Source organism: Colias eurytheme, chromosome 29 (assembly GCF_061535395.1).
Source record: "Colias eurytheme isolate Ceu_HAF_F1 chromosome 29, ilColEury1 Martin Lab GWU primary, whole genome shotgun sequence".
Classification (NCBI taxonomy): domain Eukaryota; kingdom Metazoa; phylum Arthropoda; class Insecta; order Lepidoptera; family Pieridae; genus Colias; species Colias eurytheme.
Genome location: NC_143008.1, coordinates 6,076,273 through 6,340,225, shown reverse-complemented (window position 1 = coordinate 6,340,225; position 263,953 = coordinate 6,076,273). Strand labels below are relative to the sequence as shown.

At 36.0% G+C, this 263,953-nt stretch overlaps 10 protein-coding genes and 1 long non-coding RNA gene across 13 annotated transcripts in view; 5 read left to right on the top strand and 6 right to left on the bottom strand.

The window, feature by feature from the left end:
* Positions 1 to 10,141: 10,141 nt before the first annotated feature.
* On the bottom strand, positions 10,142 to 12,700 carry LOC149896320 (uncharacterized). The gene is made up of 3 exons (XR_016458350.1): positions 12,608 to 12,700; positions 12,125 to 12,202; positions 10,142 to 11,544 (listed from the first exon to the last, which is right to left on the bottom strand). It is a non-coding gene; the product is annotated as an uncharacterized LOC149896320 (long non-coding RNA).
* A 13,223-nt stretch (positions 12,701 to 25,923) lies between these two features.
* Positions 25,924 to 49,475, bottom strand: MED28 (mediator complex subunit 28). The gene is made up of 5 exons (XM_090117909.1): positions 49,271 to 49,475; positions 29,929 to 30,053; positions 29,401 to 29,545; positions 28,073 to 28,177; positions 25,924 to 26,063 (listed from the first exon to the last, which is right to left on the bottom strand). Exons 1-5 carry the CDS (start codon positions 49,328 to 49,330, stop codon positions 25,938 to 25,940), a joined length of 561 nt encoding a protein of 186 aa, XP_089974035.1. The 5' UTR covers positions 49,331 to 49,475; the 3' UTR covers positions 25,924 to 25,937.
* LOC149896319 (uncharacterized) lies at positions 45,977 to 49,142 on the bottom strand. The gene has a single exon (XM_090117908.1). The coding sequence runs from the start codon at positions 48,765 to 48,767 to the stop codon at positions 46,242 to 46,244; it is 2,526 nt and encodes an 841-aa protein (XP_089974034.1). The 5' UTR covers positions 48,768 to 49,142; the 3' UTR covers positions 45,977 to 46,241.
* Positions 49,476 to 51,009: 1,534 nt separating the features above from the next.
* Brr2 (U5 small nuclear ribonucleoprotein l(3)72Ab) lies at positions 51,010 to 112,612 on the top strand. The gene is made up of 42 exons (XM_090117910.1): positions 51,010 to 51,186; positions 51,570 to 51,733; positions 52,327 to 52,528; positions 53,016 to 53,127; positions 53,781 to 53,908; positions 57,060 to 57,173; positions 57,579 to 57,695; positions 58,461 to 58,593; positions 59,491 to 59,621; positions 60,291 to 60,477; positions 61,746 to 61,879; positions 69,400 to 69,597; positions 70,374 to 70,518; positions 71,201 to 71,337; positions 72,993 to 73,099; positions 73,851 to 73,968; positions 74,321 to 74,418; positions 74,935 to 75,097; positions 75,552 to 75,729; positions 76,418 to 76,579; positions 77,242 to 77,377; positions 77,679 to 77,910; positions 78,495 to 78,672; positions 80,204 to 80,310; positions 80,963 to 81,187; positions 81,479 to 81,660; positions 82,345 to 82,525; positions 83,101 to 83,328; positions 84,243 to 84,343; positions 86,522 to 86,652; positions 91,664 to 91,803; positions 92,431 to 92,667; positions 99,645 to 99,826; positions 105,000 to 105,171; positions 105,631 to 105,791; positions 107,087 to 107,238; positions 107,742 to 107,874; positions 108,669 to 108,816; positions 109,218 to 109,556; positions 110,585 to 110,719; positions 111,524 to 111,631; positions 112,339 to 112,612. Exons 1-42 carry the CDS (start codon positions 51,142 to 51,144, stop codon positions 112,573 to 112,575), a joined length of 6,618 nt encoding a protein of 2,205 aa, XP_089974036.1. The 5' UTR covers positions 51,010 to 51,141; the 3' UTR covers positions 112,576 to 112,612.
* Positions 112,613 to 114,229: 1,617 nt separating this feature from the next.
* On the top strand, positions 114,230 to 115,919 carry Blos3 (Biogenesis of lysosome-related organelles complex 1, subunit 3). Its single transcript, XM_090118280.1, has 5 exons — positions 114,230 to 114,413; positions 114,667 to 114,727; positions 114,930 to 115,046; positions 115,293 to 115,402; positions 115,725 to 115,919. The coding sequence occupies exons 1-5, from the start codon at positions 114,339 to 114,341 to the stop codon at positions 115,842 to 115,844; spliced, it is 483 nt and encodes a 160-aa protein (XP_089974406.1). The 5' UTR covers positions 114,230 to 114,338; the 3' UTR covers positions 115,845 to 115,919.
* A 2,286-nt stretch (positions 115,920 to 118,205) lies between these two features.
* Positions 118,206 to 140,608, bottom strand: Tnks (tankyrase). Of its 2 annotated transcripts, none has more exons than XM_090117767.1 (24): positions 140,343 to 140,608; positions 135,827 to 136,051; positions 134,849 to 134,944; positions 133,818 to 134,025; positions 132,978 to 133,122; positions 132,432 to 132,540; positions 132,023 to 132,114; positions 130,661 to 130,807; positions 130,303 to 130,426; positions 129,683 to 129,820; positions 129,259 to 129,412; positions 128,074 to 128,142; positions 127,283 to 127,448; positions 126,862 to 127,007; positions 126,626 to 126,699; positions 125,054 to 125,286; positions 124,131 to 124,349; positions 123,544 to 123,656; positions 122,328 to 122,491; positions 121,646 to 121,803; positions 120,238 to 120,403; positions 119,553 to 119,679; positions 118,850 to 119,006; positions 118,206 to 118,348 (listed from the first exon to the last, which is right to left on the bottom strand). In XM_090117767.1, exons 1-24 carry the CDS (start codon positions 140,530 to 140,532, stop codon positions 118,283 to 118,285), a joined length of 3,486 nt encoding a protein of 1,161 aa, XP_089973893.1. In that variant the 5' UTR covers positions 140,533 to 140,608; the 3' UTR covers positions 118,206 to 118,282. The 2 variants fall into 2 exon arrangements, with proteins under 2 accessions (XP_089973893.1, XP_089973892.1); XM_090117766.1 differs by having other exon boundaries at positions 129,692 to 129,820.
* A 1,197-nt stretch (positions 140,609 to 141,805) lies between these two features.
* Positions 141,806 to 192,474, top strand: Slik (Sterile20-like kinase). Its single transcript, XM_090118259.1, has 26 exons — positions 141,806 to 142,009; positions 161,919 to 162,024; positions 164,985 to 165,110; positions 166,611 to 166,784; positions 168,691 to 168,889; positions 169,998 to 170,128; positions 170,925 to 171,104; positions 171,855 to 171,998; positions 176,530 to 176,611; positions 177,596 to 177,795; positions 178,193 to 178,510; positions 179,054 to 179,962; positions 180,411 to 180,536; positions 182,037 to 182,211; positions 182,473 to 182,573; positions 183,278 to 183,399; positions 183,503 to 183,601; positions 184,168 to 184,260; positions 184,634 to 184,736; positions 186,701 to 186,858; positions 187,068 to 187,479; positions 188,243 to 188,397; positions 189,138 to 189,306; positions 189,752 to 189,847; positions 190,219 to 190,362; positions 190,890 to 192,474. The coding sequence occupies exons 2-26, from the start codon at positions 161,998 to 162,000 to the stop codon at positions 191,703 to 191,705; spliced, it is 5,259 nt and encodes a 1,752-aa protein (XP_089974385.1). The 5' UTR covers positions 141,806 to 142,009; positions 161,919 to 161,997; the 3' UTR covers positions 191,706 to 192,474.
* Positions 192,475 to 202,509: 10,035 nt separating this feature from the next.
* On the bottom strand, positions 202,510 to 209,587 carry LOC149896313 (interleukin enhancer-binding factor 2 homolog). The gene is made up of 9 exons (XM_090118000.1): positions 209,231 to 209,587; positions 208,786 to 208,914; positions 208,109 to 208,240; positions 207,271 to 207,441; positions 206,688 to 206,780; positions 206,082 to 206,224; positions 205,149 to 205,289; positions 202,923 to 203,092; positions 202,510 to 202,596 (listed from the first exon to the last, which is right to left on the bottom strand). Exons 1-9 carry the CDS (start codon positions 209,399 to 209,401, stop codon positions 202,565 to 202,567), a joined length of 1,182 nt encoding a protein of 393 aa, XP_089974126.1. The 5' UTR covers positions 209,402 to 209,587; the 3' UTR covers positions 202,510 to 202,564.
* Positions 209,588 to 209,893: 306 nt separating this feature from the next.
* Positions 209,894 to 214,739, top strand: LOC149896312 (vesicle transport protein GOT1B). 2 transcript variants are annotated; one of them, XM_090118100.1, is made up of 6 exons: positions 209,894 to 210,055; positions 211,153 to 211,244; positions 212,667 to 212,845; positions 213,313 to 213,394; positions 214,239 to 214,277; positions 214,671 to 214,739. In XM_090118100.1, exons 1-6 carry the CDS (start codon positions 210,031 to 210,033, stop codon positions 214,683 to 214,685), a joined length of 432 nt encoding a protein of 143 aa, XP_089974226.1. In that variant the 5' UTR covers positions 209,894 to 210,030; the 3' UTR covers positions 214,686 to 214,739. The 2 variants fall into 2 exon arrangements, with proteins under 2 accessions (XP_089974226.1, XP_089974227.1); XM_090118101.1 differs by having other exon boundaries at positions 214,239 to 214,739.
* A 6,110-nt stretch (positions 214,740 to 220,849) lies between these two features.
* LOC149896311 (uncharacterized) lies at positions 220,850 to 226,250 on the bottom strand. The gene is made up of 2 exons (XM_090118417.1): positions 222,617 to 226,250; positions 220,850 to 220,866 (listed from the first exon to the last, which is right to left on the bottom strand). The coding sequence occupies exons 1-2, from the start codon at positions 226,248 to 226,250 to the stop codon at positions 220,850 to 220,852; spliced, it is 3,651 nt and encodes a 1,216-aa protein (XP_089974543.1).
* A 30,326-nt stretch (positions 226,251 to 256,576) lies between these two features.
* Positions 256,577 to 263,953, top strand: part of LOC149896310 (A-type potassium channel modulatory protein KCNIP1) — a 19,003-nt gene continuing 11,626 nt past the window's right edge. Inside the window, exon 1 of the mRNA XM_090118157.1 lies at positions 256,577 to 256,880. Coding sequence (XP_089974283.1) covers positions 256,725 to 256,880 — 156 coding nt within the window. The 5' untranslated portion in view covers positions 256,577 to 256,724. The remainder of the gene's footprint in view (positions 256,881 to 263,953) is intronic.

Sequence of the window (263,953 nt, the reverse complement as noted above, 5' to 3'; positions counted from 1 at the left end):
TTGATAGCGCTAGGGAGTGAAAGGGGAAACGCTAGAAAAATATAAAATGTCATACGAAACGAATATAAAGAAAAATGTAAGAAATATCTTCCATTTATTATCTACTTTATGTAGATATCAAAATGTCAGAAAAAATATTGATGAAAAGTCGATTTTGTATACTTAATAATTATTTTGTCTAGAATAATTTGAGTATTTAAACCAATCATGTACAATCGAACGAATCTCTGTACTTAATATTAACTTAACTCAGTCATAGATAACTTAAACATAATATGTTACTTTTAAACGTACTTAATTTATCCCACTTATTTGATAATTTTAAATACTTATGAATTATGATTATTTACTTTATAAAAATATATAACGAACTATTTTAAATGTGCGAAAGAGACAGAGCTATAGTGTTTTGTCTCTTTCTAAAGGTGTCAAAGAATATTTTCGTAAAGATTTGCGCGGAAAGAGAAAGAAAATGGCTCTGTGTCTTTACAAAAAGCAAAAAAATTGTCTCTGATTACAATTTAATAGTCTATGACTAAAACTCTATAGTACATAAAAATTTTAACCTACGATTTCGTCCGAATTTGAATGCGTAACTATTAAAGATATATCCGTCTCTGTCCAACACAGAGGTCGTTAAGTATTAGAAAGAGACGCACTTTTTTTTAGTTTTAGGTTGCACTCTGTAATTCTTATGGAACTACCCTCAAATAATTTAAGAAAAACACGTGTCAGAAGTGAAACTTTTTTGGCGAGATTCAAAGGTACGAAAATCGTCGCCTTGCTCCATGACGTAACGGTATTGCCATGACGCGACCTTGGAATTTTACTCTCAACGCGCCTAAAGAAAACTTCTTCACTTCAAAAAGTAATTTTGAGGGTATTTTCGTAAGAATTTAAAATTATTTATGATTAGTAATTAGAATTTATTAATTGTAATTGTAATAATTTATTAATATGGGAGTCAATTTTGGGCTTGCACTGACTTATACTTATATTAATAGACGAAACGGCTATGCCTAAAAGGATGAGATTTTGTATATCCTAAAAAGATAGGATTTTGTAACAGGAAGCATATGTCAAACCTCTAACCCCATTTTTTGGTTTTATTTTTTTATTAATTTAAACAATGCAAGCCCCAAAAAACTATCTACTCCAATGCTACATAATAATTTTCTCTTAGTTAATTTGTGATACTAATAGCGTTTATTGTACAGTCTTACCACTAAAAAGATATGAAAATAGTAAGGACGGCTTATAACTTATAGGCGATTTCTCCCAAGCAACCTATAAACAAAGAATTAAAAAAGAACAATCGTATTCCTTACAGTATGTTTAGGTCACCGTGAAATTGTAAACACCGTTAAATTACAATCTAACGGCATCATGTATAATTCGTGCATATAACTTAAAAACTGCTTGACCAAATTTGATGAAGTTCTGTGTGTAATTTGACAAACTTAGATTATAAGGTTATCTTTCCGAGGTAAGACTGTAAATAAAAGATTTCTTTCTCTTTTCTTCTCTCTTCTCTATTATAGTACAAAATAACTACCAACTAACTTTATACGACGACTTTACCTCTCTTTGGAATTAGAATATTAGCGAATATAGTAAAATTTCATAACGATCTATCACTGTGTAAAATTTCATCAAACGTCATATTTAAAAAATGTTTTTTTTTCCTAAATGTGAGTGGTATAATTTTATTTTTAAAAGTATTAATGCGATGATGGTTTTTTAACTTAACTTTAGTTTTACGCTAGGGCTGTCAACTAATATTTTATTCATAATTTTTAAGGAAACATACTGATAATATTAATTTGCTGTCATTTTATTACATTCATATTTACCGAAACTAAATATATAAAAAATATTATCGTCAAAATTATATTATACGAAAAAAAACTACTTTAATGTCCTATCCTACTAATATTATAAATGCGAAAGTTTGTGAGGATGGATGTGTATGTGAGTATGTAATAATCTTTCTTCTTATCAAACTCCTAATTATCAACCGTTCCATTTCAGGCAATTCTCCGATTGTGATGTTAAGAAGAGCATTTCATCGATTTCTTCTAAAGCCGTTGGTGGTGATTGTATTAGCCGCAGTATGATCCTTCCTATTATTGATATCCTTACACCTGTAATAACTTTCATATTTAACTCTTCCATCTCCTCTGGCATATTTCCGGATGCCTGGAAAAATGCAGACGTTCTACCCTTACCTAAAAAAATCCATCCTGCATCCTTTTCCGATTATCGTCCAATCTCCATCCTCCCTTTCTTATCCAAAGCACTGGAACGTTTAGTCCACGAACAGTTAACCCGTTTCCTCAACAAAAACTCCATCTTAAATCCTTGTCAATCTGGCTTCCGTCCTGGGCATAGTACGGCTACTGCACTCACTAAGATCACTGACGATATTCGAGCGGGAATCGATGAAAAGCAGCTCACTATTCTTACCTTACTGGATTTCAGTAACGCGTTCAACACTGTAGACTTTGATATCCTAGTGAGCTTGCTTCGCTCCATTAACATATCTCCAACGGTGATTGCGTGGTTTCAAAGTTACTTGCTGGGGCGTCAGCAACGAATCAAAGTTGATAGTACTTTCTCAACCTGGTCAAGCATCACTGCTGGCGTTCCACAAGGTGGCGTCCTTTCTCCTCTCCTCTTTTCCATATTTATTAATAATATCACTGTTTCCCTTACTTCGCTCTCACATATGTATGCAGATGATCTCCAAATCTATACTCGTTCAACTCTCGAAGATTTACCATCTGCTATTCGATTGATGAATAAGGATCTTGCCTCGATAGTAGCTTGGAGTAGATCATACGGTTTGGGAGTCAATCCATCAAAGACTCAATCTATTATCATCGGGAGTCCCAGTTTCATTTCGAGGATTGACTGGTCAATTCTTCCTCCTATTACTGTAGATAACACAATTATACCGGTAAGTGATTCGGTTAAAAATCTTGGTGTTATGTTTGATCGCACTTTATCTTGGCACAAACAAATTAACGAACTGAGTAAGAAGGTATTTGCTGCATCACATTCGTTAAGACGTATTCGGAATTTCTTACCCATTCCAACAAAAATTTCTCTTGCACAGTCCCTCCTCCTTCCCATCCTCGATTATTCCGACATTTGCTACTGACCTTACTGAATTGCAATTGGACAAACTTGAACGGCTGCAAAATGTTTGTATAAGATTCGTATTTGGCCTCCGCAAGTATGATCACGTCACAGAATACCGTATGAGGCTCAAATGGTTACCCATACGTCTACGTCGCAACATGCATGTACTTACATCTTTGTACAAAATCCTTTTCTATCCTCAAGCCCCTGTCTACCTTAAAGAAAAATTTGAATTTCGTTCGAATGTTGATTTAAATCTGCGCTGCACTGGCAATTTGCTATTGAAAATTCCTCCCCATAAATCAAAATTTTACCACAAATCCTTCCATATACAGTCGATACTTCTTTGGAACGCTCTGCCAATTGAAATCAGACGTGCGAAATCGCTGAACATATTTAAAAATTTAGTTTTCAACCATTTCTTCTCCCAAATAAATTGTTAGTATCCTTATATTTTATTTAATAATTGTATTGTATAGGTATATATATTATGTATTGTATGTATTGTATATTATGTGTACGTATATATTAATATGTATATAATGTATAAGTAGGTATTCTTAAATTATATTTATTACATATTATTATGTATTTATAATATAAGTAGTTGTATGGTTAAAATGTACTGTAATTCATTTTCATTGCTGCACCACCTATTGTTTTCACCTCTTTCTTATAATTAAAAATCCTACCCATAGGTTGCCTGGTAGAAATCGCTTAGTAGCGATAAGGCCGCCTTTTTAGCTTTATAATCATATTGTCTGTTTCTTTTTTTACGTGTATTTACATGGTGCTGAATAAAGTGTATTTATTTATTTATTTATTATTATGTTTGTTACTCTCACGCAAATACTACTTAACTGATTACATTGAAATTTAGCACACATATAAAGGGTAACTTGGATTAACACATAGGATAGGTCTTAACCCGGAACGGGAACGGGAACTATTCGGGATTTTTTTAATGCCAAATATAATCAAAGTACTTAATAATATGTCTCTCTCTCTAGCCAAAGAACTATACATAAGACGTAGAGACATTTTTTTATATATAATTTTTCTATAAGTTGACAGCCCTATATTTTTGGACTTAGATCTCACAAAATGGCCTATTTAGTATTAACATTATCAAAATAATAATTCCGATACAGTACAACGACAATAAAAATTATTATTTCTCATAATTACTAATTATATTCACCCTATATGTCGCAATTACCGTAATCAGTCAGTTAATTAAGAGCTTAGGCAGTTTATTAAACAGCTTATTTTTGGATACTTAATTACTTGCCTAAACAGTATACACACTGCGATTCTTACGTAATGACTAATGTTTAATAATTGGGCTAGGCTGTTCATTAAATGACTGATTAAGCTTCTTTGCTGCGACACACATGATCATTTAATATATACGTATGCGAATGCCTGACATTTTCGTATTACCTCAAAAATTATAGAATAGTATTGATAAAGGTGATTAAAATTAGTGTGTATGTTGTCTGTTTATTTTGCTACTGTTTCAATTTAAACACGTTAAAACCGGTTTCTTCTCTCTAAAACTAGAAAAAATCTATAAAAAAGAATTATTTTTTAACCGACTTAAAAAAAGGAGGAGGTTATCAATTCGGCTGTATTCATTTTGGGTATGTTACCTTTCAACTGGGTGAAGCGATTTTGATGATTCTTTTTTTATTTGAAAGCTAGCCTAGATGGTTCCAAAATGTTGTCCCGTTCTGACCATTTGAAATAAGTTTTTTGACAAAAGTAAAAAAATCTGGTTTAAATCCGTTTTAACGTGTTTTATTTCGAAAATTAGATGTTCTGTGATTGCTTCATAATTTATTTAATAATGTAGCTGCTTTTTTATATCCGCCTGTTTTTTTTTTTGTTAAATGAGGGTAGAAGGATTTCTTGCCAAAATTCCCAAATGCTATGTACTTAGGCATTTACAAACGATTATTATGTAAGTGTAATGTTGTTTTTATTGAATAAATGGTATATGTTAGACTTTTTGGTGTTTTATTTTTATAATCCAACCTTCTTGTTACAGTCTATGTGTAAAATACTTATCTATCTAAACTAATATTATAAAGAGGAAAGGTTTGTAATTATGTATGTATGTATGGTTTTCACGCATAAACTACTGGACCGATTTCAAAAATTATTTCACCATTAGAAAGCTGCATCTTCACTGAGCGACATAGGTTTTATCCAGGAAATCCCACGGGAACGGGAACTATGCGGGTTTTTCTTTGAAAACGCGGGCGAAGCCGCAGGCGGAAAGCTAGTACTAATAATAAAATTGGAGTGTCTGTTTTTAATATTGAAATAACCTATTTTTACTTTATGCATATGGATGTATACACTGGGCATATAGCAAAATAGTAATTTTAAAATTTTTGTCTGTCTGTTTGTTCCGGCTAATCTTTGGAACAGCTGGCCGGTTTTAACGGGACTTTCACTGACAGATAGCTGTTGTTATAAGCAGTAACTAAGGCTATTTTTACCGATATACCCACAGGAACATTAGGATTAAAAGGAAAAATAAAAAATTCATTCACGCGCGTGTGCAACCCCGGGGTGCAGTTAGTATACATAATTAGAACCGAAAAGCCAGTAATTAGATAGAGAGCCCACGACGACCAGACATTCCTTATTTTAAAAAAGTTGACAGTTTCTCTGTATATGTCTCCTATACATATAAGAACGACCAGCGACTATCAAGTTTGGGTTGTGGTTACTTTGGCAGGAAACAGGTAGTAAAGGTGTATAAATTAATAGTACCTAACTTTCATTATAGTATATATGTCACGGCTAAAGGTAGGTGAGAACATAAACTTAAGATTAGCCGGCTAAACTTAGGTTTATTTTCGACGAGGTGTTAATGTTAGTTTGTTCTATCTTTAGCCGGCTAAACTTAAGTGTAACCGCAGGCCCGTGGCTAAAAATGTCGGGGTGGGTAGATTTGGTTAGCGCCGGGCCGGTGGAGGGCTTGAGGGGCCCGCACAGTGCCAGAAAACACTCGCCCTGTTCCTTACATGTATTATAGTAACCAAATCTACCCACCCCGACTCAGGGCAGAAAGCTGGTGGCTAGGTTAGGTTAGGTTAGAACTCCTAAGACCCGCACGAGCCGAGCGAGCGCAGCGAGCGTGCTGCGGCAGCAGCCGGCGAAGTGCCAGAAAACACTCGCCCTGTTCCTTACATGTATTATAGTAACCAAATCTACCCACCCCGACATTTTTAGCCACGGGCCTGCGGTTACACTTAAGTTTAGCCGGCTAAAGATAGAACAAACTAACATTAACACCTCGTCGAAAATAAACCTAAGTTTAGCCGGCTAATCTTAAGTTTATGTTCTCACCTACCTTTAGCCGTAACATATATATAAAACTCAAAGATGACTGATATAGTGATCTATCAACGCACAGCCCAAACCACTGGACGTATCGGGCTGAAATTTGGCATGCAGGTAGATGTTAGGACGTAGGCATCCGCTAAGAACGGATTTCCCGAAATTCTTGCGGGAACGGGGAAAAACGGGGATGTACGTACAAAGTCGTGGGCGGAAGCTAGTTTAATATTTGTTACTTGGGGACGCATAAAAAGATGTTACCTCAAGAGCCGGACAGTTTTCATGGTTTTTTACATCTTGCCAGTTGCCAGACACATTTAAAAAATAACTAACATATCATCCACATATCATCAAATTCGTCAAATTCACATAACTACCTAAAAGTGTAATAAATATGACATAACCTACTAAAACATTTAGACCGGGAGATACTGACACAAAATTTCGAGTCATTTGTAACAGGATGGCGGTTCTACAGGGTTCTTAGTATGCAATGACAAAAAGAAAAATGATGGTGTGAACGCTGGTACCGGCGGCTTAGTCGCGTGGGCGTTAGTCGAACTCATCGGAAAATAGCGAAAGTCAAACGATTTGTAACAGTATGGCACTTATTTTTCCTGTAAGTTTGAGGATCAACGAATATAAATACAAAATTTCAAAGATCTAGGTGTTGGAAATCTTCACTTATATAAATTAATAATAAATTTATTTTTCAAGTATGACAGCACTTTTTCCCCCTACTAGAAGTATGGCAAATATAATAATGGTCACATTTTATCAAATACTCTCCAAAAAGCCAAATGCAATACTGGTACAAAAAGATAGGCGAAATAAAAAAATTTTGCAGATTTTCGGCGGTATGGCGACCATTTGGAATCGTCCGAAAAGTATGGCATGGCGATTTTCGTAAATGGCTGCACGACGATGGTTACGTGTGCAAAAGTTAGCTTGGTACAAATGGTTGAATAATTGTTTTTTTTAAATCAACACATTCGCGTCGGTATGGCGGGCTGTAAGTCATACCGGAAAAGTATGGCATGACACTACCGCCTACTTCTTTTTTATGGGCTATCGGTAAATTCTAAAATTTTTGTGTTACAAATCGTTTGACTTTCGCTATTTTTCCGACGAGTTCGACTAACGCCCACGCGACTAACCCACCGGTACCAGCGTTCACACCATCATTTTTCTTTTTGTCATTGCGTACTAAGACCCCTGTAGAACCGCCATCCTGTTACAAATGACTCGAAATTTTGTGTCAGTATCTCCCGGTCTAATTAGTTTACCATAATTATTAAAAAAATAATAGTACAATATAAGACTTATGTTGATGGAATTCCACGTACCTATCTCGATGACTATGAATATAGGTATATGATGAATAGGTACATACATTTAGAAGTGAAACTTCATTAGGTGCTTTGAGAGCACAGTTTGAGAGTAAAATTTCAAGATCGCGTCATGTCAATACCGAATCACGACTTCGAATCATGACCCGAAATTTTGTGGGTCATTTGTAACAGGATGGCGGTTCTACAGGGGTCTTAGTACCTACGCAATGACAAAAAGAGAAACCGAAAGAGATACCGGATGCCTTAAGATACTGTAATATAAAATATTACAGTATCTTAAGATAAAGTATCTTCACCGTGTGTGACGCGCTTAAGGCGATTATTGGTATTTTTGAAGTTTCGCACACGCTTTTTTTTTAATGGAGGTTTGAATGATGCATGCTGTGTACATAGGTAAGTATTAATTACAAACTATTATAATGCTATGTTATGTTGTTTTTATTGAAATAAATGAAATGTGTATGAAAATTTTGGTGTTTTATTTTTATAATACTTCCTATCATTTATGACCGAAATCCATGCGTCGATTACAGATTAAATATTATATTAAAAAGTAAGTAAACATGTATATTTGACAAAACCTAGGTACTGTTTGGAATGCAGATGGAGTGTAAATTATTTGAGGAAAAGCAGTTATATTAAGTCTGTATCAGAGATCGGTAATATAAAATGCAACAGTTTTTTTAATAGTTAAAATATAGGTAAAGGAATAACATGCAATAAATAACAATATCATTATAGTTCTTTAAATATTTATTATCCACCAAAAATTTCAATGATTTACAATTTTTATCACTATTATTACCTATAAGATAATATTTTTAAGCTAGCCAAAATTTAAATAAACTTATTTACCTGTGCCACAGATATTATACTATACATACCTATGCATAATCTATACTAATATTATAAAGCTGAAGAGTTTGTTTGTTTGAACGCGCTAATCTCGGGAACTACTGGTCCGATTTGAAAACTTCTTTCGGTGTTAGATAGCTCATTTATCGAGGAAGGCTATAGGCTATATACCATCACGCTACGACCAACAGGAGAGGAGCCACGGGGGTGAAACCGCGCGGAGCGGCTAGTAGGTATATAATTTAGGTGATGCTATCCACAAAATGTTAGAACTTGTACAATTCCAATAAATAATAAACGTCACCGTAAAATTGTAAACACCGTAGATTTCAATCTCTCGTATATTATTACGAATTACAATTTGTCGACACATTACAATCTCGTGGCTTACATTATTTTAACGGTTTTACAATCTTATGGTGACATACAAAAATTCTACAACATATTACTGAGATCGATTCTACAATATAACACAAAGAAAATTTGCACAAAAATTCAAAACTATGCATATTTTTTGCTCCTGTCGTACCTAGTGAGTCTAAAAATTATAAAACAAAAAACACATCCCTACTAATATTATAAATGCGAAAGTAACTCTGTGTCTGTCTGTTACGCTTTCCCGCTTAAACCTCTCAACCGATTTTGGCAGTTGGCACAGACCCTGAGGAAGAACTTAGACTACCTTTTATTGCGAAATATGTACCACGGGCGAAGCCGAAGGACCGCTGGTTATAAAATATAAGAATAAAAATAAATTATACTTTTTTTATATTTGTAACTAGCGACCCGCCCCGGCTTCGCACGGGTATAAAATATATAGCCGGGCGGCCGGCCGGAACCGCCGCAAACGCTACGTCCCGCAATTTTTAAATCTGTAATATCTTCGAAAATATTCACTTAAATCATACGGTGTAAAGGGCCATATAGATCTATATTAAATGAACAATGTATTCAAGGTATTTAATTGGTTAAGTATTAATGCTGTATTGGTGAAAAACGCTTCGAAAATTAGCCATTATTTGTCGTAAAAAGTAAATGACAAAAAAAGTTATTGTGGGTTATCCATAAGAGATAGACATATAGCATCGCGGACTTTTCTGTAGACCTTTTCAATGTGTATAATACGTACATTATTTTAATAAAACTCGTAGGGTTCAGCCTGCGTTTGCAATTTAAGCGGACAAAAATGTAATTTTTAACGACATCACATAAGAAACCTCAAAAATAACAGTACTTCCACTATTTAATGGATGTTATTATACATATTAACCTTCCTCTTGAATCACTCTATCTATTAAAAACCGCATCAAAATCCGTTGCGTAGTTTCAAAGATTAAGCGTACAAAGGGACATAGGGATATAGGGACATAGGGACTAAATCTTACTCTAATTACACACAATAAATGACTAGAATAAGAGGGAATGATTACATTGATTACAATAATTTTTACTAACTTTATACCTAATTCCATTACAATTATAATATTTTAACACACAAATTAGACATAAATATTAATAAATAACTATGACTTGATGCAAAACAGACTTTTGACCGTGATCACGGTCACTATAAATCATTGTTATTTGACCATCACAATTAAGGTAGGTATGTTGTGTGGTCGCTGTGAATTAAAATATTAACTTGATCATTATTATAATTGTGATTTGTGACCGTGATCATGGTCAATATAAATGGATAGTTACACATTATAAAATATCGTAAACATGTTACATTCATCATAATAATAATGATAGATAAATAATTATTCTTTCCATCTCTTACTGTACAATATGAATGTAAAAGTTAAAGTCAAATCATTGCCGGTTACAACCACTTTTGACTAAGTTCTGCAGTCGAAAGCAGTTTTGACGAAATGAGTTTTGACTTGGTCACTGAAAAACCAAGGATTGCGAAAGAAAATCTAGAGAATAAACCTTATACTAAATTCAATTTATTCACATACACTGATTTCTACACATTTTTAATTTATACTCCACATTGTCCATGAACATGCATTTGCAATATTCACTTATTAATACCAAACACTCACTGATTTACGATTGAAAGAAAAGTGATTAGTCTAACGGTGTATTTACATCAAACGAGCAAATGCTCATTCAAACCCCACTATGTCGAATTATTTTAGTGTAAACAGGCGTAGAACATTCTTTCGTTGTTCTTAGTGCGTTCGAAAAGATTCTATGCAATGTTCTATTGGTTCTAATACCGAACAACACTGAATACGAGTTTTCGTTTACACTAAAAGATCACGAAAGAATGCTCTTGCTCTAGCTCTATGTTCGTTTGATGTAAATTCACCGTAAGATCATGTAGGTATGTGTTTTTTCCTGCATGAGTGTGTTACTGCATAAGTGAGTTATAGTATGAGTGTGTATCAACATGAGCGTATTACCGCATAATGCGCGTCACACACGGTGAAGATACTATAATATTTTATCTTAAGATACTGTAATATTTTATATTATAGTATCTTAAGGTATCCGGTATCAGCGTTCTGACCATCATTTTTCTTTTTGTCATTGCGTACTAAGACCCCTGTAGAACCGCCATCCTGTTACAAATGACCCGAAACGCGCTTAAGTGTGATACTGTATGAACGAGTTACTGCATGAATGTATTTCAACATATGTTAATAATAATGAGTGTGTTTAAACATGGGAGTTTTAGTGTATGAGTGTATTACAACATGAATGTGTTACTGCATGAGTGAGTCAAGCAAGTCAGTGAGTGTATCGGATTGTCGGGCGGGCTCGTGGCCCGGGGGGGAGGGTTACGGGGGCGTCAGACTGCCGCCGTACTCAGGGGACGCGCCGCGACCTGTGGGGGTTAATAAATACTTTATTTATAATTTAAGTACAAATATAATACTTTTATATATTCAAAAACACTTAAAAAAAAATAAAATGTAGAGGTACAATTCAGATAAAAATAATCAAATTCTAATTAGAATTAGGAAAAACATAATTATTTATTAAATTATGTTGACTTTGCACAAGCTTTAAACAAAAAATAGATATATATTTACGGATATCTTTTTTTTGTGGCTACTTAGAGAGGTATTTTTTGTGTTTTTTAAGACCTTAAAAAATAGGGGTATTTTTCATATATATGTATATGGCATATTGGGACGCCATCGTTTCGTCATCTGGTACGATTTGGCCAACCTCCTTTAAAATAAAATACATATCTTATTTCTTATGAGTTGTATGCTGTGAGTGAGATTTCAATACCTGTCTCCGCATGCTGTCTTATACAGCAGTATTATTTCCAGAAAGGTGGAAACTAGCTATGTATTAATATTCATGGAACTAACTCATAGGAAACCAGGTATTCAGCCAACTCATAGGATTAACTCATAGAACTTTTTTTATCTACTAACTGACTCATGTTTACGTACCTCGGCCTCTGCCACGGCCCCGGCCCCTGCCCCTCCCGCGGCCGCGTCACCTGCGCCCATCGCCCAGACCCACCATGTCTGGAACATAAATATTTTTTAGTAAAAGACGATCAAGTTTTTTAAATGAAACTTTTTTCGAAAAAATTAATAATTTGCCCACGTTTTTGGACCACGTTAAAAATGAAAAAAAAATTTCTCATTTTTAAATTTTAATGCTTTATATCTAAAAAAATTAAAACTAAACGTTATTTTTTTATTTTTTTTTTAATATAACGAGACATCGACTACTTTTGTTAAATTGCTTTTATTTAAAATATTAACAGTGGTATGACCCACTTAAATTTATAGGTAGTCCCTCCCTACCTACGCTAAATTCTAAAATATTGTTTAGGATTCATTTTAACTCCAAATTCGTAAATCAATTTCAACCTCTTTGATAAATCATTAAAATAAAACACGATCATTACTTTTATTTTTACAAACCTATATTGGTAGCTGTCTTCTCCAAATAAGCTAGCGGGCCTTGCAGCGATGCACCCGCGTACCCGCCACGACCACCCAGGAACATGCTTTGAGCTAGGTTGTTCTGCATCTGTGTTAAAAATCATTGTTATTGTCTGTAATAAACCTATTAGGCCGGGAGATACTAACACAAAATTTTGGGTCATTTGTAACAGTATGGCGGAAATGCACCGTAAGACTCTTTCTTCTTCCTGGAGAAATGTTTATACATACTCGTTCTTTACCACGGATATATTCTTCTCTTCTCTATATATAGTATATAAATATAATATATAAAATCCTCATGTCACAATCTTAGTTACCATATTACATACTCTACCGAAACGGCTCGAAATTTTGTGTGCCTATTGAAGATAATCTGAAGATTTTGATCGTACATCGAATATCGATTGTTCCGCGCGACACAGTTAGTCTAAACGAATATTATGTAATGTAATTCTTTGTGTTTTTGTTAGTGTTTGTATTTTGTAATATTTTCACACGAAAATTACTGGACCTTGACTAAATATTCAATTACAGTTAATTTTAATATTTATTATATGTTAACTAATTCTAATCGTTTATAAACATCTTAATCCATTAGATAAAAGTGTTAAATAATTTATTAATTAAATCAGAGCAATAGCTATCAAATACAATAATGATTTTACAAATTACACAGCGATTAAATGCTGTTACTTACCGAACCTTAAAAAGAAACTTAGAATTCCTTCTGTACTTTTACCTGAATACCTAAGGGCTTTTTACGATGCATGATACACACCAAGATAGTAGCAGTCCAATTAATTCAAATTGCATTGGAGCATTTCGCGCCATCTAACGAGATATTGAGACTAATAATATACTATGATTAAAAATTGCCTCAACGATTGATGTATTTTAAGAGGGCGTATAAAGCCAGATAATTCTACGATTAAGCCTCGCCCATTACGCGCCATGCCGCGCGCCCTCACAATACCCTCATACACCCGGCTCATCCAACGTACGTAAAGTTCATCGCACGCTAAATTATACACAATATTCTTCGCTCGTTCAACGCGTATTTTCGGTAGTTAGTAGGTATGTTGTCTAAAATAATTGTATAAAACAGTGAAGTTGAAATCATCACAAATTATGTAATATGTCTTTTTATTATTATTTGTTTATAATTATTAATGATAATCTATACATATTATAAAACAATAAAAAAAGTAAAAACTGTCTGTATGTAATATATAAAAAAAAAACAATATTAGGGAAACAGTATAGAGCACGAATCCGTAAAAAAAGTCTGTCGAAATAGCGAGTATAGATACTATTTTTAAATAAACATACGCAGTCGACGACACACATTCCTCCAGAACTTTATTTTGATTAATTTGGTTATAGTCCATTGAATGAGTCCCTCCAAGGGGGGTCTAGAGTGCGTGAGTTAGTAACGTAAGATGTTTCTTCGGAAACATGTCAAGAGTCCCTAGGTAATAAACATACTAAAACCCCGGGCCACTAGGAGGAGCCCCGGAGTGGGGGGAGGGGGGAAATGGGTCCATTTTTTTCATTTTTCGCTTAAATCTCAAAAACGGTACATGTTAGAGAAAAACTTTCAAGGAAAAATTGAAAGGCCATAAAATTATCTACAAGTTGTACCTGAATCATTTTTTCCTATATCCTACCGTTTCTGAGTTATACGCAGTAAAACATGATTTTGGCTCAAACAATTTCAACATCAATCGATCAAAAAATATTTCTTTCTTCCAAAAAACTCAAATGTGCAACTTGTGACCAGTACTGATAGATTGCTCTTAATTAGGTCTATAATTGGTAAAATAAACACATTCCTCCATGGAAGCCTTTAGGAGGAATCGATTGTCAAAATATTATATTAGGGCAGTTTGAGTTACTGAACTTGATCTTTTTATTTTTTTCTTCCAAAAAACTCAAAAGTGCAACTTGTGACCGGTACAGATAGATTGCTCATAATTAGGTCTATCATTGCTAAAAATACCAGATTCCACCACGGAGGCGTTTACGGGGAATTGAATTTTATCAGGGTAGTTACGATACATGAACTTTTTATTTTTTTTCTTCCAAAAAGCTCAAAAGTGCAACTTGTGACCGGTACAGATAGATTGCTCATAATTAGGTCTATCATTGATAAAAATACCAGATTCCACCATGGAGGCGTTTACGGGGAATTGAATTTTATTAGGGTAGTTAGTTAAAAAGTTCATGTATCGTAACTACCCTAATAAAATTCAATACCTCCTAAAGGCCTCCATGGTGGAATCTGGTATTTTTATCAATGATAGACCCAATTATGAGCAATCTATCTGTACCGGTCACAAGTTGCACTTATGAGTTTTTTGGAAGAAAAAAATAAAAAGATCAAGTTCAGTAACTCAAACTACCATAATATAATATTTTGACAATCGATTCCTCCTAAAGGTTTCCATGGAGGAATGTGTTTATTTTACCAATTATAGACCTAATTAAGAGCAATCTATCAGTACCGGTCACAAGTAGCACTTTTGAGTTTTTTGGAAGAAAGAAATATTTTTTGATCGATTGATGTGGAAATTGTTTGAGCCAAAATCATGTTTTACTGCGTATAACTCAGAAACGGTAGGATATAGGAAAAAATGATTCTGGTACAACTTGTAGATAATTTTATGGCCTTTCAACTTTTCCTTGAAAGATTTTCTCTAACATGTACCGTTTTTGAGATTTAAGCGAAAAATGAAAAAATGGACCCATTTTCCCCCTCCCCCCACTCCGGGGCTCCTCCTAGTGGCCCGGGGTTTTAGTATGTTTATTACCTAGGGACTCTTGACATGTTTCCGAAGAAACATCTTACGTTACTAACTCACGCACTCTAGAACTTTTTATTCAATGGACTATTAGATTGTACGACATTTTTCGACTCAGCAATTATTCTAAAAATAAAAATAAAAATTATCCTTTATAAAATATTACAAAGTTCTTCGAAATTTACGTATTATTTTATCGAGAGCTGGTAACTTTAGCAGGTACCTTTCTGGAGTATTTTTTTCTGCGTGGCAATAGTCAGTAGACACAGGTTGAGAGTGAGGGTCCACATTTTCCAAATTTAAAATTGTTCTGTGAAATTAGTAAATTACTTTCAAACAGGGTCAATTTGATTGATTGCATTTGCAAGGCGACCGTAGGAATTAGGTACCTACATAACTAAGTATAAAAAGTGTCTTTGTAAATTGTAGGTACCCACTATGAATGTAGGTATCTATAAATATCGTCGCATGAATACTCAACTCGCGGAAACGAATTTACAGAATTTACACAAATAATAATATCCAAACTCGCCTGGATAAACTTTCTCAAATGAATCTATAGTTTAGGTGGTCTGTTGCGGTTCTGCATCAGGTGTTTCAGTTTTCAAAATAAATTATTATTTTATATTTCCCGGATAATATAATAGTACCTACACAACAAAATAACTTTCATTCAAATCCGTCCAGTAGTTCCGGAGATTAGCGTGTACAAACAAACAGACAAACACAGACAGTTTTTTTTATTTACGGGATAAAACTCATCCTATGACCTTTCTCAGGTCTCAAGCTATATCTGCACCAAAATTAGAGCCCAGACATACCTACATACAGACACACATACAAAAATTCTAAAAACTATATTTATGTATAGATATGTACTACATATTACTATGTAATACAGATTATGTATATATTATATATATACATATACATATGTATATTATAAAAAAATACCTATTCAATGTAAGTACAATTTTGACTTTCGTACGAATTTGTTATACCTATGTATAGATGTTATGTATGATTATCTAATACAGATTGTAAATATAATATATATGTACTATTCACAACCGGTTTACATATTATTGATATTATTATTTACTGGAGCGAACATAGGATCTGCCTATAGTAATAATAATAATATAAATCTTTCTTGACTTGATTGATTGCACCGCGACTGTAAGAATTAGGTACCACTATGAATTTTATTTACCTATCTATAGTTGCTGCTGCTATCGCGTCAATACTCAGCCCGTGGAAATTATTTTACAGAAACTAAACTTTCTCAAATAGGTAAATCAAGACTTATCTTTTTATATTATAATTATTATTTATTAATATTATAACAATACTATTATATTATACATTATATACATTATTACCTTCGACATTTAGTTATCTTTTCAATTTGAATCTTCTTTAGTTCTCGTTTCTTAAGTCTTTTCATTTTGTTGTTTACCATTTTCAACAAATCAATATTCGGCGTAATTATAAAACACGGCGCAGCAATTTTAGCGTGGTCTACTCGTCTCAACGGAGCGATAGCGTCTGATGTATGAAATAGAATTATGTTTTTAGCTCCCGGAACGTGCGATGGAAGATGATTTCTTGCGTAATTAAAAATATAGTAAGCGCCAAAAGTGTTTTATCGTGATTAAACCAAAACTAAAAGTAATTACACAAAATGCTCTGACAAATATATTGCAAATGTTTTAATATAATTGTTTATGAAAAAAAAATCATAATAAGTATTACCATGTCCAGTAAAAAACGTAAAAGTGAGAAATTTAGAGGTAACTTCGTGAATTTTTTCTATCGAGTCAATTTTAATATTTTATGTTTTTGATCTGACAATATAATCGAAAATATCATCAAGTTTTACATATATTTTATTTTTTATATTTGGTCTTGAATATTACACGTATCAACTAAAAGTTGATTGGTGATTTGACTTTATACGCGCCCTTAAGAGGGCGTATAAAGCCAGATAATTCTACGATTAAGCCTCGCCCATTACGCGCCATGCCGCGCGCCCTCACAATACCCTCATACACCCGGCTCATCCAACGTACGTAAAGTTCATCGCACGCTAAATTATACACAATATTCTTCGCTCGTTCAACGCGTATTTTCGGTAGTTAGTAGGTATGTTGTCTAAAATAATTGTATAAAACAGTGAAGTTGAAATCATCACAAATTATGTAATATGTCTTTTTATTATTATTTGTTTATAATTATTAATGATAATCTATACATATTATAAAACAATAAAAAAAGTAAAAACTGTCTGTATGTAATATATAAAAAAAAAACAATATTAGGGAAACAGTATAGAGCACGAATCCGTAAAAAAAGTCTGTCGAAATAGCGAGTATAGATACTATTTTTAAATAAACATACGCAGTCGACGACACACATTCCTCCAGAACTTTATTTTGATTAATTTGGTTATAGTCCATTGAATGAGTCCCTCCAAGGGGGGTCTAGAGTGCGTGAGTTAGTAACGTAAGATGTTTCTTCGGAAACATGTCAAGAGTCCCTAGGTAATAAACATACTAAAACCCCGGGCCACTAGGAGGAGCCCCGGAGTGGGGGGAGGGGGGAAATGGGTCCATTTTTTTCATTTTTCGCTTAAATCTCAAAAACGGTACATGTTAGAGAAAAACTTTCAAGGAAAAATTGAAAGGCCATAAAATTATCTACAAGTTGTACCTGAATCATTTTTTCCTATATCCTACCGTTTCTGAGTTATACGCAGTAAAACATGATTTTGGCTCAAACAATTTCAACATCAATCGATCAAAAAATATTTCTTTCTTCCAAAAAACTCAAATGTGCAACTTGTGACCAGTACTGATAGATTGCTCTTAATTAGGTCTATAATTGGTAAAATAAACACATTCCTCCATGGAAGCCTTTAGGAGGAATCGATTGTCAAAATATTATATTAGGGCAGTTTGAGTTACTGAACTTGATCTTTTTATTTTTTTCTTCCAAAAAACTCAAAAGTGCAACTTGTGACCGGTACAGATAGATTGCTCATAATTAGGTCTATCATTGCTAAAAATACCAGATTCCACCACGGAGGCGTTTACGGGGAATTGAATTTTATCAGGGTAGTTACGATACATGAACTTTTTATTTTTTTTCTTCCAAAAAGCTCAAAAGTGCAACTTGTGACCGGTACAGATAGATTGCTCATAATTAGGTCTATCATTGATAAAAATACCAGATTCCACCATGGAGGCGTTTACGGGGAATTGAATTTTATTAGGGTAGTTAGTTAAAAAGTTCATGTATCGTAACTACCCTAATAAAATTCAATACCTCCTAAAGGCCTCCATGGTGGAATCTGGTATTTTTATCAATGATAGACCCAATTATGAGCAATCTATCTGTACCGGTCACAAGTTGCACTTATGAGTTTTTTGGAAGAAAAAAATAAAAAGATCAAGTTCAGTAACTCAAACTACCATAATATAATATTTTGACAATCGATTCCTCCTAAAGGTTTCCATGGAGGAATGTGTTTATTTTACCAATTATAGACCTAATTAAGAGCAATCTATCAGTACCGGTCACAAGTAGCACTTTTGAGTTTTTTGGAAGAAAGAAATATTTTTTGATCGATTGATGTGGAAATTGTTTGAGCCAAAATCATGTTTTACTGCGTATAACTCAGAAACGGTAGGATATAGGAAAAAATGATTCTGGTACAACTTGTAGATAATTTTATGGCCTTTCAACTTTTCCTTGAAAGATTTTCTCTAACATGTACCGTTTTTGAGATTTAAGCGAAAAATGAAAAAATGGACCCATTTTCCCCCTCCCCCCACTCCGGGGCTCCTCCTAGTGGCCCGGGGTTTTAGTATGTTTATTACCTAGGGACTCTTGACATGTTTCCGAAGAAACATCTTACGTTACTAACTCACGCACTCTAGAACTTTTTATTCAATGGACTATTAGATTGTACGACATTTTTCGACTCAGCAATTATTCTAAAAATAAAAATAAAAATTATCCTTTATAAAATATTACAAAGTTCTTCGAAATTTACGTATTATTTTATCGAGAGCTGGTAACTTTAGCAGGTACCTTTCTGGAGTATTTTTTTCTGCGTGGCAATAGTCAGTAGACACAGGTTGAGAGTGAGGGTCCACATTTTCCAAATTTAAAATTGTTCTGTGAAATTAGTAAATTACTTTCAAACAGGGTCAATTTGATTGATTGCATTTGCAAGGCGACCGTAGGAATTAGGTACCTACATAACTAAGTATAAAAAGTGTCTTTGTAAATTGTAGGTACCCACTATGAATGTAGGTATCTATAAATATCGTCGCATGAATACTCAACTCGCGGAAACGAATTTACAGAATTTACACAAATAATAATATCCAAACTCGCCTGGATAAACTTTCTCAAATGAATCTATAGTTTAGGTGGTCTGTTGCGGTTCTGCATCAGGTGTTTCAGTTTTCAAAATAAATTATTATTTTATATTTCCCGGATAATATAATAGTACCTACACAACAAAATAACTTTCATTCAAATCCGTCCAGTAGTTCCGGAGATTAGCGTGTACAAACAAACAGACAAACACAGACAGTTTTTTTTATTTACGGGATAAAACTCATCCTATGACCTTTCTCAGGTCTCAAGCTATATCTGCACCAAAATTAGAGCCCAGACATACCTACATACAGACACACATACAAAAATTCTAAAAACTATATTTATGTATAGATATGTACTACATATTACTATGTAATACAGATTATGAATATATTATATATATACATATACATATGTATATTATAAAAAAATACCTATTCAATGTAAGTACAATTTTGACTTTCGTACGAATTTGTTATACCTATGTATAGATGTTATGTATGATTATCTAATACAGATTGTAAATATAATATATATGTACTATTCACAACCGGTTTACATATTATTGATATTATTATTTACTGGAGCGAACATAGGATCTGCCTATAGTAATAATAATAATATAAATCTTTCTTGACTTGATTGATTGCACCGCGACTGTAAGAATTAGGTACCACTATGAATTTTATTTACCTATCTATAGTTGCTGCTGCTATCGCGTCAATACTCAGCCCGTGGAAATTATTTTACAGAAACTAAACTTTCTCAAATAGGTAAATCAAGACTTATCTTTTTATATTATAATTATTATTTATTAATATTATAACAATACTATTATATTATACATTATATACATTATTACCTTCGACATTTAGTTATCTTTTCAATTTGAATCTTCTTTAGTTCTCGTTTCTTAAGTCTTTTCATTTTGTTGTTTACCATTTTCAACAAATCAATATTCGGCGTAATTATAAAACACGGCGCAGCAATTTTAGCGTGGTCTACTCGTCTCAACGGAGCGATAGCGTCTGATGTATGAAATAGAATTATGTTTTTAGCTCCCGGAACGTGCGATGGAAGATGATTTCTTGCGTAATTAAAAATATAGTAAGCGCCAAAAGTGTTTTATCGTGATTAAACCAAAACTAAAAGTAATTACACAAAATGCTCTGACAAATATATTGCAAATGTTTTAATATAATTGTTTATGAAAAAAAAATCATAATAAGTATTACCATGTCCAGTAAAAAACGTAAAAGTGAGAAATTTAGAGGTAACTTCGTGAATTTTTTCTATCGAGTCAATTTTAATATTTTATGTTTTTGATCTGACAATATAATCGAAAATATCATCAAGTTTTACATATATTTTATTTTTTATATTTGGTCTTGAATATTACACGTATCAACTAAAAGTTGATTGGTGATTTGACTTTATACGCGCCCTTAACCAAGATTTCAACAATATTTATCTTTACTAATACATATTATAAAGGCAAAGAATTTGTTTGTTTGGTTGGTTGAATGCGCTTATCTGAGGAACTACAGATTCGATTTGAAATTTGTTTTTAAGCTATCGAGAAAGTCTTTTCGCTAAATATTATCATGCTAAGACCGAGAGGAGCGAAGCAATGCGGGTAAAACCGCGGGGCACAGCTCTATAAATAAAAAAGCATTTGATTCTTTCTTTATACGAACAGCTGGTAATTCTTAAGTTTCACAGAAATTCTTATGAATCAGGGGCTAGCACGAGCCTTACAATAACAAATGTATGTTGGACGATAAGACATATCTATACTAATATTATAAAACTGAAGAGTTTGTTTGTTTGAAAGCGCTAATCTAGGAAACTACTGGTCCGATTTGAAAAATTATTTCGGTGTTAGATAGCCCATTCATCGAGGAAGGCTGTAGGCTATATATTATCATCACGCTAAGACCAACAGGACAGTGGAGGCACGCGGGTGAAATCGCGGAGCGCAACTAGTCTTAAAAAAATAATAAGCATATTCTCAAAGACTAGACATTTAAATATATACTACACTAGCTATTGCCCTCAGCTTCGCCCCGTTGTCCAAAATAAAATTGCAGTGTACCAACTTTCATCCCCTACTTTATCATCTTGGGGGTAGAAATTATCAAAATCCTTGGTTACAGGATGGCTATATCATAATGGCTATCTGCATGCCAAATTTCAGCCGTATCGGTCCAGTAGTTTGGGCTGTGGGTTTATAGATCAGCCAACCTCTGCGTTTTATAGTTGAAGATTTTTATTTATTTATCAAAATTTAAATTTTATAGAAACTAGGGATGTAACGATACCGATACCGATACCGATATATCGGCCGATATATCGGTATCGCCGATTATAAAACAACCGATACCGATATCAAACAATTCAAAAAACCTCGCCCAATGAACGATGCGGGAGGCCGCCCGCGCGTGCGCACTTTGTTTTTTGAAAAAACTCTACCAATAGTAAACTTTTATTAGGAACTGATTGTATGTGTATAACTTAAAGTTTAACTGACTTTGCAAAATAATAAAACTAAAATAAAGGGTTTTCTTGTTTTTTGATTTGGCATTGTTATTTAAAAGAATACGATTTACAGTTGAGTCTCTGTTAAATGTTGGTAACTTTTATGCATAATTCACTATTTATTTTTCTACCATCGATATCGGTATCGGTATCACCGATATTTGATTACAAATATCGGTATCGGTATCGTATCGGCAAAATGATGTATCGTTACATCCCTAATAGAAACCATAAAATATATAATCATTCAGAAATGTGCAAAAAACATAAAAAAGGTGACAAAATAAAATAAAAGGCAAACAAAATTAAAACAAAACTTTATTGACAAAAAAATAAAGAAAATAAGCCAGGCACATTGGATAAAACAGGCGCAGGTTCATTTTTAAACATTTAACAGTTGAGTTCAATATTTTTTTTATTTGAAAAAAATATTTGATATAAATTTATGAAGAATAGAAAAAATTCGATCACGAGGCGGGACTCGAACCCGCATCCTTTCACGCCAGTCCGGGGCGGATGCCTGACCAACTCAGCCACTCGTGCGGTTCGAATCCCGCATCGTGATCGAATTTTTTCTATTCTTTATAAATTTATATTTATAAAGCATATGAATGCCATAAAACCAAAAATATCAATTTCAAAAATATTTGAGTTTAAAAATGAACACGCGCCCGTTTCCAAAAAATTAAAATAATAATATAACTACAAAAAATGATATCTTTAAACTAAATACAAAAAAGCTTTAAAACTAAATACATAACTTCAACTTAAAAATGTACGAAAATATCCAATTTACTATTTTATATATTACAATAATGGATAAAAATATATGAAATAAATCGTATACAGTGTGTTGATTTTTATTTGCTTAGTACTTGAATTATACCTTACATTTTAAAGAATTTTCTTCAGAACATGAATAATGTTTATTTTCCTTTTAAAATTCTATTCGATAAAGGGCTGATTTTTCAATCCTTGATTAAAACTTATTCGTCGAATCTATACTAATATTATAAAGCTGAAGAGTTTGTTTGTTTGTTTGTTTGAACGCGCTAATCTCGGGAACTACTGGTCCGATTTGAAAAATTATTTCGGTGTTAGATAGCTCATTTATCGAGGAAGGCTATAGGCTATATATTATCATCACGCTACGACCAACAGGAGAGGAGCCACGGGGGTGAAACCACGCGGAGCAGCTAGTAATGTATAAAAGTACCATTTTAAAAACGTATTCTAATTGCCCGTATTTGACAGTTTACGTGCATTTTAATATTATCGTGTAATACTTTATTGGACGGATAAGTTTTATCCAAGCATTGAAAAATCGGCCCTAAATAAAATACACGATTATTAATAGTATTATTATTCCATGCACGAAAATATTATTGATGTTCTTGTTATTTGAATAATCTATGATGTAATTTAGTTATATTTCATCAACTTATTTTATTAAGCTATTGCATAGTTTCCGTAACGAAAAAACCTCACGCTCCCCACTCCGACGGGCTCGGAGGTGTGGCTTGAAGGCATAGCATGCAATAGCTTTACCGCGGCAGTCCCCGAGTGCCACACGTCTTTTTTGATGTTCTTGTTATTTGAGTAATCTATGGTGTAATTTTGAAATATTTTGTCAACTTATTTTTATTTTTTCGGTACATATCATACCGTGAAATAAGATACAATAACTCTACAATTAGGAATCGAAACCGGAACCTCTCACTTAAAAAATAAGTACAGTACTTATTTGTTAAAAGTAGTACACAAATATAAATCAACACCCTGTATAAGGTCATCCTATTTTATTAATAACAATATTATACAGTTGAACCTCGATAACTTAAACCTCGATAACATAAAAACCTCTGTAACTTCACAAAATAATATGTTCCCTTCCCATCAGAGCCCAAAACCTCTTTAACTTAAAATACGCAACCTCTATAACTTAAATAAATAATCTCTGTATTGGCCCTCAATAACTTAAAGAAAAGTTTCCACAACCTCTATTACATAAAATTTTTTGTCAATGAGTCATTTTGAAAGAGTGTCAAAACAAAAGGTTTCGGTATTTATTGCTTGCACGTGTTTACTATGTATTGTTTACGTAAACAATACATTACCTATTGTTTGCTTTATCGAAATTCTTCAAAGCTTTGCGGCGGTTAGCTTTATGACAACGACTTACTTGCATCATAAGTTTTTGATCGTTGTCCTGGAAACATCACTTTACTTACTGTGTGATAAAACTGGCTTAAAATTAGTCCAAAAAGAAAACTAACAACCCTCACCTATGCTGATAAATTAAAAGCTATAGAAGCAGTGACAAATGGATAGACCCTTGATAACTTAAAACCTCTATAACTTAAAATATTTTGTGTTTCCCTTGGACTTTAACTTATCGAGGTTCTACTGTATTATACTCCTTAATAGAAATATATACAAAAACATTGGAAGGATTTATAAAAAAAGTACCTTAAAATGACACAATATGTAAGGGAATCGGCTAATACGAATATATGACACAGAGCATGATTTTTTTCTAGATACGTTAATTATTTTTTATTATCTTATATATAAAAATGAATCGCAAAATGTGTTGGTAAGCGCATAACTCGAGAACGGCTGAACCGATTTCGATAATTCTGTTTTTATTATATTCCTTGAAGTACGAGAATGGTTTTTATGTAGAGAAAACGTAAATATGTACCACGGGCGAAGCCGGGGCGGACCGCTTGTTATTTATAATTTCCACAGTAATTGAGAATAATATAATATGATAGAAATTAGTTTGATAATTCCGGTGTCATTGACACTGAACATCATAGAATTTTAGGGGTAGTTAGTTTTTTTTTACGGCTATTTTTTTTTAATTATTTCCTCATGCTACGGCACATTACTTCTAGATTTACACGGAACAGTCAGATTTTTTGGAGATATTTTTCGGGTATATTTATACATATAATTTTTTTGTTTCTCGTGCTACCGTCGTGTTATATTACTGTTTCTGTTGCATCGCTTGTTGCGAGTAGATATTATTAGTACCTTTATTTTTTATTAAATTATCTATCTACATACTTTCAAAAAAGATTTTTGCGAGACATAGTAACAGAAAATGTCAGATATTTTTGGGGTTTTTTCTTCGAGTACCGTTTTTTCGGGTGAGTACCCTTTTTTGAGGGGTAATTTTTAAGTGGTATTTTAATTTTAAGGTATTTATGATATTCTCTCTTTTGTGTATGTGTTTTTCTTGCGATCTCGAACTTTTTTTCGGGAACTTCATTCTTTTTACTATTTTCTGAAGTTTTTTTTTTTGCTGTTTACTAGTATATTTATAATCGCGGTCGCGGTACCTGTTGCTGTTGCATTTTTTTGTGAGTACCTTTTTGATGTGCGGAGAGTACCCTATATATTTTGATGTGAGGGTAGGTACTCGAACTTTTTTTTAAAAAAAAAGGTACTCGAACTTTTTGTTGGGTTTTTCATACTACATTTTATACTATTTTCTGAAGGCTTTTTGCGGGTACTTGGATATTTTTTTGCATAATTAATTTATTATATATTAATTTTTGTTTCACGTGCTACCGCCGTGGCACATTACTGGGGTAAGCGGGCGGTAAGGGCGGTCGCGGTACCTGTTGCTGTTGCATCGCTTGTTGCTGCAGCGCCGCTTGTTGCGCGGCCGCTGCTGCTGCCATCTGTTGCGCCTGTCGCCAAACAAGTCAGTTACAGATTATGTAATATTGACAAGATTTTAAAAGAGCAACTATGGAGTTTCCTGCCGGTTCTTCTCCATAGATACTGCTTTCCGAATCGGTGGTAAATGTTAAAAATACTTATGTAATGACGATTCGAAAGTGCTACTAAAAGTAGTCTAATTGAATAAATAAATGTTTGAGTTTGAGTTTGAAACATTATAGACATAGACATAGACACACATTTCGCGCAGCCGGCATATACCGCTTCGCTAATGTGAGCATTTTGTCTATGAAAATATAATCTTAAAGGATAGCTCACGTGCTGATAGCAAAGTTGGGCGGGTTGCTTGTTAGGAGTATACACATAGAGTTTTAAGAAATCATCTACTTGAAAAAAAATGCTTCTGGAATTTTATGAGTATTTTTTACGTACTCAGCGTATGCAAAACTATAACATCCTTTGAGCTTAGTATACCTATGGTGGGACACCCTGTATAAATTAAGAATTAATGATTTTTTGTTTATTGAATGTCAATTTTAAATAGTTGCCATCTACCTGTTGTACCTATTGGTGTTACCATTAGTTAGAAAAACACGAGATAATTTACGAATGAACAAAATATTATACGTAGTTGCTGTTGTAACACTTATTTTGGATTCTGCTATCTGTTGCACATGTAGCGGAACATTGCTATTAAAATAATAAAATATAAAAAAAAACAAATTGGTGTTTTATTTCCCCCCAATAAATTCTCCTACTTGTAAGTTTTAACTAGATTGAATTAAAATTTTGAAATTGTCATAGGAACATAATTTTTTTATATTCTTATAAAATTTATATTTATAAAGCATTTAAGAGTCCTTATCGATTTAAGAGTGATTTTTACTTTTTTCTGTAATTCTTTAGAAGCTCGTTTAACAAAACTAAATTAGTAACAATGTGTGATGATATCTTAAATTAAAGATTCATTCAATATCTAAAATACGTTCGAGACAATTTATTGATATTCATTGTCCAGTTTGTTTAATAGCCAATAACCTAAGGCGTGTTTCAATTTTTTCCATGCGGGACGTTGGTGTCTTTGTATTTTACACGGAATTTAATAGAAGAAGTTTTAAAGACACTGAGACATCCTAAAATATGTTCGAGGCAATTTATGTACTTTTATTGAAAAATTCAAAGAACATCTAAGTTAAAATAGCCTTACTTTGATGAAATTTTATGCGTATATGGCGTCGAATTTCTAGTTCTTACAACAGAGTTAAAAAAAAAAATAAAAAATACACACTAAATGATAGGTTAACGCTTAAAAATTTGCAATAAAAAAATACATATTATATGTTTTATGAAAGAAATGGAATAATTTAAAGTTCTCTAGAATTTTCGATTATATACGGGAGCGCAAACGTTGTTACGGCAGATCTATATAATCGAATATTCTAGAGAATTTTAAATTATACCATTACCTTCATATAACATAGTAGTTAGTTTTTTTAAACGAGCTCCTAAAGAATTAAAGAAACAAGTCAAAATCACTCTTAAAATCGATACGGCCCCTTAAATGCCATAAAACTAAAATATTATCTAATTGGCACAGAAATTAAAATTAAAGAACATGAAATTTAAAAAATTCGAAATTTGCTATTTGTAAGGCGGTAGTTTTAAAGAGACCATTCATGAATACTCTTAAAATATTATATGAATAAAAAAAGCGTATGATATATTTGTCTCTGTCCAACACAGAGGTCGTTAAGTATTAGAAAGAGACGCACTGTTTTTTAGTTTTAGGTTGCACTCTGTAATTCTTATGAAACTACCCTCAAATAATTAAAGAAAAACACGTGTCAGAAGTGAAACTTCTTTGGCAAGATTCAAAGATACTAAAATCGTTGCCTAACTCCCTAACCTGATATTGTCATGACGCGACCTTGAAATTTTACTCTCAACACGCCTTAAGTTTCACTTCAAAAATATGAGTTTGAATTTGAAATTTGATATCAAATTCAAATATCCGTACCTGAACACTCTGTTGCACGCTGCACGGTTGTTGCATCGGCGACGCGGCTTGTTGCATCGGCTGCGGCTGTGCTTGTTGCTGGCACTTGTTGTATAGCGTGTGGCCCTGGGTTATTACGTCATAATTATATAAAAAACTAAAAAGAACCTAAGGGTGCTTTTCCACCAATAATGTGCGAGTATGTTTGTAAATAAATAAATAAATAAATATTATAGGACATTATTACACAAATCGACCTAGTCCCACAGTAAGCTCAATTAAGGCTTGTGTTGTGGGTACTAGGCGACGATAAATATAATCTATACTTATAATAAATCTGTAGAGAGGCCAATTCTGTACATGAAATATATTTAAAAAAAAACTATGAAGGGGTGATAAGGGATCGCTACTGATTCCAAAAATGCAATCAGTAAAATTTTTGTCTGTCTGTCTGTCTGTCTGTCTGTCTGTCTGTATATTCGTTATAGAAACAAAAACTACACGACGGATTTTAACGAAATTTGGCACAATTATTCTTCATACTCCTGGGCAGGTTATAGTAAAAGAATCATGTAAATCGGTGTAGAAACACCAAAGTTATACATGAAATACGCTATAAGTCATCGCGCGTGAATTACATGCCATAAGGATTATTTTTGTGTATCAGTTGCCGCGTTCGACGCGCTTCGCGGCCGGCGGGAGCTATAAAAAGGCGGCGGGTCCGCACCCGTTTCGCGTAGTCACGGCATCACGTGTGAACGGCTGAACCGATTTCGATAATTCTTTTCTATTATATTCCTTGAAGTACGAGGATGGTTCTTATGTAGAGAAAACGTAAATATATATTTAATAAATACATATATAGATAATAACACCCAGACCCAAGAACAAATAATTGAGTTCATCACACAAATATTTGCCCTGACCGGGGATCGAACCCGGGACCGTCGGCTCAGTAGGCAGTTACTTTACCACTGCGCCAACCGCGTCGTCGTAAATAATCAATAGTATCGCTTCAAACTTAGAACTAAATGAAGCGATGTGATTGGTGATTTACAAACACATTCCTCGCTACACATCCTCGCACATTATTGGTGGAAATACACCCTAACGACACGCTTGTCACTGAAGTTCAGAAAAATACATAAAAATAAAGTTAAATGTGGGTAGTATCAAAAAACACAAATACTCGCTTTTCACTGAGAAATGAATACAAAACTTCAAAGCTAATGTAACGAGCTCAAACTAATTTACGACAAAATAGGCTATATATCATCACGCTAAGACCAACAGGAATGGAGCCACGCGGGTGAAACCGCGGGGAACAGCTAGTAAGAAATAACACTTACTTGTAAATCAGCCAATAGATTCAGCCACTGACTGATTTTATCGTAATGCCGCCTCAGCAGCTCGTCCTTGCGTTGTAGTTCACATTTCAATTCGTTGTTGTCTTCTTTTACGAGTAACTCTGGTTTCATCGCTGATAGCAGAAATCTGTAGGAAATTTTATATTCATATAATTTAATATGACATCTAAAACGATAAAAATAATAAATTACTAGTGGTCCGCCCCGGATTCGCCCGTGGTACCTACATGTTTAAACTATCCTATCTCTCAAGTTGGATCGAACTGCACATGGTGTGCGAATTTTATTATAATCGGTTAAGTGGTTTAGGAGTACATTGAGGACAAACATTGTGACACGAGATTTATAATATATATTAAGATTGATAAAATCTTAAAAACTGAATTGGTATTGAAACATTTTAATATTTTTTTTAATATTGTGTTAACACGAGCGAAGCCAGGGCAAGCAGCAAGTATACACTTGATAGAATTCTGTAAACGTTATTATTTCTAAAATAAGAAGCTTTACCTCTTCTGCAAAAAGAACGCCTCCATCTGCCTGGCGAGGTCGATGAACCTCTCGACTTCCACCTTGACTTCCTCCTTCTCCACGCATGGTGACGCTTCTTGCTTCGTCAGCACGTTGAGACACGCCTGGATATACATAATAAAATATATACTATTGCACGCCTCATAAGCGAAGCGTTGAGGTGGGTACTACTGTCACTTCGCGCAAAACATCTGATTTTTCAAACTTAAAATGTCTTTATGTATCATACATTGCACTTGTAAGATAATACATACACACACATATTAAGAAAAAACACTATTTTTAACGTTCATGATATTTTTGATGTCATTTTTGTTATTTAAACTAGTTAAAAAACAGTTTAAAAAAGTTCTGTCTTGGACGTCCGTGTGTCTGTATGTGCGGATCCTTTTTCTTGTTAACACGATAGCGACCGAAATACTTTACTAATCGAGTCTTTTTTTTTCTCTTACGCTTGAGTATGCTCAGGAATAGAACCCTTTCATTTTTCAGGGTCTGATTCATAGAAATCTAAATAACAAGACACATAGAAGTGCTATAATGTCATAATTCGTATGAAAACCGCTGTCGCCAAAATCAACACATTCAAACCGATAGCTAAACAGTACACACAAGTAAACTATGCCTTTTATTGGACAGCTTGATTTTAGTGAAAACTAACTTATCTATTAAATATAAGCTTTTGAATATGTATCCTAACGCACGAATTTATGGTTTATTTTAGAATAACATCCCTAAGTATATGAGACTTTTTGCTCCAATACGAACAAACGTGATAATAAGAATGGTCGACTGTGTCATTCATTGTTATTTCGATTACTATGGTGACACTCGTAATACTTGTAAATATTCTATAATTTTAAGGAAAACCGGCATTATTTCTAAAAAAAAAATATTTTCCGATGAAATATTATTCCTTTATAAGTATAATTACAACTTGTGGAAGAATTTCCGCAATGGGAATTGCTGAAACACACCATGTATACACTCATACGTCTCCAGAGCAACTGAACAGTGACGAATGCACTGGTGATGTGCAAATCACCTGAGTGGCGACAAGGTCACGCACGCTTACGACTTCTAGTGTCTTGTTATTTAGATTTCTATGGTCTGATTCGATGTGGTTTAATTGTTATTAAATAAACAAAAATAATAATTAATAAATATTTATTAAAAAAAAATTATGAGGCGTGCACTTTTGGATTTTCCAAATTATTTAGTTTTATTTAACCTTCCTTATTATTCCGTTTCGTCACTGATCGATTTTCTTAAGGGACAAGTAGGTGATCAGCCTTATGTGTCCTACCAGACCGAGACATTTTTTTTTCTTCGTCTCCACCGGCAATCGAACCCAGGACCCCTCGGTGCTACGCTTACGCGTCAACCACTGTACCATGGAAGCGGTCAAAATGAAGGAAACAGATGTATCAGCCCCTTACCCCACTAGGGGACCTGTCACATGAGACTTCACTTTTCATTTATTATTCCGTAAACAATTGATTATTAATGGCACAAAATTTAAATTGTAATCAACTCTACTCAGATGCTTTAAGTAGAAACACAAAAAATATACGGATATTAGTTGGGTAGAATTTGCGTTAAAAAATGACAATAAATAATTTTAAAATTCTAATCGTCAATATTAAGGTAATCCAGTTATTACCGGATACCCGATATACAGGTGGATTTTTAAGACGTGATCCGTCTGACCTTCTGTCTTCTGAACCGTAGGTATGGGAAACATTTTTGGCAATTTCTGTCATTTCTAGTGTTCAAACCTTGATTCAAACCTAAAATCGACATAAAATAGGATCGACAGCGACAAAAAATTATTCGCTGTTTTTTTTTTTTGTGGATTGTAATTTTTTTTCAAATCTGTGAATGCAGTTCAGAATATCTTAATGGATCTCCTAGGAACATTTCTTGTAGCTGTAACGGTTAAAGTACCTGCCATTACCGCCTTTAAAATCCACATCGTGTACATACCTAAAGAAAATACACCAATAGAATGAATATTTATTGCTTTTATTGATGAATTTTTGTATTGTTCATCTAGACATGATTATTATTATAAAGAGGAAAGATGAGTATTTTTGTCTGAAAGGAATAAACTCAAAAAGTACTGGACCTTTACAGATTCATTTGCCCAAAGAAAGCTACATATTCACCCAGTAGGTATTACTAACATCACTACATAAGTACATAGTATAAAAAAATCGCTTTCTCTGCCCCTGTATCTCTATGTATTAAAACTACACAACGGATTTTGATGCGGTTTTTTTAATAGATAAGAGTGAATCAAGAGGAAGGTTTAAGTACATAATTTATTAGGTTTATTGAGACAATATTGAGACAAAGCGGGCGAGCCGCGGGCGGAAAGCTAGTGGGTAGGCTATATTTTTTAGATGATGTCTTCAAAGCGAAGCCGGGAGAAGCAACTAGTGTTTAATTAGTCGAGGTAAAAGGTTTAAGCCACAGACATAGATAGACTACGCAAGTACCGCGATCTGTATGAAAACCAAGCGTGTCATATTTTTTGTACTGACCTTGACGCGTTATCACGTCACGAGCGCTTTTTAGTGATGGTAATTTCATTTTACGCTAAATCGATTAGGACGCCACTCGCGCGGCGATTCTAGTATCGTCCTATCCCATCGAAGTAAATCGAATGAAATCAGATCAAACTAGATCTATGTCTAAGAGGTAATTAAATAAATGAATCGTAATCGATTACTAAATCGATTCAAGACAGAAAAATGATAATTACCATAGACAGAGGAATGATAAAATAAATTTATAAACCTTTTAATATTCTAACAAGTAAACTAATGTGTTTTAGCTTTTTCTTACATATGCCCATTGAGTTACCGTGTACTACGTACTAGAGAGGCCATCGAAAGAAAGTAATGAAACTGTCAATCAATCAATCTTTATGTCCCGTTGCATCAATCCATTTTTCTTTTATGTTCGGGTTACTTGGAAAACTGAAAAAACAAACATAGTCTAAGCAATAAGGAGTTTTCTTAAAAAACTCCCAAGATGACACTTTAACTAATGGCGTCCATGTCATAATATTTATTTTTAGTACCTTTGTATTAAAATACTTAAAAGTTCTAGGTCAAGTCGTATTAAATGACAAAAAAAATCTATGCCTTTTTTTCTGAAAAATTGCTCCTTCAAATTATCATTTTTCTGTTCGATTATAAAATCGATTAGAATCGAGAACTGTTGCATCAAATGAACATCACTAACCACAAAATTGGACAGAAAAATGAGAACAGAAAAATGAGAAGACGCTATTCATTGCTTGTTATCATACGACTCGATCTTTACCGTGCCAAGTAAAAGCCGCAATGTATTCCGAATCATTTCGTATGATTTGGTATCCGTGTTTGTCACGATCGTTTTCCACAGATATTCTTTATTTGATTTTAAAATAAATAGTGCATATTCTGATTAGAAAATTACTTACCGGTGGAAGGAAACATCTCTGCTAACTCGGCCACTCACAGCTGTGGAGTTTCTACAGTTTATAACGGTGTTGTAGGGGCTAGTTATGTGCGGGTGTAATAAAAGATGTGATAACTACGCAAAGGTTATATTTCGTTAACTACATATATATATTCGTATGTAATTAATATTCGACCTAATGCGACCAACCCGCGTCCCGACAAGCCCTTAACTGTCTGTGCATAGCGCACGAACTGTTTATATACGAGTTACCGTGTGAACCTATGGTGGGAACTTTCTTAGTAGGTACTACACTTGAAATATTTCGGTAACTCGTAAATTGGCTTGTCGTCGCTACATCATTCCCCCCTTAAAAATAAAAAAGGTATACAAGTAAAAAAATCTTACAATAAAATTAAACAATAAACAAATGTATATAAAATGTCGCTATATAAGGTTACAAAATGTTTATAATATAAAGTATAAAAAATGTTCACACAATATAAATCAATCATAACGTATACAAGTGGTTAACAGTTAACACCTAATTTCGTTAAACTATTTATGTTATTACAAAAACTCGGTTGGGTCTTCTAAGTGGCGTGCGATAATTGTTACACGTCAATTAACACTTAGTAACATTAACATTTCAAATCCCAATACGTTCTTTACACTTGTATCGTTTAATATTACAAAGGCTATTACTATACACTCAAAAGCCATAAATCAAAAGTACTTAAATTTCTAAGTAGTAAACATTTCAATAAAAACTCAACACAAACATAAATTTGAAATACCATACTTAAAACGTTAAACAATGAACTCGTTTCAAAATTACTTAAGTTCTATTATTTATTAAATACGATGTGTTGATTACTAAGTATATAATCATCGTAATTCTAATAAATATAAAATAGTTGAAACAATTACAAATGCAATACTATATAATATTACCTAAATCGTACTGGTAATCGTATAGCTCTTCCACTACGCGTGGTATGTGTATTAGGCAATTCGCTACTTGGAATTTGTAACGGAACCTCAGTATCTGCCCCAGATGTCGTATCACTATCATCATTCAAATAATATGCAGGTTTTAGACGGTCTACAGATATTCTAACTTTCCTGCCAGTCATTTGAATATAAAATACCTTTTCCTCTCGACTCAACACACGATAAGGACCGTCGTATGTTGGTTGTAAAGGCTTACGTACTGCGTCGTTTCTTACAAAAACATAATCGCACTTTTGCAAATCGGGGTGAATAAATATGTTCCGTCTTTCATTCTGCCTAATAGCTATTGACTGATATTTTCTAATAGAGTCTCGTAATTTACTTACATACTCAAGACTGCTATCTATTTCTAAACTCGATTTTTTATCGTAATAATCACCTGGTAATCGTAAAGTTGTTCCGTACGTTATTTCTGCTGCGCTTATGCCGGTATCACTTCTTACTGCTGTTCTAAGTCCTAGCAACACAGTTGGTAATTCCGTAACCCAAGATGATGATATATTGCATAAACGAGCCGTTAATGCCGCTTTAAGCGACCTATGCCAACGCTCTACCGCCCCGTTTACTCTGTGGGTGGTAAGGTGTCGTACGCACTTATTAATACCTAATAACTTCATTAGTGTAGCAAATAATTGACTTTCGAATTGGCGTCCTTGATAGCTTGTTAGCTTTTTCGGACAACCAAAACGAGAGATCCATCCTTCATATATTACACGCGAAATCGTTTCAGCAGTTATATATCTCGTAGGAAAACATTCTGGCCATCGCGTCCCCCTATCACTATGGTTAGGCAATACGTCCTAAAACCTTCGGGTGAAGTGGGTAAAGGTCCAATTAAATCAACATGAATATGTTCAAACCTATCGCACTGCAGAAACGATCCTAAACCTGACATTGTATGTCGATTAACCTTCGATCGTTGACATTCAATGCATGTTTTAACTTTTAACCCATTGGCCAACGTGACGAATCATATTTGGCTAATAAAAACGATTTTGAATCAATTTGCGTGTAGTCCTTATTCCGGGATGACATAAATTATGTACACTATCAAATGCAAAACGTCGAAATTTATCAGTCAAGTAGGGTCTAATTTTATCATTATCTAAATTACAATTAATAAATGTACCGCTTTCAGGTAACATAATTTTCTTTGACCTATTATTAGCGTCTTTCGAATTAGATAATTATAACGTATAAGAATCTTGTTGTTGATCTTTAGAAAGTTCCGCGTAATCTATTACAGTGGGACAACTTATTGTTGCGACTCGTGATAACGAATCCGCAACGACATTATCTTGCCCACTAACGTGTTTCAAATCCGTTGTGAATTCACTAATGAATATCAAGTGTCGTGTACGTCTGGGTAACTCTTTCTCGCTATTTACTTTAGAAAATGCATAAATTAACGGTTTGTGATCCGTATACACCGCTAACTGTCGTCCTTCGACTATATTCCGAAAATGACGAATAGCCAAGTAAATTGCTAATAACTCCCTATATACGTACTATACTTGCGTTCAATCTTAGATAGATTCTTAGAAAAATAACCTACATGAGTATCCGATGCGTCCGTCATAAGTGCGAGCGATGCATCGGCCCTAGGGTGCTAAAAAAATCTGCACTTTATAAACAAAAACATAAGTTGAGTTACCTCGGCGATAAAAAATAATGATCATTTATACGGTCGCCGTAAACTAATATATAAAGTCATTAACTTACTACCAAATGTCTTAATTACACTACCGTTTGCCGCGTATGGCTTATAATCACTACACAGTACACTCACTCGCGGATCGGTTATTTTTCGACACTGGTAAAATTATTAAAAGACGGCTCTCCTCTGCTTCTGCCACGCACAAGGTTGACGATAGTACAATCTGGCGATATGCTTAAAGCGGTAATGGAAAAAACGTAGCCAATTGGGATTTTTCTGTTTTGATATCCCTGCACGATCGCGACTTCGGGATGCGGAGCGATGCGTGCGATTTCCGTACCTTCGACCGCTAAACGATTTGCCTCTCGAGCCTGCACATTCCAGCTGGTTTATCCGCTGCTTTAGTTGTGCTAACTGCTCGAGGTTTAACGGTACCGACGAAACTGCTCTAACCGGAACTGCCGGATTCATTTTTAATTGTAAACAAACGATATCTATGCAATTCACTAATATAATATTCACTTTTCGTCGGGAGTCACCAATGTAGGGGCTTGTTATGTGCGGGTGTAATAAAAGATGTGATAACTACGCAAAGGTTATATTTCGTTAACTACATATATATATTCGTATGTAATTAATATTCGACCTAATGCGACCAACCCGCGTCCCGACAAGCCCTTAACTGTCTGTGCATAGCGCACGAACTGTTTATATACGAGTTACCGTGTGAACCTATGGTGGGAACTTTCTTAGTAGGTACTACACTTGAAATATTTCGGTCACTCGTAAATTGGCTTGTCGTCGCTACAGTGTAATTCGGCATTTTACTTTATTCAGCTTCACGTCTTTCCTTGGCGAACTGCAAGCGCGGACTGAGTGTAGGCCAGCGTCAAGTAAGTTTCATAATCTTAGTTTGGACACGGGAAGTACATACACTCGCTTAGTCTATCTTGATACATGTCTGTGGTTTAAGCCCTATCTAGTTTATAACAGCTAAACCTAGTCTACAAAGAACGATTTATAGTCCAAGAGTCGCCATCTTATATTGGAGGTATGCTACACATAGCCTAGCTTATAGTCCAAGAGTCGCTATGACACATGGACTATGATATGGGAGTATTTAAATAAAAGAAAATTTACTTTGACTTATAATTTATTTTCAAACATTATCATACTAACTTAAAAATTTATTGGTAAAGCTTCATCGCTATTAAATAAATTAAATTTCTCTTATTCATAATTGATAATACTATTTAATTGGACGACAATAATTTTATACATAGATTTTTTTTTCATCGAAAAACATTTATAATAAACATTTTTTGAATAACCTAGTTTTTTATTGCAATAGAAAAAGAATATTACTATTATATTAAATACATACCTACATATTATTAACATTTACAAACATGCGACAATTTTTTTTTTAGAGAAAAATTAGGTATCTAATGAACTTCATAGGTATATTCATCGACTCAAGATCGCATTGCCATAATTAAAATTAAAAGCAAAATAAGTTGATATAGATTTTTCACGAGCTACGGGGGGTTAAAATTCCCTTTTATTTCCTACTTATTATAGCCGCATTTTATCAAAACCCCCACCCCATGCATATTTAACCCTCTACTACCTGACCCTAATTTCTTATACGTAACTACCTACTTGGAGTCTCTCAGACTCCCATACTTTGAACTCTTAATAAACAAAAACTATTATAATTGAAAATAAATTAAAAGAAACATGTTATAGCTTGAACACTTCTTTATTTCTTAAAAGTAAAAAAAATACATATAACCTTATGGCTTATACTTAAAAACTACACTTTTTTTTAAAGTAAGCAAAATTTTTTCAAAAGTTTTACACTTTTATTAAATGAGATCTTTAAAAAAACTAACAAAAATGAGGAACTCTCTTCATAAATTGTTTAAAGTTTAGTAACTAATCAACATAATGTGACACAAATTTTTGGCAAAAAAGATTGTTTTTTATAAAATTGCAAGGCTCAAACTTTACAATTTTTCCCGGCATATTGAGCACGCCGTGTAGGAGCACTGCAGGCATGTAGGCTTCTTATATTATATGAAACACAAGTACTGCGTTTTAAGTTTCGGGTCACATGTGAAGCAGTACTTGCGTATAGCCAACTTTTCAGGTGCTTCATAACTACATCCTGCATCTGCATCTCTGTATTCGATGCAGAATCACAGGGAAAAACACAATTTTCTTCAATATCTTCCTCGTGTTCACTGCACAGTTCATCAAAACATTCCTCTTCGTTCGAGGAAAGGTCCTCCTTCAACCAACGATCAATATTTTTATCATTCGAGGTCATTTTGAACTAAAACAGAAAAAAAAAGTTTCATGAAAAAGTCACGTAACTACCTACCTGGAGTCTCTCAGACTCCACGACATAGTTTTTTACTCACCAAAACACAACGCGCGCTCGTATGATGTCGACGAGTTCAGGCGCGGTACTGCAGGCAGAGGGGTGAAGGTACACGGACGCACACCGTTCAAATACATTGGCTTGTAAAGATATAGACAAAAATAAGACTGCTGGAGTCTGAGAGACTCCGGTCAGGTAGTTGAGGGTTAAAACACGCCCTATGTGCTTATTCAAACTTTAAACCGGCTGCTCACGTACCTACCTGCAGCAGGGGCAATATTCGAATTGGACCCTTAATTGGCTCCTTAATTGTGATGTGTATAGACAGAGGCAATCTAGAGAACAACTGAAATTGCTCCGACCGCCGCGCCGACCAACAGAGATTGTTCCAATATTGACCCTGCGGCAGATACGTGAGTAGCCGGCCTTATTTGTGATGTGTATAAGCAAGCAGGGGCAATTTAGAGAACAACTGAAATTGCTCCGACCGCCGACCAACAGAGATTATTCTAATATTGCTTCTGCGGCAGGTACGTGAGAAGCCGGCCTTATTTGTGGTGTGTATAAGCAAGCATGGGCAATTTAGAAAACAGCTGAAATTGCTCCAACCGCCGTGCAACCGAGATTATTCCAATATTGCTCCTGCGGCAGGTACGTGTGCAGGGCTTTACAACTAAAATCTCCAATATAAGGCAAAGGCACATTGGATAAATATTATGCAAACCCAACATACACACAGACAAACATACAAATAATTTTAAAACTTAAAAAATATTTTCAAATTAAACCTAAAAAATCAGTCGATAAAATGGCTAAGATGAATTTATAAAATAAAAGGTAACAGTATTTTTCTTTACTAATCTTTAGTCTATACTCTAAACAAGGCAAGATGCGAAAAATCTAAAAGAAAATCTATTTTATCTATGACTATGATAGATATTATACTGAATTCACGCAAGGAAAATGCACACTTAGAGCTAGCGCGCACGAGCAACTTTGTCTCCGCAACTATTTTTTTGTCTCTCCCATCAATTGTATGGGGAGTTGCGTCGCTACGTGCGCGCACTTTCATACTAGCCCATGGGTGGAGAGACAAAATAGTTGCGGAGACAAAGTTGCTCGTGCGCGCTAGCTTTTACCAAAGGGGTTTGCGTAATTTTTGTATGGGCTAGTGACGTCGTAATGACATTTCTCGGCCAGTTATGGAACTTGAATACATATTTTAAAAGAGCAGGAGGAAAACTCGGTAAAATGGTAAAATCCATACTAATATTATAAATGCGAAAGTAACTCTGTCTGTCTGTCTGTTACTCAATCACGCCTAAACTACTGAACCAATTTGCATGAAATTTGGAATGGAGATATTTTGATACCCGAGAAAGGACATAGGCTACCTTTTATTGCGAAATATGTACCACGGGCGAAGCCGGGGCGGACCGCTAGTCTTATAATAAATCATCTAAATTTTAGGTAAATGAATAATACAAAACGAGATTTGTGTCTAATACCTTCTGCTTGCAATATATTGTTCTTTATAATATCAAAGTTTCATTAGTGGCCGCGAAAGTTTTTCACGACGGACGCCAACTTTACCCAAACCCCTTTAGATAAATAATAGGTACAACTCGTGCATGCTTTTTCATAGTCAGTTTTATAATCCTCGAAAATCTACCTAAAAGAAACGTTGGAAGTTTTCTAAAGTAACTAAATTACTCTAACAAATTACATTATTTAAATTGATATTGCTATATGGGATAAGGCATTATTCCAAAACATTTAAAAAGCCTAAATTTCAAGCATAGCGCAGCATTCTCAAGTTAGAAAAAGACAGAAGATCACAGTACTCTATCCGTCTCTATTCTCGCAAAACGCAATCTGAAATATCTACGCACACAAATAATGTGAAATCAATACCTAATTATGTGATGTTACTAAATACTCCCCTAAATAATTAATCTTTGTGGTTTTCTTTCTTTCTTTGATGAAAAACAAATTGATCTACCTATATTATAATTTTTAAGTACACAACATTACAGATTTATAATGCATTTTTACATACTATGTATATAGTTCTATTTGAGATTTCAATAAATAATTTAAATCGTAACATTATAATATAATAACACATAAAAACTGTAAATATTACAATTTTTATAATCGTATTTAATTATTTTTAACTACATACTTTTCCATACAGTGTTTCTTACTGCTACATAAATTTATTAAATTTATAAAATATAATTAAATTTCAAGCATAATTGGAAATTTATAAGAATATATCACTACATAGTATAAAACAAAGTTGCTGTCGCTGTCTGTCCGTCGTATCTTTAAAACTACGCAACAGATTTTGATGCGGTTTTTTTTAATGGAAATTGTCGAGGAAGATTTTAGTATATGATTTGAAACTCAGTAAGTTGTGTTATATTTTAGTTTTATCCAAAAAAATCATAGCAAAGGAGAGTAAATTGGTAGGTACATAATATAATATTGCAAGGAACTATAGTAGCTATCAATTTACATTATTATTGAAACCACAAAATTAGAATTTTGATGAATACAACACTAGTCCTAAAACTTGTATGGTATTATCACAAAATAATTTAAAAACAGTCTAACTTTAAACCAGTGATCTGACACTTAAATAGTTGTCTATGTGAAATACGACAAAACCAGATTAAAGAGAACCCGCGCTTAAAGATAAACCCTGTCAAAAGTTTTTTTGTGGTAAGACAGGTAATTTTTAGCAATGGAACCCACATATTCCGCATGGCAAGTTTTTTGTGAACTACCTATACTTTATTATTTAAAAATGTAAATTAAGTTATGCCACTATCATAAATTATTAATGCTAAGAACAAGTAATATTGTGTAAATGTTAGAAGACAAAAATGGATATAAGATACAAAATTTTAATATTTTTTCCTTCATGTAAACCTCATTTAAGCCAGAGTTAAATTTGTTTAAGTTGGAAGAATCCATCTGTCAACTGTCAACACGCGCAATTGTGCTGTTGGAGATTTATTTAATTATATGTGTTTAAACTTTGATATTTTATGTGTGAACATTATTAAAAGTGACTCTTACCAGTGATAATCCTGTGACATTATTAGTAGTGCATAGTGTTCAGTGTTTATCCAGAAAAACTGTGATTAAAATCAAAATCGTGACATTCTGTTTTTTCAAAGTTTTTTCCACTACCCTCATATTTTTTGATAATTATTTTATCCATAATGTCATAATGTCATTTGACGTTTGGAAAATTAATCATTAGTGTTGCCATATAATAAATTTAAATTTGCCATGAATGGAAAAAATAGTAGTAATTTTACTGGAGCTAAAAATCAAGCTCCTGGCCAACAAGATAAGAATTCAACTCAAAGTACAATATCACCTAAGAAACCAGTGCGTGGTAATATTACCAATAATAAGAAAACCCTAGCTCAACAAGTATTTCACCCATCTCTTTTTAATAGACAGAGATCTATTTCACTTACGGATTCGGTATCAAAAGAATGCGCAGGAACATCGTCTACCTTACTAAGTTCAGAGCTACATTCAAACACCGCAGAAATGCCTGGTCCAGATTCTGAATCGCTTACCTCTGAAAAGCAGCCACCGGCTTGGCAACGCGTCCCTTGGAGCAAAAAACGAAAAGTTTCTGAGCTATCACCACCCGGACCTTCAACTCAAGTTGGAAATAGGTTTGCTAACCTACCCATCGATCTCACTGAAGATGAGAATAATGCGCCAATACCAGTGAGCAAGCCTCCCCCCATAATTCTCTATGGCATTGAAGATCTTAATGAGCTCACAAAACTTATAAGTACAACTGTAAGTCGATCTGAGTTTAACTACAGAATAGTAAACAAAAACATCATTAGAGTAATGATGAATACTATAGAAAGCTACAAGAAAGTTATTTCGGTTATACGAGAAAATGGTTTAATCGGCCATACATTCACACCTAAAGATTCCAAATGTTACCGTTTTATCATCAAAAATCTTCACCACAGCACACCGCACGAAGCTATTCGAGAAGCAGTTGAAGGTTCCAACAACAAAATTGTAGGTGAAATTATTAATGCTCGCTATGGCCCAGAGAAATTACCAACGTCTACTTTCTTTGTGTGTGTTGAACAAAGTATAAATAATCGCGAAATCAAGAATATTCAATATATCTACAACCAAAAAGTTAAGATAGAAGATCCACGTAAATCTAATTCCATTGTGCAATGCCAGAGATGCCAACAATATGGACACTCCAAAAACAATTGTATGCGTCCGTACAGATGCGTCAAATGTGGTGAAGGACACAAAACCTCAGAATGTATGAAGAAAGATAGATCAACACCGGCTAAGTGCGCTTTATGTTCTTGTAATCACCCGGCCAACTACAAAGGATGTGAAGTATATAAAGAGATTTTAGCACGCCGTAATAAACCTCGGACTACAAGGACCAACCATAACAATATTACAGCTCCGCCCACTGCTAGCCCCAATTATGTGCCAACCCCAAACGAAATGCATCAGAGAACTTATGCCTCAGTTGTTTCTGGAGAAAGATATAATAGGAATCAAGAGCTAAGGCAGGACACCCAGGAACAAAACAACAAGTTAGAACATATCCTAATAAAACAAAGTGAAAAGCTAGATATTCTCATTCAACAAATAGGCTCCCTGGTGAGTCTTATCTCTACCCTCATTTCAAAAATTACAAAATGACTTCTCTTACTATAGCTGCCTGGAACATCAACGGCATTACTCCCAACACAAATGAACTAGAAATATTTCTTAAAGAAAATAGGATTGACGTCTGTCTTATCTCTGAGTCACATACAACAGAAAGAAGTCAAATATGCATACCTGGTTTTTGTGTTTATTTTACTTCTCACCCCGATGGCGTTGCACATGGTGGTTCTGCAGTTGTCGTAAAAAATAGTGTAAAACATTGTCTATTGGAACCTTTTCCTGCAAAACACCTGCAGGCTACAACTGTAAGAGTTGAAGACCGTCTCGGTGCTATTAATATCTCTGCTGTCTACTGTCCGCCTAAACATAGGATTAGTGATGATATGTTCACCTCGTATTTTCGCACTCTTGGTAAAAGGTTTATATCAGGAGGAGACTGGAACGCGAAACACACACATTGGGGCTCTCGGCTTACGTTAACCAGGGGACGCGAACTTAAAAAATCTGTGGACATTAATCATCTAACAACATTGTCAACAGGAGAACCCACGTACTGGCCTACGGACAATAACAAAATTCCGGATCTTCTCGACTTCTTCATCATAAAAAATATCTGTCCAAAATACACTCAAATCGAATCCAGTCTTGACGGATCTTCAGACCACACCCCAATTATATTAAGACTTAGTATAGGTATTATAAATCGCATTCCAAATAACGACACGCTTTTCAATCATAAAACAAATTGGGTGAACTTCAGACAATACCTTGAAGAAAATATCACACTAAAACTTCAAATCAAGTCGGCAGATGAAGTAGATAATGCTTGTCTTTATATTACAAACCTCATTCAAGTGGCTGCATGGATAAGTACTCCTGAACTAAAACGCAAAGCATATAATACTCCTACTCCTATTGAAATTCGTGAAAAAATTGCTGAGAAGAGACGACTTCGGAGAGTCTGGCAGACATCCAGAAATAGAACAGATAAAAGTCGCTTAAATCATGCTATTAAGGACCTTAAAAATCTCCTAAAAGAAGCCAGAGATAATTCTCTAAAAAGCAATCTCGAAAGGATGTCTCCTGAAGCTTATGGAGTCCACTCGCTCTGGAAAGCAACTAAAAATATTCCACAACCACAGAATTGTTCTCCACCCATTAGATCAAACGACTCATGGGCGCGCACTGATCAAGAGAAAGCTGATGTCTTCGCAAGCCACCTAGCTAACATCTTTAAACCAAATGAACCTAATACACCCGAGGATTCCGAAATAGACACCATCCTTAAGCAAGATGTTCAACTTTGTCCACCCCTGCGCCTAACAACGCCACGTGAGCTATCCAGACTTATCTCTATAATGGACTCCAAAAAAGCTCCAGGCTTCGATTTGATTAACGCTAAGATCCTAAAAGAACTCCCACGAAAAGCTATCGTCTTCCTCACTATTCTCATAAATAGCTCTCTTAAAATATCGTACGTTCCTGCTCTTTGGAAAATATCGCAAATTGTAATGGTTCCCAAACCTGGCAAACCAGCTAATGAAACACAATCTTATCGTCCTATCAGCCTTACTCCGATCTTATCCAAGCTATGGGAAAGAGTAGTCCTGCATAGATTGAAAACAGAACTACAGCAAGTTCAGTTGATTCCAGATCATCAATATGGATTCCGAGACCAGCACTCCACGGTAGAACAGGTTCATCGCGTTTACCAAATTATTAGGGAATGTCTTGAAAATAAGGAATACTGCTCGGCCGCCTTCCTCGATGTCCAGCAAGCTTTTGATCGAGTGTGGCACAGGGGTCTACTTTGCAAGATCAAACTGTTTTTACCTCACTCCTATTACTTACTTATTGAATCTTACCTCAGCGAAAGGATGTTCCAGGTAAAGGTTCATGATGCCAGATCATCTCTCTTCGCTTGCTTAGCTGGTGTCCCTCAAGGATCTGTACTAGGCCCGGTCTTATATAATATTTTCACTAGCGACCTTCCCCAACACCCAGGGGTATCTATAGCAACATTTGCTGATGACGCCGCATTTCTAGTATGCAATCCAGATCGAGAGAAAGCTAGCTATATTCTTCAAAATCAGCTAAATAAAACCCAAGATTGGCTAGATAAGTGGCGCATAAGAGCAAGTGCGCCTAAATCACATCACATCACATTTGCACTTAGACATGGTCTCTGCCCGCCTGTCCATTTGGGCCAAGAAACTCTACCACAGTCTAATTGCGTGAAGTACCTCGGCTTCTATTTGGATCGTAGGCTCACCTGGAAAGATCATATAAAGAAGAAGAAGACAGAAGTTAACTTCCGCTTCAAAAACTTACTTTGGCTCTTGGGTAGACAATCCACACTTTCTCTAAGCAATAAACTTAGAGTGTACTGCGCAGTAATAAAACCTATTTGGACATATGGTATTCAACTCTGGGCCTCCGCTAGCGAATCCAACCTAATGTGCATGCAAAGGGTGCAAAACAAAATCCTAAGAGTGCTCACAGCAGCTCCATGGTTCACTCGCAACTCTGAAATTCATGAGTACTTAGAAATGCCTACAATTAAGGAGGAAGCTACAAAATACCTCAAGAAGCATAAGCAAAGACTTGTTATGCATCCTAATCCGCTCTCCCAGCAACTGCTGAAACTAAAGCCCAGGAAACGTCTGAAAAGAGCTAATGTTGATGTTGAGCTACGTTAGAAAGGGGAATTAGGGCACTGGTTCTGGTTCTCAAATCGCCAAATCATTCTGTCAAAATATCTGCTCATAGTCCGTTGACTGATCGCAGATGTCAATAATAAAAAAAAAAAAAAAAAAAAAAGTTGGAAGAATAACAACATTGAAAATTTTCTTTGTAATTCTAGTTATGTATTGAAATATTAATTTAAAAATTAAGTTTTTGTAAATAAAAAAATACTGTATGCTCCACTAAATGTGCTATAAAAGGTGAAAATAAAATAATACATTAAAATCACTGCATTTATTTAACTTTTCATACATTAATCTTATGCATATTTAGAGAAACATACCATCTTATATAGAATTAATATTAAAATTTACATAACTGACTTCACAACTTACATCTAGGGGTAATCTATTTCTGATAAGTATACCACGGTGACTGGTATGGACTTCTGTAATAGGGGTGGGAGTTCATATGTTCGAAACCTTCTGCTTGGTTGGGCGGGGCGTAGTACTGGTGCCTCCATGGCCTCCCTGGTTGGTAGGTCTGCTGCAGTCTTTGTGGGTCTTGGTAGGTCCTATAATCTATCGGCGCGTCTAGGAATATGTTATCATTGTACTGTCCGATGGGTTTCGGCCACTCCTTTTCAGGAGTCGCGGACTGCGGAGGAGGTCGCGGTTCCACTTTCTTCTGCTGTTTCGATTTCCGCGCTGGGAATATCGCGCCATGTGTGTGGGCTTCTTTCTTCGTCATGAATTTGTGGAATTCGCTTTCAAACGCACTCGGATTTTTGTTGATAGGTGGCAGAACTGATGGTACCCTCAGGTTTGGGTCTAGCAGTAATCCTGAATACGCTTTCGGTGGGGGTTTTGTCGTGCTTGAAACTGTAGAAGATGTTGGTAAAGGTTGGTTGTATACCTTGTGCTGTCTAGCCATTACTGGTGTTAAGGGCGAGTGATACTCGAACGCTGGGTTAAGTTTAGGTGCTTGCGGTTTCCTCGGTTTCCGTACTTTGATTTCGCCTTCAGCTTTCTCCTTCTTCGGTTTCGGCTGTCGTTTAACCGGCTCCTTTTTGAGTCTCTCCTTTTTAGGTTTCTCTTTTTGATCTCCTTCCTTTTTAACTGCCGGTTTCCGCTTCTTTGGTTCCTTTTTTATATCTGTGGTTGTCGTGACTCCTTCTAAAACTTCTGTGACTTCTATAGAGATGTTAATTAACGGGTCTGGTAGGGATTTGTCTGTCTTATCCGTATTTACTGATTCAGTGGTTGTGTCGTGTGGTGGCGAGTCAAATGAGGAAACAACAGCTGCCATTGATTCTAACTGTTCGTTGGTCAGCTTTTTCGTCTTAACCTTCCTGACTGGTGTTTTTGGTTTGCTTTTTGTTTTTTCATCGTCATCATTTGGTTCATCTTTTACTTTCTCCTTTTTAATACTGTCTTTCCTTTTTCTTCGCACTTTTGTTGTTTTCTTTGTTTTTGGCGCTCCGTAGTCTGAATCTTTGTCTGAGTCGATATAGCCAACGTCAGGTAACTGGGCTTCTGAGGGATCCATTTCATCGCCTTTCAACCAGATATCTTCGAGTGCATCCATCTGAGGATCATCTGGTTCCATTGGCATAATGGGTCGCTTCATTGATGTCATCATGTCTAGATCCCCTTCAGCCATTGTCATCTCATCATCGTCCATAACGTCATGTCCCAATATTGATACAGCGATTGCCCCTTCGGAAATACTTTTGCTTGCCATAGCTCGTTTTAAATGCAATGGATGTCGTTTTTTCTTCTTGAAACCTTCTTCCTCTGCTGCTATAAACGATTCCGGAAGCTCTGTGTTATTTTTATTGCATAGTATATCTTGGCCGGATGGGTGGGGAGCTGGTACCATTTTCTCTGGCTGCTCAGGATGGCAGCCAATATCCTGCCCTTTGAGCCACAACTCATAACGATCTGGTTGGAATCGTTTTACAAATGTGTCCATTGAGATTTTTACCATATCATTACTGCAGGTGCATTGAGTAGCGCGCTTTCCGTATTCGACCCATCTTGGTGCGGCAAAATTAGTTGATTCGGCACAGTTAAAACCATGATTGAAACCAGCATGGTAACCATATGGGAAGGTAATCATTATTTCCCCTGACTGTTGAGTGATTTTATTACATGGTACCGAGTATTGCTTCAATATTTGTGGTGATATTAATGTCATCTTGTGTCTGAGAAATGCTTGGCATGTTTTGGCCGAAGTAGGAAAAAATCCAGCTGCAATCCTTTCAAATCTTTTACCATGCTCTGGTGGGATAGCGTACCAGGTTTTTGGTTCTCCAAAATGTAAGTAGTTTATTGAGTACAGATCCATATCTTCAGTGTGCCACGCAAATGTTGTTTTCCACATACCAAAGTAGAGGTATGCTGTATTTACACCGTCTATCTCTATGCCATAATCTGAGTTTACAAAATCCAGGATTGTACCCAAGTGGTTGATATTCCATTCTTTAACATCAGGGTCTGTGATACTGCCGTTAACATCAGCCCCATATATCGGCGCTACATACGTAACATTCTTCCAATATTTTCTCTCGAGATCTTCAAAACTCGTGTGCCGTGGTGTACAGTACTTCGCTGAGTTCGCAAGCACAGCAAACTGTTTCACTGTCATCGATTTTTTCTGTATGTTTATTTGTTGAAATAGACCCTGTTTGCCGGTCACCACTTGACATATAGGCGATGGTATTGTGATGTTTAACTGATCCAAATCATAGCCTCCCTTTCGGGGAACCCATTCGGGTGGTGGAATAACTTTTGCTAGTCCAGCCTTGTGTGCCCCTTTCGACTCCATATACTGTATGTATTTGTTAAAATCCTTAAATTCATCCCATGTAGGACGAAACACTTGTATTTGTACTCCACTTCCCGATGTACACACTTCATCTCCATTAGACATTTTACTAATTATTCACGATCACACTAGCCAAAAATTAAACAATATTTCGTCACTGTTTTGTCGCACTTTACACCATTTTACTCGCTGCCATATTTACGAGACTGTTTCTCGTTCACAGTATTCTCCATTTACTGCTTCATAATTTCCATTTATTTTAATAACAGGCGATTATACTTTCGTAATATCGTAAAAACATTATCAGTAAGATGGCCGACTTGAATGAGATGCGCTTGCAACAAAAATCACTATTACCAGATGAAGATACATATGTGAAACCGGGTCACGTAGACAAAAATGTGTATAGAATTTTGTATAGGGATGAATAGATTTTCCATACGAAGCTTCGACTTCACTCGTCGCACGCCACGGTATGGTTAGATTTCTTATGTTGGTACTTGCGTACTAGTTTGACAGATACACACAATAACGAAAAAGGTTAGGAATTAATGTTTCGTTTATTTACGCCGGTTTGTAATTAAATTATTATTAATTTTAAAACATACCTGAAAAGACTCTTCGAATTCCTCTACTAGATTCCCACTTCCATTCGATGGTGCCGCCATTTTGGTTCAGCAATTTCGATTAATTGCCGCTGTTGTTTACACTCATCGCAAACCTTCGACTTCTAAAGTGACGTCTGAACTCTGATTTGACAGCTAATATATAAATATATAGTTTCCACACGCGAACGATTCACGGGTCACAAGCATTACATCACTATATTATCATTATGGTTAGGGAGCCAGGTGCAAATTTGGTTAACTATTTCCTCTCAAGAGATAATTCGTCAGACGCATGAGAGTATAGTATTATAAAGCCTCGTGAACGTCAGCTGGCGCTCGGTTGGGGGGGTGAGCCTCCCACGCACATAGGAAAAAAATACATTCATTCATTCATTTCCTCTCAGCTAAAAATTTGTCAAATTGTAGCTAACCCAATATCTCAACGAAAAAAAATAGTCAGCTGGTTACAACATGGTGTATTATACGTCAGCTGGTGTCTCGAACATGAAAGTTAAATTTAAAGAAAAATTTATTTTCCGTTATTTCCTCTCAAACAAAAATTTACCTGATGATAGCTTATATGTAACTGTGGATAAATATATATGTCAGCTGGCTGTATCTTGGTGGAAAAACCGTCAGCTGATACGGGAGGCTACAACCGCTCTTCCCCCCAACCGAGCTCCAGCTGACGTTCACGAGGCTTCATAATACTATACTTTGATGCATTTTACTAATTACCGCTTGAGAGGAACTTGGTCATAAAATCTGCTGCTGGCTCCCGGACCATTAGTATGCACGTCGATTTAATAACTGAACGAAAAATACTTGAATATTGTTCATTATAATATGTATTAAAACGTATTTCCCAACAAAGTTGCTTAGTACATTAAATAAAGTCTCGCTATACACTTACTTAAAAATGATAATATAAAATAATAAATAAAGAAATATTACATGATTCTATGTACAATATATTTTATGTTAGACGCGACTTACAATATTATAACAAATGAGTAAAACTAAATTAATAATACCAAAGGTTTTCCCTCATAATTCAATACCTACAACCTACAACACAAAAGGCGCGAAAAAGCAACATGACATAGAAAAATTTACAATTTGTGTTTTGATTCTAATTATGCATGAATTTCTTATATTAATAATAAATATTTCTTACGTCGTACTTATATACAATTGAATAATGTATATTTATTAACTTAGTTTATTTATCATGCTAAGATCAGCTGATTTAAGGTCAACAACCTTGTTTATTGTATGTTCTTGTTAGTTATCACTTGAGTAAGCTATAAATTCTTTTTCTAAAGTATTTATGTATCGATATGTAGTAATTTAATTTATTTCGTAAAGCTATACAATATAAAATACATAATTTATTACTACCTAACTCACAACACTTCACCTCACTACTACATCCACGAAGGATGTGTGAAAAAGTTACTTCCTTGTTCAATACAGGCTTACCAACATAAGCATTATTAAAAAAGCTATGAGTATATTGGTCCATGGTCTTACTTATCTGTTGAATGTTCTGTATTTGATTTTTGCAAATTGCATTGATAAATATGTAGGTACAAAAGAAGAAATATTTATATTTATTAAATTATGTAAAAATCTATATTACTATAGCATTTTATTAATAATCTTCTCTCTTTAAAAAAAAAAGGGTTTGACAATTGACACATTATTATTATTTTTAAAAACAGACATTGACAGTTTAAATGCTGATGGCGTCTGTGGAGCAAATAAAATAACCTCATTGATGCTATTTTACGCGTTATTTACTAGATTATAGGTGAAGTGTGTACTGTTTATTTTATTAATAGTGATTTCAAAGAAATAAGAAGTTTACCATGGCGGATGCTGCTGCGAGACAGCTCCAGTACGAGTATAAAGCGGTAAGTTACATTTTTATAATTTCTTATCATTATGAAATTACTCTGTTATTTGATCATTAAATTTAAAAGTAGCATTACCAAACAATTTAAAACATTACTGTAAGCTTCTTAATACTTGCATTAAAACAAAAGTATTGTGAATCTCGACAATGCGAAACATTGTTTAGTTTTCCGGTTAGGCGAAATTTTTGCAATGTGTATTATTTTCATCATATACATCTCTATCTATTCGTTGTTAATTAATCATCTTGCGTCCTAAAGCCTTCAGTGATATCGAAATGTTTATGCAAAATGATATGAATGAATGAAGATTTCCCAAAGGGCAATCAAACATAGTGTTTTAGGCGAAATAAAAATTGAATTGACCAAACTTCATATTCCAGAACTCGAATCTCGTACTCCAAGCCGATGTGAGGCTTATAGAGAGACGTGGTCGCGATGAGGCGACCGGCGAGGTGTTGTCTCTCGCCGGCAAGCTCACAGGCACTCGCATGGGCGATAGAGCGCAGAGAACTAAACCTGATAAGGCTGAAGAACGGAAGGCTAAGTGAGTATTTTATATGTTAAGGAAGGTTAGAGTTATGATACAGTGGAATCTGTTTATAATGACAGGAAGGGATACAACAAACATGTTATACTAAATGGAAGTCATACAAACAATCTCGTTCATCTTCATGGCATATCACATAATGCTTTGAAACACTCTAAATCAAATGTATTTTGGTTACTATAACTGGACAATTTATTAAAAATAGCTCACAATAGAAAACATGCCACTGGAAACAAAGTCCTTTCAACCAACACTTTAAAGAATTTTACATGAATACATAATAGTTAATAGGATTCTGTTGTATGTGGTAGTGGCTGTTTCTACGATACTATGCTCACAGACCAGTAAGAATATATTTTGTTCACTTATATGGCAAAAAATAATAATTTTTACAAAAAATAGAACTTTTTGCAATTTAGAAAGAAAGAAAATACCTTATAACAACATTTATTAAAAATAACATTTATTTGTACCATTCATATAAATACAGATTTTTAAAGCAATAAAATACTTAAAATAAATTTAGATACATTATTTTTGAACCCTGCCAAACTTCCTCTTGTAAATCGAACTATATATAACTATAACAGACGACAAAAACGCGACGAAGCGACCTACGAGTTATCCAAATCTAAATCAGCCCGCACTGCATGGGCAGACGACACTCCAGCCGGTGTATTGTACCGCCCTCGGGCACAACATACGAGACACGCGTACGAGTTATTACTAGCGTTCATACAGAGTGCGCTGGCTGATCAGCCGAGGGATATATTATGTGGGGCGGCTGATGAGGTGAGTGTTTGTTGCTACAACAGTGATTTAGCCACGTTTAAGAGTGTTCGGACTCATATAGAGTGCGCTGGCTGGTCTAATAAGGCACATGAAGCTGATTAGGTATGTATTTCTTGCTTTAACAGTGATATAAGTTAAGTATCATATTGAGTACGCTGGCTGGACAAATGACACTCTAGCCGGTGTACTGTACTGCCCTCGGGCACAACATACGAGACACGCGTACGAGTTACTGCTAGCGTTCATACAGAGTGCGCTAGCTGACCAGCCGAGGGATATATTATGTGGGGCCGCTGATGAGGTAAGTGTTTGTTGCTATAAAACAGTGATTTGCGTGTGTTAGGTATCATATAGAGTGCACTGACTGATCAGCTGAGATAGGTAAATGATTATACAAAAGTTATCTATCAATTCAAACAAGATTAAAACCAGTCCAGCAATTTCTTAGCTACTCACAATATAACTGACCATTCTATTTTATTTATAGGTACTTGTAGTGCTAAAGAATGACAAATTAAAAGATCCAGAGAGAAAGAAGGAAATTGAACTCCTCTTGGGACCTATACCAGATGAGAGGTTCGCCCTGTTGGTTAATTTAGGTAAGTTCTTAATTTTTTTTTCTGCAAACTATAATCTAGTTTTGTTCAAAGTGAATAGACATTTGTGACGTCAGCATGCTTCATCCTAGACCACGCTTGTCGCTTTCCATCAGGCGAAGGCGGTCAAATGCTTGCCTAATCATGAAAAAAAAAATGCTCCTTTTTTAATTAAAAAAAGTGTAAAAACGTTTAAAACAGTTATTTGCACATTACTTATTTGAAGAGTTATCTTATTAAAGTAGTCTATGTTTAGAAGCTCTTTCGATACAGTAATTTTAATATTTTACCTAAAATAAATTGAATTTAAGCTTTGACAAATTCGATAATTTGGATACGTGTTTAAAGTAATACGTTCAAAAAATATAAATTGATAAAGAATAGGAAAAATTCGATCACGAGGCGGGACTCGAAACCGCATCCTTTCACGACAATACGGGGGCGCATCGAGTCCCGTCTCGCGTTCGAATTTTTTCTATTCTTTATATATTTATATTTATTTTTGAATGTCATAAAACCAAAATATCAGATTTTAGTAAAAAAAAAAGTAATGTCTTACTAACAAATCTTAAAAAACGCATTTTCCATTCACAGAAGTCGATTAATAATTTTGACAAAAAAAACACATTTATATGTATAATTATTTTTTGTTACAGGCAAGAAAATAACGGACTTCAATATAAACACGTCAGCGGAGGGCAACACAGAGATTGACGAAACGTACGGTATCAATGTGCAGTTTGAGGAGTCTTCGGAGGAGGACGATGAGGATGCGTATGGAGAGGTAATCTATTGTTAGACGTAACTTTTGATTTAATATTTTTGTAGATGAATAGTTGTCATTATTTCATGTCTGAACCTATGATACACTCACCGGCACGGAATCTTGGCCACTTACAAATTTGCCGATAAAAAAAGTTTGAAGTGTTTTTCACGATTTTTTTGTATGCAGATATGTTAACATATCATTTGTTTAATTTTATGGTAAGAAATCATTAAGTTTGAGAATAATCTTTTACCATTTTTTAAGAGTTACTCGAAATTTGTAATTTGTGCGGTTAAGCCGAAGTTACGAATTGTTCGTTTTAAACTTTTTTCGATATCGTTTATGCCGTTTTAAGATATTGTTATTGTTGTACTGTAGTCAATGATCATAACAAACAATATAAAATGCCGTTCACATCTGAACAACCTACTCAGGCCATCACAATGTTAGACCAATGACTGCCGCAACATAAAGTACCTAATGTACAGTACGTACCACGTCCAGCGATGCACTATGCATAGAGAAGATACCAGGAGACTGATGGCAGCTACACGTGCAGACCAGGAAATGAAGGCGTGAGGTGCACATCAGCTCGATAAGACCCGTTTATTGTTCAAGAGATACTCAGAAATGGCTTTCTGACAGTTTTTGAGATACGCCACCGGATCTAAAACACCAGGATAATCAATGTGAGTGAGCAATCGGTGAGAAGACTAATGAAGGAAGTTAATTTGGAGGTTTGCAGACCAGCACGCCGTCCAGAACTCTTCAGACATCACAGAGAAGCACGTCTTCGTTTTGCACGAGAACATGAGAACTGGACCCACAGCCAGTGCGCTCGTGAGGTGTTCACAGATGACTGCTAAGTCACTTTAGGAGCTTCTGATAGCCAAGAGTCAGTATAAAGGAGACGAGAAGAGAGGTTTTCACCCATCACCACGCTCAAACTGCGATTTTTCATGGAGGGTCAATAATGGTATGGGGAGGTATAAGTTCCGATGCTCGCACGAAGTTAGTTATCGTAGATAATGGCTTAAATTTGATCAGGTACATTGAGGAAATTCTCCAGAAACATGTTCAGCCCTATTACAGGTTTATCAGTGAAGAAAATTTGCTACTAATACACTATAACGCATGTCCGCGTGTCGTACGATGCGTATAAGAGTACCTTCAAGAGGTTATTATTGAAAAATTGGAGTGGCCAGCTCGTAGCCCGGATCTTAATTCAATAGAACACATCTGGGACATGCTTAAAAGAAACATAAAGTTCGATTCCAACCCAGCACCAATGTTAGATGAGCTTAGAAATACAGCTGGGGCCGTTTGGTACACTATAGCTCAAGTGGACATCAAAAATGTCTTCTAGAGTATGCCAGACTGGATGCAAACAGTGTTTAAGGCAAGAGAAGGAAACACCCTATATTAAAAGGTTCAATTTTTTTTATGGAAACGTTCTTTCTAATTTTTGTGCATTTTTTAAGAAATCATTTAAATTTCACAGGAAAAGCGTAAATTCTTGTTTAATTCATATCAACGCGGTAGTACTTCCTATAAACTTCCGATTATTACTAAAAGTTAGTAAAAACATTAAAGTAACTAGTTTTGATTAAATTTTAATTGAATTTTGTAGTAGAAAAGAAATAGTGTTATTTTACGCAAAATTTTGCAGTGGCCAAGATTCCGTGCCGGTGAGTGTATATAAAAAAGCTAGATACGTTACCCGCTCTCTATTTTGGCAAGAAAAAACTCAGCTAAGTGCCCGAGTTTCACTTAGCCACGCACCATTCAGCGTCGTGGCTGGACGTTCTTTTTATATTTTAATCGGCAGTTGTTATTACGAAGTACATGAGTGAGACATGTATTATGTCTCGTGCGTGAGAGTGAAAGAGAGAACAACTGTATTGGTGATAATGCGTTAGTAAGTAGGTATGTATTAATTACGCTGTTTTTTAGTGCAATGATGTTGGCGTATGCCGCGTCTACTAGTATAATAGAGTCATTGGTCTGAACATGCTTAGCTGTCGAATACTATAAATTGCCGCTTTCCTTTGACTCGTGGCGAATTCGTACGAATCGTGCCTAGGGATTCGGATATCGTTCGGACGTTGTTTATACGACGTTCGACCCAACTACCCTCACTTTGCTAATAGTCGTTGACTTGCTGCGTTTTGTTATCAACTACCTACATCAATTAAGTAGCTGTGTAGAATCTCAATACATCCTTATTACAATTCAAATTAATATTTAACCCGGCCTCGCGTGTAATTTCTTATACTATACTAATATTATAAAGCTGAACAGTTTGTTTGTTTGAATGCGCTTATCGCAGGAACTACTGGTCCGATTTGAAAAGTTCGGTGTTATATAGCCTATTTATCAAGGAAGGCTATATATCATCACGCTAAGACCAACGGGAGTGGAGTGCCTGAAACCGCAGGTCAAAGGTCAACGCGGGTGAAACCGCGTGGCACAGCTTGTATAGAATATTGTATATTCATACAAGCTTTTGCTCGTGTTTTTGTCCCTTTGTGGATTAATTGCGAAGTCGAGTGAATCAACTAGTATGTCATAAGGTAGTGTACGCCTTGTATACTACTATTTCAATCTCATGTGTTTTATTCTAGGTAGAGATTGTCTAATCTTAAAATGAACGCCCCTCCACTGTGTTTACGCTCACGACGACGAATCGCCGCGCGCACACATATAAAGTGGTTCAATAATTATTTGTCCTCACATATTGAAACAATTAAGTTTAGTGGAGGGGCGTTCATTTTTAGATTAGACAATCTCTACACTATTATCTTGAATTTGATATTTTTTGGTTTTATGGCATTCAAATCTATATAAGTAATATACTAGCGGTCCGCCCCGGTTTCGCCCGTGGTACCTACATGTTTAAACTATCCTATCTCTCAAGTTGGATCGAACTGCACATGGTGTGCGAATTTTATTATAATCGGTTAAGTGGTTTAGGAGTCCATTGAGGACAAACATTGTGACACGAGATTTATATATACATATATTAAGATAAAGAATAGAAAAAAATGGGATCACTCGTGAAAGGATGCTGGTTCGAGTCCCGCCACGTGATCGAATTTTTTCTTTTCTTTATAAATTTATACACTATAATTATTATTATTTTTTTCTAATAAAGAATATTTGCTTCTAGGTTCGTGACGAGGAAAAAGAAGACGGCGATGGTTCGGACAATGAGAAAGAGAAGGAAAGCAGCGCTAGTGACGAGAGCGACGGAGAGGGGAAGAAGAATGCTATACACGCTAATGTTAGTATATTTTATTTGTTTATATACTAATATTATAAAGCTGAAGAGTTTGTTTGTTTGTTTGAACGCGCTAATCTCAGGAACTACTGGTCCGATTTGAAAAATTCTTTCGGTGTTAGATAACCCATTTATCGAGGAAGGCTATCCCTACTATAATATTATAAATGCGAAAGTAACTCTGTCTGTCTGTTACGCTTTCCCGCTTAAACCTCTCAACAGATTTGGATGAAATTTGGCACAGATTTTAGACCTGAGAAAAAACATAGGCTACCTTTTATTGTGAAATATGTACCACGGGCGAAGCCGGGGTGGACCGCTATTTGAACAATAAATTTCTTTCCTCTTTATAATATTAGGGTATATAATATTATATTAGTATACGGTAAATAAACTCTATATTTGCAGCTTTCCGAAGAACAATCACAAAAGAGGCGAGACGCTACACTACACCCGATGGACATTGATGCGTATTGGTTACAAAGAAGATTGTCCAGACACTTCCCTGATGCAATGCTGTCGCAGGTATATTTTTTATTTATCTATACATATAATAAAATCGTAGTAAAGTCAAAACTGTACATTGAATATTTTTAAAGTGAAACTTCTTTATCGGGGTTGGAAAAAATTTTTGTGTAACATTTTTTCGTTACGCGTGACATTTTTCCGTTACGCGCCATCTTTTTCTTATCCCTACCACGCTTGATTCGACGTATTTCTGTAAAGTTGCATATAGTAAATTATTTCTTGAAAATATAATAAAAAAGTTTCACTTCTTACGTGTGTACTCTAGTACACGCACACATTTTTTTTTATTTATCTATACATATAATAAAATCGTAGGAAAGTCAAAACTGTAAATTGAATTTTTTTTAAGTATACTTGATGCGATCTACAATCGATATCGAAACCAAAAATATAGTTTTTTAGAATTTTTGTCTGTTTGTCCGCATGTATGTCTGGGCTAAATTCAAATAGTATTGCATTGATTTTCTGATGAAACCGTGGAGCAATGCGGGTAAAACCGCGGAGCGCAGCTAGTAATTATCTACTAACTTTAATTTAATATCATAATAAAAAATGTTGTGTGGTTTTATTAATCCACGGTAAAAGTGAAATTTACGATAATTATCGTATTTGTACGATAATTATCGTACGTCACGCGACATGCGCTACACAGACCAAAAAGTTTGAGACGATGTAATAAAAGTTTCACTTTAAATGGAATTTTTTTTAAGGAATAGTATTTGAAAATTTATGTTTTATGTTTATAATTTCGTAATTTTTCAGGCGAAATCCAGTGAAGTATTACAAGCGTTAGCTGATGCGTCTGACGACAGAGACCTGGAGAATAGACTAGTGTTGTTGCTCGGATACGATTGCTTCGATTTCGTGAAGATATTGAACAAGTATAGATATATGAGTGAGTGGATTTTATTAATATTATAATAATAATAAATAAGCGTACACGCTTTTTTTATAAAAGTTTACAGTATTAATCATCATTATCTTGCTAATATTATAAATGCGAAAGTTTGTGAGGATGTGTACACACACATCCTCACAAACTTTTAACAAAAACGCACTTACTTTGTTACTTTCACGCAAATTCTACTGAAACGATTACAATGAAATTTAGCACTCATATAGAGGGTAACTTGGATTAACACATAGGATAGGTTTTATCTCGGAAATCCCACGGGAACGGGAGATATGCGGGTTGAAAACGCGGGCGAAGCCGCGGGCGGAAAGCTAGTATAGTATAAAACAAAGTTGCTTTCTGTATTTATGTAGGAACATAGGGACAGAGAAAGCGTTATACGTGTTTATTTTACATTATTGGAATTCTACAACTCAACTAGCGACCCGCCCGCGGTTTCGCCCGCTTTGTCTAAAACCTAATAAATTATATACTAAAACCTTCCTCTTGAATAACTATCTATTAAAAAAACCGCATACAAATCCGTTGCGTAGTATTAAAGATTTAAGCATACAAAAGGACAAGAACAGAGAAAGCGGCTTTGTTTTATACTATGTAGTGATAAACAAAACTACACAGTGAGTAAAAGTACTCTCCATTTTCAAAAAAAATTGGTTGTCTGTAAAGTCGGTTTACTGACGATAGTTGAACGTGACAACGTCCGATTGTGCTTCTTTGTCGCTCGTTCCGCGCTCTCGCTCGCACTTCAAGCCTTACATGGAACGCCTCAGAGCGAGGTAACGCCGCATGATTCATGTTTTTTCGTGCGTGCAGCCGGCTCTATCGAATTATAAGATGTTGTCACGTCAAAAAACAATTTATTATTATTATTATTTTCAGTACTATACTGCACAAAATTAGCGTCATCACAATCGGAGAGTGAACGAGCGTCGATACGAGATGAGATGTCGAAACAAGCGCATTTACAGAAGATACTGGCTCAGCTTGAGACGGGGAAAGGGGATGAGGAGGTGGGTTGGATATTGTATTGGATTTTATAAAAAAAATGTGTGCGTGTACAAGTGTACACACGTAAGAAGTGAAACTTCTTTATGACCTTATTTTTCAAAAAATAATTTACTTTATGCAACTTTACAGAAATACGTCAATCACGCCTGGTAGGGATAAAAACAAGATGGCGCGTAACGGAAAAATGTTACACTAAATTTTTTTCCAACCTCGATAAAGAAGTTTCACTTCAAAGATGTGTTATTTTATAAAACAACGACAGGAAAAAATACAATATATTAACAAGAAAATTGAAAAGGCTTCAATTCGTCAAATGACCTCAAAATTTTGATAGATACTTATGGGAGGTTTGCAATTAAAAAAGTATGTAATTGTAAAACTGGTCCTAACCTAAAGTTCTAAAAATTTATGGTAAAATAATACTTAACAATTAAACAGTTAAATTTAGTAATTACTTACTTTTCACTAACATTCATCATCATCATAAATTGAACTTAATAATGAATTTATAGATTTTACTTCGAATGAAGTTTTTTTTAATATTTTCAAGTTGTGAAAAATATCTCACTAATTTACTAGGTAGTTAGAGAAAGTTATCTAATTTTTGTACTTTTCTAAATTGATTAGCTTTTTAAGTCTTTTCTTTAATTCTTTAAATATAAAATTTCCAGATGAAAGAACAATCGGAACAGCCACGCAAACGTCAGAAGACAACCGACCAAGCAAACTGGGGTGGTCAAGTCGCTGGAAACAGGAAGGTTCTGCAATTGGAGGAGCTTGTGTTCGCAGCTGGGTCTCACCTGATGGCCAATAAACGGTGCCAACTGCCTGCTGGATCGTTCAGGAAGCAGAGGAAAGGTAAGGGAGGGTAGAAATGTGGGTAATTTCCAGCAGATAAGGTTAGGGAGGGCGGGATAGTTGAGATTTTCCAGGAAGAAATGTAAAAATATCTCGGGAATTTCCTGAAAAAAATGGGAAAAGTGTGCTTGGAAGCAGTGGAAAGGTAAGGAAAAGAAGTAGACATGATATTTTCCAGGAAAAAAAGGAAGAAATCAGGGAAATTTCTTGTAATTAGGGAAAAGTGTGGTTGAAAGCTACAGGGCGTCTATAAGAGGTGCTAGGTGTGTGTCCAGTTGGAATGTAGTAGGATAGGAAAAATACGGGAGTTACTATGAAGTTATAAGCTAGTTAAGTAACTGGGGCGCTCAAGTTTTCCCAATAGGAAAGGTTATGGAGGTAATTTTCCAACAGAAAAGGTAAGGAAAAGATGGAATCTGGGAAATTTCCTATGTATGCATGTAATGACGTCACATCATTTTGCATTTTCAAATTATAAGAATATTATGGTGGTCGCAATAGGAAATTATAGAGATAATATTCTTTCATGGTGTTATAAAATCGCGCAAGCGAAATGTTTTCGCTACAGAGCATACATACAACCCTCCGACAGTTTTCAGTCGAGTAGACCGGTCGAAGATCCTCCCTTTTTCGATGGAGGAATTCGTTCCTTCCTCCACAATTATCAATTATATTTTATATAACAACATTTGATCTGCCATCCATCTCCGATGTTTAAGACTTTCCATTTTAAAAAAACGTAAATAAATGTTTAAATTTCACTTATTCACTAAGAGCCAATTTTTCAATCCCTGATTAAAATTTATCCGTCCAATAAAGTATTACACGAACATTTTAAAATGTCACCTGTAAACTGTCAAATACGGACAATTAGAATACATTTTTGAAATGGTAGTTTAATACGTTATTCGATGAATAAGTTTTGACCAATGATTGAAAAATCAGCCCTTAAACCATTGAGATAATATTACTACGTATGGAGGAGACACCACGTACAAAATCTGTGCGCCATTTTTTTGCTCTAACTAAGTTTTAAAAATTATTATCTAGTTAGGTACTTACCGATGAAAAGTTATGTTAGTCACTTTTCCGTATTATTTGTGCAATATCGTAACACACACGAAGGCATATTTGATGCGTTTCACTTTAAAACAAATAAAAAATGAGCGTGCAGTTAAGCCATATGGCTTATGTTGAGCGGAGCATAAGTGATGTAGGCGGTGTCGTCTCCATATGTATATCTCAATGCCTTAAACGAATGTCTCCAGGCTACGAAGAAGTACATGTACCGGCGTTGAAACCGAAACCGTTCGAAGAGGACGAAACTCTTGTAGCAATAGAGAAGTTGCCGAAGTATGTGCAACCGGCGTTTGAGGGCTTCAAGACACTGAATAGGATACAGGTTAGTATTTTGTAGTTCTTATTTAAAAAATGTTATTACATATTACCAAAAGGGCCGATTTTTCAATGCTTGGATAAAACTTATTCGTCGAATAATGTATAAAACTACCATTTTAAAAACGTATTCTAATTGCCCGTATTTGACAGTTTACGTGACATTTTAATATTATCGTGTAATAATTTATTGGACGGATAAGTTTTATCCAAGCATTGAAAAATCGGCCCTAAAATTAATTAAAGTTTTTACTTGAGAATTTGGAATGTTGGCTGTTAATTCACTAATGTGTTGTTATATATGTGTTGTAATTAATTTGAAATTCCCGCGTTCCACATAAACTTTGTGTATTCTTGTTCAAATCAATGGTATCGGTCAGTTAAGGAAAGCTGGCATGTTCACAGTACTCACACTTATGCAATTTCACTTACAGTATGTTCAAAAATAAATGCGACTCTAGTTTCATTTTAGACTTGAATTGTAAAATGGGTGCGTTGTAGATAAATATATGCAAATATAATTATGAAAGCTCTCATAATTTACCTGTAAAATTATAATTTAAAAGTAAATCAATTGATGAAGTTAATTATTTATTCTAATAATAATCAATTGGATAAAAGTATTAATATCTAATTATTAAATTATCAAATAATAATTAAATTTCAGGTCATAAAAACAATACAAATAACACGTGCGCTCACTTTCTAATGGTCTAAACTCTAAAATATAATACACATTACCATAGTAAATTTACTCAGAAAATGCATACAAACAGTGATAATCGGATTGTCTGTAATTTATTTTTCCTTTAATTTTTATCACATTCCCCTCCTTTTCTAATAGGTTTCATCCTACTACTATTTTTTTTTGTTTCAAAAATTATCGACCCCGGTCTAACACACGGATGGTTGTTTTGATAATGATTTAAATAACGGACGTCTTCTGCAGTTGCGGAGCAGTCTTGTCCTGACTTTGGTCGAGTAAAGATATCTAAGAAATATTATATTTGTAGTAAGTACGTAATACCTACCAATACGCGCTAACAAATATGTGTTACATGTTTATTGTATAATTTTCACACTATTGGTTTTAAACTCAAACTCAAACGTTTATACAATTAGACTTCTTCTAGAAGCACTTTTGAATCGTCATAACAGTTTAACAATTGCACGCCTCATAAGCGAAGCGTTGAGGTGGGTACTACTGTCACTTCGCGAAAAACATCTGATTTTTCAAACTTAAAATGTCTTTATGTATCATACATTGCACTTGTAAGATAATACATACACACACATATTAAGAAAAAACACTATTTTTAACGTTCATGATATTTTTGATGTCATTTTTGTTATTTAAACTAGTTAAAAAACAGTTTAAAAAAGTTCTGTCTTGGACGTCCGTGTGTCTGTATGTGCGGATCCTTTTTCTTGTTAACACGATAGCGACCGAAATACTTTACTAATCGAGTCTTTTTTTTTTCTCTTACGCTTGAGTATGCTCAGGAATAGAACCCTTTCATTTTTCAGGGTCTGATTCGATGTGGTTTAATTGTTATTAAATAAACAAAAATAATAATTAATAAATATTTATTAAAAAAAAATTATGAGGCGTGCACTTTTGGATTTTCCAAATTATTTTAACATTTACCACCAATTCAGAAAGCAGTATCTATAGAGAAGAAGAATAATCTATTTAATCATAATCGTAATCTTCTACTTCACTGAAACTTTCATCGCTCGAAGAACTCGCCGTCGGAATTTCTTAATCTATACTAATATTATAAAGAGGAAAGGTTTGTATGTATGTATGTATGGTTTTCACGCATAAACTACTGGACCGATTTTGATGAAATTTGGCACAGATAATCTTTAGACCCTGAGAAAGAACATAGGCTACCTTTTATTTCGAAATATGTACCACGGGCGAAGCCGGGGCGGACCGCTAGTGTTATTATAAATGAGTCAGTGTAATTAACTACTTTTGGTTCTAATTGAATATATTTTTCCTCATGTTCTCGCGTCTTTCTCCAAACGTCACTAAACATATCCAGACTAATAGCATTTGCTTCCTTTCTAAATAATTCTTCCACAGTTTTCAAGTTAAAGTTCACATTTTGTGATGCTGCTTTCCCTTTAATTATGCCCCATAGTAACTCTATTGGGTTGAGTTCTTGATGGTATGGTGGAAGGCGCAATACACTATGTCCATGATCTTTGAGGATTGCATCAAGTAGGTAAAAATGGTGTATAGTTTGGCTTATTTTTTTAATAATGTGATAACTCTGATTATTAATTAGTAATTTGATTTTTGAAAAAAGAATGCCGATTTTAGTCAAAATTTATATTTTTCTAACAAGATCCTTATCATCCAAATTTCCACCTTGGTGAGAAAAATTGACATTTCTAATGAAAATGAACAAAAAATTAAATGATTTTATTAAATACTGTAAAATAGTCTATAATTCTTCCATTTACTGTATCACAAAATTCTTCATAGATTTATAGATATTCGTACTACACCAATTACATCACCCTGTATTTATAAACAATTGCAAAATATGACACATACATAGGCCGGGAGATACTGACACAAAATTTCGGGTCATTTGTAACAGAATGGCGGTTCTACAGAGGTCTTATTACGCAATGACTAAAAGAAAAATGATGGTCAGAACGCTGGTACCGGCGGACTAGTCGCGTGGGCGTTAGTCGAACTCGTCGGATAAATAGCGAAAGTCAAACGATTTGTAACACAAAAATTTTAGAATTTACCGATAGCCCATAAAAAAGATGTAGGCGGTAGTGTCATGCCATACTTTTCCGGTGTAACTTACAGCCCCCCATACCGACGCGATGCGTTGATTTAAAAAAAAAACAATTCAACCATTTGTACCAGGCTAACTTTTGCACAGGTAATCATCATCGTGCAGACATTTACGAAAATCGCCATGCCATACTTTTCGGACGATTCTGTAGCGACGACAAGCCAATTTACGAGTTACCGAAATATTTCAAGTGTAGTACCTACTAAGAAAGTTCCCACCATAGGTTCACACGGTAACTCGTATATAAACAGTTTGTGCGTTATGCACAGACAGTTAAGGGCTTGTCGGGACGCGGGTTGGTCGCATTAGGTCGAATATTAATTACATACGAATATATATATGTAGTTAACGAAATATAACCTTTGCGTAGTTATTCATCTTTTATTACACCCGCACATAATAAGCCCCTACATTGGTGACTCCCGACGAAGAGTGAACATTATTATAGTGAATTGCATAGATATCGTTTGTTAACAATTAAAAATGAATCCGGCAGTTCCAGTTACAGCAGTTTCGTCGGTACAGTTAAACCTTCTCGAGCAGTTAGCACAATTAAAGCAGCGGGTAAACCAGCTGGAATGTGCAGGCTCGAGAGGCAAATCGTTTAGCGGTCGAAAGTACGGAAATCGCACGCATCGCTCCGCATCCCGAAGTCGCGATCGTGCAGGGATATCAAAACAGAAAAATCCCAATTGGCTATGTTTTTTCATTACTGCTTTAAGCATAACGCCAGCAAGTTTATTCAACCTTGTTGTGCGTGGCAGAAGCAGCAGGAGAGCCGTCTTTTAATAATTTTACCAGTGTCGAAAAATAACCGATCCGCGAGTGAGTGTACTGTGTAGTGATTATAAGCCATACGCGGCAAACGGTAGTGTAATTAAGACATTTGGTAGTAAGTTAATGACTTTATATATTAGTTTACGGCGACCGTATAAATGGTCATTATTTTTTATCGCCGAGGTAACTCAAACTATGTTTTGGTTTATAAAGTGCAGATTTTTTAGCACCCTAGGGCCGATGCATCGCTCGCACTTATGACGGACGCATCGGATACTCATGTACCTATATAATATTATTTGACTGATAAATTTCGACGTATTGCTTTTGATAGTGTACATAATTTATGTCATCCCGGAATAAGGACTACACGCAAATTGATTCAAAATCGTTTTTATTGGCCAAATATGATTCGTCACGTTGGCCAATGGGTTAAAAGTTAAAACATGCATTGAATGTCAACGATCGAAGGTTAATCGACATACAATGTCAGGTTTAGGATCGTTTCTGCAGTGCGATAGGTTTGAACATATTCATGTTGATTTAATTGGACCTTTACCCACTTCACCTGAAGGTTTTAGGACGTATTGCCTAACCATAGTGACAGGGGGACGCGATGGTCAGAATGTTTTCCTACGAAAGATATAACTGCTGAAACGATTTCGCGTGTAATATATGAAGGATGGATCTCTCGTTTTGGTTGTCCGAAAAAGCTAACAAGCGATCAAGGACGCCAATTCGAAAGTCAATTATTTGCTACACTAATGAAGTTATTAGGTATTAATAAGTTGCGTACGACACCTTACCACCCACAGAGTAACGGGGCGGTAGAGCGTTGGCATAGGTCGCTTAAAGCGGCATTAACGGCTCGTTTATGCAATATATCATCATCTTGGGTTACGGAATTACCAACTGTGTTGCTAGGACTTAGAACAGCAGTAAGAAGTGATACCGGCATAAGCGCAGCAGAAATTACGTACGGAACAACTTTACGATTACCAGGTGATTATTACGATAAAAAATCGAGTTTTGAAATAGATAGCAGTCTTGAGTATGTAAGTAAATTACGAGACTCTATTAGGAAATATCAGTCAGTAGCTATTAGGCAGAATGAAAGACGGAACATATTTATTCACCCCGATTTGCAAAAGTGCGATTATGTTTTTGTAAGAAACGACGCAGTACGTAAGCCTTTACAACCAACATACGAGTGTCCTTATCGTGTGTTGAGTCGAGAGGAAAAGGTATTTTATATTCAAATGACTGGCAGGAAAGTTAGAATATCTTTAGACCGTCTAAAACCTGCATATTATTTGAATGATGATAGTGATACGACATCTGGGGCAGATACTGAGGTTCCATTACAAATTCCAAGTAGCGAATTGCCTAATACACATACCACGCGTAGTGGAAGAGCTATACGATTACCAGTACGATTTAGGTAATAGTATTGTATTTGTAATTTTTTCCACTATTTTATATTTATTAGAATTACGATGATTATAAGTATTCATAAGACTTCATAGAAATGTATAATAAATACTTAGTAATCAACACATCGTATTTAATAAATAATAGAACTTAAGTAATTTTGAAACGAGTTCATTGTTTAACGTTTTAAGTATGGTATTTCAAATTTATGTTTGTGTTGAGTTTTTATTGTAATGTTTACTACTTAGAAATTTAAGTACTTTTGATTTATGGCTTATGAGTGTATAGTAATAGCCTTTGTAATATTAAACGATACAAGTGTAAAGAACGTATTGAGATTTGAAATGTTAATGTTACTAAGTGTTAGATGACGTGTAACAATTATCGCACGCCACTTAGAAGAAACAACGCAAGTTTTTATAATAACATAAATAGTTTAACGAAATTAGGTGTTAACTTTTAACCACTTGTATACGTTATGATTGATTTATATTGTGAACATTTTTTATACTTTATATTGTAAACATTTTGTAACCTTATATAGCGACATTTTATATATACCCATTTGTTTATTGTTTAATTTTATTGTAAGATTTTTTTACTTGTATACCCTTTTTATTTTAAGGGGGGAATGATGTAGCGACGACAAGCCAATTTACGAGTTACCGAAATATTTCAAGTGTAGTACCTACTAAGAAAGTTCCCACCATAGGTTCACACGGTAACTCGTATATAAACAGTTTGTGCGTTATGCACAGACAGTTAAGGGCTTGTCGGGACGCGGGTTGGTCGCATTAGGTCGAATATTAATTACATACGAATATATATATGTAGTTAACGAAATATAACCTTTGCGTAGTTATTCATCTTTTATTACACCCGCACATAATAAGCCCCTACAATTCCAAATGGCCACCATACCGCCGAAAATCTGCAAAAAAAAAATTTTTTTTCGCCAAACAATTTGTACCAGTATTGCATTTGGATTTTTGGAGAGTATTTGATAAAATGTGACCATTATTATATTTGCCATACTTCTAGTAGGGGGAAAAAGTGCTGCCATACTTGAAAAATTAATTTATTCGTCACGTTTCAAAAATACGACTGTACAATACGTAAAATAATTTTTTACAGTATGGGATCATTATATTCTGTTTGTTTGTATACAATTCTACCTAGAAAAAAATATCGCAGAATGCAAACATGGGGCGGATGATTGTAAGACTTAAGCCAAGACGTAAAAAAAAAATGAAAAGAATTGGCGATTTGTACCAGGACGGCATTTTTGGAAAGTATATGATGCAACGTGTTACGTGACCATTATTATATTTGCCATACTTTTAATAGAGGGAAAAATTAGTGCCATACTGCTACAAATCGTTCAAACTACGAATAAAATCTTACAATAAGAAAAAAATCTTATACACATTCGTCACCTCCCACAGGCATTATCACACTTCTATTTATAATCATTCAGGAGTTGTTGAAAAAAAAATGTAGGGTGGTACAAATCGTTTGGCGAGAAAAAAAAATTCAAAAATTTGCAGATTATCCGCGGTATGGCGACCATTTGGAATCGTCCGAAAAGTATGGCATGGCGATTTTAGTAAATGGCTGCACGACGATGGTTACCTGTGCAAAAGTTAGCCCGGTACAAATGGTTGAATTGTTTTTTTTAAATCAACGCATTCACGTCGGTATGGCGGACTGTAAGTCACATCGTCAAAGTATGGCATGACACTACCGCCTACATCTTTTTTAAGGGCTATCGGTAAATTCTAAAATTGTTGTGTTACAAATCGTTGGACTTTCGCTATTTAACCGACGAGTGTGACTAATGCCCACGCGACTAGTCCGTCGGTACCAGCGTTCTGACCATCATTTTTCTTTTTGTCATTGCGTACTAAGACCCCTCTAGACCGCCATCCTGTTACAAAAGACCCGAAATTTTGTGTCAGTATCTCCCGGCCTAACATGTGCAATGTGTAAATGTGTTGACGTTCCAGCTCTTCTTAATATACCTATAGTCTGGAAGAGATCGCTGCCTAGCGATAAGGCCGCCATTTGTGCATACATGCATCTGTTTGTACTTTTTTCTGTATTTAATGTAAATCTTGTGTGTGTGCAATAAAGAATTATCTATGTATCTATCTAAACTATATACTAAAACTACGTGGCAGCGTTCTTCCTTACCGGCTCGACGCTGTCCGTACGCTATTATAAGAAAGTGATTAATAAAACAATTTATTAATGGCCGATTTTTCAATGCTTGGATAAACTTATTCGTCGAATAATGTATAAAACTACCATTTTAAAAACGTATTCTATTTGCCCGTATTTGACAATTTACGTGACATTTTAATATTATCGTATAATACTTTATTGGACGGATAAGTTTTATCTAAGCATTGAAAAATCGGCCCTAAGTAAAATATCTGTATTATTGCAACATTAGAGATATTTAACACAAAAATCCTATTCTTACACTTTCCAGAGTCGCATATCAAAAGCAGCCCTAGAATCCGATGAGAACCTGCTAGTATGCGCGCCGACCGGTGCTGGCAAGACCAATGTTGCCCTCCTCTGTATACTGCGCGAGTTGGGCAAGCACGTGAACGACGATGGCACCGTCAATGTGGGAGATTTTAAGGCTATATATGTGGCTCCGATGAGATCGCTCGTGCAGGAGATGGTAAGTGGGGAGAAAGTGGGAAAAAGTGGGGAGAATATGGCAGGAGTGGGTAAAGATAAAAACGGGAAAAAGTTGGTTAGAGTTAGGTATGGGGATAGATTTAATTTCAGTTAAAAAATATATATTTTTCTATACGCTTTTACACCTAAGTTATACTCCATCAATAAAGCCCTTTATGTTATTTACTTAAGACACTCCTTCCTGCAGAATTAGCTTACTTAAAAATCACTTCTATTAAAACGAAAATGATCCTTATTCCATTCGAAACAAGACACAATACCCAGGTGGGCAACTTAAACAAACAGTTGTGCCACTAAAAATCAGTTTTGTCAAACGAAAATGATTCTTATTCCATTCAAAATAAGACACAAATTCCCAGGTGGGTAACTTCAGCAAGCGTCTAGCGGCATACAACATGTAGGTCTCCGAACTGACCATTACTTTCGCGTATTCAACCCAAAACCACCTTTACTACTGTTAGAAGAAGATACAATTTCCTTTGTGAAATTTAGACCAATTTTATCCAACCAAAAAAGTGGTTGTCTGTAAAGTCGGTTTACTGACGATAGTTGAACGTGACAACGTCCGATTGTGCTTATTTGTTGCTCGTTCCGCGCTCTCGCTCGCACTTCAAGCCTTACATGGAACGCCTCAGAGCGAGGTAACGCCGCATGAGTCATGTTTTTTCGTGCGTGCAGCCGGCTCTATCGAATTATAAGACGTTGTCACGTCAAAGACCGCTCTTACTGCCCTTACATTAAGACACAAATTCCCAGGTGGGCAACTTCAGCAAGCGCTTAGCGGCATACAATATGAAGGTATCCGAGTTAACGGGTGACCATCAGCTGACAAGAGAACAGATAGACGCAACGCAGTTGATCGTTTGTACGCCGGAGAAATGGGATATTGTTACTAGGAAGGGTGAGTGTGGGGGGGATGAGGGACTTTAAAAGGGGAGAGGAAAAACCAAATTGACTATATTATGTATAGTCAAAGTAATGATTGATATTATTGAAGCAGTGTTTGTATTTAAATTTTATGACAGAATCAGGCAAAAAATAGAAAATTATTGATATGTGAAAAAAAAACTTGCTTTTCGAATGATATTGCATACGAAATTCTCCCTTAAAAGTCGTTTTTCTGAGTTTTTGTATTTTCTAACATAGTTGAAACGCATGGTATTACAAATTTAAACATTCAGGGCCTGCATTATGACCTCTTATTCCCAGTCAGTTTACGTCGTGAATTGAACTGACTGGCAAATTCATATAATACCATAATTAACCACGGCTGGTTATTGCGATCATAATATGAATTTGCCAGTCAGTTCAATTCACGGCGTTATCTGTCTGGAAATAAGAGCCCCCTGGACTGTATGTAATACATAATATTATTGTTCACTTTAAAATGTAAATATATTATTGATCAAAAATTATCATAATACAGGTCGTTCTAATTAGCGCGGGTTGGTTTTGCTGACATCTTCTATCGTTGACTTAGTTGCTTAACAAAAACCTTGAAAACGGGGTTAGACTTAGCAGAATTTATATTTATGAATATAATTTTTAGTTTAGTGAACAGACTTTATATTTTTCTTCACCAGGCGGTGAAAGGTCGTTCACCAATCTAGTGCGTTTGGTGATCATCGATGAAATACACTTACTACATGATGAACGAGGTCCCGTATTAGAAGCGCTCGTAGCGAGAACGCTACGCACAGTCGAACAGACGCAAGAAGCTGTGAGTATAACACCCTGTATAACATAATAAATACCCTGTATAACATAATAAATACTCTGTTTAGCATAATAAACGTCTTGTATAATACAAGAAATACACTGTATTACTTCTAAAATTATCCTGTGTAATTGTATACAACGTATAACTGTGTTTTATAAGATTTGCGCTGTATGATTGTGTGCCAATACAATTACTTTGTATAATTTGTGTGTCGCAAACAACACAAGAATTAAACTCTAAAATAGTATATGACAAAAGAATACCAGAATCAGACGCCACTAGAAACACTGTATAACTGAAGGCACACACTGTTCACATAAGTTTTGACCTATTTTGTTTAACTGAAACAGTATATATAGGGTGTCCCAACAAGAACGCAAGATTTAAATTTGACATAAAACGCAGATATTTTAAAAAAAATTTTGAAAACTATATTATATCGTAAAGTAGACAAGATGAGGTTATGTTTGGAACAACACATCAGGGAGATGGCCGCCGCGGCTTTGCTGGCACATACGCGATCTTTTAATGAAATTTTCAATGACCGTTTTACATAAATGCTGTGGTATTTCATTAATACAGCGTCCAATTTCGTCTTTTAAGGCTTGAGTCGTCGTCGGCTTAATCGCATAAACCCTCGATTTCAAAAAAACCCCTAAATCGCATGATCTAGGTGGCCAATTATGGTCCCCAAAGCGTGAAGTAACATGACCGAGAAATGACTGATGCAGCAATTGTATTGTTTCTCTGGCTGTATGACATGTGGCGAAGTCTTGTTGAAACCACATCCCCTCCAGCATGCAAGACGCAAATCTTTTGTCAAAATTCGCTGCATAGTGGATTCGGAACCACCAATTTTTGAAGCTCGGTGTTGAATTGAGATGGATGGAGTTTGAGCGATATCATCACATACAGCTGCGATATTTTCGGTTGATCGACCAGGTCGAAGGCGCGTTGTTGTCTTTACATCACTAACAGACCCAGTTTCAGCAAATTTTTCCATTAATCTCTTTTACTGATCGCAATTACTTTGATCGCAATTTGCGTACTGTAGCCGCAAAACTTTCACTATTTTGGTAAAACAAATTTTACAATGAGAATGCGTTGATCCTTCGTTTAGCGTTCCATTTTCACTAACCTTATACCTTCTACTAAAAAAAAATAACACTTGTTGATATGTCAAACAATGACACTTCGAATGGCGTCAAATTTAAATCTTGCGTTCTTGTTGGGACACCCTATAGTATATACCATGTCTTTAAAAGTATATTGTATAACTATATCCTCTCGTAAGCCCCCTGCATAACCAATTATAGGTATAAACCTATACAATACAGGAAGAGAGCGTATTCTTATCTAAAAGGCAGGCAACACACTCACAATGTCCCCGGCGTTGTGGATGCTTATGGGCGACGCTGACCGCTTACCATCAGGCGTCGCGTCTGCTCTGTTGCCTCCTCTCACATTAAAAAAAAAACTCATAAAAAACTAATACCACCCTACCCTTTTAAAAATAACGTTGTTATTTAATTACTCCATACCTCTCAAAATACCCTAATTACCTGTATACCACTAGATACACACTGTATAATGGTATAAAAACATCCCCATAAAACTGAATACCCATGTATAACTGTATACTATATAACACACAGGTGCGTCTAGTAGGGCTGTCAGCCACACTACCAAACTACACGGACGTAGCCGCGTTCCTTCGCGTCAAACCGGAGAAGGGCTTGTTCTATTTCGACAATTCTTTCAGGTAAATATCTCTTCATTCTATATCTCTATAAATTTTTTGTGTCACAATGCTAGTTAACATACTCCTGCGAAACGGCTGCACTGATTCTCATGGAATTTTGTTGCATATCGACCAACATCTATTTTTCATACCCCTAAGTGATAACAGTAAGGCAGAACAACGTTTACCGGAACAGTTGGTAATATTTTATATACTTAATTATAAAAAACTAGCGGTCCGCCCCGGCTTCGCCCGTGGTACATATTTACGTTTTCTCTACATTAGAACCACCCTCGTACTTCAAGGAATATAATAAAAAAAGAATTATCGAAATCGGTTCAGCCGTTCACACGTGATGCCGTGGCAACGCGAAAGGGGTTTCATTTTTATATATTTAGAAAAAATATGAGAAATCCATCGTCAGTATATACTGATGGGTGATTTTTCATATTTTTTTAGTAATAGCAGTAAATTACAATTTTTAATGGAAATAATACGTTCATACGGTCGATATTTTAACGAGAATAAGATTCTGAGATTTTAATTTCCAATAATAATTACTGATATTCAACAAAGAATAGGACAACCGACTTCAAAAAAGGAGGAGATTCTCAATACCTCACGTCGTTCGATTGGTGGACTGATTTTGATATTTTTTTTATTTGATAGCTAGTTCCTTCCTGTTGGTCCCGTTTAAATTTGATCCAGTTCTTATGATTTGAAGGTTTTAGTTTATTGTTAAAAAAATATTAATAATAATATTATTTTTCAGGCCAGTAGCCCTAGAACAGCAATACATAGGTGTGACCGAGAAAAAAGCGCTCAAACGGTTCCAAGTCATGAACGATATTGTATACGAGAAGGCTATGGAACACGCGGGAAGGAATCAGGTAATTAATAATTGAAAAAAAAAACAAATATTTTTTTTTAATTAATCAATAATTAGTCCTGAAAATCTTGATTTTACATATTCGAAAGTACAAAAATTTTCATTCAGCTGAAAATTACTAAATTTTCGAAACAGATTTTAAATAAAATTTCTATACTTCCCATCATGGAAAAACATTCTCCAGGTAAGGATTCTAATTGTATGAGATTTTTTTAAATCGTTTCATTCGTTTCGGAGCTTATTCATTTCAAACAGACAAACAATCAAATCTTTACTTTTTGTAATATTTGTGTAGATTGCAGACGATACTGTTATTTATAAAATAACCTATGTGAAAAAAAAATATTTTCCAGATCCTAGTGTTCGTCCATTCTCGCAAAGAGACGGGCAAAACGGCGCGCGCCATACGTGACATGTGCCTAGAGAAAGATACGCTGGGACACTTTTTGAGGTAATTATTTTTGTATGGAATAGATTTTTTTTATTGATTATGTAATTTTGTTGTATTAATTATTTTATTGGTGTTCTTGGTACGTAACTTTTACTGGATTTGTGGTATTAACTAAAGTGTATTTGTTCATTTATTTAGAAATTCCTATAACCTATATTATATCAGTAAAATTTCCGTTACTTTTTTTTTAAAGAAACAATATTAAATTTAGGACCAAGTAGTTCCTGAGATGAGCGCGTTCAAACAAACTCTTCAGCTTTATAATATTAGTATAGATAACCTTCTTATCTATACTATCTATACTAATATTATAAAGAGGAAAGGTTTGTATGTATGTATGTAATGTATGGTTTTCACGCATAAACTACTGGACCGATTTTGATAAAATTTGGCACTAGATTCAGATAATCTTTAGACCCTGAGAAAGGACATAGGCTACCTTTTATTGCGAAATATGTAGCACGGGCGAAGCCGGGGCGGACCGCTAGTAGTTAATATAATATCTTCCACCCACAGAGAAGGCTCAGCCAGCGTTGAAGTGCTGCGAACAGAAGCTGAACAAGTGAAAAACCCGGAGTTGCGCGAACTATTGCCTTACGGTTTCGCGATACATCACGCGGGCATGAGCAGAGTGGACAGGACGCTGGTTGAGGATTTGTTCGCCGATCGGCATATACAGGTTAGGTACAACACATATACATACAAACAAGACACACAAATATACAGGTCCGAACAGATCGGACCGGACAGACTGACGGGTCAGACCTAAACACACAATACAGACGAGGTAGACATTATTTTCAAGTGAAACTTCTTTCGGCGCGTTAAGAGTAAAATTTCAAGATCGCGTCATGGCAACACCTTCACGTCATGGAGTAAGTCGACGATTTTGGTATCTTTTTATCTTGCCAAAGAAGTTTCACTTCTGACACTTGTGCTCGGCACACACGCTATTTTGTATTTTGTTTATTCAGACAAATGTTTTTATACTTTCTTGCTTTTGCTATGTTTTAGATTCAACCGCGACCCTAGCGTGGAGGTTCACACCCCACGCTACCGTAATAGTGAATTGGTTTTTCTGAAATAAGAAAAAATGTGTTTTGTGACTTACCAAAAACTGTTATTTCTCCCAGGTGCTAGTTTCAACCGCGACCCTTGCTTGGGGTGTGAACTTACCCGCGCATACAGTAATAGTGAAGGGCACGCAAGTGTACAGCCCGGAGAAGGGCAGATGGACGGAGTTGGGCGCGTTGGACGTGCTGCAGATGCTGGGAAGGGCTGGTCGGCCGCAGTACGACACCAAGGGCGAGGGTGAGTGTGTACTCGGGTCGCGTGAGCGTGTACTGGGGTCACGTGAGCGTGTACTGGGGTTGCGTGAGCGTGTACTGGGGTCGCGTGAGCGTGTACTGGGGTCGCGTGAGCGTGTACTGGCGTCACGTGAGCGTGTACTGGGGTCACGTGAGTGTGTACTGGGGTTACGTCAGCGTGTACTGGGGTCACGTGAGCGTGTGCTGGGATCACGTGAGCGTGTGCTGGCGTCACGTGAGCGTGTAATGGGGTCACGTGTGTACTGGGGTCACGTGAGCGTGTACTGGCGTCACGTGAGCGTGTACTGGGGTCACGTGAGCGTGTACTGGGGTCACGTGAGTGTGTACTGGGGTCAAGTGAGTGTACAGCCCGGAGAAGGGCCGCTTGACGGAGTTTTGTACTTTACTTTTTACTATCTATGCCCCGCGGTTTTTTTTGCATCCGCATTGCTATTTTCTTGTTCGTATTGGTAAAGAAATATGAAAGTTCATTAAGATGCAGAGCTCTTTTTGGTTTTGTAAAACTCAGAAATCACTTGTTTACATTTTATCAATGTACTTATACATCTCTCGTGTATGTTCAACAAATAAATAAAATAAACTTTACTGTGTTTATAAAATTTGTAATATGAATGTTTCGCTAATAATTGAGCTAATATGTAGTTTTAATAAACCCTAATTGCAATTTTCAGGTATTCTGATCACTAACCACTCGGAGCTGCAATACTACCTGTCGCTGCTTAACCAGCAGCTGCCGATCGAGTCTCAGCTGGTCAGCAAGCTGCCGGATATGCTGAACGCTGAGATCGTGCTCGGTTCAGTGCAGAGCGTGCGCGATGCTGTCACGTGGCTCGGTGAGTTGGGTATTGGGGCATGGGCAGAGGGGCAGACGTGTAAAGTGGGGCAGGCATGTGATATGCGGCAATGGGCATCTGGGCAGACGTGTAAAGTGGGGCAGACGTAGACAGCGTGACGTGGGGCAGATATTTGACGGGGACAGACGAGATGCGTGGGTGACGTGTGACAGAAGTGTGATATGTGGTAGACGTGTTACGCGCGAGGTCGGCAAGAATGCATAGCATTTGTTGAAATATACAGTGTGGAAATTTCCGATGGGCCCTAGAGGGAAAGTACTTGAAAAACTGGAGATAGCGAATTTTGCCGAAAGGAAACTTTCCTTTATTTTTTAAAAGAAATAGAACTGCGTTCAAAGAATTCACATTTCATTCTTCAAATTACTCTTCTTTTCATACATTTAAGAAAACATGTTGTTTTGCGAAAAAATAAATAAATAAAGTGGGCCTTTTATTACTGGAAATCAGTGCTGTGTTGTTGCAGGCACGGCAATATACTGAGTTTTTTTTTTCATTTATGCCAGAGGACGGCCACACTTTTTATTTTTATATTTATTTTTATTATCTTAGCTTTTCTATATTTTGTTTCTCTTTTCATTTTTGTATGTATTTGCCCTTTTACAAATGTTTCTCACTCTAAAAATAACCGCAAAATCGCACAGGTTACACATACCTATACATACGGATGCTGCGACAGCCCGCGCTCTACGGGATCCCCGCTGAGAAGATGCAAGATGACAACTTGTTAGAGTTGCACAGAGCCGATTTAGTGCACACGGCCGCTAGTTTGTTGGACAAGTGAGTTTTTTTTTATTTTAAGATTTTAAGCGAATGATTTTTTTTTCTTATATTTTATATCTCTATTTATTTTTCATTTTCAATTTGACCTAATATAAAGATGGTATTGTTAGACGTTATGATATTAAAAAAACCTTGCCTAAAATGTAATGTTTATTTATTTGTATTGTATTCAATATATTCTCTTTTCAATCCAGGGCCGGACTAATAAATAAGGAACGTAATTAACATGTGTGTGTGTAATATTTAATGTTTATCTTCATTGTATCCTATTATATATTATTCTCTTTTTTCAATCCAGGGCCGGACTAATAAAATACGAGCGTAAATCGGGACATTTCCAACCTACCGAACTGGGTCGTATAGCCTCACACTTCTACTGTACATATGAAACTATGCAGAACTATGGGCAACTGTTGAAACCGACCCTGGGCGAAATAGAACTGTTCCGTGTGTTCTCGCTGTCGGCTGAGTTCAAGAACATCACTGTGAGGGATGAAGAGAAATTGGAACTGCATAAGCTGATGGAAAGGGTAAGTTTGGTGGCCAGGGGACTGATGCTTCTCTATACTAAAGTACTAGCGGTCCGCCCCGGCTTCGCCCGTGGTACCTACATGTTTAAACTATCCTATCTCTCAAGTTGGATCGAACTGCACATGGTGTGCGAATTTTATTATAATCAGTTAAGTGTTTTAGAAGTCCACTGAGGACAAACATTGTGACACGAGATTTATATATATTAAGATAGTCATTTTAATGTTTGACAGTGCAACAAAATTCAACAATGTAACCTGGTAACGACAGCCTAAAATAATATATTATTTCTGCACATTTGCTTAACTTTTTTCAATTACGATTACATATTTATAGTAGTAATTTCCGATACAAGTAATTTTATAATTTAATTTGACTAATGTAAATTGTGTAAAAAATTAATCTGCATTTCACAATTTCTCAATAATTGTATAGATTTTGTACATATTATTGAATGTAATCCTTATAAACTGTTATTTTTATTACTAATCTGTATTCTTTCTTAGAAAATATTTAAACAAAAAACAGCAACAAACATAAATTGTCTAAACATTATTATTAAAATGAATTTATCATTCCTCAGGTACCAATACCGATAAAAGAGAGTATAGAAGAGCCATCTGCCAAAATTAACGTGCTGTTACAAGCGTATATATCGCAGTTGAAACTAGAAGGTTTCGCGCTAATGGCCGACATGGTGTATGTCACACAATCTGCTTGTAGATTGCTGCGGGCTATATTCGAGATTGTGCTGCATAGAGGTGAGTGCCAGGAGACTGACTGGATTTATTAGATGTATACGTCACGCAGTCTGCTTGCAGGGGACTGATTGTAACATTGGAAAGGGGACTGATTAATAGCGTAGTTTTCTGCTTATATTGTGGTGCTCCTGTTTGTAAATGTTCGACATGAATTTGCAAGTGAGTGCCAAGGGAATGATTGGCTAAGATTATTTTTTATATTACTAAAAAGAATAATCACGTTTACCGATTAAATTAAACATATACAGTGGAATCCGTTTATAATAGACTACAAGCCCGCATAGGACAAAAATATGGGTCAAATGAACCACCAGGGGACATATCTAGAACGATAGCAGAGCAAAAAATAATAAGATTCATCACTATGCCGTCACTTGTAAGCTGTCCAACTGAGTGCAGATGAGAATTGAAAAGTACAGGTAGACTCGGTAAATTTTGGTCATATATTTTTGTACGGCATTCTTAACCATCGATAGATCCATTAAAAATAATAAGAAACCGCTCAGTGCCGTACAAAAATGGTGGTCCACCAAGTCGGAATTTTTATTTAATTTCCGAGAGTTACCGGGGGTAAATTTGGTCATTTGACCATGTACGGCATCTGTGTCATACTATTGCTATACTGCTTTTAATCCATTATTCCGCAACGCCGTACAAAAATCATGGGGCCAAGGGGAAAAAATCGAGAGTTGTAATCCCCTCTCTTTCCCCACTCCAGGGGGTCACACAGATGCCGTACATGGTCAAATGACCAAATTTACCCCCGGTAACTCTCGGAAATTAAATAAAAATTCCGACTTGGTGGACCACCATTTTTGTACGGCACTAAGCGGTTTCTTATTATTTTTATTATTGTATATCGATGGTTAAGAATGCCGTACAAAAATATATGACCAAAATTTACCGAGTCTACCTGTACTTTTCAATTCTCATCTGCACTCAGTTGGACAGCTTACAAGTGACGGCATAGTGATGAATCTTATTATTTTTTGCTCTGCTATCGTTCTAGATATGTCCCCTGGTGGTTCATTTGACCCATATTTTTGTCCTATGCGGGCTTGTAGTCTATAATGACATTGAATCAAACACGGACGTCATACAATGCATTTTGTAGAAAATAAACAATCTCCTGTTTTTGTTAGTATTTAATACAGAGAAACAAAATAGAGATGCGTTCACATTGAGACTCAAAACAAACAAAAAAAATTCATTTCGGTCAGTATAACCGGACAATTCATTAAAAATTGGTCTCAATAAACAATATGTCACTATAAACGAAGTCATTTTATTCGACTTTTATTAAGAATTTTATATGAAAACCAAACTTGCTGTGTGATACGTCATAATAAGCGGTTGGTCAATATAACCGGAGTCATAATAAAAGGATTCTACTATATTTCAAAGGTTTATAATATTATCATGTTTTTAATTATGAATTTTATTTTTTTTCAAAGTTGGAGAAAAAGATAAAACAATATTACTAGATGAATGTATAATTGCTAAATTAAATTTTCTACATTTTCACTCACAGGTTGGGCCCAGCTAGTAGACAAAACACTCGCGCTCTGCAAAATGGTGGACCGACGCATGTGGCAGTCAATGTCGCCGCTCAGACAGTTTAGGAAAATGCCGGAAGAGGTGAGGAAATTTATAGTTTTAATAATATTATGTCTTGCTTTTGGTTTAGTAAATATGTCGGTTTGTATTTAGTACTATTACTTGTGGTCTAAATAAATGGGTTTAATAGTGTGTTTTTATGAGACCTACATATTTATTTATAGTTAAAATAAATATTCTCTAGTGTTTGATTTTACGCGAGTATTATACATTTTGAAATTAAAGATTTTTTAACGGATTTTAAACGCGATTTATTCAATAATATTTAGGGGGACTGCGGTGAGACTGCGGAGTGTCCCCGTGACCACGCTCGCTGTAAAGTTTTCGAAACGTCGGGAAAATAATATAATGAATAAATTGCGTATAATTTCTAAATAAATATTTTCTATATTTGAGTGCTGTTCAAACTTGAAATTGTTACGGTAGATAGAATAGCACTTTATCTTATTGATTTAAGTGTAGTGCGTAAATAACGTAGAAAAGAGGGGGTAGTGAATCGTAATGACATCGAATTTTTATATTTTTAAATTTAGTAAAATTGTAACAACTCAAATAATATTTTTTTTATTTATAACATTTAATTCAGGTGACAGACAATAAATTGTACATTGTACAATATAATAGTGTTACTGAAAATTTATCATTACTATTTTTTGTCTGTTCCATCCGCCAGGTGATAAAAAAGCTCGAAAAGAAGAACTTCCCGTGGGAGAAACTGTACGAACTCGGGCCGAATGAGATCGGCGAACTGGTCCGAGCGCCAAAACTTGGCAAAATGATGCACAAATATGTGCATCAGTTCCCGAAGTTAGAATTGGCAACCCACATCCAGCCGATCACCAGGTCTACTCTAAGGGTGGAGCTGACCATCACGCCGGACTTCCAGTGGGATGAGAAGGTGGGTACGAGTTGCTAGGCAACCGTGTTTGTATTGGGGGATGGTTGCTAGGCGACCGTGTTTGTGATGCGGGACGGTTGCTAGGCGACAAAAGATGATGTTGCACAGTTAATACTGAAATGTCACTTTACATTTCATACGCTCCATTTTCTTTTTAGATTGCCTTTTTTATTTAGATACCTTGTTAGCATAATCTTATATGCCATACCATGATACATTTTTTTTAAATAATAAATGGTTTAATTTTGATCCTCAATTTCACAATTTTTTGAAGAATTAATTATTTCCCAGATCCACGGCCAATCGGAAGCGTTCTGGATCCTAGTAGAAGACGTGGACTCCGAAGTGATACTCCATCACGAATATTTCCTATTAAAAGAGAAGTACTGCCGCGACGAGCACCACGTGAAGCTGTTCGTGCCGGTGTTCGAGCCGCTGCCGCCGCAGTACTTCCTGAGGGTCGTGTCCGATCGGTGAGTGTCACTTACACTTACACTTACACTATACACTATGACACTAAAAGAGAAGTACTGCCGCGACGAGCACAACGAACACAAAAAAAAGGTACAACATGGCTTATATACCATGACACTTCGTGCCTGTTGCAATCTTAACTTATTGGTGAAACGTGTGCTTAATCTTCCTACGTGACAATATACAGTTGACACATGAAGATATGTAGTCGCACCATGTTCATATATCTCAGGCCCCGGAACCGTCTGCGACCGATCGGGCCGCTTGGGGCTCAATGGGTTAAATTCGTATTCATTTTATAAGTTATATATGTTAGAGCATGGTTGTATTTCGTAATAAATACAGGTATAACTTGGACATTTTCACTCAACCAAAGTCGGTACAAGAATGCTCCGCAACTGTAGACGACCGTTATTTATAGGACGATCAAAACTACTATTCGAGTGGTGTGACTGTGTGAGTCAGCGCAGGTTATTTGTGTTGTTTTGATCGTTATTTTGAATATGACATGAAATATTATTATTTGATAATTAAATGATTATTAATACTTTTATCCATTTGAGTATTATTAAAATAATTAATTAAGTTCATCAATTGATTTACTTTTAAAATATAATTTTATCGTTAAATTGAACGCGCTATCCACATGTATTCATTTTAAGACATTCATTCGTCAAATCCAGGTGGATAGCAGCAGAAACCCAGTTGCCCGTGTCGTTCCGACACCTCATCCTACCGGAGAAGAATCTACCGCCCACTGAACTGCTCGACTTGCAACCGCTGCCGATATCAGCGCTGAGAAACAGCAAGTACGAGGAGCTGTACGCTGACAGCTTCCCGCAGTTCAACCCGGTGCAGACTCAGGTGGGTTTTATTGTATATAAGTGACTAGCTGTGCCCCGCGGTTTTACCCGGACTGCTCTGCTCAAATAATTTTTCAAATTGGACCAGTAGTTCCTGAGATTAGCGCGTTCAAACAAACAAACTCTACAGCGCTATAATATTAGTATACATAACAAACTTTTTACCCGCCATTCGCCAATTTGTTGGTGAATTGTTTTGTGTGACATGTTTTTAACTGAATCCAAGAAAAGAAAATTCTGAAACCGTATTTTTTTTTTATTTGTTACCAAATAGGCATGATGACAGTATCCATAAATAATTTTTTAAGGGAAAATGTATAATAAATAAATTAAATATAGTGACTTAGAAATCTTAAAAACATTAAGATTAATGAGATTATCAATAAAATAAAACATTGAAATTCTGCAGTTGGCCATTTTGACTAAAACTCGCGTGACGTCACGCTTAAGTAAACAACTCACGTCAGATGTGTTTTGTTGTTTAAGACCAACAGGAGCGGAGCCACGCGGGTGGTACCGCGGAGCGCAGCTAGTTAAACTATATATATATATTAACGTTAACATTTTGTTCGCCAGGTCTTCAACGCGGTATACAATTCGGACGAGAACGTGTTCGTCGGAGCGCCAGCCGGCTCCGGCAAGTCGGTGATAGCGGAGCTGGCGCTGCTCCGGCTGCTGTCCAGCTGCTCCGGTGCAGCAGCGGGCGCTGCTCCGCGCGCGGTGTACCTGCTGCCGCGGGACGCGCTCGCGGATATTGTGTATGCGGACTGGTACCATCGGCTCGCTGCCAGGTTCGGCCTCAAGGTGGGTGCGGTGGGGAGTGGTAGATTTGATAGGAAATTTGGTAGGTTTTGGTTAGCGACATTATAGTCTGTCCACTATAAGAATTGCTTTTTTTAGACAGCTCGACGGGTGATACCAGAAGTGATGTTCAAAAGATTATCGATTGTGATACCATTTCAATTATAAATTCAAAATATTATCATAAATCGAATCAGGTACGTAAATAATAATTATAACGTAAACGTACTAATAAGATATGTAACAATAAGACCACATATCTATGCATTTTATGTTAAAACTAAACTAAACTAATATTTTATTATTTATTGGTTTCTATCTTACAATTTGGTTGTCTTTACGTTTAAATTATATTACATAACAGAAGAGTTTTTCTGTATCGGATATATTTAACAAAGTACATATTTCTCGATTATTATAATCTATCGACCCATCATTGAATAATTCTGTGTAGACATCACTAAGTGGGCAGGGCCTGTCCATGAAGTACAATATGACTTGTATGACATTTTAACATAGACAATACAATCCTACATGGGCGTGAAGCTGTCAAAAGCAAATAATATAATGGACAGAGTATAAAACTAACTAACTTCTAGTAGTGAGAAAACAAACAGTAATATAATAACATACCTGCTATAACGGCTGCTATAAATCCTACTAATCCTACTAATATTATAAATGCGAAAGTTTGTGAGGCTGTGTATGTGTGTGTTTGTTACTCTTTCACACAAATTCTACTGAACTGATTAAAATGAAATTGAGCACACATACAGAGGGTAACTTGGATTAACACATAGGATAGCTTTTATCCCGGAAATCCCACGGGAACGGGAACTATGCGGGTTTTTCTTTGAAAATGCGGGCAAAGCCGCGGGCGGAAAGCTAGTGATTAAATACATTAAACTTTGTTTCAGGTGGTACAGTTAACAGGCGAAACGGCGACAGACCACAAACTGCTGAACAAAGGACAGATTATAATCACGACGGCTGATAAATGGGATGTGCTGTCTAGGCGGTGAGATATTAGTGATTTATTTTGTTTATTGAAGAACATACAAAGACAGATATATAAAAAAAAAGACGGGTTGCACTGGGGGAGTGCCGGCAGAAGTGAAAACTTGATTATTAACGTTGAGCATGTTTGATATTTTGGAATGGTATCCGCCTTACGCTTTTTCGATCAGGTCACGTGTCCTGACGCGAGTTTAACATTTTATACCCATTACAGAAAAAGTGCTCAACGCCGCTAAAGAAGTTTTCACTTCAAAAAATATCTTATTAACTAAAGATACATGAAAATGCCTCCTTATAGTGTTTTCACTGTGAACATATAATATTATTTTTGCCAACACCCGTATGAGAGACGAAGAAAAAATAATCGATAGTTCATATTTATCATGCGTACATAAAGGCGGAGGTAAATACGTATTTGCAAAATCTTTACACATTCACATTCTTGTATGTTCAATAGCAATTTTTTTTACATTCATTTTGTTAGTAAATGAGAGATGACGTATAATTTAATAATGTCCCATTCATGGACGTATAAAAAAAGACGGACGCCATTTTACGAACAAACAACGTGAAGCCACCGTAGTAAGCTAGCGATCGTGTAAAAACAATAAACACGCACACACTCTCACCATAGTAAGCTAGTCGGCCGCCATTACGTCGTGAACTACCGAATGATTAACAGCGTCATTGTTTCACAAAAAATATTTAAAATGCCGTCTTGCGTGGTTAAATGGTGTCGCAACAGTACAATTTTAAATAACAAAACACAAGGGATTACATTCCACAGGGAAGGAAGTTATTTCTTTTATGTTTTAATGACAAAATTATTACGACAAAATTTATAGAAAAAAATACAGCCGCCATTGTCATCAGGACAGCTGTTGCCATAGTGTTGCCATTATTTCAAATTTTCATTCTCCCAAAAGTCGGGGAGTTGATGTAAAGTTAATTAATTTTAAAATTACGATAAAATAATTTCATACAAAATGCAAATTTGTTTTTGCATTTTCTTCTCACAAAAACATGTATACTATGCTAACCCTTATATAACAACCATATTTAAAAAAAATATCACAGACAATTAATACTGTCTACGACATCTGTTATAAGACAGTTAATTTGAAAATTTCAAGTATATGTATACTGAAATCGTATGAAGCATGTTTCCTATTTGTTTGGTTATAAACTGACATTATATTTTATTTATTTTAATAATATTTAAGGAGACATTACCTCTCCTCCCCCCAATATTGGTTGAACAAGTTTTCATACATTTTCCTTTGGTTTCAAATTGTATTTAAGCATAGGTTCTAATAGAGTACACATAAAAAGTATATCAAATTCAAAAATAAAAATACTAAAGTGTGGGGTAATTTTATTGCATCTGGCAATCAACCTGGCACAAACACATGGATTTGTCGCCGCCATTACTAGGCTTCAATCAATGTTTAGGCGATACTCCGTCCGTCTTTTTTTATACGTCCATGGTCCCATTGTTGTCTTTTTAAAAATAATTTTGTAAAAAAAAAACAAAATATCTATCCTATTTTGTTATTGTTTTTCATTCGATTCTCCGAGCTCAATCGAAAATGCGTTGTACACCATGATATTTTTTGTGCTTAAAGTGTTCAAATATTGCCAAAAAAAAAAAAAAAAACATTTAAACATTTAAAATTATTCATTGGAGATATTTTAACTTTTATTTGATTAAGGGCCGATTTTTCAATCCTTGGATAAAACTTATTCGTCGAATAATGTATAAAACTACCATTTTAAAAACGTATTCTAATTGCCAGAATTTGACAGTTTACGTAGTATTTTAATATTATCGTGTAATACTTTATTGGACAGATAAGTTTTAACCAAGAATTGAAAAATCAGTTCTTAATAGTGTTCAACTTTCCGACACATCTCAATTTTCTTTAAACATCTTTTTTGAATGTCTAAAAATAACCATATCTTGAAATAACCTCTTCAAAAAACTTGCACACGCACAAAAGTAACTCATAATAAATTGTCTTGACCTTAAACAGATAATTTAAAATCTTGAGAAATTTATTTTTTAAATTCGACCCCGCGTTCTTCGAGTCCCGCCTCGTGATTGTTTTTTAAATTCTGTAAAAATTTCTCCTTTATCTATATTTGAAAGCAATAATGGAAAACTTATTTTCCTCCGCAGTTGGAAAGTGCGCAAATCAGTGCAAAGCGTGTCCCTACTCATAGTGGACGCGCTACAACTGCTCGGCGGCGAGGAGGGCCCGGTGCTAGAAGTAGTATGCTCCAGGATGAGATATATCGCTTCGCAGATTGGTGAGTTTTTTTATTAATGATCCACTAAACAGAACTTACCACCAGAGTTTAAGATATACATAAGTTTAAATTCCTGCATATCAGTGTATTACTTGTGATGTACAGGGAACACGTATTAATAACTCCAAGTCAAGCAGACAACTGTTTATTGTTAATTATCTTAGAACTACCTTCACATGTACATATCATTATACCACATCTTCCCCTTTTAACAATTTTGCCTTACTACGAGTAATAATAGGAAGTGAATAAGAAGTTGACAATAAGTGTCGGCGATTACGGCGATATAAACCTTTTTTGTTTTTTATTATATAAGACCGAGGAGTGTTCGCATGACCGATTACAGTACCAGAAATTCGTTTATTATTATTTTCTAACATTATCACGTTATCGCCAACACTTAATTCTGACAAAGGCTTAGAATGCTTATCATAATATTTTTTATATTTTATTTGCTTATCTATTAATTTTTTATGATGAAACTCATGATTGTTTACATAACTGGGCTTAAGTAAATCTGGGTGAACAGGTAATCGACAATTCAATCGACGACTGAACATTAACTGTGCAGGAGAATCCAAATTTTCGCGTGGTGTATTCCTTAAACTTAATAAATTTAAATAAAAATCGGTATTGCTATCTATTGATTTTTTAAGTAATATTTTAATAGTTTGAACTGCCCTCTCGCTTTTTCCATTGGATTGTGCGTAATATGGCGATGAAGTTACATGATTAAATCCCCATTCTTGTGCACAACTTTTAAAAACCCGACAAGAGTATTGAGGCCCATTATCACTTATAACTGTTTCTGGAATACCATAACGCGCGAAATTATCTTTTAAAATGTTAATAATAGAATTAGCGGACGTATCCTTTAACAATCCCACCTCGATAAATCCTGAATAATAATCAACAAGAATTAAGTAACTTTTTTTCCGATATTCAAATATATCCGTACCAACTTTGTTCCAAGGAACGCTTGGAATTAGAATAGGAATCATCGGTTCTTTACTTGGCTTATTTAGATTCTCCTGACATACTTTACATCGCTTAACAAATAATTCTATATCTTTAGAAATACCAGGCCAGAACAACACCTCACGCGCACGTCTCTTACTGTGGTCGATACCGGGATGACCGTCATGAATAATACACAACATTGTCGTGTCTTAGTGATTTAGGAATTAAAATTTGTTTATTTTTAAATATCACTCCATCAACCGAATACAGTTCATCTCTCATAGACCAAAAATAGCTTAAATCACAATCTAAATTATACTTATGATCGGGCCATCCCTCAAATATACATTTTAACAATCTATTTAACAATTCATCTTTAGCTGTTTCCTGTTTAATAAGCGTCAACTTACTTTGAGAAATAGGTATATTATTAACAACCATTTTAAGTTGATTCAACACTGCCGTACATATGTTTTCATCATATAAATCCGGAAGAGGCGCGCGTGACAATGTATCGGGAATGTACATATATTTTCCTGGTTTATACGTAACTACTAAATCGTAACCCTGTATTTTTAACATCATACGTTGTAAGCGTGCTGGGATTGAATTAAGTGATTTTTTAAAAATACTTTCGAGAGGCTTATGGTCGGTTTCAAATAAAATGCGTTTTTTACCGTAAATATATTGATGAAACTTCTCACAAGCAAAAACGATAGCTAACATTTCTTTCTCGATTTGAGCATATCTAGTTTGAGTATCGGTGAGCGTGCGCGACGCGTACTCGACGGGGCGGCCGCGCTGCAGCAGCACGGCGCCCAGCGCCACGCTGCTCGCGTCCACCGACACCACTACGTCACTGCCTACGTCAAACAACGCCAACACGGGAGCCGAGCTAATTATTTTTTTTAAATCGTTGAAACTTTTTTTATGACCGTCTTCCCAACACCACGATACATCTTTCTTTAATAATCTGGTTAACGGAAAGATATGCTCCGAATAATTTGGAATAAATTTAGATAAAAAATTAGTCGTTCCTAAAAACCTTTCTAGACCTTTTCTGTCCTTAGGCTCAGGCATCTCGACGATTGCTCTCACCTTCTCAGTATCAACTTTCATCCCGTCTTTATTAAAAATATAACCCAAATATTTAACCTCATTTACGCAAATTCGACACTTATCTTTATTAAATTTTAAATTAATTTCTCTAGCTCTCTTAAATAATGCATTCAACCTTATATCGTGTTCTTGCTTAGTAGATCCCCAGCAGATTATATCATCAATAAATGAATCAATACCGTCGAGACCTTCAAATAATTGTTTTATTTTTGCATGAAAAATTTCAGGTGCGCAGTTCAAGCCAAAAGGCAATCTTAAATATTGATACCGTCCAAATGGTGTATTAAATGTACACAAATCAGCACTTTCACTATCTAATTTTATTGACCAAAATCCAGAATTGGCGTCGAGAACTGAAAAGAATTTCGCGCCATTCATTTTAGAAGCTAATTCGTTTATGGTTGGCAACTGAAAGTGTGATCTTTTAATTGCTTTGTTAAGAGGCCGCGGGTCTAAACACACACGTAAATTACCGTTTTTCTTAGCCACAACAACTAACGCATTAACCCAAGGAGTGGGATGTGACACTTTTCTTATCACGCCTAATTGTAACATTCTATCTAACTCACCCTGTAACTTATCACGCAAACCTAAAGGCACCTTGCGTGGCGCACAAATAACCGGTGCTATGCTATTGTCAACAACAATATGATATTCACCCGGTAAACATCCCAATCCGCTAAATAAATCTTCATTACCCGATATATGTAAAGAATGAATTCTTTTAATTAATCCTAACATTAAACACGCCTGCAATCCCAACACGCTTTGACAATCAATATCAGCGATTGCAAATTTTAATTCATATTGAATATTTTTATGCCACCATTTTAAATAACAAGTTCCCTGAATGGGAATACAATCACCGCTATACGATTGAAGTTTAATATTTTTGTTAATAGTTAAAATATTAGACTTATATCCTAATTGTAAGAATCGTTTATACGACAAAACATTTATATCGGCCCCAGAATCCAATTTAAATTTCTCAGGGCCGTACTCGCCTATAAGAATCTCAAACCAGTCATTCGACAAACCATTGATTTCACAAACATTATTAAGAACGGATATAAAAAATGACTCACAGTTTTCGTCCACGTTATTTTCTAGCACACTAATATCGTGTAACTTTTTAACACTTTTTTTTACTTTGCACATTCTAGCAAAATGACCATAATTTTCACACACAAAACACTGCACCGAAATAGCCGGACACTTAGTAGAATAACCGCATTGCCCCCCACATCTGGGGCAGAAGCCCGTCGCCGAGGTGGAAGCGCGATGCTCGTCGGGGCGGTCGCGGGGCGCGCGCGTCACGCCGCGCCACGCTCGGCCGCCGCGCCCACGCCCACGCCACGCCGCGGCCGCTCCATCGCCTTTGCTTCCGACGCCGACTATGTCCACATGGCTAACGTTTCCATCCGAGCCACGCGTATCCAACAACCGACCGCTGTCGTGAGACAACTCGTCGACTTGACAAATTTTTATCGATTTTTCTAAAGATAAATCATCCGTTCTCAATAGACGATCACGAACCATAGCATTATTAATACCACACACGATCCGATCGCGTATCAGTTCTTCCTCCAATGCTTTAAACTCGCAGGTCTTGCTCAACAATCTTAGCGCAGTTACATATTGATTTATAGATTCACCGACTTCTTGATTGCGCATAAAAAAGTTATATCTCGCTAATGTTAAGTTTGGCTTCGCACCAAAATACTCATCAAACTTTTTTATTAACAGGTTCACATTATCTTTGTCTTTTTCTTGATCGAAATGAAATGTTTCAAATAAATCGAAGCCCTCCGGCCCGATAAGATTTACAAGTAGACTTGCTTGCACCGCACTATCTTCTTTGTGCACGCCGGACGCCTTTAAAAACAGATTAAATTGTGTCCGCCATTTTTTCCACGCGTCAGCCCGGCTGACGGAGTTGCCTTCTAATACCAATTCGGATGGTGGCCGTGCGTGTTCCATGATTTTAATATTATATTGCAATTCCAAATAAATACTTTAAACGAATAAGTAATCGAATCACTTCTTTAATCGCAATAAGTAATAACAACACCGCTGTCACCATGTGATGTACAGGGAACACGTATTAATAACTCCAAGTCAAGCAGACAACTGTTTATTGTTAATTATCTTAGAACTACCTTCACATGTACATATCATTATACCACATTACTATAGATCAGTATAATCATAACATACAGATACAACCAGTAGGGAAACTGTATGGGCTGATGAGATGATGTGATATGATCCCATACACTCCTTTGTTGATAATTTGATAGATTGATAGTTTGATGATATTAAACCAGTTATTGCTTTTGAACACTTTATTGTTGATTAATTATAAAGTAACGATAATATTATATGATATATTTGATTAGTGATATATTTTGATAGATGATATAGCGCATACACCCCGAGCGCTTTACACGAGCCGCGAGCGCAGACTGACTGGGTGCAGATGTTCTTGTCACCATAATGAAATAGGATCGTGTAAAGCGCTGACTCAGGATGTACGGCTAGCCCGTACAGAAACTTCATACAAACGTTCGAAATTGCTCACGCACGTAAGTAAGCGTGTTTACGAGAAAATCGCAAGGGTATTCTTATATCTGTCAAGTGTCATAATACCCTTACGTTTCTTGTAAACACGCTTGCATGTGCGTGAGCCATTTCATTTGTAAGTAGTTTCCCTACTGGTTGTATCTGTATATTGTGGTATAATGGATGCATTCAAACTCAAACTCAAACTCAAACATTTATTTATTCAATTAGACTTCTTCGAGAAGCACTTTTGAAACGTCATATTTTTAACATTTACCACCGATTCGGAAAGCAGTATCTATGGAGAAGAACCGGAAAGAAACTACATAGTTGCTCTTCTTAATTATTTTATTTCTTAATTATTTCCCAGGTCGTAGCATCCGTATAGTGGCTCTTTCCCTACCATTAGCAGACGCAAGAGATGTCGCCCAGTGGTTGGGATGTAACGCAAATGCTACCTTCAACTTCCACCCTAGTGTGAGACCGCTGCCTCTGGAGTTGCATATACAGGTGTGTGCTAGTGTAGAGTAGAGTAGTGTAGTCGTATAAAGAAAAGAAAGTTTTTGAATTAAACCTAAAACAATAAATATATTACTAAGAAGATTGCTTGTAAATACAATAATTAGATCAAAAGCTAATAGAGCGCTTTTGATAATTCTTTGACCCGTTAAAATTGAGTTATTTTTTTTGTTTGAACCGAACAAGCTCCGAAAATATACTTTTAACTTCTTCTAGCAGTAGAAAACTTCCAACACCCGAAAATTGTAAACTAAAATGTTATCGCATAACTTTTCCAATCATAGAAAAGGCCGGGTTACATCCCACTACCCCTGCCTATAGATATAGTTCAAACCCAAAACTAACAAAAAAAAGACGGATTGCACTGGGGGAGTGCCGGCAGAAGTGAAAACTTGATTATTAACGTTGAGCATGTTTGATATTTTGGAATGATATCCGTCTTACGCTTTTTCGATCAGGTCACATGTCCTGACGCGAGTTTAAGATTTTAAACCCATTACAGAAAAAGTGCTCAACGCCGCTAAAGAAGTTTTCACTTCAAAAAATAACTATGACGTTCTCATACACATTATGATCATCCAACAGAATACAAAATTAAATAATCTCTTAAAATTCCAGGGCTTCAATATATCCCACGCGCCATCCCGGCTAGCCGCTATGACGAAACCGATCTACAACGCGATATTGCGTCACGCGGGAACCAAACCCGCGGTCGTGTTTGTACCGTCACGAAGACATTCACGATTATTGGCAGCTGATTTGTTGGCTTTGGCTGCAGCGGCAGGAAGACCGGGAAGGTTCCTGCATGCAAGGCCAGATTTGGTTCAGCCGTTTTTAGCGAAGATTCATGATAAAGTTAGTTCTTTTTCTCTTTATCGCTTGTTAACTCATGTTTATTAGCGTTTGCTGAAGTTGTAGGATGACCCGGCTGGTTCCTGCATGCGAGGCCAGTTTTGGTCCAGCCGTTCTTGGTGAAGATTCACGATAAGGTGAGCTCTATCTCTCGTGTACTCATGTTTGATAGCGTTGGCTGAATTAGTAGGACGACTGGTCAGTTCTTGTACGTGGGGCCAAATTTGGTACAGCCGTTCCTTATAATCCCCTCATCCTATTCTGCTCGTTCCTAACTACATTCACACGCCCTTATCCCCACCAGATGCTCAAAGAGACTATATCCCCCTTGCCCCTTGCTTTATATCCTAGTGTACGGTTTACGTATTACATCGAATGTGGACTGTATTTAGGTCGCTAATATGCTGCTAATAATGCTATGATATTATGGGACAACTGGGAACACTTTAATTATCGCTAATAATTATATATAATTCACGCGGATTCGAGCGGATAGATTAGCACTCGGGCGCTGCTATGGAAGAACTGCGCTTTCCGGCCGGCTCGGCCGTCGCACGATAATAATGCTGAGGCAGCTTGACCTCATTTACGTTATTGCTCAATAATTGTCATTAATGTAATGTAACTATGGATAATAAGTAATTTAAAATAAAATGTTTGTTCGCTGCTCGAACATGCTCCCGAGGCCCACAGAAGATATATATAAAATTTTATAAGTTTGGAGATGTTTGTAATGCATAAAGATTATAGTTCCACCACTGATTCACTTATAGCAGAGCGTTTGTTAGTTATTGGAGACGTCGACCTATCGCTCCTTTTAAATCGCGCACTTGCCCATCGTCTGAGCCTGTTTTGTTCACATGATACTTCACTACACTCTCCCCGCTCGGGTAAGGGAGACGCACGAACACTAGTAACACTTTTTTGGTGCACACACAAACTAGAATCGACACACTCTTGGGGTATTGTCCGAGACTGAATAGTTTGTTGCGCTGCTTGGACGCTCTGCTGTTGCGCTGCTGGGACGCTCTGCTGTTGGGCTGCTGGGACGCTCTGCTGTGGAGTCGCTCGACTCCTTCGCCACCACACGAAGAAAAAGATGCTTGCTAATATTGCTAGTGTTAGTGTTCCATATGACACTGCGTATTGGTGTAGGTCGTGTTTTGAAATACCTAAGGTATCCGTATTCTCGACAGCGTTTTTCATTATTTTTATTTTCTCCCCAAGAGTTTTTAATGATGCGTTGATATCTTCGTTGTCGGAGTAGTTTTCGATAGGCAGAGCAGAGTTAATCAGATTGTGAATGGGATTTAATTTGGTTTCTAATATGTCGGGTTTCAGATATAGCTTGTTTTCAAGTTGCTTAAATGAGTACAGTGTGATATCTTGTCCCTTTATTATGCATTGTTTGCTTAGTGATATAAGTCCGGCCTTGCTGACTTGGCGCGACTGTATGTCATCGTCACATATAATGCGTATGTGTGCCGTATCGCATTGAAAATATAAATATGTAGTTAGATCGTGTAATTGTACCCAACTACTTTTACAGCTGTTTATATTGTATTTACATTTATTATTTTTTAGTTCGCAAAAACGTTCATTATTGCTAAAGCTTATTATGGGACCGTGCAATTGGCAAAAATAAATATCATTCTGGTTTTGGCATGCTTGTAGCTCGGCTAATGTTAATGTAATGTAGGCATCTCTCTTTATGTTTATAGAAATATATTCCGCTATTGGTTTTATGCTTATCATGTTGTTGTTAACTTGCTTCGGTATGGGTATCAATCTATATAGTTGGAAATTGTCCCGGCTAATCAATGGTATGAGTATTTCAAATATAAAGAAGTTTTCGGTAATTCTAGCTTTTACCTTTATTAATTTATAGATTTTATACAGGTCTGTATGAATGTTCTCTATGGGTAATGTGACGTCCTTGGGAATTTGACTTGATATAATTTGCAGCTCGTCGCGTAATTGCTTTGGTGACAATAAGTGTACATTTATCTGGCCGTGGTAAATTTCAGTGGTGGTTTCCAATAGAGTATCTTGTATTCTCCGTAAATTCTGAATCAAATTGTTGCACGCTATTGCTGATAAGGTCACTTCTTGAATGGTCTCAATTTCAGATTGGATTACATTTGTTTTATTGTTTAGGATATTTAAATGCCTGTTAAAGATTTTGTATTGGGTTTCGATGGTTTTTTCAGTTCGCTTTAATATGTTGAATTCGGCTTCTATGACTGATGTTTGGTTCTTCCAGAGTTGGGTTATATGGTTGGCGTTATTTTTAATGAGCTCGATTTCCTGTTCATATTTCTCAGCAAAGCTTTGATCAAGTACTCCGAATAATGAATTAGCCACTGAGCCGACCGCATTGAAAAGACCGCGCCGGGTTCTTGACCGCGCGTCGAAATGCTGATTCAGTAACAGCTGGTTGTAGTATTGCAGTTCATTGTAATCGTGACGTATTTGTAACAAGATAGTCTGGCAGTGATTCGATTCATTCATATTAGCGCAGGTTTTTTCTAAGTAATCCGATAAAAGATCTGCCGCTGTGTTCCCTTGCCAATATGGAGACATGTCAAAATATGCGATTAGCTTCCATTTGTCCCTAGCTAGTTGCATTTCGCCCATCGAGTCAAAGTATATGGATAGATTGCTTTCAAGCTGTTTTAACTTATATTCCGCTGTAGAGTACGATAAAATGCTCATAAAAAATATTAATGATAATACGACGCTTACAAGTTTTGAAGGAATATTTTGTCTGATTCGACTTTTCTTTCTTTCGCTTTTCAATTCGCTGCTGTTGTTTTGAATGATTCGACTTTCCTTTCTTTCGCTTTTCAATTCGCTGCTGTTGTTTGGAATGGATATATTATTATTTTGCTGATGATTGCTTTTTTCTTCGAGTGGTAATAATGATAACTTTACTACTGGCCGCTTTAAGATCCCATTTTTTGTTTTTAATGTAACGACTCTTACTAACCCGTCGCTTCCTGGATGGGTTTCTACTACTCGGCCCACTGGCCATTTCCCGGCTGGCATAATATCATCGTGAATGGTCACTAAATCCCCTATTTTAAGGTTCCTTTGAGGTTCTAACCATTTGCTTCGAACGGTCAACTGGCTGAGATATTCATTTTTCCAACGTTTCCAAATATCATTAAAAGTTTTATGTGAAGGTGTTAAGAAATCTAAATCTTCTACGTCTTCCGTAATTGAACATAAAGGCCTTGAATTAAGGCATCCTTCTATCTGGGCAAGAATTGTGCTGTATTCTTCAAAGGTTAATGCTTGCTCTCCCACTACTCTTTTTATATGCTGTTTTAGGCTTCTTATCGATCTTTCCCAAATTCCTCCTGCGCTAGGCCACGATGGACAGTTCCAGTGCCATTCTATCTCCATTTCGGTGATTTCTTTGTAAAAACTATCGCTAAAATTGCTTATTAATTCATTATATTCTTGTTGTATAATTTTATTTGCTCCGACAAAGTTTGTGCCATTATCTGAATATATATGCTTTGGGGTTCCGCGTCGTGCTGCCATGCGTCGCAGAGCCGCTATGAAAGTTGTGCTGCTGAGGTCGGAAACTATCTCTATATGTACCGCTTTCGTAACCATGCATATGAATAACGCTATGTAACCTTTCGTGGTTTTAACTCCTCGACCTTTATTAATCTTGACGTTGACGAATCCTGTAAAATCGACTCCTGTATGATAAAATGGAGGAGCTGGATTAACACGATAGCTAGGCATATCTCCCATTAGTTGATGTAATTTCGTAGGCTCTCGCTTTTTACATGTGATACAGGTACGAAGTTGCTTCTTTGTTGCTCGATATCCCCTAACTATCCAGTATTTTTGCCTTAAAATTGAAATAGTAATTTTTGCTCCACCGTGAAAAGAAAGTTCGTGTGCTTCGTTTATCAGTAGTTCCGTTAAACGTCCGCTATATGGAATAATTATTGGATATTTCATATCTTCGCTGATGTTTGCATTCTTTAAACGACCTCCAACTCTTAAAATACCATTTTCATCTAAAAATGGATTTAAGCTTAATAATGCACTATTCGATCGTAATTTATTTTCCTTTTTTAATTGCTCTAAATCAGCTGAGAATTCAGTCGATTGAACATATTTAATAATTGCCGTTTTAGCTTTTCTCACGTCTTGTAATGTGAGATACGTCGGCCTTTGTTTTAATGACGGTGTAATTGCTCGTAATATCCATGCTAATAATCGTACTATTTTTATCAATGAACTATATTTGTTTAATAAATTATCTATTATGCTTGATGTGTATGTTTTTTGGATGATATTTACTTGTTTTCTTATTTCTAAATTTGTCGTATAATTAGTTTGCTGCTGCTTATTTTTAAAATCTGAACTCAATAACCATTCTGGACCTTGCCACCATAATAAATTTTCTTTTAATTGTAATGCTGTTTGACCTCGACTCGCTGCGTCAGCTGGATTTTCTTTCGTTTTTACATAGCGCCATGATTGAGGTTGCATTGTTTCGTGGATTTTCTTTACTCGATTTGCTACAAAGGGCTTCCAACGGTCGGGGTTGCCGTTGATCCAACCAAGGGCTACCATTGAATCGCTCCATCCATAAACTTCAACTTTCGTGCTGCTGATGCTATTTTTTATTTTATTCATTAATTTTGCTAATAATTCCATGGCACATAATTCTAATCTAGGTAAAGATACTTCCTTTTTATTTGGCACTAATCTGGATTTTGCTGCTATTATTATAGTTGAGATTGCGCTATTTTTTGCGACTCTGGCATATATGACGCATGCATAGGCTTTTATTGAGGCATCGCAGAACCCATGTAATTCAATTATGCTATTCTCATCACATTTATACCATCTGGGAATTTTAATACATTTTAACGTATTTAGCTCCTTTTTTATTTTTATCCATTCGCTTTTTATATCTTGGGAGACTGGATCACGCCATTCAAGATCTGCTTGTAACCATACTTTTTGAAATAAAATCTTAATTTTTGTTGTAAGCGGCGTCAACCATCCTAATGGGTCAAATAGCTTAGACATTTCCGATAGTAATTTTCTTTTCGTTAACTTTGCTGAGTTTTCATATAATACGCTATCATAGTCGAATACAAATACGTCACTAATAGGGTCCCATCGTAGGCCTAAGGTTTTCGGCGTGTTTTCCGTTTTAAACATAAATGTTGATTGCTCGTCTCGTTCTTTGCTGATTATGTTTTTAATGAGGCTCTTATCATTTGCAATCCATTTTCTCAATAAGAAACCTGCTCCGCTAAGTACATGATTCACCTCCGCTATTTTTTGCTGACCTTCGCTAATTGTGTGTGCTCCCGAAATGTAGTCATCCATATAAAACTCTTCTTTAATGCTTTTTGCTGCTTTTGGGAAATTATTTTGCTCATCTTGTGCTAGCTGATTCAACGTCATAATTGCTAAGAAAGGTGCTGCTTTCGTTCCGTAAGTGATAGTTGTTAATTGATACGCTTTTATAGGCTGGTCTGGGCTTGATCTCCACCATATCTGTTGAAGTTTTTGGTCTTCTTCTTTTACTAATATTTGTCGATACATTTTTTCAATATCAGATGTATAGGCGTAACGGTATAGTCTCCAATTGATAATGATACTTTGTAAATCTTTTTGCATATTGGGTCCCTTGTGCATAACGTCGTTTAAGCTGTAGCCTGTCGTGGTTTTTGCTGATCCGTTAAATACGACTCGTAGTTTAGTGGTGCTGGATGCTGCTCGCTGTACCCCATGATGTGGTAAAAAACATTGTACGCTTGAATTAAATGCTGCTAGTTTCATGTGTCCCAGTTGTATATATTCGCTCATAAATTGCTTGTATTGCTCCGATAATTCATGCTGCTTATTAAGTTTATTTTCTAAACTCTTAAATTGTGCTAACGCTAGTTTTTCAGACGATCCCAATTTTTCTAACGCTTGATCCTCCATAGGTATGCTTACTTCATAACGTCCGTTTTTTAATCGCTTTGTAGTTGCTAAGTAATAATCTAAACACTGCTTATCTTTCGCTGACATATCATTTTGCTCTTGTATATCCTCTATTTTCCAAAAATCTTGAATTGCTTGTATATGATTCAAAATAACGTTGCAGTGGAAGGTATTTATGCTGCCTCCACATAATCTTATTATCCATAGTTACATTACATTAATGACAATTATTGAGCAATAACGTAAATGAGGTCAAGCTGCCTCAGCATTATTATCGTGCGACGGCCGAGCCGGCCGGAAAGCGCAGTTCTTCCATAGCAGCGCCCGAGTGCTAATCTATCCGCTCGAATCCGCGTGAATTATATATAATTATTAGCGATAATTAAAGTGTTCCCAGTTGTCCCATAATATCATAGCATTATTAGCAGCATATTAGCGACCTAAATACAGTCCACATTCGATGTAATACGTAAACCGTACATTTTCGAGCCGGATCACCGTAAAAAAGTGTGCCGCGTCGCGAGTGTAAAGTGTGACGTGGAACCGGAAATCCGCGTGAATTATATATAATTATTAGCGATAATTAAAGTGTTCCCAGTTGTCCCATAATATCATAGCATTATTAGCAGCATATTCGCTGCTCGAACACCTAGTATCTTATTATCCCCTCATATCCTATTCTGCTCGTTTGAAAAACAGAGAAAAAAAAGCATGCAAAAAAAGGAAAAAATTATTCATCTAGTACTAGTAGTCCCTTCGATTGGAATAAAGCGGAATTAAATAAAAAAAAGACGTGTGGCACTCGGGGGCTGCCGCGGTAAGATATTGCATGCTATGCCTTCAAGCCACACCTCCGCGCTGGCGGAGTGGGGATCGGGAGGTTTTTCGTTACTAAATTTCTGGATTCGGTCCCCGCGCTCAAGGCCCGCGATAGAAGCTATGCAATAGCTTAATAAAAAAAAATCTGCTCGTTTCTAACTACACTGACACGCCCTTATCCCCACCAGATGCTCAAGGAGACCGTATCCGCGGGCGTGGCGTACCTGCACGAGGGCGTGGAGCAGAGCGACCGGCGCGTGGTGCAGCAGCTGCTCGAGTGCGGCGCGCTGCAGCTGTGCGTCGTCGCCGCGGAGCTCGCGTACGCGTTCGCCGCGCACGCGCACACCGTCATAGTGGCCGACACGCACGTGTGAGTGGGGACACACTACACTACACTGCACTACACTACACTACACTGTGCGTCGTCGCCGCGGAGCTCGCGTACGCGTTCGCCGCGCACGCGCACACCGTCATAGTGGCCGACACGCACGTGTGAGTGGGGACACACTACACTACACTACACTACACTACACTGTGCGTCGTCGCCGCGGAGCTCGCGTACGCGTTCGCCGCGCACGCGCACACCGTCATAGTGGCCGACACGCACGTGTGAGTGGGGACACACTACACCACACTACACTGCACTACACTACACTACACTACACTTCACTACACTTTATCAAATCGGACCAGTAGTTCTTGAGCCTAGCGCGTTCAAACAAACTCTTCAGCTTTATAATATTGAACTAGCTGGTGCGTTGTGCGCGGGCTGCAAGCAGCCCGCGAGCCCCTTTTGCCCCTGGGTTGAAGCAATAGGGCAGTCATTAGAAAATGTGTTAGAATTCCAAGTCCATTTATAATTTTCTGCTAACTGCGATTCCACAGTCAATCGGAAGTGCTTATAAATTCCCAATTCATAAATTTTCTATTCTGGAATGCTGTCGACCTTCGAGGGTGCGTGGTGCGCGGGCTGCAAGCAGCCCGCGAGCTCCTTTTGCCCCTGGGTTGAAGCAATAGGGCAGTCATTTGAAAATGCATTCAAATTTCCTGTCCATTTGTTACATCTGCTAACAGCGATTCTACAGTCAGTCGGTAATGCTTATAAATTCCCCATTCAAGTATTTTCCACTCTGGGAGGCTGTCCACCTTCGAGGGTGCGGATGCGTCTCATCCCGGGGCAGAAATCTTCAGTCAATTGAAAATGCATTCGAATTTCCTGTCCATTTGTTACTATATGCTAACAGAGATTCTACAATCTACAGTCAATGATAAAAAATCATTGATTCGTGATGAAAAATACACTAAAAAGTATTAAATAAAAATAACTACGTTAAAAAAACCGACTTCAAAAACGGAAAAGTAAAAAATAAAAACGACTTAATATACCTACTTAATTAGTACATAATATTTAGTTGTGCTATTTACCTTACTTGCAATTCAAGAACTACATTATTCCAATACAAAAATACGCTATTTTCGATACAAAAACAGAGAGTAGTGTACTACTCTTGGTGTAAGTCCTACGCTTATAAAGCGTGAACGATTGGCTTATTCACTCAATAAAATATTCATTTATTTATTTAAAAAACATCACATGCCATTACAGGACAATGCCCAATGCGACAGAGATACAATTTTATAAAACAAAATAAACTTAACTAAATTAAAATAACATACATAAATTAACAAAGAAAAATAAGCTTTAAATAACTTCTTAACAATAACAGATTAACTGTAATATCACCCTTGCGAATTCAGTTTAATATGTGTGAAGATGTATTTAAAACATATTGAAAACTTCAGTCTTTTTAGAAGCGTCGATTAAAATCAAATTCATTATGCATTAAAATTCCCCGTCAATTTGTTATTATCTGCTAACAGCAATTCCACAGTCAATCGGAAGTGCTTATAAATTTCTCATTCAAATATTTTCTATTCCGGGGGGCTGTCCACCTTCGAGGGTGAGTGGTGCGCGAGCTGCAAGCAGCTCGCGGCTCATCCCAGGGCATAAATATTCAGTCATTTGAAAATGCATTCGAATTTCCTGTCCATGTGTTACATCTGCAAACAGCGATTCTACAGTCAGTCGGTAATGCTTATAAATTCCCCATTCAAGTATTTTCCACTCCGGGAGGCTGTCCACCTTCGAGGGAGCGTGGTGCGGAAGCATCCCAGGGCAGAAATCTTCAGTCATTTGAAAATGCATTAAAGTTCCCCGTCAATTTGTTATTATCTGCTAACAGCGATTCCACAGTCAATCGGAAGTGCTTATAAATTTCCCATTCAAATATTTTCTATTCCGGGGGGCTGTCCACCTTCGAGGGTGCGTGGTGCGCGAGCTGCAAGCAGCTCGCGGCTCATCCCAGGGCAGAAATCTTCAGTCATTTGAAAATGTATTCGAATTTCCTGTCCATTTGTTACATCTGCTAACAGCGATTCTACAGTCAGTCGACACTGCTTATAAATTACTTATTCAAATATTGGTTAAATTTTTGAAACGTGATCCCGAATTTCATTTATTTGAAGTGTCTAATCAATAGCGGTGACTTTTCATAATAAACTGTTCAAGACAATAAATGTGTGAAGATGTATAAAACATATTGAAAACTTCAAGTATTTATAGTAGCGTCGTTTAAAATCAAATTCATTATGCTTTCGGCACTAAAAATATCTAAGTGAAAGCCATAGGACTACTGTCAAAGGGTGTATCGAATAAGATATCGTTACACTATAAAAATAACTACTTTAAAAAAACCGACTTCAAAAACGGAAAAGTAAAAAATAATTAATTACTACATATTATTCAGTTGTGTTATTCACTATATAGGTTTGAAGTCGGTGCCAAGCACTAAGCACTTATTAAACTACGCTATTTTTTGATACAAGAACTACCTATGTACTTGCAATTCAATTACATTATTCGCAATACAAAAAATTGGCTATTTTCGATACAAAAACTACACTACTCTTGGTGTAAGTCCTACGCTTATAAAGCGTGAACGATTGGCTCATTCACTCAATAAATGTGTGAAGATGTGTATATTATTACGTATTGAAAACTTCAGTCTTTTTAGTAGCTTCGTTTAAAATCAAATTCATTATGCTTTCGGCACTAAAAATAAGAACCTACTTTTCCGTTTTTGAAGTCGGTTTTTTAACGTAGTTTTAATAGTTTTTAACCTACGTAGTTTTTTTGTTTGAGTGGGAATCGCCCTAAAGTCGCTTCTGTTCAAGAGTTTACTTACCACGCTCGTCGCTTCGCTCCTCGCTACCTATTTGAATATTTACGCCGGCCGCTGACGTGACTTGCTCGCTTCGCTCGCTTGGCTAGTGCGGTAGTTCAAAAGTTAACCTAACTCGCTCGTCGCTTCGCTCCTCGCTACTTCTTTGAATATTTACGCCGGTCGCTGACGTGACTTGCTCGCTTCGCTCGCTTGGCTAGTGCGGTAGTTCAAAAGTTAACCTAACTCGCTCGTCGCTTCGCTCCTCGCTACTTCTTTGAATGTTTACGCTGGCCGTTGACGTGACTTGCTCGCTTCGCTCGCTTGGCTAGTGCGGTAGTTCAAAAGTAACCTAACTCGCTCGTCGCTTCGCTCCTCGCTACTTCTTTGAATATTTACGCACGCCGCTGACATGACTTGCTCGCTTCGCTCGCTTGGCTAGTGCGGTAGTTCAAAAGTTAACCTAACTCGCTCGTCGCTTCGCTCCTCGCTACTTCTTTGAATATTTACGCCGGCCGCTGACGTGACTTGCTCGCTTCGCTCGCTTGGCTAGTGCGGTAGTTCAAAAGTTAACCTAACTCGCTCGTCGCTTCACTCCTCGCTACTTCTTTCAATATTTACGCCGGCCGCTGCCGCGACTCGCTCGCTTCGCTCGCTTGGCTCGTGCGGTAGTTCAAAAGTTAATAAATATTTTCTACTCCGGAAGGCTGTCGACCTTCGAGGTTGCGCGGTGCGCGGGCAGCAAGCAGCCCGCGGTGCCATCTTTTTCCGTTGCTATATTCCTATTACCTTTCCTACTATGGAAATTTCCATACAAAATTTTTGAAAAAAAAAATTTCGCTTTTTACCAAAAATTTTTATATGCCTGAAAGCGGACCAGGTTTTGAAGTATTTTTTACTTAGGCGACCCCGACCTACCTGTCACCGGTTCAGAGAGCCGTTGAATTTCCTGATGTATGGAAAATGGAAACCAGGGGTCGGAGAGAGATTCTGAGTATGCAGTTTTGTAAATCTGACCGATCAGAGCACAGAAGTCAATTTTCAGACCGATCGTGAAGTAACCGGCGCCACCATCTTGCCTCAAAAAATCGGCCATTTTTGAAAAAAAAATTGCGTCAAAATTGAAATTTCTCCATTGCCCTGGTAGCACCCCATCTTCCTGATCATTTTTTAGTTCTACACCCCCCACCTATCTCGCGCCGTTTCGGAGAGCCGTCGAATTTTGCGTTGTATGAAACTCGGAAACCAGCGGTGGAAACTCGATTATGAGTATGCCAACTTAATATGCGACTCGATTAAAGCCCCTGTGCCAATTTTCAGCGCGATCGGACCAGCGATGGCCGTTTTAGAATTTGTATGGCGGCGGCCATTTTTTCCGCCATTTTGAATTTTTTTCACTATCTGTGGTAATTGCTCGAGGTCTACTACAAGTTTAGTTTGAGCACCCCAGATGTAGCTGCTACCGTTTGCGCGGGCCGTTGACCGTCTCCGCGGGCTGTGAGAAAGTTCAAAATTTCGGATTTTTCTGGATATCCTGGGAGCTGGGCGAGTATGATTGCATCATTGGTGTGTTTCTCCGTTGCGCCACCTCGTCTAAATTTACGTTTTTATGTTTGCGCCAAAAATGGAAAAATTCCAAAATCGAGCGTCCCACTATGGCTCCCTGGTAGCGTCCCAAGGTGGTGATCATTTTTAGTTCCGACACCCCCCACCCAACTCGCACCGTTTCCGCGGGCCGTTGGATTTTCCAATGTATGAAAGTTGGAAACCGGGGCCTGGAGCCACTCGAACGGGGCACCGATCGATTCGCCGGCTCGAACAGAGCACGTGTGCCAAATTTGAGACGTAAGGATTCATAAACGGCGATTTTGGCAAAGTACGGCGGCCATCTTGTTTTCGCGAAAATCCCCATTTTTCCACCACCCCTGGTAATCGCCACCAGTTCCGAGCATTTTTTGTTCAGACACCCCCCCTCCAGGTATCACCGTTTTTGCGCACCTCCAGGGGTCCACTTGGTTTTCGAAGGTGACCGAGATCGCTATATTTTTCCTCTGGTCGATCGGCGCACCTCTACACGATCACGTCTAAATCCCCCCAACTTTCCGCATAGTTTCCGAGAAAAGCGATGTCAGTGAGTCAGTGGTAGTGTAGCTTTATATATATATGATATAGATTACAATTTCCAATGACTATCAACCCAATATTGAACTAATTTACCTTTTAAAAATATTAAATATAATTAAAATTAATATTTTTTTAAGGAAAATTAATTGAATATTAGGTTGATATAAATATTAAAATTATAAAAATTTAAATCCACAGCTACAACGGCAAACTGCATTGTTACGAGCAGTACCCCATAACAACAATACTGCAAATGTTAGGACGTGCATGTCGGCCCTTAGAAGACGATCACTCAGTCGCAGTGTTAATGTGCGCAGCGCATCATAAGAGCTTCTTTACGAAATTACTGAACGACTGTCTGCCGCTTGAGGTGAGATATTAATAGGAAAAAATAACTAGAAAGAAAATAAATAAAGACTTTGGAACGGTAAAGATACCATTACTTTTTACACGTCAGCTTAAAATTACAAAAAATAGAAGAAGGTATCAAGAAGTTCACCAAGCGTTAGTGACTTAGTGCCTTGAAAATCATAAAAATGGCACAAAATATGGTTTAGTGTTCATCAAGCATAGTACTGTATTTTATCACTAGCCTCTAAAAATTTCAAAAAATAATTTTATGGGGTGTATCGATCCTTACTTGTATTACCACCACATTATTTTTATGAAAATCAAATACTTTTTTTTTCGACAATCTCAAAAAAGGATTATTTTGTGAAATTTTTAATGAATAAAAACATTTTGATCACCGGTACGATCGGATTTTTTTTATTCTTTAAAGTTTTATTTATTCGTAATGCTATAAAATTTAATGTTAATTATTTCCCAGAGTCACCTGGACCACAGACTCCACGATCACATGAACGCTGAAATAGTCACAAAAACAATAGAAAACAAGCAGGACGCGGTCGACTATTTGACATGGACGTTCCTGTACCGACGGTTAACGCAGAACCCCAATTATTATAATCTACAGGGTGTTACTCATCGGTGAGTTGGTGGTGTTTTTTTTTTTACATTTTTGGGGAATTTATATTCGGGGAGATTGTTTTTAAGGGATAGAATAAATAAATAAATAAATAAATATTATAGGACATTATTACACAAATCGACCTAGTCCCACAGTAAGCTCAATTAAGGCTTGTGTTGTGGGTACTAGGCGACGATAAATATAATATTGTTAGACGTAACTTTTGATTTAATATTTTTGTGGATGAGAAGTTGTCAATATAGTTGTCACTGTTTCCTGTCCGAACATGCTTAGCTGTCGCATACTATAAATTGCCACGTTCCTTTGTCTCGTGGCGCATTCGTAAGAATCGTGCCTAGGGGCTCTGACGCTGTTTATACGACGTTCGACCCAACTACCCTCACTTTACTAATAGTCGTTGACTAGCTGCGTTTTGTTATCAACTACCTACATCAATTAGGTAGCTGTGTAGAATCGCAGTACATTCTTATTACATTTCAAACTAATATTTAACCCTCTCGCATATTTTATTTCTTACAATATTTAATAAATACATATATAGATAATAACACCCAGACCCAAGAACAAATAATTAATTATAATATTTAATTCTTAATAACAAGAATGGTTGGAAAGTGAAAGTATTATGTTTATATTAATACGAAGTAACACATACTTTTATAAAATAACGAAACTCTAGATGTCTCTGGGCTCTATCAGTAGAATGTATCTTGCCAATAATTTTGCGATAGAAAATAAGACATACAATGATTGTATATTTGTAAATAAATCGGAGTTTATAATAAAGTAATGTTTTTATCACGTCTTAAAATTTTAATACGTAAGTATTGGACAAATGGCTGTTTTCTGAATTGAATATTTGACGTTAAGAACGTCTCAAATTATACTTAAATGCTGCTTAAGTATTCCAATTGTTGGTTAAAAATTGTTGATTCCAATTAGTTACGACTTATATTTATTACTACAAGTATTATCTGTTCTTTGTGACTGACCGGTTGGCTTGGTTGGTAGTGGCCCTGCCTTCCAAGTCAGAGGTCGTGGGTTCGATTCCCACCCGGGGCAAATATTTGTGTGATGAACATAGATGTTTGCTCTGTGTCTGGGTGTTAATTATCTATATAAGTATTTATTTAAAATTATATATGTATGTTTATCAGCCATCTGGTTTCCATAACACAAGCGAAAAGCTTATGTATGGGATCAGATCGTGCCGTGTGTGAAAATTGTCCTGAAATATTTATTTATTTGCTTACTTGTAAATTCCCAAGTAAATAATCCTAATTTCTCATACCAGGCACCTTTCGGACCATTTATCGGAACTGGTCGAAACGACGCTCACGGACCTGGAGCAGTCCAAGTGCATCGCGATCGAGGACGAGATGGACGTGCAGCCGCTCAACTTGGGCATGATCGCGTCATACTACTACATCAACTATACCACTATTGGTGAGATTTTTGGGGAAATGTAGGGGGCAGTGGAAAATTTTAGGCTAGGTTCCTGGGAGACGGGAAAATTTGGCCTTTTCGTGTGATATGTAGGCTGGATTCTGGGGATTCGGGAAAATTAGGCACTTTTAAAGATACCAGTTTTCCCAATATTGGTGAGATTTTAGGAAAATGTAGCCTAAGTTCTGGGGAAGTAGGAAAATTTGTGTTTTCTATAGTATGTATGTAGCCTGGATTCTGGGAAGTCGGGAAAATTTGCCATTTTTAACCGACTTGAGGTTTTAGCCGAAATGTTGGCTGGATTCTGGGGATTCGGGAAAATTAGAGACTTTTAAAGATATCATTGGTGAGATTATGGGAAAAAGTAGGCTAGTTCCTGGGAAAATTTTTAGAGTTTAATTTGTCCTTTGGTTGAATACGCTCACGGACCTGGAGCAATCTTTACAGACCTTAATATTATGCAAGAATACGTTTAAAAACAATGTCTTTTTCTTATTTTACAGAACTTTTCAGTTTATCCCTTACATCCAAAACGAAGATACGTGGTCTACTCGAGATCATATCCTCCGCGGCGGAATACTCGGAGCTGTGCATACGACATCGCGAGGAGAACATCATCAAAGCGCTGGCTGCTAAGTGAGTGTAGTTTTAGTTGTTATAAATAAATAACATAAATGTTTTGGAGTTTAGGAATTGGTAACTTAGGTAAAAGGTCCCTTATCTCTAAAATTTGTCGAAATCAGATCTGCAGTCATTGATAAAAAAACACCGCCTACATCACTTATGTTCAACCGCTCAACATACGTCATGTGACGTATGTTGAGCGGTATTTTTTAATGGTTTTAAAGTGAAACGCATCAAACATGCCTTCGTGTGTGTTACGATATTGCACAAATAATACGGAAAAGTGCAAAGGAATAACTTTCATCGTTAAGTACCTAACTAAATAATAATTTTTAAAACTTAGAGCAAAAAAATGGCGCACAGATTTTGTTCGTGGTGTCTCCTCCATACGTAGTAATATTATCTCAATGTCTGCAGTATAATATTTAAAATTTTAATATTATTTAAAAAGAGAATGATTTATTTGGTTTAATAAGTTAATTTTAGTGACAAAAGAAAGAATTGTTTTTTAGCTTGAATAGTAATAGATTATCAATGAAAAAATTTGCAAGTAAAAGTTCCTTTTGGTATTTAAATAAATCCCGTTGCTATGAAACCATACTACGTTAAAAAACCCCGTTACTAAGTAAACATACCCCGTTGCTAAGTAATCAACCCGTCTCCATGGAAACAAACTATGGCCATATAAACAACCCATTACCATGACAACGCAGGGTGTCGCACAAGCTCTGTTACTATGCTTTATTCCCGTTACAATACAAATAAGCCAGTCGCCATATAAACAACCGGTTGCCATGACAACGCAGGGTGCCGCACAAGCCGACGAGCAGCGGCGGTGGAACAGTGAAGTACAACGAGCCGCAAGTGAAGGCGCACGTGCTGCTGCAGGCGCACCTCTCGCGCACGCAGCTGCCGGCCGAGCTGCACGCCGACACGGCGCTCGTCGTTACCAAGGTGATAAACAGACATACAAACACACACACACAAAAAACCGAGACTTTAGTGTTTACATACAAACGGAGACATTCATTTTAGTGCTGACAAACAGACGGATACATTCACTTTAGTGCTGACGAACAGACGCATACATTCACTTTAGTGCCGACGTACAGATGCAGACATTCACTTTAGTGCTGACATACAGACGCAGACATTCGCTCTCGAAGACGGAGACATTCACTTTAGTGTTGACATACAGATGGAGACATTCACTTTAGTGTTGATAAACAGACGGAGACATTCACCTCAGTGCTGATAGACAGAGACATTCACTTTAGAGCTGACACACAGACGCAGACACTTTAGAGACATTTTTTATAATATGTATGAATAACATTTAATTATTATTTCCCCAGGCGATCCGTCTGATCCAAGCGTGCGTGGACGTGGTGTCGAGCAGCGGCTGGCTGTCGCCCGCCGTGGCCGCCATGGAGCTGGCGCAGATGGTGACGCAGGCGATGTGGGCCAAGGACTCGTACCTGCGCCAGCTGCCGCACTTCACCGCGGAGCTGGTGCAGCGCTGCGCGGACAAGGTGCGTTCTGGTGGTCTGGTCGCGGGTCTGCCGGTCTGGTCGCGGGTCTGGTCTGGTCGGGAGCTGGCGCAGATGGTGACGCAGGCGATGTGGGCCAAGGACTCGTACCTGCGCCAGCTGCCGCACTTCACCGCGGAGCTGGTGCAGCGCTGCGCGGACAAGGTGCGTTCTGGTGGTCTGGTCGCGGGTCTGCCGGTCTGGTCGCGGGTCTGGTCTGGTCGAGCGTCTGCCAGTCTAGTCGCGGGTCTGGTCAGGTCGAACGTCTGCCGTTCTGTTCGCTGGTTGAACGATTGCCGGTCTGGTAGCAGGACTGGTCTGGTCTGGTCTAACGTCTGCAGGTCTGGCGGTCTGACGTCTCCCTCTTCTACTCCGCTTGAAATGGAGATCTGACTATTTATATCTGTATTTTGTTTGTACCTATTCCCGTATGCATATCTACACCTACACCTTTATCTTTAGCGATAATAACACTTGTTTACCATATTTATACCTAAAACAGTAAATTTTATACCTTTTTCTGTACCACACTAGCATATGATCTGGTACTTGCAACCGTATCTACTTGCTACCTATATTCATACCTATACCTACACCGATATACCATACCAATCATTTCTCTTTTCAAAGTATCTATTTTATACCCATACCCATACCTCTACTTATACATATACCTATACCGTACCAACTAGTACCTCTTTCTCCTGTATTCATTTTATATCCATACCCATACCTATATACCTATACCACAGAATACATAATAGTAGCTAAACGCTACAGAACGGACACTCTCCGCCTCCCGCCAAAATTAAACACTTACCTCACCCCGCGCGATCAGTCTAAAAATGGTCCACATTTTTCTACAGGGACGATACTCAACGAAGATTGACAACATTAATCAAATTGACGTAAAGTAATTTATATTTTGGATTTGTGATTATCGTTTTTCGTAGAAAATGGTTAGATATTGTGCTGTTTACGGATGTATTTCATCAGAAAAACGCGAATTTTTTTTTACGCCAGTCACAAATGTGCCAACCATAAAGCGTTACACACACATTTGCAGTCTCTACAGTGTGACTGTCAAAACGATAATTTTGTATGGAGTGTCCGGGGTGTGGTTGTACCAAACACCAACCAGTACCTATTGTGTTACCTTTTTGACCTGTATTTTATACCTGTACCTGTTCCAGGGTGTGGAAACTGTGTTCGACGTGATGGAACTCGAGGACACTGCAAGAGCGAAGCTGCTGCAGCTGTCTGCAAGCGAGATGGCTGATGTTGCCAGATTCTGTAATAGATACCCTAATGTGGAACTGAATTATGAGGTAAGGGCCGATTTTTCAATGCTTGGATAAAACTTATCCGTCCATTAAAGTATTACACGATAATATTAAAATGTCACGTAAACTGTCAAATACGGGCAATCAGAATACGTTTTTAAAATGGTAGTTTTATACATTATTCGACGAATAAGTTTTATCCAAGCATTGAAAAATCGGCCCTAAATCTACTATATAAAAATAATACATAGTTAAAAAAAACTAAAAAACACGCTTTTTGCAAATTTAAAAATGGAATAATTTTATCAAAAAGTGTATTGTCATCGGTCCTCAATAAATCTACAAAGTTTGAACGAAATCTGGCCGTTTAAAGTGGGTCAAAATCGCGCCCAAAGAAGTCGGTTACAAACAAACATACAGGTGAAGCTAATAAAAAGCGTGTAATAAGTCGGGTTTTCCTTCCTGACGCTATAACTCCAGAACGCACGAACCGATTTCCACGGTTTTGCATTCGTTGGAAAGGTCTCGGGCTCCGTGAGGTTTATAGCAAAGAAAAATCTGATGGCCAAACGGAGTTCGCCTGGTTTGCTAGTATGTTTATAAGTATAAGACTTTAATAGATGTTAAAAAAATTCAGCCTTTTTCAACAATTTTTAAAACTTTAGCAGCCACTTTTAAGAAAAAGTCGATCATTTCATTCATTCTGACTGACTGGTTGGCTTGGTTGGTAGTGGCCCTGCCTTCCAAGCCAGAGGTCGTGGGTTCGATTCCCAACCAGGGCAAATATTTCTGTGATGAAATAAAAGAAAGAATGTAATTAAAAAATGCCTATAATTATTGTTTTTTTAGGTGAAAGACGAGCGTCGTCTGCGAGTCGGCAAACCGATAGTGGTCGAAGTGTCCCTAGAGAGAGAAGATGACGTCGTCGGACCTGTTATAGCGCCTTTCTTCCCGCAGGTGAGGAATAATCACTACATAGTATAAAATAAAGTCGCTTTCTCTGTCCCTATGTCTGCTTAAATGTACGCTTAAATCTTTAAAACTACGCGACGGATTTTGATGCTGTTTTTTTAAATAGATAGAGTGATTCAAGAGGAAGGTTTTAGTATATAATTTATAAAGTTTTAGACAAAGCAGACGAAGCCGCGAGCCGAAAGCTAGTTAACTATAAAAATGATATTTAAAATGTATATTGTTGTGTGATCAAATATGTGTACGATCTTCAAAAGAACTAAAAGTAAAATATAGCATCTAGATGTAATAGATATTTTGTATGTAGTGTTAATAAAAAGGCAAGTTTTCGGCAAATATCGTAAAAAAATATTTTTTTGGGAGATAGGTTAAACATCAACGATAAAAAACTATCCTATGTCCTTTCTCTGGTCTCAAAGTATCCCTGTACCAAATTTCATGTATAATTTATACTTGCATTGTTACCTCTGATAAAACTGCATTTTATTGTTTAGATTTTTTAAAGAAACACAATTTACTTGTTACACTTTTATTAAAATTTTTATGATAATAACTACGACCGTTAAATCATCGTCACCCATCGTCACCTGACGATGATGTAACAATACCGATTGTAGTAAAATTATCGAAACTAATCTATGTTATATGCCGTATTTTCATTTATATAATAAAATGTGTTTTTTTTTTCATAGAAACGTGAAGAAGGCTGGTGGGTAGTGATCGGCGATCCAAAATCGAACACCCTCCTCTCCATCAAGCGTGTTTCCCTCGGGAGATCGGCTCGAGTTCGACTCGACTTCGTGTGCGGGTCTGCGGGCGAACATACATACACACTGTACTTTATGTCAGACGCTTATCTGGGGGCCGATCAGGAGTACAAGTTTACTGTGGACGTGGAAGATGCTAGAAGTGATAGTGAATCGGATTAATTAGTTGTGTAATGATAGAAATAAATGATTGAACATATTTTGTGGGCGTTTTATTCCATTTTTCCCAATTTAAAAGTCCCTATCGATATATTAACAACAAACAGACATAACTAACATAGCAACTTAACGCTAAAATGACACTTAATTTGAGCAAACACAAAACCAACTTGCACTAAAATGACATTTCATTTCAATAGTCAGTAAACCAACTTGCACTCAATTAACACCGAATTTTAATATTTACAAAACTACTTACAATAAAATGACACTTAATTTCAATAATATATAAACCAACATACACTAAAGTGACACTTCATTCCTAACCACTAACACTTTACACTAAAATAACACCTAACATCAATCCTCACTAGAATGACACATCTAGAACACTGTAGATGTGGAAGATGCGAGGAGCGATAGTAAATCAGAATAATTAGTTTACAATAAATGATTGAAGACATAAGGTTGTTTTATTTCATTTTAATTGTCCTCTTAATAAACGTAGATAAAGAAATATAATCTAAAACAATAGTCGCTAATCACACTGTCACTTAACAAATAACAGTAACGCTAACAGATGGCTAACAGTAACAGTGACTGCGAAATCTATTGCGCCAGCGTATTTTTTAGCTTATCTAGATAGAGCTATCAAAGCCGTGTCATCTCATTTTGTATTTTACGCTTGTCACTGACAGCTATTTAACGTTAACAATAGCTTCCGGTAAACATAAAACCATTTTAATTTTTATACTAAAAGGAAACCAAACATAATTTAGTCATGACAAGCAAATAGCGGTCCGCCCCGGCTTCACTCGTGCATGTTTACGATTTCTCTTCATAAAAACAATATTCAAAACTTCAAGGAATATTATTAAAAAAAATATCGATTCAGCCGTTCTTGAGTTACGCGCTTACCTGCGCTTACCAACACATTTTGCGATTAATTTTTATATTACAAATATACAATATGTATATGTATTTCAATTTAAAAAATTAGATTTATCATTCTCATGCTAAGTTCTTATGTATATAGATAGCATTTAAATGCTATAAAACCAAATACATATTCAGATACCTAATCATGTAATATTTATGGAGATAAAACATTGGAAAGGGGAAAAATGAAATTTCACATAAAATTGCCATCAATTACATATAAAACTACAGATCCGATATTGACCATTCACCATCACATAAACGGGACATTAAAAAAGCGCCAGCGCCAGCAACCCATAATAAAATTGGAGTGTCTGTTTGTAATATTAAAATATTTGCTTTTTACAAATTGCTTGGATCCCAAAAAGCTCACCCACAAAATACATGTGTTTGAGAAAAGTTATTTGACCGCGAAAAACTTTAAATTCATACAATCATACAAGCCGCTTGTTTCGTAGTTTCCGCTTGGAGAAAATATTGTTTTTGAGCAAACAACTTTAATGAGTTCAACCTGTGACTTCAATAAATGGAAAAGGATGTTGGGAATTCGAACGTTGGTATCTTCTTTTTCGATACATTGATAATTGCATCGATACTCACGATTCCTCATCAATCAACGCAATCGAGTCAAACTGTCAAGTATCGACTGTCAAAATCACGTCAAAAATCAAAATGATAACAACTGACATCAAAACAAGAAAACAGATAAACAGATGTGAAAACGGTGAATTTTATTGAAAACAAACATTGAGACTTTTCATATAATTAAATAACTTACAAAGTAGAATAAATTATATGCACAGCCGACAGCGTAGTTATTTTTAATCATGTCTAAAACGGCTAATGTTGTGGACGGCGAAGCTTCGGAATCCGATTCAGAGGTGGAAGTAGGATTGTCTCCAGTAAGTTTTACTTAACAGTTTACTCAATATTTATTTATTTAAATGCAAATGCATTATCAGTTTGCCCTTATTTTTAATATTTACAATGAACTTCTCTATTCATTTTTTTTTTAATATGAATAATATTCAGAAATCTAATTCTTGTTAATTATTTATTTACTGTTGAAATCAGATAGATTCAAGAATGGAATTTTTAACCTTGATTAACTAATTATGTTCGTAACAATATTTTAAACACTTTTTAACTTTTTAGGACTTGTCAACGAAAATTAAAGGATTTGTAATATCAGGAGAAGCACCAGAATCAGATGATGGTAAGACTCAAGAATTTTAACCGTGTAAAGTGGGTTAAAAGTAAAATTAATTAATTGATTAATTATTCGCGAAAATTTTCTTTTTTTTTAATCCATGTTTTCTTATTTAGTTCAAATTAACCTTGTTACACAATAATGTTATGCGCTATGAATTGAATTTTTTAATAATTTTTGTGTTATAACTTGGCAATTTTCGTTACAGAATCACAGTTACAATCGAATGACAACAGTGAGCTAGATGCTCCACTACACATATCTATGTATCCTCCAGCCTCTCCCACAAGAATGATGTACAAATCTTTGTTGCATCAAAAATTATGTATGTAAAAAATTTCACTCATTTACATTGAGTTACATGTACTATGTAATTAATACCTCAATGCTCATTTAGTTTTTTTTAATCTAGTAATGATGTGATGATGTTCTCATTCAATGAATAAACTATGTTTTAAGTCTTTTTGTAATAAATTGTTTTTATAATTGTTTGACATTTTTATTACTCATAGACTAAATTAATAGTTAAAAATAAAAAAAACAATATCTACTTATATAATTTTTATTTCAGGGGAATGCAATGTATCATTACAAGCCACATTAGAGGGCTTGGTTAAACACACTACAGAGATATCAGTGGATAAATTGACCAAAGCTGATAAAACTCTGCTTAATGTACAGGTAATATAATATTTTACTATGAATTTGTTTGTTTATATGGTTTCACATCTCAACTTGTGACCTGATTTTATTGAAATTTCGAGTAAAGATGAAGATGAAGTTCAGGGATGTGATATAGATCCCCATTTTTCTGTCATGTGTTCTTAAGAATTATTTTTACTTTGTACACGTGAAAAAGCTAGTATTTCTATGTCTTATATGTTTTTCTGGTATTTAAGCTACAATACTGCCAAGTATCACCAAAATCCATTCTGTAGTTTTGACATGAGTAATAATAAACAGGCATCAAAATTACGAATGATAAATTGAGTTTTTTTTACAGGAAAGTATAAGAGCTACAAACGCATCATTGACTTTAGCAAGAGCAAGATTGAAGCAAATCAATTCTGAGCTAGAAAAAGTCAACTGTCACACAGCTCTACCTAATGTTAAGATAAAATAGTTTTAAAGAATGCATTCCAAAAGAAATATGTTTATATTTTTGAAAGTGGTTAAAATAAATTTGTTACATTTTGAATTTGTTTTATTTAAATATTTCGTTTTTTCCTGTAACCTTATAATATGGTAAAATGACTTGCTGAGGCCACTGCTTTGTTAAATCTAATGGCCCTATTTTTTAAATAAGTATTCATAGTTATTTTATAAACCATAGATTACTAAATATTAGTTACTATGTCTAAAACCATTAATACAATGTGTGCAAAGTGTGTTAGAATCGGTTTAATAGTTTCAAAGATGCCAGAGTATTTTATAAAAGTCTGAGTATAGAAATTTCTATGAATTTAGATTTTTGAACACATTATCATCCAGATGTCAAGCAGTGTTAAACTTACGAATAAAGATATTTTCTAGCGTGAAAATGTAATTCAATGGACATGAAATATGGGATGGAAAAAGGCTGGGAGCTTAGGAATAAATAAAACACCATAAATATAATAAAAATTGTTTTATTAATTATCCTAACACACCGACAACACCTTTATATACAATATCAAAAACCGCTACACAGTAAAGATTTAAAGCCAGGCAAATACGATCGCTTCACAACTTTGAGCATGAAGATTTGTTTTTTTTTTATTCCCTCACAGATAACATTTTTTGTATAATTAAAATATCTATTTTTTATTTATGGCAATAATTATGTATCTCGTGTATTTGTACAACCATAGATAGTAGAACACATGTCGAAGCGATCGTAAAAGGCCGCGCAAAAAATTCCGAGAATTAATTGACAGATGATTTTTTTTAAATAACGATTTAAAGCCAAGGAACAACTTTTTTTTTTTGTTTGAGCTAGTAGAAGCAATAGAGATATAATTGTATTTTTCTCAAAGCTACGCTATTTTGTTTAAAAATGTACAGATTGTTGATTAGTTTTTACATAATATTTTAAGTGAGAAGGGCACATAAAACAAATACTTGTGAAAAAAACACATTATATATAATATAGAAATAGTAGAGCAAATTATCATTATATTGACATGCATTAAAACCTGACCTTTGTAATAAAATGAAATTATTAAAAAGAGCAACTATGGAGTTTCTTGCCGGTTCTTCTCCATAGATACTGCGAATCGCGATCGAAGAAGTCTTATTGAATAAATAAATGTTTGAGTTTGAAAGTAATGAAGAAACGTGAATAAAGATTATTGTATTATGTAAAAATAAATCAACACGAAAATGGTACAAATATTAAGTAATCTCATCTTACAGGCACGACATTTTTTTTTTCTTTTGATAATCGAAAAACAATTTTGAGGTGGCAAAACCGAAAACAATACTTATTTAAATTTAGTCTTCTCATAATAAAAATACGTACGATTATTTCAATTTATTTAATCAAATATACATTTATCTTTTAGAGGATTTTCAGTACCATAGAATTTTTTATTTTTTATTTTTATCGTAGATGTAGGTTTTTAAGCTAGACGACATAATCAAGAAATATAAAAATAATACTTGTGAAACAATATTTTATTGTACATTAAAAATGGCTTTGATTTAAAACAAATAAAACCAGAGAAGAAGGAAAATAGAGCATACCAAAGTATTATTATATACATATATTTTTTATATTTCAAAAAAAATTTTTCGCCTAGATTAAAAATACTTTAAAAGTAAGGTACATTGATTTTTTAATAATTTTTATTTTGACAAATCCATGGCAACACAACCACGTTATAATAAAAATACTTTACGGTACGATAAAAAAAATCGTAAAAACCGATACTTTAACGATTATTATTATTTACGATTCGATAAATTTTTCAATACTTAGATAGTTTTTTGAAAAGGAGATTCATTACATAAGAAAACAGATAAGCGAGTAACAAATCAACCTAAACATTGAAAAATTAATCTCACGTACGACACACGATTTGTCGTCACGATATATTATCGTTACGTGTAAAACGTACAACCACAGACGATATGTTGTACTAGATAGTGCTAGTGAAGTTATCGTGTCATTTTTTGCATATGTGCAAAGCTTTCATTAATGTTGAATTAAATATCAGTATAGTTTCGAGCGCCTTTGCGAGAGGACGTTATATGAAATTAAAATATAATTATGACAATTATATTTATAAAACACATTTAGTATTTTTTGCAATATTTCTTTTTAAGTTTTTTTTGTATTTTCGATTTGAACAATCAACGGCTAATTTCGAAGTGCCATTGTAATGTTTACATTCCCTTTTGAAATAGTAAAAATATTACACCTTTTATTTACAAAAAAAATTGTCACATCTGAATTTTCCTTTACAAAAAGAAACTTTTATTTTTTTCTTTATTACACAAATTTCACTATCTAGTCCATATAATCTGTGGTTGTAAACCGATTGGTTCTATATTTTCGAGTCCATGTCGTGTGACGTCACACTAAACGTCACCAATCGTTTCTTCTTCGCAAACAATTTGATACGTGATCAGGTATTCAGGGTACGCCTGGAAATAAATAAATATGTTAACATTATGAATATATTAGTGAGTTTTTTGTTGATTGAAGTCTGCTATAAAAATAATTACTTGTATTTGTATATTGCATAATTGCATATAGCTTTTTGTATTTTAAATCGAGTTTGGTCCGGGATTCGGCAGGTTGCCGTTCTACCAGATATCTATGTATTTTAGTTAGTTAGGTACGGCATCATCATGTACAACATACATCGGGCTGGTTTTATGAAATCCTAACTGTTAAAGTAAATTTATTTATTATCTGTGTTATTCTAAATTGCGTGCCTTCCGCGGTGTATAATCTATGCTCTCTCTCTGCTCCGTGACATTATAGCGACTGTATGTGTTCCCGGTAAGTAATCAGTGTTTGTGACTCATTAACCCCATCACTAACCGATGCTATTTATACCGATCGATCGATTTATGCTATTGATACCGATGCGTATATCCGATATCCGGTATCCGATATCCGATATCCAGTATCCGTTATACCTGTTCCCCGCGGTACACGACGTGCTCCGGGTAGCAGAGCCCCCCGCTGGTCGGCGCTCCGGCCACGCTGTGGTGGCCCGGCGGCGCGTGCGCCATCTTCATTGCGCTCGACAGTTGGAAAGCCCTGCCGAGAGTCACTCGACATAGGAGCATTTGTCTGGAAGAAACGGTGATATACGGTAAATGCTATTAAATAAGGATATTATAAAAGAGTATGCAAAGTGGTAAATACAGATTTAAATAAGGATATTAGTATAAAAGATATGTGATTTAAATAAGGATATACAGGGTGTCCCACTGTTAGTATACTAAGCTCAAAGGAGGTTATAGTTTTGCATACGCTGAGTACGTAAAAAATACTTATAAGATTCCAGACGCATTTCTTTTTTCAAATAGATGAATTCTTAAAACTCTATGTGTACACCCATAACAAGCAACCCGCCCAACTTTGCCATCCGCACGTGAGCTATCGTTTAAGATTATGTTTTCATAGATAAAATGCTCACATTAGCGAAGCGGTATATGCCGGCTGCGCGAAGCTAGAGAAGAAAACATGGTTTTTAAGGAAAAAATTTTCAAAAAAATTTTGACTTAATTTTTTTGTTTAAGTATTTTTTACGTGATCAAAGTATATAAAACTACAAGTCCCTTCGCGCTTAGTATAACGAAAGTGGGCCACCCTGTATAATAAATCTACCCTCACCTATGACACAAATAACAGCTCCTATCCTTGTGCGCTATACACCCGGATCCGCCTCCAAACCCGTACACATACTGATTGCTCTTCGACGAATGTTCCGCGAAGTATATACCCGCGCCGAACATACCGCCTGTAATTTATAGAAATTTTTAAAAATTACATAAATTTTTTCCTTAAAAAAAATTCCCTCATGAAGCCCGAGTCCTTGCAGTGGGAACGTATATGGGCGGATTATGATGCTGGACAATTAATGGTTATTTTTCAACTAAAATGTATTCAAACTCAAACACATTTATTTATTCAATTAGACTTCCTCTAGAAGCACTTTTGAAACGTCATTACATATTTTTAACATTTACCACCGATTCGGAAAGCAGTATCTACGGAGAACAACCGGCAAGAAACTCCATAGTTGCTCTTTTTAATCATGTCAGTTTTACAATTTAATTTTACAAATTACATATGTAACATCATATATTATAGTAATATGCCAAAGAACTGTCCTGTGGTTTTTACGCGACAACCCTCCATGGGTTTTTATCGTCCATATATTCCTTAATACTGTAATAGGCTCTCTGAACTAGTACATTTTTATATAAGTTTTAAATTTATTGTACTAAAATGGTAATTTCTTTTATATTTGGAACTGTTATGAGTATTTGTTCTACAGTGCACTCTACACACTTACCTATATACGCGTGTCGCTCATCAAATCCCTTTTGCACTATCGCGTTGATGAACGGAGATCCATGGAACAGCATCCTTTCCCCAGAACTACCCCCATTCTCTTCGCACACCTCGCTTCGACGACGCACGTACCGCTCCCAGAGACGGCCGTTCACTATCTTTTGTATCTGTGTAGACAGACAAAAAAATTACTGGTTAGTAATAATTATTATTGACTAACTGTGCCCCGCGGTTTTACCCGCATTGCTCCACTCGTGTTTAGCGTGATGATATATAACCGATAGCCTTTCTCGATAAATGGACTAACACCGAAAGAATTTCTCAAATTACCAGTAGTTCCTGAGATTAACGCGTTCAAACAAACAAACTCTTCAATATTATATAGTTGATCATTGATGCATTTGTACGGAGAGACAAAAACAATATTTTGTAACAGGTCATCATTGTTGTTGATTGAACTTCTATATCCGTGCGTGGACTGACCATAAATTAATCTTAAAACTGTTTGAAGTTATCGTAATGGATAAGACACTATTTCACTAGTATAAGAATAAATAGAAAAAAAGTTGTTATGACCGACGCTAAGGTTTCTTACAAATAACAAACTAGCTTTCTTAGGCTTAAAAAAAACGACTTTTTAACTCTTTTTATTTTCTAGATACTCTAACAACACGATAGACCATGGAATATCAATTTATACTAACTTTATGCAACATTTCATTACTTTAATTCCCAACTTATTTTTTTAACTTAACACGATGACATTGTGATTCGGATACATTTTTTTTTATCTTTATAAATCATTTATTATCACATTGCACGGAGGCCTGCATCTCGCGCTCCACTATGCAGTACTCTTCCATCTTCTCCTATCTCCTCTCCACTCTACTCACCCGCACAACGTGGTATCTAGTGAAGTGGCCGCCCGCGTTGTCGCGGTGCGCCCGCACGGAGGCCTGCATCTCGCGCTCCACTATGCAGTACTCTTCCATCTTCTCCTATCTCCTCTCCACTCTACTCACCCGCACAACGTGGTATCTAGTGAAGTGGCCGCCCGCGTTGTCGCGGTGCGCCCGCACGGAGGCCTGCATCTCGCGCTCCACTATGCAGTACTCTTCCATCTTCTCCTATCTCCTCTCCACTCTACTCACCCGCACAACGTGGTATCTAGTGAAGTGGCCGCCCGCGTTGTCGCGGTGCGCCCGCACGGAGGCCTGCATCTCGCGCTCCACTATGCAGTACTCTTCCATCTTCTCCTATCTCCTCTCCACTCTACTCACCCGCACAACGTGGTATCTAGTGAAGTGGCCGCCCGCGTTGTCGCGGTGCGCCCGCACGGAGGCCTGCATCTCGCGCTCCACTATGCAGTACTCTTCCATCTTCTCCTATCTCCTCTCCACTCTACTCACCCGCACAACGTGGTATCTAGTGAAGTGGCCGCCCGCGTTGTCGCGGTGCGCCCGCACGGAGGCCTGCATCTCGCGCTCCACTATGCAGTACTCGCTGTCGGTGGACGAACATTCGCTTGACGGTGTCACGTCTACTAGTGTTGTGCCGCCGTACCATTCTGTGAGGGTAGTTTGAGAAAATCACTATTTATAACATTTTTTAGTTTAAGTTTTCAGTGCAGCTTGCACGTCAACTTGTGTTGTGACACCGTGCTGACATATTTAACGGGGTAAATTATAAAAAAATATTCAGGATTTCGATGTGAATCAAATCGTGGCATTTATTCCCATTTCCCATACATAAGGGCGAAACAAATTATATTTATTGTAAAATAATTGAATAAATGTATGAACCATTGCAGTAATTTAAACAGAGCAGCGTTGTTTAAACATTCATTCAAATTAACACTTTATTGAGTTGCAGTTATGTTCAAATTCTTTTGTATACGCTTATTAGCAAACTCTGCTTAATACGCATAGGCATAGTTTTGCCTCGGACATTATTTGGACGCAATTTTAAATATAATTGTATTACGTTTACTGTACACCAATATTATGAAGCAATTTTTTTTTTCAAATAATAATTTTAGGAATCAAAGTGACCCCAAGATAGGAAATTAATAAATGAATAAATAAATCTCACCATTATGTGACTGTAAACTATGTCTCGCCGCTTTTAGCAGCCTGTGTCTATGTCCGTAAGCAGCCACGCCCACCGCGCGAAGATCTTCATGCGACATCTCTGATAGAATATCCACTGTGATTTGTTCCCGGTCGAGTACTGGCGCTAGTTGTTCTAGACCGACGCTGGAAGAAAAAAAAGACGGGTTGCACTGGGGGAGTGCCGGCAGAAGTGAAAACTTGATTATTAACGTTGAGCATGTTTGATATCCATCCGTCTTACGCTTTTTCGATCAGGCCACGTGTCCTGACGCGAGTTTAAGATTTATACCCAACGCCGCTAAAGAAGTTTTCACTTCAAAAAGATGTGTGTCACTCGGGGACTGCCGCGGTAAAGCCGCGCCCGTCGGAGCGGGGAGCGTGAGGTTTTTTCGTTACGGAATTTCTGGATTCGGTCCCCGCGTTCAAGGCCCGCGATAGAAGCTATGCAATAGCTTATGGCAATATAAATAAAAATATATAAAAAAAATTATTGACAAAACATAATTTAGGTTGTAGGAAAAGTCAACAAAATTACCAATTCTTAAAATTTTGCACTTAAAATGCAATAGAAATAAATATATTTTGACACAAAAAGATAGGACAAGACACAACAATTTATTATGACACTAGCTTTCCACCTGCGGCTTCGCCCGCGTTTTAAAAAAAAAACCCGCATAGTTCCCGTTCCCGTGGGATTTCCGGGATAAAACCTAGCCTATGTCACTCAGAAATGATGTAGCTTTCCAACAGTGAAAGAATTTTTCAAATCTGCCAAGTAGTTTCGGAGCCTATTCAATTCATACAAACAAACAAACAAACAAAAAATCAAACCTTTCCTCTTTATAATATTTGTATAGATGTATAGATTAATGATGTTTATTTTTTTATTGAAAATTGATTGGAATACGTAGAGTAGATATAAAATGACACTTTCAACTATTAATTATTGAACAGCTGTTCAAGCTTATAATGCATACGTTAACAGCCTGTAAAGAATCGTCACAGTTCACTATTTTATTTCCTAGTGAACACTCCTTCTTCTTTACCAAAAATAAATCATCCTTTTTCCAGTATTTCCAAGGCTCGGCCTGGTAAAAAGACCCCGACCTTTTCGACCAGTAGTTGCTGGCCATAACCTGGTAACTGGCAACACAAGCAGGAAGGTCTGCGGAGGAAGGTGGATAACCAGCTCTCACCTGGTGAGGAAGGTGTGCAGCGACTCCGAGGTGGAGAGAGCTGATGCTGGTCTACCTGCTGCGTCCTCCAGACTACCGCGGGATCCCTCCGACCAGTAGTTGCTGGCCATTACCTGAAATTGGCAAATGTTTTGGTAAAATTAATGCAAAACAATGCTAGAACTATTCATTAGTTACAACTAACGGCCTTACTAATAAAAAGTTAAACAATGGATAAATTTGTACCATTTTCTACCATAGCTGTGTCCTGTTCTTGCTCACATGAAACGTCAATCATAAAAACAAGACAGGTTTTTGCAATAAATAATCCATTGCATAGCGAATGGGTAACATCGCTGAGGAAAGTAAAACATTATATTTTAGTTTTAAAATTGGTAGTTAAAATAATTAAATCACCTTAAATTTATATCAATCGGTCAAAGTCATTTAGAATTAAGTTAGTCATTGTGTCAACTTAAATAACTTTTGTATTTATAGTCAATCAATATACAAAAACATCATTGAGGGGCGTCCATAAATTACGTATTTTTTTTGTCACGTAATTTATGGACGCCCCCTTATCCAACCAACTCAGTAATATAACATACCGGCAACGGCAGTGGAACCGTATCCCCGCTCGGCAACAACACGGGCAGTCTTGGCGGGGGCAGTGGTAACAACGCGGGGGGCGCAGTCGCCGGGGCTTCGCCCTCCGCGGCCCCGGTCATAGCGTCCGAGAGCAGAGACCGCACGTCCTCCGCCCCCGCCAGTTCGACGGCCGTTTGCCCTTCTTGGTTCTTGAGGAACGGGTCCGCGCCGTGCGCTAGCTGAGCGTGGGAATAGCGTGGTGTTATTAAATAAATAGTAGATGAAATTTGGTTATGACTTTAGAATTTTGACATCTCATTCAGTATTTTTTAATACTTAGATATTAAATGTGTGACTGACCGGTTGGCTTGGTTGGTAGTGACCCTGCCTTTCAAGCTAGAGGTCGTGGGTTCGATTCCCACACGGGGCAAATATTTGTGTGATGAACATAGATGTTTGCTCTGTGTCTGGGTGTTAATTATCTATTTAAGTATGTATTTAAAATTATATATGTATGTTTATCAGCCATCGGATTTCCATAACACAAGCGAAAAGCTTAGTATGGGATAAGATCGTGCCGTGAGTGAAAAATGGCCTGAAATATTTATATTTATATTAAATTTTAGGGGCAAATTTGCAATTGCACAGGAAATATGATTCCCCCTATAATTCTTTACAAATATTCTACCAGTATGCACTTGTGTATCGTATAGTGATATTTTAACAGGCGCCTGCCTGTTAAAATATCCCCGCCAGTTCCCCTCTCACATTAATGGTATCCCAAATGAGGTATTGACGAGCAGCTAGCACACCTGTGTGCCGCTTCGAGACCCCATTCGCTGGCTATGCTTCGGAGGGGTGCCGCTGATCACTAATACAGCGGGGTCCACCCGCACCCCACTCGGCGGCGGCGTTGGGCGGGGTGCCGCATGTCCCCACTCACCAGCAGCGCGCACAGCTGGGTGCGCGCCTTGTGCGCCGCCTCGTGCAGCGGCGTGAAGCCCCAGCGGTCGGCGGCGTTGGGCGGGGTGCCGGCGCGCAGCAGCAGCGCGGCCAGCTCCAGGTGCCCGTACGAGGCCGCGTTGTGCAGCGGCACCAGCCCGCCCTTGTCGCGCGCCGACACCGCCGCGCCCGCCTCCAGCAGCGCCTCCGCCACCTCCAGGTTGTTGTAGCCCGCTACGACCAACCATCGACTTATTGAGATTGTCAAATTGGTGAACGTATCGAAAACCATTAATTTATCACCATTCTAATAACGACCAATGTTGTTATCATCAAAATAAAACAACATCACCAACAACGTTTGATCTTGTTATTATTGGTAACGTCAAATCGATGAACGTATCGAAAACCATCTATGTTATCACGGCTACAACCGAGCGAGTTATTGGGACCATCAAATTGGTATCGAAAACCATCAATGTTATAATCGTAAACATTCTAATAACGAGTAATATTATTACAATCAAATAACTATCTAAATCAAAAACGTTCGACCGAGTTATTGGGACCGTCAAATTGATGAACGTATCGAAAACCATCAATGTTATAATCATAACCATTCTAATTACGACTAATGTTGTTATCATCAAAGTCAAAACCATCACGAACAGCGCTCAATCTTATTACTGTCAAATTGATGAACGTAACAAAAACCAACATTGCTATCACCATTCCAATAACGTGCAATGTTATTACCATCAATATTACAACCATCTCAAATGTCATTAGTACGAGGATCGTTTTCATTACCACAAATAAATTAATTGGTATAATTTATGCCATTATTTTTGTCAATAGTAACATCAATTTCACGATCAACACCAAAGTTATTGATAATATTAATATGCGAAATGCCTCGCAACACAGCGGGGTCCACCCGCACCCCACTCGGCGGCAGCGTTGGCTTATTACCATAAGTCGTTTATATCGTAATTTTTCAGACTTTTTTATCACGTTTTTAATATTTTTCACTAGTCACTACACTTATTCAGTATACTAAAATTATAGTATAATAAGTTATAACATTAATACATCCTATTTAGAGATCACATTAGAAAAAAAATATAACTGAATTCGTTTTTATTCTTCTAGATTATTGACATGCTTTTGACATCATAGATACTACCCAAAATTGAGCAAAATTGGTTTGTTATGACTTTAATTCACAAGTTTTAGGTTAGTTAGAGAGTTATATGAGTAATAATCGTGGTTAGTGATGGTCCATTATAATAATGGTATAATTTTTCCTTTAAAATGTGGTCCAGTAATAAGTGGAGTACCCCAGGGACTATTATTACTACTATCTTGGGACCTATATTGTTTGTATTATACACTGACGATATTATCTAACAAAACTTAAGAACTTTAATAAATAAGCTTCTAAAAACAAGAGAAAACTATTACAATTATTATATTTTTCATATAATACAACGCTGATATTCAATTTAATCGTTTGATATATTTTGGTAGATAAATAAATCCATAGATATATTTTTAACTAAAATTTCCATACCTGCTAAATGTAGTGGTGTCGAATTCCTTCCATGTGCGTCTCGACAATTCACATTTTGTGGCGTTATTAATTTCCTGTAACAATAACAAGTCTTAAATAATAAAAAATTTGTAAAAACTACCCGAAAAACAAATTATACATATGTATTTAATATGCCCAAAAGCCACCAGAGAATCTGGCGATATATTAATTAGCTGCCCATATAACAGGACAAAACGGTCAAGCATGTGTCTCACCTAGCCCTAGCAAGGTCTCCTCTCTTAGCCGCGTCCAACAAGGCCGCGTCTCCCCTCAAAGCATCTGCTGTATCACTATCCCCCGCGCGAACTAATTGTAACGGTGTTAGACCGTCACGGTTACGTCGGGTCGGGTCTGCGCCGTGCTGTGAAATAAATTTGTAAAATGTTTGTCAAAATGATTTGTCACTTCAAATTAAACAAATTCAAAATTATATCGGAAGAAACGCGTAGCTAATTTTACCATCCGTTTGAACGATTTAAACTTGCGAAAAAAAGGTTAAATAAACACAAGGAAACTCTATTCTATCTACGTAGTACGTTTTATTGGCGTTTCGTATTAGGTTAATTTTTGGACTTGTAAATTTGTTTTTTTTTTTATTAATTATTTTTTCGTGTTGACAATCCCCCCCACCCTTACCTTCAACAACAACCGAACTATATCCGCCTTCCCCTTAGCAGCGGCCTCATGCAATGGTGTGAATCGCCACAAGTCCGCCGCGTTCACACCCGCACCAGCTGACACTAGCAGCTCTGTGACTTCGTAGTGCCCGTAGGAACACGCATTGTGTAGGGGCACTAGACCTCTAAAAATACGAGTTTCACTATTAAGTGTAAGTAATTGGGGGGAAAAATCTAAATAAATTGAGCAATAAAAGGAACGAGACTCAGAAAGACGGAGAAACAATATACATTCGTAGGCCACAAGATAATAATAAAACCACACATGTTGACTAACAACTCTGTGACTTGGTACTGTATGAACACGCCTTGTAGAGGGGCACTTGACCGAGAGGTAGTGTAGGTAGACCTACAGTAGTACGGTAGTGTAGGTACAAAAGGTCTAGTGAGAGTTCTCACTCTCACTAGTGCTACGAGGAAGCTGTTGCTAGTGTCATATCTAAATGCCGTGTAGTAGTAAAACCAGACTTGAAAAACTAGAGCATGAGGAACATGCCAATGTTAATTTCAGGAATACAGTAAGTGTGGTGTATAATCGTACTTTCGTAATCAATGAAAATCATTTGAGAATCACTACATAGTATAAAGAAAAGTCGCTTTCTCTTTTTATTAGGTTTTAGACAAAGCGGGCGAAGCCGCGGGCGGTAAGCTAGTAAAATTATAAAAAAGGAAAGCTAAGAAGAATTTGAGAAAACTTATTTAAAACACAAAAAATGACAACTTGATATTGAAATAGCGAACAAAACTCACCCTTTATCCTTTGCGTGAACGTCAGCGCCTCTTTGTAAGAGAAGTTGTGCGAGAGGAAGCCTATTGTACCTGAAAAAGAGACAAAATAATAAGAGAGTTATTTTTTTTAACGAATAGATATAAATGTATATCGTCCTTTTTGACTATTAAGTTTTAATACCTAAAACTGTTACTTTAAAATGTAAATGCATAAAAGTTCATTTTGAAAGGTTAAGAAGTATCAAAGGTGTAAAACTTCTAATTACATAAAGTAAGCCAAAAGTGCCTTAAGAGGAGCCTCCCTAAATTTTATGTGAATTTGCATTAATATTCTGAAACAGTCACACATACAATCAAAATGGAACTTTAGTATATGATTTATTCGGTGTTTTTCTATCCATGTACAAGACAGTAATTGTAACATTTTCGCTCGATTCATTTTTTATTCAAAAAGAATGCCTTTTTTAAGGATTATTACATTTTTTTTAAGATTTACTTGGACTCTATGTCTAAAATAAATGTTAACAGTAACAAAATATAGTTTACTATCCAATCCCAAGATATTTTTTCTCTAGATCAATTATTACTTTAGTTATAAACGAAATAAGAATTGAGTCTTACGAGATTTAGTTTCGAGCTCGAACGCGATCAAAGAGCTCACGCGATATTCAACTTTATTACGGCTGTCTTAGCGTCTAGCACCGCGTAGCGGTCTAACCGGTCTCTCAGTGACAGAAATTATGTTAGGGAGCCTCCTCTTAAGGGGCTGACAACACCAAATTGAAGTTATTTGAGTAGTTTTTTAAAAAAAGGTATTTATTCTAGCCCATCAAAAAATATATATGTTAATATTCATCATATTTCGAAGACCGTGGACGGACTCGATAGGTAATTGGACGAAATCGGCTCGATAGAAAATAATTGCAAAGATTGGTCTTAAAATCATCATTAAACGATTCTGTCTTTATTTTTTGACGCAATTTAAAACACGAAGTCAACTGCATATTCATACCTGAGTCATATTTCACATATGACCCACACTTTTCCTTAAATCACATATTTTCTTATTATTTTCTTCTACGACCTGGCCCCGCCAAGTAACAGTGATTGCGCTCTTGTTTGCGCACACTGTCCAATTGTATGGGAGTAAACGAGAGTGCAATCACTGTTAAATTTGGTCTTAACAGCCCCTTAACTGTAACTCACCCAGCAGCAAAATGCAATGGCGTGGAATGTCTTCCATCTAGATCCCTACAGTTGACCAATCTCGGTCTCGCGTCCAACAGTGCTCTGGCTGCTTCAACATCTCCCGTCCGAGCTGCTTCGAGCAGTCGTACTGCTGCCGCGCTTGAACACGCATCTGTAGATAAATAAATAAATATTCAGGACAATAATTTTTACCAACGACACGATCTGATCCCATTCTAAGCTTTCGCTTGTGTCATGGAAACCAGAAGGCTGATAAACATACGTATATAACTTTAAATAAATACTTATATAGATAATTAACACTCAGACACAGAGCAAACATCTATGTTCATCACACAAATATTTGCCCTCGGTGGGAATCGAACCCACGACCAATAGTTATAGGTCAAAAGGTAAAGGTAGATCTACAAAATCGTCTAACCAGTCTCACCGTGCGCAGGCGCATCTATAGTGTCAGCTCCACACGCTAACAGCAGCCGGCACGCGGCAGCCGAGTCTCGTCTTGCAGCTCGAGATAACGCACTTTCACCGCGACCGTCACACGCGTTTACTTTTGCACCTGTTGAAGGGGTTTTTTTTAGGATAAGTACACTTTTTGAAGTGAAACTTCTTTATCGGGGTTGGAAAAAAATTTAATGTAACATTTTTTCGTTACGCGCCATCTTTTTCTTATCTTTACCACGCGTGATTCGACGTATTTCTGTAAAGTTGCATATAGTTAATTATTTTTTGAAAAATAAGGTCATAAAGAAGTTTCACTTCTTACGTGTGTACACTAGTACACGCACACATTTTTTTTATAGAATTTCGTTAAGTATAACCCAAAATGAGTTTTTTTTTATATTTTACAACAGACATATTATTTCGACTGTCTATAGAACTAAGGATTCTTGGATTCGATTCCTGGTCCGAACTTACAAAAAAAAAGTCTGGTCTGTCATAAAATGCATTTACCCCACACCCCACTTTAGATTCAGATATCTATAACATATTTGTAATGTATATCCTGGAAAAAGTTATAAAAATAACACCTTTACTTACCATGTCTCAGTAGTAAGTCCATAGCATCTAAATGCGAATGTTCCGTGGCCACATGTAATGGCGTCTGTCCCGCGTTGTTTTTTTCGTTCACTCGGGCCCCTTTGCGGATTAGTATCTCCATTACCTATTTAAATTATAAATCATGGATCAATTCTCTTGGAAACTGCGTCTTTTTCTTTGCTCAAAGGTTGCCTGGTAGAGATTTTAATTATAATACCGCCATTTGTGAATTGATTTTAAATAACATTTCAATTACATGTTTTGTTTGTTATTTTATGTACAACAAAAAAACTCTATAAAGTTATTGTAAAAAAATGTAATCTGTAACAAAAATAAGAATAATAATATGAATACCCACCTGTTTCCGTTTAGGATATACACTCGCAGCTGCACAGTGTAACGGCCTATCACCGGTGCCCAAGTGTTGAAAATTCACTAATTCCGTTATCCTCTCGTTGGGAATCGAACCCGCGACTGATTGGTTGCTGTGCATCGGTGTTAGATCCTGTAAGGATTAATATGAACATAAAATTTATAATTTATGGGTGTGGAGGAACGTGGAATACCTTCATTAAAAAAATAGTAAAATTATTTTTGTGATTTTTTTTTTAATTATTTTGGATAGGAAGGAAGCTGGTATTCCTCCATTAAAAAATAAGATAAATGTGTCGCTACATGGAATAGAATAGAATAGAATAGAAAAACATTTATTCCCAAAAAATGATACAGTACATTAAATTACAGACAACACTTATAACTAAAAAAAAAAGTATAACATTACATGTAGACGTAATAATATTATATTATATCTGTATCACCTGAGGGAAAGGGATTACTGACTCAGCATAAATGTTACAGCTGAGGCTGTAACGCTGTTATTCTGTCAGCACCATATTAAATAAAGAGTCGAGTGACTGTAAAGAGTATTCTAATTTTAATGTAGCGATTACGGACTAAATTATGGTATAAATTTATATATTATAAAGTATGAAAGTTTTGATGTCAAAAGTAAGTATGTACATAGTTTGCCAGTCAGAGAGGAAAATCGGCTGAGTGAGTTGAGAGGAAAACGAGATCAGCAATTAAAATGTGTAGAATTAAAATGAATGAGTGTAGAATTTATGAATTAATACTGCTAGCACCAAGTAGAAGAAGTTAAAGATATCTATTTCAACACAACACAAAAAATTATACATATAAAATAGTTAAATTAGGGATAGATGTTTATTAAATTTTGTTTTTTATTAATTTAAGTTCTGTTTATTGACTTTTAGGGCACGTTAATAAGTGACTCCACATTTTACATTTTGCACAATATAAAACGGGAAGGAACATTATTCATAGTGTTCAAAGAAATCACATTGCAACCCAATCACACTATCAGGTCTCAATATTTACGGGTTAAACATTATTATAATCTGCCCAGTAAATAAAAAGGCGCATACAATGAATATGTAAAATTATTATTCACTAGCGGTCCGCCCCGGCTTCGCCCGTGGTACATATTTACGTTTTCTCTACATACGAACCATCCTCGTACTTCAAGGAATATAATAAATAAGTTAATTATCGAAATCGGTCCACCCGTTCACACGTGATGCCGTGGCAACGCAAAACGGCTTTCATTTATATATATAGATTTATTTACAGGCAACAATTACACTAAAAATATCTTAAATAAGTCACAACTAGGGCCCATATCCAACTACCCGCAACTCACCTGTGTTTGATTGAGGGTAGACAGATGTTTCTTCACTCTAGCAGGTTCGGCCAAACGACACGCTTCGAGTAAGCAGTGGCCTCTGTATTCGACTGAAAAATAATATAAATTGTTTTAAATATTGATGGCTATTAAAGAAAGCAATAATGCTGAAAAAAAATGTTAAGGTAAATCTGAGGCAATATAAATAATACAAAAAGAGCGTGTGTACCGAGCACACGTGTCAAAAGTGAAATTTCTTTCGCAAGATTCAAAAATACCAAAATCGTCGCCTTACTCCATGACGTGACGGTATTGCCATGACGCGACTTTTAAATTTTACTCTCAACGCGCCTAAAGAAGTTTCACTTCAAAAAATTCCTATAACTCTTCACATCAAGTAGAGTTAAGAAGAGAAAGAGTTACTCACAAGCGAGTCTATCTCTTAGTTCTCTTGAAGGCGCTACATCGAGGGCTGACTTTCCATGGCAGTTCAGTAGGGTAGGATCCGCACCTTCACTTAGTAGTAGTGAGCAAACCTAGGGTATAAAGTATAGTTCTTTTTAATTAATTAAGTACACAGAACCACAAACAAAAAAAAGCATAAATATAACAATTTTCATAAAATTGAATAATTTATAATATTGTAATCGGTAAACACTACAAATTACATACATTCGAAAGTCGCTGGCGCACTAACAGCTCCGTCACTTCGTAGTGTAGAGCTAGTGTGAGTCGTATAGTGTGAGCTGTGTAGTGTGAGGGTGAGTTGTGTGTGAGTTGTGTTAGTGTGAGTTCTGTAAGTGTGAGTTGTGTAAGTGTGAGTGTGAGTTGTGTAGTGTGAGTGTAAGTGCGAGTTGAGTAGTGTAAGTGTGAGTTGAGTAGTGTAAGTGTGAGTTTTGTAGTGTAACTGTGAGTTGAGTAGTGTGTAGTGTGGGTTGTTTAGTGTGAGTGTGAGTGTAGCACACAAGCTCACCTCCAGCCGCGCCTTGCTAGCGGCCTCGTGCAGCGGAGTGAAAGCCCACAGATCGGTCGCGTTTACATCCGCGCCTGCGCGCACTAACAGCTCTGTGACTTCGTAGTGCCCGTAAGAACATGCGTTGTGCAGTGGTACTAGACCTCTGGAATGTGAAAAATAAGAGATAAATGGGGGTGTTTAAAATGTTATTCAAAAAATACGCTGTTAAATATAAACAAAAACATAATACATTGTTTTTGATGTTAAAACAAAACTACTAGTAATGATAATATGAATGATATTTTTTTCACAGCATAGTTGGGATAAAAGCGTGCGCTTTACGTTGAGCGGAGTCAGCAGTCACGCGAGCCACAAATATGAGTGTAGGTGTTAGTGTATATGAGGAAGTGTGTGTATGCAAACATTTACGTGCAAGTGTAACTGTTATAAATGTTTGTGTTTGTATAAGTGTGTATGTAAAAGTGTGTATTTTGTAAGTGTGTTACTTGTTTGTGTACACTTACCCTTTATCCTTAGCATGCACGTCGGCCCCCCTCTGTAGCAGTAACCTCACAGCCCTCGCTCTGTTATACCCAGCCGCTAAATGCAATGCGGTGGACCGTCGTCCATCACTAGCGTGAACATTTACATTGAGAGGGGTCAGGAGACACGCAAACCATGAGTGTGTATGTAGTGTATATGTGCTGGTGTGCGTGCAAGTGTTTATATGCAAAAAAAGTGCAAATGTGTGTGTTAAGTGTGTGTAGAACTGTGTATATAAAAACTTGTAAGTGCCAGTGTGTGTATGTAAAGTGTTTTTTGAAAGTGTATGTGTTTTTTACGTGTGTGTTAACTTACCCCTTATCCTTAGCGTGCACGTCCGCCCCCCTCTGTAGCAGTAACCTAACCGCTCTTGCTCTATTATACCCAGCCGCTAAATGCAATGCGGTGGACCGTCTTCCATCACTAGCGTGTACATTTACATTGAGCGGGGTCAGGAGACACGCTAGCCGCTCGTCGGCGCCCGAACGGGCCGCTTCTAGCACGTCCGCTGCGCAGTACTCGCCTAAGAGGGATAACGATCATATTAGGGTCAATGTGGGTAATTGTGAACAGGGGTGATTGGAAACAACTCCACTTACACTTTTAATACCTATTCGAAATGACTCCTCTTTTACAACAGCTGTAAATAATATTTCGTTATATAGATCCGATTCCGGGTTTTCAGACGTTTGGAAATTCATCTGACTGATTATAGAAAAATATTATTGTTAGTTGTTTACAATCACCCCTCTTCATAATTATCCTTGACTATATAAGTCATTAATATATGTAGTTAAAAAACTAAAAAAATACGCTCAAAGTAATGAAATTATTGTATTGTCGTCGACACTTATGTGTATAAAATTAGAATTGAATCTGCCCGTTTGAAGTGTTTCAAAATCGAGTCTAAAGGAGTCGGTTACATACTAACATACAAGTGAAGCTAATAAAAGCATTTTAAGAAGTATTGATAGGTAACCAACACAACATTCGTTCTTCAAAGACGGCACACTAAGAGCGTATACGCAATATGCGGGTAGCCGCATTACGGGTAGCCGTCCGGCTGACCGCAAGTACAATTATGTACGTAATATTCATTTCTATGCGCACTGCGATGCGGCTACCGCAGACCGCACAGTGCGCATAGGAATGAATATTACGTACATAATTGTGCTTGCGGTCAGCCGGACGGCTACCCGTAATGCGGCTACCCGCATTGTGCGTATACGCTCTTACGCACACACGATTAGACGTCAAAGTGAGTGCATGATTCAACTATCGTGAGCAAAAATTGTTTTTTGGTTTGTTGTCAGTCAGTCTGTCCCACTATTAGTCAGTCAGCTTACCTGTCAACACAGGCCTGGTAGCTGGATCGGCTAGGTCGAGCGGCGTCTTGCCCTCCGTGTTTCGTATGTTCGGGTCGGCTCCGTGTTGTAAAAGTGCTGAAAGTAGAAAAATAACTATATTTTACACGACGAGAGTTCAACTTTATCATAAAAATCTTATTATAAAATAAAATTTATTTGCTATTTAAGAAGTAAAACCAAAATTTGTAATTGTGATCTTATTTATCAATAGTGAATCATTGCAACAAACTGCTTTTATTTTTTCCAAATATTGTCTTCCAAATCTGTCTATGGATATTAATTCATAATTATTTAGCTCAATACAGTACCCATTTTCCCCTGAGGAATAGTAATGTGTATTACACATTATATTGACATGCATAATATGAATATACTAAATATTCATTGATACATATAATTAGAATTTATTAGATAATCTAACATAACAATTTCATAATATATTGAGAAACTATCGACTAATGGATTTGATTATATTTAACATAGATATTAACATTATCTAGACAAGTGAATGTGTTCTGGGGAAATGCGTTTGTTTTATTTTCGAGTGTATGTTTGTATGTACACTTTTTTGGCACGCCTTACAGCCAAACCACTGAAAGGATTTTGGTGTTGTTTCTATCATCGTAATGTACTAGTGGTATTAACAAATGCTACATAAATAAGCAGTTAGGTTTTATGTTTTCATAATAATAATTCATGTTTCGAACAAGAGATTATTAAGAGAAGCAATTTAAGGAATTCAAAATTTATTTCTTATAAAAATTACTACGAGAGTAGCGAATCAGATAATATAATAATTAATAAATATAAAACAAGTATGGTACAGTGAATAAGCTTAACTTATATCATAGGAGCGCATCGCCAACAAACTGTTTTACGGTTTTAAAATTTGTTTAAGTAAATATTAGTGTTATTAATTATAAAAAGTGTTAATTAAAAAAAAGATAAAATGCTTACCAATACAAACATCGATCTTGCCCTTAGCGGCTGCTTCATGCAGCGGCGTGTACCCCCAGTTGTCTCTAGCCGCCGGCGGAGCCCCGGCCGCCAGCAGAGCCCTAACCACGTCCGCGTGACCGAAAGAACACGCATTGTGTAGCGGTTGCAGGCCTCCTTCGTCACGCGCTTGTAGCGCAGCCCCACCAGCGATTAGGATCTCTACGACTTCACGACGACCATACCCTGAAGTTATGTATTTTGTTTATAATATTATGGAGTAATATGTAAAGGAAGGTGTTATTCTTTCAATCAAGGAGGGTTGAAATTTGAAGGGGACTGATGTTGTGGTACAATTTGTCAGTATGCAAAGTAATTGCTACTAAGTTACATATTATTTTATTAAACCATTTATTGAACAGAAGAACAAAACATGAAAATATACAGTTAAGCATCACATAAATATGATGTTACACATACTAAATATGATGTTATAAAGGAAGCTTGAGAGGTAGTCACAACATAATATAAAACAAAGTCGCTTTCTCTGTCTGTATGCTTAAATCTTTGTAACTACGGAACGGATTTTGATGCGTTTTTTTTTATAGATTAGGTAGAGTGATTCTCGAGGAGGGTTTTACTATATAATTTAGGTTTTAGACAAAGCAGTCGAAAATGCGGTTGGATAGCTAGTCTACTATATACCATGGTGATTGTGACCATGCAGGTAATGTTTTAACCAATTGAGTATTTGAATAAAAAAAAATTATTGATTTTTTTTATGTATTTTGAAACTTTATTATTAATAATATTGATATTTAATGCAAATAACTTCAAAAAAAATTTTTTCCGTTAATTATAAGCAATTAAAAATTGATGAAATTTAAGTTAGAATCACGTGACTAAAAACGCGCCATGACTGGTCACCACAGTTGTGACGTCATAATGTTATAGCTATTATTAACTGCAGTACATAGCGTTTACATGTACGATTTGTTAGTTGGTTCCGAATTAGTTAGTTAGTTACGAATAATATTCTTGATGTTGATATATTTATGATCACCGATTTTTGTCAGGAGTTGCCTTTGTAGTATTCGTACATAATGATACAAAACGATAACTTTTGAGGTTCGCCATTTTTAATAGGGATGTAACGATACCGATACCGATACCGATATATCGGCCGATATAATCGGCAAGCCGATATATCGGTATCGCCGATTATAAAACAACCGATACCGATATCAAACAATTCAAAAAACCTCGCCCAATGAACGATGCGGGAGGCCGCCCGCGCGTGCACACTTTGTTTTTTGAAAAAACTCTACCAATAGTAAACTTTTATTAGGAACTGATTGTATGTGTATAACTTAAAGTTTAACTAACTTTGCAAAATAATAATACTAAAATAAAGGGTTTTCTTGTTTTTTGATTTGGCATTGTTATTTAAAAGAATACGATTTACAGTTGAGTCTCTGTTAAATGTTGGTAACTTTTATGCATAATTCTCTATTTATTTTTCTACCAAGCCATCGATATCGGTATCGGTATCGGTATCGCCGATATTTGATTACAAATATCGGTATCGGTATCGTATCGGCAAAATCATGTATCGTTACATCCCTAATTTTTAATATAAATTTAAATAATATAATTAACAATTAATATAATTAATCGAAGTGTCTAGTCGTCCGCTAAACGGATGAATAAAATAAATTGGTCGTCCGATTACCGGATGAATAAAATAATTTAATCGTCCGATTACCGGATGAATAAAATAATTTAATCGTCTGATTATTCGGATTAATAGATAACCTTTTAACACTAAAGCCAGTTGGGTTGGACTAAAGCAAAGGGGGCGCAGTACTTAGAAAATTTTTGATGGAGTTGGTGTCATTATAACACCTATTTATTATTGTTTTATCGTAAAGATTACGCTAATATAAGCATGTTTTATAGGAACAACTTTTCTCTAAAATCAAAAATGGCCGAGATATTCGCCCTTAATTCGTTAGGTTAGGTTAGCCTTTAGGTTAGGTTAGGTTAGGTTTCTTAAAAAAAAACTACACAGAAATAGGAGCCCCGCGAAGCGGGGCTCCGTCGACGCGCCAAAAAAAATCAAGTTTAGGTTAGGTTAGCCGTTAGGTTAGGTTAGGTTTCTTAAAAAAAAAACTAAACAGATATAGGAGCCCCGCGAAGCGGGGCTCCGTCGACGCGCCAAAAAAATCAAGTTTAGGTTAGGTTAGCCGTTAGGTTAGGTTAGGTTAGGTTTCTTAAAAAAAAAAAACTAAACAGAAATAGGAGCCCCGCGAAGCGGGGCTCCGTCGACGCGCAAAAAAAAAATCAAGTTTAGGTTAGGTTAGCCGTTAGGTTAGGTTAGGTTAGGTTTCTTAAAAAAAAAACTACACAGAAATAGGAGCCCCGCGAAGCGGGGCTCCGTCGACGCGCAAAAAAAAAATCAAATACCTACGTGTGCCCTCCTCCCCCCTCCCCCCCCCCACAAAAAACCTATAATACGTGCGGCAGTTCTCTAAAGAAACCCCGATAACCTAACTATATAGATAAATAGATGTTATCGGACGATTAAATTATTTTATTCATCCGGTAATCGGACGACTAATTTATTTTATTCATCCGTTTAGCGGACGACTAGCTTTGTCCATAATTAATATGTAATTTAATAATGACAACAAAATTAAATAGATCAAAACACTGTATTTATTATTAACACTTATTAGCTTCACCTGTATGTTTGTATGTAACCGACTCCTTTCGAAGTTTCGACTCGATTTTGACCCACTTAAAACCGACGGATTTTGTTCAAATTTTGAACACTTATCAAGATCCGATGACAATACAATAATATCATAAATTTATCCTGATAAGGATCGCCAGGATCAGCTTAAAACATATGTTTGTATGTAACCAATTCTCCTTTCGATTCGATTTAGACCCACTATAAACAGACGGATTTAATTTAAATTTTGTATACTTATAAAAACCCGGTAACAATACAATAATTTCATGAATTTATCTTTTTATCCTGTTTAGTTTTTCAAACTATATTTAATTTTCTATCAACTGCAATGAGTGAAAACTAACATTGTGACGTCACACGCGATCGGGTGACGCTTCGGGAGTTGTCGGCGTGTCTTCGGTACTGGATTCAAAGACTAATTTTTATTCTGAAATAACTTTTGAATTATTGCAAAAAAAATAATAATAAAAACAGTTTTGTTATAAAACTAATATATAATCTTTCGATTTATCACAAAAAAAAATTTAATTCAAATACTCAATTATATTTTTGTCTATGTATTTTATCTTGTGATTTTGATAAGAGACTTAAGTAATGACTTTTTCCATTATATTCTACTAGCTTCCGTACGCGGCTTCGCCCGCGTGGTGTTTTGATAAAAGTAGGGATGTAACAATACCGATACCGATACCGATATATCGGCCGATATAATCGGCAAGCCGATATATCGGTATCACCGATTATAAAACAACCGATACCGATATCAAACAATTCAAAAAACCGCGCCCAATGAACGATGCGGGAGGCCGCCCGCGCGTGCGCTCTTTGTTTTTTGAAATACTCTACCAATAGTAAACTTTTATTAGGAACTGATTGTATGTGTATAACTTAAAGTTTAACTGACTTTGCAAAATAATAATACTAAAATAAATAGTTTTCTTGTTTTTTGATTCGGAATTGTTATTTAAAAGAATACGATTTACAGTTGAGTCTCTGTTAAATGTTGGTAACTTTTATGCATAATTCACTATTTATTTTTCTACCAAGCCATCGATATCAGTATCGGTATCGCCGATATTTTATTACAAATATCAGTATTGTATCGGCAAAATCATGTATCGTTACATCCCTAGATAAAAGGTAGCCTATGTTGATTGTATGTGCCAAATTTCATCAAAATCGGTTGAGAGGTTTAAGCAGGAAAGCGTAACAGACAGACTGACAGTCAGAGTTACTTTCGCATTTATAATATTAGTAGGGATTAAAGTAAACAAAATTTCTATGACTTTACACAATGATCTACATTTAACTGGCTATGTGGGTCTCATATTACTGGCAATATTATTTGTAAATAAAAAGCAACATAATAATTTATTTAGCTATTGTAATACTTCAGCATGCACTCACTTGCATAGTTTAATAAATACATAAAGATTAATTACTTGGAAGACCTTTAACTTGTGTAACAATCAGAACAAGCACTTATTTCGCATTCGTCAATGACCTTAATACTTGAGTTTGCATTTTATATCATATTTAGAGCAGCCATACAAATTTGAAAACAAATTGAATTAAATGTTTCAGCTAACTGGAAATCACAATAAGCGACAAATTTATGACTAATTGACAATAAGGAAACACGAATTGAGATAAATCACGACCAGAATCACCGAGCGTGAAACAATTATGCAATTTTAAAAACACAATCCTTTCACTCCATTGTTTTTAACCAGTGATACCAATTTGTCACACATATTAAACTTAATACTTTAAACATACCCGCAGCAAAGTGTAGGGGTGTAGATTTACGGCCAGCGGTGTCCCTTGCATTCACAGTTTGCGAATTCACTAACTTTTTTACACGACTCGCATCGCCAGTTTTGCAAGCCTCGAATAATTCGCGTAGAGGATCCGTCGGGGCCGGCAGAGAATCCAAAGCCGACCCGAGCATAGAACGGCGGCTAGACATTTTATCACATTTACTCGTTAACCACTGTACATGGACATAATTAAACAAAAATACTCGATGAAAACACGTAGAGTAGGTACAGTTTATTGCTCTGAGGTACAGCTGCTTTGAGACTTTTGACAATCTTAAATATTGATGTTGCCACATATGCCATTCATTATTATTGTGTACACCACAGACTATATAGATTGTTTTGTGAAACAATCACAGAAATAGAAAAAAAAAGACAACTTTTTAAGTCGCAACCGCAAGCAAATTGTATTATTTCTGTGATAATTTCACTGTTCACAAAAGCCCGCCGTTGCGTCGTTTACGTAATTTTTTAATAATTAGTAATATCACCATTTTTTATATGTAGTTGAAACCAAATTTTGATACAATAATTTCTAGTTATCATAAAATATACATATAGTTTTTGATTTCTTTTTGTGTTCTTTTGAGAGTTACAGGTGCAGAATCAAATGAAGAAGTAACAAATCAATGATGATCTTATTTATCCATGTAAATTATGAAGGAAAGCTTCATACTTTTGAGACACTCCACACCACCTCCACACTTTTAAGTTTATTCCGTATTTATAACTTGGAAAAAATTGTTTTCACTTAAACCTGGAACGAAATAAAAAAAATAAGTAGGTATATAATACTGTGATAATACTAGGTCTAGTGTTGGAACTGTTTTAATACTTAGGAAACGTAAAAATGGAATTAATCATAGATAGAAAATTTCATATAAATAATTGTAGGGACACACATATATGCAGTACGCTGATCATAAGGCTGATCAAAGCTTTTTGTATGAGCCCCTATTGTTGCTTATGCTTTTTAGTAGTGCAGAAGTGTGCTTTGTAAAAAGTATTAAAGAAATAAGACTTTTATTTGGAGACCTTGGGACAAGAAGCGCTACTCTACATCTTCTTTACATAATAATAACGTTATTATTAATTATACTCTTTGAACGATATATTTTAAAAGTGACTTTGGCGATGTTTCTATAAACACCTTGATAAACACACATACACAGGCCGAAGGTGCCGCATGCCGCACAAGTGCCGCAGGCTAGGCGATTAAAAAGTGACAAGTGAACCTTTACAAAAAATAGTTTTTGAAGAGGAAAATACAAGTTACATTATTATTTTTTCTTATTATATTATTATAAATCAGAATTTAAAAAAATGTAGAAAATGTTTCTTTGTAGGATTCATATTATTTAATTAATTTTGAGTGAAAATCTAAACATTTTCTATCTATAATTTGTCTATGACAGACGTTAGTTGACGAAATCAAAATGGCGTCTTTCACGGGATAGTGATTACCTACATCCGCCGCATACTGTAGACTGATAAAAATAATCGTGGTTTTGAAAAATTTTATGTGCGAGTACTGTTTGTGAACTATATTGTAAAGTGATTGTGCCAAACTAATTATATCGTGCAATTTGGAATTACATATCATCGTTTTCGTCAAGTTTCTACAAGGTATGTATCCTTTCACTCATCAAATAATTTGAGTCAATTTATAATTAAATTACTGTTTAGACTCTAATTAATATGAGAAGAGATGTTATGTGTCGATTTTGTTGTTAGATATTTATCATAGGGACCGGAAACTGCGTTCTTTAGTTCAGTAGGTGACTCAGATGAGACTGGTTTTTTACCGAGGACGCGATTTACCACGGAGGTTGCATATCTTTAATTTCCATTAAGTTCCTCATTCTCGTGCCATCCTAGTACATACGTTGTTGTTCAAATATTTGTCGCCAGACTGTCGGCACCACTAATTGAATTAGAGGCGGTCGGCCTCTGCAAATTTCTCTACCGTTCGTATGTTTTCACTTTTGACTCTCCTATGTGGATTGACTTTAAATGATCTCGAATGCGCCCAAACCTTAAATTCCATGTTTACTCAACACATTCTTTGCACTAGTGTGAAATAGGTAGTTTGTGCTGGTATTTTGATTAGTTAGAGCCAATAGATGTTATTTATACTATTTATCTAGTATTAGAACATGTTTGGTGACATTATATTATCCTCGTTTATGTGCTAATTAACGAAATGGCAGTGTGAACAAGATATATTTTATGTGTCATCAATTTATTAATATTTTTCATGTCTCTTGACGAATTTCGAGTGTTTACGATATGAATTCTAGTATAATAAGAAAGATAGGCAGCTCTCCTTGTAGGATATAGGCTAGATATATTTACATTTCTTACACTGGTTAATTGATTAGTATATAATCTTGCTAACTAGCAGACTGGTTTTCTTTTTCGAATCTATGTATTGAATCTAAAGGCTCATAGGTAGTTGTTATGCTAAGCACTGTTCCATGGAGACAACCTATAAAATACTATTATTATTTTCATGGTCAACTCTCTATAATCATTCCAAACATAAAACAAATTTAAAATTCCAAACAGTATTTTACATAGATATTTTCAGTGCTTAATAAATAAAACAGCGAATTTACTATATATTAGTAGATAAAACATCTGATAATGACAAAAAAAATCCAAAAAATACAGTTTGTCACAATAAATGTCTTATGGTCAGGAATTACTGAATTAAAGGTGTTACATAGCTTATTTATTATAGAAGGGTGTAGGCTATAGGTATTACTTAACCAAAGCACCATGAAAAATGTTACAAACATATTGTACTAGCTTTCCGCCCACGGCTTTGCCTGCATTTTCAAAGAAAACCTGCATAATTCTCAATCCTGTGGGATTCCAGGATAAAACCTATCCTATGTGTTAATCCAAGCTACCCTCTATAGGTGTGCTTAATTTCATTGTAATCGGTTCAGTAGTATTTGTGTGAAAGAGTAACAAACACACACATACACATCCTCACAAACTTTCCCATTTATAATATTAGTAGGATTGTATAATGTCCCAGATTAACACATTTCAATGATTTGGTGCCAAATTATGTCATAATTTAATTGCACGCCTCATAAGCGAAGCGTTGAGGTGGGTACTACTGTCACTTCGCGCAAAACATCTGATTTTTCAAACTTAAAATGTCTTTATGTATCATACATTGCACTTGTAAGATAATACATACACACACATATTAAGAAAAAACACTATTTTTAACGTTCATGATATTTTTGATGTCATTTTTGTTATTTAAACTAGTTAAAAAGCAGTTTAAAAAAGTTCTGTCTTGGACGTCCGTGTGTCTGTATGTGCGGATCCTTTTTCTTGTTAACACGATAGCGACCGAAATACTTTACTAATCGAGTCTTTTTTTTTCTCTTACGCTTGAGTATGCTCAGGAATAGAACCCTTTCATTTTTCAGGGTCTGATTCGATGTGGTTTAATTGTTATTAAATAAACAAAAATAATAATTAATAAATATTTATTAAAAAAAAAATTATGAGGCGTGCACTTTTGGATTTTCCAAATTATTTTAAACATATACTCATGTCCTTTCAAGGAAAATTGATTATGTTTTGTGGTAGCATTGTTTACATATATCATTGTTAGCTTCCGTTGCTTACAATGCATGTTATTATGAAAAACTTCTGTTATATACAAACTGTTATAGTTTATTTTTCTATTATTCACTTTAAGCTTTCCGCCAACGGCATGGTCAAGAGAAATTTGCATAGGTCTTGTGTGATTTTGGCGATTGAACCTATTCTATGTCCACTTTCAGGTCTCAAGGTATCTATGTAAAAATTTTACCCTAATTGGTTCAGTGGATGAAGAATGAATAAGAAACAGACAGACAGACAGAGTCAGTTTCGCATTTAACAATCTATACTAGTTTTACCATTTAGTTTTACCTGCATTGCTCTGCTTAACATGATGATATATAACTTGATAAATGGACAATCTAATAGTGCATATTTTGTTCAAATCGGGCCTGTGGTTCCCAGAATTGGCACATTCAAGCATTCAAACAAACAAACTCTCAGCTTTATAATATTAGCATACATTTACTTATTTTGAAGTAAAGGGAACATCTATTTATATTAATACTAGCTATCCGCCTGCGGCTTCTCAAAGAAAAACCCGCATAATTCCCGGTCCCGTGGGATTTCCGGGATAAAACCTATCCTATGTGTTAATCCAAGTTACCCTCTATGTGTATGCTAAATTTCATTGTAATTGGTTCAGTAGTATTTGCGTGAAAGAGTAAGAAACACACACACATCCTCACAAACTTTCGCATTTATAATATTAGTAAGATATTTGCCAAATAACATGAGCAGTCATAACAGGTTATACATGAAGACTAATTGAATAAATAAATGTTTGAAATTTGATGTTTCAATCAAGGTTGTTACTATGCCAAAATTTATAGTAGTTATTTATGTAATAACCACAGGCTTTAAGTAGTTTCAATGAGATTCATTCATTGTCAAGCTGACCCTGCAAATAATGTACTGTCTCTCTTATTATTTAGGCTTGAGAAGCATATAAAATGTTAAGTACTGCTTTCTGAACTGATGTTAAATGCTAAATCTATATTATTTACTAGCTGCTCCGCGCGGTTTCACCCCCGTGACTACATCTCCTGTTGGCCGTAGTGTGATAAAATATAGCCTATAACCTTCCTCGATAAACGGGCCATCTAACAACGAAACAATTTTTCAAATCAGACCAGTAGTTCCCGAGATTAGCGCGTTCAAACAAACAAACTCTTCAGCTTTATAATGTTAGTATAGATTTATTTAGTTTCATACATCTTTGACTTACAGTATAAATTATAAAATATACAAACAAGTAACAAAGACGACAATTATTTCAATGTTTCACTTACAAAATATAAGGTTCCAAAAGTGCTACATGAAGTCTTCTGGACTTTATAAATGTTTGAGTTTGAGAAGCAAGTATGTACGGCTAATATAATCTATAATAATTATATATATACATATACATTACTAGTATAATTATTCAACAGGCGTAGACTATAAGGAAATAGTAATATTTTTAAAGTAATTAAAGTTAAGGTTAGTTTTACATAATATCTATATGTATATAATATGTGCTTGCAATATTTTATCTATAAGTTCTTACACACGAGAAGGTCTTTTTTTGGATTAATTATGCCAGGGCTTAATTGTGAAATATCTAGGATAATCATTAAATTTCTACACTTAAAAAAATTTACCTGACCCTATAATCTATACTAATTAAATTGAAGAGTTTGTTTGTTTCATTGTAAGTGTTAAGCTCAGGAACTATTCATTCTATTTAAAAAAACGCAGTTGAATATGTACATGATTGTTGAGTGCCTATACAACATATTCCATGGGCGGGGACAGGGCAGACTACTTGTTTTATGTAAAGAGCTAAATTATTAAACTAAAACTATGACTGAATCTGGTAACAAGAAGTTAAGAAAACATACCACATAATATACTCTTTAGATAATTTTAAGATAAGACCTGAGATAACAGATTGTGGCTTATCTTTTCTCTGTTTTAGATATTTTCATAGCATTCTATCAGGAATTGCGTTGAATCTATCTTTATCCTTATTATTGCAATAATATAACAGTAATGTTTACTTATGACAAAATAAACATATTTAAAACACAAACAAATTCTCAAGTTAGTATTGGTAATTTGGTAATACTTTGAGAATCGAGTAGAAGATTGTATAATTTATTAATGTAATACTATCTTTCCGCCCGTGGCTTCGCCCGCGTTTTCAAAGAAAAGCCGCATAGTTCCTGGATAAAACCTATCCTATGTGTTAATCCAAGTTACCCTCTATATGTGTGCTTAATTTCACTGTAATCGGTTCAGTAGTATTTGCGTGAAAGAGTAACAAACACACACATACACATCCATCCTCACAAACTTTCGCATTTATAATATTAGTAGGATAGGATAAGATTAGTAGGATATTAGTAGGATTAGTAGGACATATTATGTACTAGAGCAAAACTATTGAGATTTTCAAGAATCAATTTCATATTCAATAATTAGGGTTATTACAAGCTGTTTAAGAACACAATTAGATCTGTTTTGATTTTAATTACTTGTGAAACTAAGGCACAAGTACGTAGTTTAGGTATGTACTTGTAGTCTAGACTAGTAGGTAATCTTATTAACTGGAATCAAGTATAGAGGCATTTTGTTTATATTTTTCCCTATAATTACTTTACCTTTTATATTGACTTCATTCATAAGTTTTCAATGCCTACTTTGTTTTTTTACGGCATCTAAGGGCGCTGTATAAGTATTCCTCCCTAAAATATTATGTCATCAGAACCAAGTGATAAACGATCTATACCATGTTAGTGAACTTAGCAGATCATTTTTAGCAGATCAAAAAAAAAATGTGAGTTCTTATCGCATGCAGTTGAGTTCTACAGTTCCTGATACTTTTTAGAAATAGTTCTGGCGTTTTTACCTTAAAAAAGGACATTTGAAAAAATGATCTGCCAACTTCCCGTAGCAGATCATTTTTAGCAGATCAAAAAAAAAATGTGAGTTCTTATCGCGTGCAGTTGAGTGCCAGAACTATTTCTAAAAAGTATCAGGAACTGTAGAACTCAACTGCACGCGATAAGTCCAATAGATATTTATAAGATGTTATTGTCAGAGTTACTCAAAATAGAGAAATAAACCATCCACGCGAAGACCGACATCCGCGCGGACGGAGTCGCGGGCGGAAGCTAGTCTATAATAGTTATATATATACATGATACATTACTAGTATAATTATTCGACAGGCGTTGACCATAAGGAAATAATAATATTTTTGAAGAAATTAAAGTAAGGTTATTATTTTCACATAATATGTATTTGCAATATTTTAAGTATCTGTTACAAACTATCACACTATAATGTTAAGTCTTTAATCTTTTAAATATAAACCGATTCCCAGCAGTATGATAATGCAAGGAAAGGAAAAACAAAGTAAGATAATATCTTTGGATAGTCATTAATTTTCTATATTATAAAAATGACCCTTTTCTTTTTAACAGACATTAAAAATCAGCTACTACAGGTCTGATTTAAAAAAGATCAACATAATTCTTGAGTGTTTATAGCTTATATATATGTACTACAGGCAAAGCTAGGGCCAACCTCTAGTTTAATATAAATAGCAAAAATATTAAACAAAAACTATGCCTTAAACTGGTAACAAGAAGTTAAGGAAACATACTACATAATATACTCTTTAGATAATTTTAAGATAAGACCTGAGATAACAGATTGTGGCTTATCTTTTCTCTGTTTTAGATATTTTCATAGCATTCTATCAGGAATTGCGTTGAATCTATCTTCTATATTATTGCAATAATATAACAGTAATGTTTACTTATGACAAAATAAACATATTTCAAACACAAACAAATTCTCAAGTTAGTGTTGGTAACCTGGTAATACTTTGAGAATCGAGTAGAAGATTGTACAATTTATTAATGTAATACTATCTTTCCGCCCGTGGCTTCGCCCGCGTTTTCAAAGAAAAGCCGCATAGTTCCTGGATAAAACCTATCCTATGTGTTAATCCAAGTTACCCTCTATATGTGTGCTTAATTTCACTGTAATCTGTTCAGTAGTATTTGCGTGAAAGAGTAACAAACACACACATACACATCCATCCTCACAAACTTTCGCATTTATAATATTACAAGGATAGGATAGGATTAGTAGGATACTAGCGACCCGCCCCGGCTTCGCACGGGTGCAATGCTGATACTAAATACGCTAAATACACTACAGAAAAACTGTGAACGTTGTATATAAAAACATAGCGGCCCGGCCGGCCGGTACCGCCGCAAACGGTACGCCCCGCAATTTTTAAATCTGTAATATCTTCGAAAATATTCACTTAAATCATACGGTGTAAAGGGCCATATAGATCTATATTAAATGAACAATGTATTCAAGGTATTTAATTGGTAAAGGATTAATGCTGTATTGGTTAAAATCGCTTCGAAAATTAGCCATTATTTGTCGTAAAAAGTAAATGACAAAAAAAAGTTATTGTGGGTTATCCATAAGAGATAGACATATGCCATCGCGGACTTTTCTGTAGACCTTTTCAATGTGTACAATACTTAGTACATTATTTTGATAAAACTCGTAGGGTTCAGCCTGCGTTTGCAATGTAAGCGGATAAAATGTAATTATTTACGACATCACATTAGAAACCTCAAAAATAACAGTACTTCTCCACTATTTAACCTTTTGAACGCCAATGACATCTATAGATGTCATGCGCAATCGTGCCCTGTGCGCCAACGACACCTATACATGCCAAGAAACAGATCATAGATAAATACAAAATAAACATATTAAACCTTTACTTTTACGTGTTTTATTTATACAGTTTATGAACTGAATCCCCAGTTATTACATAATTGTACACAGTAAACAAAATTGCCAAGTAGTTATTCAAATATTTGATGACAAAAAATAACTTAATTAATGGCTAAAAAAGCATGTTCTCTCGCGCCAATGACATGTATACGTGCCTACTAGTGATGTAGTGTAATATTCAAGTAACTTCATTAAAATTTCAGCGAAATTACTCTAATTCGCTTAATTTTTGTAATAACTACAAAAAAAATATATAAGCTTAGTCACTGAGAAAAAAGGTAAATACTACATTCTTTGGTATAATACCATATTGTCTATATTGTGGATATTGTTGATTTGAATATTTTCCTTTTCGCCAATCATGCGCATCCCTAGCACAGTATCGATATGCAATCCCTTCTGCGCCTTTGACATGAATAGATGTCGGACTGGTGACGTCGTAAGCGCGTGCCGTGTTGTTAAGTGCGGAAAGTTGTAAAAATATTTTATCGAGTAGGCATCTACCAATATTATAATCGCAAAAATGGCAAGTGAAGAGTTTTATAGTACAGAAGAACTATTGCGCATTTTAGAAGTTTTCAAAATTTATTACCTAATAAGTCTAATCAGTGCCTTTATTAGAATATTCTTATGATACAAATTGTCGCTATGTCATATCAAAATATGGTAATTGACCTAATTATGTACCTACATATAATTAGTATTTGTAATAACTCAAGTATTAAACTAAATGATTGGAAAATAAATATGTAGTTTTAATGCAATTCCCTTTATTTAAAGGTAATAGTTGTTTTGATATTTACAAATAAACACTCCACAATAATACCTATAGTTCATATAAACTTAATAAATAAACTCGATAAGTTATAATAATATACAGCTACACATCCCTAATCAGAAGCGAGAGATTATAAAAAAAAGGATGGTTGCCCGCGCCATTGGCATGTATACATGCCAATGGGGCGTAACTGATAGAGAATAGTGCTGTAACTTGCTGCAATTTTATATGTATTTTTGTATCTCAAAAGGTTGATTTTTTTTGTTGATAGTTGCTATAAATGTGGTCTTAAGTTTTTACAGTAGGAGATGAGGTTAAATAAATATTATTTTTGTGTTATAAGCTGTTTATTCAAATATTCAGACGTGAATTATTATGTTTATCGATAACATTTTGAACTCCCTACTATTTTCAAGGTTATCTCATTGAATTTGTGGCTTGGCGTGGAGGGCACGGCGATGCGTTTTTGCTCTGGCGGTCAAAAGGTTAATGGATGTTATTATACATATAAACCTTCCTCTTGAATCACTCTATCTATTAAAAAAAACCGCATCAAAATCCGTTGCGTAGTTTCAAAGATTTAAGCGTACAAAGGGACATAGGGACATAGGGACAGGGAAAGCGACTTTGTTTTATACTATGTAGTGATTAGTAGGATTAGTAGGACATATTATGTACTAGAGCAAAACTATTGAGATTTGAAAGAATCAATTTCATATTCAATAATTGGATTCTTAATGAGGGTTATTACAAGCTGTTTAAGAACACAATTAGATCTCTTTTGATTTCAATTACTTGTGAAACTAAGGCACAAGTACGTAGTTTAGGTATGTACTTGTAGTCTAGACTAGTAGGTAATCTTATTAACTGGAATCAAGTATAGAGGCATTTTGTTTATATTTTTCCCTATAATTACTTTATCTTTTATATTGACTTCATTCATAAGTTTTCAATGCTTACTTGGTTTTTTTCAGTGTGATACTTCCTATTACATTTTTCCCTCAGTCATCAGAACCAAGTCAAAAAGATCTAAACCTTCAATAGGTACTAATAAGCTGTATCATCACTACATAGTATAAAACAAAGTCGCTTTCTCTGTCCCTATGTATGCTTAAATCTTTAAAACTACGCCACGGATTTTGATGCGGATTTTTTTTAATAGATATAGTGATGCAAGAGGAAGGTTTTAGTATATAATTTATTATGTTTTAGACAAAGCGGGCGAAGCCGCTGGCGGAAAGCTAGTAATTTATAAATGATAAACATTTATTTATTCAATTATACTTCTTCTAGAAGCACTTTTGATATCTAAGATATAGATGATCCAGATATAGAATGACCATTTACCACCGATTCGGAAAGCAGTCTCTATGGAGAAGAACCAGCAATAAACTCAGATATTTACAAGAAGTAGCTTTTTAATTAATCCTGAAACTTCAGCCGAATTTTTAATACTCATTCACCTAAAATAAACTCTTTGAAAGCTATAAATTCTTGTTATGTTTCCTTTTTGTTTTCATATGAGTTTCATTCATTGCTGTTCAATGAATCTGTTAAAATATGTAAGAGTTAATGCTTTGTTTTCAAAGCTATGTAGGCATTTGCTTTGTTTACACTTCAAAGGGTTTTTCTATATCACATAGTCTGTCTAAATACGGCCGAGATATTTTTTATATCTATGTCACATTCTCAGGCGATTATGTAAAGGACACTGCGGAGGTATGTCGATCGGCATTCGCGACATAATTAAATGGTTATAACATACTAGCCACCCGCCTTGGCTTTGCACGAACGCTGTCCAATGTTATGCATGTATTATGTATAAATTATTGTACATACAATGGCAATATATGTGATAAACATATTGCAAAATAAATATATTTGATATAAGTTGTTACGTTTTATCCTCATGGAGGAAGAATTTGTAAAAACCTTTCTTAGGGTGTCGACATCAGGCTGTTGCTTAAGCTCTGCGGCGAAAGATCACAGACACATTTGAGTTTTATATTATAATACCTACTAGCTTTCCGCCCAGGCCACGGCTTCGCGGCAATTTTAAGTATACTAAAACCTTCCTCTTGAATCATTATTACAAAAGCCCCATCAAAATCTGTTGAGTAGTTTTCAAGATCTAAGCATACACACAGACGCCGGAATGTGACGTTGTTTTATGTAACAATAATATATTAAATCAACACGTGCAGTCAATTAGGATTGTTGTGGGTATATAAATTACACTGTGGTTTGTGTAGTTAATATTGACATTTATTGATGTGTAGAGCGTGAATTCGAGACATGCGAGGTGTGTGGTGTTTGTTGTTTGCTTGGAATAGGTTGCAGTGGTTATAGGTATTCCGGGATTACAGGAAAGGTTCGCGACATAATTAAATGTTTATAACATACTAGCCACCCGCCCTGGCTTTGCACGAACGTTATCCTATGTTATGCATGTTTAAATTGTTATACATACAATGGCAGTATATGTGATAAACATATTATTGTAATTTGTGACACTTTACTAACCATAGATGAGCAAAATAAAGATATTTGACACAATATAGCCTTCCTTGTTGAATTAACTATCTGTCACCGAAATAATTTTTCAAATCCAACACCTAGTTCCAGAGTATTAATATCTAGATTTTGAAGTTATATTATCAGCTTATAATAACGAAGTGATACTCGTGCGAAGTCATGGCGGGTCGCTCGATGCAGGCTCAACCACTTTCCTCCGTCCGCGTCACCCGGTGTTGGGTGTCGGCATGCGAATTTTCAAGGTCACGACGGGGGTCGACGACCTTGGTGGAAGAATGTTTGGTTTCTAATTAGTATACCGTTTTCGGGTATTGATTGAGATACAGATATACAATTTTATCAATGATGTCGGTTAAGATTTTATTAATATTAGTACCTTTTCTTACTAATCTATCTCCTCTTAATATTTCACGCCAAGCTCGTTCAAACATTGTTAATGAAAAAAGCAGTGAACATGCAAAATATTCCTTACTACATATAGGTACTAAAAACTCTGTTTTCAACGCGATAAGAATCTGCTTTCCTCTCCGAGCCGGTATGTGTGAACGGACCTTTAGACCTATCCTTTTCTTGGATCTAAGAAGCCGTGGGTTAGGTATGTCGAATTCTTACCGACTGAAACCCCACTGTGTTCCGTCGAGCCGCATTAATGATGGGGCCGCGGGTATTGTGTCGAATTCTTCCGCGACAGGCCTTACCTATCCTGAAAATACTTGCGTTAAAACCGCAGTATCCAACTAGTGCTAAACACAGGGAAGTGTGTATGAATACTTGCAGTGCATTACACAGTAATTATCGATATTACAATGTCATTATGCATTTACAGTAGTACATACTGTTTTAATATTAATGTATTTTTTGAGGAACTACCTACGTGTTTGTTTAATTTCGTCATGTCCGTCTGTTAGTTTTTCATTAGATGTACATAATTGGTTCTATTATATGAAACCTTTTGGATGCGTATTGTTTTAATGTTGTGAAATTTTTATAAGGAATCTCTCTCTCTCACAGGACAAACATTCGAAAAATTACATCTATCAAAATTCAGATAAGCTATCATATCATATTGTATAGATTTTTCACGACATCAAATACGATCGCGGAAGAATACATGAAATGATTCCATATTTATTTGTTACTCACACTCAGTCTCCACACTTGAGTGAGCCCCTCAAAGTTATCGGTACTTGTTGAATCTAGTATCTAGATTATATATCAATACTACGCGTGACGCTCAGCTTCGCCCGCGTTTTCAAAGAAAAACCCCCATAGTTCCCGTTCCCGTGGGATTTCCGGGATAAAACGTATCCTATGTGTTAATCCAAGTTACCCTCTATATGTGTGCTGAATTTCATTGTAATCGGTTCAGTAGCATTTGCGTGAAAGAGTAACAAACTATGTATGTTTACACATTCATCCATCCTCATTCCTCACACACTTTCGCATTTATAATATTAGTAGCACTAGCTGTGCCGCTCGGCTTCATCAGCGGGAATTAGTGGGAATAGCAATACTAGAGATCATTTTATTCTGGTATAATTATAAGCTAGATGAATCAAGACAAGATTAAAAAAAAAATTGAGTTTATCTTGTATTTTGTGTTTTAGGGCTGATTTTTCAATCGTTGGTTAAAACTTATTCGTCGAATAATGTATAAAACTACCATTTTAAAACGTATTCTAATTGCCCGTATTTGACAGTTTACGTGACATTTTAATATTATCGTGTAATACTTTATTGGACGGATAAGTTTTATCCAAGCATTGAAAAATCGGCTCTTAATTAAAACTATATTTTTGAAATTAGTCGAAAGACGCGAGTTCGAATCACGCCTCGTGATCGAAATTTAACTGCTTATTCTTTAAAAAATTCTCAATATATTGTTTTTTTTTTTACTATATTATGTATGAGCTGGTGCACTAGTCTTAAACTATAATATCTTGGGACGTCGCCGAAATAAATATTGAATTTAAATGAAGTCGCTCTGACGGCATTCTTGGATTTGCATTTACATAATATAGCCGTGATTCATACCTGTTTATTGTTGTATGTGCTAGCTTTGGCCCGCGGTGTCGCTTGCGTTGGCTATAGGGTAAATGGATAAATAGGTTGCCGGTCAGGTAGGATTTAGGAATATTGTGGTTGAGACTGTTCAAAGAAATTTAAAAATTGTTTAGTTTTTCAGATTATTTCTAACGTAGTATGAAAACAATTTTCTTACTAATATTATAGGCTAAAAATAAATCTTCTTATATATAAAAATGAATCGCAAAATGTGTTGGTAAGCGCATAACTCGAGAACGGCTGAACCGATTTCGATAATTCTTTTTTTATTATATTCCTTGAAGTACGAGGATGGTTCTTATGTAGAGAAAACGTAAATATTATGTACCACGGGCGAAGCCGGGTCGGACCGCTAGTTCAGAATAAAATCATTCTTTTTAGTAGTATAAGAGTAGATATAAGATTTATTAACTTACGCATAATTCAAATTTTTATGTCTCATAATAAAAATTTAATCGATCCGTCCGTAGGTACATGGAAGATATTTAGTGACGGAATACAGTGGGGTTTTGGTCGGTAGGAATCCGACATAACCCACGGCCCTTTCCCCGGAAGCCGTGGGTATCTATGCAAGATTTCCCCACTTAAAAAAAAAAGGTACATGGAAGATATGAAAAAGAAACTTTATTAAGCGTCTTTAATGCAGTATGTATAGCCCAAAACAATGATTATTAGTAAATTAGTAAATTAAATATTTAATATTCTTTTTGATTATTGTAAACAATCACCGAACATCGATGTTTTGTTAACTCATGCTTGTTTACAAACACTAGATCTTACGCTATTTGTAGCGTAAAATGATTGAAATCTTAATGAATGAAATTGATGTCTTCACTTTCAAATATGATTTGTTTTTACTAGTAATCTATATCTTCTTTCTTCTTATATATAAAAATGAATCGCAAAATGTGTTGGTAAGCGCATAACTCGAGAACGGCTGAACCGATTTCGATAATTCTTTTTTTATTATATTCCTTGAATACGAGGATGGTTATGTACGAGGATGGTTTTTATGTAGAGAAAACGTAAATATGTACCACGGGCGAAGCCGGGGCGGACCGCTAGTTGTAAATAGTAGAAGTTTTGCGTATGTTATAACTTATAATATCTCAAGAGGCAGTGTATTTTAATAGATGATGTTGCCCCATATTAAAGTTTTAAAATTTGTTATGACAATAGATACAGCAAAATATTAGTTTGTCTGTAAAGAATAAACAAAAAACACGTATTAAAAGCAGATAACATAGACCGGGAGATACTGACACAAAATTTCGAGTCATTTGTAACAGGATGGCGGTTCTACAGGGTTCTTAGTACGCAATGACAAAAAGAAAAATGATGGTGTGAACGCTGGTACCGGCGGCTTAGTCGCGTGGGCGTTAGTCGAACTCGTCGGAAAATAGTGAAAGTCAAACGATTTGTAACAGTATGGCACTTATTTTTCCTGTAAGTTTGAGGATCAACGAATATAAATACAAAATTTCAAAGATCTAGGTGTTGCAAATCTTCACTTATATAAATTAATAATAAAATTATTTTTCAAGTATGACAGCACTTTTTCCCCCTACTAGAAGTATGGCAAATATAATAATGGCCACATTTTATCAAATACTCTCCAAAAAGCCAAATGCAATACTGGTACAAAAAGATAGGCGAAATAAAAAAAATTTGCAGATTTTCGGCGGTATGGCGACCATTTGGAATCGTCCGAAAAGTATGGCATGGCGATTTTCGTAAATGGCTGCACGACGATGGTTACCTGTGCAAAAGTTAGCTTGGTACAAATGGTTGAATAATTGTTTTTTTTAAATCAACACATTCGCGTCGGTATGGCGGGCTGTAAGTCATACCGGAAAAGTATGGCATGACACTACCGCCTACTTCTTTTTTATGGGCTATCGGTAAATTCTAAAATTTTTGTGTTACAAATCGTTTGACTTTCGCTATTTTTCCGACGAGTTCGACTAACGCCCACGCGACTAACCCACCGGTACCAGCGTTCAAACCATCATTTTTCTTTTTGTCATTGCGTACTAAGACCCCTGTAGAACCGCCATCCTGTTACAAATGACTCGAAATTTTGTGTCAGTATCTCCCGGTCTAACACTCCCATTATTGCACGCCTCATAAGCGAAGCGTTGAGGTGGGTACTACTGTCACTTCGCGCAAAACATCTGATTTTTCAAACTTAAAATGTCTTTATGTATCATACATTGCACTTGTAAGATAATACATACACACACATATTAAGAAAAAACACTATTTTTAACGTTCATGATATATTTGATGTCATTTTTGTTATTTAAACTAGTTAAAAAACAGTTTAAAAAAGTTCTGTCTTGGACGTCCGTGTGTCTGTATGTGCGGATCCTTTTTCTTGTTAACACGATAGCGACCGAAATACTTTACTAATCGAGTCTTTTTTTTTCTCTTACGCTTGAGTATGCTCAGGAATAGAACCCTTTCATTTTTCAGGGTCTGATTCGATGTGGTTTAATTGTTATTAAATAAACAAAAATAATAATTAATAAATATTTATTTAAAAAAAATTATGAGGCGTGCACTTTTGGATTTTCCAAATTATTTTGGTCTTATTATAAATAGATATGTCTTCAAAGCGTCCATGGGTTTTATTTTTGAAAACTTATAAATTGTTCATTTACAATTTAGTGTAGGCTTGAAAGACATGCGCAAAAGTGCAAAAACACACAGAACTTTCGTTTTCATGAAATGAATGTCACAATTGACTCCTTACCATCTCTTTACTAATTGTAGCTTACTGCTTAGTTAACATTGATGAACACTCGACAATCTTGATGAGCTCTCCCGGGACTGCAGCGTGTTAATTAACGAGGGGATATCATGTAGGCACTCACTGCTTAGCATTCAGGCTGCATTTCTTATGTAGGTCACTGTGATGGGCGGAGCGATTTAGGATTAAAAATTATTTTTGACACGTTTTTATTAGTTTCACCTGTATGTTTGTAAATAAGTTCTTTTAGACTTATTTTGAGTTAAACAGACAGATTTAATTCAAACTTTATAGACTTATCAAAGATCGGTGAAAATACAATAATTTCACGAGTTTTAGCGTGTTTTCATTTTTTTATACTATGTAATTATTACTTCCAATACGCAAAGTATCCTGTGTTGTATAACAAATAAATAAATCCGTCAGGTTATCTTTTTAATACAGGGCCAGTGAGGCATAAATTAAGGCCGAAACCCGCATGTTCTTACATGATTATAATTCACCAATCACACTGGCCAAATACGGGTTGGTGTTGCGTTATTGTAATATTTTAGTATTTGGAAGGTTAAAACTGAAGAGAAGAAAAAAGCGACATTTACTTAGTTTAGTAGTACCAGTAAATTTTGTATTTATTTTTAGTTTTATTGCTGTTATTAAATTTAAACAGGCTACGTTCCCTCATAAAAGTCGCCATAGATTATGGAAATATAATGATTTATCCACTCTCCGCTATGCTTATGAACGTAAACATCATCTAAACAACAGGATGATGTCACGAGTATATTTAGATTTTCATATTTTGCCGTCGACTGACTAATCGTATGAACAGTTATATAATTGGTCAATACATAATAATACATTATGCGTTTTGTTTTTTTCTGTGTAAGTATTTATAAGAACAAGTGCGGGGCGGATGTATTTCATATACTGTGCTTGTGTTCTTGAGATTTATGTGAACTATGATAATAGTAGCCGTATTTTATAATAGGCTGAGTGGTTTTACAGGACTAAGAAAACCAAAAATTAGTTTATTTTATATTGCACTTAGACTTTAGAGACGATATTGCCAACAAACAAGACATTAGTAGGTTATTCTCTTATGCCTCTAGCCAAAAGCTAATCTATGTCCATATTTTTCCATATTTAACTTAAATATTAACAAAAACATCTATTATTATTTATTATGTAAATGTAAATTGTAAAGCATGATCTAAGCACATTAAAAACAGTTCACTGCAAAAACAAATATTTAATACGATCAATATAGCTAAATAATTATAAATTCGCGATATCGCAATCCGTAACCGCACGGCGACCTCCGTTCCGTCGCGTCCTTGCCTCTGACGGCACGTATGTTGACTTTGCGAGATAGCAAGTGTGTGGTTGGGTTTTGATTATCATGTATTGTATTGGTGAATATCCTTTTTTTTAAGTGGGGAAATCTTGCATAGACCTACGGCCTCCGGGGGAGGGGCGCTGGGTTATGTCGGATAATTGGTGAATATCCTAGTTACTATAATCTATACTTAATCTATACTAATATTATAAAGAGGAAAGGTTTGTATGTATGTATGTATGGTTTTCACGCATAAACTACTGGACCGATTTTGATGAAATTTGGCACAGATAATCTTTAGACCCTGAGAAAGAACATAGGCTACCTTTTATTGCGAAATATGTACCACGGGCGAAGCCGGGGCGGACCGCTAGTAATATTATAAAGCTGAAGAGTTTGTTTGTTTGAACGCGCTAATCTCAGGAACTCCTGGTCCGATTTGAAAAATTCTTTCGGTGTTAGCCTATTCATCGAGGAAGGCTATAGTCTATATATCATCACGCTAAGACCAACAGGAGCGGAGCCACATGGGTGAAACCGCGGAGCGCAGCTAGTTGATTGTAATGCCATGGAATAATGGTAAATGGATGGGGATGAAATGGTAAAAGATAGCCTATTACATCACTCTTTTTCATTTGTATTATTCTATTTATATTATTGATGTGTATTAGGCTGTGGAGTCCGACGACTCCTGGCTCTTCAGCCTTTTCGCCGGAAGCCGTGCGTATGAATAAGTATTCCCCAATTTATTATTTATCTGTATCTGTAGATTTATATATGTATCACAAGCTCTCCTTTAGTCTCAGGTTGAAGTTAAGTTGATCGATTGCTAATTATTATTATTGTTATTTCAAAGAAATATCAAAGTGTGAGCTGTGGTGCGCGGGCGCATATCGCAACATTTGGTTTACAATAATTATCAACTGTCAGCGGAAACTTGGTAGTGATACCGTAGTGGTGAATGTGGGTGAATCATTGCCGGTGTGCTGTATGGAAAATGTGGAATATTATATTTTATCTATATTATAATTAATATTTTTAATGTTTTTAGTCTTCTGAAATTATATGTACTGATTTGACGACGAATAAATAGTAGAATAAATTTAGATATATGTATATAGAGTAAATTTAATAAAGTATCAGGGTAAGAATACTAATGTAAGTACCTTACTATAAAATATTGTTCATATGGAAGTTTGTTTGTTCGTCTATCTTTTACGTCGCAACGGAGCGATTTTATAGTATGACTTTTTGTTTCTGGAGATAGTTAAGTAGACAGTGATATAGGCTTCTTTTCAATGCGATCATACCACATACTTTTAAATACGCGGGGGAATCCACGTTCAAAAATTTAGTTTTCATATGCGTATTTTGTTATTATCTGAAATGTAGGACAAACGATTGTTTTTATTACAATTCAATTCACACAAACTATTCCTCAGCCTATCAGTTTGACTATCATATCACTCACTATCACCGCATACCTACGTGATGTATTTGTACTTATCTAGATTCACATCGCCGATAGTGGCCTGGTTCTCGGTAGGCGCACGTTTGACGTTTTGGAGATGCGTTTTGGTAGGATAGGTAGAGAAGTAAGGGTGGTTTGTGAATGGAGTTCTTTTTATTGTGTGTATATCGACTATCTAGATTCTAAGGTATGACACTATCGCCGATAGTGCCCTGGTTCTGTGTAGGCGCACGTTTGACGTTTTGGAGATGCGTTTTGGTAGGATAGGTATAGGTAAGGGTGGTTTGTGAATAGGGTTCTTTTTATTGTGTGTATATCGACTATCTAGATTCTAACTTATGACACTATCGCCGATAGTGCCCTGGTTCTGTGTAGGCGCACGTTTGACGTTTTGGAGATGCGTTTTGGTAGGATAGGTATAGGTAAGGGTGGTTTGTGAATAGGGTTCTTTTTATTGTGTGTATATCGACTATCTAGATTCCAACGTATGACACTATCGCCGATAGTGCCCTGGTTCTGTGTAGGCGCACGTTTGACGTTTTGGAGATGCGTTTAGGATGGCAGGATAGGTATGGGTTAGGTAAAGGTGTGAATAGGGGCTTTTGCATGGTTTTTATGACCGTTATCTAGATGCTTAAATGTAACACTATCGCCGATAGTATGCTGGTGCTGCGCAGGCGCACGTTAGACGTTAAGTTGCGTTTAGGATGGGAGGACTGTATGGGTTAGGTTGGGTTATGAATGGGGGCTCTTTATGGCTTAAATGTCGGTCATAGAGGACCCTGGTGCTGCGTTTGCGTATACGTTTTTTGTGGTCTTCTTAAAGAAAATAGGCAATTTTTCAAATTTTATGCCAAATGTATATGATGGGATAGGGTGAAAGTAGATTGAGCTTTATGAAGCAGGGATCCTGTTTCAATGTAGTTTGAAATGTAGAATTTATTCTTCCAAATCCATAGGTTTAAATATACATTCGAGGATCAACGTTGTTTCGAGCTAAACTTGACCAATCTTTGGCTGGAGTAGCAAACAGTCTTTGATAGATGGGTAATATTTGAAAATTGTGTATCTATGTATGTCTCTGACCGCCTTCTCGGTACAGTGGTTGACGCGTGAGCGTAACACCAAGGGGTCCTGGGTTCGATTCCCGGTGGAGACGAAGAAAAAAATAATGTCTCGGTCTGGTAGGACACAGAAGGCTGATCACCTACTTGTCCCTAAAGAAAATCGATCAGTGAAACAGGTGTATAATGCATCTGCCCCTTACCCCACTAGGGGACATGGGACTTCACTTTTTTATCTATGTATGTCTGTAGAAGTGTCGAAAACACTTCATTGCGCTATACAGGAATTTTGTTTGTTATAATATGTATTACAACTGTTTATGGAATGTGTGTGAAATGTGAATACATGAAATAGCTATTGATATTGCAATATAAATTTGGGTGTGGTGCCAGGAAATGAATTTTGCGTTTGTTTGCTATTGTTAACTAGCTGCTCGCCCCTGTTCCACCCGGTGGGCTTTCTTTTTGTAAGTTTGAGATTTGTTTAACCGTTACTATCTTCATCCTAATTGAGATATTATATCCAACACACTAATCATTATTAAAATTAGTTCAACCATTTTTGAATGATAAGTGGTGTAACTAACACAACTTTATTTTGACTGGTTGTTACATATAGTAGTTTTTTAAAAGATGTAACGTATACATATATGTGTATTATTAATCCATACTAATATTATAAATGCGAAAGTAACTCTGTCTATCTGTCTGTTACTCAATCACGCCTTAACTACTGAACCAATTTGCATTAAATTTGATATAGAGATATTTTGATACCCGAGCAAAGACATAGGCTACTTTTTACCCCGGGAAATAGGATAGGTTTTATCCCGGAAATCCCACGGGAGCGGGAACTATGCGGGTTTTTCTTTGACTGCGCGGGCGAAGCTGCGGATGGAAAGCTAGTTAAAAATAAATATTATGTATATTATGTAGCAAGAATACTATAAATAAGAATACGTAATTAATGGATGCCCCCTACTTAGCTTACCTATAACAAAAAAAAAAATACTGCTAGTAAGAAATAACTACATGATATTTTCAATTTTGTTATACTATTTACTTATAATATATTTTTCCTTATTTTCAGACTCATGCAGCGGCGCGGTACCACGATGGGCAAGGACGGGTGAGGTGCGCGCGCGTCGCAACGACGCGCATCGAGCAACATGTCTTTTTTTAATAATCTCAAGAAGGTATGATCTTATGTGTGTTGTGATAAAAAGATGTAACAATGATAATGTTTATTGCATACACAAGTATAATATTTAAATACATGTATGTCGACGCCTCCTTGGTACAGTGGTTGACGCGTGAGCGTAGAACCGAGGGGTACTGGGTTCGATTCCCGGTGGAGATGAAGAAAAAAATTCACGGTCTGGCAGGACATAGAAGGCTGATCACCTACTCCCGTTCCTAAAGAAATTCGATCAGTGAAACAGATGTACAATGCATCTGCCCCTTACCCCACTAGGGGACATGGGACTTCACTTTATGTTGATTTAAACCAAAGTTGTGATAATAACGTTTATTACATCAGCTATCTGCCAGTCAAAATCGGTCCAGCCGTTCCAGAGAATGGCCGGAACGAACAGACAGACAAAATTTATAAAAAATGTTCTTTTTTGTATATGTACCGTGTATAAATCCATATGCATTTAATAAAAAGCAGTTCTTTCAATACTGCAAACCGACACTCCAATTCTATTTATTTGTAAACATCGTCTGCTCCAAAGTATTTTTTACCAAATTTTGCAACATTTTTCACTGACGCTCCACTCATGTCGGACGTAGCGTGATAAAGATTCGAAATACTTTCACTCTGTCGCTTTGTACTTAAGATAACTTTATTTAGATTATTTTGATAAACAATGAATAACATTAATGTATAAAATATGCTTTTCTAAATCTTCTTATTTTGCTTTACTGTTTATATACTACTAGTGGTCCGCCCCGGCTTCGCTCGTGGTACATATTTCGCAAAAAAAGGTAGCCTATGTCCTTTCTCGGGTATCAAAATATCTCCATACCAAATTTCATGCAAATTGGTTCAGTAGTTTAGGCGTGATTGAGTAACAGACAGACAGACAGAGTTACTTTCGCATTTATAATATTATAGTATGCTATCCAATTTAACGATGTTAAAAATTGTTGTAAGTATGATGATATGTAGGCGATATTTTTTTTTTTTATAACGACAGGCAATTTTTTATTAAATCTTCATCTAAAAATTCTTTGCAATTTTGCGCATTCTTAGAAAAATATCCTATAATATTTAGTAAGAAGATATTTCAAAAATCGATTTATGGTACAAATATATACTACATAGTACATATCTTTCTTATATATAAAAATGAATCGCAAAATGTGTTGGTAAGCGCATAACTCGAGAACGGCTGAACCGATTTCGATAATTCTTTTTTTATTATATTCCTTGAAGTACGAGGATGGTTTTTATAGAAAACGTAAATATGCACCACGGGCGAAGCCGGGGCGGACCGCTAGTATACTTTATAAGTAGGTTCATAAAATATATTATGACCATGGTACAAAGGTTATCCATACTAATATTATAAATGCGAAAGTAACTCTGTCTGTCTGTCCGTTACTCAATCACGCCTTAACTACTGAACCAATTTGCATGAAATTTGGTATAGAGATATTTTGATACCCGAGAAAGGACATAGGATAGGTTTTATCCCGGAAATCCTACGGGAACGGGTTTTTCTTTGAAAACGCGGGCGAAGCCACGGGCGGAAAGCTAGTGTAAATATAATTTCCTAACCTACAAGTGTTTACTATAAATTTACATACTGTATTATGTTATACATACCAACATTTTGCTGTGGGCCTATGGACTAATATGGAACTGATTAAGAAAATCAGAAGTTTCACTTATTTCAAGAGATTAATCATTAAGGGGTATAAAAAATAGCTTACGACGTATTCACAGACGTACCAACAAATATGTAACATTAAAAATTTCATAAAAATCGGTCAAGCCGTTTCCGAGGAGCATAACAATTAACACAGTGACACGAGATTTTTTTATTATAGATTATGTAGTAAAAGTTAAGCTGAAGTAATGAAAGTTACATAAGTATGAACTGACTTCACATGACGTTAAATTTTATATCTCTTAAACACGAAATCAATATCGATTGAGCCGTTTCTGTAAAAGTTGAGAAATGTTGTCACGAATAGCTAAGAAGTCCTACTAATATTATAAATGCAAAAGTTTGTGAGGATGTGTATGTGTGTGTGTGTTTGTTACTCTTGCACGCAAATGCTACTGAACCGATTACAATGAAATTTAGCACACATATAGAGGGTAACTTGGATTAACACATAGGATAGGTTTTATCCCAGAAATTCCACGCGAACGGGAACTATGCGAGTTTTTCTTTGAAAACGCGGGCGAAGCCGCGGGCGGAAATCTAGTTTACTATAAAGTAAAACTAGTATCAAGAAAAGCTCAAATAAATTTTGCGACAAAAAGATCTTTAAGAAAATATAGATATTCTTCGAAGACCATTAAACATTGGGTTTGTCGCAGATTAATTATCAAACGTAGGATTCCTTCAAAATATTGCCTTTAATAAATTTAGTCTAAATCTTTAGTTAAGCAATATATCTGCAATAGTGATGCTGTAGTGTGAAGAAAGTGTATATGGTTGGCAGATAGATGATGATGATTAAAGATAGTTGTTATTTATTATAATTAAAAAATAAGTTAAGCTAATTCATTCATAGTTAATTCCGTCCCTGCAGTGGGAACATAATATATGAGCTGCTGATGATGATGACATTTATGATAATGATGATGTCGTAGATGATGATAAAGACGTAGGAAGTCGTAGGTGATGAAACGAATAAAAGAAAAAAATGTTGTGTGGTTTTATGAAACCACGGTAAAAGTGAAACTTAGGCACAAAATTATCGTATTTGTACGATAATGACTCCGAACACTGCTTTATACCTACTCGGCAGCCGACCGTCACGCAACATGCGCTACACAGACCAAAAAGTTTGAGACGATGTAATAAAAGTTTCACTTTAATACGTTGTGTAAAATACAGTGGGATCAAATTAAGTAGAATGTAGATTATATAGGCTGATGATGGAAATTATAAATATGGTGATGATAACATTACAGGTGCTGCACCTCGGCAGCGGCAACGATGCGAAAAAGAAAAAAGTGTTCAGCAACATTCGCGACAACAGCGACCCTAATGACAATTGGGACATGATCGGCGAGCTCGGCGATGGAGCGTTCGGCAAGGTATTGTCACATGAGTAGAAAGACGGAACAGAGACTAAGCTTCAAACAACCGCGCAAATCGATTGCACTACTACAAGTACGCGGGGCATGTGTGTGTGACCGCAGGCCGCTTGTCACGTACGCAGCGATTCTGGAAAAAACCGGTTTGCGCTTGCACAGGCTGAGGACAGTCTCAGGGTTGATACGACGCACGTTGTTTGTTTTATTAGTTGCAACTTGCAAGTTTTAATATTTTAATATAAAACGTAATATTGTATTGTTAAAAATGGTTGTTTATTGTACTGTGTGTATGAATAATACTAGAAAAACTAAAAATATATCATATTTCATTTATCCCAAGGAGTACAATAGGTGAGTAAATATTTTGATTACTACTTTTTCAAGTAAGTACCTACTTGCGTTTATTTCATTAGGTCCTTTTTTAATAAGAAGAGAATTGTACACGGTGTGTTTTTACCTTTCATTATTATTACAAGTTTACTGTTTAGCATTTGTAAGTATGTATGTATGTATTGTAAGTGTGTACATACCTACCTACTACAACCCAACCCACCCAGGTTGGGTTGTAGTAGGTAGTTTTGTTTAATTTGTCTTAACCTATTGTGACAACCCTACCAAAATAGGTAACAATTTTGCACGTTCTTAAGAAGCTTAGTCTCTGTTCCGTCTTTCTACTCATGTGGTATTGTATTGTAAACTACCCTCTTTTAGTAAAACATCTTGCGTGATTATGATTGGCCTCTTGAAATTAAAATCCTTGTGTGATTATAATTGGCTTTGTAAAGTACCCTCTTAATGTTTAAAACCCTTTTTTTTTTTTTTTTTTTTATAGTGGGGAAATCTTCCAAAGATACCCACGGCCCCCGGGGAAGGAGCCGTGGGTTATGTCGGATTCTTACCGACTAAAAATGTTTAAAACCCTGTGTTATTGTTATTGGCTTTGTAAACTACCCTCATATAGTAAAAAAATAAATTAGGTATTATTGAAGTGGTATTTAGGGAGCAAGAAAGTTACTTTTTGATGAAGTGTATCCTCAAAAACAGGAGTTGAATATTTGTATTATATATTTGAACAGGATTTATTACAGAAGCCTAGTCAGGCTAGATTGAAGGAAAGATTTTAAAATGTTTATTTCGAATTTTAATTGCTACTTTTAATTTCGCATAAATATTGTCGCTCTTCGGCAAGAACTTTTCATATGACCAGCAACTCAACACGTTGATTTGTCTTTGTTGTTTAAACTTAAAAGATGTTTGCCATGAATGTAAGGCTTTAACTGTATATTTGTTGGCGTCTTTGGTGCAATAAATCACTACATAGTATAAAACAAAGTCGCTTTTTCTTTAAAACTACGCAACGGATTTTGATGCGGTTTTTCGTAATAGATAGAGTGATTCAAGAGGAAGGTTTTAGTATATAATTTATTAGGTTTTAGACGAAGCGGGCGAAGCCGCGGGCGGAAAGCTAGTATTAAATAAATCCATAATTTGTGTTGGCAGGTCTACAAAGCGCAACACAAGACCACCGGCCAGCTGGCCGCGGCGAAGATGTGCGTGCTCGACAACGAGGACGATCTGGCCGATTTCACGGTCGAGATTGACATACTCTCGGAGTGCCGACACCCGAACGTGGTCGGGCTGCACGAGGCGTACTTCGTGGACAACAAGCTGTGGGTGAGTGTGCTGTGCGGCGCGGCTTGGTAGTAATATTTTATAAAAAATCTAGCGGTCGCCCCGGCTTCGTCCGTTTTACATGTTTGAAAGAAAGAAAGAAAACGTTTGTTCAATGGCACATAGCCTCACAAGGACATAATGAAAGAAGAAAGAATTACGAACCACATCGGTTATGTGCTTTTCGTACCTTAATGAGCTATCGACATACAAGCCCAGATTTCGTGCCTCGTCAACTTTTTGGATTGCCTTACCCATGAGCTTGACGTCAAAAGATGGTAGAGATTTAATATGCTTTTTTGAACCGAATAACATATACTTTATAACATTCGTCTTGTTAGGATTCAGCACTAATGCATTGGTCTCAGCCCATTCTGCAATACTTGCGAGGTCATCGTTCAAGTATTTAACGGCATTGTGTAAATCAGTGGGGAAGAATGAAATGTATACCTGAGTGTCATCGGCATAAATGTGAAACTTACAATTTTTAATAGAATTTATTATATCAGCTGAGTAAAGAATAAATAAAATAGGGCCCAAAATACAGCCTTGGGGCACACCTCTTTCAAGTAGGCTAAAACTTGACACTTGGATACTGCCATCATCCAACCGAATTTCAACCCTCTGTTGTCGATTAGATAGATAACTATGAAACCAGAGCACTGTACTCTGTACTGGCTAAAACCATAATAATGTAGTTTCGACAAAAGCAGGGGAATATTAATACAGTCGAAAGCTCGGGAAAAATCAAGCAATACAAGGAGAGTGCACATGCCCTTGTCCTGAGCGGCCAATATATTGTCAGTGACGTCCAACAAAGTTGTTGTAGTACTATGGCACTTTCTGAACCCTGACTGAAACATGGGGAGCAAGTCATTTTTTTCAATAAAATCTGTGAGTTGGCTACAAACAACTCTTTCTAGTATTTTAGACATACATGGTAAAATACTTATAGGCCTTAAGTCTTTGTAAGAAGTTAGGCTACTTGTTTTAGGTAATGGTCGAACTAATGCCATTTTCCATAAACTAGGAAATGTTGACTTTTGTATTGAACTATTTATAATATGGGTTATAGGTTCCAAGGTATAAGGGAGTGTTAGTGAAGTGAAAACAATATAAAAACACATTTTGCGACAAATTTTTATTTTTATAAAAAAATAGTGTGTGCCGAGCACACGTATCAGAAGTGAAACTTTTTTCAAAGATACCAAAATCATCGCCTTACTCCATGACGTGACGGTATTGCCATGACGCGACTCTCAACGCGCCTTAAGAAATTTCACTTAAATTTTTTTTAATATCAACGTTTCTAAATTTATCAATTGAAATTACCTTATTATCTAACATAAATGTTAAAAGTCTAATATCTATACAATATGTTACGAGTGCTGCCATCCGGCGTAAATTGTCGGCAGACGTTTGTTTATTTTATATTTATTTATTTAAAACTATGTGTTGTACAAATAAATTAAATTAAATTTATTTATTTTCTCATCACAAATGAACAATCAACACATACATTGTTAATCTCTATATCTTAACACTAACAAAATGTTAAATAACCGTAAATGACCGTTCATACCAATCGTCAATGTGAATGCGTGGTTTTATTTTAACCCATTGAGCCCCAAGCGGCCCGATCGGTCCCAGACAATAGATTTTCTATTGTGTCTGTGGTTCCGGGGCCTTTTTTTTATAGTGGAGAATGCATTTAGGCATACCCAGGGCAATCGGGCAAAGAGCCCTGGGTTATGTCGGACTCACCCTGCTGAGTGCAGGGTCCTACCGACTGAACTCCACTGTGTTCCGCCGTGCCGCTTTATTGACGGGGCCGCGGGTATTCGGTAGAACCGCGTCCTCAGACATGGTTCCGGGGCCTGAGTTATTAATAAGCAATGTGCCATTGCAGATGCTGCTCGAGTACTGCGACGGCGGCGCGCTGGACTCGGTGATGTCGGAGCTGGAGAAGGGGCTGAGCGAGCGGCAGATCGCGTACGTGTGCCGCGAGATGTGCGCCGGCCTCGAGTTCCTGCACTCGCGCCGCGTCATACACCGCGACCTGAAGGCGGGCAACGTGCTCGCCACCATGGCGGGCGGCGTCAAGCTGGGTGAGTGGACCCCCCTCCCACCTGCAGGCCCCCAACGTGTATAATAACAAAAAAAAGATATTAAGGGGAGTCCCCATAGAACGGTACCCTTCGTGCGCGAGTCCGACTCGCACTTGGCTAACATACCGCGTGACACTTCGTGCAATATACTGAGTGACACTTCGTGCAACATACCGCGTGACACTACATGCAACATACCGCGTGACACTACATGCAACATACCGCGTGACACTACATGCAACATACCGCGTGACACTTCGTGCAACATGCCGCATGACACTTCGTGCAACATACCGCGTGACACTTCGTGCAACATACCGCGTGGCACTTCGTGCAACATACCGCGTGACACTTCGTGCAACATACCGCGTGACACTTCGTGCAACATACCGCGTGACACTTCGTGCAACATACCGCATGACACTACATGCAACATACCGCGTGACACTTCGTGCAACATGCCGCGTGACACTTCGTGCAACATACCGCGTGACACTTCGTGCAACATACCGCATGACACTTCGTGCAACATACCGCGTGACACTTCGTGCAACATACCGCGTGCAACATACCGCGTGACACTACATGCAACATACCGCGTGACACTACATGCAACATACCATGTTTAACTGTGTGCATCAAACTGCATGATATATTGTATCTCATAGCGATAGATAGAGCGCAGTGAAAGCGTGCTGGGCCCATAACCTGATGGGTTTAGGGCGAAAAATAAAACATGCATGAGAATTAAGGTGATTTATTCGGCGACTAGCGAGTACAGCTTACGAAATGCGAATGGACGATTAATAATTAAGGAGGATAAAGGACGATTAATATTATTGTAAAACCTTGTATTAACCACAATTCCTGCAAATAAATTATTTCATTTCATTTCATTTCAATTAAGTCTTACATCATATTATGTCAAGCTCCACAAAAGTCAAACGTCACCTTTGACAGATTACAATATTGTGTGTGTGTTATGCTACACGTTTACACGCTCCAACAATATTCAGCGTGACTTATTAAATTTCGAGTTTCAACGTTTATTCTCTATACATACGTGTTATTATTTACGTTTCTCGTTCTAAATACTTATATTTTGCAGCTGACTTCGGCGTGTCCGCTAAGAACAAATCGACGCTGCAGAAACACGACACGTTCATAGGCACGCCGTACTGGATGGCGCCCGAAGTTGTGCTGTGCGAGACGTTCCGTGACAACCCGTACGATTTTAAGGTGATATTAAAATTCAAATTATTTGCGGAATATAGTAGAAAAAATTATAAAAAAAATGTGTGCGTGTACTAGTGTACACACGTAAGAAGTGAAACTTCTTTATACTTAACCTTATTTTTCAAAAAATAATTTACCATATGCAACTTTACAGAAATACGTCGAATCACGCGTGGTAGGGATAAGAAAAAGATGGCGCGTAACGGAAAAATGTCACGCGTAACGAAAAGATGTTACACAAAATTTTTCCTACCCCGATAAAGAAGTTTCACTTCTTCAGAAACATTCTGCTCGTAGTTGAGCGTACAAATATATTTTTTGTTACATGAAACAATTTTATGCCACACAGCAGTCAATCTTGATACATATCAAAATTTTAGTAATAAAATTATTATATGTCCACTATTATGTCAATTCATTAATTATTATATTATTTATTATATTATTTCTGATTTATATAATTCAAATATTCATGGAGACCATTTTTGTAGAGAATTACAAGATCTAGAACTTTGGTTAAGGTTTTTTTTTAAACTTAGCGTTTTCGAGCAAAATCCCAAAGCCCTCAAATTTGATTGACCTTTTACCCCAAATAATTTTTGTTTCACACCATGTCGATGGGGATTTATAAAACTTTACTTCTAATAAGACGGGAATTATTGTTATTTCGGATGTCTAATTTTCCCGTATTAAAATATTATTGTTATATCAAATGTCTAATTTTGACCGAGTTAAAGATACGTGAGAATATTATATCTATTATTTATTTTATTAAAAATTATCAATTTTACGTGTCCAGGTGGACATCTGGTCACTTGGCATCACGCTGATCGAGTTCGCGCAAATGGAGCCGCCCAACCACGAGATGACTCCAATGCGCGTGCTGCTGAAGATACAGAAGAGCGAGCCCCCAGCGCTGGACCAGCCGAGCAGGTGGAGCAAGCACTTCAACGACTTCATATCGAAGGCGCTGGTCAAGGTGGGGAGCAGTTATAAAAAAAAATAATCCTTTCCTGGGGGGCCGAGGGCATCTATGCAAGATTTCCCCGCTTAAAAAAAAGGTGTCTTGCCAAAAACAGTCTTAAAAAACAGTTGGGCCAAGGTCCCAGCCGAGCAGGTGGAGCAAGCACTTCAACGACTTCATACCGAAGGCGCTGGTCAAGGTGGGTCTAATTTTATAAGGTAAAATTTCAAGGTCATGGCAATACCGTCACGTCATGGAGTTAGGCGACGATTGTGGTATCTTTGAATTTTGCGAAAGAAGTTTCACTTCTGACACGTGAGCTCGGCACACACACTTTTTTATCTGCGTTTTATCCCCATCAACAATGACTTCAGAAAATCGGCGTGACCAAGAATTGAATAAGGTGACATTTGAATATTGGCATTATGTGAAAAACTTCACTGTTGTGTTCTGTACAATAATAATTATTATTATTAATTACTAGCTTCCGCCCGCGACTTCGCCCGCGTGTTTTGATAAAAGGTAGCCTATGTTCTTTCTCAGGGTCTAAAGATTGTCTGTGCCAAATTTCATCAAAATTGGTTGAGTTTTAAGCGGGAAAACGTAACAGACAGACAGACAGAGTTACTTTCGCATTTATAATATTAGTAGGGATAGGGATTCTATTGTATTGTTCATTACAAATTTGAATTTATCGTTATTCCGGCCAGCTTGTTGGATTTTTCATTAAAGTTTCTTTATTTTACCCTTTATTTTCAATTCCAGGACCCAGAAAAGCGTCCGACAGCCAGCGAACTGCTCAAACATGACTTCGTCAGCGGCGAACTGGACTCGAAGCCGCTCCGCGAGCTGCTGCTCGAGTACCGAGCCGAGGTGGTCGAGGAGGAGCTGCTTGATGACGAGTCGGAGGTGAGAGAGAGAGAGATAGATGAAAGAGAGAGAAAGATTTATGGGTACATGGGTGGAAGAGAGAGGGCAAAACACCCTTTGGGCAAAGCAGGAAAGATGATAGTTTGAGTGTCTCGACTCTCGAGTATCGAGCCGAGGTGGTCGAGGAGGAACTGCTTGATGACGAGTCGGAGGTGAGAGAGAGAGAGATAGATGAAAGAGAGAGACAGATGTTCGGGTACATGGGTCGAAGAAATAGGCAAAATTTTTGGGCAAAGCAGGAAAGATGATAGTTTGAGTGTCTTAAAAGAGGGAGGATAGGTCATTTTTTTATTGTTTGTACCTCCCTGCTCTATGGCATGTAGGATGTATCCTAATACTATCCCTTTTAGTATATTTTCAAACATAAATATATTATTATTAATTGGGAAAGCATAATTTACAATTTAACTGTGGATTTATAAGAATTTTTAATATAACACGTACTTGCTTGAAACGAAAGACGAAAACGAAAAATATGTACTAACCACATAAAATTTATAAATATTTGAGTAAATATAACTCCTATAATAAAAACGAATAAACCAACAAATAAGTAAAAAATGTGTTTAAATTGACAAACATTTTTGAGCTATTTAGAATCCACTTTTGTAGACTAAATAATTTAAATATGAATAATTTAAACATTGGTTATTTGTGAAATTATTGCTAAAATTAAATTACTGCTTAGAATAATACTAACTATATACATGTAATCTATATAACTGTGTGTCTACTAACCAATTTATTTAATATGTATTTTGTTTTATGCGGATGTGAATTTTATTAATTCTTATGAAAGATTTATTAATTCAAATGGAAGAATATAAAAAGTACAGGGAGTTGTTAAATGCCCCATTTTTGTATTTAAAAATATTACGTTTTCCCTAAAAAATAGTGTTTTTTCCAGTTATAGGAATTGTTTTACTGCCCTTAGCAGGTCCTTCTGAGGGAATAACATAAGACAGGCAAAATCTGTTATTTTTGTATATGAACCTTTTTACATTCTAGAAATGGGTCATATAATAAACTTCTCTGTTAACACAAATGAAAAATATTTTAAAAACAAATCAAGTTTTAATTCACGTCCGCATAATAATATCACATGCACAATGCAAGCTACAGTGTGGACTTGTGACTATAGTATATATAAATATAGTTAACTAACTATCTCATAGCATTTATAGCAATTTTCATATGTAAACAAATTAGGAAAATTGGTTCGAAATGAGTGAGTCATTCAGTTAGATAACTCAGAGATTATTACCAGAATAATTAGTTTGGTTAGGACACGTTAGATTTAATATTTGGTTAAGTCAAGAGCTCAGTGCATAAATAATTTTATCCTTGTTATTTGTTAAAATTAAGATTTTATGCATAGTTTAGGTCACGGAGGCTAAACATTATTTTTCAGCTAATTAGGTCATTTTCTCGCGTGGCCTGTCACCCGGAACGTACAATATATTATTGCCTCGTTAGGTCATTCATTTTACCGTGTGAAAATGTGCTGGGTCTCTTTCAGTTAAGTCGCTCAGTTTTTATATCTCGTAAAAATTATTTGCTAGCCATTTAGGGCGGCCGTACACGAACCCCTCGAGCAGTGAACGGCTGAGTGACGTACACGGACGGCTCGAGCGGTCACGTGTACGGCGGTGAATGAATGTCTATAGTTCACCGTGTGGTCGCGGCTTCAAGCCGTCGGTTTCAACTGCTTGAAGCGGTTCGTGTACGGCCGCCCTTAGGCTATTTTCTCGCATAAAAAATTAGATTTCACTTAGTTAGGTCACTAGCCTATCTCACACAGACACAGTCAGGCTACTAGCAAATACATAGTCACTCGTCCACTATACATATATGTATGTATGTATGTACGTACGTACACGCTAACCGCACGGACTCGCAGCGGAGACGGAGGGCGCGCGCGAGCCGGGAACAATATCAGAGGGTTGGTTAGTACTGTGCGCACGGGGTGCCGTTCTCGACTGGGGAAATTAAAAAAAAAATCTTTTTTAAAAAAAACTGTTCCAATTCACACGTGTCAGATGTGAAACTTCTTTGGCAAGATTCAAAGATACCGAAATCGTCGCCTTATTCCATGAAGTGAAATTTTAATCTCAACGCGCCTAAAGAAGTTTGACTTTTGACTAGAAAATATATATTTTGGGAAAAAAAATTGAGATTTTTGATTTTTTTTGTAATTTTTTCACCTTATTTCGGGTGGTTATAGGTGTTATGAGGGAAAAAATACTTTTTTTTATTATTTGTAATTTTTTTGTTTAATTTTGTAACGTCGGGATTTTTAAAGTAGTGTAGCATTGAGTGATATACAATCTGCACTGCTGTAATAGATATAATGAAAAAATATTTAATTTAAACTAAATGAAAGTTAATATTGTAGACTTTTGTGTTTATTTTATTATTTGAAAGTTGAGAACGGTAAACCATAATGTGTGTTGTGCTTTGTGTATCTAACATCCCGATAAAATAATTGGTCAAGTGTTTTAATAAGGTCATATAATTAATCAAATATTTGTATATGTCGAGGAATGAAGGTGGATTCCTTAATCGAAATAGGTCAGGCTCCGGTGATGTCGGCAAGTTGAATATATGCTCTGTAGCGAAAACATTTCGCTTGCGCGATTCAGAGCGAGATGTCGCTACACATACCTTGTATAAATTCTTGGGATAAGGCAGAAAGTAGAGACACTTCTCTGATTACTCTATTTTAAAAATAAACTGAACTAAGTAATCAAATTGAATAAAGATAGTGTTTATGTGTACACTAACACCTTGGCCACGGACACCGGCGGCGCGACCGACGGCGCGACGGGCGGCGCGGCAATTCGCGCGGCGCGGTAAGCATGCCACGGGCAGTTGCGTTCGCCGCCGCGACCAGTGTAGACGAGGAGACGAGATGGCTTTATCAAAGTTAGCTCGACGTTGTTTGGAGAGTAGCAGCTTTTTTGCTCAAGATTTAATGTTTAGAAGATATAGTGGAGTACACGAATTAAATAGAAATCGTGTTACAGACGGAGAATCCACCAAAAATATGAAAAATATAGGCATGATGAAAAATTATGTTGCGGGTGGCTAGACTTCCAAATAGCTGGTCTAGCTAGAATTTCTGCAATAAAAGCTTCCGTCTCCATTTTCGCGAAAAAAAAACAAACTATTTTAAATTAAGTTCGCTCCGGGAGTAGTCGCCGCGTCTGCCGCTCGACTCCGTGGCCTGCGCCGTAATAACTCATACATTTGTTTCGATCGCTAGTCGTGCCGCGCGATTCGCTCGGGGAAATTCGCCGGTCGTCTCGCTGGTCGCCGCTGCGCGTGGCATGCCCAGTACATTTCCATACATTTGATTCATTCGCAAGACGCGCCGCCAGTCGCGCCGCGCGAATTTTCGCTATAGCGAATTGTCCGTGGCCAGCACGTAATGTGTGTACACAGTGTGAGCGTGAGTGTGGGACACTAAAATAAATAAATATATCAGGACAATTTTCACACAAGGCACGATCTGATCCCATACTAAGCTTTCGCTTGTGTTATGGTAACCAGATGGCTGATAAACATACATAAATAATTTTAAACAGATACTTATATAGATAATTAACACCCAGACACAGAGCAAACATCTATGTAACTAAAATAACACTTTTTTTATGTACCATACAGTACGTTTGATCATATACCTATTGACCACTTATTTTATTGGGACCTATCAGCAATGTATGTATTTATTTGTTTTGCATTTATTATTGTAGAGTACAAAAATATCAAAGAAGAATTTAAACGACGAATTAATTATAAAAACTACAATCTAGTTTTAAATGGTAAATGTTAAAAAATATTATGATGATTCAAAAGTGCTTTTATAAAAAGTCTAATTGAGTAAATAAATGTTTGAGTTTTGTTTTTTCAAATGACATACTAATTGACGAACACCTTTTAACTAATTTTTTCAATTTCTATAGTATAATTTTTTTTGCTTTACGTGTATGTGTATATGTGTGTGTGTGTGTGCTACTAACAATATAATGTTAATGTGTTTGTGTGTGTTATATCCGCTTACCGTTTGGACACACAGCAGCGCGAGTGTCAGCTGTCGTCGAAGGTATTGGTTTTTGTATACTTTTCATTTATAATTGTATACTTGTATATTTGCATTATAAGGTATATAAGTCATATATTTGATTTGTATTTAGTTTGTGTTTAATCTTGTGTTTTTATTGTATTTATATTTTGTTTATTTTTTTCGTTTCTGATGAATGACATATATGATTTTTTGTAAGAGAATTGTAATTTCTATACAGTAAATTACTATTATTTTGCGTGTATGTGTGTTTTTTTGTGTATTGATCAAAAGATTTTTTACTTTTTTTGTACTTAGCTATGTTTACATGTTAATAATACTGACAATGAAGTTTATTTTGGCAGAATTTACCCCACAGTTGTGTGTTAGTGATATTTGAACCAACTTTAAAGTCTAAACAAAAATATTTATTTATTTTAACAGGAACATCGCAGCTCTCAAATGCAGATGGAGATAGAAGATGACTCGACGTCCGTCCGGTCGGGCGAGACGCCGGACATCAAGAGTGAGTATTTCTTTAAGATATTTATTTATATTTTTGAAGGTAGTTGTAGATTTTTTGTATGTGTTATGTCTTTGTTGTAATAATTTTCAAGTAAAAGATTGTTTTAATCTGTCTCAAAGGACCATTGTAAGTTGGTACCGCGGTAATTAAATACGCATAAGTAGATGAACTTTATCTAATATCTAAGGTTGATGAAGTTAACGCATTCCTATATAAAGTTGCGGTGTCGTTTATACCTGTGTGATATTGAATAAAACCAAAAATAATTTGGAAAATCCAAAAGTGCACGCCTCATAATTTTTTTTTAATAAATATTTATTAATTATTATTTTTGTTTATTTAATAACAATCAAACCACATCGAATCAGACCCTGAAAAATGAAAGGGTTCTATTCCTGAGCATACTCAAGCGTAAGAGAAAAAAAAAGACTCGATTAGTAAAGTATTTCGGTCGCTATCGTGTTAACAAGAAAAAGGATCCGCACATACAGACACACGGACGTCCAAGACAGAACTTTTTTAAACTGTTTTTTAACTAGTTTAAATAACAAAAATGACATCAAAAATATCATGAACGTTAAAAATAGTGTTTTTTCTTAATATGTGTGTGTATGTATTATCTTACAAGTGCAATGTATGATACATAAAGACATTTTAAGTTTGAAAAATCAGATGTTTTGCGCGAAGTGTCAGTAGTACCCACCTCAACGCTTCGCTTATGAGGCGTGCAAAATACAATTTTGTACATATGCACTCAAACATGCTCGATGCTCGAATCACGAATTAACTGACACAACATTCTTGTAAATATCAAGATGTGTGAACTTTTTTTTTCTATATTATTTTCTACTAGTGCTTATTTCCACTATATGATGTGATTTAAATATAATATGACGTATTGTATTGCAATACCAGCATAAGGTTGCTAATATGTATGTAAAAATTTGAATTTGAATTGAATTTGAACTATTACTGTTACTCTAGTGTCGGAGCCCGAGCCGGCGACGGGTACAGCGCCCGTCCCCCTCCGCCCCACGTCCCCACCGTCCCCACGCGCTGCTTCACCCGCGCCCACGACCACGCCCACGCCCACGACTGGAAGTGTGGGCGTGGGCGCAGGGTCGGTGCCGGCCACGAAGCGGCCGCACGACGACGACCAGCCGCACGCTGACAGGAAGCCGCCCGTGAGTGTTGTTGTTTGGCTTAGATAATACATATTATACATACGCAATTAAATATGCTAAGCCGACGGAGGTCACTGGTTGACCCCGCACAGGTTTTTCCTAGTGGGTTAACCAGGGATTTACTACAATTTATATGAGGTGTAAAAAAATGTGAAACAAATAAATAAATTTGAAATTTGATTTGAATTTGAAAAATCGTCTTGAAGTTTTTTTTTAGTCAGTGCAACTACATATTTATTAATACATGTATTTTGAAATGAAAATTGTCCTTCGAACTAAACGAAATGAAAAATAAAATTGATTCCTATGAAATCATAGGATAATTTCCATTTTGTCTATCAATTAGTAAATCATAATACTACTAATTAAAATGCCAATATAATTATTATATCAACAGGCCCCCAAGAAAGAGAAGGGCCCCGCGCCACCGCCGCCCGCGTCCCTAGCAACCACCCCGACACCCGTCACACCCACAACCCCTCTAACCCCTGCAACCCCTTCCACAACCCCCTCTGCCCAAACTCCAACCCCCTCCACCCAACCAACCCCCGCTGTAACCCCCGTGACCCCAGCTGTGACCCCTGTAGCCCCCGTAACCCCCATAACCCCGGTGACTCCGCCCCCGTCGCAGGTCCGCGGTGTGCGAAAACAACCAGCACCCCCCCCGCCGACACCCGCGAGTCCGACCACGGCGGGCAAGCTTATTGTTGACCAGGTTAGTGGGTAGAAAGAGAAAAAAGAAAAGGCATTTAAAAATATAAAAGTAAAATTGGGTTCATTGAATTAAATTTTTAATGCATCTTGCCCAAGAAGTTTCACTTCTGACACGTGTGCTCGGCACACACGCTCTTTTTTGCATCATATTGACGATTATGGTTATATGTTTATTGCTATTAATTATTATTTACCCACAAATGTTTCACAGATAGACGAAAGAAAAAAAATATTATAAGAAAAAATATGTAACAATGTCAAATACTATAAACTAAAAATATCCTATTCGCAAATCTTAATATATATAAATCTCGTGTCACAATGTTTGTCCTCAATGGACTCCTTAACCACTTAACCGATTATAATAAAATTCGCACACCATGTGCAGTTCGATCCAACTTGATAGATAGGATAGTTTAAACATGTAAGTACCACGGGCGAAGCCGGGGCGGACCGCTAGTAATTACATAAATTTTTATTTTTACACACCATTTATGACGGCATATTCATATTGTTATAATCATTTAATTTTAATTTTGTACAGGTGTGTCGAGAAGCAGAGAAGGCGGTCGAGAAGAAATCACAAATCACGGAAAAGATAGATGTATCAGAAAAAGACAAACCAAAGCCAGATAGATTAGAAATCAAAGATGACAAAACGAGCGCAGACGTCGACAGGCATAAAGCTAAAAACCTCGACGTCAACAGAAATAGTACAGAAATAGATAGAAACAGAGTCGAATATAAGGAGAATAGAAAAAGCACTGAAGTAGAGAAGAAACTCGACATTAAACTGGACGTAAGAAACAGCACGGACTCAGAAACGCATAGAGTCGACGTGAATAAAAGAAAAAGCACGGAAATAGAACAGAATAGAGTCGACGTCAAAACTGATGGAAATGATGTCGATCACAAAGGAAATGCTAAGACTGAAGTTCAAGTAGACGTCAAAAATGTTGACATAAACAAAGTTGACGTCAAACGAAACAGTACAGATGTCAAAAGAAATTCAGAAGTGAACAGAAACAGTACAGAAGTCAAAAGAAACAGCGCGGAAATTAAAAAAGACATAGAAATCAAAATAAGCCCCGACGTTAATAAGAAAACGTGCGACGTCAAACGTAGAAGCATGGAGATAAACGAAGCGGTCAAACACAACGAGAAAGTCAAAGTGAGAAAGAGTCTCGATGACGTCAGAGTTGTAGAAGATACCGGTGACGTCACAGATAGAGAAGACATAAGAAGTGAGAAAGAAAGAGCCAAGTCCACAGATGAGTTGGATAGAGCGGACGGGAAGAGAGTGAGCGCGGAAGTGAGTAGGATAGAGTCGAGGTCTCGGTCGGTAGATGATAAGGATAGAGTAGAGATGGGAAGAGTTATAAGAGATTACGCGAGGTCGGGTTCGATTGAAGAGAATAAGGCGCAGAGCTCGTTCGAGATACGGCCGGTTTCGGTGAGTTTTCTTATATATTTTGTAATATGTATTAATTTACAAAATTATATATGGTTTTCGATAATTTAATGGATCTGTACATCGACGAAGTAAATTCCCTTCATTCCCTTTTTTTAATCTATATTTTTGAAGTGAAACTTCTTTATCGGGGTTGGACAAAAATTTAGTGTAACATTTTTGCGTTACGCCGTACGCGTGACATTTTTGCGTTACGCCGTACGCGTGACATTTTTGCGTTACGCCATACTCGTGACATTTTTAAGGTCATAAAGAAGTTTCACTTCTTACGTGTGTACTCTAGTACACGCATGCATTTTTTATTTTAAACTATGTTTGAATTCATTTGTGTGTTTGTCAATTTATGCACAGTCCCGCATGATCCGAATTTTAAAATTATTTTTTTCAAATAATTTTATATTTATGCCTGTTTGTCTGTATGTCTGTCCAGGCGCAGTCCCGACAAGCTGTCACGGTAGTTTCAGTGAGCGCTGAACCGAACTCCCTAGCGGCCGCCCCGTGCGGGCTCGTGACCGTAACCACCACGCACCCGCCCGTGCTGACCACCGCTAAACGGGTGAGTTTGGGACGAGAGAGAGAGAGAAGGAGAGAGTGAGAGAGAGAGGGAGTGAAAGAGAGAGAGACAGAGAGAGTGAAGGAGAGTGAGAGACGGAGAGAGAGTGAAGGAGTGAGAGATGGAGAGCGAAGGAGAGAGAGTGAGAGGTGGAGAGAGAGTGAGAGATGGAGAGAGAGTGAAGGAAAGAGAGTGAGAGACGGAGAGAGAGAGTTAAGGAGAGAGAGTGAGAGATGGAGAGAGAGTGAGAGACGGAGAGAGAGAGTATGTATAGGTGCGTGACCACCACGCACCCGCCCGTGCTGACCACCGCTAAACGGGTGAGTTTGGGAGAGAGAGAGAGAAGGAGAGCGTGAGAGAGAGGGAGTGAATGAGAGAGAGACAGATAGAGTGAAGGAGAGAGTGAGAGACGGAGAGAGAGTGAGAGACGGAGAGAGTGAAGGAGAGTGCGAGATGGAGAGAGAGTTAAGGAGTGAGAGATGGAGAGTGAAGGAGAGAGGGTGAAGAAGAGAGAGTGAGAGACGGAGAGAGAGTGAAGGAGAGAGTGAGAGACGGAGAGAGAGTGAAGGAGAGTGAGAGACGGAGAGTGAGAGACGGAGAGAGAGTGAAGGAGTGAGAGATGGAGAGAGAGTGAGAGGTGGAGAGAGAGTGAGAGACGGAGAGAGTGTGAAGGAGAGATAGTGAGAGACGGAGAGAGAGTGAAGGAGAGAGAGTGAGATATGGAGAGAGAGTGAGATATGGAGAGAGACTGAAGGAAAGAGAGTGAGAGACGGAGAGAGAGAGTATGTTTAGGTGCGTGACCACCACGCACCCGCCCGTGCTGACCACCGCTAAACGGGTGAGTTTGGGAGAGAGAGAGAGAGAAGGAGAGAGTGAGAGAGAGACAGATAGAGTGAAGGAGAGAGTGTGAGACGGAGAGAGAGTTAAGGAGTGAGAGATGGAGAGTGAAGGAGAGAGAGTGAGAGGTGGAGAGAGAGTGAGAGACGGAGAGAGTGTGAAGGAGAGAGAGAGAGAATGACGGAGAGAGAGAGTGAGAGATGTAGAGAGAGTGAAGGAGAGAGAGTGAGATATGGAGAGAGACTGAAGGAGAGAGAGTGAGAGGCGGAGAGGAGAGTGAAGCAGAGAGAGTGAGAGATGGAGAGAGAGTGAGAGACGGAGAGAGAGTATGTTTATTTAGGTGCGTGCTTTGCTGTAGAGAACAACTATTAAACACTATTTTGAAGTGAAACTTCTTTAAGCCCGCTGAGAGTAAAATTTCAAATTCGCGTCATGGCAATACTATAACGTCATGAAGTAGTGGAGGCGACGATTTTAGTATCTTTCAAAATGGAAGTTTCACGTCTGACACGTGTGCTCGACACACACGCTCTTCTTTGTACCATTTTTTTTTTTCATTTTTCATTATGATTATGACTAGATAACGTACAAACCAGAGTGATCGTGTAGATTTTAGATAATAGACGATATGTTTATTGATTTTTATATGATATATTTTTTTCACAGCTACCCCCCAATGCGGTCACCATATCAAGTACACCACCCATAGCCGATGAAGTGGTGATAGTGGGCGGCGGTACGGCGAGCGTCATCACCGGCGGCACCACCGGCTCATCATCTGATGATGATTGCTTCGCGCCGTCGAGTCTCGACTCGCTCGATTGCACCGCGTGCTATACGGGTGAGTGACGTCATCACCACCAGTGACGTCATGACTGGAAGTGACGTCATCATATCACACACGAATGAGTTTTAAACAGATTTTGAAAACGGCCCTTAATTGCACCCCCTTTTTTTCTAAAATAGTATCCACTATCCACAAAAACTATGCATATTACAATCTCTTTTGTTGGCGATTATCTTCAAATTTGTCACACCACAAGCTATAATAATAAATCAATTATAATATATAAAAAATAATAATTAACATTGAAATTTACAGAGAAATCCCGCGGGCGGCGCTTAGACAGCAGCGAAGTACTAATACTGAGCCCCGGCGCGGGCGATTCGGGCGTGTTCGACGATTCGCACAACTTGAATTTGGTGAGTTATTTATTCATGTCATTATAACAAAGATATATTTTATTTATGTTTGTTTGTTTTTCATATAAAGCAGAATTAAATTCGTTCTGAATCACAACTAAAAATGTCTTGATTCATGTAACTTTGCAGTAGCTTAGTCTAAAAAATGCGGAAGATTTTTATAAGGGAACAGTTTAATGAATAATTATTGAACTCTATGACATGAAATATGTTAATTTTCATCCGCAACACGATAAAAGATAGAAATTCTATTTATTATCATAAATTAAATTTTAAATCTGCTTGAAGTTAAAACGAGATAAAACCTGTTTAAATTTTATTTCCAATTTTCATAAAAAAAATAAAAATTACTTTGTTAACTATCGCATGATGAATCCGATTTCACTGATATTGTCTACCGATAATAATTTAAGCATAACTTTAATATTCATCATTGTAATATAACTAGCTGTGCCGCGCGGTTTCACCCGCCGCTCCTGTTGGTCTTAGCGTGATGGTATATAGCCTATAGCCTTCCTCGATAAATGGCCTATCTAACACCGAAAGAATTTTTCAAATCGGACCAGTATGTCCTGAGATTAGCGCGTTCATACTAACAAACTCTTCAGTTTTATAATATAAGTATAGATATAGATAATTCTGTATATATATAACTTTAATATTCATTAAAATATTATACATTATAATAATTTGTTCGTTTCCAGGACACGTCCCATGTCTCAGTGGTGGAGGTAGGAACGTCTGAAGTGCGTGTCAGAGATTCGGCAGCCACGCATATAGCGCTACCGGCAGATAGTGCAAGACTCAGCCCGGATAGTTTTGAGAGGTGAGTAAGAGATAGAGAGAGATAGAGAGAGAGAGACAGAAATATATCATTATAATAAAAATACTATCTCTAAAATATATTTTTTTTTATCTTATATTTCCAGTCGGCGTTCAGACAGCGGTTCGGGTCGATCGGAACGGTCGAGACATTCGCTAGCAACGACCGCGTCGCACGATTCTACGCTGCTAAATGGCGGCAACAGGTATTATAATATACGCTTTTTATTGATTACTAGGTTTCCGCCCGCGGCTTCGCCCGCGCTGTCAAAGAAAAACCCGCATAGTTTCCGTTCCCGTGGGACTTCCGGGATTGCGTCATTTTTCAGGGATAAAAAGTAGCCTATGTCCTTTCTCGGGTATCAAAATATCTCCATACCAAATTTCATGGAAATTGGTTCAGTAGTTTAGGCGTGATTGAGTAACAGACAGACAGACAGAGTTACTTTCGCATTTACAATATTAGTAGAGATTTATTGTGGATGTATGTATATTGTATAATACAACGGAGATGAAAAAGACATTAATTTCATATAAAAAATAGCTGTTCCCCGTGGTTTCACCCGCATTGCTCCGCTTCCGTTGGTCTTAGCGTGATGATATATAGCCTATAGCTTTCCTCGATAAATGGGCAATCTAACACTGAAAGAATTTTTCAAATCGGACCAGTAGTTCCTCAGATTAGCGCGTTCAAACAAACAAACAAACTCTACAGCTTTATTATATTCGTATAGATTCAGTATTCAACATACATATTAATAATAAATTTCAGAGTGAACAAAGACAACCAGAGCATAGAGGAGAACGGCGAACCGGAAGTTGTGTTACGGCGGAAACCGCAGGAGAACGTAAATAGGATACAGAGGTAAATAAACTATAGAAGTAGAAAATTTAGTTAATATTTTGTGGAATAATGTGGAATTCAGATTCAGATTTAAGATGGTATTCTCTTGAAGGGTATATCTAAAAGGTATTCTCTTGAAGGGTCTTAAGAACTTTTTAAGTAACGATAAATATCAGGATGACTGTATTGAAACAGTTGGTTTATACATAAATCCCTTCAAAACTTCCCTTAAAGGAAATCTCCCGAGGAATGGGATCTTCCGCCGTAGAAAGTAGCTTGTGTAGCCTATCTCCATACACAAAAATCATACCATGAAAACCATCCGTTCCGACGTAAAAGAGACAAATAAGAAAACACATTTTTGAATTATTTAAAAATATTTTTAATATTAAAGGTCGAAAGAAGACATACATATGGCCAATCTTAAGAAGAAAACGCGCAAGCGCACGAGAAAGTTTGAGATCGACGGTGTGGTCGTCACCACTACCACTTCTAAGGTAATATTTAGTTTGAAATAAAAAGTAATAATGTTAGAAAATATATTATTAAAGGAGAATGGCAAACTCCCATAGGACTCTGATTCACGTCACGTCAACGTGACAACGTCACGACAATTTTTTGAAAAATTATAAGTTAAATGAAATGATTGCATCTACAAGAAAAGTTGTTTGTTGATTTCGCTTTCATGATCATGTCAGTTTGGTTAATAATGTCTTATCGTCAGAAAAAATTGCATTTACTTTAACCAGCCAAACATCTGATTTAGGCTAACTCACGCTCACTCTCGCTAACTCACTCTCACTCAAGCTCAATCACGCTAACTTACGCTCACTCACGCTAAATAAGGCTAACTCAGGCTAACTCACGCTCACTCAGGCTAACTAACGCTAACTCAGGATCACTCACGCTAACTCTGGATCACTCACGCTCACTCAGGCTGACTCACGCTCACTCACGCTAACTCAGGATCACTCACGCTAACTCAGGATCACTCACGCTAACTCAGGACCACTCACGCTCACTCAGGCTGACTCACTCTCACTCACGCTAACTCAAGATCACTCACGCTAACTCAGGATCACTCACGCTCACTCAGGCTGACTCGCGCTCACTCACGCTAACTCAGGATCACTCACGCTAACTCAGGACCACTCACGCTAACTCAGGATCACTCACGCTAACTCAGGATCACTCACGCTCACTCAGGCTGACTCACGCTCACTCACGCTAACTCACGCTCACTCAGGCTAACTCACGCTAACTCAGGCTAACTCACGCTAACTCAGGATCACTCACGATAACTCACGCCAAATCACGCTAACTCACACCAGTTATTCTTTCACGCAAATACTACTGAACCGATTACAATGAAATTAAGCACACATATAGAGGGTTACTTAGATTAACACAAAGGATAGGTTTTATCCCGGAAATCCCATGGGAACGGGAACGATGCGGGTTTTCCTTTAAAAAAGCGGGCGAAGCCGCGAGCGGAAATCTAGTTAATCTATAAATTTGACTATTTTACTCCTGACAACACTGACATTTCTGCTTGATAAGACCGGTAGTGAACGAATTATCTTTTTTTTTCAAAGATTTGTTTTCCCATAGAATCATAAGTCAATATTTTACAAATAATTATTAAAATTAACATATACAGTAAAAGTTCCTTATTCGCGCTTCCTTCATTCGCGGTTTCACTATTCGCGGATGGAAAAAATGCGACCTAAATCCTGTATTCGCGGCCTAAAATTCGTTATTCGCGGATCGAATCGGTACATCGGTACATACATATATGTATTTACCTAAATAAAAACCATTCGTTATCCTTAGTAAACGCTTGAACTACAACTACGAATTTATAATGTCGACTAAAAAAAATGAAAAACGAGTAAAAAGTGACAAGCCATTGCCTAAACCTGAAGATAATACCTAATTAAATGGTAATTAATAAATATGTTTGGTCAAAAACTTAAATTAAACTGGTTTCTTTATGTATTTGCTTTTTTATTTCGTCACCTAAGAACGTATTCCCTATAACCCCATACAAATTACCATTCCTTATTCACGGTTTCTCTATTCGCGGCACATTTACGGAACCTATTACCCGCGAATAAGGAACTTTTACTGTACATTATGATTTCTGTAACAGTTAGGCCCAGTTTCGCCATTCTCCTTTGCGTCCTGTGTCGTCATATTATGTCCTAAATAATAAATGCAATATATGAATAAAAAGTGAAGTGTTCTTACTCCTGACCAAAAAATAATTACGTTTTTTTATTATTTTAAGCTAAAGGATAACATAGTATTTATACTGGCCGTCTAAACGACAGGGTATAAACATTTGACAAATGACATTTTTCTGATAACACTTTCTAGAAAAAAAATATCTAATCATATAGTTTTCCAATTGAAAACAATATTATTTTTTGTAGTTCAAAAAAATATTTTCGTTTCGCAGGTGATATGGGGCGACGAGGAGAGCGGCCGCACGTGGGACGACCACGCGCTGCGCAAGCAGGAGCTGCGCGAGATCAAGATGCTGCAGAAACAGGAGCAGAAGCAGTTCCAGGACCTCAACGCCAAGGAGCAGCAGCTGCGCGAGCAGCAGGACAAGAGGTGACAGCGGGGATTTGTTTATCTAGTGAACTTTATGGTGTTAATTTTTTATCATTTATAATTGGCATCTGTTTTATTGATAATTTGGATGCTCTCGGTACATAGTTCATATTTGTTTTATTAGAAAAATTGTTTATGAGTACAAACAGTATAGGAGCAAGGCCGCATCCTTGCGGCACCCCTGTACTAATCGATGCGCGTGCGGTCAGGTTCGAGGCGGAGCTGGCGTCGCTGTGCCGCGCGCACGAGGCGGACCTGGAGACGCTGGCGCGCGCGCAGCGGGCCGCCGCCGAGCGCGCCGAGCAGCAGCTGGAGGGCGAGCTGCGCGCGCACGCCAAGCGCCTGCGCGCCGACCACGAGCGGGACCTGCGCCACTTCCGCGACGGGCTCAAGCAGGAGCTGCGCCTGCTCAAGCAGGAGGTCGAGCTGCTGGCCAAGGAGCGCCGCAAGGAGGCGTACCGCGCGCGGCGCGCCCGCCTCGACGCCGAGCACGCGGCGCGCGAGCGGGCCTTCGTGGCGGCGCTGGCCGACGGCGCCGACGCGGTGCTGCGCCGCGTGCACGCCGCGCACCGCGAGCGGCAGGCGCTGGCCGACCGCCAGCACCTGCAGCAGCGCCACCAGGTGAGACCCGCGCGGTGCTGCGCCGCGTGCACGCCGCGCACCGCGAGCGGCAGGCGCTGGCCGACCGCCAGCACCTGCAGCAGCGCCACCAGGTGAGACCCGCGCGGTGCTGCGCCGCGTGCACGCCGCGCACCGCGAGCGGCAGGCGCTGGCCGACCGCCAGCACCTGCAGCAGCGCCACCAGGTGAGACCCGCGCGGTGCTGCGCCGCGTGCACGCCGCGCACCGCGAGCGGCAGGCGCTGGCCGACCGCCAGCACCTGCAGCAGCGCTACCAGGTGAGCGCCACCACCTGGAACACCTGGAACACCAGTCGGCCCCACTTCCAACATCCCATCAATCACCCTCACTTCCAACAGCCCATCAATCACCCCCACTTCCAACAGCCCATCAATCACCCCCACTTCCAACAGCCCATCAATCACCCCCACTTCCAACAGCCCATCAATCAATCACCCCAACAAACAAGAAAGTTCACAAGTCTTCTGCCGAATTCAAGTACAACCAGGTATTCGAGCCACAGCTCCAGAGGTTCTCAGCAAATGCAGCTGTAACAATAACAGAAGGTATTGTAACTGTGCCATATTTTACAGCACGAGTTACGAGGAATACGACCAAAAACGCAACGCAAATCCAAGTAACCATAGAATTTCGCAAATCTTTGATACTCGACTGCAGAGCGATGCTCGGAAATTTAATTTGACCCTACCAATTTAAAAAAAACTGTTCATATAACAGTAATTAACGATACATTTCCCACCGCAGATAATGCGCACGCGCGAAGCAGCGCTCTGGGAGCTGGAGGAGAAGCAGATACACGAGCGGCACCAGCTCGCCAAGCGGCAGCTCAAGGACGAGTTCCTGCTGCGCCGGCACCAGATGCTCGTGCGGCACGACAAGGAGCTCGAGCAGATCAAGAGGTGCGTGCTCCGAGAGCCGGATCTATGTGTTTTTATGGGTTACAAACAAACAAACAAACAAAAATACTTTATTGTGCACCACAGAGAGAAGTACAAGTAAGGACACAATACAATAATTGATAGAAGAGCACAACAGGCGGTCTTATCGCTCAGACAGCGATCTCTTCCTGACAACCTGGTGGACAAGGAGACGCAGTGCAAAAGTAATAAAAAAACAGGGCAAAGTGCACTAAAAACAGAAAAAATAAATAAATAAATACTAAATATATGAGTATGGTTATAAATATGGGTTAATGAGTCACAAACACTGATTACTTCAACTTTATTTCTAAGTAAAAATACCGGGAACACATACAGTCACTATAATGTCACAGAGCAGAGAGAAAAACCACAGAGCAAGCTTAAGCTGGTGTTGCAAGGCGCAAAGTTCAAAATTACAAAATTATATTTAACATGTTTTGATGAAATTTTGTTAATAGTCATATGGTCAGCGACCTGAATAATCGATTTTTTATGTCAAGTTATTATTGTTTTAGTTGAACTGTAAATTCCACACGGTAACACTTCAGGTTATCAATTTATTTTTGAAGTTGTGTGCTACGAAAATTTTCATGAGTTAAGGTTGTTGTTTTACTGTTTGTTTATCAACAAATATGACTATGCACGGGTCTGCAATTGGAAAATTACTCCTTCAAAGCGTCTCTATTCCAACATTTTAATCGTATCCTATGTAATTCCAGGAAGAACCAGCGCAAGGAGGAGGAGTTAGCCAAGTGCCAGGCGCTCGAGAAGCGTTCGCTGCCGAAGCGGATCCGAGCCGAGCAGAAGGCGCGCGAGATGATGTTCCGAGAGTCGCTGCGCATCGGCGCCGCGCACCCGCACGACGACGAGCGCGAGCGGCTCAAGAAGGTGAGCGTGGGCGTGGGGCAGCGTGAGCGCGGGGGGAGCGTGAGCGTGGGGCAGCGTGAGCGTGAGTGAGCGTGAAGCAGCGTGAGCGTGGGGAAGCGTGAGCGTGGGCGGACGCGCGAGATGATGTTCCGCGAGTGAACTTGGTGTGAGCTGGAGTCAGCGTAAGCAGATAGACAGCGAAGCATTGACAAACAGATAATATAATGTCACGTTGAAAAACATAACAAAAGTAACATCCACAGAGGAAAAAAATACTACACGCATGCAAAAAAAAACGCAATAAATAAGGCAATAAAAATATTTGCACAGAAGCTACACGCTTTTAACTACACTACAGAATTTATTTGAAACAAAAATATATGAGACAATGAAAACTAATTTGTATTAAATCTATTTTGTTAAAGTATCATTAGTCATTACTAATATTGCATTTTCAATATTACAGTTCCAAGAGAACGAGAAGCGTCGTTACCGCGCCGAGCAGCAGCGGCTCGCGACGAAACACGCCAAAGCGAGGGAGGAGCTTAAGGCCGCTGGGGAGGTGGATTATATGCTTTTTAAGTTTATTGTTTATTGATTTTTTGCGTATTTTAATTAGTAATTTGTGTATGGATGATTGTGGAGCCAATGAAAATAAATAACGTGACCTTGTTTGTCTTGTTCGTGAATTATTCATTACAATTAATACCTTATTTCGTGGCTATAATGTTCAAAATCTATTGTACACGCTCATAAGGAAACTCTGCCCAATAGATGTGAAGGCAGAGTTTCGCTTTTCGGACAATGTTTGGAAGTGATTGTTGTTTATAAGTTTTATTGTTTATTATACCTCAATGCTTACTTGATTGGTGGAAAATTGTGGTTAAAATGTGTACCTTTATCTCTTGGAAAATATACAAATGTTGTTTCCAGGCGTTGCTCCGCGAGCTGGAGCAGTACCAGAACGAGAAGCGCAAGGCGCTTATGAACCACGAGGGCAGCAAGATGAAGGCGATTGAGGAGCGATACGCGAGTGAACTGCGCGAATGGCGAGCCACGCTCGGCGACCGGAGACAGGTGAGCGGGGTGACTTTAAAAAAAGGAAAATTGGCATATAATACAACAATTATAGTTATATTTGCGCATGTTTGCATGTTCGGTGTTGCTTGGTGGTGGTGTGGCATGTGCTTTATGACGATTTCTAAGTAAATATATATAATTTATGTTAGTTATTTATTATAGTAATATATTTAAAAAAAATAGTATAGGAGGGTAGTTGGAGAAAATGTGAATGTTCGATACGTCTACGTGTGTTTGTCAGAACGTGTTGAAATTTGTTTTAGAATGTAGGATCTAAAATTGTAGGTGTTTTTTTTTTTTTTTTGTAAAACTAAACCTCGAGAAAATTCTCCATACGTGCTTTATTCAAAAAACCAAATACATATGTTCATCTGCATACAATACTAACCTTTTGAACAGTTATTATTTACGAAAAGAAAATTAGAATGAATTCTCTAAACAAATTTCAACTGTCCACATCTGTGTGTATGTCTGTGCCGTCCTCAAGAAGCGCTGCACTAAAACAAGTTAAATTTTCCACCCAGAAACTGACTGAGACCTTCGAAAAACAGCTCGACGATCACGAAAAGAAATTCGGCATCGAAATACCAAATAGGAAGGCATATTTAGACGTGCCCTGGCCGAAAAATGTCCTACAGCACATACTGTCCACCTACCATCAGAGGAATTCGTTCATAGGATCTCTATCCAGGTCCAGAACAAGTCTAAATCTGGCTCTTTCCACTGCGAATACTCCGAACTTAGAACGCAGAAGTTCCAGTCCGAACAGACAGACAAAATCGGCCGCTTCCAGCGCTACTAACACGGTTAAAAGGGGCAAATTGACGAAAGCGCAGAAATTCGGCTCGACATCAAATCTAAAACTCGTCTCGGAAAAGATTTCTGGCTTCTCCGTGTTCAATAATCAACAACCGATCATGGCCTACGCAGATATACCAAGGGAAGTGTCCAAAATTGAGGAGGAACCGAAAAGATTGGATCGCTCCAAACCGGTAGATAAAAAGCTGAATAGACAAAGTCTAAGCGAGCATCTATTCAAACAAGTGAACAGTGAAACTAGCATGAGAAGGAGCATTTCACAGCAGAGTTTAAAACAAGATGTCTCCATGGAAGCAGTGGTCATAGATTTGCCATCTTTAGAAGGAAGATATGATGAAAAAAGTGTTGCCAGTAATAGTTCGAAGGGGAGTGACGATGATAGGCATTTCAGTAGATGGGGCCCTGTACGGGGATCGAATAGCTATTCCAATGCCCCTAATGTCCCCGTTAGTCAATTATCCACTTTGAATTTGAAGACAGTGGCCAAAGATAAGGGAAAAAGCCCGGACTCTATTGCCTGAATATTCTGGGCGTAAAAATATGTTGGTCGTCAAATTAGCGTGATTCTAAAGTGATTTTGCTCGGTCGTTAATGTATGGTATTTATTAAATTGTGTAGGTTCGATTCTGTGCTATCTTCCAAAGTCGTCTGTATTGATTTGAAAATTTTAAGCATGATGTCTTGTTATAAAAAAAGTATTTAGTTCACTTTAGGAGAGGTTATATGTAAAGTTTTAGAAAGAAAAAAATATTAGTGAGATGATTAAGAGGATGATTTTAAACAGACTATAACGTGCCACGCATATAATTGCAATTTTCTACCGCGAAGCTTCCATTTTGACTGTTAATTTTTTTGCTAGTGATAGTATATTTGCCATAGTTTTAGGATTACGAGCTCGTTTTACGATATTCCTAGAATTTCGATTTTCGGAAATATTTTTCCTAAATTCTGCCTAAAGTATTTAGGCTGATTTTGAGGTTTTTAAATAACTAATAAAATTTATTATGATAATTTTAGCCGTTTTGTCAGAATAACTCTGTATTATTATTTATTAATAATTTTAGAGTATTTATAACGTAAAATATGTTATAAGCCAAGTTTTAAACATTCCATGAAAACTATGAAACAGGCCAAAAGTAGGACTTTTAAATCGAAAGTCATCCAAATGTGGTTTTATATAATTTAAAATAATATTATTATTCAAATAAGAATGTTAACCTTTTATATAGATATTGATATTTTCTATGTATAGTTTTTTTGGTAAAATTATACCTAGTCGATATACGCATATTTTTTCCATTAGCCAATATGAAGTCTAGTAACATTATTCAAATTAGTTATAGAATGTGACCTGGTTATTTGTTTAGATTCGTTTGTCTTGCCAGCATTAAAAATTTGTTATCGAAAGCTGTTCTAGATATTCTTCTCTTATTTTATCTATAGTTTTCTTTAAAATTGTGAATATTTATTCGAAAATATGGGGTTAAGAATATTGCACCTTGTTAATAAATCGATTAGCTTTTACTGTCGGTTTTGTTTAAAAAAGGCGAATCGATGATGCTAGAAAGAGATAAAATACGTCTATCATATAGTACCATATCTTTCTATTGCATTCAAATGTCTTAACATGAGGGCATGTTAAGACACAACAAAACTTTTTAAGTACGAATAGGGATTCGTACTTAAAAAGTTTTGTTTTTCAATATTTTTTACGATTATGTTACCATTTTAAGCATGTTTTGTATAAACCGAGTCAATAAATGATCGATTAGCGCTTTTTTATCCATTTTTATTGGCACGGATTATATTTAAATTTTATTCTTTATAAGCATGGCTTGGAATGTCACAATGTTTAAAAAAATACATGCAAATAGTGTTTGTAATTTGTATGTTTGTTCGTATGCCAGAAATAGATTTTTTACGTGAAAATTTTGCATATTTCTTGCCTATGTTAATTTAATGCCTATAGCTTTACGAATTGGCAATAACTAAAGATTAGGTCATTATTTATTAACATAATTCGTATATTTAACGAAATATAATAATTAATATTGTACATTATTTATACATAATGCCTAAATTTTAAGTTACAGCGTGGTACTATTTACCTTCGAGTATGACAAGGCTATTTTAGTGTTGCCTGTTTCTAAAACTAAATTTAATCAATTTCATAAATTGTCTTTTTGAAATTTGATAAAAGAATATGCTGACTCCCTCTATTTATTTTAGTATATCTTTGGCATTTACTTTCTTTTTAATCTATCGTAAAGATTTTACACTTATCGATGTAGCCTTGTCTATAAAAAACTGTACTATTTATAACTTTGTCTATGGTCCTTTATGAAAAATTGTCTTCTATCTCGCTCGTGCCTATAACGCTGTCTCGTTCGTAGTGTAAAATCGGTGTAAGGACCACATTGCTTGGCATGTTAACAAAAAAATTCGATATGTAAATAAAAATGTTATGTTTATAATATATTTTTTGCTTTTTTTTTTCGGTGGTGGGATGCCCTTTAATTTTTAGTGTAAAATATAGGAATATGCTAAAATTGAAAACGTGAAAAGGCCTTTATTTATTGGGCTTTATTATTATTCGTTTTTTTTAGAACGCTACATAAAATAATACATAAAACTATTTCGCTTCATTTCTATTGCAGAAAATATGCTTTTTTTTTCATAGAAATGTAATAATAATCATAAATACTGACCCGATTAGAAAGAATGCTAAAAGTTCGATTCTTATTTTGTAAAATTATTTGTTTTCTTATTGGTGATTGAATAAGAATGCTACATAGTTTCCATAAGTAAAACTTATCATTCAACATTAAATAATCAACATTAAACATTCTACTAATATTCTACATGATCATCAAAATTAAAACTGCTTTTTTGTAGAAAAAGAACTAAAAAATCGTTTCATTTTTCCGTCTTGTGTTTCATATTGTACATATAAAACGACAGTTTTAATTATAAAGCATGTTTATGATAATTCATGACTGCAGCAAAAGGGTTACGAATTAAAAGAAATAAGAATTTTTGTAGGTATCATAATAAAATATAAAAAAATCTCCCTCTTGGTGCTATGTTTTATTTGATGAATTTTGACTAAAAAAGAGTGCGTCAAAATGAGCATGAAACTTGTAAATATTGCATGCATGTGGTATATTTTCGATGCAAGATTCGCATGGATAGCTATATGCAACAAACTGGACGCATGGTATGTTCATTTTCAATTATTTTGCACTTAGAATGTAGTTGTATATTTTGTTACTGGTCAAATCTGGTTGAATTCGGTGTTAATATGAAAATGCTGTAAATTCAAAATTGGTACATATTTAAGTGCACTTTGTTTTGTTTTTTTTGTTCTCCAGCAGTGTATTTATCGTTTTTTTTTATTCGCAAATCGTCAGGCTCTGGACGACGAGTTCGCATCCCAACTGGAGGAGCAAGAGCGTCTCTCGGAGAACGCTCGTCTCCCGCTCCCAACGTCAAGCATGCCGCAACACAGCTCCACGCTACACTCGTCGCGGACGAGCCTCACGTCAAGTCACTACGAGTGACAGCTGTCAACTGTCACCCGGCAGCTGTCAAACGTCACCCGACGGCTGTCAAACGTCAGCTGTCAGCTGTCAAATTCAAAATTGCCGCCAAAATAAAGATGTGGATAAATGACATTCGATTCTTTTTCTCTACTAATCTCGAACGCGAGTAGATTGTAAAAGAGTACTATTGTGTTCTTTATCGCTAATTGTTTTAGATTATGTGACACGTAGTTAGGTTATTTTAAAAACATATTGTGTATTTATTGTTTTTCAAAATAATTTATTTTATATTAACGGTTAGGAAACTGTTTCATTGCTATTCCTTCAATGATATTCTGTACTTTCCTGTCTGCGGCTTTGATGTAACGACGTTCAATGCTTTCTAATTTTTAGCTCAAGTAAAAGGGACGTATTCAAATTATAGTGAATTAGAGTTATTCCAAAATGTAACTTAATATGCAAGTCACTGAAATTTTAAATGTAACCTTTAGGAATTGTAATCAAAATTACTATTTGGAACAGATTAAATGTCTGTCAAATTGGCGATCGCTTTTGTTTTTTATTGAGAAGTGCCAAATTATAATATTTACCAGTAATGGCTACTTAAAATTTGGAGTGTTAAAAGAATGCGTGCACCGCATAGCTTTTGCGTGAATGATTAGGTCTAGGCGTGATTTAGGTATAGGATTTGATAGGAATTGATAAACGCGGTGCTTCTCTGAGACTGCTTTTAACATCATGGGGTGCTTTTGCGTCGTATGAAATAGCTAGATAAATCAACAAAATTGTAGGCCTAATGTGTTCCTGACTAAGGCATTTTCAAACTTCGAATTATTAATGACAGACCCTTTATATTTTATAATTTTTACGAAATATTCCATAGATTAAATAGTATAGTGGATACAGATAACGTAGTCAAAATTTTTGTAAGTGTGGTGTATATTTGTACATACAATGGAGTTCGGATAGTCATATATCTGACGTGTAGATATTAGGTGGAAAAAAACATATTTTTTCATGTACAGTATTTACGTATTTTTTAATGTCTTAACATGTGCCTACTTAATTTAGAGACCCTAAGCTTTGGTGACGTTCTTTATTTTCGTTCTACTTATATTAATTGTGTTGTAATAAAGTATGATACATTTTTGAAGTGAAACTTCTTTATCGGGGTTGGACAAAAATTTAGCGTAACATTTTTGCGTTACGCCGTACGCGTGACATTTTTGCGTTACGCCATACTCGTGACATTTTTAAGGTCATAAAGAAGTTTCACTTCTTACGTGTGTACTCTAGTACAGGCATACATTTTTTTTTTCAATTTTTAATCTATAGGTTAACCAAAGACGAAAATTTCAGAACTATATGCCTAGTCTCCGACTTGTCTATGACTTCCTATATTTGACAACGATTTAACCTTCTAATTGCACTCATTTTATTGTTTATCATGTTCACACACTATTCCATGATGTTCACAGGTTTCTTAATTTTATCTTAAAAAATGTAAAAATGTAAGTCTGTGAAAATCTGGATCTATGTGTGTTTTTGTAGGATAAGATTTGTTATTCCCTCACATTCATGAGCTGTTAACACGAGAACGATTTTAAAAGTTTAATGGTCAGTTATATTAATAATACCATTGCTATAATTGTCATATTTTGTCCATTTTCGCCTTGACCGATGAGATATTCTCTGTATTACGTCCTCAACAGGGGAAATACGGGTGTGATTACATATATTTAAGTATTTTAATACATTATGAAGCCTGGATTTTCCATGGAATGTTTTAATTTTCGTGTAGACGGCTCGCACTGCACTCACTAACCGTCTCGACCTTCCGGCCATTAACCTCCCGTCAATACGCTTACACCGTCATATGTACAAACATATCTTAAGAAATGATGTTTATTTTCTATGTCGCAGTTAACAGTTAGGACGATATATTTTATTGTAACCGCGGCATATACGAAGTTGCACTGGGCTGAATTAAGTTGACGTTAAAATTGGCGCGAAAAAAAAATCGAAAAGACTGACGTTTCGATTGGCGCGAAGTTTGACAGCTGTCAAGATATTCTATTTTTTATTTTTAATGCAGCAAAAACTTCGTATATGTTCGCTTCGAATTATATAAGGAGCCTGTTCACTGTTATATATTGTAGTTAGTACATGCACCCATAGTAATGCGCCAAGTCTAATAAGACTGTTATGAAATAAACATTTTTGTTTTTTTAATGTGTAAATTATTAAGTGCATCGAGTCCATGTTTGAGATTACCGCAGTATTCGAGACGTAATTATTTTTAGTTGTAACAATGTAGCCATAGCCATTTTTAATGTTAATTTTATTATATTTTGTCTATATGCAGTAAAATAAATTATTGTTACAACTTTTTTGAGATATAAAGACCTTAATTTGTACTTTGTTGTTTTATTTACACCTCTATCGAATCGATCTATTGCTTGCTTGCTTGCGCATATATAAATGTACTAAAACATAATGCGCAAACTTCCCCCACCACGCTACTTTTTGGCCAAGAAGTTTGCCGGGCGCTATATCCCTATTCCTATGTATTAAATGAGTAAATAATATATCTGAATAGTGAATACAATAAACTAGTGTTAGTATCAACACATAACTCGGGAACAACTGAACAGATTTTAGTATTTTTGCTTTGCTGGATAAGGTGAACTTAAATTTTTAATAAAATAAGTCTATCAGGGTAAAACCCGGAACAGCAGCTAAATAGCTAAGTAAAAACAATTACCTATAGTATGATCCGTTTACACAACACTTCCTATTTTGATGGAATAAATACTTTATGATGCTGCAGCCTGCTGGTAACAAACAGTAAAAATCTCCTTTTGAAGTTCCTCTTTCGCAGTAACGTAATAACGTTCATTGCACGCGAAAGAATCTACAAGTTTAAAGCAAGAAAATTGCTAATTTTAGCACTCCCTATCGTAACTTGAAACTATTACTGATCAATAAACTGTATATAATTATTTTTAAGTCATACCTAATAATATAATGAAGTTTGTAAACATGGATGGATGTTTATAACACTTCACGTAAAAATGCTGAAGGGATTTTAATGAAATTTAACAAATGTAGTACTTATAAACATCGGAATTTAAGACATGAGCTATAAAAATACTGTATTGTTAGTAGTTTCGTCCGCTGCGCTGGTGAAACCGCGCGGCACAGCTAGTAAGATCATATCATATAAATATAAAATGGTAACTATTAACGATGTTAGTATCATTATGGAAATAAATTAAAAACTAATCGCGCTCTATACTCAATAGAATCTAATATTAATTATCGCCCAAACAGCTAAACCGATTTTCAGACCTTTGATTAGCAAATATCTACACTGGTCTTTTGGCATGTAGCGAAATTTTCAACCTAAATTATCACACAATCGTAGGACTAATCTAAGATACGAAAGAAAAATAGCTAATTATATAAATAAATATAAGAATCTTTAGGTAACTACATATTATAAAACTGTAGAAGATTTCAATTCTGTACATTGAATACAAAAGGAAAACAACCTGACAGGTCTTCATACTAGTAAGTAGTAACTACCTAAGTAACACGAGCCAAAAAAAATCATTTTCAAATTTTGTCTGCTTTTCGTATATAAACCACTGGACGGATTTTGATAAGTCTTTTCGAATATACCCTAATCGAGTGTGTTTGCAATGGAGACATGCAATTTAGGTGGCAGAAGTCTCACTCTCATTAGAAGAAACTTATATACAACTAGCGGTCCGCCCCGGCTTCGCCCGTGGTACATGTTTACGTTTTCTCTACATAAGAACCATCCTCGTACTTCAAGGAATATAATAAAAAAAGAATTATCGAAATCGGTTCAGCCGTTCTCGAGTTATGCGCTTACCAACACATTTTGCGATTCATTTTTATATATAAGAGAAGATATGGCAAGAAGCAAAAATACTTTATGAGAGAACTTAAATTATAATAAGTAGATGTTAAATTGATGAATTCAGTTGTTCCAACATCTGTATGATTTGGCTGCTTATCAGCCTGAGATGTTATAGCTAAGCAATGAAACTATGTAAATGTTTCCACTGAAACTAAGTATTTACTACTGTGACTAAGCTATGTATCGATAGACTAAGTTGTGCTATGAAGATGTGCTTCCGCAAAGTATTAAGTAGCTGCGCGCCGAACATGCACAGCTCGTGCAAGCTCCTACCATCCTATACCACGGATAAAATTAATAGGTAAGTACTATACATCTATCCTTGGCTCAGATCTGCTCTAAAAAAACACATAAATTAGATAAATCCATTTCCAATATGCATCTATGCGCATCTAACACATACCAATAGTAATTTAATTGGAGTGTTTAATATTGAAATAATCAATTTTTACTAAATCCATATGGATACACTGATACCAAAATAGTATTTTTTACAATAATTATCTGTCTGTTTGCTTCGGTCAATCTCAGGAACGGCTAGACCGATTTTGATGGGACTTTCACTGTCAGATAGCTGTTGTTATTAGGCTATTTTTTATATCGATATTAGCACCGGAACATTCACGCACGCGAGTAAAACCGCAAGGCGCAGTTAGTAATGAATATGATCAGACGCATCTCGAAAATCATAAATTATCGAAACAATTAATTATTGATTATCCAAACTTATCTAATAAAACTCATTCAAAGATTAAATATGTATTTAATAGACATTTTAATCAACTATGAATGACGTTTAAAATTTCAATTAAAATTAAGTGAATTCATTTTCAACATTTTCGCACTAATATGGTTCGATCGAAAATTAACTAAAAATGACTTCCATCGGTACCCAGACGTGGTGCCACCATTTCAATGAAAAATACAAAAGATGTGGTCTTCTAAACTCCATACAACACATTGATATCTATGGTAAAATTCGTACAACTTATGCAGAAAATAGGAAGATCGATAATTCGGCTGTAACGTCCGTGTCTTCGTATTGCAAGAAATTTGTTCAGCCTGTACGTGTAGCAGATGTAAATAATAGATTGTCGCAATTCACTGTAAAGACAAAAGTCAGCGGTTTGTATCCAGGGAATGATATTTTGTCGAAGAAGAAGGCGCGAACCGCTCGAACTAATTTGAAGAACAATCTTTTCTTTGGTACTGTTATGGTCAGGTGAAATTATTGAATAAATATGTAGCAAATACAGTCGTTTTTATTTTATTCTCACTCGCATCCCCTAGCGTCGAATTTCGACTTTCTAATTCTTCATATACCTACACGTGTTACCTTAGAAAATGTAGGCAACAAAAAATCTGCAAAAGACGAATCACTGAAGAGTTTCTTTGAACAGGAATTTACTGTAGATACCGATTTTAAAAATTCCTCCAGCGTAGCATATGTAGGTGCTTGATCCTTATGTACGGGCGAAATCGGGGTGGACCGCTAGTAATAATGATACAGAATGGAATTTTTTATCAGCAATGTAGAAAAATTACTTTATATAATGGAGATAACCAATTTTAATGAAAGTCACTAGCTACTTTTTTATGCGTAGACACGCATCATGTGAAATACAATGATATTATATATAGAAACAAATAGTATTCTTTGTTTATTATTGTGAAGATTGTTATTTGTAATATTTAGTTTTCACCTGTCTAATGTGATTTTATATAAAGAAAATTAGCTTTGAGCCCGCAGCTTTGCTCGGTAGCATTTCATAAGGCGCGGGACATATACAAGCGGCGCGGCGCGCATCGGGCGCACCGCGGGCGCGCCAGCCGGCGCGCCTCGGGCGCGCTGCCGGCGCGCCTCGGGCGCGCTGCCGGCGCGCATCGGGCGCGCTGCCGGCGCGCCTCGGGCGCGCTGTTGGCGTCCGAAAATGATATTTATATAGAGTGGTTAAATGCATTTTCTTCATGCATAATTTAGTAAAATTATGTTTTTTGTGCTAAAAGAGATTTGAAAGTAACGTTAATTTGAAAGTAACGTTAATTTGAAAGTAACGATTTTGTTTTGATAATTCCTTGTAAGTAAATAGCGAGGATAACCCCACGATTGCAAATATATCTTTGTTGGAAATGTTGGAATTTACTTGGAAAATTTTATAGTACCTACTTTTAAAGTAATTTTAAAGTAGTACTGGTGTAATGATGGAAGAAAAGAAGGTTAAAATAACACAAAATTTATATTGTACTAGCGGTCCGCCCCGGCTTCGCCCGTGGTACATATTTCGCAATAAAAGGTAGCCTATGTTCTTTCTCAGGGTCTAAAGATTATCTGTGCCAAATTTCATCAAAATCGGTCCAGTACCTAGTTTATGCGTGAAAACCATACATACATACATACATACATACATACATACATACAAACCTTTCCTCTTTATAATATTATTAGTATACTTAGATAAAATATGGTTTTCAAACACAGGTTTACATTTAAACCATATAAATCTTATCATTAAAATCTCAGTTTAAAAGTATTTACAGTACTGATCATTCCACAATATTATTACAATTACAAATAAATAAAAAACACAATCAAAATCAGGATTATCTTTATTTCTGACATTGTAAATACATGGGAACTTTCATTATGCTCTTCTTCATTTTCACTTTCCCTACTGCCATCACCTGTGTAAATCATTTCATCGATTAATTCAATTCACCTTTAAAAACAAAACGAAGAAGGGTATGTAATAGCAGCTCTATATAATTCCACACAGAGAGAACACATTTTTGACTGACAGGCTACCACCCGATTTGTTTTTGATTGTGTATGACCGTGAATTGACCTCTATTTGGATGCGATGGGGGAAGCGCGCCTGCGGTACGCCTACGGTACGCCCGCGGCGCAACCGTGGCGTGCCGCCTCGTCGCCTTTCCAAAATTCTTTCATACAAAATGTATAAGAAGGACGTGGTGCAAAACAGATTCAAGAGGTGCGCTTATGGCACGCCCGCGCCCGCGCCGCTTGTGTTTGACCCGCGCCTAACAGACAGTTACTTTCGTAGGTATGTATTTATAATATTAGAAGGGATGGATTTGTAGCGTTGTGGTTGGTTTTAGTTTAGTACCCGCATTGCTACGCTTTTATAAGCGGTCTCAGCGAGATGATATAGCCTTCCTCGATACAGAACTTCTGTATTTGATATGATATATTTTTCGTAATATGATGCAGGTATATTATGTTTTTTTTTAATTGGATGAATCGATTTTTTTTCGGATCGTGGTTCCTGAACTTTACAAGATTTGTTTATATAATATGTGCTTGTTTATGTTTATTTTTCATAAAAGTGATAATGAATGCTGTGAGAAATAATATTTACTTCTAATTAGTATCATAGTCATGGCAACATTTTAGATAAAAATGTTTTGCTGGGATTTCATTACTTTTTGTATGTTATTTTTGTTTGCTATAGGTTCTTACATAGTGATTTTAGGTTACTGACGTGGGAATAAACTAGGTTTTAAGTTAGTCGAAATACCTTTTAATTTTCTATATCCGTTTGAATGCGTTTTGTTTGAATGTTAACAAAAGTTCAGATTTCAACATAGATGATAAATTGATGAGCAATTTTTTTGCAGTAGTTATGAAATAATTTATTCCCTTTTATTATTTCAGTTATCACTATTCAACGATTAGTGATTTTTCTTTATTTTTTTTTGTTCATTATTATTGAAAAAGAACATACATAGTACAAACTATTGATATTGTAAACACCAAAGAACAAATTCTTAAAAACAATTGGGTTTTCATCATTGAAATAGTAGAATAAAAATCTCTTTTAGAGTTAAATAAAAATTTATTGAAGATCTTTAATCACAAATCTCTTAAATACTAAGCAGCCACGCCGTCTGGGACCTCCTCATCTGCAAAAGAAAAATTTAAAATATTAGAAATATGAAGATTTTGACATTGTTAAATTATAATAAGGTAATTATAATAACAAGTTTTCATCGACACAAATGAACAAATCACCAGCCCTCAACACACTTCACCAACCATCACCAACCATGACCACTCTTCACCACTCATGACCAATCATGGCCAATCTTCACCATCCATCACCACTCATGACCAACCATGACCAATCTTCACCATCCATCACCACTCATGACCAACCACGACCATTCCCCACCAACCATCACTGTTCACTCCCCCCACACTTCACCACTGTCCACCACTGTCCACCAACCTTTATCATCCGTGTCCATCGGCTCCGGTGTCTCCTGGTACGCGGGCGCTAATGGCGACACAACCACACCGTCCCATACGGTTATCTCCGTGGATATATCCTTGCCGCCCTCGAACGCTTGCAAGCCGAGCACGTAACGGTGACCGCCACGGGCCACTACGCGTAGTAACCTGTAATGTGGCACGTTAGATTGTGATATGGCACGTGTCACACGTATATGTCACGTGTGTGTGTGTGTGTGTACACCTACGTCTGTGAGGTGTGTGTGTGCGTGTGTTTTATTTATTTTTATTGAAGTGAAACTTCTTTATCAGGGCTGGAAAAAAATTTTGTGTATCATTTTTTCGTTACGCGTGACATTTTTCCATTACGCGCCATCTTTTTCTTATCCCTACCACGCGTGATTCGACGTATTTCTGTAAAGTTGCATATTATAGTAAACTAGCTGTTGCCCGCAGCTTCGCCTGCGTGGAAAGAAAATTTTTTATGGTAATAATTTTCATCCCCTATTTTATCCTTTTGGGGGTAGAATTGATTAAAATTCTTTCTTAGGGGACGCCTACGTTATGACATCTACCTGCATGCCAAATTTCAGCCCGATACGTCCAGTGGTTTGGGCTGTGCATTGATAGATCACTATATCAGTCACCTTTGAGTTTTATATATATAGATTATTTTTTGAAAAATAAGGTTATAAAGAAGTTTCACTTATTACGTGTGTAGGTACTCTAGTACACGCATACATTTTTTGTATGTATGTATGTATGTGCACACTCACGTCTGCGCAGTGGCCGCGGCGTGGTCCTGCGCGGGCAGGTCGAGCGCGGTGTGCGCGCGCGCGTGCGTATGTATGTATGTATGTATGTATGTACACTCACGTCTGCGCAGTGGCCGCGGCGTGGTCCTGCGCGGGCAGGTCGAGCGCGGTGTGCGCGCGCGCGTGCGTATGTATGTATGTATGTATGTATGTACACTCACGTCTGCGCAGTGGCCGCGGCGTGGTCCTGCGCGGGCAGGTCGAGCGCGGTGTGCGCGCGCGCGTGCGTGTGTATGTATGTATGTATGTACACTCACGTCTGCGCAGTGGCCGCGGCGTGGTCCTGCGCGGGCAGGTCGAGCGCGGTGTGCGCGCGCGCGTGCGTGTGTATGTATGTATGTATGTACACTCACGTCTGCGCAGTGGCCGCGGCGTGGTCCTGCGCGGGCAGGTCGAGCGCGGTGTGCGCGCGCGCGTGCGTGTGTATGTATGTATGTATGTACACTCACGTCTGCGCAGTGGCCGCGGCGTGGTCCTGCGCGGGCAGGTCGAGCGCGGTGTGCGCGCGCGCGTGCGTGTGTATGTATGTATGTATGTACACTCACGTCTGCGCAGTGGCCGCGGCGTGGTCCTGCGCGGGCAGGTCGAGCGCGGTGTGCGCGCGCGCGTGCGTGTGTATGTATGTATGTATGTACACTCACGTCTGCGCAGTGGCCGCGGCGTGGTCCTGCGCGGGCAGGTCGAGCGCGGTGTGCGCGCGCGCGTGCGTGTGTATGTATGTATGTATGTACACTCACGTCTGCGCAGTGGCCGCGGCGTGGTCCTGCGCGGGCAGGTCGAGCGCGGTGTGCGCGCGCGCGTGCGTGTGTATGTATGTATGTATGTACACTCACGTCTGCGCAGTGGCCGCGGCGTGGTCCTGCGCGGGCAGGTCGAGCGCGGTGTGCGCGCGCGCGTGCGTGTGTATGTATGTATGTATGTACACTCACGTCTGCGCAGTGGCCGCGGCGTGGTCCTGCGCGGGCAGGTCGAGCGCGGTGTGCGCGCGCGCGTGCGTGTGTATGTATGTATGTATGTACACTCACGTCTGCGCAGTGGCCGCGGCGTGGTCCTGCGCGGGCAGGTCGAGCGCGGTGTGCGCGCGCGCGTGCGTGTGTATGTATGTATGTATGTACACTCACGTCTGCGCAGTGGCCGCGGCGTGGTCCTGCGCGGGCAGGTCGAGCGCGGTGTGCGCGCGCGCGTGCGTGTGTATGTATGTATGTATGTACACTCACGTCTGCGCAGTGGCCGCGGCGTGGTCCTGCGCGGGCAGGTCGAGCGCGGTGTGCGCGCGCGCGTGCGTGTGTATGTATGTATGTATGTACACTCACGTCTGCGCAGTGGCCGCGGCGTGGTCCTGCGCGGGCAGGTCGAGCGCGGTGTGCGCGCGCGCGTGCGTGTGTATGTATGTATGTATGTACACTCACGTCTGCGCAGTGGCCGCGGCGTGGTCCTGCGCGGGCAGGTCGAGCGCGGTGTGCGCGCGCGCGTGCGCCGCCTCGCACGGGTCCGGCAACCCGGCGCAACCGGGAAGGAACAACCCGCCCGCCAGCAGGGCTAGCGCACGTCTGGAAACAAGACAAGTGTTATTATAACATGATTGAATAAATAAAAAATAATTTCATAGTCGTTGGATAGGTAAAACCACAATTGTATTGATGTTCACAATACAGGCCACGAGTCTAGGCATCTTGGTTCAAATAATCTACTACATATATAAAAATAAGTCGGGTTTTCACGAACCGATTTCCACGGTTTTGCACTCGTTGGAAAGGTCTCGGGCTCCGTGAAGTTTAAAGCAAAGAAAAGGTGTCTCTGGTGGCGAAACGCAGTTCGCCGGGTTTGCTAGTGTACTATAAATTTACTGTGTTAAGTGTTAACAGCCTTATTGCCATAAGTATCAACGAGATTGTATGTTTGATTTAAGGGCGCCCATTAGTAGGTGAAAACGGCAAAATGAAAAATTTTCTCGATAAAAAAAAATCCTGAAGTTACCTCTAAATATCATATAAATGCTCATTACAACCGTATTTTACGATAATAATTCGTATAAATCACAAATACATAGGTATTTACCTTCTCGATTTCGTGACTGTTTTAGATTTAGAAAATACTAAATATTTTCATTCACTTTTTGATAAAAAATGTGAATGGCGCTTACGATTTTTAATTTCGAGCACGTTAATTCCATACTAAACGCGGACCCCCTCACCTCAGGCGCGAATAGCTTAATTTCCGCTGACCGCCTAACCCCTCTTAAGAACAAATATTTTTTACTTTTAAAATATATAACCAATGTTCTTACCTACCGACGCCTTTTAACAAACAAACAAACATACAAACTTTCGTATCTAACTCACCTAAAAGCCACGTTAATCGGCAACACCTGCCGCTGAGGGTTGTTCATGATGCAGTGATGCGCTAGCAGGTCGATCATCCACGGGGTCAGGGGTTCGAGTCCCGAGTGACGTGCGCACATGTCGCGGAGGAGACGGATTAGTACCTGCGGAAAACGATAATAATTATAGAAAAAAAAAACTTTGAAACACTTTTTTAATTATCTAATCCCTACTAATATTATAAATGCGAAAGTAACTCTGTCTGTCTGTCTGTTACGCTTTACCGCTACCTCTCAACCGATTTTGATGAAATTTGGCACAGACGATCTTTAGACCCTGAGAAAGAACATAAGCTACCTTTTATTGCGAAATATGTACCACGGGCGAAGCCGGGGCGGACCGCTAGTAGTCAATATAGTTAAAATATATACAGAAAAACAGTTGACAGTATAATATGTTATACAAACATTATTTTATTTACTGCCTTCTGAAATTATTTGCCCCATCCGGGAATCAAACGGACAAAAATTTGTTAAACAACACCAAACATAATAATATGTAAACGAAATAATTAATTATTAAATTACTATTGTACTATATTAAAATTAATCAATAAATAATTAATACCTTAATCGAGGAATGGTGAGCATTCTCTTCGAACCACCGACTGTGTCTGATGGCGGCCAAATGGCTGCTGATCACTTTGTAGTCCAAGTGCACCTGTGAACAAGATAATAATAATTACTAACAAGAATTAGCCATTTAACAAAAATTGTACTGTCGCGCGAAAAAGGCAAAAGTTTTCGTAAACTTTCTTTTCTTTGGTCATCAGGAAAATTACGATACGTAAAAAATAAATCTTTTGCATAATTTCTTAGTCTCTTCTATTGATTTGGTAAAAAACAGACGTATAGTTTTGGAAAAATAAACCAATACAATACAACAATAAAGAAAGAAAGATCTTGTAGACATAAAAAAGGAATGAGAAATTAAAAAAAAATACATAAAATCCCGCTCAAACTTCTACTGGTAGGTATTGGCGCGTCAGCTCGTTTGACAGCTGTGACAGGTGACAGTTGTAATTTTTTTTAATATTCACGGTGGCAGATGACAGCTATAAATTTTTTTTTCAGGATGACAGATGACAGCTATCAATTTTTTTTCACGATGACAGATGACAGCTGTCATTTTTTTTTTCATTTTTCCTCACCTCGGGCTCCAGCTTCCTAAGGTTCTGGTGCAGCGTGGTGACAAGAACACGGACCGCACTGCTCGCGGCCGGCGTCGCGGCTGCCGTGACTGTGAAACCGCGCTCGTGGCATACACTCGATACATTGCCGAGGCCCTCGGCACGCATGAGCTTGTTTAGTTCTTCGTTCACCTGCGAGGGAATTGTAGAATGGAGTGTAAGGGGACGTAATTTATATAGCATCGCAAAGTCGTTATTTACGCAGGAAAATCGGATTTTAATTGGCTAAATACAAATAAACAGCTGGTCTGGTATAAGTAGAGCCATAAATTATATTTTATACTAGCGGTCCGCCCCGGCTTCGCCCATGGTACATGTTTACGTTTTCTCTACATAAGAACCATCCTCGTACTTCAAGGAATATAATAAAAAAATAATTACCGAAATCGGTTCAGCCGTTCTCGAGTTATGCACTTACCAACACATTTTGCGATTCATTTTTATATATAAGAAGATTATCTCACAAATCAAATTTTCATGTTACTATGTTTAAATTTGCTACTCAAAGAGCAGATTCATTGGAAAGATTGTTATGCACATCATACTTTGGCAGGCAACACATACACTCATAGCAAAAAACGCTGACTGCAGATTAAATGAAAAATATTAGAAAAATGTTACGGGGTTTGAAGTTAAAACCCTCCACAACGGCTTGACTGATTCTCATGAAATTTTTTTTGCATATTGGGTAAGTTTGAGAATCAAACAACGTCTTTTTTTCATACCCCTAAGTGAAAGTCAAAAAGTATGAAACCAAGGCAATAATTATCAGCAAGTGACCCTTAATAATAACAATTACCTTATTAGACAGTCCCTCAACAGCCTCTTTGGTGGGTAGCGTCTTCATGATGACCACTATATCAGCCACATTCTTGCCAGCCATCATAGTGCCTTTCTTGTAAGAACCGACTTGACGCACCTCTTCTAATTGCTGAAATAAATAGTAGAAATTAATTGAGATTCTAGGAATAAATTTGAGAAATTCCAAAATTTTTGCAGTTCTAAACAGTTATTTTCATTAAAACGCATGATTTAGAATAATGCCACATGCATTACTGTTATAACAAAAATATTTTATTATAATATGTATTGTTGGAACTGCATTGTCTTAGTTAATTGTAATAAAAATCTAAATAAAGTGGAACCAGTAAAGCGTGTGTTTCTTTTCTATAAAATGCAGGTCTATAAAGTATAAATTATATGTCAATATGGTTGGCACTAATCTAATTGTTCTTTTTGTCTTAGGGCTGATTTTTCAATCCTTGGTTAAAACTTATTCGTCGAATGATGTATAAAACTACCATTTTAAAACATATTTTAATTGACCGTATTTGACAGTTTACGTGACATTTTAATATTATTGTGTAATACTTTATTGGACCGATAAGTTTTATCCAAGCATTGAAAAACCGGTTACTTCTTTATTAACATGAGTTCACATTCAAAAACTATAATAAATCTGTCATAAATACTCACACAAGCAGCAAAATCACCAGGCGCTACCACAATATTATCCAAAACAGTCTGTAATTTTGTCACCAGGCTGAGCACGGCCGCCTGCTCCGCTGGCGTGGGGCAGAGCTCCGCGTGTCTTTTTAATAATGCCTGAAAGTTTTGTAATATTAAACAAAGTTGAACAAGAGCTTTAAAGAGATAGGTCTACCTATTTAAAATGATAAACGTTTATCTTCTTTTAGTTTTATTTTCTGCATTCATGTAAAACATCTTCTTGGCATGTTTCTACTTGATAGGCTACTTATTCGTCATATAGTTCATCGAGTAGTATTTAATATAAAATTACAAAAATGTAACAATTTACAGAGCTTGTAAATACCCTTGTTTTTATACTTGTTCTAGTATTAATAAGGAGGAAAGATAATTTATAACAAAAAATAACACTAATGAGACCAGTAAAATATACCTGTGTCAAAGCCGTGTCATCAGGGGCGGGCTTGCATCGCGGGAACGCCGGTTCCGCAAGAATCAAGTCAAATGGAGGCCTGAGCATCATAACCCTCGGCCTGCTGAAGGGCGGACGCCCCATACCACCCCTTCCAGGCATTCCGCGGCCTCTGCCAGATCCTCTTACCATTTCACAAAACTTTAAACGATAAGTTTAGTCAAACCACTTTCACTTGATTCCAATAAATATAATACGATCATATAGTAATATAATACTTTTTAATAACAATAGTACTATCGTGTTGTTATTTTTTTTAGGGATGAGTGTATAAAATTGCAAAATATACAAATTATTAAACATAGATTCGCGAACAAACCGACGCCATCCAAAACATTGACATTTTACTTTTTAAGTTTTTAGGTTATGCACAGATTATTAAGATTTAAGAACTATCTATCAATATTGTACAGATAAATAATTTATTAAGCAGAACGGAATACTAGCCATATTAAATTGTAATCACGATAAACTTCAACATTTAGCGAATAAGAAATATAAATTAAGTTAATTTAGTTGGATATGCTCTAAATACAATTTAAATCGATGAAATAATTTAACTGACATATTTTAACTGCTCGTAATCTACCTATCCGAATTTAGCTTGTTTGACATTTAAATTATGACATTTAAAAATTCGATAACAAAATGACGTGGAGTATCAGGTTAGAAGTTTGTTTTACCTCGTATTTACAAATATTTTGAGAGAAATAAATAGTAAATGCATATAATATAACCGCCAAGATAGTAAACTATCCAAAATGATTGAGATATCCGACACCCAGAGTGAGTACACCAATGTTTTGCAATGTTTCCATAAGTTACTACATTCACTAATTTCGATGTTTTAATCCGTAATTAATCAATGATTAGGTGTATTAATGATATCTCTATGACATGTAATTTGATACCTAATTGCTTGACTTTTAATTTAAAGGACTGTGATTTATTTATATTAAAAAATGCACTTACAGTTCATACATTATGCAAACACTTGCACTCCTGCTATTTATGGATAGAATTTCGATCAAATTTCTTAGCAATATTATAATTATTAATATATCATTATTCACATTGAGTATCAGTATTTATACAACGTTGTTCAGTTCGAAATTAAATATGTAATGGAAAATTGATAATAACAACTTTATATTATGTACATAATTTATTTACATATTCAGCTCAAAATAATCATTAGAAACGAATAAAAGATTGCGCAACACAAATCTAATATATATTATAAAGGCGAAAGTTTGTAAGGATGTATGGATGTATGGATGTTTGTTACTCTTTCACGTAAAAACTACTGAACCGATTACAATGAAATTTAGCACACATATAGAGGGTAACTTGGATTAACACATAGGATAGTTTTTATCCCGGAAATCCCACGGGAACGGGAACTATGCGGGTTTTCCTTTGCAAACGCGGGCGAAGCCGCGGGCGGAAATCTAGTATTCTATAAACCAATGACTTTCCATATTAATGATTATGCACTGCATTTTTGAATGTTAAGTAGGTAATAAACAATAAGTTAAAAATACGTGTGGCACTCGAGGACTGCCGCGGTAAAGCTATTTCATAGCATCGCATCGCTGTGCCGGTCGGAGTGGGGGGTGTTAAGTTTTTTCGTTACGGAATTTTTACATTCGGTCGCCGCGCTTAAAGTCTGAGATAAAAGCTATGCAATAGCTTAAATTAATTTATGAAAGTAATTTTTTTTTTACACTTTACATTCAAGTATACAGTCATAATTTATTCAAATTTAGTCCAAGGAATTTTATTTAGATTAAAAACACATTAACAGCAATGCAAGAAAAGTTTTTGCTTGTTTCCTCGATAATGTTTTTCCTTCAGAATAACGTAAATATTATTTCTTACAGAGATTGGTGTTGGTCTGGCCGGGTTTGGAATGACATTCCTCTTCCTTGGTGTATTATTATTATTTGATAAAGGCTTACTGGCTATTGGTAATGTGAGTATATTGAGTTTATTACTTGAAATTATATAAATTAAGGGCCGATTTTTCAATGCTTAGATAAAACTTATCCGTCCAATAAAGTATTACACGATAATATTAAAATGTCACGTAAACTGTCAAATACGGGCAATTAGAATACGTTTTTAAAATGGTTGTTTTATTCATTATTCGACGAATTAGTTTTATGCAAGCATTGAAAAATCGGCCCTAAAGTAAATTGTTTATACTTAAAAGTTAAATATATATTGTGCAATTTGATATGTTTTTTAGAAAAATAACATATTTAAGAAACCCAGGAATTTGTTTTTTTTTAACTATCCTATTTTTTGTTTTCGCCACAAATTCTGTTCATGTATTCTTCTGTGGGGACAATATAATATATCTAAATATTGGCTCGCGAATTATATTCTGTGAAATTAATCCGCAGGCGGTTTCGCCCGCTTTGTACCTAAACAAATTATATGTATACTAAAACCTTCCTCTTGAATCACTCTTATCTATAAAAAGCCCCATAAAAGTCTGTTGCTAATTTTAAAGGTCTAAGCATACAGACACACAGCTCCCAGAAAGTGACCTTATTTTCTACAATGTAGTGATTATCTATCCATACTAATATTATAAATGCGAAAGTAACTCTGTCTGTCTGTCTGTTACTCAAACACGCCTGAACTACTGAACCAATTTGCATGAAATTTGGTATAGAGATATTTTGATACCCGAGAAAGGACATAGGATAGGTTTTATCCCGGAAATCCTATGGGAACGGGTTTTTCTCTGAAAACGCGGGCGAAGCCGCGGGCGGAAAGCTAGTATATAATAAGTTGTATATTATAAGCTCAAAGGAGGATATAATCTTGCATACGCTGAGTACGTAAAAAATACTTATAAAATTCCAGACGCATTTTTTTTTCAAAAAGAAGAATTCTTAAAACTCTATGTGTACACCCATAACAAGCAACCCGCCCAACTTTGCCACCCGAACGTGAGCTATCGTTTAAGATTATGTTTTTATGGACAAAATGCTCACAGTAGCGAAGCGATATATGCCGGCTGAGCGAAGCTAGAGAAGAAAACATGGATTTTAAGGAAAAAAATTAGCAAAAAATTTTTGACGTAATTTTGTTGTAATAAGTATTTTTTACGTGATCAGTGTATGCAAAACTACAAGTCCCTTCGCGCTTAGTATATGTGGGACACCCTGTATAAAAACGAAACCCGTTTTCCTTCACGGTCACGGCATCACGAGTGAACGGGTGGACCGATTTCGATAATACTTTTTTTATTATTGTACTTGAAGTACGAGGATGGTTCTTATGTAGAGAAAACGTAAATATGTACCACGGGCGAAGCCGGGGCGGATCCCTAGTATTTATATATTGTTATTATTGTATAATTAAACTTACAGATTGTTTTCAGATTCTATTCATAAGTGGACTAGCATGTGTCATCGGGCTGCAAAGGACGTTCTTCTTTTTCTTTCAACGGCACAAAATTAAAGCGTCCGTGGCTTTCTTTGGAGGGATCATTGTTGTGTTGCTTGGATGGCCGATGTTTGGCATGATCGCTGAAATATACGGGTTTTTGTTATTATTTAGGTAAGTAATTATGATGTTTTTATAGTGACTTGTTTTCTTGTGCGTGTGTGTGACGAAGAGTTTCGCTTCTATCTATACTATTATTGAGTTTGTTTGTTTATTTGAACGCGCTAATCACAGGAACTGCTGGTCCGCTTTTAAAAATTCTTTCGGTGTTAGATAGCCCATTCATCGAGGAAGGCGAGGGAGTAGTTTGTACAAACAGACAAATATATTCTTAAGATTATTACAAATATTATACTCATAAAGCATCATCAGATGGCACCACGGTGTGACCATGGATGCAGGTTAAAATCCCTTCACATGATCATTTTTTTTCTAATACATATTGAGACTTTACTTTTAACACTATGCAACAATGACGATGTAATACTAAAAATAAGAAATATGTTACTAATTGATTTTCTTAAAATGGGTGGGGGGGGGGGATGTTGCCATGTGCGAAATCATAATTGTTTTTTTTTCAGGGGTTTCTTACCAGCAGCGATTAATTTCCTAAGAATGGTGCCAGTATTAGGATCTCTCCTGAGCTTACCTATAATTCGAGGGGTAATGTATTATTTTATTTTAAAATTATATAACAAGATAAAAAGTAAAACAACTAAAACCCAACTACGACAAAAAACGACGCTGAAAAAGTATAAAACAAAAGTTAAATTGATGAACTAATAAACAAGCTATAAACGAAAAGATGTGAATTATATGCAATCAGCCCATGAATACAGGTAAAGTCACAAGGAAATGCTAGTAATATATATATATATATTCAAAATGTGCAAGTAAAAAGCTTTCAAATGATACCAAACACGGCATATTTATCTTAACTTTATTTTTTTACTCTATATGTTTTGTCCGCTAGAGGGCGCCACATTAGATTTTGTGAAACCCCATATAGCCTATAACCAGCGGACAATTAAGACGCTTCTAATGATATGTCATTTGTCGAATTCTGATAAGTAGTTTAGAAGTTACGAGGGAACAGATGAACATACATACATACATACATACATACATACATACATACATATATACATACATACATACATACATACATAGCCTGTCAAAATCATAACCCTCCTTTTGCTTTGCCGTAGTCGGGTAAAAAAAATATTGTAAGTAAATCATTGATGATTTTATGGACACACAAAATTTGTGTTTTACAACAATGTGTGTTTTTATAATAACGTCTTTTTTAATTTCCTTTTTATGTTTTGCAAAAAGAAGGAATAAAAAATGGACATACTTATATTTTTTGCCATGATTATTTGTCATAAAAGAGATAAAATAGATAAAAAATGTTTTAAATTAACCATTTCAACTTTATTTACAAATTATTTCTGAAAATTTAATTTAATTTATATGCAAGGTCATTAAGCATTTAATTTTTTTTCAGGTCGTAGACAGGATAGCTGGCGACAATGGCCGAAATATGGTATGATAATGTTGCCATGCCAAAAGACTATTAGTGTATATTTTATCTGTGAAAGTGGATGCGTGTTAAATATATTTTTAATTGTGTACAAGTTTTTTTAATTTGAAAATAAAACCTTGTCTATCATATCTTTTGTTGTGTCCTTTTTTACTTTTTTCATTGTATTTTCTACATGTCAACTATTTGACTTTAAGGGGTTTAAAAAAAAATAGACGAGTTCTCACAGAGCGAACAGCCTCGCGCTATCTCGACCTACTGAATTTATTATGTACTTATAGTATGTATATAGTATGTATGTCTCATACATAAAAGTTCATAAAATTGGACAAGTAGTGTCACAAAAAATTATTTATTCAGTTACGAAGCATTATTAATAACTAACAATGTTTTTAGGATGGCCCATCGTAAAGCGGGGACTGCAATGAAGAATTATTATTTTATTAAACGAAAATGTTCCTTATATGCATGTCTTTTATTTCTTTAAACGAGAAAATTTTCAAATTTAAGACTGTAAAAACAACGTGAAATAGATATACACGTACTTACTACTTTTTCCATGCACTACAGTGAAATATGCACGGATAAACCTTTAATAAATGAAATATTGAATATTAGGTATTTAAAAAAAACGAACCCCTTGTATCCATGGCCTTATAAAAATAAAAAAAGTGAACAGTTGACAGCTGCGCGTCGATATTTTAGATGGCAGCACACGTCCTGTCAAATGTAGCTCAGTTACCGCCCGTCCCCGGGCGAGCGTAAAAGCGTGCGAGGTTGTTTTCAATCCGATCAATACCCTCGACGGCGGATTGAAAAACAATATCGTAATAAGCACTTACGCTACGAACTGTTACGCCATGAATAAAAAATGTCCAATTAATCCCTTTTAGCGTTATAAATGCAATCGATAGCGCTTAATCGTTGCAAATTACGGACTATTCTGTCAGATTGATGTGGGAAGGGCCACGGTAGATTCATGTCGCACAATAATTAATATGTAATTCAAATCCTGTGAGATGAGTGAATTTTTAATTTTTATTCGCCTTTAAAGTGAAACTGGGGTGTTGTGTGATTTGTGAATAGATTTATAGCTGTATTATTGTGAGTATACGATGTTTTTGAATAACATTGTGTTTTCTGTTGCTTTTATTAGATAGTTAATAATAATTCTTTAAAATTCTAATGATTTATGCGTTGCTTGTGTTTTCATGATTTGCTTTTTTTGTTGCTTTGTTGTTTTTTGTTCTATGAAATAATTAAGATTAATTTTATTGTTTATATTGTGTGTGTTTAATTTTTAATTTTACAAAAATTAAAATAATTAACCCCTTTTTGTTTTATTTATACCCTTAATTTCAATTTATTTATGTATAAGTATGTTTTGTGTTTTATTTCTTCAAAATTCCATCAAATATTAATTATGTATAATTACGAATTGATTAAGTGATTTATTAGAATAATGTAAAATAAGAAGCTCCTATGGCTTTTAAGCAATGTCGAAGCGCCTAATGTTAGGTAATCTACTGTAATGTTGGTTTAGAAGACGGATACTGAATTTCAATTGTTTCTTATTTGTATACAAATTTATTTCAATTTGTTGTAAGAGATACAAAAGAGATTTGGGTAAGTATTACTTACCTATTTGTCATATAATATATAATGTATAATAATATAATATATGATATAATATCATAATCTATACTGATATTATAAAGCTGAAGAGTTTGTTTGAACGCGCTAATCTCAGAAACTACTCGTCCGATTTGAAACATTCTTTCGGTGATAGATAGCCCATTTATCGAGGAATGAGGCTATAAGTATATCATTGCACTAAGACCAACAGGAGCGGAGCCACGTGGTTTAAACCGCAAAGCGCAGCTAGTTAGAAATAAATAACATCAAAGATTTATCTATCTTCGATTAAAAACCACACTCGGATCGTTTGGACAGTAATATATGTATAGGTACTAGATTTCCGCCCGCGGCTTCGCCCGCGTTTGCAAAGGAAAACCCGCATAGTTCCCGTTCCCGTGGGATTTCCGGGATAAAAACTATCCTATGTGTTAATCCAAGTTACCCTCTATATGTGTGCTAAATTTCATTGTAATCGGTTCAGCAGTTTTTACGTGAAAGAGTAACAAACATCCATACATCCATACATCCTTACAAACTTTCGCCTTTATTAGATTTCGCCGATATTAGATATTAGATTATCGAACTATAACACTAGATTTGCAAACAAGAGAAAGCCTCTATAGAAAAGAGAACTACTACCACAGACTAATAATAATATACTACGTATACAACTACTACTAAACGAGAATTTACAATAACATTGTTATAGGTACCTCTTGCGTCATCTTCACTGTTTGAAACTAGTTGATTCCGTACTCAAAGATAAAGTTTTATTCATTCCTAATTAAAAGGATAAAGTTTTATTCATTACCTATACTGTGATAAAAGTACTCTTTGACACTTTTAAAATCTCTTTAGAAGGAATTTAAAATTGAACTCCTATTTCTAGAGCGGCGGTTCTCAAACTTTTGTGTATAGGCCACTCAATAGATTGAATCGATTGTAGATACTAGTACTCCTTAGTTCACTATAATATAGATTGTTTTGATACATTTTATGAAGTTAAAAATTTAAAATCTGTAATAAGTATTTAACTGTTTTTAACCGACTTCAAAAAAAGAGGAGGCTATCAATTCGGCCGGTATGTTTTTTTATAGCTATAATTTCGAATTGAATACATTACCTATACGTAAGTACTAAATTATAGCATAAAATAATGTGACCCCAAGACTCATTATTACGAAAAAACGCGTATTACAATAAGAAATGGAAATAAATATTGTGGCATCTTTCCTTATTGTTTACCCATATTTACATCTTAAAGATCCACAAGAGAAAGGGACCCTTTCTCCCCTGTTCATAAAGACTTTGGGTCTCACATTTCTAAATAGAATACCATATTTATACATTTGTAGCGATTGTGTTGGTTACAAAATTAATCGCTACGACTGGTCGAATCGATTAATTTTGTCAAACTTATATTATAAAGCTGAAGAGTTTGTTTGAACGCGCTAATATCAGGAACTACTGGTCCTATTTGAAAAATTCTTTTGGGGTTAGATAGCCTATTCATCGAGGAAGGCTATAGGCTATATTATATCATCACGCTAAGACCAACAGGGGCGGAGCAACGCGGGTGAAACCGCGGAGCGCAGCTAGTACTGTATATTACTATTTTTTTTTAATCTTATGAACTTTTTTTATCTATGTTGTATGCGCATGCTCTTGTGGCCAATTCAGATTTAGAAATAGTGTTTATGTATGTGAATGTAGTAATTGAGTCATTATTCGTGCATTGAACAAATAAATATATGATCTATACTATAATTTATATCTGTAGTCTGTACTAATATTATAAAGCTGAAGTTATGTTTGTTTGTTTGATTGAACTCGCTAATCTCTCATTTTTCAAATCAGACCAGTCCTAGTTACTGTTCCGATTTGAAAAATTATTTCGGTGTTATATAGCCCATTTATCGAGGAAGGCTATAGGCTATATATATATCATCACGCTAAGGCCAACAGGATCGGAGCAATGCGGGTAAAACCACGGGGCACAAATAGTTAAGTAGATATACGGCTTATATTCAAAAAGTTTGTTTACAATATTAATATTTGTCGCTATGTATCTTCATTACTTTTTTATTGCTCGAGAATAGCCCAAAGCAGATTATATCTACTTCCAAGTAATACTGGGTGTGACTGGGTATCGAGTGTCGACTAATCGCATATGAATAGTTTTTGCTTGATTGAACGAAGGTGGGCGAATCACACGAACTTTTAGATTTATAAATATTAGTGTTTTGGTACTGTATAGTCTGTTTTTCAGTAGATATTTAGGTAATGGAATACTACCCACAGCACAAACGAATTATCACTATTAACCTGCGTGTATTTCTGTTATGGAATACTACCCACATTACATTACTGAAGCGACTAAATATTTGTACTATCAGCTGTATATTGTCACATAATAGATTAATTTGTTTTATTGCCATAACACAAAATCTGGCAAAATTACCACTAGGTTTACTCTTATTTTTCCTTACCATTTTTCAATTATTTATTAGGTAAACTTTATACTACTTACGTATGTACGTCCATGAATTTTAAAGAGTAGGTTACTACTAATATGAAATGCGAAAGTTTGTGAGGATGTGTGTGTGTTTGTGTTTGTTACTCTTTCACGCAAATACTACTGAACCGATTACATTGAAATTTAGCACACATATAGAGGGTAACTTGGATTAACACATACGATAGTTTTTATCCCGGAAATCCCTAGATATGGAACTATGCGGCTTTTCCTTTGAAAACGCGGGCGAAGCCACGGGCGGAAATCTAGTAGGTTATATACAAACATATAGTTACATGTGAAGCGAATATGATGACAATGTTTTATTGCTTATTTAAATACTAACCAAAGAAACTAATTGCAAAGAACCTTAAAGAACTATTGTAAAAGGCATTGTATGATTTTACAACCTCAAATTGTGGAGTGTACTATAAACGTAGTTTTAGCTTATAAGGATAGATTAAATCTACCCTCGTTTTAAAATATTCTTCAGTCAAAGCAATAAAAACAGCAATAAAGGTGATATAATTTACATAATGTTCGACGACTACATCGTTCGAGAGATTTTATAGGATCGATTTCCGGTACAGTAATTCGTGTCGAATTTCAAATTCGATGCGGGTATACGCAATTTATTGGTCCATATTTCTCCATATTTGATGGCAATGATATAAGTAAAAAGGTGTAGATACAAACATAACATTCCATCTTCGAAAACGGCACACTAACGCACACACGATTAGACGTCAAAGTGAGAAGGCATATTCAATAATTACCAGGAGTAAAAAAGAGACAACAGAAGTAAAATTTGGCTAATTAGCCTCTTTTCGAAGTACTCCCGGAGTGTTAATAACCTTTTTACAGCTTTTTGCTATTAATATAGTTGTTTGATAGTAATTAGTTTTGTTATAGCTGCATGCGGGTAAATTTTGGCGTATTTTGAGCAACGATTAATAAAAGCCAATGCTACTAGTTTTAGCACGCGACGGCGTATCATTTTTGGCACTAACTACTCTGCTAAAATAAAATAGCACTTTAAAAGCTATAGCTATAGTTATTTAGGTATTTATTTGAGTTAATAAGTTGATATGGAGAACGAATCTTAAAAAGTTGTACGACGTAATATTGCAAATCATCACTACATAGTATAAAACAAAGTCGCTTTCTCTGTCCCTAATCATATGTCCCTTTGTATGCTTAAATCTTTAAAACTAAGCAACGGATTTTGATGCGGTTTTTTTTTATAGATTCAAGAAGAAGGTTTTAGTATATAATTTATTAGGTTTTAGATAAAGCGGGCGAAGCCGCGTGCGGAAAGCTAGTGATAAAATATATTATAGGTATAATAAACTGTTATTTCATTGCAAAGTAGGTACTAACCTTTTATAACCTGCCTACAGCCTATTCTTGATATATCAGAAGTCAAATATGGCTACATGTACATATAGGTAAGTCAGTTAACCTCCTTACATAAACCTCATTTGTTTGGTTTATCTGTGCTCCCCAGGTACACGCTGTATGCGCTATCTCCATTTCTAAATTACAAAAAGATTGGCTAGGTATTAGGTTTTAGCCTTGAAGCCATAGGGCGTATTCAGAAAGAAAGCTTGAAACTTATAAGCGCTTATCGGCGCTTGTCATGTTCATATAATATATTTTCCTGCGCGGGTTACCAGCACTGACAGGAAAATATATGAACATGACAAGCGCCGATAAGCGCTTATAAATTTCAAGCTTTCTTTCTGAATACGCCCTTATTTCGTACAGCTTTGTGTGTAAAGTGAATATATAATCACTTTTTAACCAACTTTAAAAAAGAAGGAGGATGCTTTTGTAGTTTTAATACGTAATAAAGAGATCCGTTTTTAATCAAGTAACTATGTGAAAAATATTAATTCAGATTTCAGAGTGCATTAAAACCTTTCAAACAGACAACAGGTCCTTATATTATCATAAGAATATACCGGCCGAATTGAACCATCTGTTTTTTTAAGTTGGCTAATAAAAGACAAGTCATACCTACGTGTGCGTAAAATAGCATAATATTTCATATTGTCCAACATTTAGATACTCAAGCGAAATTTAACCTACTTTGAGTCGTTTAAAATTAGTTAAGAACTTTTACATAATACATACCCTCTGTATAGGTTCTCGATACCATCGTAATAAATTCAGTAGTTTTGCCTATTTGGACAAAATAATGTAGGTATCTAATCTCAAACACATACTTTATAATATAAAATAATGGTAAGTAATGTACTAAATACAGAAATGTTTAAATATTTACCACAGTGCGTGACTTGACACAAAATAAAAATAAAGTTTCCCGCCAAAAGAATGACAGTTCAAAAGTTGACACAGACTATACATGATATGATTGATGGCCGTGCTGATAGCCTTTTAGCATGCCTTTTTGTATCTGTCACTCGCGTATCAAAGCTGTTTAATACAGATTGTACATGACTTTAATTTTTTTACTTTTTACGGAATTTATGGTTTGCCATTTATAATCTGTGTTGTTTTAAGAAAGGGTATGTTTATGGGTTTATGCTTTTGAAAGCTGACTCAGAGAATGGTTAATTTCTATTTTAACACATTCAAATACCTGGGACAATACTAATAATTATTATATTCCAGACAAGGTGTGCCCGCGATTTCGTTCGCGTGTATATTTAAATGCAAATTAAATTCTTCAAAATAAATTACAGCTAATCATATGATTCTGTTGGCTAATACCTGTATAATAAAAGAAAGTGACAACATAATCCATCCAGTAGGTCTTATACGTTTTATATACATAATATTATATGGAAGAAATTTACATAACTATCACTATTTCTCTCAAATGGTTTATCTATCCTTTCTATTTTTCTTTATTATCCTTTGCTATGTGCGCTTCAGTAAAATTTCTGCGTCCTTATTTAAAATTTGATGTATAATCTGTATGCTTATTTTTAGACGTTCCCTAAAAATCGTGTGTCAGCTTGTCGGTCAAACTCACTGTTGTAGGTCACAAATAAAACATTCCAAGGACACAAGTAACATAATAAATAAACATATTTGGTGGATTAATAATTTGCACCGTTCTTTGTTCATTAATGTTATTTGCTTGTAATATATACCATATCAGGATATTTAATGGGCTTGCGTGCTACAAATTTGTATTAACAGCCGAACGTCACGCAAACAGCCAATACAAAGTGTCAAAATTATTTTTTAGCTGTGCTGTTTGGGTTTTTGGCGCGAGTATTATTCAAGTCTACTTTTGACGTATCATTATAATTTCTTTGTAACAAGGTAACAAGATACTATTTTAGAAGTCTAAATAATAGAACAATGAATTTTGATTGTGCTTGTATAAAATGACGTTTTGGCGGGATTCACTTAAACACTCAACACTTTAAATTACTTTATTTTTACTTTAACATAATATTACACAATTTACACAAGATCCACAAGATACACAAGGCAGATAATCGACATGAAATTTCTTATACGTATTCATTAAAACATTTCGCTAGTGCGATGCAAATCTAAAGTGTCGCCATCTATTGGTAACTTATGAAACTAATTGTCGTAACTTGACATATTTAAACGTAATTAGACATTCCGCCCACCAAGGACTAGTCCGTAACAAAAAAACAACTAAAATATACCTCTAAACAAAACAAAACATAACTAAACAAAACGTAACCGCCCACCGTGATACATCAACGTAGTGGCGTTAAACTAGTAACCAAACAAAATACATCTGACACTTCAGTTAACTGACCTTCTAAAGTTTAACAATTTTATAAGATTTTCTATTCTATTAACTAATCATTTTATTTAGGCAAAACACTAATTTTACTCAACGGTCGTTTTAAATATCCATTCTTACACTTAATCGTTACAACGCGAGTTATATTATCTGATCCAATATGTTTGTTTACAATTTTTCCTAAAATCCATTTAGAAGGTGGAACGTTATCATCTCTAATTATACAAATATCATTAATATTAGGTTCTTCTAATTTCGAATTCCATTTATACCTCTGATTTAAAGTAATCAAATATTCTTTAGACCATCTACGCCAAAAATTATTTACCATTTTTTGAATAACATTCCATCTTTCTAATTTATTTATATTACAATCATCATAATTACGATCACTTATATTTATAACCGGTTCACCTATTAAAAAATGACCTGGGGTCAGTGGGAGAGGGTCATCTGCTTCACTACTAATAACAGAAATTGGCCTAGAATTAAGACATGCTTCGATCTGTGATAGTACTGTAGCTAATTCCTCATACGTTAAAATACTGTCACCTATGACCCGTTTCAAATGGTTCTTAGCACAACGCACTCCGGCCTCCCATATCCCTCCAAAATTAGGTGATTGCGGCGGTATAAAATGCCACGTCGTAAATTCTAATGTAAGAAGTTCCGCGATTTCATTAGGTAAATTAGATTTAGCAGAGTCAAACATTTCTCGTAAATGTTTGTCCGCACCAACAAAGTTTGTGCCATTATCACTGAACAAATCCTGGCAATGTCCACGTCTAGACGTGAAGCGTCTAAAAGCGGCGATAAATCCCTTAGCGGTTAAATCTGTTACAGCCTCAATATGTATAGCCCTTGTGACCATACAGACGAAAAGACAAATGTAGCTTTTATAAGACTTTGCCCCTCGACCTGGAGAAAACTTAATATTGACTGGGCCTGCATAATCAACACCAGTTGCCGTAAATGGCTTGCAAGGCTTCAGTCTAGTATCTGGAAGCTGTCCCATCAACTGCACTCTCGCTGCTTTCGAATATCGCAAGCACGTGAGGCACTTCCTATAATGTTGTTTTACTAGATCCCTACAGCGTACTATCCAATATTTTGTCCGAATGTAATTCATCATGATTTGCGGTCCACCGTGCAAAGTTTTTTCGTGAGCATCCGATATTAACAACTGGGTAAGATGAGACTTAGCTGGCATAATAATCGGGTGCTTCGTGTTATGGTTTGCGTGAGCCTTATCAATCCGACCACCGACTCTTAATATTCCATTTCGATCTAAAATGGGACAAAGAGTACGAAGGGGACTTCTCTTCGGTATATCCTTTTTATTCTCTAAATCCTTGATCTCTTCATCAAACGCAATTCTTTGAACCTGTTTAATACATCTCTCTAATGTTTCATTCATTTCATTTACTGTTACAAACTTCGGCAAAATTTTTCTTTCATCCTTCTTCAGTAATATTCTTCGACAATAAGAAATAACCCTTAGCATTTTAGTCAAATTAGAAAATTTTAACCATTCAAAATCTTCAAATTTATCTTGTTTTACTATTAATGATACTTGTCTTCTTTCTTCATCTGTATCTACTATCTCTGGATTTTTCATTTCAATATTTCTGTTCTTCAACCATTCCGGTCCGTACCACCATAGTGAATGAGAAAGTAATTCTGTTGGAGTCAAACCTCTAGATGCGCAATCAGAAGGATTGCCTTCGGTTGAAACATGACCCCACTGATCATAATCCATAATAGTTAAAATCTCTGATAACCGATTACTTACAAATGTTGTCCATTTGCTTGCACCGCCCTTCAACCATGCTAAAACGATTGTAGAATCAGTCCATCCGTAAATGTTACCTTTGCACACCTTCATCACTTGAGATACTTCGTTCACAAGTTTCGCAGCAAGCACAGCTCCACATAACTCTAAACGAGGTATAGAAACTTCCTTCTCTATAGGTGCTACTTTTGTTTTAGCTGATACTAACCTGACATGTATGGATTCATCGTGATTGATGACTCTCATAAAAACTGCAGCAGCATAAGCAGATATTGATGCGTCTGAAAAGACATGAAGTTCAACATGACTTTGACTAGTGCAACAAATCCACCGTGGTATTTCTACTCGTTGAATGTCCTTGCATTGCTGTCGTATGTTAAGCCACATTTCGTTCAAATCTTCAGGTAATGCATCATCCCAATCTAAATGCGCCTTCCATATTTTTTGAATAAATAATTTAGCAACAATGATTACTGGTGCAATCCAACCCATTGGATCAAACATTTGAGCAATATTAGATAAAACTTGTCTTTTCGTGACTGGAAATTTTATCTCCGGTAAATTGATTGTATACACAAATCTATCTGAACTACGATTCCACGAAATTCCTAAAACTTTTACCATATCATCAACCTTAATTAGCATAGATTCTTCTTTTTCTTTATTCTCATCTCCAATATATTTTAATAGTTCCTTACAATTAGAGCTCCATTTTTGAAGTGTAAATCCTCCAGATTTCATTAATTTGTTCATTTCATTGTAAATAATTTTAGCTTCTTGTAATGTATCACAACCTGTCATTAGATCATCGATATAATAATCATTTTTAGTAATTTCTGACGCTACTGGAAATTTGAGTTTCTCATCTTCTGCTAAACGTTGTAAAGTTTTAACAGCAAGATATGGTGCACACGCGGTTCCAAATGTTAGAGTGAGCAATTTAAAATGTTTAATTGGTTGATCCGGTAAAGTTCTCCATAAAATTCTCTGAAAATTTGTCTGTCTTGGATTAATACGTACTTGACGGTACATTTTAACAAGATCAGCCACTATACAAATGGGATGGGTTCTCCACCTCATTAATATATGTCTGAGATCTTGTTGGATTTTTGGTCCAATCATAAGATCATCATTTAATGACACATTATTTGTTCCCTTACTAGAAGCATTAAAAACTACACGAACCTTTGTCGTATCTTTATCCTCCCGTACAACAGCATGATGCGGAAGATAGACGGCCGTTGGATTATCTAAATCATCTTTTTCGACTAAAGACATATGATTAAGAACTAAGTACTCTTCTATTACTCGTCTATATTCCTCATATAATTTAGAATTATTCTTAAGCCTTCTTTCTAAAGCGACTAATCTATTCTTAGCTATATCTATCGATTCTCCATACTGGCACTCAGGATCCTTATTTTTAAATGGCAATGTAACAACATACCTTCCATCTCGATTTCTTACAGTTGATTTTTCATATAGCTCTTCACACAATTGTTCCTCTCTTGTAAATTTCTTAACAATCATATCTGGTTCAGCTTCTAATTCCCAAAAACGCTTCAAAAAATCATCGTTAGTTCTAACCTGTAAATGAAAACTGTTAGCCTTATATTTATCTGAAAGTGAATCAGATACCTTACCCGATAAAACCCAACCAAAGGCCGTATTCTGCGCTATTAAATTTCCCTTGGGTTGTTTCATCATACCTGTTAATAAAATCTCAGCATAAACTTCTGCCCCTAATAAAATATCAATCTTACCTGGTGTTGCATAACCTGGGTCCGCTAATTCTACATTCTCGAGTTCGAGCCATTTAGGAGCATCTAATTTCACACATGGAAGCATAGACGTAAGTGAAGTTAATACATAAGCCTTAACATTAATAGAAAATTCTGAGTTATGACGCGATTTTAAACATAGGGTTACTACATGTTCAATATGCATTTGACCATCTCCCAGACCTGATACTAAACTATTAACAGATGTACGTTTAAGACCGAGTAACTGAACAGTTGCTTCAGTTACAAAAGACGCTTGCGAGCCTTGGTCCAACAATGCTCGTACCATAAATAAGTTACCATTATTTGACTGAGCCTTAAGTAGTGTCGTAGCTAGCAGAACATGATAGCTTTTATGCTCTCTTTTGGCAAAATTTGCCACAATCTTTGATTCTACTAGCGTAGACGAAGTTTTATTCTCAATCCCATCATTTTCTTCTTGTGTCCTTTGAGTGTTTTCAATGAATCCTGTCTTCTCTAAATGCAACATAGTATTATGTCTACGTCCGCATTTCTTGCAACAAATTGATTGTCGACATTTACTTACAATATGTGTAGGTTGCAAACAATTAAAACATAAGCCCTTACTCTGTACGTGATTTCTTCGTTCTTCTACTGATTGCTTCTTAAACTGTGTGCATGCATTTATATAATGATTGTCACCACAAACTGAACATACATTCTCTGTCTTCTTATTCTGTAGGATAGCTCCGTGAAAAGAACTTTTAACCAATTGCCTCTTTTGTGACGTCTCATGTCTTATAGGTTGCTTTCCAGAATCTACCATCTCTAAACTCCGAAATCTTGCTTCTAAAAAATCCACTAACTGTGACCAAGTTGGCAATTCATCGGCACATGACATGCTTATCTGATTCTCCCATAGTTTATGTGATTGTACATCAAGCTTTGAAACCACCAAATAAATTACAATTGCATCCCAAGTTGCTGTTGGTATTCCCATATTATTAAGCGCTTGTAATACTGATGTAGTTGTGTCCAGAAGTTGCTTAATCGCTTGTGCAGATTCAATATTAATTTGTTTTTGTCCAAATAACTTTTTTAGAACAGCATTTAAATTATATCTTTTATTATTGTATCGTTTTGTTAATTGGTTCCAAGCCTCTTGGTAGTTTTTATCAACAGTAGCAAAATTTCTTAATAAATTCTCAGGTTCTCCCGAGACACTACTCTTTAAATAATGCATCTTTTGCACCGGTGATAATTTTTCGTTATTATGAATTAGCGACAAAAACATATCATAGAATGTCTGCCACTCCTCATATTTGCCCGAAAATGTTGGCAAATGTATTCTTGGTAGTTTTACATCGTCACTTGTCATCGTATTAATTGATGTTGATATCGGATTATTGGGCACTTCTTCAAATTTTTCTTTTAGTTCAGTCATATGGTCTATGTAAATTTCTTCAAACTTGTCATAATCGTCTTCCATAAAATATGTCAATGATTCTCTTTGTTCCGATGTTACTATTTGAATTAGCTCTGTATGATTCCGTTTAAATTCCAAATAAAAATCTTCCAAATTTTTTATTCTAGTTTCCAAATACTGTTTAGTGATTCTACTTTTCGGACTCTTCCTAAAATTTTGTTGTGCCTTTTCTAATCTAAGCAATAAATCCGCTTGACTTTTAATTAATTTTGAAGCCATTTTAGTTTAAATATTAATAATTTAGTTTTATAAATTTTTCTTCTAAAATTATCAAAGTCTCAATAATCTTCCAAGTCTATAGAATAATCCAGAAATTTTAAAGTCCATATAATAAATTCTCTAAATTTTCCAAGTCCTTAGAATAAAATCTCAAATATTTTCTAAGTCCATATAATAAAGTATCAGATTTTTCCAAGTCCTTAGAATAAAATCTCAAATATTTTCTAAGTCCATATAATAAATTCTCAAATTTTCACAAGTCCTTAGAATAAAATCCCAAATATTTCTCTAAGTCCATATAATAAAATATGAAATTTTTACAAGTTCTACTTATCGGAAATTTTTCTAAGTCTTTCAAAGTCCAAAGTCCATTTTAGGTTTCGGCACCATGTATAAAATGACGTTTTGGCGGGATTCACTTAAACACTCAACACTTTAAATTACTTTATTTTTACTTTAACATAATATTACACAATTTACACAAGATCCACAAGATACACAAGGCAGATAATCGACATGAAATTTCTTATACGTATTCATTAAAACATTTCGCTAGTGCGATGCAAATCTAAAGTGTCGCCATCTATTGGTAACTTATGAAACTAATTGTCGTAACTTGACATATTTAAACGTAATTAGACAGTGCTAACTACTAAAGTTATTTTTTATGCAATAAATAAATTTATGTGAGTTGGAGTTGCCAAGCAAGGCAAGGTAATATTTCATATTCATAGTTAAAGAGTAGGTAGGTATATAAGACAAAATTTTTAAATAGTTAGTTATATTAAATTCTGTATTCTTCTTACAACGCGTCCAATTATTAAAAATCGTCCGCTTTAAATCAATAAAATTCAGAGTTTGTTTGATTGAACACATTTATCTCAGGAACTACGGTTTAAAAAATTATATGTTAGATAAGTCCGTTTATCGAGGAAGGCTATATAAATTATCACGCTAAGACCAATAGGACCGGAGCAATGCGGGTAAAACCGCAGGGTAGAGCTAGTCCTGAATAAAGCTTCATCAAATATGTTATATAATGTTAACGTGTTATAAATATATGAATTCAAGAGGAAATAGAAAGCTATTAATTTACCACTTGACACCGAAACGGCTTAACATATCTGTGTGAAATTAGACACAGAAAAATGTCTGGAATACTGTTCATGATTTTATGCGAGTACCTACAGCGCAAGCAAAACAGTAACTCGAAGCTAGTGCATTGTAATAATGCGATTGTTACCCATTGAGCCCCAAGCGGCCCGATCGGTCCCAGACACAATAGATTTTCTATTGTGTCTGTGGTTCCGGGGCCTGAGTTACTAACTATTATTAATACTAATTATTATTTCACATGTAGGTAATACGAGGTAATTCCGTAAGAACTAATTCTTCACTTTCAAAAGGCATTTTATTGGTAGCGTTTTGACCATTTGCATAACTTTTGGATCACTAGGCAGCACGAACTGGAGCCTCCAGCCCACTGCCCAAGGCTCAGTCAATAAAGTGCATTATGGCGTCACTATAATTGTCAAGAGCCTTCAACCTTGCTCCAACACCACTCGTTCCGACTATACCCTTGAGAGCTAGTGCTAAAAAAAAACAAGGAACTAAAAGTGTAACACATGAAGCATTACATTAGTATGTAACTAGTTACTAGACCGTTTCGCATCCACCTGACCCGAGTTTCGACCTTCACAGCGCAAACATCATAAATAAAGAGCACTTTCAATTGGCGCCAAAGTCTTGCATATCGCGTGTTGAACGCCGCTTCGTCTGTCGTGCGAAGGGCTGGCAACTATCAGTTTTAACCAGGATTAACGAATAACCTCATCCATGAGAGTACCGCGTAAACGCGTCTCTCAAAATCGGTACAAACATCGGTACTTCGGTACATGGCCGTCCTCAGTGGGATCGGAACTTGCATTATAACAAGGGAAGATTATAGTTAACAAGCTATAGTATATTGGCTGTCTACCAAAGAAATTTTCTAGTGTCAAAATCTACTATCATTAATATTCTCATACAAAGAGTAAATTTTTTCCGAAACATTCATTCGTGTCCTTTGTTTTGAGTCATATGCTAACCCCAGACAGGTACCATCGCGTGACCTGTCAAATAATTTTTCATTCCTTAAATAATAACACAATAATAATCTACCCCGTGGTTCTTCGAAAATACTTACGCGACGTTATGACTTAGCCATTGCAAGTAGCAATATTTAGGAGAATCATATTTTATTAGTAAAGCAGTGGAATTGTCTATACTAATATTATAAAGAGGAAAGGTTTGTATGTATGTATAGTTTTCAGGCATAAACTACTGGACCGATTTTGATGAAATTTGGCACAGATAATCTTTAGACCCTGAGGAAGAACATAGGCTTTTATTGCGAAATATGTACCACGGGCGAACTCGGGCCGGACCGCTAGTAGCAAATAAAATAAGTATGTTTTCTGACAAATCCGCGTTGTAATAAAAATCACCCACATTCAATATATATTTAAGTGCAAATAATTTAGCACTCGGAGGGAAACCTTTAAATACGATAAAACAACGGCATCTGCGTATTAATGTACAGCTTCATTACTATGTTATTTCTATTGTATGTAGAAAGAGAACAAGTTTTATGTAGGTAAATTAAAACAAACCTCTTTCTTCAATATTGTTTCAAAAACTCCAAGCTGACAACCCTACCCATATCACAGGGTTTTAAAAACTACCGGACTAGGCTGGCGAGCTGCCAATATATGAACGTTATTATTGAAAAGAAATCTCCAGCAATAAACTGGTTTTATAAGGTAGAAGTTTATTAGAAGATTGTTATGTAAACATATCGCGTGTACTGAGAAGTTATTGTATTTGCTCTGCCAAAGTATGGCAATAAAATGTATGTATGTATCTCTATTGTGTTAGAATTTATATGAGAAACTAGCTGGCCCGGCGAACTTTGTACCGCCCAGTCAATGAATGTCGTGTTACCTTTGGGCTTGGAACTAATTTAGGCTATGATGAACGGAGTACAATGATACAAAATAAATATAGATATAGGTATAATGGCTTTTTATTTCGATGAATAACACATATAGAAATAGAATAAAAAAATAATTTCTTAAATACTTCATACCTACACGTGTCAGAGAAAAATTACCTATTGAATTAAACTACGTTTTGCAGCCTGGGATGCACTCTAATTAACTCTTTTCGTTCTTTAACTGGTGTCGACGACAAATCGTTTCCTTTCACTTTAATTATGATAGTTCTACTTCTACCACTATCATCGGGCGACCGACGATGATACAGTGGGTAACCATCGTTGCCTGTGATGGTCTTTGCCGTCAATTTTCGTGGATACCTTTTGGAACACTCGCTGTCAACCATGCATGGTAATTGGCGGTTGATGGTGCCACACGGTCCATCAATCATATATTCGTGATTAGAACATCATGTCATGTCGTTCTGGATAGGTTACAGGATTACCAATCCCCGCACATACAATTTTTATCCGCCCGAATTCTTTCGACTGACCAAATTAAAATGTGTGCATGCTGCATGCCTTATTTTTGTCATTCGATTGAATACATCCATCATTGAATAATCCCAAAGATGTGTTGCTTTTGTAACTCATGATCGGATTTTTTGCTTGAAAACATGTGTGGTAATGTCGAGCCGATCACTTGATATCTGTCCGGAAAGCAGCAGTTGAATAATTTCCATCCATTTTGGATTACATGTAAATGTAATGAATAGATCTGGCCGACCATAACGACGAAAATATCATGTATGTCATTGCATCTTGCGCATATTCATGACCTGTGTATGTCGCCGGTAAAATAGTAAACAGACCAACATTTTCTGCATCTTCTTCTCTGTGCTAATTGCATCGCGTAAATGGATGTAATAGGATGTAATCTTCAAAACGCAATTTAGCTTGGTTCGAACCAATGAATCAGGGGCTTCGTTTCAATTTTAACGTTATATACATAATAATATTATGTCAACGCAATATTGTTGAAGCAGTCGACGAAATTGCAACAAATTATAATTGTCAGAATTTTTACATTTTTATAGAATTTCTTTTTAATAATTAAGCGAACTAACCTTCTTGGTTAGTTTCCTCACCAAAAATACCTTATTAATTTCTGAAAACACGCGTAAACACAATCATTTGAAGAATTTTTATGTATCTGCTTTTATTGCACTTTTTGATAATTGATTTAAAAAAAATACAAACAATATTTATTCACCCTTTTTACTTTTTAATTATTTTACACATAATATATTTTTAAGCGCATGAATGTCAAACATTAAGCATCTACAGACGCTCCGATTTGGTTGGTGCCAACCATCCGACCACGACCAAATCGGAAAGTGTAGAGAGCGGTCGGTCCGACATAATTATTATTAATATTGGTTTGACGTGGTCGGATGTGCCGGCGATACCGACCAAACCAACTTCCTATCCGATCCAACCAAATTGGAACGTCTGGAAGCTTTGTTCCGACCAAATCGGCTCATTCCATAGAGTAATATAGGTAATTGGCTCATTCACATTCGCAACGCCGCCGGTGTAGGACGTCAACATGAACGCCGAGGGAGTTACGGTCACCGAACGTGACATATTAATAAAATTGCTGGAACTATATAAAGACTTTCCCTGTTTGTGGGACTTAAGTAACAAAGATTACGCAAATAGAGATGCCAGAAATCAAGCGTATTTTATTATGTTAGAAGTATTAAAAAAAATTGACAGTGCGGCTACATTAAAAACCTTAAAAAATAAGTTGTAAGAGCCGCATATGACTGTAATTTTCTCTATTTCTATAGTAGAATTTAGCCCATTCTCTTCGTACTATGGTCAACTGACATATTACTCTATGGTCAACTGACAGCTGGAAGGCCAACCGTCGGACAATCTGTAGCAATGTTGGAATGGTTGCCTTGTCGGTTCCGATATGGTTGGCACCAACCAAATCGGAGCGTCTGTAGATACATTTATTTTCCGTATTTGACAGGATTGACAACTAATGATTGACATGTACGAAAATCAAAATTTTGGGAAAATATTTATTCGTCTAGTTTTTGTTGTTTTTATGATTTATTCTTCTATTCTGGGCGGTGACAAATCCAACAAATCCAAAACCATGAAAATTGGTTCAGCAGATCTCGAGTTATAAGTGTTGGAACATACAGACTTTCTTTTATATATATAGATATGTTATTAAATCTCTTTGTGGAATCTTATTTATTAAACATGTTTTTAGTACGATGTGCTAAAATTTGTATAAGTATACAATTAATTAAGTATACAATATAGTATAAAACAATGTCGCTTTTTATCCCTATGCCTAATCTATGTCCCTAATCCCTATGTATGGTTAAATCTTTAAAACTTCGCAACGGATTTTGATGCGGTTTTTTGTAATAGATAGAGTGATTCAAGAGGAAGGTTTTAGTATATTTATTAGGTTTTACGTCAAAATTTTTTTGCTAAATTTTTCCTGAAAATCCATATTTTCTTCTCTAGCTTGGCGCAGCCGGCATAATATACCTACCGCTTCGCTAATATGAGCATTTTGTCTATGAAAACATAATCTTAAACGATAGCTCACGTGCCGGTGGCAAAATTTGGCGGGTTGCTTGTTATGGATTTACACATATGTAGTTTTAAAAATTCATCTATTTGAAAAAAAATGCGTCTGGAATTTTATAAGTATTTTTTACGAACTCAGTGTATGCAAAACTATAACCTCCTTTGAGCTTAGTATACCAACAGTGGGACATCCTGTATATAATATACGTAGATGGTATAGTCTAAGGTGGTCAAAAATTATGTATAACTTGTAGCACAGATAACTAAATAGTTACCACGTATCTTGTAGTGTGTTTTAGTGTGTGAAAACTTCAAACTCCAAATGTCAGAACTAGAACACGTAATTGGACGCGAAATTGAAAATCAGAGCCGAGTGATTCACAAATGATCGGAAAGGTTGTTTTGCGATTCGATTTCTATTTATGTTGAATATTGGAGAAATATGATTTTAATGGTGCTACAATGATGTTATGAGTTAAAAGGTTAAAACTTTGAGAACAACGAGAAAAATAATTAAACTGAGGAAAATATATGTAATAAAATCGTATTTTATTTTTTATTATATATGATTGTGTATAGGTATAGCATTAAAATGCATAAAGTATTAAAAATAATATTATATTGTTTTTAATACTTTATGAAAAAGAAATTAGAATTGAAAAAATTTTCACATCATCTATGGCTTAAAATTTATCAAATAATAATTTTTCAACCTTCATTCTTCCTGAATCTTGTTAGAGACTATTTTTTCCAAAAAAGAAGCTTCATTTGTCATATTTTCCGAGGGACAAATGACTATAATTTCCTTGTTTAAACTGGGTCAAGCTGTACGTATGTTGTATGAATAATTGTAATGTTAATTTATTTTAATTAATAAGTAATAAGTATAATATAATTATGTGCCACAATTCTCATATCATTACTGGATAATTGATGCAACGTACCACAATTTTCATATAATTTGTGGACAATTGATGCATATTATATTTTGTTGGTTACATTGTGTAGGTATGCGTAAACAATTATAGATTAAATATTATTTAGCAATTATAGCAAACTTTAAACGCGATTATATTATTTACTAGCTTTCCGCCCGCGGTTTCGCCTACTTTGTCTAAAACTTAACAAATTATAGTCTAAAACCATCCTCAAGAGCTACTTACTCTATCTATTAAAAAAACCGCATCAAAATCCGTTTCGTTGTTTTAAAGATATATACCCATACACAAACGCACAGACAGCGACAGCGACTTCACTATCATCACTACATAGTATAAAATATATATGCTTAAATCTTTAAAACTACGCAACGGATTTTGATGCGGTGTTTTTAATAGATAGAGTGATTCAAGAGGAAGGTTTTAGTATATAATTTATTAGGTTTTAGACAAAGCGGGCGAAGCCGCGGGCGGTAAGCTAGTACCTATATAATAAGTAGGTATGTATCGTTTCGATGCTTCGAACACTTTTTTTACGAGCTTGTTGTAATAGGCTTTGAAATACGTTGAAAACATTTTTCCTAAATAGCCGCATAAAATCAAATAGGAGAAGAATCGTTTAAAAGATTATTATCCACCATACATAATAATATATGATATAGAATATAGATCATATAAAAAACCGACAATGTCACGATCTTCGCTTATTAAAAGGCTTTGTAGCATCGTAACAAATTCAGCCTGGTTCATAAAAGGTTATGTCTCCACCCCACGTTATAACAAGACTGTAATATCCCCGCAGAGAGGAACTTTGTACCCATGCATAATTTTCATAAGGCGGGTCCACACAGAGCGAGGCTGCTCGCGAAGCAGCTGTGTAGATGTGGCTTAACCGAGGAAAGCGCGTGTGTGAGCTGAGCCACCCACTGTCGAAACACGCTTTTCTTGGATTATTAAATTCTACAGACAGACAGATTTAACTCAAACTTATCAAGGATCGATGACAATACCAGAATTTCGCGAGTTTGTGATATAAAAGCGTGTATTTACCTATATTATAATAGTTTTGCTCAAAAGCTCTGTTCTCTGCCATGCATACTTAACTCTGTACTCACACACACGTATTCGAACGAACAAATGATTCGAGTCTCGAATATTTTGAGTTGTTGAGCGCGAATTTACTTGATAATTTGATATTTTTATTTTTTTCGAATTAACACGAATGGACGAGACTTAAAAGCAAGTCGATTACTATGTTAATATGAATGAGCAGTTTCGATCGTTTGTAGGGAATTTTGCTATTGTTTGTATTCTTAATTCCGTTTAACGTTTAGAAATTAAAGATTTTTAACGGATTTTAAACGCGATTTATTCATCTTATTAATTTCTCCAGTCTCCGCGCGACCACGCTCGCTGCAAAGTGTGCGAAACGTCGGGAAAATAATAAAATGAATAAATCGCGTTTAAAGTCCGTTAAAACCTTTAATATCTTAATGGATAATACTCGCGTAAAATCAGACACTATGTTTAACGTTCTGTCGCGCTCTTTCGTTTGGGTATAGCTACTAGTTATTATTTTGTGGTTTGGGGAAAGTCGTTCCTCGCGCCTCGCGGTCAATGATTCGCGAGGCGGCTCGCTCTGTGTGGACCTGCTTATTCAGGAATCCCATGCGGTCGTTTAGTGTTGAGTTTTAGGTTTAAGGGTTATTGCACTAGTGGGTATGTTTTGTAACTTGTATTTTAATGTTTTCGTTTAAGTACAATTTACTTATTTAAAGGGTGCTTTTCCACCAATAATGTGCGAGAGTGTGTAGCGAGGAATGTGTTTGTAAATAACTTGTTTTGTGCAATCTAATATCTAAAATCGGATGTATGGATGTATGCATGTTTGTTACTCTTTCACGTAAAAACTACTGAACCGATTACAATGAAATTTAGCACACATATAGAGGGTAACTTGGATTAACACATATGATAAGTTTTAACCCGGAAATCCCACGGGAACGGGAACTATGCGGGTTTTCCTTTGAAAACGCGGGCGAAGCCGCGGGCGGAAATCTAGTCTTCTATATATATAAAACTCAAAGGTGACTGATATAGTGATCTATCAACGCACAGCCCAAACCACTGGACGTATCGGGCTGAAATTTGGCATGCAGGTAGATGTTAGGACGTAGGCATCCGCTAAGATTTCCCGAAATTCTTGCGGGAACGGGGAAAAAAGGGGATGCACGTACAAAGTCGTGGGCGGAAGCTAGTGAAATATAATTCATATTTTATTATCAAGAAACTCAAGGTTTGAAAATGTCCCGTTAATTGATAATCAATATCCAACAACGTGCTGGTAAGTAGAAGCTATCGTTGTAAATTAAAGACTTTTTAATGGACATGCTTTTTCAAAAAGCTTTTATTACTCGTTGTTATGAAACCTTTTCGTATAAAGAAAGAAAGAACATTTATTTTTTGAACATATTTGTTGGGGCCATAAACAAAGAAGAAGAAGAAAATATTAGTTTATCAACTGATTTTTAAAAAAGTAGGAGCTCAATTTCGACTGACTCAACTGTATTTTTCCTTTCGATTGGGTGTATTGCACGCCTCATAAGCGAAGCGTTGAGGTGGGTACTACTGTCACTTCGCGCAAAACATCTGATTTTTCAAACTTAAAATGTCTTTATGTATCATACATTGCACTTGTAAGATAATACATACACACACATATTAAGAAAAAACACTATTTTTAACGTTCATGATATTTTTGATGTCATTTTTGTTATTTAAACTAGTTAAAAAACAGTTTAAAAAAGTTCTGTCTTGGACGTCCGTGTGTCTGTATGTGCGGATCCTTTTTCCTGTTAACACGATAGGGACCGAAATACTTTACTAATCGAGTCTTTTTTTTCTCTTACGCTTGAGTATGCTCAGGAATAGAACCCTTTCATTTTTCAGGGTCGGATTCGATGTGGTTTAATTGTTATTAAATAAACAAAAATAATAATTAATAAATATTTATTAAAAAAAAATTATGAGGCGTGCACTTTTGGATTTTCCAAATTATTTTTTTTTTGTTTGTGTTGGTGGTGGTAATTTGGTGTGCCTAATAAAAATTATTTTATTCTTATTCTTATTCTTAATAATTTTTATTTCAGACAGCTGGTACAGAAGCTATCAAATAAAAAGCTGCTTTTTGAAAAGAAGTAGTCTACTTCTGTTGGTCATATTTATGTAAAAAAAGTTAAATAATAAAACAGTAAAAATATTAATTTACTTTCACTAAATCACAAAGAAACAGTAAAACGATACAAATTATAATGAAATTAATGAAAACGACTCGCCAGCCGCCATTTTTCGGCGCCTAATTAAATCCGCTCCTGTTGGTCTTAGCGTGATGATATATATAGCCTATAGCCTTCCTAGATGAATGGACTATCTAACACCGAAAGAATTTTTCAAATCGGACCAGTAGTTCCTGAGATTAGCGCGTTCAAACAAACAAACTCTTCAGCTCTATAAAATTAGTATAGAGGACAAAACCACGTATGTTTTTTTGTATTTTGGTTTCTTGCAATGTGGAAGTTTATAATATAAATTTGTGAAAGTAACTACATAAATCTGTCTTCATACGTAAAACATCCTCACTTTTATTACATCTTTACGACTAGGAGTAAGTGATGTAGTAAATAAAATTCAGTAAAACACTATCACTAATATTTCACCTTGTTTATGGTATGATGATATTTTGTAAACAATGTTACGTGTAGCGAGACTAGAATACATATGGTTTCTGTTATTATGGGATAATATAATTAAAAAGTTACAATACATAAATTATAATACATACAATTGAATACACAAAAAATCACAAGGAAATCATACTTCTGAATGTTCGTGTTGGTGTGAATAACTGTGAGCATTTAATTTGTACTTTAATAAATAACCTATTACTTTTTTAAATAATAAAAGGGGAGAGTCTACTTTTTTTTACTTATAAAATTTTTATCCTACTAATATTATAAATGCGAAAGTTTGTGAGGATGTGTGTGTGTGTGTGTTTGATACTCACGCACGCAAATACTACTGAACCGATTACAATAAAATTTAGCACACATATAGAGGGTAACTTGGGTTAACACATAGGATAGGTTTTATCCCGAAAATCCCACGGGAACGGGAACTAGCGTGAAAACCATACATACATACATAATTACAAACCTTTCCTTTTTATAATATAAGTATAGATAACCGATGTGAGCGCGGTTTTAAAAAAAGGTACTCTAGAAATCTTTTTATGTAAATGTAATCTGTTCAAAAATGCGGAAGTTATCTCCACGTGAGCGAAGTCGTAGAAAACAGCTAATAATAAATATTATGTTTGGCAAAGCTTGTATATAAAAATACAAATAGTTTTGGCATTGTCATATACTTCCGATACATTAGAACATCTGGGTATGAGAAAGCATTCGTAATTTACGAAAAAAATAAATAGAAGACGTTTTATTCTCAAAAAAAGGTGTACCTACATACTTCATTTAAAAACAACTAAATAAAACAATTAAATGTATCACATTCTTTTTATAAAAACAATTATTTAGGTCATAAATGTAAACTGTCACTTCAAATTCTATTTTCAAAAACCTCTCCGTTCGAAATTCAAAACGTTTTCAAGAACCATAGACATTCTAACGGCTCATAGAGTGAATGGAAGCAATCGTACATTTGTTTACATTTTCACCGCGTCAGCTTTTAAACGTGAATCTTTCATCTTGGCTAGATTGTTTTTGAACTGTTATGACTTTAATCTATGGTCTGTGTTTATTTTTTTACTGGACTACACTAGTAGCAGGAAATTCTAGTAATCCGTGTATTAATAAAACACTTTTTAAATTATGTGTTTTCCGAGTTGATATCAGTAATTATAGAAACGGTTTAGATGGGACTTTTACTGGAAGATGTAGGAGGTTATATTTCGACCTTTCTTTGTCTCAGAATTATACACTTACTAGCTTTCCGCCCGCGGCTTCGCCCGCGTTTTCAGAGAAAACCCCGCATAGTTCCCTTTCCCGTGGGATTTCCGGGATAAAACCTATCCTATCTCTCAAGTTGGATCGAACTGCACATGGTGTGCGAATTTTATTATAATCGGTTAAGTGGTTTAGGAGTCCATTGAAGACAAACATTGTGACACGAGATTTATATATATTAAGATTATAAGGAGGAAAGTTTAGAATGTTGTATGAACTTCGAACTTCGAATCGAAGTAGTTTTCTACAATAATTGCAGAAAACTACTTCCTGAATATACTTTTTAAGGTTCCGAACTTCAAAAGGAAAAAGCGGAACCTTTAGACCTCATTCACACGAGAGCTTTTTTAACGTCCGTTAAAAAAGCGTCCAAATAGAACAAATGCATTCCCAAGTATATGTTCACACGTCAGCGCTTTTAAAGCGCGACGCTTTTTTATCGCGCAGTGTTCTATTTTCAACGCTCGGCGTTGGGCGTTAAATAAAATAGACCATAGGAAACTTCTTACTATTATTCAGACGAGCGCTAAAAAAGCGCCGGCGCTGCGTTCAGTATGCCGCACGCTCGCTCAGCGGTAGCACGTGTTTGTTGTGCTTATAATCATCAGAAAATCGATACGATGTCGTGGATTGTTGATCCCGAACTATTAATTATAGATGTGGAGTCTCGTCCGTTCCTGTATTCAAAATCGTTATAGACATTTGAAAATAATTAAAAAAATTCCGGGGTATTGCCTTAACTCTTCGTACAGTGTCACAAACTGCCCTTTTAAGTATCTCTGTTCATTCAGAGGATGTACCCAGAATGCCTTTTGTTTTCTTTTTCGTCTTTTAATAACACAAATCGCTAGTGCCATTAATTTAGCAGAAACCATTTCCACGTCTTACTGAAGCCAGAGACGAGACATGAGTGATTTTAAAGCGTTAGTATGAACAACCACAGAGAGAACGTTTAAAAAGCGCCAACGCCGGGTTTTAACGCAACGCTTTTTTAACTCTCGTGTGAATGAGGTCTTATAGGATCACTTTGTTATCCGTCTGTCGGTCTGTCAAGACTCTTTTCTCAGGAACGCATGTAGGTATCAAACTGAAAATATTGAATACTCAACCCCAAATCCCTTGAATCCCGGTTCAACCAAAGAAGCGGATAAAATTCATAATTAAAAAAAATCACCTACCTTAAAAATGCATGATTGTAACAAAAATATTATGAGAAATACCAAGTAAAAATAAAAATAAACCAAGATATTTTAAAACTGCAATCTCTAGAGATCTCGTGTGATGTTACATAACGTTCACACGTTGCAAAGTCAACTTGAGTGGGAAATGTTGGAAAAAAGGGAGAGATTTACGTGCAAAAATCTTGAGAAAACTTAAAAATATATGAAGATTTAACTGAGCTTTAAATCTTTGAGGAATATAAGATAGACATCTTAAAGCCTTAAACGTATAATTTGAATTTGAATTTGAATTTGTAAAAAATAAGCTAATTCTTTGAAGAAAACGTAAAAAAAATAACCTTATTCTTTAAAATGCATAAATATGGAAGAAATCTTATAAATATACCTAAAGATTTAACCGATACGTGGAAAATCTTGTAGAGCAATAAAAAAACTGAAAAGACTAAAAGAACTTTGAGAAAGCTGAAGCTTCATTTGATGTAAATCCTGGAGAAAAATTAGAAACAGATGATAACAGGAAAAAAGGTTCCGCGGTCCTATGGGGACCCTCCTTAATATTTTATTTTTTAATGCTTAGTGCTTGTTATTATAGCGGCAACGGAAATCGGCAATCGGCATCGGCATCATTTGTGAAAATTTCAGCTTTCTAGCTATCACGGTTTATGAGATACAGCTTGCAGACAGACAGACAACGAAGTCTCAGTAATAGGGTCCTGTTTCACCCTTACGTTACGGAACACTAAAAACATAGAGTAAAGTAATACTGACTAAAAACATGTTGGTAACACCATCATATTGGTCAGATTGGCACAACATTTTCCCGCCCAAACATTTCAAAACGAAAAATTCTTCATGTATATTCTCAAGTCTTAACCTCAACCAGTGGATTCATTAAAATATTTAAAAAATACTGTCAGAGCTACCGCGTGCTCTCAAAAGCACTCCGGTTAATTAAAATGCATTTAATTATAAATATGGAGATAATTGGAAGTAAAAAAGAGATAAAGTGCTTGTGCGTATTTATGTTCTTATTTTTTTTATATAATAATTAATAATATGTATCGCTACTGACTATAGATATTATAGGCCATCCACACGTCTGCCGAACAACGTGACAAACAACGAACTCATAGGGACAGCTCACAGCACCACAGTATTACCAGGAAATAATATTGTAATACTGTGGACAGCACTATACGAAGAAAAGAGATGTACTTATTTCCTTCTCGCTTCTCTGTACCTATAGCGCCGTCCCTATGTGTTCGTTGTTTGTCACGTTGTTCGGCAGACGTGTGAATCCATACTAATATTATAAATGCGAAAGTAACTCTGTCTGTCTGTCTGTTACTCAATCACGCCTAAACTACTGAACCAATTTGCATGAAATTTGGTATGGAGATATTTTGATACCCGAGAAAGGACATAGGCTACCTTTTATTGCGAAATATGTACCACGGGCGAAGCCGGGGCGGACCTCTAGTGGCCTATAAAACAAAGTTGTGTTAGTTACATTACTAATTATAACACAGTAAGAGATCAGTGAATTTTTAACCGACTTCAAAAAAAGAGTGTTTGATATTGAGATGATTCTTCCTTTATTACTTTACTTTAAAGGTTTATTTTAAATGAAACGAGATACTGACTTGCAGTGAAAAAATATGATTTTAATTAAAACGATTACATTGTGTGCTGTTAGTTACAAGGTTACAAGAAAAGAGAATGACGCTAGGTTCCATGATTAAGCACATTCGTTTTACATTAACGTGAAGTTAGGCCAGAGTCCCATCGGTGTTGCCGCCACACCGCTGAACGAAGTACGCTGCTAACTTCAGAGTTGTTGAACAAAGAGAAAGAGAGGAAAACAAAAAAGTCGATGTCCGTTTTCGGCGATTGTCCTCATATTTAACGTTTTCAAAATCCAACGAATAGGGACTGAACATGATTCATATTGGACGCTAATTACAATGAAATGTTTGATTCCCACTTATCGCCTAAATTGGTAACTTTAACTATAATATTAAATTAAAATTATTTCTCAACTCCACTGAAGAGTTTGTTTGTATGTTTGTTTGAACGCGCTAATCTCAGGAACTACTGGTCCGATTTGAAAAATTCTTTCAGTGTTAGATAGCCCATTCATCGAGGAAGGCTATAGGCTATATATCTGTGCCTCCAGTGAATAAGGGAGTAAGACGAGTTATTCCCTTTGGTTTTTATTGCACCATTGGATTCAGCTCGTCAAAATACACAACATATCAAAAGGTCATATCTCTAGCTGCGTCCTAACCCATTTTTTCGAATGACCCAAACGGTATAAGTAGGGTGTGATTAACGGTATAAGTTACCTTATCCATCATTTTAGGCAATCGCAAAGGAACTATTCGTCTCGAGTCAAAAGTACCCACGAACACAAAGACGTATGTGTAGTTATACTTTTTGAATAAAGACTTAATTCATTTTGTTCCATCAGTCCTAACACTATTTTAATATAAACGCATTTGTGTCATTTTTCTAACATGAGCATAAAGGAACAACTCTTTTAGTGTCATTGGTTCAAGTGACGACATGAGACAGTTTGGCATTAATGCCGTGTTGCTATTGGTCTATTAATTGAATACTGCACGGAAACAACACACACTATTCCTTATTATTTTTAAATCGTTTTTTCAATAAATCTGCAACAACAAATCTTTATATTTTAAAAAAAAGGTATTTATCAGTAACTTGGGATACTAATATATTTCTATGGAAATTAACTATTTTTTGCAATAGATATTAAAAATACAGTTAACACATTAAGTGCATTTAATGATATTATACTCTTTGTTTATATAAATACAGAACGATAATTGAATCATCTAAAAAAAGCCAACAAAAATGTTAAACTTATATTTTCTTCTTATAATTGGGTAAGTTTTTAAAAAATAACTCGTTTTTAATCTTTTTTCAAATAAATTATCTAACTACAATAATCAAGACAATAATACTATAGTCTATAATAGTCGCATAAAAAAAAAGTATAACCAGTCTTGACAATTATGAATATTGTTTTCTCCGCATATAGCGTTTTAGCCACTGTGCTTTGTTAATTTGCCTTTTTATAGGAAAAAAATCCGCAATATCGATACTTCTTTGGTCCTGCATTTTCGTAAAAATTTTATAGATACTCTGGTACCACATATTTTGAAAAAATTGGGCTATAATTGTCACGTAGAGTCTCTTCAAAGTGCGTGCAACAAGTCGTATTTGCATCCAAGGCACCTTCAAATCTGTCAAATCTGTCAAATCTTTTTTCGTAAAATCTTTGCGGTATTTTCTTTATTTATCTACATTATTTTGATATTATATGATATAGAAATTGTTAAAATTCTATATCATGCCGTAAAATATCGCCACTGACCACCTATAACTTTTCCTGTATTAACTGAACATACAGGAATATGGTTTTCGGGCTTCTCTTATCTCTTTATAGTGCTTGTATCCTCAATGTATACCACCATGACATTGTGGCGTTGCCACTTTTATTATCTATATTTTATTATCGGTGGCGTTCCGAAACGGAACGCACTTGATAGAATTTTAAATTGATTCGACGATTCATTTTCACTAGGACAATAGCTGTTAATACGCAAAACGCAATACGCAGTTGATACGTAATTAATACCAATACTCAATGATTGTCTCCTGCTAACCTGTACAGACTAGACTCATTGTGGTGACTGGTGAAACACTGTATAGCATTAACAACATAGTACTGTATTATTGAAAGATCGATTAAAGGTTTATTTTACTATCTACGACTTTCATTATACATGGGTAACAAAACCCCATAACATATTCGGTTTTACTCCGGACAACATCTTCAGCCACCCAAGCCCTTTGCTTGAAGTCCAAATCCAGCGGAGGACAATAATTGTCATTTACTAAAATTGAAGGTTCTTCGTCCTAGTATAAAAGTTGTCTGGATCCCATTTTATACTCAATCTATAGTATAATACTATAGATATCATGTGAAACGTGACTTGGAAAAAAATTATTCAAATAAATCACAAAATAAAAATTTGAAACAATTTTAAAAGTTACGAAAAGCCCAATTATACGTCAAAATGACGCACAACATCCTCTTTACAACCAAATGGCGGAATTTACCTGGATGAGCCAACTATGTACTGCTAGGTCTCGACGGCTAATAAGTTGGTTCTGGATTTTGCGATTCGATGGTAAATATAGAAGAGTTCATACGTCAAATTTACGTAGATTGGACTTCTAGGGTTAAATGCATAAATACCTAAATGTTGTTTTGTTTTTATTATCTAATAACGATAAAAAACCCGTTGATTTCATTCGTTTTTCAAGCTACGTGTATAGTTTTTCCACTAAAATGCCTCAATTGAGTCATAAAGTACACAAATTTCAAGCATAATAAGTCACATCATTTCTATAAAACCAAAACTGGCAATAATATAAGTCGTGTTGTGCGATTATGAACATAGTGCATAAGGGCATAAGTCGTTATATTGCAAGGAGTAAAAAAAAAATTATGTGAATACATTGAGTTATTCCATGAAGTACTCGTTCATAAGGCCACAACTACAAAAAAACACGAAAAAAGTATATTTATGGGGTTGTTACAATATGTGTTCATATGTAAAACTATAGTCTAACATCATATCTTACACATACAAGCTTAAAATTTTGAATTAATAAAGATTTAGTATTGATATATAGTTTTTTGTCTCTCCTGAAAAGTGCTGTTTTTGAGTTATTCCCTTATTCACTGGAGGCACAGATATATTCGAGCTAAGACCAAAAGGAAAGGATCCACGCGGGTGAAACCGCGGAGCGCAGCTAGTACATGATATACATGGTATATTTGCAACTGTCTCCTGCACTACAAATGTCAAGTCACGCGAGGTCAAACCTATCGCGATGGACGATAATATCTTCTACGTCACCTGTATCGTTGAATCAAATTAATTATTACACTCACATAGGTAGGTATACATATACTTATTTATATAAGCACAGTTTTATTAAGTTGCCCGGTTTTAATCGTGAATAACAACGTTAAAAAAAGCCGACTTCAAAGACGGATAAGTAAAAAATAAAGAAGATTTGATATTCCGAATATCAAATCTTCTTTATTTTTCTTCTTTCGACTGAAAGAAAGGAAGAAAGATTGAAATTGATATTTTGGTTTTATGGCATTAAAATTATCTAATATCTAATATCTAATATATATTATAAAGGCGAAAGTTTGTATGGATGTATGGATGTATGGATCTATGGATGTTTGTTACTCTTTCACGTAAATACTACTGAACCGATTACAATGAAATTTAGCACACATATAGAGGGTAACTTGGATTAACACATAGGATAGGTTTTATCCCGGAAATCCCACGGGAACGGGAACTATGCAGGTTTTCCTTTGAAAACGCGGGCGAAGCCGCGGGCGGAAATCTAGTATATTATAAAGGCGAAAGTTTGTATGGATGTATGGATGTATGGATCTATGGATGTTTGTTACTCTTTCACGTAAATACTACTGAACCGATTACAATGAAATTTAGCACACATATAGAGGGTATCTTGGATTAACACATAGGATAGTTTTTATCCCGGAAATCCCACGGGAACGGGAACTATACGGGTTTTCCTTTGCAAACGCGGGCGAAGCCGCGGGCGGAAATCTAGTAAATTTATAAGGAAGAAAGATTTTTGTACCGTTAACATATAAATATTAAATACAGTTATTATAACAATAAAATAATTAAGTCGAGTGGACTGGTCGAAGATCTTGCCCTTTTTTGATGGGGGAATTCCACCTTCCTTCCCCCACACAATCCTTTTTAAATTCTTAATCAATTCAATCCTTTCTATATCCCATTTCCTCATAGGCAGTGGTAGTGGTAGCACTTGCGTTAGACAGCCCACAATGCCATGGAAATAACACATTTATGCAAGCATTAGTTAAATACATATTTTAAGTACCTTTCTATCGAGCGATTCTTACGACCTTTCGATTGAGCGCTTAAGGGGGCGCATAAAGCAAAATAACCAATCTTCTATTAGATGATACGTGTAATATGCAAGACCAAATCTAAAAAATAAAATATATATCAAACTAGATGATATGTTCAACGATTCTGTTTAATCAAAAACATAAAATATTAAAATTTACTCGATAAAAAAAAATCACCAAGTTAGCTCTAATTTTCACACTTTTACGTTTTCTACTTGAAATGGTAATACTTATTATGATTTTTTTTCATAAACAATTATATTAAAACATTTGCAAGATATTTGTCAGAGCATTTTGTGTAATTACTTTTAGTTTTGGTTTTATCTGCGATAAACCACTTTTATCGTGACAAAATCAAACGTTTATCTCGAGAAAAAAAGAGCGCCAAAAGTCAACAAATATCTTGCAAATGTTTTAATATAATTGTTTATGAAAAAAAAATCATAATAAGTATTACCATGTCAAGTAGAAAACGTAAAAGTGTGAAAATTAGAGCTAACTTGGTGTTTTTTTTTTATCGAGTAAATTTTAATATTTTATGTTTTTGATTAAACAGAATCGTTGAACATATCATCTAGTTTGATATATATTTTATTTTTTAGATTTGGTCTTGCATATTACACGTATCATCTAATAGAAGATTGGTTATTTTGCTTTATGCGCCCCCTTAAAAACAGCGATACATCGAGTATTCATCTTAAGGGCTTGGTCTAGTAGTGCAAACAAATGCATCCTGTCATCCTATATGTAAATAATACAAATGTACTAAGGGAAAGTTGCTCCACTTAATTTTTAAAAATTAAATCATTCGTATAATTTAATATTCGTAATAAGTACCAAAAATGACAATTTGAAACAATTTTCGTGAAAATTACACCGGGTGATTTTTTTTATCAGTACACAAGATTTGCGAATACTTTCTATTGATATCTTCAACTTCATGTTTATATAACTGATCAACTTTTACAAAGAAATTTGGACGAAATATAAAAAAAAATAAGCTTTCCATACAAAATGCATAACTCGATACATTTTTTCGACCTAAGTTTCTTAGTGAAAGTTGTTCAGTTTAACTAATAAAACGGATAAACAAATTTTGTATATAATAAAAAAAATGTAATGTTTGTGTTAAAAAATTATAAAATAGAAAAATACGCAAATGAAAACAAAAGATTTTTATTTCTGACTAGCTTCCGCCCGCGACTCCGTCCGCGCGGATGTCAGTCTTCGCGTCTTCTACAGATTTATTATATTATGTATAATATATAGATTTATATTTATAAACCTAATAAATCTTTTGCTAGCATTCTGATGCTTTATCGGTTGCACTGGATTTATCTCTTTTTTTTCAATCGCTTGAATGATATAGGATGGGTCCTTGATGGGCATCGAATGCTGAAGTCTCGAATCAATCAATTCTGACAGTAGGCAATTTATGTAAAATCTTGATAATGGTCCATCATTTTATTTTGCCTAAACGTACTTTTTTATATATGTATTCTATTTTTAACGAATGATTCACTCCAGTCCAAACAGCAAATAAGCAGACTTCTGCTTCTGCAACGTTTAGTTGTCCCTGAATTTGGAAAAAATAGTCATGATTCTTATCTATGACAAAAGTGTTATTTTTTGCATTGTATTTCAAATATTAATTTTTTTTTAACCGCATCTTCCGCATTCATGTCTTTTGCCGGAATTAAGACATTTAACTTCTACTAGTCCCATTTTCCCTTTTTGATATGGGAGTGTATAAAGTAAATTTTTAAAGTGAAACTTTTATTACATCGTCTCAAACTTTTTGGTCTGTGTAGCGCATGTCGCGTGTATCGCGGCTGCCGAGTAGGTATACCTACTCGGCATGCGCTACACAAAGCAGTGTTCGGAACCGTTCGAACAGTTTCACTTTTACCGTGGTTTCATAAAACCACACATCTTTTTTTAGATATTTCTCGTTATACTTTTAAAAAGTTATTATTGTCATTTTGCTCATTAGGTGAAGTAATTTCGATATCAGTTTTAAGTTTTTTGATACCTGCAATAATAACGTCATAATCGCCTGCACATACTTATCGATTACACCCTGTATACAATCCACCATCCACATTCATAATGTTTTCCTGTCCTCCTCTCCTTTACACTGTTCACCGATACATTTGACAATACAATGAGTAAATCTGCTACCACTGAAGGATGTTTCATTGTGATCAGCAAATTTTCACCACTGTTGTCGATTATTTGTTTTTCATTTTTAATCAGCAATTGGGAATCATCAGTTTTGTTTTTTGCAGATTGGTGATGTACCCTAACAATACGTCGAAAAGGGAAAGCATCAACGAATTATCGTTTTCGTCCCCTTTTTTTATTCTTCGCGTCTCTGTTACTTCTGTTTGTTTAGTTCTCAACACCCACTGAATTTTCTATGTTATTGTGATCTTCCATTACATCTGAGTTTTGATGATGTGATGATAATCCATTCGTTTTAATATTGGTACTTAGAGTTGGTAGACTAAACTAGAAATGGCGGACTAAATTTGTCAGCGCGTCTGTAAGATCAGAATATAAAACCAACATCCTGTATTTAAGTTACAAAATTAATAATCAAACAACATGCCGCTACGTTGAAAATGACTAGAAGAAAAAATTAAAACACCTCGGATCAATTTTGGAGTAAACAAATCATTTTCCCCGTATGGGGATTTCCCCGGATGAACTTGGGAAGTTCAAGTTCTCAATACAAGTTTATATTATATTTCGTATTTCTCAAACGAAAAATAAACATTTTTGGAACTTAAAAAAAATTATATTATAAGAAAATTTATGAGCTTACTTTAGTTTTAAAGAAATATACATCCCTTTACTGACACCCCGTAAAATAAAGAAATTGTTGCCAATCACCTTTGCAATCTATTTGGTTTCATTAACTTTATGTTCGAAGATAATTTTTTTTCTAGTAGTTACACGCGTATTTTTTTCGTTTATTTTCCATATCGAAATCAAATTTTTAAAAATACGAATATTTGCACAAAACTAAGATAAAAATAATCAATTAACAAAAATATTAAATTTAATGAAGTAGAGCAACTTTCACTTCGGTATGAAGGAAAATCGAGCGTAGAGCACACGTCAGAACGCTCCGGCCCAAGGAGCGCGACTAAAGAAATTCGCTAGGATTTTTCCTACTTATTTTAAATATTTTTTTAATATTAAAAGAATTATCAAAATTCAAAAAAAAATTTTTTTAAAGGATTAATACTCATTGGTCTTCAACCAACTCGAATAAATTAATGGAAAAAATAACTTTTAGCAGTATTTATCAATAGATTTTGTAAGGCAAAAAATGGGAAATTTAATGAATTTATAACGTTCTAATTAAGAAAATCATAAGTTTTTCGGCAATTGTATTCAGCAGTTTTTAATAACGACTATATAAGGATAATAATGCGCTGATCAGATTGTGTAAATTGTAATCGGTTGTAACGTAGTGAGTGCACAAACTTAGCTCGAAATGTCTTTGGGGGAAAGAGACTTATCTTGAAGGCCTGATTAAGGTAACATAAAGTAACTTTACAAATGTGAAAAAATTCACGCGCATTGCGTATATAACACTAATTGATAAACAAGAAAAAAAAATTCAGTTTATCATTTCATTAGACGGGAAAAAATTGTCAAATAACTTGTTGAAAACGCAATTTTGCTAGACTGCAGCCTTAAAAACTATTTGATGCTGAAACATTTAAATGCACTTATGAAGTATTTAAACTGCTTTTTATCGATACTTTTGTGGTTCCGATTGCTATTCAACTAAAAAATTGACTAGATTTCCGCCCGCGGCTTCGCCTGCGTTTTCAGAGGAAAACCCGCATAATTCCCGTTCCCGTGGGATTTCCGGGATAAAACCTATCCTATGTGTTAATCCAAGTTACCCTCTATACGTGTGCTAAATTTCATTGTTATCCGGTTCAGTAGTATTTGCGTGAAGGAGTAACAAACACACACACACACATCCTCACAAACTTTCGCATTTATAATAATATATATATAATATAATTTATAATATATTAGAAGGAATATTTAAAACTTTTAACAATAAATAATGTTTTATTGTATAATCCTAGAATAACTAAATTTGAATGATTTGGCTTAGCCGTTTTATTGAATGGCTATTGGTTTATACTGGAGAAAATATGAGTTGTTATATTTTTGTTTCATATACAACTAGCTAGCTAGTGTTTCTATTTTTAATGTTTTATTGGCGAGCACCCGGTATAAGAAACATAATTGATAATTCTTATAGGTAACTAGCGGTCCGCCCCGGCTTCGCCCGTGGTACACATTTACGTTTTCTCTACATAAAAACCATCCTCGTACTTCAAGGAATATAATAAAAAAAGAATTATCAAAATCGGTTCAGCCGTTCTCGAGTTATGCGCTTACCAGCACATTTTGCGATTCATTTTTATATATAAGAAGAAGAAGATAGGTATCAGTTATCTGGTACCTAGTGAATTTTTGAAATGAAACTTCTTTAGGCGCGTAGAGAGTAAAATTTTAGCCCTTGAATGATAACAAACATTCACAAATTTTATTTTAAAACCATAATCTTATTAAAACTCATAATACATTATATTAAATTTAATTTAAGTTAAAAAATTTTATCCAAGGTTATCCAAGTTAGATCATATCTCTTTCGATAAAATACGGTCGACTTTTTTACTTTTACCCTAATAGGCCGAGAGCTCACTGTAAAAACATATTTATTTTTAATTTTATAAATTGGTTACGTATAAATCTATACTAATACTAGCGGTCCGCCCCGGCTTCGCCCGTGGTACATGTTTACGTTTTCTCTACATAAAAACCATCCTCGTACTTCAAGGAATATAATAAAAAAAGAATTATCGAAATCGGTTCAGCAGTTCTCGAGTTATGCGCTTATAATACCAACACATTTTGCGATTCATTTTTATATTATATCACTACATAGTATAAAAAAAAGTCGATTTCCCTGTCCCTATGTCCCTATGTCCTTATGTCCCTATGTCCCTTTGTACGCTTAAATCTTTGAAACTACGCAACGGATTTTGATGCGGTTTTTTTTAATAGATAGAGTGATTCAAGAGGAAGGATTATATGTGTAATAACATCCATTAAATAGTGGAGAAGTACTGTTATTTTTGAGGTTTCTAAAGTGATGTCGTAAAAAATTACATTTTTTCCGCTTACATTGCAAACGCAGGCTGAACCCTACGAGTTTTATCAAAATAATGTACTAAGTATTATACACATTGAAAAGGTCTATAGAAAAGTCCGCGATGGTATATGTCTATCTCTTATGGATAACCCACAATAACATTTTTTTGTCATTTACTTTTTACGAAAAATAATGGCAAATTTTCGATGCGATTTTAACCAATACAGCATTAATCCTTAACCAATTAAATACCTTGAATACATTGTTCGTTTAATATAGATCTATATGGCCCTTTACACCGTATGATTTAAGTGAATATTTTCGAAGATATTACAGATTTAAAAATTGCGGGACGTAGCGTTTGCGGCGGTACCGGCCGGCCGCCAGGCTATCTATACGAAGTCGGAGCGGGCCGCTATGTTTTTATATACAACGTTCACAGTTTTTTTGTAGTGTATTTAGTATCAGCATTGCACCCGTGCGAAGCCGGGGCGGGTCGCTAGTTATATATAAAAATGAATCGCAAAATGTGTTGGTAAGCGCATAACTCGAGAACGGCTGAACCGATTTCGATAATTCTTTTTTTATTATATTCCTTGAAGTACGAGGATGGTTTTTATGTAGAGAAAACGTAAATATGTACCACGGGCGAAGCCGGGGCGGACCGCTAGTAAGATTATAAAGCTGAAGAGTAGGTACGGTCTATGTTTGTTTGAACGCGCTAATCCCGGGGACTACTGGTCCGATTTCAAAAATTCTTTCGGTGTTAGATAGCCCATTTATCGAGGAAGGTTAATAGGCTATTTATATCATCTCGAAGACCAACAGTAGCGAAGCACTGCGGGTAAAACCGCGGAGCACAGCTAGTGTAATATAAAACATCGATGCATAATTTTGCGTTACAATCTTTTCTCCTTTACTCTTTCTCGACATACACAATTACATAAACTAACAGATTAAAAGTTGAATAGGAACTCAATTGCAATGTAGTTTCCAAATCCCGTCTTCAGAACTGTTTATTTTCAGACGTGAATGTTTTTAAAGTTTCACTCACGATCTGTAGAAATAGGACGTGTTACGTTCGCTTATTTTTAACCGACTTCAAAAAAGGAGGATATTCTTTGTTATTTCTTTAACTAGCAGCCCCGGTTTCGCCTGTGGTACATGTTTACGGTATTCCATCAGAGTCATACGCAATGAATATTTTAGTTTTGCATACGCAACAAAACAGCGTAAAAAAACTTATTTGATTTTTCTAAAACTGTGCTACAGCCTACATCCCTTGCTTCTCGCAGCCGATTCGTATACTTCTCATATACTGGTCTATTTATATGGGCATTGTGTCCCTGAAAAGATAATCGGAAACGTAATATATATGTAATATAAATGAGTACAGCACTCAGGAATAAAGTACCTAGGTAGTTACCTACATATCCAACGGTGATTCGGAAATTGGTCCAGTAGTTCCTGAGATCAGTGTGTTCAAACGAACAAACTTTTTAGCTTTATTAGTATTGAAATATAGTTTATTTTAAGATAGAAAATATGTACTCTATTTTATTCACTCATAAAATATTGTGATATAAATAATTCACTAGGTATTTGGTCAGTTTTATGAGTGGAAAAAATATTCTAATGCTTCCTATTTAATATTAGCTGCGCTTCGCGGTTTCACCCGCGTGGCTCCGCTCCTGTTGGTCTTAGCGTGATGATATATAGCCTATAGCCTTCCTCGATAAATGGGCTATCTACCACCGAAAGAATTTTTGAAATCGGACCAGTAATTCCTGAGATTAACGCGTTCAAACAAACAAACTCTTCAGCTTTATAATATTAAGTATAGATATTTAGGACAATCTATGAATAACTATAACAATTAAAGTGATGTATATTGTATATGTCGTAAAACTGAGAAAACACCGCAAATTTGAGTGTAAAATGCACATAAAAGATATTAATGTTTGAATTTGTTTATAGCGCTGTATGCCAAGAAATCTTACTTTTAGGATTTCCTTAAAATAAAATCTATACTTATATTATATAGCTGAAGAGTTTGTTCGTTTGAACGCGCTTATCCCAGGAACTACTGGTCCAATTTGAATAATTATTTCGGTGTTAGATAGCGCATTTATCGAGAAAGGCTATAGAGTATAGGCTATAATTATATCATCACGCTAATACCAACAGAAGTTGTGGGTAAAACCAACGTGGGTAAAAGCTGCTTAGAAGCTGTGATACAGTTTCGCTTTGGTTTCGCTTTTTTGGAAAGAAATGCCTAAGGGGTTTGAAACTTTTTGTATGGACGCTGGAATATCGACCCGCCGCCATTTTGATTTTTTTTCAAAATCGCGGCGCACGATTAAAGTGGTATGTATGGATAGAGGATACATAGACGAACAAAAAATGTCTCATAACATAGTACCCTAAAGCGTCACATTACCGAGATATTTGGAGGTAAATATTCACTTATGAGTACAACGACAAGTTCTAAAAATAGACTTATTACGTGTCTATATGCATAATATTATCTCCAAATAATCACTCCCAGGTAGATTATTATTATTACAGGAAGAAAGTAGGTATTCATTACATTACTTACATTTTTATGTAATGTATGTATGTTTTTATGTAATGAATGTACCTACTTTCTTCCAATAAACTGTTAATAATAATAATCTACCTGGGAGTGATTATTTGGAGATAATATTATGCATATAGACACGTAATAAGTCAATTTTTAGGGTTCCGTAGCCAAAATGGCAAAAACGGAACCCTTATAGTTTCGTCATGTCCGTCTGTCCGTCTGTCCGTCTGTCCGTCTGTCACAGCCGATTTACTCGGAAACTATAAGTACTACAGTGATGAAATTTGATGGGAATATGTGTTGTATGAACCGCTACAAAAATATGACACTAAATAGTAAAAAAAAGAATTGGGGGTGGGGCCCCCCATACATGTAACTGAGGGATGAAATTTTTTTTTTCGATGTACATACCCGTGTGGGGTATCAATGGAAAGGTCTTTTAAAATGATATAAAGTTTTCTAAAAAACATTTTTCTTAAAGTGAACGGTTTTTGAGATATCAGCTCTCAAAGTCGTAAAAAGTATGTCCCCCCCCCTCTATTTTTATAACTACGGGGTATAAAATTCTAAAAAAAATAGAGGTGATGCATGCTAATTAACTCTTTCAACGATTTTTGGTTTGATCAAAGTATCTCTTATAGTTTTTGAGATAGGTTGATTTAACTGTAATTTATTATATTTGCTGCTACGGAACCCTTTGTGCGCGAGCCCGACTCGCACTTGGCCGGTTTTAGTGTTTGTCGTTGTACTCATAAGTGAATATTTACCTCCAAATATCTCGGTAATGTGACGCTTTAGGGTACTATGTTATTAGACATTTTTTGTTTGTCTATGTATCCTCTATCCATGCATACAACTTTAATCGTGCGCCGCGATTTTGAAAAAAAATCAAAATGGCGGCGGGTTGATATGCCAGAAAGTTTCAATGCCCTTTACAGATACCTAGTCCCTTCCTAGTTCATTGAAATGGTACATTTTTAAAGCCAGATAAAAATAGATATATTTATGATAGATATAGTTATATTAATATTATATTATTTGTTTAGAAGTTTAAATCTAAGTTTGTGTGTATTGTCCTGTGGCCGCCATCTTGGAAAAAGGGGTTTAACCATAGATAAATTAAATCTTAATTAGTTTCCCGCTTTCGTTAGAAAATTTGACAAGACATTATCTTCTTCTTCTTCTTCTTCTTCTTATATATAAAAATGAATCGCGAAATGTGTTGGTAAGCGCATAACTCGAGAACGGCTGAACCGATTTCGATAATTCTTTTTTTATTATATTCCTTGAAGTACGAGGATGGTTTTTATGTAGAGAAAACGAAAATATGTACCACGGGCGAAGCCGGGGCGGACCGCTAGTCTTATATATAAAAATGAATCGCAAAATGTTGTTGGTAAGCGCATAACTCGAGAACGGCTGAACCGATTTCGATAATTCTTTTTTTATTATATTCCTTGAAGTACGAGGATGGTTTTTATGTAGAGAAAACTTAAATATGTACCACGGGCGAAGCCGGGGCGGACCGCTAGTCTTATATATAAAAATGAATCGCAAAATGTGTTGGTAAGCGCATAACTCGAGAACGGCTGAACCGATTTCAATAATTCTTTTTTTATTATATTCCTTGAAGTACGAGGATGGTTTTTACGTAGAGAAAACGTAAATATTATGTACCACGGGCGAAGCCGGGGCGGACCGCTAGTCTATAATATAAAAATGAATCGCAAAATGTGTTGGTAAGCGCATAACTCGAGAACGGCTGAACCGATTTCGATAATTCTTTTTTTATTATATTCCTTGAAGTACGAGGATGGTTTTTACGTAGAGAAAACGTAAATATGTACCACGGGCGAAGCCGGGGCGGACCGCTAGTTTGTAATAAATTCAATTATTTACAGCATTTTTATTATGTTTTCATTTTTATTGTTCTTCAAGCAGAACTTTATCAACCAGTCGCTGATTAACTTACAAAATATAGTTTCTTATTCGCTCATTTTGTTATTCCACATACAGTACAAAAATAAAGAGATGAAAATAATCAAAGAGAAGCGGATACAATACAATAAACAGTCGTGCTAATTCAATTGGTCATCGATTCCCGACAAAATTGGCGCGACGCCATCTTTTTGTATGAAACTTTTAATACAGTTTTTACGCTTCGTTTTTCATTCAAAGATGTGATAGCTGTTTACTTTGATCATAAACAGTTGTTGTTATTGATAGAAGGCTGTTGATATTGTTTTTTCTACATTTTACTATATAAATTTGAACTGTATATATTTTGATTGTTTAGGTTTAGGTTTTAAAATATGAAACAATAGTTAGTATTTAATGCTATAATTTAATATTGACAAAAAAGTGTGTGCCGAGCACATGTGTCAGAAGTGAAATTTCTCTGGCAAGATTCAAGTTTCGCTTTACTTCATGACGTGACGGTATTGCATTGACGCGACTTTGAAATTTTATTCTCAACGCGCCTAAAGAAGTTTCACTTCAATTTTAAGTTTTTTTTTTTACTTATACGAAATACAGCCAAATTATTGTAATTTAAGCCTAAAAAAACAACATGATCTAATATAAAATATCTCTTGTTCCAGATTGAACTTGGACAAATAGAACTTCACTATAGCAACCATAAAACGTCATCTGTCATTGCAATGTCAAAATGGGCACAGATTAAACAGTGCCACAGATCCAAGTGCAAACATACCATAGACTAAAATGTTATAGTGTTAGTGATGTGCTAAAGTTAAGTTTCTATAATGGCAACGCCCCCGGAGTCTCCTGTGGAGGAACACGCGTATGAGTTGGAACCGAATCGAGCACCGAAACCGATACCTGTGGCTTTGGAAGAATTGTGTAGGCAAACTAAGTTTTCTAAACAGGAAATTCGAGTCATGTACAGAGGATTTAAAACGGTGAGTGAACATTTGAATTTGTGTTCTAATAGTGTATTCGGTTATATTATAGATATAATATAGAAAAGAATAAACTGCATACTTTATGCAAGTTTTTTGCTATGAGATTAGCTAGTAAAAATCAGTATTAAATTTTATAAAATCCCCATGAAATTAAAAAAAATCTTAGTTCGTTACACCGAGGCTAAACAATTTTTATCCTTCATTCATCGGAACTGACTAATCACTACATAGTAAAAAACAAAGTCGCTTTCTCTGTCCCTATAAACGGTTTTTTTTAATAGATAGAGTGATTCAAGAGGAAGGTTTTAGTATATTTAATTTACAGTGAAACCTGGTTAAGTGAGACTTCAAGGGACCTGCAATGTCGTTTCACTTATAGAGGTATTCCACTTACCCAGTGTATAAGATATACAGGTATAAATAAATATCTGCCTCATTTACAGAGGGGTGATAACGATTGTAGCTTTCGTTTTGACATTTTTCAAATAAACATCTGTATGGTAGTAAAGCGAAACTAAAACTGAAGGTAATTGAAGCTAAAAATTTGTACTTACGTACTTGGAATTACGTGTGGAATTTGTGGGTTGAATAAGAATGAGTAAACAAACAATGTTATCTCAGTTACAGAGGTTTATGCATATAAAATTTACTCGCTGTCTCAGTTATAGAGGTAACTATGATGATAAATCGAAAGAACAAATCCCAGATATAGAGGTTTACCTCGTCCCACTAATAGAGGTAATTCAGTGCCAAAGTGTTGGGACCTCAGGATGAGTTCCAGTTATGGAGGTTTCTTACTTATCCAGGTCCCACTTAACCAAGTTTCACTGTATTAGGTTTTAGACAACGCGGGCGAAGCCGCGGGCGGTAAGCTAGTTTTAGCATAAAAATCTTAAGAGAAAGGTCGCTTTATAGATAATAATTATCAGTTATGAACATCGAGTGTAGGTATAATCACAACATTAGTTCCGATGCTCTTTCCCTCTCAGCCTTTCCAAGCTCCATTTATAAGTGATTATTTTGCTGAGATAAAATAAAATAATGCATGGAAACTCAGGCATAATGATAGCTACTGCTGCTTGCATATTAGAAACTAGCGGTCCGCCCCGGCTTCGCTCGTGGTACATATTTCGCAATAAAAGGTAGCCTATATTCTTTTTCAGGGTCTAAAGATTATCTGTGCCAAATTTCATCAAAATCGGTGCAGTAGTTTATGCGTGAAAACCATATATACATACAAACCTTTCCTCTTTATAATATTAGTATAGATAGTATAGATAAAACAAACTAAAATATTAGTTAAAAAAATTGAATTATGTGTGTTAACTAATACTGTGTACCTATTAGGGCTTCATAAACTCCTTAATTTTATTAAGATATCTGAATCCAATATCAAACACGCCAAGCATACTCCATACAGAATTGCTGTACTTGTCTACTTCAAGTATTAGTCTATGGACTATGGTTAGTAACATGTTAATCAAAATTGTATCCGAATACACTAAAAATGTAAGTCATAGCAATCTAGGACCATAACTTGGAGTTTAAAGAAAGTAGCTTTAGCAGTCTAAATTCGATTATAGTGTTTAGAAAACGTTTCATAGATAACAAGGTACAGATACAAAATGCCAATACGTGATACACTGCGTATTAACTACACAGATAATCAATCCATAAACTCAGCTGTAGGTATGCAAAATAAATGATTACGTTATACGTAACAAATTGAAAACATCAAATGAAAGTGTTAATTTCAAGCCCACTCGAACCTTGAATAACTCAACGACGCTGCATAAATAGCGAATTCAAAACCTTGTTTAATATAAATGCAATTTTAAAGTTCGCAATGAAGCCGTTGAAAAGCGAACAGCTGAAAATGGCGGGAACGTTTGAAAGGTCGCGGTGTGAGGTAATGGCGGGCTTTTTTGTTTTTTTTTTCACAGGTACCGCGAAAAAGTAACCAGCCATTCTGTGTAAAAAGTTTTCACGTTAATGGTAAATGTGTTGTTGAAATGGTAGAAATTATTTTTAACAGCTGCTGTGTTAGTGCTTTGTTGTGTTTTACACGAGTATGATACAATCTGATGAATGAATTAATTACATGCATAATAGTATTTTGTTTGAAAAATTATTGAGATTAGTTAAAATATGTTGTACTGGTTTGATTAAGATAATAACTGTTAATGATTTAAAAAATAACTTACAATGAAAAGGTCAAACCGAGTGAACAGAAAGGGGGAATAGAGGATGTTATTGACGCGATAACAAATTAATATGCATAAAAATAATTGAAGTAACGTAATCCTCAACTAGCTCTCGGACTATTAGGGTAAATGTACTTAAACACGCCCAGGTGTTTTATCAAGATTGTAGCCAGCAATAATTTCCAACATTACCTTGCTTGTTTTGGAATTTTAACACGATTTTTAAAAAGAAAATTGCGAACCTGCCGCCAAAGGAAGCATTTCTGTAGCTTATGTGTTAATCTCGTTCTCGTACATGATATGCTACACCCTTGCCAAGTAAATTCGTTCCGTGGGTTTCGTGTGAAAGAGTGACAAACATACTAGTCCGGGATACATCGCCCATTTTTGCAAGTGATTACTATCAAGCTAATTTTTCGTGAGTAGCTTTATTTTGATGAGATGCCCAATAATTTCATGTACGAAACTCTCGATTGTGGTAGCTTACAGAGGTAACAAGGATAAAAAATTTTGATTTGACGGTTACAGGACAGATTATACTAATATTATAAAGCTGAAGAGTTTGTTAGTATTAACGCGCTAATCTCAGGAACTACTGGGCCGATTTGAAAAATTATTTCGGTGCTAAATTATTAGCCCATTTATCGAGGAAATAAACTTGTTCCTTCCGTTTGTAAAATATAAATTACTACGCCATAATCCAAGGGCTCACAATAATATTTACACATTGGTAATTCGAAGCTATGTGTAATATTTGTGTTACAATGTTGCCACTTTTCGGGAAGTGTTTACCAAAATATTATTTTATCGAAGTTTGGTATATTTTGTATTTCATATACAATTATGAATGCCCTCATTGATATTTTTCTTCTATATAATAGCTACAATAGCCTATGTAAGGTAGCAATAGCTTATTTTTAAATACATACTAGCTTTCTATGTTAATTAAATGTTTCACCTTGATAAAAAACAACCTATATCATTCTCTAGCAGGATAAGAAAACTTCAGACACAAAAATTGTATCATAAAAGCTCTGTTGCGACCAACACGATGTGAAAGAAAGGCAAACAAACAACTTTTCGCGTTATAATATTACTTAGTGAGGATTACATAGGTACCTACTTTATTATGAACTCGAAACACAATTACAAAATTATGCTTATACATAATTATTTTAGAATCTACCCAAAAATATTATAGCATACACAGATATCACGTAATAAGTAACCAAATTGCGCGTTTTACGACGCTCACATGCCAGGTGTTCGATTTATTTTTAAATTTGTTATGTGACATAATGTCAACTGTCAAAAACAGCGCGCTCTATTTTTGGCGGGAATCGGTCGTCGACATCTTTGCCTACTAACCTTTCGGAGTATCGCGAAATGTGTCTATCTCTTTCCTACTTATACTCATGCTATATACGCATCTCTATCTAGCTCATTAGACGGATTCTCAGAATACATTTTGTTGCGTAGTTATTTCTAAGCAAATTGTTTTCATGGCGCCTATTTATTGTTATGTGTTGAATACATTTCTATTTTGTAATATATAAATGAGATTTTTGAAGTGAAACTTCTTTATCGGGGTTGGACAAAAATTTAGTGTAACATTTTTGCGTTACGCCGTACGCGTGACATACATTAATATAGACATAATTTAAAAGAACAACTATGGAGTTTCTTGCCGATTCTTCTCCATAGATACTGCTCCGAATCGGTGGTAAATGTTAAAAATACTCATGTAATGACGATTCGAAAGTGCTACTAAATAGTAGTCTAATTGAATAAATGAATGTTTGAGTTTGAGTTTGAGTTTATGTTCAGTAGTATTTGCGTGCAAGAGTTACAAACATACACACCTACAGTCTACACATACACATACATCCATCCTCACGAATTTTCGCATTTATAATATTAGTAGGAAGTAGGATAGGATAGGATGCGAGAACCAAACGAAGTGGCGTCTTAGAAACATTGTGTGTTACGAACTATGTAGGCATGTGTAAAAGTCCCTCTGTTTTCGAGATATTCGACATTTTCGCAAATTCAATTAAAACACCCTTTGCTACTGTTTTGGTGGCAAAACTTCAAATTGAGGAATGTTTGTGTGGAATTCGTGCGACCCTTGCATAGTATTCTTGGAAAGATGCGCTATTATAACGTACCTATACCTAATGTATAATTATCGATGTATGATTTCCGGTTTTCTAAAGTTAAAAATTCATTCATGGGTTTCAGTCAATTCATTCATGCTTCTTTATCGGGGTTGGACAAAAATTTAGTGTAACATTTTTGCGTTACGCCGTACGCGTGACATTTTTGCGTTACGCCGTACGCGTGACAGTTTTGCGTTACGCCATACTCGTGACATTTTTAAGGTCATTAGTCATAAAAAAGTTTCACTTCTTACGTGTGTACTCTAGTACACGCATACATTTTTATATTATGATAGTATTAAAATGTTTGATAGAACAAAGTTCAAACATTTTGTTTAAATATTTTTTCGTTAGCAGAGACTTTATTATATGTACTTAGTATTGATTAATTTATTAGAGACTAGCTTACCGCCCGCGGCTTCGCCCGCTTTGTCTAAAACCTAATAAATTAAATACTAAAACCTTCCTTGAATCACTCTATCTAATTATCTATTAAAAAAAACCGCATCAAAATCCTTTGCGTGGTTTTAAAGATTTAAGCATATTGTTTTATAATAAGTAGTGATGATAAGACAGTTCTCTTGCAAGATTTTAAAATATGTAAAATATTATCTACATTGTAATCACAGATTATATAATATTACTAGCGGCCCGCCCCGGCTTCGCCCGTGGTACATATGAAAAATAGATGTTGGCCGATTCTCAGACTTACCCGATATGCACAGAAAATTTCATGAGAATCGGTCCACCCGTTTCGGAGGAGTATGCAGATTGCAGACTAACATTGTGACACGAGAATTTTATATATAAGATATTATACTAGACTGGCCCAGTAGACAAAGTAACAATTACAAAACGATAACGAAGTTAGAAATCGCAAAAATGTATGGGATTGACATACGCCGCGTTAGATCACGTGGTCTATCTAATGTCAATCCCATACATTTTTGCGATTTCTAACTTCGTTATCGTTTTGTAATTGTTACTTTGTCTAAGGCCCCTGTTATGATTTTAAAAGAGCAACTATGGAGTTTCTTGATGGTTATTCTCTCTGTAGAAACTGCTTTCCGAACCGGTTATTATTATTCTGTATTTTGACGATTCAGAAGCGCTTCAACGAAGGGCGCATGCATGTTTTTGTATTATGTTATGCTAATCCAATTTAGTATTAAAACAACAAAAAAAGCTGCCCGTTTCAATAAGATTTCGAAATACTTAACACACTGTATTTCCAGTAATTTTAAAACAATATAAATTCCTAATACAATGAATTATACAATGAGGCTTACTTTAAAGTATTTTTTTAATTCCTTGAGAGACAATGACAAAAGAACAACACAATGACAGGTAGCGAATACTAATTAATAATAATATGATTCTCGGAATAATTCGGGTAATAATCGCCCTAGCGATAAGAAGCCGATTGTATATCTATCCTGCTCTCTCATGCGACGAGTGAAAAGGAAAGAGGGTTCAATCAATGACACACTCGTGTCAGACATCCTTCCAGTTTTTGGACTAAGCGGTTTTTAAGTCAGTGTGCTGTCAAACTACGCCCGTGCAACATCATTTTATTTGATTTGTATTGAAGTTTAAAGATTTGTGCTGTGATTTATGACTCATCCAGTGAATTTCTAATTTAGTTTAGCGATTTTGTTCTGTGATTTTTTGCTTGATTTACGTTGTTATTTGAGTTTTCTTGCAATGTCTGAGTTGTACACTTCTTCTGACTATGCTCGAATGCATTTCATTTATGGCGAGTGTGAGGGTGACGCTAAACGAGCTGCAGAAGTGTATCGTGAAAGATTCCCGAATGCCAAACATCCTGACCATCGAGTGTTCACTAGCGTACATAATGCATTCATAGAAGGAAGGATACCAGGAACCAGTATTGAACCTGAACACAGTGAAGACGATGATCTTGAGGAGTCTATAGAAAGACCTACAGGTGTTTCAGGTAGAAATGAACATCCATATAATTATCGGCTCGTCCAATGTTTGCTACCAAGAGACTGTTCTGCGAGAGTTAAATTCTGCAAAAACATGCTTAGCCAATTAAAAAATGATCCGGAATTCTTCTATAAAATTCTATGGAGCAATGAAGTGACGTGCGGGGAGAACGGATATTTTAATATGCACTATCTGAATAGCTTTCAGTTCACTGACCCTTTAACCGAAGAAGACAGTTCTGAGTATGAAATAAACTTTTGGACTGGTATCCTAAACGGCAAAGTTATCGGCCCGTTTGAATTGCCAGAAACATTAACTGCAGAGAGCTATTTGGCTTTTTTAAGACAGGATCTTCCAACTTTATTGGAAGACGTTTCGTTAACAGATCGTAGCAGAATGTGGCTGCAGCACGATGATTGTCCCGCTCATAACTCCCGTAGCATTCGAGACCATCTCGATGAAATGTATCCCCAAAGATGGATCGGGCGGTTTGGAACAATAGTGTGGCCACAACGATCGCCAGATCTTAACCCACTCGACTTTTTCTACTGGAAATCTGTCAAAGACATGGTCTACGAATATCCAATTACTTCAGTGGAGCAGATTCGAGAGCGTGTGCAAATTGCTGCTCAAAAAATTACTAAAATGAAGCATGCAAGCAAATTAAAACGGTCGTTCATTTTACGGTGTGAAGCTTGTATAACAGCTAATGGTGGCCGTTTTGATCACTTTTTGTAAATTTTAATTTAATAAAACA

Bases quoted from the DNA above. Each gene is read 5' to 3' on its own strand.
- LOC149896319 (XM_090117908.1), bottom strand. From the start codon at position 48,767: ATGTCTAATGGAGATGAAGTGTGTACATCGGGAAGTGGAGTACAAATA.
- MED28 (XM_090117909.1), bottom strand. From the start codon at position 49,330: ATGGCGGCACCATCGAATGGAAGTGGGAATCTAGTAGAGGAATTCGAA. The intron at 30,054-49,270 runs GTATGTTTTAAA...ATGTATATCCAG, and splicing joins AATTCGAAGAGTCTTTTCAG to GCGTGTCTCAACGTGCTGAC. The intron at 28,178-29,400 runs GTAAGTGTTATT...GTAATAACCCAG, and splicing joins ATCTATTGGCTGATTTACAA to GGCCACACGCTATACAACAA.
- Brr2 (XM_090117910.1), top strand. From the start codon at position 51,142: ATGGCGGATGCTGCTGCGAGACAGCTCCAGTACGAGTATAAAGCG. The intron at 51,187-51,569 runs GTAAGTTACATT...TTCATATTCCAG, and splicing joins TCCAGTACGAGTATAAAGCG to AACTCGAATCTCGTACTCCA. The intron at 69,598-70,373 runs GTAAGTGGGGAG...ACAAATTCCCAG, and splicing joins GATCGCTCGTGCAGGAGATG to GTGGGCAACTTCAGCAAGCG.
- Blos3 (XM_090118280.1), top strand. From the start codon at position 114,339: ATGTCTAAAACGGCTAATGTTGTGGACGGCGAAGCTTCGGAATCCGAT. The intron at 114,414-114,666 runs GTAAGTTTTACT...TTAACTTTTTAG, and splicing joins TGGAAGTAGGATTGTCTCCA to GACTTGTCAACGAAAATTAA. The intron at 115,403-115,724 runs GTAATATAATAT...TTTTTTTTACAG, and splicing joins AAACTCTGCTTAATGTACAG to GAAAGTATAAGAGCTACAAA.
- Tnks (XM_090117767.1), bottom strand. From the start codon at position 140,532: ATGTCTAGCCGCCGTTCTATGCTCGGGTCGGCTTTGGATTCTCTGCCG. The intron at 133,123-133,817 runs GTAAGTTAACAC...TTCACATTCCAG, and splicing joins GTGCACGCTAAGGATAAGGG to AGGTCTAGTACCACTGCACA. The intron at 118,349-118,849 runs GTATAACGGATA...ATTTATTTCCAG, and splicing joins TCGTGTACCGCGGGGAACAG to GCGTACCCTGAATACCTGAT.
- Slik (XM_090118259.1), top strand. From the start codon at position 161,998: ATGTCTTTTTTTAATAATCTCAAGAAG. The intron at 166,785-168,690 runs GTGAGTGTGCTG...GTGCCATTGCAG, and splicing joins TCGTGGACAACAAGCTGTGG to ATGCTGCTCGAGTACTGCGA. The intron at 186,859-187,067 runs GTGACAGCGGGG...GCGTGCGGTCAG, and splicing joins CGCGAGCAGCAGGACAAGAG to GTTCGAGGCGGAGCTGGCGT.
- LOC149896313 (XM_090118000.1), bottom strand. From the start codon at position 209,401: ATGGTAAGAGGATCTGGCAGAGGCCGCGGAATGCCTGGAAGGGGTGGT. The intron at 208,241-208,785 runs GTGAGTATTTAT...TATTTATTTCAG, and splicing joins CTGGTGATTTTGCTGCTTGT to CAATTAGAAGAGGTGCGTCA. The intron at 202,597-202,922 runs GTTGGTGGACAG...TTTCTTTTGCAG, and splicing joins GATGGACACGGATGATAAAG to ATGAGGAGGTCCCAGACGGC.
- LOC149896312 (XM_090118100.1), top strand. From the start codon at position 210,031: ATGATTGAGATATCCGACACCCAGA. The intron at 212,846-213,312 runs GTAAGTAATTAT...TTTTTTTTTCAG, and splicing joins GGGTTTTTGTTATTATTTAG to GGGTTTCTTACCAGCAGCGA. The intron at 213,395-214,238 runs GTAATGTATTAT...ATTTTTTTTCAG, and splicing joins GCTTACCTATAATTCGAGGG to GTCGTAGACAGGATAGCTGG.
- LOC149896311 (XM_090118417.1), bottom strand. From the start codon at position 226,250: ATGTTGCATTTAGAGAAGACAGGATTCATTGAAAACACTCAAAGGACA.